This window comes from Tetrao urogallus (assembly GCF_951394365.1).
Source record: "Tetrao urogallus genome assembly, chromosome: 4".
NCBI classification, from domain to species: Eukaryota; Metazoa; Chordata; class Aves; order Galliformes; family Phasianidae; genus Tetrao; species Tetrao urogallus.
This window is the reverse complement of record NC_136817.1, coordinates 5,604,203-5,892,560: the sequence shown is the minus strand read 5'-3', so window position 1 is coordinate 5,892,560 and position 288,358 is coordinate 5,604,203. Positions and strand designations below refer to the sequence as shown.

At 40.1% G+C, this 288,358-nt stretch overlaps 3 protein-coding genes across 3 annotated transcripts; all 3 read right to left on the bottom strand.

The window, feature by feature from the left end:
* Nucleotides 1-37,079: 37,079 nt before the first annotated feature.
* Nucleotides 37,080-41,521, bottom strand: MFAP3L (microfibril associated protein 3 like; the record flags this gene model as incomplete). The annotated part of the gene is made up of 2 exons (XM_079534980.1): nucleotides 37,080-37,939; nucleotides 41,239-41,521. 2 exons carry the CDS (start codon nucleotides 41,519-41,521, stop codon nucleotides 37,080-37,082), a joined length of 1,143 nt encoding a protein of 380 aa, XP_079391106.1.
* A 28,602-nt stretch (nucleotides 41,522-70,123) lies between these two features.
* On the bottom strand, nucleotides 70,124-82,971 carry AADAT (aminoadipate aminotransferase; the record flags this gene model as incomplete). Its single annotated transcript, XM_079535074.1, has 13 exons — nucleotides 70,124-70,174; nucleotides 71,180-71,281; nucleotides 71,739-71,845; nucleotides 73,070-73,134; nucleotides 75,042-75,103; nucleotides 75,906-76,002; nucleotides 77,095-77,177; nucleotides 78,378-78,443; nucleotides 78,945-79,154; nucleotides 80,254-80,328; nucleotides 80,886-81,018; nucleotides 81,988-82,156; nucleotides 82,905-82,971. The coding sequence occupies 13 exons, from the start codon at nucleotides 82,969-82,971 to the stop codon at nucleotides 70,124-70,126; spliced, it is 1,287 nt and encodes a 428-aa protein (XP_079391200.1).
* A 16,163-nt stretch (nucleotides 82,972-99,134) lies between these two features.
* PALLD (palladin, cytoskeletal associated protein) lies at nucleotides 99,135-270,657 on the bottom strand (the record flags this gene model as incomplete). Its single annotated transcript, XM_079534956.1, has 21 exons — nucleotides 99,135-99,307; nucleotides 100,272-100,405; nucleotides 101,343-101,508; nucleotides 102,182-102,389; nucleotides 103,260-103,392; nucleotides 106,109-106,203; nucleotides 109,461-109,610; nucleotides 114,535-114,756; nucleotides 116,192-116,242; nucleotides 116,801-116,902; nucleotides 119,639-119,774; nucleotides 130,427-131,122; nucleotides 201,216-201,558; nucleotides 202,862-202,981; nucleotides 209,665-209,688; nucleotides 210,008-210,149; nucleotides 212,390-212,464; nucleotides 213,305-213,410; nucleotides 214,049-214,115; nucleotides 216,750-216,928; nucleotides 269,624-270,657. The coding sequence occupies 21 exons, from the start codon at nucleotides 270,655-270,657 to the stop codon at nucleotides 99,135-99,137; spliced, it is 4,356 nt and encodes a 1,451-aa protein (XP_079391082.1).
* Between the last annotated feature and the right edge of the window lie 17,701 nt (nucleotides 270,658-288,358).

Here is a 288,358-nt window from a genome sequence, read left to right as displayed (position 1 = left end):
AAGTAAGCCATGGTGATTCAATCACATGACCGATAATGGTAACATGAGTAGTTAAATTTCTATAAACCAAAAAAGACACTAACCTCTGGAAGTTTCATTTTTTTCTAGAGCAGATGAAGTACTGTACGATCCAGCAGCATCTCTGATGAATAATAGTTAAGTAATTATCAGTAATTCTTAAATCAGTCTTTTATCACAATACTAATTAGTATCATTATTTTATTTGAAGAAAATGTTGTTCTGGAAGGAAGTTTAACTCCAAGTTCTTCCCCACTCATCATTGTCTACATTTTTGCAGTAATTACCACGATCTTGTTCCTTCCACACCATCTGTTAGGGTGAACATCTGTGCATTATACTGCATTACACTGGGTGCACATAACAAAGCTTATAGAGTCTTCCGGGTAGCAGCATTCCGGTTATGTAGAAACCCAGAATTTAAGCTGTCCTTGATGTATTTTTGGGGACAGTTTGTTACATTTGGCATGTTTTTATGCAGTTACCACTTGAGAAAGAAGATGAGGACTGAAAAGAAGTGGCTAGATTGTTTGCCAACTCAGTATTAGGACTCTAAACTTCTCCGTGGCCGTGAATTGCCCTTTAAAGCTGTGTGGTTTATATAAGGTAACCATTCAGAACTGTCTGCTTATTTACACTGACACTTTAGCACAGGTGTGATCAGCTCTGTGTTGGAGTCAGTTGTGTCACAGGCTGTAGGCATCTCTTGAGAACGGTTGAAAATAAAATTGCAATTCAAACTGGCTTCTTCTTAGTTTCAAAACTGTCATGAAAGCAATCTGTTCACACAGTACTGCTATACATCAGGGCTGGGTGCAGTTAGGATGTGAATAAGGGTGCCATTGAACAGCACAGCGTATCTTCTGTCATATGACACAGAGAACACATCAATCTGGGCAGTGTAAATGGGCTCAAGCAGGAGCTGCAGCTCTTTTACATGCCCCCTGGTAAATCTGTTCTTAATGCAGTGTTTTAGAAATAAAAGAAAATGTAGGTGTACGGAAGCTTTCAAGACTTCACAGACTGAATAAGGAAGCAAAAGTTTATTCCGCAATTTTGGTCAAATACTTGCATGCATGAGGCACATCAGTGGATCTAGTCAAGAGGTTCATACTCTGTGAGCCCCCTTACATAAAATTCCTTTAAGCAGATATGAACTGGGTGAAAACGTGGTATGCAAACAGAAAACCCTGGAGTGGAAGATCAGTTTTGCACAGGTACTCAGTAAGAGTGAGGAAAGGGGCCATTTCAATTCCCCTCCCTCTCCCCCCCCCCTTTTTTTTTATTTTTGCAAAAGGACCTATGAGAACAGCTGTGTGAAAGCTGTGTGAAAGCTGGATGTGAAGTAGTGCTACCACCACAAACTCAGCCACGACTTCTTTTTTTTGAGGAGCAGTGTGAAAGTTTTTGTCTCTCTCAAGAGCGCAGTTTGTCCGAGTGCCCAGAGTTTCTGTAAAATCCCCGTGTAGTTACAGAATCAAATGGAAATTTACCACTTACCTTCACTGACCCATGGGTTGGACTCCTGCTGCTTGGCCCCTAGCTCAGGATCGATTAGAAGCAGTTTTGTGCAATGCTCCAGATACATACTTCATGGAGGACAAAAAGGAATCTGCGAGGTGATGGCTTATTACTCTCAACCCAGCCTTAAAAATAGCATTTCAGTACAGATTTAGGCCAGAATATTAGAGCGTTGGGTGTCTGAATGGAAGGTTGTATCAGGTTTAAAACCTACGTCAAGACATTAACTGAATGAGGTAAAAGCAAGCAAGCATGCTATGCTATGTAGTAAATTGCAGCTATAGCCCAGAAGTCAGGTAAATGCCCTCCAAGACAGACCTGGTTAATGAATGATTTTACAACGATACCATGACTGAAAATTACCATGGAATTCCATACTTCTATCTATACTGCAAATTCTGCACTGCTTTGTATGTCTAAAGGAGACTCTTTCCCTTTGGAGTCTACTTTGATGTGTATTCACTTTTGTAGTTTTCATCTTCAGAAAACGATTTGTTTAAAAAATTATTAGGGATGCCTGTCCTGCTTGCTTTTGAGAAAAGCATTCTATGTTGAGACGGGCTGTACTTTTCTACGTTAGTTCTTATCTTGGCTGGTGCTGCTTCCCATCTTCATCAGCAAACTTCAGTTTCTGACCACATCATGGACAACAACATTAAGGCAAGACACATGCTAAAATGGATCCTTCAGGAACTCATTTCAGTCTTCCCCCTCATATGACTAATTCCCATGTCAGTGCAAATCAATGTGTTCCCTTATACCTCTTCCTTACCTGCCTCACACTTCTTCTATTCATTTCCTTCATCATGCCTAACTAATACTCCAAGCAGAGCAAGTCAGGGCCTGAAAGTAATGGAGAAGCTAGCAGGTGCTATCCTCTCAGCATGTATGGATCAGAGTGAATTAATTATGGGCACAGATCAATGAGGGCAGATTTCCCTATTAGAATTGTTGGAATGTTACTTGAGCTTCAGGTTTTCAGCAGTCCCAGTCACATTTATGCACATGTACCTGGATCCCTCTCAGCTTGTCTTAGCATCTATCACTTGTCTTTTCCACACTGTTAATTAGGAAAATCATTCTGCTTCGTGGCTTTGAATCACTGAAAATGTTATTTTACTTCTTGGAATCTGTCCTCTCTGCAAGCATTTACGTTGAACCACCCCGAGCCTTACAAGTACTTTATTTTATTAAAGAAAGTAATGTAAGAAATGACACCTGTGCTGTGCTGCCTTTCCTCTCTGATACACGAGCTTGGTCTGTCCTTGCAAAAAGGTTCATTGCTTCTCCTCATCATAATGCAGGACAGTCTATGAGAGAAGCTGTCAAAAGCGTTTGGGTTGATCTCGTGATAGTATTAATAATTAAATAATAACATTGCCTTGTGGTTTCGTCCTCTTTTACCAGGACATCCATTCTGTTATAAGGTAGTAAGCATTCTGACATCGGGGTAGGCAGGAATCTAGAGGTGCTTCTGTTCTTAACACATGTATCAGTCCTTTGGCTGACTTTGATCACTTGTTCCAGCTGATGTTGGAATCATGGGTGGAGTCGGTCTCTGAAACATCAGAAACGCAGGGCAGAGTCAGACCTAGTTGGATCCTGGTCATTAAAAGTGATTCTACGAAATGGTTGCGTGAGTCTGTTGTTAAGGTCAGGACATGACTCATGGCCCCTTGTGATTTCTAAAATGCCAGTTAAAAATATATTGCACAGTGAGCTTGCCTTGAGCATCATTGTGCAGCACTTATTAGTCACCTCTTTCTGGAATCAGTCGAAGGATTCCCATTATGCTCCAGTTCTGAGGATCTGAACCAGATCATTAGGATCAGTTCTGAGATTCCCTTTAGTGTGCCTGAATACTGGGTAGAATAAAGTCATGTTTATTGACTCATTAGCCATGTTTTCTGTAACTTGAATGTAGCCACTGCTGCTGACAAAGATGGAAGTTTCAGCATACTCTGGTAGCAAAACTACACACCCAGAGCCTCTGGAGAGCTTAGAGGTATACACATGGACTATTACTTGCATTAAGAACATCTTATCTACTACTTGTTAATTATGAGGAAGTCTTTGGCAGATAGCCACTGCAATGTTGCCCAAGATATTCTGCGCTGGAAACTAATTCCAACCAAACCCCAGCCTGAAAACTCTCAGCCAGTTTATATCCATCCTTAGGCAGAGCTCCACGCATACCCATGGCTCTCTCACTTACAGAGCAACTCGCCCTCCTCCCCTTCCCAGCCTTTCCTTCCTAAAGATCCCTTTTTTCCTTCCAGATTTTAACTCACATCAGTTTGATTTCTTTCCCATTACCTGTAATTTTGCTTGCCTTGAATTCTTTTGCCTGTTTTACATTCCCCCCTTTTTTTCCCTCCCCCATGTTCCATCGTCCCCATCCTCAAGAGTCTCTCTACCTTCCTCCGCCCTCTCTTCCTTTTCCACCATTTTGACTATTGGTGTTTTCTGATCAGAAAGTATCTGCAGCCACAGAAGATCCACACCTCAACAGACACGCTGTGATGCCATTCCCTTAGTTCCTGAGATGTGTTCTTCTCTTCTCTTGTCTTCCAAGGCTCTCAGATTCTCACTGTTGCTCCTTTACTCTGTCGTATTTATTGTTTCTTCTCTTGTCTGTGGCACAGACATCCCAACTACCTTTTGCTTCCTGGTTTTCAGATACCCAGCATTCAGTTAATGCAGCCACAAGTTCACTGTAGGAGCTGCTTTCTGGACTCACTACTGAATAGCGCTTAATGGCTACTGCAAAATAGTTCACAGCTACTAAGATTGAGCAGTAGGAAAGAAGCCCAGTGAGCATATGCTCAGACTATCCTTCTCCTTGGACTGGTAAAGAACGAATAAGGATGACTTGAAGAGAAAATGGTTTGTGACCATGTCCACATCCAGTTATGGTGAGTTAAATGGGCCTCCCAGCCTCGAAAACTTTGCTCGGTGTTCCAGTGCCTGTCTATTGTAGAATCAGCACCTCTCCTAAGCAGATCACATGCAATTGCTAGGCAGCAGCCTAAGTCTAATTGTGAAGCATCGCTGAGATGAATGGACTCAGAAGCTCTGGGGTTCTCTTTTCACTTGTTTTTAGTGAATCATAAGCTAAAAGAGCGCTTGTTTCTAACTTGGCTTTATAACTGCAACCATAAGATCAAGTAATGTTAGACTCCCATCTGCTGATATTCAGTTCAAATTACCACCTATGAGACCTAACATTAGATCTCTGACTGGAAGTTCATTCGCTCTCATTATAGATTATCAAGTCCTTGGCCATCAAGAAATTATGCTGAAATAAACAGAAAAAGCTTACTTTTCAGTCAGGTTGTCATGGAGCAAAGCCTCTTCGATAGTCTCAGAGAAGTGTTATTACTTAAGCTGCTAAGTAAAATTATGAGGACAGTTCTGTATTCTTAAGAATACAATAACAACAACAAATAGGATGCAGTATACCAACCAGGCAGGTTCATCTGTACTGTGCTAATATAAGGAGGACCTCAAGGAAAGGCATGTTCTGGGCTTCGTTTTCATAGAGTTTTGTTTCTTCTCACACTCAAGTATTTATATACCCAGCCTGACCACCACATCTACAGCCAAAGAAGCCACGTGGGCAACGTGATAAAAATGTACCTTTTTGAAGCCATCCAGATCGCTTCACATGATGCCAGTGACACATGCCACAATGTGTGGGATCACTCTTGAATAGCTGTGATATCCCAGCAGGCTTTTCGCTGGACATCACAGCAATGCAGGAAGTCACTGGCTCAGTATCCAAGCAAGGGGGAAAAAAAACCAACATAGAAAACTATGTTTTGATTTACGAGACAAATATGCACATGTTCAGAGCAGTCAGTGTACACTTTTAACCCATTCTTAGAAGTTTGCTTCTGCTTTTAAAATAGTTAGACTATTTTTGTTCTTCATGTTACTCCTGTGGTCTGATACTTTCTGTTTTTCAATCAGGAACACACTTATGTTGCAGAAGTTGCAAACTCCCTTTAAAATAGCATTTGCTGACAATATACCATCACTATATCACATGTAAATAGTCTGCAATCCGTTGTTCCCAAGTTATGTTCATCACCAAGCATTGAAATTATTGAATTGATTCTTCATCGAGGCTGATGAGAATGAAGACTAACTTCGTACAACTAACGGGAATAACAGAAAGATAAGAGAGTGGAGAATAAAACCCCATGTTTCTGAAGGGAAGTGACATTGTGCTCAAGAGATTGTCAGTCTCTGTAGTCGTAGTGTATGACTGATCTCCAGAAGACAAACATTTAAAATGAAGTGCTTCAGATTTACCAACAACGAGTCATGGGGAGAAATACAGCAAAGTAGTAAAACAAGCAATGGCAGAAACTGGATATTAAAAATAATACAAATGAAATCTAGGATCTGATGATTGAATGCTCCTTAATTCATTTATTTCATTTTATCTAAGCTTTCTAGAAAGATGTTATTCTGAATTTGAGCAGCCGTTTTTTCAACTTTATCAATTCCAAAAAGGATGAACAGCTTGTGATCCAGAACGATAATGTACTCAGATAAGGGAATCTACAATATATGAGAAAAATCAATCGTATCTTCAAATTTTTGAATGAGTTCTTATGTGTTTTCAAGTGTAATGGAGTCTGATTTTAAATGACTTTATAGCTAATTCTGCAAAAGTACTAAAAGCAGTCTCCTGTAGTGCATCTGTTCTTTGCTCTTTCTCCCAGAGTTTCTAGTTTGATCTTCAAAGCACCCTGAATAAGATCCACTCGTACAGATAACTGATTGCTCACTCTGGAAATGGCACATCAGGGGAAGGATACGCATCAAACTTACCATGTGGAACTGTGGAATCATTTCTTTCTCCCCTGGAAAGGCTGAGTAGCTGGCAGTCATGGGGATCAAAGCAGGTTGGAGATGGGAGGTGTGATGGCAGCTGTTTTCGCAAAGATTGCCCTCCCTGAGATTTCCTGTGAAACAAATTTCTGCATGAGTGCAACTTACTGCCCTGCACTCAGGCTCCCTTTTCTTTTCACTACTGAAGGGCACGCTGAATAAAATAATGGACAGTAACATTTCTTTCTTTAGTATCCCATATACTGAGAACATATTTAACAAAGTTTGAATATGTTTTATAGAAAGGGCAAAATAGACCTGCTGTGAAACCTTTCAATCAGAAACTATCTTGGTTATGGCTGCTTTGCCAGTTACGTGTCACTGAATATTCTGATACTGCTTGCATACTGTAGAAAATCCTAATTCCTGATTTTAGTGTGTTTGTTGATCAGCAGGGAGAAATGTACTTTCTGTCCCAGATGGCTACCAAATAAAACTTAATTTCAAGAAATAGAAAGGAAGGTAAAGGCACTGACCATGGGCAGGGAAGCTTATGGTGCCTGGTAAATCTGCTTGGCCTTCTGTTGTGACCGCTGTGTGCTGCACAGAGCAAATACAGAGACCAGTCTGAGTCAGGGGGATTCATCCTGTGTGAGCCAAGAACATGCACTCTGCCCTCTGTGTCTCCATTTCTGTTTGATGATTAGTGACCACACTGAGCTTCCGGGACAAAAATGAGGGCAGCCTTCAAAACGTTATCCACATACAATTACATTTTGTAAGCTAGCAATTATATTTAATGCAGCGTTTCATATGGACATTAGTAATTCAGTCATTTTACACAACAAATGTACCTGCATTTTCAGATTCGTTATTTAGGATTGGGGATCTATTGTTCTCAGGTATACTTTTTCTTCTCTCTTTCCTGAGTCTCTCTCTCTGTCTTTGCTCATTCTGTCTCAATTCAGTGGTTTTCTGGTGCTGGACACCTGGGTTTTTTACATCACATGGATACATTTGAATAATTCAATGGATGTGAGAATCTTGCTTGAGCGTGACAAGATCTAACAGAAATTGGTAGCTCGTAGCAGTGTCCCAGTTTGTGTTCACTAAGGTGTGTTTCCTTGACTTTGCATTTATAAAGGGAAGCTCAAAAAAGAGATCAGGTAGTCTTCTCACTGCAGATTTCATATGAAAAAGACTCCTGAATAAACATAAACTAGATAGAAGGAAAATGAAGTAACCGAAGTACAATAGGAAGCATTTCCATTTACAGAAACATCACTAATATTAACCAACATTCAGACAATATCACATATATATATATATATGTAGGAGAGAAAAAAAACAACCTTTAGCCAGGGAGGCTGCTTGGGCCCAGCTGAGGCCTTGAAGCTCTGAAATAACGTGGTTGACTTAGCTGATAAGAAAAATGCAGGGAAAATGAATAGAAATGAAAGGGAAGAAAGTGATAAAATCACATAATCATTTATACTGGAAAAGACCTTGAAGATTATAGAGCCCAACCATCCACCTAACACCACGCGTTTAACCAAAGAATATTAGGTGCTATAATCACAAAATAAACAAGAGAGTTAGGCAAAGCAGACTGTGATAACAAAGAGAATCAATAGAAAGCTTACCCCTATGCAGGGCTGGCTCACAAAACACCAGCAAAGCAAATCACCAGAAAGGATCCTTCCCTACTGGTAGCCAGCTCTTAAATGGGTCTAGGAGCTTCCAGCAGCACAGGTGAATTGCCTTCAGCTGTGCTCCTCTGGCTGACTCGTGGCTCACCTCAGGTGATCAATCAGAGGTTCAGGCCTGACTCAGCAGTTCCCATACACTATGCATTCGCTGCTATCACCCAGGTTGTCTGGAAATGTCAAATTGCAGATTGGTTTAGAGGAGAATACGGGATAATGGGGATATGGGGGGCACAGGGGGAAATAACAGGTGAAATTGTGAAATGATATGGGTACGTTCATAGATCGTCAGCAGAACAAGTAACAGGAAAGAAGAAACAGGATTTTGAGCGTTTTGTTTGTGTTGGTGGAGTTTTATTTCTCCCTCTGGTTTGCTGAGTTGTAAAATAGAAAGAAGGATGTGAATAATTCCCTGCAGTCCCAGCTAACTGAAATTTTTCAGTGTCTGTGGACTTTAATATGTGGACTCCTCATCAGCTATTCCCTGATGGACTTCAGAGCCAATTAGGACTTCTCTCCAGAGCAAACAAGAATAATGTATTTTGTATGATTGAATTCAGAAATGGAATAACATGCAGGGGGAAAAAAAAAAAAACACAACAAAGAACTAAAAATAAAATCCCCCAAATATTTTACATTCAGAAGCCAGATTAAGTGATGAATATTACTGGCATTTATTTGGACCAGAAATATGAGGCAACCAGTTTGACTGTGCCTGTCCATGGGCAGCAGTACAGCCACACTTCAGACAAATCCTCCATTGGGTCACGAGCCATTTGTGTCTCTGCTTTCAGTCCCTTTGGAAGAGCTAGGATTCTCGATTTGGTCTATAAACTATTTAGATGGTGCTAATGCTGCAGTTGTAACAGCAGAACAAGAGAGGCTAGTTATTTACCAGCACTGCTGCCATTCTTTTGTATTCAGCCTTCAGGCAGATTTTCAATAAATGATGAGAATCTGGGAGGCCTGGAGTCCTGAAGAACTGCCTGTTTTGCAGAAAAAGGAAAGGGGGAGCCAAAAAAAAGCAGTAAAGATAACTTGCTTAGAATATATTTTATTTTGACAGCCAAAGCAGTTTTATTGAAGTACTGTGCTGAGATGAAGATCTTCAAGTGTGTATTTACACCTCAGTTCCAACTACCATGAATCTGATGAAGGCAGTCTCAGCTGCTTGGTGTGTGCGAATAGGTTTTAATGCTCAGTGCTCTCATTTAATACGGGATTTTTAATGTATAGAGTTTTGTTCTCATTCAGTAAGAATCGAAGTCAGACAGAGAGCTGTGTCTTACGAGTGGCATTTCCACAGTTGTGCCGTGTTTCTGGGTTTTGTAACATTCAGTTACTGGAATTTTCCTGTTGACTTCAGAGAAAGTTGGACTGGGCTCTTAATGCTTGGCACATGGAACATTTTATTCACGTTGTTGTCATCCTAAACATCAGGGCAGGGTTTTGGCTTTTTTTTTTTTGTGCTTCCTCACACTCAGGTTGTGTTGCATTTGTTTCATAACACAGCTTATGTGTTACTGGCTCACCATCACAAAAGTCAAGCATTCCGTTCCTACTTTGATATGCATCTGCTGATGTTTTATTAGCAGGAGGGTGAAAATATTACCGCCCTTTATGTGTCACTTCTTCCTTTGGAAGAGTCAGGAAAAGATTAATAAAATTTGAGCTACTGCAGTAAATAGAGGTACTGTGATGCACAGTGCAGCAATGTCTACAAACGCCTTTCAGCTCATGTTTACACAGGAAATTGAACTTTATTCTGAACTTATTGAAATTCGTAAGAGTTTTATTACCTTAGCTAAGTGGATTTGCATCAATGCAGCACGAGCAATAGAGACAGCGATGTTAGACTAGTGACTGCATACAGCCCAGGGTGCTCAGTAAAGGACAAGCTAATTGATCCAATTGATGGTGGGTTTTTTGTACGGTAGGTCTTTTTGGTGATTCTTCAACAAACTGGGAGGTTGTTTCCATCTCCCAGTGACTTTTTCCAGTGGGTAGTTAAAAGACTGCATTTTAATCTGTCTGCAGTTATTGATCCCATTATTATTTCTCAGTGCCATCAGTTTGTCCTACTTAGGCTGTTTTGTTGAAGTCACATAAGGATTATTTGAGACAGTTCTTGGACATTTGCAAGTCATTCTCATCTGTAAAGGTGAATTATTGCAGCCCTTGGTCCATGTAGCTCTTGCGTGCTCTCATCTCAGGAAAAGAAACTGGAGTTTAAAGTGCTTGAAGAGGAGTAGTTGTAAGTAGGCAGATGTCCTTTTTGTCTTGAGAGTTTCTATATTTTCCATAGATTTTTGATTAATCTTTGAAAGCAGAAAGAAATATCACCACAAAATATCAGTCTGTATGAGGAAGTGGAATTTTACAGGGCTAGTGACTCAAGAGGCTGGGTTGTATTTGCAAATGCAGCTGTCCAGTCTATTTCATAGACGAAGTGAGCATAACCTGCAACATTGTAACTGGCCATTGTTTTGAGAAGTTGCAGAAGGTGGACACATATAAGCAACACTTCAGTTACCTGTAGCGAGCTTTGATAAATTTCGTGTCTTCGTGACAGTCCTCTTTCCCTTCCAAAATAGAAAACTGTAAGAAACCGTTTCCATTAACAGCTTGCTTCACGATGCACCAAACTTAACAACAGCAGATATGAGTTACCGTGTGGATAATAAAAGCCATATAACTGCACCCTAGGGAAGAAGCCTCAGAGAGTTGATTATTTTTTTTCCCCTGCTTCTTTGTCTCTGGAATACCACAATAACTGACAGATCATTTAAGTTAAAGGTTTACTGTATAGCTGGGAGTTCTTCAGAAGGTTTCAGTGTATCTCATAACATTTACAACGAAGTCCTGAGCTTGTATTCATTGCTGCAGTTGAACTGGAGTTTTGCTTAAGTATAGAAAGAATATGGGACTTGAACTGACATAACCTAAAGTTACATCAGTTCCTTTTAATTCTCCTTTGCTTTTCAGTTTTCCTGGATGTGTTGAGTCATCTGATCAAATTTTGTTGTTGCAAAAAGTGGTAAATTTGGAATGACTTGCCCAAATGCAGTGGAAGGTTGTAGCTTTCCCACACAGTAGCTGCACTTTACAGATATGTAGCACAGCAAAGGCTTCAGGAATATGTTGTAGGAAAATAATTCGGGTCTTGCCAGTTCATATCCTCATTTTCTGTTAATAGAAGCAGCAGTTTTAACAGCGCTCTTGAGAGGAGCACTTCCCAGTTCCAAGGCCTGCACAGGAATTGCTGTGCCTGCCCAGCTCCACGCTGGATCGTGACTTCTTTTTGCACTGTTTCTCCTCTCTACTTCAGTTTGCTGCGGAACCGAAATGGGCTGCGTGGATTTGGCAGCACACCTAGGGTCACTGCTATGGCTCCAGGCTATAACATTTGCTCTGTTTAGATACAACATGAGAGCATTAGTCTTTAATTAAAGTGACTGTGAAGAAAACCTTGACTAAGTCAGTGTGAATGCCTTGGCATCAGAAGACAACTAAGTATCCATAATGTGATTTCTTTTTTTATTGTTATCTTTTTAAAGAGACTGGGAATATTTTCCTTACTACAGTCCTGTTTGAAAATAGATTTTTACTTTTGTTGCTGTCTATGTGTTTGCCATGTTAAACCTTGCAGAGATGAGGCTTGTCAAACTGATGAATCCCTTGTGTAATTTCTACAGACTTCCCTGGAGCTTTTCCAGTGCTATTTCAGGAGAATCTCAAATGGTGCATAAAAGCTTTCCCTGGTTGGAGCTCTCTTGTTCTGTGTACATGGAAAAGATGACTGTAACTTGGTCTTTAAGCCTTTGGCTGTTCTATGAGCCATGTTCTCCACCAGGCTTGACAGTGTGTATTACTGGCATAAATGTAACAGTGATTAAGACTGGTGTCACATTTTGTGTCTCATCACAATCAGTTTGGAACAACAGGACTGGGATCCACCCATAGTCTTTTTATGGGGCTAGTTAAGGTGTTTAGCTCACCAGTGGCAGCACCCACATTCTGTGAACGAGCACTTCTAGCAATTAACTGCTAAAAAATCCTTGACTGATCTCATTAATTTTACGATTAAAAGGGTAACATATACCTAATGAATCTCTCTTTTCATGAAGGGAATTAAGCACAGTTGTCCCTTTCCTCCTTTCCCCAGTGGCAATCTGTTACATAACCAAACAATTCCCAACTTCATGTCCTTTCCTCTCTAAGACTCCTCACCTCCACTCCTTGATGCTGAACTGATATATCCACCAGAGAGAAACCATTTTGCCTTTTTTTTTTTTTTTTAACAAAACCCACTGGTGAGCATCTCAACTGCTCCAGAGGATATGAACTTCAGGTCAGTATGAGTGGCAATGAAAAGGCTGATCAGGAGTGACAACAACTTCATTTTTGCCTGTCAGCAAAGATAGAGTAAAAGGGAGGAAAGGAGAAAGACTGATCAAATCTGCATGTAAGAACAAATGAATGGACACATCCTTTCTTCTCTCTCATAACTGGGTTGTGAGCTCATCAAGTACCAGAGAGCTTCTTCCAGGAGAAAAAAGGAAAGTCTGTAAAATTTAAAGTACTTGAAAACTTGAAAATTATTTTTGTTTCAGGAAGAGCTTTGGAACATTTTATATCTACACTTATTTCCAAGCTGCAGTAAGGAAGCCTAGCCTTTCCAACGTGGCAGCACTCCTTAGACTCACTTGTTTCTCTACAGAAAAATGGAGTGAACACTTCAGGCTGAGGTGTTCATTTTTCTTCTCAACTACCAACTTGGCAGATTTGGTACATGTAATTTCACAGGTGTAGCTAAAAGCTTCCTCTCACATCATTTCAGATGTAAAGAAATGAGGACAAATCAAGAATCTCCCTAATTTTGAGAGGCATAATAAGATTCAATAGCTCATTATAGCTGAAGTTTTGGCTTTGTTATCATTCATTTGTGTGGGATCATCTCAATTCTTTTATTTGGTAATCCCCAGTCCAGCTAAACATTATTTGAATGCAGACCTGCTCCCTGATATGAAGATTCCTGGAGATAAGTCCTTTACTTAAATGTGTATTTTTACTTCAGTTCATTTACTCCGTATCTTAACTGGAGTTAAAATTTGACCTTGGAAGGCGCACAAAAAGAATTTGTTTTTCAATCCCAAAATTCATCTTTCAGTCACTAGTTCCAGTTGCTGGCTATTCAAACAAATGCAGTTTTTTGGAAGAACTGAAAATTAAGAGCGACTTTTCACAGAGCCATAGAATCCTTGGAGTTGGAAGGGACCTCTGAAGTCCATGTATTCCAACTCCCCTGCGATGCACAGGGACAGCACAGCTACATCAGGCTGCCCAGGGCTTTAACCAGCCTCGCCTTCAAAGTCTCCAGGGACGGAGCATCAACCACATCACTGAGCAACCTGTTGCTCCTCACTGTCAGATTTTTCCCTTATACCCAACCTAAATCTACCCTCTAGGAGCTTGAAGCCATTTCCCCTTATTCTGTCCCCACAGACCCAGCTAAAGAGTCTGTCCCCTTCTTCCCTGTAGCTCCCCTTTGGATACTGACAGGTTGCTTTGAGGTCACCTCTACGCCTTCTCTCCTCCAGGCTGAACAGCCCCAGCTCTCTCAGTCTATCCTCATAGGAGAGGTGTCATGCTATATCATTCTCACAACAGCAGATTTGCTTAACAGGCCTTTTTCTGTAGTGAAGAGTAGAAAAAAAGGCTAATAAGAGTGCACACAACTACTTTCCACAACTTCTAATAGTCGTTGCAAACAGTTACTGGCAATGGCTTCATCTCTCGCTCACAGCTTTGATTATTTAAAGAGAAATGCTGCTATCAAAACAAAATCCACAGGTTTAGGTGCAGTGGGTATCCTACAAGAAGTTTTAAATAACTGACTAAGTTTTCCATTACCATTTTCCTTTGCAATAATATCATTGATATCATTATGATAAAATGATGTTGATAGCAGTGAGTCAATAAAAGCAACAAGACAACCCACACTATCTTTCAAAATCAAATCAAGCAACTCATACCAAGGGAAAAACGACTTCATATTTCTCTCATTGGTGTAAACAGAAGTGGATTCGTTGCTATAAATAGAGCAAATTAGTGCAAATGAGAACATAATCAGTCTTAAAACATTCAATTGGTTTGAGCAGCTGCCAAATAAAATCAATTTATGTGCTGTATAATAGCTTAGGAAAAAAATACGCTGAAGTGTTCGGTGTCCAATGTTCCTAAATTCATTCTTTTCATTGTAACAGTAACATCATCTCTTCATAAAGGCAGCCGACAGAACAGCAGCTTTTTCCCCACACTGATAGAACTGATGCATCATCTCTAACTGTTACCACTACATCCGTTTTCCTCATTCAATTTTGTTTTCTGGGATGTAAAATAAAAAGGCTGGACATAATTAAAATATTTAATAACAACTCATCTACGAAAAGCAAAGTAATATGGATTCATGTACTTCAAAATTAACGGCCTTCATAATTCTTTTCAATTTCACCAGTCAGAAAAGTAAAACGTCACCAGTGATGTGCAGGAAGTTAAACATGAAGTATAAAGTATATGGGAAATACATGAGAGAGCAACAGAAGCACGGAACTTGCTGAGATTTCTTGTATGGCAGCAATACAAAATGGCTGTGATTTACCCATTAGTTCCAGAAGCCTGAGAAAATAAGAAAATCATCAGGAAAATTCTAGTGCAAAGAGAGGTCCTTCTCTGAGTGCCTGCTCAGTACCAAATCAATTCAAGAAGTGCTACTTTCCAAATGCCACTGCTTTTCTGGCAGCTGTTTCTCTTGGGTTTAATCCATGTGAATTTGTAAATCAGGTCTGGTTTTGGCTTGATGGTTTGTCAGTTGTTGTTTTGGTGTTAACTCTTGGAGAGCTTCTTGTGCAAGTTTACATGGCGCTCTGCCTAGCAAAAGAGGTGCTGGTTGTTATGGTCAGTAAGAAATAACTGGTAGTGACAACAGTCCACTGTAAATTCCCGGTGTGTTACTTATTAGACATAACACCAAAGCCATAATATTTCAGACCATCTCCTAGAAAATATTGCATGTTTAACTGACTTAAGAGCTTGTAGTGTGTGGCAATGAGTTGATAGAAAACGTATCTTAATCCCAGTGTCATCTTTGCACATTTCAATGGTGATATATACACTTGGATTGCAAAGCCACTTGTATTTCTGGGGATAAATTATTATTGTTATTAGATACGTCGTTTCATAGTTGTCTCAGTTTCAATTCATTTTAGCTGAAATATAGTAACCATTCTTAATTGTGACTTGAAAGGAAGTACTGTAAATGACCTCTGAACAAGAAGAGAGATGCTGGATGAACTAACACAGCAAGTAAGAAACATTTTCATTTCAAACCACTGTTCCTCAAGCACAGCCTGTATGAACACCTCCAGAGAAGTATGGAGATTCAGCAGAAGTCCACCTACAGTTTCAGCCATGGCAGGTAGTTCTCCTGCAGAAGCACTCGGTGTGCTCACTTCCCCCTTTTTAAACAGCTAGGATGCTGTTAAACAACTGGTAATGTAATAAGCTGCCAATCAACCCCACAAGCAATGTATAAATAATTGTGGACTTTTCAGAAAAGCAGGCAAGCAACAAAGCAGCAAATCAGTCCAAGTAAGTATATTTAGTATATATTAAAGAAACAAGTGTGCTTAAAGGTCAGCACCGGGTTCAGCGAGGGCTGAGTGGCAGCTTGAAATGCGTAGTATTTCTCAAGATGGCAGGGATCATTGCAGAACATGATTTCATGGGTCCCTGGAAGCCTCTCACTCATATTTCGCCAGAAAGCTGAGTGACAGTGTAGCTTTGGTTCCCTTTTATACAATGGAGGAATTATTTCCAGTTCTAGCTACTGTCAGAACATTCCTAATAGGGAGTTGCAGAGGAATTGGTAAAGTCCCTGGAAAGAAATAATGTTGGGAGTACAAGGGAAGGGTATGGGAGTACAAGTGAAGGGTAGAGTTTGACATAAGTGAGACTGCACCAATATTAGAGTACATTATTATTATTATTATTATTATCATTATTAAGGAAAGCTCCACCATTATGAGATATTCATTTACCCTGTGCTATTTCACATTAAATTGATTAAATCAAATTTCTACATCTTTATGCACATAGAATAGGATGGAAACCTTACGCAAAACGTGAAAAACAGTTATTTGCATCAGTAGTGAAAGGTACACACCTTGTATTCCTGATGACTAGTTAAATCCACCTGGGATAGGGATTGTTGTGCTTACTCCACGTGGATATCCTGAGAAGGAGTGAAACTTTTCTTTCTGCTATGGTAAGTGACTCACAGCAGTGGCATGTTGGAGCCAGCTTGAGTCTGCTCAGGGCAGCTCCTAGCTAAGCGCCCACAAGGCCCTCCAGCAATCTCCCCACCCAGCAATGGTGACCTGAAAAGGAGCTCTTGATTTGGAGTATCCCTTTTACAGACATCAGTCTACCAGAATAGGGTATGATGGGGGTCCTTCACTTACTGATGCATTGTCAGTCCTGTTCTGTGGTTCTGTCAAGGCCACATGTGGGTGCCTTCATTTGGTTGGAGTGTTTTGACAGCTGCTTTGAAGGGCTCTTGTTCCAAGTGCATCTCTGGAGAGATACTTGATTCTTCCAAGACAAGTTAGCTTTTTCAAGTAATGGCTGTTGAGTTGGGGATAGAAGCATGAGACCAGCCTTGGACATCTGTGATTGAAGTACAGTAAGGCATTTTTGAGTCATACAGCAGAAACATTGCTATTCACAAATAGTGGCCATGTACCAATCCATTCTCAGTTAGTGAAGACTAAGACCACCAAGTAACTGCAATTTTTATTATTATTATTATTTTTTTTTTTTTCCAGTGAACTTCACCTTCTACCTGTATTTTCTTTCCTTGCTTCTTCAGTTGATCACTTCTGCATCTCCCTAACTATTGTTTCTTACTACAAGGACTAGGGAATTCAGGCTAAGCAGATTCTGGTGAGTCATTTTTCACTCTGTGAGGTCTGCCTTGCCCAGTTCCCATCTATGACTCACAGCAACTGTAAATGGTGGGGCGTAGGATTTTAATAGGACACATACCAAAATCTTTTTCAGAAGAAGTCCATCTGTTTTTACCACTGATTTCTTTATAAAGAATGTCTTGTTCCTTACTAAACCCCAGTTCCTGGCATTGGCAAGTGCTAGAATACTGGACTGCAGGCACAGAAATGTTAGAACTGTACAAATAGTCCTTAAATAACACTTATTTTTTTATGTAATTCTTTTATATATATATATAAATAGATTTTACTGGCTTGGTTAAAACTATAAAACTTGGATATAGAGGAAAATTACTTTTTTTCCTGTGGTTGAAGCAGAAGTGCCTACTGTTAATGTTTTTGTACTGTCTGAACTTTATAAAAGCTCATATTTGATGTATTGATCTTTTTTCAGTCTTTTCCCATTCCATTTGGAAGTACACATTTGTGTGGACATGTGAAATTGGGATGAGCTTTTGCTGTCTTTGGGTAGAATCTGTGTTCTGAGGCTGTTATCTAGGTGACATGATAACACCTGTTTGGCTCTTGATACTGTGTGCCTAGGGAGAAAATCTAGTACACAAGGCACTGAATTACACAAATAAATCTTGTGTCACTGAGCCATTTACTTGTATTTTGACATGAATTTTGGTAAGCAAATAATTTTTAAAAAGCCAGTTCAGTCTTTCTGTGCCTCTGTTTTACGAGCTCCTAACTTCGCAGAATTTTTTCTTTTGGCCTTGACTTCCGTATCTTGTCCTGAACTCCAGGGTGATTTTTGAAGAGCAAATCCAACAGAAAAGGAAATCCTATATGTGAAAACACAATTTAATTTGATTCTACTCTTTGCAAATGCTGCTTCAGGTAACAACAAGGTTCATTGGCAGGCTGGTTGAAAAAATCAGTTGGTGAGAATTTTCAGCCATCAGAGGTAGTGACCACTATGCAAGCAGGGGAAAAAATAAGAGACTGTTACCTGTAGCAGCAAATACTATCCTGTAAATACTCCAGGCAGGTGTTCATATACGTGTAACTGTGTGCCCTATCATCTGCATATACCTACAGCAACAGGTAGAAGGACATTCAGCAGGATTATGGAAGGACTCCTACTAACCAACCTGGCCAGCTAGTGCTGAGCATGCTGCTCAGAGCCAGGTTCTCCCATTCCGCTTCTGACTTTCCACAGAGCAGCTCAGGCCAACTCCATTTAGGGGAGCTAAGAGCTGGCAGGGTGTCTGATGAACATATATCAGTGCTACCTATGATAGTAGTGGTACTGTGTCTGCCTTTGAATGACTCTTTTTACTGATAGATCATTTCTGTTTGTTTCATTGATGACAGATCCAAGATGCAGAGCAGTTTAGGCTATTTGCTGGTTTAGTTATAGAGCTCAGGTTTTCTGAATTCCAATTCAGTATTCCGTACTTTATTCTGATAGAGCTATGATACACAAGCTGTGTGTTTGCGCATTCAGGTAGCTTTGGAAATGTCAGAATCGCTTAGCAGGATGCTTGCATCCACACCGTAGCAGCTGATCATCTAGCAATGTTAGCCTGTACCTGCAGATGCAGTTGCTGCTGGAGAGACTACGTGCAAGGCATGAAACCCGCTATAACACAGAGCTTAAGCACATCAAAGGCAAATCATACAAAGACGTTTTCTGCAGAGAATAATGCAAGCCAACAATTTTATTTCATATATGTTTCATATATAAACTACACAAAACATCTGCCAAGTAGATAAAGAATCAAAGCATTGCTAAGTGGCGTGTTTGTCCTCAGTGGAGTAACACATACTGCAACAGAGTTGAATTCAAGTTGTTCCTAATACTGTCAAGTTTGCAGTAAGGAAACAAAGATCTTTTCGTCTTAAGCAACATCTTCATCGAGACAGAAGAATAAAAGATAGAATATTAACAAAGAAAACAATACGGCGAGTATATATTCAAAGAAGATTAGGATGCTATAATCACAAAATAAACAAGAGAGTTAGGCAAAACAAACAAGAATAAATACCAGACTTACCACTATCCTGAGCTCACCCACCAAACACCAGCAAAGCAGATCATCCAAAGAGATCCTTCCCCCCTGGTAACCAGCTCTTAAATAGGTCTGGGAGCTTCCAGTAGCACAGGTGAATTGCCTTCAGCTGTGCTCCTCTGGCTGACTCATGGCTCACCTCAGGTGATCAATCAGAGGTTCAGGCCTGACTCAGCAGTTCCCATTTCCCATACAGCTAGCAAGACTGCATGCTCCAGTCTAAGATCTTTAAATAATTTGCACTGACTTCCCCATTTCCTTTTGAGGTGGTTTTTTTTTTATTTATGTCTTTTTAGAAATGTAACCAGGAAGATAAGCCTAGATATGTACTTACGAAATACTATCTGAAGCTTCAGTACATCCCTTAAAATAATTACTGCAACATATACCCCGATGCTAACAATAAATTAATGTTTTTCCAGAAAACAATTAGCAGGAATGACAGAGAGAAATAAAGACAAAATGTCAGGAAAGGCCTTGATTCAGAGTTGCAGGACTTAGTGTAATGGGTGTAGCCAGGTCCTTTTGTGAATCACCTCACACAAGAAAAGTTAGCCTAGCTTTTCTGGAGTTCTCCTTTAAAAGGTATAAATTTAGCTTAGCTCAAAATGCATAAAATCTATTCACTGCAGAAATAACTACTGTTATTTGCCACACAAATATGTTACCTCTTGTTTGTGGGTCTGAAAGAACTACACAAAAGTAGGTGTTTCTGGTGGGGAGGACATCGGGTGATACTGACTTTGAAAAATTGGTTTTGCCCATGTTCATTTTGAAAATGAGCAGACAAGTTTTGGCACATTTAGAGTAAGGAGTTCTGTCGTTGCTTGTGTTTGCTGCTGATGGAGAAACCTGTGACAGGGTTTGCCCAGCATGGCAGTGGCTGCTGGTGAGGCAGGCCATCCCTTGACTCTAAACCCACTTCTTTAAGTATCAGATTTGAGGATGGAGCTCAGATGAGCTGAGCCCATGTTCTCCGTTACCATTGCTGTTTGTCAAATGACGAGATCACAGATCTGGAGGGGTGGCTGCCCACCCACCAACCTCACACAAATCAGCAACAGCAAATTTTCCTTTGATCCAGCAGGTGTTGACACTGAGAAATCGCTTGGTATATATTCAAACAAAATTGCCGTTGGTTGTTTTTGTTTCTATTAAATACTTTGCAGGCATCAAAACTACTGGCTTTGATGTTTTCTATTAATGTAAGTGTAATGTATACTGTACGTGAGAGACTGTAAACACTATTGTAAATCATCCATTACATTATGTGCTGTAATAGAGCTTGTCTGTTTATGTGATAGAAATTATTGTCCTGATAAACAAAGAGTGGCAGCATCTGTGAATAGTGTGCGGCAGGTTGTGGTTGTCCTCCCTTCTGCAGTGGATGTTCCATTTCCCTTTGGTTACCTTGTGTAAAATGCAACCCTGTCCCTATGTATGTCAGTGACAAAACATCCCTGTAGTGTACCAGCAAAGATCAGACTTGTGCCTCCATCCTCCATATGTGAAATGAGTGTGCAGAGTCTCCTTCCAGTTGTCTTGCCTCGCCTTTTTAGCCCTTAAGTTTTTTGTTTTCTGGAACATAGTTAATATTTTATCCTGTACATGTTTGTACAGCACAGCAGGGATATGGATCTGAGTTTGGACTGCATAAATAAATGGAGTAGGATACATAAAAATCAGCATCAGCTGACGTATCAAAGGCAGATAAATAAACTGAGCAAAGGACACATATGTATGCTTGGAAGTCGTACCTTAGAACAACCCTTTTCCTTGAGGATTTTTTTTAATGAAACAGCAGCATGTTCTTTATTAAAGCCAATACTAAGCTTTTGTCTTTATTTTTGTTCTTCTTGGAGATCGATGTGGGATTTCACCCTTGCATGTGTGGTTTTACTTTGCTAGGTTAAGTTTTTTTTGCCTGATCCATTCAACTGAACAAACCGAATTAGCTGTTTGAGAATACACTCAAAGCGAAGCATTTTTTTGTATGATTTCTCTCATACAAGTTTAATGCAGTTTATAATTGGAAGAGGTTGAGTGCTTCCATTAATTCTGCAAAGTTTTCTCACCCATGTAGTCCAAAAAACCTAATATTTTGCGAACAGAATCAATCTAGGATTAATTAAAGTTTTACTCCTGAATCCACATCCCACAGAAAGGGAAACAAAGTCAGAGTTTTGGGGAGGCTGGGTTGACATTTGCTGTCCTCTCCAAGCTTTAGGGATGATGGAGTGCTGGTGGGAATGTTAAAGTCTGCGAGTCCCAGATATGCAGTTAATGGAATCAAGCGCTGTGCAGATCAGTAAGATGTCCCCGTGGAATTGGTGCCTTTCTGTTTCTGTTGCAAATCACTTCCCCTGACAACATGGGCTGGGCAGAGCTGTGATGTTGCCATAATTGTCAAGAAGCAGCAGTAGAAGGAAATTTCTGAGCGAAAATATTGTCTGAGGCATCATTAATTCTAATGGAGGCTGAGGAGGACATTATCCAACCCAAACTGAAGAGGCCCCATCCAACCTGGCCTTGAACACCTCCATGGATGGAGCATCCACAGCCTCTCTGGGCAGCCTTTTCCAGCACCTCCCCACTCTCTCTGTGAAGAACTTCCCCCTGACATCCAATCAAAACCTTCTGCTGAGCTTAGAATCAATCTGTAAATATGTTGCAAAACATTTTCCCCACATTTTTCATCATCAAATTTCAGTGCAAGATCTCATTTGACAACATAATTTCCATATTTTAGTGCAATAAGGTTCAAAGTGGCTTTAATATGAGCACCTCTGGTCAGCTCAGGGAGATGATTTGTAGTATCTGTTGAGTGGCCTAATAAAGCGCGTGTGTGAATTCTTGTCTCTTTCGAACCTGAGAGAACGGCAGCGCCTGGCCTGCCCTCAAAACCCTCCTGACTCCTGGGCAAAACATAAGCTCAACGCTCATTCCTGAGTGTAGCAATCAAATTCCTTTGCTTGGACAAACAGATTTTCAGAAGGGCCAGAGAAGAGGAAGAAGGCTGGAGAACCAATATCTTCCTAAGAAAAAGGTTATCAGTGTTTTAGAAGTGGAACATAAACCCTCAAGCAGATGTCGTGAGTGCTTCTGTGTATCAAACCAGTGAAATGACTCCGATGCTTTTAGTTTGCAGTGGAGCATCTGATGCACAGATTGCTATTACCTTGGCCACAGTGCCACTGAAATTGCCTACAGATATCAGCCTCAGATTTGGTCTTTTGTACTCCGTCAAAAAGATTTTCCATTATCTGATTCTCAGAACACTTATATCTTTCCATAAGGGTTGCGCTGAGTCAAACTGGGGGGGAACAGACACCTCATCATCCACACCAATTAAAGAATTTTTAGAGGGAAGGAAATCCTGCCATGGTGCCTGAGTCACCAAGCTCGCATCAACAGCTTGTTCCTACTGTGTGCTGACTTGATGCTTCCTGTGCTGCCACTAACGCTGTGTGGTTTCCTATGCTCTTAGAAATGTGGAAAACTGTTCTGGGTTTCTAGCTGCCTTGCAGCGGAGATCTTTTACCAGAAGAGTAGGGCAAAGCTAAGAGATACAAATACTCACGATCTTTCTGAACAATTTTTCTGAAGCAATTCTCTGCCACAGAATTTTCGTTTCAATTAACAGAAAATATCCCAAGATCTTACCAGTCGTGATTGTAAAGAAAGCTTAAAAATATCTTGCAGGCTTGCTTATATGACATCATTCAAGAACAGCTATTCCTGAGCAACACCACACATGGATATTTTCATTCCATGGTTAGCAGGACTTTCTCATATTTAGCTTAACTCATTTTCAACATACATTAAGCTGAGCAAGAGCATAGTGGTTTGGGAAGCGAATCCTGAAAAATGCCTTCTTGTATCCCAGGTCAGCATGTCTGTTACTTTACAGGATGGTTTGAAGAAGGGAGATGAGGATTAATCATCCCAAACCAACTGCCAGCCCAAAGCGGTGACGTGGTTAGCATAATTGCTAGCAATAAGCAATATAAGAGAAATTTAAAACAAATTTACAGGTATGTATTATGGACTCTGTAGTTCATCAGAGACACGCTTGCGACTGAAACATGCAGTAATTTATCAGTAGGGGCAAGGGAAAATATTTACCTCTTATTGACAAAAGTTGCTGTTAATTAGCCAGTCAGGCACGGAGCCCGGTACCTCATCTAGCAAAGAGATATTTTTCATCTCTACAGGAACAAAACTGAGCTTATTTTAGCAAAGTGGAAATGGGCTTTTGACATACTGGATTAGGAGGAAACAAAATACGTTTTATGGACCCCCAGCAGGATTTTAAACAGGAGGTGGCTTATAGAGGTTATAATTCCCCAGCAGGATAAGACATTCTGTGGTGATAATCAGCTCAGATGTGTGTCGCTGAAAGAGGCAACCTCTTCTCGGGAAAAATCTACCCCTGTTCACTGTACCATGAAAGAAAGAAACCTTTGTGATTTAAACTCGGTGTAGGTAGGAGGATGCTTTTATTTGCATCTTTCTTTAACTTATTTTGTGGTAAGAGTGTTTTCCAAATAGCTGAATGATAAGACATTCCTCACCCAAAACCCTGCCATCTCTAAAGCCCTCAAACCCATTAACTGCGGGCATCTGGGCCACTGGCTTCTGTGTTCTGTGTGTTGTCTCGCTCCAATTTACAGGAGGGAGAGGAGGTTCTTTTATTATCTATATACCCGGCGTGAGATTAAGAAGCAACGGTTCAAATGTTGGTCCAACCAGTTTATTACAAATCTTAATCAGGGAAATGGGGAAGGGGAGGACGGACACTATTATGAATTAGGGTAATGGGGAAGGGAAGGAGGGCGATAGAAAAGATAGAAGAGAAGAAGCAAGGAGTCTTTATAGGCAGCAAGAGGGACATAGTCACCACCATGGATCCAGCGTGGTCCGTAGTTCAGTCTTTGATCTTCAGTAGCGGTGGGTCGTCAGGCAGAGTTGTTCTGTTGATAATGACGACGAGAAGCATGACGACAAGACGACCATGGTGATGATGGCCCCTTTTCAATAGTTTCAGAGTGGTCGAGTCAGCTGTCTTTGGAGTGACAGCTCAAATCCAAAGTGGTTGAGTCAGCTCTCCTTTGAGTGACAGCTTCTGGCTCTGGGATCTCAGCAGAAACTCCTTTGTTCCCATCTTCCGGGCCTTGCCAGCAGATAAGAGGGAGCAGGGATGCCCATCTGCATCCTGTTTCTCACAGAACACGATGGTATCGTTCCCCAATTTTCCCACACCTAGCTGGAGCTGTTTAGTCACAGGCCAGATCTTCTGCCAGTAAACACTCCTGAGCGTTCTCATCCACTCTTCTACAGAGCAAGCAGCTCTGGAGGAAGGGGCTTTCAAATGTTCCCAAAGCGATATCGATTGTCACACAGTTAGCACCCATTAGTTGCCTCCTCAACAAATCACTCAGGGTCTTATCACAAGAAATACCTCAGGAAGCAAGCTTTGAGCCAAAAAACAAAGAAGGATTCTCACATGTGTATCCAAGGGAGAACTGCTGTGAAGTGCAGACGCTGAGTGTACTACTGGGGTGTGGAGTGGAAGAGCTCTTTGTGATGGTGAATTAGAACTGGTAACAGAACTTGCTGACAACCAGTAAAAAAACAACTGGAGAGTGCTCTTACAGTCGGTGGCCCAAGAGGAGTTTGCTACAGTCAGAACTGCTCCTGATTGGCATGAACTACAATTTCAGCACCTCTATTTTACTAGACCAGTAAGAAATACACATCTAAGGATCAAAAGCTGGATTCTACCCCCAGTATGTAGACCACACAGGAGCAGTAATGGGGAAACACCTAAGCCCCGTGTAGGTGGCAGAAGCGTGTGTAGCAGAGGCAGGCCTTTTACAGAATCTCTGAAGACTCGGTGGTGGCGATCATGGATTGACTGAAGTTGGAAGCAACTGTCTGCTCAAACGCTGAAAAGAAACAGGAAAGTCCAGAGTGAAAGAAACACAACCAAGAAGCTCTCTGACAAGCACTGCACCTTGTTTTGTGAGATGCTGTACTTCTGGTTACCCATGAAATGAAAGGAGTTAATGTTGCTGAGAAGAGACGAGCTCCATCCCAGAATTGGTTTTATTTTGTGTCAGTTTGTTCGCCATTAGCATATCTAAATTGTTTCCTTTTTGCTATTTTCTTGCGTTGCCTAGAAACATTTAGTAAGTTGTCAACTCTATAATATGGGCTGATTTAAGATTCATCTAGAATGAGCTTTAACACAAAAGCAGTCTGTTTTTTAAACACCCTGAGGATATTGAATTAAGGATTTGGTTTTTGTTCGTTTGTTTTGTTGGGATTTTTTTTTTACTTTGTCAGGTTTTGAACAAATAAGAATTCATATTACTAGGGCAACAGCACTGAATATACCTTTACACTAAGATCAGCTCCTTGTCCTTTACCCTGTAGGTAAGGCAAAGGTGCCTAGAAAAAAACCTTATGCCTTCTTCTGGGAGCCAGGCTGATGCTCTTGCATGTTTTATCTTAGAGGGGATGGGTCTGTCAGCTTTTTGACTGCAAAGCTTCCAACACCTTGAGACAGACACACTGCTAAGGCCCCTTAGGATGCATGAAAGTTAATGATGAAAAGCGCTTCACCAGCAGCGGCGATTCTGTAACACCGACCACAGGCCTCACACCATTCTGTGTGAGGATGCACCGTGTCACACGTGTCTGCAAAGTATTTGTGTCTGGCCATCTAGAGTAAATAATGCATCCGTGTTTTTAAATGCCTGCCTCAGTATGTGAGAATCTCCAACACAAGTTCCTGAGCTTGAAGTAGGATAATTGAGACAATTCGACTGTATGAAATTGTTCCCAGGGGAATTTATGTTAATGGTAAGTCTCTTTAAAATGGTAAGGCTCTTACCCCTGAGTGTTTATTTTGCTTGTGGGACTGTTAGAAACATGTTGGTCTCTTCTCCAAGTACACATCACTACTCATAGATGGATGAAAATTAATAGGCTCATCATACCATAAAATCCACACTATTTTACGTGTTGTAGAGCAGTTAGTGTTTAAAACCCCAACTGTATTTTAGCAACAAATCTTCAGTACTTGTACTGTTATTTCCCTGATTAAGTAACTACTAAGGAGATCTTCATAGCACTTCAAGCTGAACAAGCAAGCTAGCTAACTGTTGTTCCGATCCATGCCAGTCGACTGAGATGAGAAGCAATGCTGAGAAATTTCTGACATCTTATTTCAAACACAGTTGAGTACGAGTGCTGCGTCCCACAGAGCCTTATTCCGCTGGGCTCTGGAGATGGGCGCATAAACAGCCTGCAACCCGTTCTGAATTTCCAAATCTTGGAATAAACAGAGAGGTAACATGCAGTAACGTGGAACGAAGGAGCAACAGCAGAGAAAAGACTGATGGGAAATACTGGGAAAGGGCCAACACCTTTTACAATGGTGCTATTCATATATATAAATCACATGTTTATGTGTTTCTCTGGATCTGGGCCTGACTGCTCAACTGGCTTTCTTTCAAGCGTCAAGTAAGTGCAAGAAAAAGCAGGAGACAAACTTGGACTCAGATTCCTCTGCTAGTGGGTGCAGTTTGGGCTTCCAAATTAGAAAGGCAAGTACTAAAAAGGAAAGCTGCAAAAGGTCTGCAAAACAGAAGAGAGCAGACTTTGTGTCTTTGCACAGTGGTAGTTTCGTGTTAGCATTTAAGACTGAAGATACATATTTAGAGAGCTTCTCTGCTTTCTATTCACCTTCAGTTTTATCTTAAGCAAATGGGACTGGATGTGGACAAGAGACTTTTTAAAATGATGACTGAATTTGTCTGAAGCTGACTTCTGTGCAGAGTAAGATCTGGAAAGTTTTCCTTAGTGTTCAAGAAACCCAGAATGACTAGTTTGAAAGATACTGAGGGCATGAGGAGGCACAACGGGTTGGTGAACAACCTGAGTGCTATGCAAAGTAAAATTAAAGAGCATAGAAGTCATGGCAGATTCTGTTCACGTTCAAACTGTGTTGACAAGCAGAAGGCAAAAAGAGGATTCTTCATCTGCTGAATCAGAGACCCTGCTACCTTGCTTAATCTGTTCTTTTGTCAGGTAGCTACGTGGTAGCCTGGAGTCATTTATTTTCATATTTTCACAATGTTTGTGTGTTGCATAATAAAAATATGAGAGAAGTAGAAACAAAATTGCAGTTTGATCTGTTTCATATTAAAGATGGTCATTTGAGTAAGAAAATTTCTACTAAATTCCTGGGTATCCCAAAATGTATTTTTCTGTACACAGATATACATGAAATTAAAAGGAGCGTGTATCAATTGAAGGCACATCAGTGTCACATAAGGAGTTGGTGAAACAAGCAGGTAACTGGATTAATGTGTAAAATATAATCGTTGAGTCCAAGAGATCTAACTAATGTGACACTGTACTATATTTTGTAAGCATAAATAAAATATCACACAATATATTAAAGAATGCAGTGCTTTGTACTGCAGAATCTTCCATTCTCTTCCCAACCTCTTAGCCATAATCATAAGCCATTTATGACAAAAATCGATGTCTTACTTTTCTGATGGCATTTGTTCACTGTTCTTCAGGACTGTTTTCTATCTTTTCTCTAGAGGGTGTTTAGAATTTAAGCTCCCTCTCTCTGCTTGTTTATTATGTATAGTGCCATTCATTTTCCAAGTGACCACGGTGCCAAGTTCCAGCTTGGCATTTGCTGAACATTTTCCTTTCACTCCCTTGAGAATGTGTGCTTTGGCTGCTCTGTTGCCAGCAAATTCTCAGCACTCTAATGAAGTGGTGTGGTCTAGGCTGAAGTGGGCAGAAATGCTACCAGCATCTCTCTCACTGTTTGCAGCTGCTCTGATGATATCTTTGGAAGGACGAAGTGTGAAGGAAGACTTATTATCTGATTCAGTATTTGAATGAAATCTCTCAAATGGCATGGACAGAGCACAAAAGTATTCTAGAATATGTTGTGTCCTATAGCAAATTCTTAAGAGAAAAATGCACTAGGCCAGACTTAAAAAAGATAAGTGATTCTGTTCTAGTAAAAATGACCTTTCATAATCCACTATACGGTAGGTCAATGCAAAGGCAAGAAGCCTCAATTGCAGACTGGGAATTCCCAGTGAAATTTCTTTCCAAATAGGTCACCCACTCACGAAATCACTTGTAATCAATACAGCTAATTGACAGGGCCTTAAAGCCTTTTGTGTAGATTACCCCAGGCAAGCTGAGGACAAACACCTTCATTGAGAAAATGTTGATTGTTCCAGGATATCCTGTGTTTGTTCTGCAAATTGCAAATACAATTTAAGTCATTGTGAGAAGAAAGCGTTGTAATTAAGCATGGAATTTGTGTTCTCTTAACCCTTCATTACTTGATATTCAGAGATTTTTAAAACAAACTTTTAAAAATTTCTTTTATAACACAACAATAGGTCATAGAATCATAGAATCACAGACTCCTTAGAGTTGGAAGGGACATCTGAAGGCCATCTAGACCAGCTCCCCTGCAATGAACAGCAGCGACATCAGGCTGCCCAGGGCCTCATCCAGCCTAAGGACGGGGCATCAACCACAACACTAGGTAACCTGTTCCAGAGCCTCACCACCCTCACTGTCAAAGATTTTTCCCTTGTATCTAACCTATATCTACCCTCTTTGAGCTTGAATTTGCACTCTTTGATCTCTTTAATCTGTTCTCTCAAGTGCAGCTTGAAGGCCAAGACATAAACCCAAGAATCATGTCATTACAGAATAGGAAGCTGAAAATGGGCACAGGGCTTAACCAGGCAGTGCTTTTGAATCTGTTAATATATCAATTTATGTTGAGGTGTCCAGCTTCTCCACATCCTTCTTTAGAACAGAACAGTTCTACCTAACTGCTGGCAGGCCTCTGAGATAATCTTTATCAGGTACAGTGTAAAAGCAAGCTCACGTTTGCCTGAGCTGCTGAGCTGCCCCTTCCGCTGTGTGTTTGCAGCAGCAGCCTCATGAAGAACCAACACTGAGTGCCCCATGAAGAACTACATGAAGTGCTAGAACAAATGAAGAAGGGTACACGGGTCACAGTGTCAAGCCAAAAGGAAAAAGTGAATTTTAAGGAAAAGCTCCAACTCTACCAGCCCAACACAGAGCCTTTAGTTACATTTGCAGCGCCCTTCTCTAGTCAGACTCAAATTTCAGAGGCAGTACTATCACTTGGACTGTGCAGACTGGGAACTGTTTCACGTGTCACTATCTGTAATCACATATACATTGCCAATTTGCATGAGGTGGCATAATATTTGCCTCCTTAGAGTATCACAGGCTACCCTGAGCAGCATCGTTAGCTTCTGTCTGATAAGCGACTGCTAATTAGTGGGAGAGATGAGTTTCCGTGCTGTGATGAGCTCTGCCTTTGGTGATATTTCAGCTTGTGCATCAATTTTAGAAGGAAGACCCCCAATACTTTATTTCTGAAAACACTCGTGTACTCTAGAGGTTTTCAGTCCCTCATTCTCTACTGAGCAGTGATGTGTTCTCTCTAGACCAATTTTTCTGAAACTGGTGTATAGTAGGAGCACCATTCTCAGTGGTGCTGTATCACATAACGTTGGCTAGTGCTCCTGTCTGCAACAGGAATTACAGCACCAAGGTAAGTATACTGTATATTCTGATAAGTAACTAGTATTCTAATGCAGACTATGCAAACAGAGATTTGGAGCTTTTAACCTAATTTGTGGCATACATATTAAAGAATGTGCTCTATGCTTAGTAGAGATTACGCAGGGGTTATAATATGTAGAAACTGTAGTTCCAAAAGGCAGTTTTATTCTGCAACAGATCACTGTCATTTTACTGCATACTTAGGCAAAACTTTCTGGTTTAAAGGGTACAGAAAAAGAACTCACTTAAAATGTAGGTATCAGCCTCCGTAGGAAAAAAAAAGCATTTAACAGTGCATATGAAGTGCACGTCATTTATGTAGTATCAACAAACTGCAGTCTCTTCTTTAGAGAGGCCATTGCACTTGGCAAGCTATTCAGTGAGCAAGATAAACCAAAACAAATAGTGGATAGTTAGTGTACAGTTGCAGAACTGTGCAAGTGTGTTAGTCCATCAGGGGTGGGAGGCTAAGAAAAACCAAACGTGTTATTTAAGGTAGGGATGTATCATATGCAACTGGTTCTGAAGAGAGCAAACAAAAGAACATAGCATATTCAATACCAGTGTGTGACTGACGATACTTCTATTTCCCACCTACCTTGGGAATGCTGTCTGCATCTGGTCTGTCGATGCTGTTGTGCAGAAGTACTTCCATTTATTGATTAGGTCAGCATGCACCAACCCAGCAGTAGTTAATTGTATATCTGCATAATTAACATTGGATTATACAGAAGGATATGAGCGATCCTGCCTCAAAATAGCAAACTGAAATAGAAATTATTCGGATCCTCTTATTTTGAAAAGGGAGGAATTTTAGACCAAGGAAAACAGAATCTTAAAAAAAAAAAAAAAAAAAGCAAAACACAAGAAATGTATCAAAATGGACTGCTGCCCTGGGAGAAGAAAGCAGGAAGATAAATCTCCTTCGGTAGAATATTGATTTTTATACAGAAAGAAGGCAGATAATACTTAACCAAGAAGAAGGTGCCAGACGAGAAATGTGCTTGCAGCAGACCCTGATAGCTGCAGTCACCCAAACAGAGCCAGAAAAGGGACCAGCATTACCTTGCTGATACAGTCCGTTCTGAGAGACACTGTCAAGCTATTGTTTTCTGTTTTTTATCTTGATTTACTTTGGGATTGGGCGTGAAAATATCATTCATTTCAGGAATCTACTTTTTCTCTTTTTGAGTATGTTTTAAAAACATGAAAAAATGATTAAACAAGTTAGAATTTGGTGTACTTCGATGATAAAAGCAACTCTGGATTTTTTGAGAGAGAAGAAATGTTTTCCATCTTAATCTTAAATTTCTTTTAATTAACAAATCAATTTACTTATCATCTTCTCCTGAACCTGCACGCTATTGCATATTAAGATTAATATAATATAATATATATATAATATATTATTATTATATAATATATATATATAATATAATTAATATAATATATATTAATATATAATATTAAGATGCTTTAATCACAAAATAAACAAGAGAGTGAGGCAAAGCAGACTACGATAACAAAACAGAATAAGTAGAAGGTTTACCCCTATCCCAGGCTCACTCACAAAACACCAACAAAGCAGATCTCCAAAAGAGATCCTTCCCCTCTGGTAGCCAGCTCTTCAATAGGTCTAGGAGGGGTGCAGCCAGGCTCCATCCCTTCCGGCAGCACAGCTGAATTGCCTTCACCTGTGCTCCTCTGGCTGACTCAGTGCTCACCAGTGCTCAGTGCTCAGTGCTGTGGCTCAGCAGTTCCCATACAACTGCCTCTCCAGAAACACACACCATCATGGGGCAGGTGGCACTGGGGACTCACGCTCTTGCCCTTCACAGCAGTATGAATTCAGCTGGAAGGAAGGCAAAGGGGAACATCTTGATGCTGTCTATCATACTGTAGGCTTTCCATCGTTGTTTTTTCTGCCTCCTTAAATCAGAACAGTCTTATAGCACATCGCCCCATCTGCAATACTATATCACAGTTGTCATCCACAACATCTAAAGACCACTGTGGTGTTGCAAGTAAGCATTAACAGAATATTTTGTGTAATTACTTCTTCAAATCACCCACCCTGGCTGGGAACTCTGGAGCTCTGGGGCTATCTGTGGCCTCCAGCACATAGCTAAAAACTTCTGCAAGTAATTTCCAGTATGGCAGATGAAGGAAGCAAGCTCTTTCTGATAACTCTTGCAGTAATGCCTTGCATATGGTGCGTGCCCACACAGGAGAGGTCCAGACAGAGCAGATGTGACAAGAATCTGTGCTCAATATAGGAGGTGGCTATGGAACTGCAAATTGGTTTGACACTGATGCCAGGCCTGGACGCAGCGCTGCAGATGGGGCCTCACAAGAGCTGCGCAGAGGGGGACGATCACCTCCCTCTCCCTCCTGGCCTCCCCTTTTTTATTGCAGCTCAGAACACAGTTGGCCTTCCGGGCTGCAGGCGCACACTGCTGGCTCATGTGCAGCTTCTCATCCACCAGGACCCCCAGTCCTTCTCCACAGGACTGCTCTCAAGGGATTCTTCGCCCAGTCTATACAAACACCTGGGATTGCCCCAACCCAAGAGCAGCACCTTGTACTTGGCCTTGTTGAACCTCAACAGGTATGGCAATCCATACTTCTGTTCCATTCCAGTACTCTGTAGGGTGCCTCTGGGAGAGGAGACACTCTGAAAGAGCAGCAAGACTTTTTGGCAGGGCCCAGTGACAGCGCTCAGAGAGGAGACAGCTGACATAAAGTCCTTTGGATTACATGCAGAAGTGCCGACACGCTTCCAGAGGGAAAATGCTATGAATGTGAGCAGACTGGGCTATTCAGACAAGAATCAGTCTATATTCTGAATAATGACAACAGCTCTCTTTCAAAGCTTTATTAAAACTCATGTCTAGACAAATAACTGTTTCTCCTGATCAAAGTTCTGATGTATTAGCACATGTACAATGAAAGCCATAGTTTACTTTCATTTGAATTTTAGCCTTGGTGTACTCATATAAGGCAAGTGCCATCTTTTTGAGTGTGTACAAACTCAGCATAGTCAGTGCAAATTCTTTATTTGAAACAATGACCAATTTACAAGCTGGATCACAATTCTTTTTGCCACTAGAGCATGAACTGGTCTCTGTGGTTTACGGCTGCGAACTATAAAATTGTAGCAGTTATTTAAATCAAATTACAGTAGCTGCTTCTCCAGAGAACATCATTATCTCATATTTCTCATAAAATTAAAAAGGACTTCATAACAAATGAAATATTACAGGATACTTCAGTGCAAACGTTTCCTTTCCATCTAAGAAGCTCTCAGTTGTCCCACAAAGGATGACATACTCTTAAAATAGCACGCTGCCAAGATAGGCCATGAGAACTTTTAAAATTCAACGCTTAATACTTCTCAGAATTAGTTGCTCTGAATCAAACTGAAGGTCAGAAAGCCCTGATTACGTTACAGTACTTTTGTCAGAAGGTAACTGCAAATGGAGGAACTGACATTGCACCCACGTTAGAATAAAACAGGCACTGTTAAAAAAAAGTAAAACTCAACATCTGCCCATATGTCCCATTCAGCAAGACTGATGATGATAACACGGTAGTTTTTAAGGAGCAAACTGCTATGCCCCACCTAATACCAGCAAACCTGCATAAAATGCTGATCTATCCTTTCTCACAATTTTGAAATGACAGTCTTTAAAAATGAGTGAAAGGGAGAGACTTACAAGCATACGCGTTCAGAAAACAGAAGAGGGTCAACAGTAAACAAGTGCTGATCAGAAAGAAAATACTGTCATAAATAGTATGCACAGTGTTCAAGTGGTCTGATTAATACAATCTTACGTGTAGTGCAAAAAGAACAGTGAGTGTCAAAAATCAAATCCAACATTGATTTGTTGTGCTGCAGAAATCTAGCCATCTTTCATGAAGTTCCAGCAAAAACATTTTAAATAGCATAAATATATTCTGCAAATTTCCTTTCCTTTCTGAGCAGGCCTTTTGTTCCGTATGCTTTTAAAATGTGAGTTTTCTTAGACAGGGTTTTCCAAGTGCTGAGCACTTTCAGAACAATTGCTGCTTGATAAATAAAACAGTGCAGCAAAAGGTGTGCAGAGTCCAAATACGACAACAGATTACCTAATGTCCCTGAAGTACTTAATGTGAACAAAAATACACAACAATGCAAATGCTAATGTTTTTTTCAAACCATCAACAATTTTATATTTGTTAATAGTGTTCTTGTGACATAAAATAGCCATTCCCTAGGAAACACTGAAAAAAAAAAATATATATATATATATATATATATATATATATAAATTGCTTACTTTAGGAAAACACAGCCAGAAAATTTGGAAGAGGAAAGATGGGTTTGGATCTTGCAGCCCACATACCTCCCACAAAGGAAGTGCCTGGAAGCACTGAAAAAGCTTTATGCTTTCAGGTGTAGTAGACACATAAAAGAGAAGAAATACATAAAACAAAACAATTACTGTGTTTTCTTTCAGTACAGCACTGTTCTGTGTTTTATTCCAGTAGTACCACCAAGCTCTATGTCCAAAAGCTTTACAGCAGACTGGCTGTAAAGACTTAGCAATCAGTGACTTCAGCTTCAGCAAAGTCAGTTGGGAAGTTCCCTTTGACCTTGCAACAGCAGAAATTCAGCACCATACCTATTGCACGCATCCATTCCAAGTTACTGTTGCTCACAAACGATTCCCAAGGTGTGTCTGCATATAAACACATGCTCTTCGTGGGGCAGTCTTTGGAAAAAAATATGAACTGTATCTTCAAGAAAGTTTACACAGAAACACTAAATGGGATCAGGCAGTCAGGAACAGAATGGCCTTGTACCAATCACCACATGAATGCATGAAAGGGCCTGGTCTCCACTGGAAAAATTGGTAATTAGAAAGCAAACAAAATTAAATCCCATAGTTTACTTTTGAAACTTTTTTTTTTTTTTTTTAAAGTGCAATTTTATAATTATTGAAGGAGAACATCCTGTATCATCTGAGCAGGCGCAGTTGGGCACCAAGCAGCTAACTTATAAAGCGTGTCACCATTGTTTGTAAATACCGGGCAGGCAGAAAAACCAAGATGCCTCTTTTCAGGAGCTCAAGGTGAATAAAAGGAATTTAATGCAAGTCCCTGCTTTTTTTTTTTTTTTTTCCTGCCCTCACCCTCTTTCAAACTAAAACCAAAGTGAGTGATTTGAAGATAAACCGATACGATCAGTGAACAGAAATGTATTTTGGACTCAGACAAGGAAATAAGCTTGCACCACAAGTGTCTGAAATCACACCGGTCAGGTGCGAAGTTCCTCATGCTGTTCTTACCTCTCGTTCTAGATATATATTGCTTCTAAAACGTTTCCAGCCGCATTCCTTGAGGGATTTTGCCCTTGCGTGTCTCCTTTTGGATACGGGCAAATGCATTTTGCAGAGATGCTTACCACAGCGGTGAGCACCAATGTTAGACAACTAAATGCTGACATTTTCATGAGTTTATCACAAAATCTCAAGTCCTTCATTAAACAAGTATTTTTTCAGTAACCATGGAAAGGCGAGTCACAAGGTGTTCCTGTATTACACTGCTAGTGAAGCTCTGCTCTTTAATATGAAGATAACCTCAATCTGTTATCAGTGTCTTTTTTTAGATGGCTGCCATGTTGACTTTGCTTGGTCTCGATGAGCTGTGCAGCTAACACAGCTGATTACCTCCATAGGACACCTTATGTAGATATGACTACTTGAGTAACACTTCCAGGGAGCCATCCACGCATCAACTCTCCGTAGACCTACATGACTTATTTTTTCCAATCTACTAGATTCCAGATTTGAATATCTATACATACACCGCAGTCTTCCTTAAAAACTACTAGGTAATAGTAAGTTCCTTAGTTCCAAATTAAATATGGGTCAGATAATGAAGTAACATGCTATTAACCCTAAAGAAACTTGTCCTTCTAATGCTTTCTTTCCAGACTTACTCTAAATAAGGTCCTTTTTATTGTCTGTCTGCAATACAAAAGACCACTTTCTTTCCACTCCTGGCATATATGTCTACCTTTTTTTTAATATATGCCCCAACTGCTGTAATACTAAAAGTTATACTGGGATAGAGTCACATGCTCTCCAGTAGGAAACATCCTACCGTATGCAGGAGGTTCTTAAAATATCAAAGAAATTATAACACAGTAAAACAGTTTGTGTGACTGTCATTGTAATTTCACAGCACCCTTTATTTTTTTTAATTTGGATATAACACCCTCCAACTTACGCTCACAGATAAATTTAGACTTGATCCCCAGAATAAAAATCCGCACAAAATTGAGAATCCGAGCACAGGTACCTTCTGCATTTCACCCTCTTCATCATCCGATTACTGGAGTTTGCAGGATTATTAATGCAGCTGTGTGTCTTCAAATTACTACAAAGCAAGACATCCTGTATATTTGCAACTGTTTTCCTTACAAACTTGAGGCGAAGTCGGAGACAGACAAACAAATGCAAGAAAAAACCTGCAGGGTTCTGACTGCAAATTTTCATAAGATGCTTAAGGGCTTTCCTATCTTTAAAATACACCTTAAAGTTGGTTCTTGACAAGGAGGAAAAAAAAAAAAAAACAAAACAAAAAACCCCAAAAAAACACCTACCCACTCACTGGCATCTTCATTCACTGGAAAAGGGAAAACTACTTCCCTTGTGCCTAAACAGGCTGGTCCCAAATGAAATGGAAACATTTCCACTTTCTTTAATGGCCTTTTCAATCACAATGCAGCTCAGCAAACAGGCTTTGTAAAAGTAATCTATTAGGATTTTATTTGGCTACCGGAGCGCTGCCTCTTGGGCAATAATTCAAATTCACCAGACAGTATTTGCAAAAATAATGGAAAATAATGACTGTGAAGGAAGAAAATGAAAACCTGTTTTGTGTTCAGTAAATTCGATGTCCTACATCAAATACTACCAGTGACTTCCAGGTGGCCACTACAGGTGACTCCAGCCTAGAAAACGCTGAGGTAAATGTTTCTTGGAAATACTCCTAATCCAAAAGAGCAAATAGTATTAATGTATTAGCAATTACTCTGCCATACATCATGATAAATTAAAGTCAAACCGAGAAGAAAGTGCCAATAATCCACATACATGCTTTGCTATGATAGTCTCCTGGTAAGGCTTAGCGGCAAGTACAATATGTATTTTTAAAAGAGCTCCACCTGATTTTCCTGCTATGCATAGATTCAGGAGTAACTATCATACATGGCTTTCATATATAACACACGTGTCATTTGCCAATGCTGTGTCATCAGAACTCAGTTCAGCAGAAGGCTCAGGAGCGGGCTCTGCTGGAAGTGCTGGTGTTTGAGGAAGGTCTTCTTCCTTGGTGTCCAACTGCACACTTTCCTGTGACTGACCGTCCATGCAGTCCTTTTTGGACGGCGGGTGAACCGACACTTTTATTGCAATCTGTTGCGGTGGCTCATGCAGTGATGATGCATCAGAGTCAGCTGTGGGAGAGTCACTGCGCTTCAGAGCATTCGGGATCGTGTAGAGCTCATCTGTTTCAGCGGTTTCCTGGCCTTCTGCTGTCTGCCGTACAAAATTCTGTCCTTGCTCCTCCAGACCGACGACCTCCATAATTTCTTCCATTATAGTCCTGCAGTTCATGATGAGAGGTGGCAAAGGCACACTCCGAGCAAGCTCTTCGATATAGCGAGCAAATTCCATGGTCTTGAACTGTGTTACTTTGGCAAGCTCGAGCGTTTTGGCTGAAGTGATAATTGGGATACGTTTCGCAATCTCAAAGGCCTTCTGGAGTTTCTCTGCTCCTTCTGTTCTGAAGAATTCATTGATTGCTTTCTCCGTTTTCTTCAGGTGACTGCTCATCATGCACAGCCGCGTAATGTTCAGTATCATAACAATGGTGAAAGCTACAAGGCAGACAATCATGTAGTAGATTCCCATATCTCCGGAAGTAAAGACGACCCTCAGAGTCACAGTATTGTTAACACTGCCGTGCATATTAGATGCGACACACGTGTATTTACCTCTGTCTTCAAAAGACACGCTGGTAATGTTTAGGAGCCCATTGTCAAGAAACCACCATTTTCCTGCTGGAAAGGAGAACACATAACTTACTTAGAAGCATCTCGTTCACGTGATTAGCATAGTTTAAATGTCAGCTTTGTCAACTGGCCTCAGATTTTGGAAAAGAGAAATCACATTGATGAGAAAACAAAGAATTTGCCGTCACAAAAGGGTTTCTCCCGGAGATCTCCTAGCTAGTTGACAAATCACGGACACTGACTCCAAATCTATTATAATTTCATGCCTTAAAAGAGTCTCATAAAAATTAGTCAATACATATGACATCTACAAACATCTTACAGACAGACAAAAGGATGGCAGCTTATCCCAGAGAGCCTCCCAAACACATGCCCCACGTCCTCAAAGAACAATAACAAGATTGTGGGACAGAAAAATCTACTTGTTTTGTTCCCTGACAGTGCATTTTATTGCATCTTCATTGGGTTATTTTTGGTGTTTTGTTACAGTAACCTATGTAATTCTGTTAAAGTAAACTTAAAAAAAAAACAAACCAAGAATTCCAGAGGTACAGACTCAAGTATCTTCCACCTCCTTAACACAGCCCCAAGCCATTCCTGATAGGCATCTATTGAAGTCAATGATGGAGTTTCTATTGTCTTCCACAGCAAGGGATTTCAGGTGCTTACCTATCCTTACTATTAAAGTTCTTTTTCCTTAAATCTAACTTAGCTTGCTGTAATTTCTATCTATTGAAGTAGCTGACCAAAGACAGCAGATCTGTGATGAAAGGACTAAAATAACAGAAAACTCCAATGCAGTGGATATAAATTCACATTGCTGCAGTCCTGCTGTAGGCTGGTGCACATCTTATATCTACATTTATTTTATCTTTTCCATCAAAGTTCTTCTGTTGTTGTTCAAAAGATTCTTCTACTTTTTACCTTATTTCTTTCCAGGAAGAATCTTTGGGCAATTTTTAAACTCAACAGTCCAAAAAAACCATTTTTAATACATAGCAGGTATGGGCTTTTGTCATAGTTTGGTTTTGTTTTTCCTAATTAAACACACATAGAATAAATAAAATATTAGATTTTAAACCAGAACTTCACATAGAAGAAATCACTCCAATCAGTTGAAGATGGGGAAATTTTGAGTAAAACTGTTTTACAGTAGATGTGTCAACATCTGTAACACTTCCTTTTCCAGTTCTGGGTTAAGATGTACAGTACTGGCTGCTGGGCATTTCTTTGAATTGCAGTGTTGGCAAAGTAGGTCTTTGTTCACTGTAAACTGACAAGACATCTTGCTGATGTGTTCTGGCTCCAACTACTACAGATGAGATAACAGCACTGAACTGTGATTCAAAGACCCTGGCAGACAATGTAAGCCACATGTGAAAACAATAAGTAGATAAGGTGTCATAGCTGTATTTTTTTATAACAGCTGAACACCTTTTTCAGCCTAACCACACATATGCATCTTCTGCTAGGGAATGTTTCTTACGTGAACCGTATTCTTAAAGAAGTGCAGTGCTGAAAGTCCAAGATGAAGTTACATTTCCTTACGCCACATTTGCATTTTCATTGAGTTGCTCAAAGTTTTTGCTTATCTACCTGAATGCTTGTGTTAGCAGCTACCTCTCTGTCAACTACACTAAGATCAAAAGTTAGATGCCTAGCTAAACAGGAAAGCTTCTATTGGTAAGCCCTAGCAAAACTCTCTATGTGGTCCTATCACCATGCACACATTACATCGGCTTAACTAAGTCAAGCAGCTTCTTTCTCCAGCTCTATAGAAAATATAAAACATAGAAATGTAAAATACAGTCTGTTCTGTAATAAGTTGTTATAGATACGCTGTTGTAGCACTTATAGTTGGGTCAATCATTTCCATAATTCCGTAACTCCATAGAGTTGTCCCTCAGTTCAGCTGTTATTTAGACAAGCTGTCCTGCAATTATTATAAATTATTAAGAGTTTATTTCATCGCGCTGTGAACAAAGCAGTCAGTATTTTTGTCAGCATTACAGGAACAAAAGGAACAAAACACCTTCCATCTCCCCCCCACTAAATGTTCCCTAAAAGTACAAGTACAATTATCCACCAAACCTTCCTTTTACCTAAGGACAACAAGCTCATGCGAAATGAAAGTCTCTGGCAAATACAGCAGACCTAGTGCAGCCAGAATGGCTCACACTTGGCTCGTCCATCTAACTGCTGCCCGCTGTGGGAACTGTTGAACCATGGCCTGAACCACTGATTGATCACCTGAGTCAGCCCAGGGAGCACAGGTGAAGCTGTAGACCCCGTTTAAGGGCTGACTGCCACTGGGGAAGGGTCTCTTTCTGGGGATCCCTCCTCTGTGGAGTCCTTCCTGAGAATCTGGATCTTCGGATTCAGGTGAGCATAGAATCATAGAATCACAAGGTTGGAAACAACATGTAAAATCATCTAGTCCAACTGTCTCCTCATCACACCATTGCCACTAAAAGCACTAGAGCATTCCTTCCCTGTTTGTTTTTTTTTCCCCATTTTCACTACAACCATCTTTCCAGCTGTAACACCAACTATAACATGCCCCTACATAGACTTTTTCATTGGTTATTCAGAGCATCTCCTGTTTCTCACACACGTCAAGGTACATAAAAATGGGGAGAGCAAGCAAGAAGTTACTTTCTTTGAAACTGTGCCAATGAACTCTTCCCATATGCCACGAAAATCTTTCCTTGAGCTGGAAAACAGCTTTTCTGTCTTCCATGGTGTCAGAGAAGAACAAAGAGGAGAGAATGAATAATAGGATCAAACCTGAAGTCTTCCACTGAAAAGAAGCCTGCCTACAGTATAAGCATTTCAGCTTCTTGCTACGGTTTGCTATAAATAACACACTACAAAAAAATTTTCTTCTGAGATGTACACAACATTTATAGCTGTATAATCAAAGAATATTAGGATGTTACAATCACAAAATAAACAAGAGAATTGGGCAAAGCAGACTATGATACCAAAAGAGAATCAATAGAAGGCTTGCCCCTATTCTGGGCTCGCTCACAAAACACCAGCAGAGCAGATCTCCAGAAGGGATCTTTCCCCCCAGTAGCCAGCTCTTAAATGGGTCTAGGAGGCAGCACAGCTGAATTGCCTTCACCTGTGCTCCTCTGGCTGACTCATGGCTCGCCTCAGGTGATCAATCGGAGGTTCAGGCCGTGACTCAGCTGTTCCCATACAATAGCAGATACGATTCGTATATTTTCCTGCAGGAAAATACCAGTGTGCAGTTATTAAATTAAGGTTAATTTTTAGTTAACTTGCTGAAATCAGAAGTGTCTCAAGACAGGCTACATTGCTGATAATATTAAAAACCTTACCTTTATTCTCTTCCTCTTGGAGCAGGCGGCCGTTGGAATTGTACCATCTGTAATGTGGACTAGGGCTACCTTGGACATTGCAGTCAATCAAGGCACTACTCCCCTCCTTGACTATGATGTGGTCGATGTGGGAGATGACCACAGGCACAGATCCTGTGTTTGTGCCAGTGCGGTTGAAAGTGCTATTAGTCACATCCTCAGCAGTTGTCAGAGCTGCTAGTAAGATGACAAGGCGTATGGTAGGCAGAAAGCACGGAGAGTGGTGCCTGCTCAGTATGTTCATTTTCCTTCAGTGCTATACGCAGCTGGCTGGAAACTGGAGTTGGTTCTGTACAATGTAGGCCCTTGAGGTGAGGAGGTCACAAGAGAGCCTTATTTTGATCCATGCAATTTTTTTTTTAATATCCTAAAAAAAATAAGTAAGTATAATGAGATGGCCCATATAAACAATCCATTAGATGTGCTCCTTTAAAACAGTGACACATCCATTAATGCATTTCACAATCATCAGCTCAATGTCTTGTCTAAATGCTAATGTTATCAGGCCTTTTTCTTACTGGAAAAAGATGCATACATTTTCCTGTTGTTCAGAGCAGCAGGCGTAGGAGAAAGCTTTTATCACCTAGACACTTAGCAGCAATTTAGCTACAGCAGCAGCTACAATTTTATTCCAAAAGTTCTACAGGTTTTTTTTTCTTTTTTTTTTTTTTACACCTGCAAAATCAACAGGGGAACAAAGGTACAGCACATTAGAGCTGTCACTACCAGTTCAGTGCTGCAGCTCTGTCATGCACAGTCTTAGTTGAAATGTGGAACGTGTCAGAAGGAAGAACCACTCCAGGAAGGGGTTTTTGGAGCTGCTGTTAGAGCCCTTAGCATTCAGTTTTGTCTGAATACAGTAGAGCATACAACAGAACATCTAAAACCATTCCCTTTTTTTTTTTTCTTTCAGATTTTCTGAGATAAAATGTAACATGGAGGAGATATGTAAAAGAGGGTACTTAGTAGTTCATAAAGTCATTTTTAGAGCACATTTGGAAAGAAAAATATTTGCTATGACATACTTATGGGCAAGGTTGCCTTGAGGTACAAATGAAGCTGGGACTTTTCTATTCCTTATGTGGCCTTAAGTATTTTGCTCGTTCCGTTTTTGCAAGCTCTCACAACAATATTTTTCCTCAACTAACCATCTACAACGAGCCCTTTATTTAACAATGACTTCAGTTTGTAGACAGAGGAGAGGGAGTTACAAATGTGCTCTCTACTGGCCTTATTATGCTCCCAGAGAACACAGTGGGCATTTGCCACTGACTGATGGCACAACGTTGACCTCAAGATGAGCACCTCTCAAAATTTTACTCAGAGTGAGTGAGGCGCTGGAACAGCTGCCCAGAGAGGCTGTGGATGCCCCGTCCATCCCTGGAGGTGTTCAAGGCCAGGTTGGATGGGGCCCTGGGCAGCCTGGGCTGGTATGAAATGGGGAGGTTGGTCGCCCTGCACGTGGCAGGGGGTTGGAGATTCATCATCCTTGAGGTCCCTTCCAACCCTGGCCATTCGGTGATTATTAGTTGGAGCAATCTATCTGCAATCTAAACATAGGTCACAGTTAGTATCCAACAAACTTGCCCTAAGTGAACATTTCACTTGCAAAACTGTTTACATTGTACTGAAGATTCGTTTGATGTCATGGTACCTCATCTGCTTTAGCATGGAGAAATGACTGCTGAAAAAGTTAGGCAAATTACACATAAACAAGGAAAACTAAAATAAAAGCCTCTTCTTTACTCAGAAAGAAAACAACATTACTGTCTTTCACTGGTTCAATTTGTCTTAGGCTGTTTTCTTCTCCATTCCCTATTCTCTGTAATGCAAAGAAGTTGATTTTGTACAAATGGATACAGCTGTTACTAAAAGAGCAGATTAGTTTTCTCTAATCTGTGGGATGGATCATTACTGGAAACAAAAAGCTATGTTTTTGGCTTTTTTTCTTCTGAGAACCTGCATGAATGGTATGGATGTCTATCATTGCTTCAAGTCTGCCCTCATTTTCTCTCAGTTTTCCTAAATACTGAACGTGGAAATACCTGCCTTGATGAGGCAGAATTATTTTTAACCTTAAATTAACATGCAAATCTCATTTGTCCTGTCCACGTAAAACCACATGAACAATCACTTCAGAAATCCATTTCCCTCTGTGCAAACTGTGAAAAGTCTAAATTCTAGACATTCTCTATAGATAGGCACAGTGTGTCTAAATCTCTGCCTTGGAAAAAGTCCTTCAAATCTGCTTATTCACTTCAACAACTATTTACATCTAATTTCTACTATTCCATCAACCTTGGAGACAGTCATTCTCTATGGTTACATAGATTCAGTCTATAAAATGTTTGTGTACAGTGTTATAGATCTGCATTGCACCATAGAGAAAAGCCAAAAGACATGTCACACTTCCTGGCAAGGGAAGGAGGAACAAAGACTGGCTGGTACAAGACAATGGGAAGGGCAAAGGAACAACATAAACTGCTCAAGCTTTTATTGCTAATTACTGACTGCAGCCTGTTCTTGTTGTATTTGAGCATTATTTTCTGATGGCAGAAAAATCTGTAGCAATCCAAACTGTTGTTTGGTACAGAAAATAATTTGAATCCTAGACAGAAATGAAACATCACGCAGCAGGTGAACAGGACCCTCAATCTATTGGGAAGCTCAGTTTGGTTGGTGGCTTTGGTGGCCCAGTGAGTCCCTGCTGTGCTGGGCTGCTACGGATGGATGTTTTGGAAAGTGTGTGGTGGCAGAAATGGTGTGAGGATACCTGTTCTGTGTGTTTACCTGTGCTTAACACAGAGCACATGAAAGCAAAATCTGCACCTTTGTGTAGTGGTAACAAATCTGACTGGTTAGCGTGGTCAAAGGGGCTGTTTACTTGCCTGAAAATAACAGCTGCTCCCTCCTTCTGGCACAACGCAAGTGAATCACACATAGATGCAGTAAAAGTTAAGATACAGAGACGAAATAATTGACATCTACTGTGGGAAATTAATACCTACTTGTGTTACTCTTGGGAATGTACTTTCTCATGTATGTTCCTGGAATGCAGAATGCTATGAAAGCACTTAATGCCTTCACAGGTGCATATCTGCTTGAAATAAATACAGTCTGATGGCTGCTATGAGCAATAACCAAGCAGGAATCTTAACACAGAATGTTTGGGAGTGGTGGCTGCTGCTTTCATGTGCCATCCAGGGAAGGGCTATTGATGGTCATCTGGTTTTATCTGAAGAATCAGAGAGAAATCTCTCTGAAGAACAGTGTTTTAAGATGCTAGTTTAGACAAATGTTCCTAGGCAACGAAGAATAGGAGATCTTTTCTTTGGTGTGCATCCTACGCACTGTTAGTGGATGACAAAAAAAAAATATAGAGGAAACCAAAGGTTTTCTCAGCTCCACCTAATAAGAGAAAGTTAAAGGGTAGCCACTTGGGTAACTATCCATCCTGGACCCTCTGCTAAGCTGCTGTGCGGGACCAAAAACGTTGTAGTCAGGTTTGGAAAGCAGGAAGGAGAATTGGAAACAGTAGAAAATGTGCTGACACCAGACTGTGGTGCAAAGGGAGATGTCCTGAGAGTTTCCATCCTGCTTTTGCCTTATGCGCAGCAGCAGCTGAGGATGTTAAGGAAAGCAACTCTGGGAGTCACTGCTTTCTTAAACATAAGGGATGCAATGGGCTTTGATTCAATTCACAACTAAAAGGCAGGCTCAGGGCACTGAAACAGGACTGCTAGTGATGTCAGCCCACTTCTAGTGAAGACACATGAGAATCCAGGGTATGGCAGAAGTGGGCACAGTGATAATTGCTCTGGTTCTTGGCCATGACAGGTTTTACTGAACTGTGGCCCATAATGAAAACTATGAAGGCTGCCAAATTCATAACCTTTTAATTTCACTCTTGGTCAGAGAACAGCTAGACTGGCTAGACTAAAGACTCCTGCAAGAACTCCTTAAGACTGAGAGCAACACAGGATGCTTGTGAAGGGGGACATCGTAATACAGGGTATTGCTCAAAAACAGCACAAGATGAGCTACGTGAGGGAACTGCAATAGGCTTTTCTTCTAAGTGACAGGACAGCTGTCTCTGTGGTGCTATCTCTGCCTTTTTATCTAGAGAAGTTGCCTGGAATAGGCTTGAGAGCAAGCACAGCCGCAGGCTGATGGTATCAGTCCTGACTGTGAAATGGACCAAAACTGAGACTAGAACTTCTCTGTCCAAAGCCACTGATGGTCTTAACAGAAGACACTTGTAGCAGACTGGCTGGAAACACAAATGACTCAGAGAAATGTTCTGACTGACCGTTTACTTTTTCACATCATAGATGACTTTGCTTCCCAGTATTACTGCTGCAAAGGAAAAGTACTGTGAGTGAGGTGCTACATTTTAAAGCACTGCATTTGTGCAGAATGACATGACAGCACAAAAGAACGTAAGTCAGTGATGCATACCTTTTCCTGGCTTGCATGCTCCTGTAAGACTTGCCTGTTCTTGTACTTGGAATAATGTATAATCCTATTAACTGTGAGGTTATTCAATTCAGAAGTGAAGCACAAGAAGTCAGTTCAAATGCATAAATTACAGACCTACAACTTTAACATCTCAATGCTGTCTTGCTTAGTTTTTAAGTGACCAAGAAAATGAAATGATTTTCACTTTATAAATAATAATCAAGAATGATGCTTCAAAACAAAATTAATGCTAATGTTTTTTTTAAACTACATATTACATTTCCTCTTCAGGCCAATCCATCTCTTAGTTGCCATGGGCAATGCCTTTTCAAAGTGGGCAACAGTAAAAGCTAACAGGTGTCACTGGAACAGGAATGCAAATGAAGGAACACTGTTTCATCATAATGACACACAAGCTGGAAAGTTCATTGCCAGTTCCTAGGAGAGTGAAAACTACCTAATGAAAAGATTAAGCTATTAGGGTCCAGATAGCAGATGAAGAGAAATACAACTCATATACATCTTGCAGCAACTTCCTGACCTGTATCTCTAGTCATTTGCTAGTCAATAAAATACTGCAGCTTGGTTCTCAAAAAGCTGTTTTTCGTTCTTTTGGGGAGGATTTCAATCCTTCCCAACTTCACTGTCTTCCACTTTCCTAGCTACTGTGTCAAATAGGTGACACGCTGGCAGCATTTGTAGGTTGAAAAGCTTTCTTCTGCCCATCTAGACTGCAGCTTCCAGCTGGGCAGCAATTCCCAGCTAGGTGTGTTTTAGTCTCTTTGGCTACATGCAGCTGCCTGGAAAGCTTTCAGAAACTTCTTGTCAAGGCTGTGATGCTGCCCTGGCCCTACTGGCAATGCCACTTGGTGACACACTTGCTGCCTTCAGGCACGTGATGTGAGGGTATGAGGGACACAGACCCAGGCTCCTCTCACCAGGAGCACAGATCACAAACAAGGGACACAAGCTGCTACAACAGAAATGATGGCTGTCTGTGTAGAAAGTTTAAACGAGGAGGTCAGTCAAAGCCCAGAATGGGGCAGTGTGCGAAGCTGACTCAAGTGATGGCAAATAATTGTATGCCTTTTTAATACCTTGGCTAAACACAGTCCTGTGAACAGCAATAAATGTGCATCTTGCACTGTGTTTCGATACAGGAATTTGAGAATGGGTTTCAAGATTGCTGAAAAAAATGAACAACTGATGTTTGCGACTCCATTGTCAGTCAACATAAACACATCACCTGCGGATTTTCAGATAGAACGTACGGATTCTATGATCAGACATTCAACCAAGTGTGATCGTGTCTTTACCAGACTTCTACCCTCTCCTACCAGAGAGACACACCTCTCGTTTCACAATCACACTTTACTCATGTTGTTGTCTGAAAAGTGCATTCATTGCCTGGCGTGCAATAAGTCAATCATCACACACTCAGGAGAGACGCTGCTTGTTTATTTCAGGGTTGTGGAAGCCTGAGTGCTCAGTAGTTTCCCACAGATCACGCACCATACAATTAATGCAATTAATTAATTGCAAGAAAGCAATAAGCGATGTGGTTACCCCATGTTCTATATTTGTGACAAAAAATGTCCTACAAACATTTCCTACAAGGCAAATCCAGACTCTTGGGGCAGAGAAGGAAGGATACGTCATTCTATTCAGCGATGGTAAAAATATCCTCCAGATTATGCCTTTACAAGCCTGTAAATATTTTAGAAGTCTTACTGCAAGTAAGTATTTTTACCGTAAATCTCTCCTCATTATCGTTCCTCTTTGTTCTACTTCATGCCTCGGTATTGCAAAACTAGCCAGCATATGAAATCCTGGAGAATTTAAACCCTCGTCACCCTAAACACTTGAATGGTTCCATTGATTTGGCCATGTTTTTAAGTGATCTGGTGGCTGTTCCCCTCGCTCCAACAAATGCTCAAAGACCCTAATCCATTAACCTAAAAGTGAACAGATGGAGTCCAATGTTAGGTAATTACTGAGAGATTATTTAAAAGTACCTCAAGAATGCCAAACCTCTGAAAAGTTCCCTTCTGATGTTGCAGTGCCTGTAATCCCAGGATCAAATCTTTTTTTGTTAAGAAATACGCCAAATTAAAACAAAACACAACTGTTGAGGCAACTTGGACATTTAACTTTTCATTAGATCAGATGTCGTATATGTGCACATTTTTATACGGAATGAGCAATTCAATTGTTTTCTCTTGGAGGTAATTTTAATGACTGCAGTAAAGACAATATTTTATATTTAGCGGAGAAGCTTGCTGTTTTTAAATCAGCACAAGTACTGCGATGGAAATGTCTTTCTACTGAGCTATGGGCTACCTGGATCCTAGAGCAGATAGAATGCTATCAGTAGCAGAGACTTTTAAAAGCCCAGCTCACATTTGATTAGGTACGAGCTCTTGTCAGGATTTTCCAAGTAAATGCCTCTTTCATGATGATGATTTAGATTTACTTAGCATTTGTATTTATTAGGAGGCTGTATAATTCCTACTCAACCTTGTTTTGTATACAAAGCTATTATTCCAGAAACACCTGTACAGCTTTAAGAGGCTCAACTCCCTGCAAGCTTTCAGCATAGCTGCTGTTTTACTGTTAGCAATAAACGCAGATGGTTCAATGCCTAGAAGTTCCCTTTGTTGAGAAAGAAGGAGCAAAAAGATGCAGAGATCTGTCCCACACTTCCACACCCATCTGCACACTACCTGGCCTCACCAAGTTTTGGGTTATCTTCCCTTTTCTTTACTCACCTCTTACCTTCTATTTATACCAGCACATTGCAGGTATTATTTTACTAACAGCTTAAGTAACCAATGTCAGCTAAAACAACAGATCTCATGTGCTCTTGGGATGGCTTATCTATTCTGAGTGCTAGGAACACAGCCATGTGGAATGGGGTCCAATTCATTGCCATTTGCTTTTTCTTCAACTGGCAAAACTGACCATCCTTTAGATACGTCTGCTTGTTTTCTTTCTCCAAATGATGAATAAAAAGTCTAAATGTAGGCAATGTAGCCCTTTGCAAGGCTCAAGACTTCTCTACTTTTTAAATTCTACATTTCCTATGTGCTTCGAGTATTTTCAATTCACTGCATACAGTTTTCATTAGAAACAATATTTTAACAGAAGGCTCCCATTTATAAAGCAGAATGAAAAATAGGAAGAAAACAGTGTAGAGTATGACTAATTCATCTGTGTCGTCATAGAACTGCAAGATGCATACATTTACCCATTTTTAATGACTGGCTTAAGCATGCATTGGCTTCTGGGATTCACTGCAAAGAGGTTACAGGTGGATGCTGTGATTAAGACAGGCTAAACTTGTAAAGGGGGAATCTAGCCAGTCATAGCTGAGTGCAACAGAAAAGGATCACTTCAGATTAAAAGTGCTCTGCCTATTTACTCTACAAGTATCAGAAAGGAACAGCAAGTGGTATTCAAAGGAGTTTGCCTCACACCAGACAGAAACTTGAGCCTTGCTTGTACACCAATGTGATCAATTTAAGACTAGAGGGAATGGCTTCAAGCTGCGCCAGGGGAGATTCAGGCTGGACATTAGGAAATACTACTGCTCTGAAAGAGTGGTCAGGCACTGGAATGGGCTGCCCAAGGAGCTTTGTGGAGCCACCAAGCCTGGGGGTGTTCAAGGAACAGCTGGATTTTGTGGTGAGGGACATGGTCTAGTGAGAACTATTGGTGATAGGTGGATGGTTGGACGGGATGATCTTCAAGGTCCTTTCCAACCTTGGTGTTTCTGTAATTCTGTGATTCAATACAACCCTCTCCTAGTGTGTCTTCATGTGGCCAGTGCTGTGAATTACTCTAGGTAGAATTCATCAAGAGTTTACTGAAGGACCTCCATAACTTCTGTGCTATTTTATCTGCTCTGGGCTAAAAAAATGTAACATCAAAATAACAAATTTCTAAGCATCTTTTGTTAAGTTGATCACAATCAGATAATGTACTAACTGTAGCAACATCATTCAGAAATGAGTTTATAAATGTAAACCTTCCAGAACGAGCTGCTGTACCACATCACACCACTGCCACCAGCCACAGCAGAACCTACTGATCAAAATGCAGCACTGCTGGTATGTGTGTGCCATACATCGTGTGTGTGGGGGGGGGGGGGACTGCACGCACAGCAGTGTGGTTGCAATGCAGTACAGATGCCCTGTCCCCGTGCGACTTGAAAACATCAGCAGAAATCATTTGTGGCTGCAAACCATGCAAGAGTGGCAGAATGTGTTAATTAAATGTTAAGCCTGCCGAGAAGGGCTGTTCTTAATGTAATCCCTCCACGTGTTGTGGTCTCCTTCCAAAATAGGAGAATTATGTGCCTGTACAGAGCTCCTGATTTCTGACAAGCACTGCTCCTGTTAATGACTCTGAAGTAAGACAGTCCTCTGTCTAACGTTGTGTTAGCTAAGTAAAAATCACAATGCCTCTTAGAATTGCTCTGTCCTGCACCTATACAAACTTGGACAAGTTTTGTCTGCCTCCTACCTCTTTCCTGGTAGACAGAAGATCCGATGCTCTAAAATGCTGTTATGATTTATTTTAATCATAGTAACTGGGGAAAAAAATAAAAGCACACCCACTATCTTGGAAATGATGCTTCTGAGGTGGGTCTGTACGTGGATGAAGAATGCCAACGCTTTAGTCAGCACAACTAAGTAACAGAATTAAGGCTACGCAGAGGGCTTTGCAAAGGTGCACAGCTCCAAGGCCAGGCAGCGGCTCAGAACCGCAGGAAGAAATATCCCAGGGAGCACTAAGGAGCTAGGTCATACACCACAGCCTTCTGGTGACACGTTAACACATCTGTGTTCGCTACAAGCTTTCACAATGGGAAACTTGCTTGTGCTGGACTAATATCAAACATTGCAGTGGAAAGCAAGCGTTTTCTTGGTGGATTGTCTGCTGTCTGTCCAGACTTTCAGCTTCAAATTCTTCAGAAGAAATGGCACAGATACAGTGTGCGCTCATGCTGCCTGAATTGTGCTTCTAACCGACGGACGCTGGCATACTGCAGTCTGAACCAGAAGCCTTTCTCCTAAAAAAGGATCCCTGCTGCACCAGGCACAAGTACTCCAATGGTGCTGCTGCTAACTGAACACACTAAGCCAGAGAAAAGAGTCTGCCATGCAAACATCACCTCCACTGAAAGGAGATCTGCCAGATTTTGTCCTACCGCAGCGAAGAGAGAAACTCTTTGAAGCATCGGCTCCAAACATCTCAACCGCTCCACTTTTCCCTGTAAACTCCTCTGTGTTTCTCACCGTGAACTAACCTCACTGCTCTTCAGCCAAACCAAACCAAGTCGCACGTGGCATTTGGCACTGCCTACCCCGCAGGTACTTCTGCTTCTGGAGCGGGGAAGCTTCGCGCCAGCAGCTCTCAGAGGGCAGCTGGGAAGCACGGTTTCCTACCAGGCGCCCAGATAAACGCACCGGACGATCGCCTGCTCAGCAGCGCTGCGCTCTGATCTCTAAGCCCGCTTTTCTGCTGCTGCTCGACTTTGGCTACTTCTGCCAGGCTGCAGTTTCTACAGGGCACTTTGGAAACTGACTTCTATCTCATGAGGCTGTGAAATGAAAAAGTAATTATGGCGAAAAAGCAGGGGGTCACTTTTATTTTAAATGTAAGGCAACACAACTTCAGCTCTCTGAAAAGGCCAGCTCCGTAAAAAAAGGTCCCCGTGCGGATTTCCTAACGCCCTTTCTTTCTCCTGCCCGGAGCGGGCATCGACCCACCGGGAGCAGCGGGAAGGTAGAAATCCCAGGTCTTCCTGCCTAAAGCCGCGCGTCCTTCCGACAGCCCCGGTCCCCCTGCGAATCCATCCCTCGAACTTTCACGCTCCATACGGCACTACTTCCCGAGCGGCCGTCCGGCGCTCCCAGCGCGGCACCTCCCGCTCCCCGCGGCGGCTCCCTTCCCCAGCGCCGCGGCCGCCTGTCCGCACCGCCCCGCAGCGGCTCCCCTCGCCGAGGCGCAGAGGGCCGTGCAGGTGGCGCCGCCCGCCGAGCCGCCCCCCTCGCCGAAGCGCCGCTCCCGCTCACCTGCCCGCCGGCCGCTCCGCGGCAGCGCCCGCCGCCGTGCCCCTCAGCGCGCCCCGCGCAGCACCATGCCGGGCCCGGGGCGCGCCGCGCGGGCCGGCGGGCGGAGCGCGGCGCTGCCGCAGTCCGCGGTCACGGGGCGCCGTGCCGCAGCGCCGTCCTCCGCACCGCCACTCCTCCGCCGGCTCCGGCAGGGGAAAGTAGGTCAGGGCGGCACTGAGCATGCTCGGGGCCGGGCCGGGGGGCGGCTCCGGTGCCCGCTGGGGGCGCGGAGGGTGGCTGTCGGCGCATCGCTGCCGGGGAGGGCTGCGGAGGAAGGACTGCAAGGCGGGGGAAGAGCAACCTGTTCGGTACTCCTCTAGAGCGGAACGATGCGCGCGGGTTCCGCTCGGGGCTACAGGACTGCATTCCTAACGGGAGTGTGGCACCTGTCTCCGGCTGAAGTCCAGTCTGAGAAGGTCCTAGGCTGCGGGTGACCGACGGCTGGCTCCGTAGTTATCCGAGTGCCGTAACGCGAGAGGGTAAAGCTGGCCCGTAAGCTTGAAGTGGTTGTCACTGCCTGGATGTGGATGTCACTACCTGGGAGCCAGCGGCAGGAAGCCAGCCGGGACCAGCTGTGCGCCACTGCTGTCCTCCCATCTGTACCTCTGCTGTACCACCCCACTGACCTTGGAGGGCTGAGCATCTAAGCCAGTGGGATAAACTGCGTTGTTTCCACCTGCTTGTAATCCTCTTACAGTCCTGTCTGGCACCTGCTCTTGATATCCTCTTCAGATTGTTTCCAGGGCAGTAGTAATGGAAGCTCCTCTGCTCCTCCAAAGAGTAATCGAATCGCAGAGCGCTTACTGGAGCTGCTGGAAAACCTGGGTTAGGACTGCATCTCTGTGGGGCAGGGTGTATGTAGGGTGCACCAGGGTGTACACTGAGGCAAGTCTCAAGCCCACATAAGAAAAAGTGGAGGAAGAAAGCAGCAGTGCTCAGAAAACAGGGGGAAGGCTGACTAAAGGAAGCTGGACTTGTACCTGGACCCACCACCACCTGGAGTAAAAGGAGAGCAGTTTTGCTGGTTTTTTTGTTTTCCCTTCCACATCTGGCTGTGAGCCCATCACTGCTCTATGCCCCTTCCAGAGAAATCACCATTCACTCTTCACATGGTCCCCATGCCTGTCCAATCAGTCACTATAGCTCTTCTGCGGGTAGCTCGAAAGGCAGATGTGGACTACAGTGCAAAGTCTCCTGTTGGTCTTTGTGGTCAATAGCAGGTAGGCAGCGAGGACTTAAACCACCGCACTGGTTAAAAGCAGTGGTGCATGCTGATATCATGCAATTTCCTTCAATTCAGTGCTTCCTATGCATTTTACCTTTCTGCTCTCCCCAACTCCCACTCACTCAGCCAACACATAGCAGCCCCAAGGAAGTCTGCTGAGCTTTGAAGGAGAACTTTGAAGGAGAACTACCTCTTTCTGCAGCCATGGTGCATGTCTGTGTCTGACCGTAAACTGATTGCTGTGGGAAAGGGCCCTCCCACAGTTCAGGCTGTCTTCCCCTGGCTCTGAAAAGTCCAATCCCGCCCGTGCTGCCAGTGTTAGGTACATTCACCTGGTATGTCCTTTGTGTCTCAAACACTGCGAGGTTGATGTGATTTCTGAATCACTGTGCACCCTACTGGCTATATATACTGGTTTGATGTCTTCTGTGTATAGGAAGTACTAACTGAAGGCCCTCCTTGGAGGAGAGAGGGAAGCCAACTTCATCTCTGAAATCCCAGTCTGACCAGGGAGTGTGCAAACCTCTGGAAATGATTTAGTATTGGCTTGTCCTGGTGCTTGCTCTTCTCTCTGGCTCACTATGCAAAGCACCACAACCCAGACAGTAGCATACCTGATGTCACCACAGACACTGGGATACTGTACTTCCACAGCTCTCCATCATCAGCAGCTTTTGCACTTTGGCCAGCTGGGCTCTAATACAGGGAGCCACTGGAGGCTGGAAAAACCCATCCTATGAGCACATCCAGGCAGTCTCCCTTTGGACAGCACCAGAATCCAGCCAGGAAGGTGCCACACCTGTGGCATTGCCCTCTGGCTTAGGAACTGGATCTGGCAGAAGAGATGCTGTTGCCTAGAGGGACACATCTGCGATGTCACTGAGGCTAAGGATTTCATCAAAAGGCTTGGCCAAAATGGTCTCTGGGATGTTTGTGAGGCTCAAAACCACGATCCAGCCAAGCACTGTCATCAGGGCCGAGTGCATGCCCTCATCTACTGCCAGTGCTTACCTGGGAGCAGCACAGGCATTCTGGCCATGCAGGGGCACTGGGAGCAGGAGGAGAAGGAGAGAGGCCCCTGTCCTACATAGGGCAGCACCATATCTCTTGTCACAGGAGACCCCAATGAGGCCCCTCTGCTGCCATCACCTTTCCATGTGAACTCTGTGCGCAGAGATGCTTCTTGTGGTAACTGATAGGAGAGAGCTTACTTTTTAGCAGACCTTTTGGAAATACCTCGCTCTGAACCACATCCCAGAGCGTTAAGGCTTAATCACTGGTTGTGTTTTGTTCTTGTCCCTCCTCTCTGCCTTCTGAAATAATTCAAAATAAGTTAAAAAAGATCAGTTGTCAAACTTTTAGTCTTACGGTGGCTTTTATTTGCACCTCATAAGATCAGGCAGCGGTAACTGTTTCTCTCCTGACATTCTGTATTTGTTACCTTCCAGTTTTGTTGGTTTTGCCCTTCTTTTTGTACAAAGGTAAGGGTGGGAATGACCAATTATATTTTATTCCTCCCTATGTCTTAACCTGTAAGATCAAGAAATAACTTGGTTTAGTACTTCTGATAGGAGGAAGAATTCTTGCTAAGGCAGACTTTGTCTGCAGTGATCCCTTTTCATCACTCATTTCTGAGGGAAGCCCCTTCCTGAGCTATGATGTAGACACAGTCCACAGGTAAAACAAAAACATGGATTATGTGGGCACTGTAAGAGAATCTGATGAAGACTGTATGCGAACAGTTCTCTGTGTGCATTTGTGTTGAAGGTGTTACTGCTCAGGTGCCTTGATGATGTGTTCAGCAGAAAGCCTAGCTGTGCTTAAAAGACCTTGCTGTGAGTAAATTGGGGCAGCTGAGATCACATTATAGACAAAAGAGTTTTGGTTCCTCCCATTTTCTGTGTCTCCTTGCCCTCCTACCCCCCACCTTCTGTGCTCCCAATTTCCTATATGTTTCCATTTAGTTACTAAAAACTAGAGGCAGGGCATTGCTTCAGAGGATACTGATGAGATGAAACCCTAGGCTGGAAATCAAGAGTCACTGACCTAGGGATGGAATGATCTCAGTACTCTGCTGATGCTTATAAGAGCTTTTGTTTTCAAAGACCAATATAGGATGACAGGCAATTTATTGGGGGCCCCGGATAAGCCCAGGGCATAGGGGTTAAAGCAATTGGTTAACAGTTACCTTAATAATAATGTCAGATGCCTCACACTTTTTAATTCTTTTCCAATTCTTTTCCTTTCTACAAGTTTCTATGGCATGAAACAATGATCATTTGTCTCATCACTTTTGATGAGCTCAGCTGTTCCTAAGCTCTCAAGCTGAATAAGCTGAGAGAGGGCAATAAAAAACAAATCTGCACCTCTAATTAGCTTTTGAAAAAACGATGTTTACCATTCACTGCATGAACTGACTGTCAGACGTTATACCACCACGGAAACACTCTGCAGCTGTTGAGGGGAAGGCTGTTGATGTGGTCTACCTATGTTTCAGCAAAGCTTTTGATGCTGTCTCCAAAAGCATTCTCCTGCAGAAGCTGGCAGCCCGTGCCTTGGACAGGTGTACTCTTGGCTGGACTGCCGGGCCCAGAGAGTGGTGGTGAATGGAATTAAATCCAGCTGGCGACCGGTCAGGAGTGGTGCTCCCCAGGGGTCGGTGCTGGGGCCTGTTCTGTCAGTATCTCTATTGATGACCTGGATGAGGACATGGAGTGCACACTCAGTAAGTTTGCAGATGACACCAAGCTGGCAGAAGTGTTGATCTGCCTGGGGGTAGCGAGGCCCTGCAGAGGCTGGACAGGCTGGATTCCTGGGCTGAGACCAATGGTGTACGGTGTTTGGGCTGGTTTGGCCGAGTTCCATGACTAGCAGGGTGGAGGGGACCTGTGGATCCACGCTGTGGAAAAGGGAAAATAAAAGGAAAAAGAGAGATGGGCCCCAAAAAATAACAGTGGCAACAATCTGAAGAGAAACAAAGTAATTTACTAAATAAGATAACAGAATGCAAGATAACACCCTATAATACAATATAATACAATACAATTAGAATTGAAGCTAATAAATCAGATATAATGAGAGGTAGCGACTGAAAGCTGAAGGCCTTACTCTGATAGTAAGGTGAGATGCGTGGTTGGGATAAGTAGAAGGGAGGAGAGCTCACATGCTGCTGAAACCAGGAAAGAGGGAGGGGAAATGACCTACGAAAGCCTTTTATTTGTTCCCCGTGAGCAGAAATGATAACAGAACAGCAAACAGTCCTCTGGGGAATGTAGTAGTTCTTCTCTTCCATGACAGGTACCCAGACCTGGGGCATTACCTCTTTAACTCCCAGTGCACTACATGATGTTACAGTGTGGAATACCAATAACCAACCATCATAAAACCATGACAAATGGGATGAAGTTCAACAAGACCAAGTACTGGATCCTGCACTTTGGCCACAACAACCCAAGGCAACACTACAGGCTTGGGGCAGAGTGGCTTGAAAGTTGTATAGAGGACTTGGGGGTGTTGGTCGACACTCAGCTGAACATGAGCCAGCAATGTGCCCAAATGGCTAAGAAGACCAATGGCATCCTGGTTTGTATCAGAAATAATGTTGTCAGCAGGAGCAGGGAAGTGATCTTCCCTATGTACTCAGCACTGGTGAGGCCCCACCTGAAGTACTGCGTTCAGTTTTGAACCCTTTGCTACAAGAAAGACATTGAGGCCCTGATGTGTGTCCAGAGAAGAGTAACAAAGCTGGTGAGGGGTCTGGAGCACAGGCCTTATGAGGAGCAGCTGAGCTGGGACTGTTCAGTCTGGAGAAGAGGAGGCTGGGTGCCACCTTACTGCTCTCTACAACAACCCAAAGGGAAACTGTAGTGAGCTGGGAGTCACCCTTTTCTCTCATGTAGCTAGTGAGAAGATGAGAAGGAACGGCCTCAAGTTGTGCCACAGGAGATCCACGTTGGACGTTAGGAAGTACTTCTCTGAGAGTAATCAGTGTGGAATGGGCTGCCCAGGGATGTGATGGAGTCACTTTCCCTAGAGGTATGCAGGAAACATTGAGATATACTGAGGGACATGGTATAGTGGGAAGCGTAAGAGATACGTGGGTTGTTGGACTGGATGATCTCAAAGGTCTTTTCCAACCTTGGTGGTTCTGTGATTCCTAAACCTACAGCTCTCTTCCCAAAGATGCTCTAGCCTCATCCATTTACTGCCTGTTATTAAGTTACACTGGGCTGTACAGTTCAGTTTCTGACAGGTAATTAAATGTTTCTTGAGCTCTTCGGGGAACATCTGGCTTTCCTTCCAGTTGGTTGTGAGGGAACTCCTTACAAGTGATGAAGCTCTTCATCTGCTGCATTCACCATTTCTCAGCCATGCAGAATTCTCTTTCTTTCTTTTGCTCAAAGCTTGGAAAAACGTGAACCCTCACCAGCTGAACTGCTTTAGGTCCTGAAAGACAGTTTTAGTAGTCATGTTATCTGGTGAATACCTAGAATAAATGCTGTGGGTTTTGTCTTGTATAAGTTGTTTTGTGGTTTTAACAGTTATCTAAAAGAAGCTCCTTTTTAACAAAGATCATTTTTAAGATCGCATTGAGATTCAAGATTTTTCAGAACCTTAAAATGTAATGTTCACATTTCCTAGCTCACATTATAGTAATCATTGCAGGACTTGTTTAACCAATATTTTGGTTTCTCTGATATTAATTAGTTCATTCTGTGCATTAAATATACTTAAGTACTAAAGCCTTCATCCAGCAGCCTTTTCAACTTAAGACTAAGCTTTGTCGCAAGGTAACCCTGCCATCTACTGGGAAGTTTTTAGTAATGTTTGTTGCCTCTGTAATTGGAATGGGAGAGGGATGTCTATTTACCTATAGAAAGGGCTTTCTCTCTTCTGAAAATAACAGAATCATTACCTGTTGTTTAGGGGAGGTGCGCTTCTGAAACATTCAGATGATGAGTTACTGGAGAAGGCATGAAATGTGTAAAAAAAGGCTTTTCTTTTCTCTCTTGCACCGCCAACCTTTTCTCTGTCAAAACTTTCTGAATCTGTCATTCCTCTCCCAGCTTTCTTTTTGGGCATGCCCCAGGATTAGAGGGATGGCTGGGGAGTCTTCTGGCCTCCCAGGTCTCTGCATGGCCAGAAGAACCAGGAGCTCGGTGGGCAGCTGGTGTTGCATAGCTGCTTTTATGGACAGGAGGTTTCACATGTGTGGGTCTGATTTCCAGTTTAGTGTGGACCCTGAGGATCACGAGGTATTCATCTGGGGAGATGGAAGAAGCAAGCATCTGGATAGAACAAGAAGAAGCTGTCCTAGGAAAGTGGTTCACGTTGCACATCTCCACTCGGGAGATAATGTGGAAGAAGTGCTGGGGCTGCCTGGACTCAAATAAGGCTAGTTTGTCCTCTCCTCTCTGTTACTTCACAGCTAGTAGGCTACTGGCATCAGGAAACAGTCTATTAATATACACTTTCTGGCTTCCTAAGCTCACATTTTTATCTCCGTATATATCTGTGTAGCAGAGAGGTATAAAGCAGTTCCTTCAGCATGGTCAGTCATATACACTGTTTTGTCTGTGCTTCTGGGAGCATCATGCGTTGAAGGCATCAGAGCCAACATCTCTGCTTACCACAGGTCCATTCCACATCACACTCTTCCCACACTCATTTCTGAAGGCGAGTTTTGCTTTTGTTATTCCACAAGACATTTTTTTTTCTGCTCAAACTTAAGCCTATAGCTTTGTGTAGAAATCCATCTTAAGAGCAAAAGGGATTATTTCCTCTGAAAGAGTAGAGGAACAAAACCCAAGCCAAAACTTGTCACAAGAAAGAGTCAAAGGAATTTGTAAATCATCCGTTAAGAACTGGAGGCTATATCCCTGCTTAATCAGCTGCCATGCAGAGATTCTCAGATAGTTTTATCTGTGCCCTGTAGCCAAGTACATGCAACAGCACCAGCTCATCTGCAGCCACATGTGCTAGCATGATGTCCAGTGCTGGTGAATGACGTTTGCTGTGACTTTAGCCATGCTGGTCAGGACACAATGCTTGACCAGACTCACATCCAAGCATTGAGTGTATGGTATCTGCATGGGGCTTCCAGCAGAAGGAGTCAGTTTTAATGTGCCAGCACCTAGCAGTGCAGATAAGCAAAAAAAAAAAAACAACTGGCTCTGCAACCACGACAGATTCCTACTAGCAAGCAGAAGATTTTCCACAGTGATTTTTCAAGTGTCAACAGCCTTGCAAATGAAGTACATTAAGGAACTGCTTTAGTTATGTTTTTTAAGACTAGATTAAAAGGCAAGCTACTGCTCCATAAAGATCAGCTATGCAGACCCTATGCAGAACATGTTTTTTTCCTCACACGCTTCTCTTCTGACGGTTTTTAAAAGCTCACTAAAGCTGCTTCTTCCTTCTCACATTCAATTTAACAGCATTCAGATATTTTTGCAAGTCTTTCTTTTTGTCTGTGACATAGGTTGATCTTACTGCCTACTCTCATTGTTCCCAGTCCTGTATTAACAAGTCATGGCAAGAGAAATTATAGCAGATACTAGCAGATTGTCTGAGAGGGAGAAAGTGGTACCATCTGCTAAGATAAATGAAACTGCAAGATATTCCAAGACTTGTAGGCTGTCAAATTATTCATTGTTGCAGACTTATATTGGGTAGTACTTGTTTGTACGTTTCAGAATAGATGGATGTACAGAAGATTGAAAGGCAGGAAGAACAGAGCAAAGCACCCACCTGCCCAGCCTCCCACCAGTAACCCTTGCTGATGGAACTGGGAATGTGAGTGATTTGTTTCTCTTCACATATCCCTCAGCTCCAACAAGACCTGGAATTAAATTTTAGTACCGTGCCTGTATGTGTTTTAATTAATATATCCATTGGGCTGGGTGCTCTCAAAGACTGGGCCCTCAGAAAGCTCATATGTCCTTAAGCAAATCTCTTCAACTTTTCCCCTCAACTACAGTTTATACATCAGTAAAATGGGGATAGTAGCTTCACGGATCATAGAGCAAGTTTTAGGAGGGCTTTGCTGGATGTCCTATTGCTTGCATATACTGTGTAAAGTATTGTTAATTGCAGTTTGCATGCAGGTCTTTAGTTACTATGAGATTCTGTCTTTTACTTTTAATATATCAGTGAAATCAGGGCCACAATTTCTATGCATTATTAAGTAAGCATTTTAAATAATGCCAATTTGTAAGAAAAATAATTGTAATGATAATATAACATATATACATATATGAATATAGAAAACAAGTGATGGACAAAGCAATTTCTCACCCCCCTCCCCACCAATCAACACCCAGCCAGTTCCCAAGCAGTGGCAGCCCCCCTTCCACTCCCTCCTCCATACCTCCCCCAGCCAACTCCCCTCAGTTTTATTGTTTTTTTGCATGATGTCATATGACATGAAATATCCCTTTGGCCAGTTTAGGTCACAGCTGCCCTGGTTCTGTCCCTTGGCAGCTCCTTGTGCCCCTCAGTCCCTCACTGACAGAACAGTGTGAGAAGCTGAGAAACTGAAGTGTCCTTGGCTCTGTACAGCATTATTCAGCAGTAATTAGAAACATCAGCGTGTCATTGACATTGTTTTTCTTCCAAAGCCAAAACATAGCATCATATCAGACATTATGAAGGACATCAGCTCTGTCCTAGCTGATACCAGGTTGAATAAGACAAACTGGAGCTGACTTAGTCCAAATATCAGCAACTAGCATACTGTATGCTGGTATCAAACTTCAATACCGTGCACGTAAGGACTTTCAGCAGTGATATCATTTCATATACTAAAAGCACAGTGCATTCTTTCCATCTTGAGTCTTCCCATGTTGTTCTATTTGATGGTCTCAAAGCCTGCGTCCTCTCAAGTCACAACTGATGTCTTGCCTTCTTAGGTTGGTCCACAGGTTCATGTCTTGTGCTTCAGAATTTATACTTCAACGTAGCTATTTCTCAGTGTCTGAAAAATCTCCCTTGTGCAACAGTGCTGCTCCAAAATGAACTGAATAATCCAGTCTGAGGCAGCAGAGGAGAAACGGGCACCACTTCTACTTGCATGGAACAGTCTCTGACATCTGGAATCAACCACCACACCAATACTGGCAGATCCCTTTGTGCAACAAAGACAAAATGCTCCTAGGAGTGCATAATCCACCCTGGATTGTAGGCAATAAATAATTAATCATAGAGCTGCCACAGACCAGGGGAAAATGAGCCAGGAATACTAAGCTGCTTGGCCATACGCACGCTCATAAGTTGTTTATTTTTCTGCAGCTAAGAAGTGGAGAGGATTTCTGCTCACCATTAACTTCCTGCAGTCCTACAGTTGATAAGTAAACGGGTATTTTGTGTCTTCCAAAATGGGAAAAACTGTCAGGGCAAATGGGCTCACCAGAGCCATCAGGTCTGGGGGAGCTGTGAGGAAGTGCTGTCAGGGCCAAGCTGTGAGCTGTCACAACTGAACATTGCATTGCAAGGCAGCAGGGACACCTATGCGTTACATCATACACTTTTTTAAGTGTGGGAAACTTTTAACACTGGCCTGTGAAATACATCTGTTACTTGATTCCACTGCAAAACAGATGCAGCTGTTGGCTTTTAGGCTAATGGACTACAGAAGAGAGCATGGCTAGCAGAGGCTGTGAAGCAACATGATTACTTCATTTAAAAGAATATAATCCAAAGAACAAATTTACAGGTAATGTGAATGTTGAGTGTTGAGTCACGGCCTGAACCACTGATTGATCACCTCAGGACAAGACTGAGTCAGCCCTGGGAGCACAGGTGAAGCTGTAGACTCCATTTAAGGGCTGACTACCATTAGGAAGGATCTCTTTCTGGAGATCCCTCTTCTATGGAGTCTTTCCTGTGAACCTGGATCTTTAGATACAGGTGAGCATTCCTGCCCTGTTTGTTTCTTTTCCTATTTTCACCATGACAATCTTTCCAGCTGTAACAACTACTTACAGAAATAATTGGAGTCTTTCTATTTTTTACAAGCATCGTTCCTGTTAATGGAAGAAGAATTGCTTTGTTTACTGTATGAACAGCTCTGTGACAGCACAACAGTGAAGGAGGATGTACTGTAGATGAAAAAGGCCTGTAAAGTCTTTCTGCTAATTGAAAAGTGATCCACAGTGACTGTAGGATTAACGTGTGTATAGTTTTGTCCAAGAATGTCGTGAAGACAATTGCTTGGTAATAAGGTAGCTGAAGCTTTTGCAAGGTTGTTTTGTAGATTATAGAACAGCCTTTTGGTTTTTCCCCCCCTCCGTGTTTTTGTGTTTTTCTTTTTTCTTATTTTTTTCCTTCATGCTGTTTGTAAATTGTACAACTTGCCCAGGATTTATAAAGAAAAAATAATAAATAAAGGATTTCTTTCGGTGTTTGAAGAACCAACATCATCTCACTCACAACACACTCAGAACAACAGAACATCACAGTACAGGCAAAACATCTTGCAGAAAAAAAAACCAAAATTATTTCCTTGAATAGTGTATAATCAAAAAATATTAGGATGTTACAATCACAAAATAAAGAAGAGAGTGAGGCAAAGCAGACTATGATAACAAAAAAGAATAAACAGAAGGCTTACCCCTATCCTGGGCTCACTCACAGAACTCCAGCAGAGCAGATCTCCAGAAGAGATCCTTCCCCACTGGTAGCCAGCTCTTCAATAGATCTAGGAATTGCCTTCACCTGTGCTCCTCTGGCTGACTCGTGGCTCGCCTCAGGTGATCAATCAGAGGTTCAGGCCCTGACTCAGCTGTTCCCATACAAATGGTTTTACTTACTCTTCTTTTCATGTCTTCTTCCATGATCAACTTAGCTGTACTCCACAAAACCATTCCAGTGGAAGAACAGCTCCACTCTGCCAAGCCCAGCGAATGAGAAGATACAAATGTTGTTTTATTGATCTTGAACTCTCCGACACTGTGATACTGAAAGTAGTTTTGAGATGGTCAAGGTTTTGTCTCCAGTCCTGTAACTTACTGCACAATTTTCTGTGGCCGTGTTTCGTGTGATGACCAAGCAATTCTCTTGTTTTCCGGGTGATGGGTTATATTTCTCTCTGTGCATCAGTGATCATTCCATATCAGTGATGTACGCAGTTTGGCACGACTTAATCAACACTTACTTTTAATTAAATGCTTATAAAAATAGTTAAAAAAAAATCATACTTATCCTCCATTATTGCTAGATGTACATTGACACAAAATGTAAGGAAATTCAGGAGCGCTTCTCTTGCATGGGGAATGGTTGTGCTAATTTCATCCCTTTCTGCTCGTCATATATCTGTGCATGTGTAGGTCCTCCAGGCTTATATTCAGAGCCTGGCAGCTTGGTACAACACCTTTTTCCAGTACTTGGTTATGTGATATGTGACTGCTGCTAAATCATTTACTTGCAGCACATCTTGATAGCCGGTTATCAAGAATTTCACCGTGAAAGCTGTAACTTTGGAACTATGCATCATCTTGAAAAAATACTTCCATGCAGCCTGCTTGCAGCCAGCACCTTTCAATTTAAGTTCTGCTAACTTCATTTGCTGCTCTCTGCTCTTAAACACCTTACTGCCTGATGCAATCTGAAAGCTTTCTGAGTGGTTTTAATATTTGTATCAACTTTAAAATAGGAAAATCCAGCAGGGTTTAGTGAGACATGCCTTGCCTAACGTATTTTTTCAGCTATGAAGCTCTAGAGATGGACTTTCTCAGTGGGATAAATGTCCCTCTGAAGGAAATGAACCCACCGTGCTCTGTACGGTCAGTTGTCTTAGCAATGCATTTCAGCCACTTCTCATCATAGAAATGGTTCCTGAGGCATGCAGCTCTTGTGTCCCAGGGCAGCAGGACAGGCACAAACCTGCTGTTCTGAGCACGGACTGTGGGGTTTGCAAGGTAGACCATTTCTTTCTCATCAGTTCTTTGCCAAAAGCAGTAGTTTGGATTTACAACCAAAACAGTCTATCTAAAGAAGTTTATGCTTTATGCTTTGTCTGAAACAGACATGACGTATCCAGAGAGAGATGAATATTGGATATGTATTTAAGTGCAGTTCCTCCCCATCACCACTGTGCCTCCAAAGCTAGGTCTTGCCAGGCACTTCCCTCTCTATAAAGCCCCAGCTCTCAGCAATACCTAAATTAGCTTTTATATCTCCATTAGGCAAAATATTTCACTGAAACTGCCTCCAGTTGCTGGCCTTTGACAGACAGCAGGACAGGAGAGGTGCATCACCTCTTTCCCTCGCTTGGTTCTGTGGCTCATGACTGCTGCGAATTGATTACGTTTGCAGCTGTTAGCAGCTGCTCTAACATACAATTCAGTCTTGTTAGTCATTTGCTATGATGTAAGCAGAAAACAAGAGAAAAAAGCCAATTGTTATCCAATCACAACACTTTTACCTCATGAAACCTTTCCAGTAGCTTTGAAGTCAATCAGTAATGTTCTCTGATGCTATAAACACAAATGGAAGCATAGAATCCAGAGTAATATGAGACAGCACACGTGCAGAGCTTGCAGATGAGACACTGTCTCATCTCTAAAGCATCACTGTAGCTAATAAGCTAATTTTGCTATAAATTCACCTAAGGTTAGGTGTCCTGATGAGAGTAAACAAATTTTGCATAGAGTGTTGCTAATAGGTTGGTTACGTGAGTGGCCAGGCTGTGTCACTATGGTAGATGTGGGACTGGACAGAGTCACCAGGTTAAGAGAAACCTGGGGTTTTGAACCATAAATCCATAGAAGAAAGAATGGAGAAATAAGATGCTTCCTAGAAGGATGTGGATTGTCTCATATGAATGTACAAATGCGAGTTAGCACTGATCAGTATTTTTCACAAGGCTGACCTACAACTTCAGGTGAACACTTATTCAAAAATCATTTTCTCACTTGTATTTGCTGGGTTCTGACAAATCCACCAGCAGCATGGATGCTGCAGACATGCCCTGCACTTACTGACCTCTCAGCTATCTGTTTCATGTCAAGCAAACTTTCTGGGCCCAGGAGAATCCCAGGAGGTTGAACATAAACCCAAGCAGAAACACAAAAAAATCAGGGCTCTTGATTTCAAAGAACAGCAAAGACATGAGTCAGTCACAGAGATGTCATTCTTTAGTACCCTGCCTGTTGTGCTCAGCTATAATTTCATTGGAAATCAATCCTAAGTGCTATCTCAGAGGAAGCTTTCATGTTTTCTTCATGCAAGGTTTAAAAAAACAACAAAGTTAGTGGCTGACCAGTGGCAGCTGATGGATTAATTATTGAACGCAGCTGAAATAACCACTGCCTGATCACCAGAAAATCTGAAATCTGCAACAGTCCAGCCTGCTCACATCCAGTAGTGCAGCAACGCAGCCTTTGGGGGATAGATCTTCCTCATAGTGTGATCTACAATTACATTAAAACTTAATGCCAAATTCTGTTATCCTTTAATTGCTCTGTAACTGCTGGTTACAGTAGACTTTGGTCTTCAATGTACCACTAGTAACAGAGTGGGGAAGGTCTTGTGATTGAATCAAAGAATCTGACAGGCAAAAGGTTTCTAGGTCTTCACCACCGGCTTCCTCAGAAACTTTGGACAAACCACTGTTTTTGTGTCTCAGTTTTCTAAGCTGCAGAATAAAAATAATTAAGCTATGTGGTAAATTTTATAATACAGTAGTTTATGTTAGGCTGTGTTGTTGCTTAGAATTCGCTGGGCACGTTTTGTCATGTTTTGAGGAAGATCATCTACCTACTGAAACAAAGCAAGTTTTTAAAGCAATAAAGTAATTGCCATCAAGACAGAAAACAATTTTTAATGGAGGTAGCCTTTTAAAATTTTAATTAGCTTACTTACTCTTACGTGTAGGATAACTCCGGGTATTACTCTTACTATTACATGAAAAAAATAAATACTGTACACATAAAAGGATGTAATTCCAAAACCGTAAGAACCACATAACACACATTGAGAATTTCATTGCTAAATATATCCCAAGAGGCTGTGCATGGAATGATCAAAGGTAAATCCAGTGATGAATCTATGGACACTCTTTTTCTGCGTCTAGCTTGGCCAGCTCTGCCTGCTTGGATCCCTGAGGAAGGGAGCGGGGAATTCAGCATTCCCCTCACTGCATGTAACCCTTCACTGTCAAGTGCTGCCTGGGCTGCAAGAAGCACTCACGATGAATATTGTCAGGGCAGCCTGATAGGATCTACACCCACTCCATGGTTTTCTCAGTGCAGAGCTACCTAAGTCGTGCTTTCCAAACTTAGGCAGTGATGAGTTTAAACAGCCCTTGAATTTGCAGGTATGCAACAGCAAACAGGAGTTTCACTTTTGTGATAGTATAAGCAGGTTTTGGGGCTCAAATTCTGTTCTCTAAACGCTAAAATATATTTAAAGCAAAGGATTCTTCCAGTGTTTGACTATTTATGTGATTTAACTGGCACAGATGCAAATGCATTGCTTCTTGTGAAAGAAAATATGTTCGTGACAGGAATACTAAGACCCACAGGCAAATACTTAACATATTCTTACAGAAGAATCTGATACAGATCATCTCATATCATAGGAAAATCAGAATCTTGCAGGCAGAAATTATTCTCTAAAAATAAAATAAAATAAAATAAAAATTACCACATTATTTTTTAAATTCCCCAAAGAGGAGAGGTAGTGTGAGCAATGACAATGGAACAAGAACCAGTGTAATTAAATGTTATTGCCCCTGGAGCCCTTTTATTCCATTCAGCATCTAGTTGCTGCGAAGACTGAGGAATGGTTTTGGGCTGGAAGGAGAGTTTTCTAACAGAATCACAGAATGACAGGGGTTGGAAGGAATCTTAAGGGATCAAGTCCAACCCCCTGCCAAAGCAGGTACCCTACAGCAGGTCACATAGGTAGGCATCCAGATAGGTCTTGAATGTCTCCCACTTGCATTTGCAGAATAAATATTTTTCTCCCTTCTGCCTTTTAAAGTTATTTTATGGTTCATTTCACTGGCTCTTTTCCTGTGAGAAACTGCCATGAGTTTCCCTTTTGGCACCCGGTCTATCTCTTGTTTGCATTCAGTTCTCAGTGATACTCTCATGCTTTGCCACCCTTTGAGTGTACATGGGAACTTTGCTTTCTGTGTATCTTTTGGTAAACACCTGAAAATAACTTATCTTTGGAAAATAAAGTGTTTCGGTTTTTAGTTTGTGCCTGATACGTTTCTGAAGCATAGAGAATAGCACTGTCATAACTGAGTTCTGGCTTTGTGTATTCGATTACGTACACCGACCCAACAAAAGGAAGACTTCAGAACACTTTTTAGGGAGATCTAGCAGCAAGTACTCAGCATGCAAGTTATGTGGTGTACTGAAATCTGACATCGTGGATGTCTTTATTCTGCTTCTCAGATTCTCTGCGTTCTGTCTGGAGATTTCAAATTTACAACTGCACACAGTGTTGATGAGATCCTGTTTCCTCTGCAGTAGGATCCCCTTCTGCCTCTCTGTGATTGATTCTCAGATGCTGAGGAGGCTGTTTGCTGCCCTTGCTGCTGTGCAGGTGATGGAGTGCAGGTCCCCCTAGGAGAAACTTACATCTAGTCCAAGTTTGTAATAAAACTTGCCATTGATTAAAGGTGCCTTTCATTTGGACAGGCTCATAACTGCAAGTTTTCAGTGACTCAGCAAATGGAGGGCTGTGGCTGTCAGAATAAAACAGTGTCTTGTGGCACAATGCCAGAGTTCCAGAGTTGGGTATGCTTTCACCTACTGTTATCAGAAACTGAAAGTCAATGAAGTTTATAGCAGCAACATTTTCCAGTGCAGACATGACCTTACTGGAGAAAGCTGTGTATTCAGCAGTGCCAACAACCATCTCTTGATGTTTAGAGGTCGAGTCCTCCCTGTGTCTCATTTCTAACCACCTATACACACTGGGAAAGGAGATTCATGGCATTTTAAATTCTAGTCTTTTGACATGGTGCAGTTTAAACTGTGTTATACATTACAAAACACTCTGTTTTGCTTTATGAGGAAGTGCAAGACAACAGCTCTCCTTAGGAACTTCGAAAAGGGATAAGTTTCCTAAGGGATAGGAACCTGCTTTATTTTTCTGGACATCCTGTGCATTGCTTTCTAGCTGGAGAGGTATGGTTTTCTTGCATGACTGCCTTAGAAAGAAAGATTTTCAGAAAATGAGATCACCTGGTTGATTTTGTTGAGTTTTTTTCCTTCTTAATTCTAAGAAAAAAAAAAAAAAAAAAAAAAAAGTATGATGAGGCCATGTTTTAATTCTTTGTCTGCTTTGTGAAAGTACAGTATTAATTTAAGTGTGTAGCACTGACCTCTCAGCAAAGCATTCAGGCTGCCAGTCATCCGTGTGACAGCACAATACGCAGCAAGTGAAGGGATTCCTCCTTTCCTACATCCTCTCTGTTCTCCCACCCCATGGCACAGATTAGCATTGCAGCTGTACACAAATTTCAGTGCCAGCTGTGGTGATTTTTGTGGGCAGCTCTGCCATGTCAGTGCTTTGGCCACCTTTCCCACCTTCCTGCTATTAAATTCACTGGTGAGTTAGATGCGACTACAAAGAATTTTACAGTGGCAGGAAAAGATCTTCTTTTTTTGCAAAGAAAAAAATAAAGGATAGAGGATCATACTGGAAAAGTATAAAAGAATTTGTCCTAAGGCATGATAGTAGTAGACATTAGAAGAGTTTTTGCCACAGTCTAAGCAAGGTTGTGTACGAATTAGAGAAACTCACTGAGATAACCAAATAGTTGGCAGCTTAGAAAAGATCTCAACAACACAGTTACCAGAGATTAGACTTCCACTTGGGAGAAAATAACAAGCAGTGTTGTAGAGTACAGTATTTCTTGGTCACCATACTGGAGTACCATTTATCCAGAGGAAAAACAACAGACATATTAGTCTCTCATCCACCAGGACGAAAACCATAACTACCGCCTCCTCCCAGGCTGTACCACCCACCCCAAGGGTCCTAGATGTGCCCAAGCTCAGTCCAACTCTGTGGTGCGGCTGGCTTCACCCATGGCACCAGCTTGCCTGCCTGCAGTGAGGACTGGAGAGGGTTGGGTTGCAGAGTGATGCACTGAGAGGCCTAGGATAATCTATACAGTTAAAACTTCCTGAAAGTTTTGTACATGGTGCCAAGAATCTAACATTTGGGATGATAATAATCAAGGGATCAAAGCTCAAAACATCTTTATTTTAGTGTTTTGCTTGCTTTGTACATCTGTGTCAAGGTACTGTTCATTCCAGGGCTCAGTTCAGTTACTTATGCTCTTCTCTATTAAAAAAGATGTCTGCAGTTAACCAAGGCAGCAGTTCTATGAGCACATCTACATGCCTTTGCTTACCAGCCATTTTCTAAGACACAGAGTAATTACTCACAGACCAAAGTGGAAACAAGCAAATAGAAAACCTATAAAAACTAGAAAAATTAGTTGCAAGACCACTGCTAATTGCAAAGAATCTTAAGCCAGTGTTTGTAATTGTGGCTTGATTTTGCTATGCCAGTTTCCAATTTAAAACATCCCAACCTCATTTTTATCTGACAAAACTTTAGTAAAACCTAACACTGATCTTCTCAAAACCAACGTACTGCAGGACAAGAAGGAAAGCAAAATAAAAAACCAATTCCAACAAAAGGTCTTGGCAGAATGTATCAAGGATTAAGAATGCCTACAACTACCTCAGGTGTAACTTCCTAAGTGACTGATTTCCCTGCTTCCTAACCCAAACAGAAAGCAAAAGCCAAAATCAAGTGAATACGATGGATGTGACAGGAAGCAGAACATCTTGTTTTTAAGCATATCAAACATTTTTGGATTAGAATAAACTTAGCAGTGCAATGTATTGACAAAGAAAAAAAAATCAGCAATGTGTTTTTCACTCTTTTTTTTCTTTTTTTAGCTGAATCAATGGAAACATCCATGGTGCTGTGCTTGTTCTTAATGTGTTCTGACGAAGTCCCGATAATATATATTTTCTTGAGATGATTCTGATAGCTGTATGAGCTCTATTCATTTTTTCTGTACAGCTTCTTTTATAAGATCAGCCAGTCTCTGGAAAGCCTGCAGTGATATAAATATGGTTTAAATTCATATACCTGCATTATTACTTAAACACACAGTCTACTAAAACTACCCTAACACTCACATATGATCTTACTGCTTTATACTACAAAATTCTGCTGATATTGTGTTTTCCTTTTCTCTAACAACATGTATTGGCTTTAAATCATATTGTGACAAGACAAAGCTTCCACTCATCTGATAAAAAATGAAAGGCAGGTTTTCTTTTTCTGAAACAGAAAAATACACTTATTGATGCTCAATGGTTATTCAGAGTTGAAATGAAGCTAATCAGTTGTTTTAGTAGAACTAGCAATCCTTGGAAAAGTATCTCTTTTAACCCATTATAGAGCCCTAGAGACACCAAAGCTGAAAGGAAAGAAAGAAAATTCAGAAGAGAAGCATACAGAAGTACAGTGGCAGCAAGGTACGATTTGACTATCCATAGCATGCCTAGGAATTACTTCTTCTTTCACAAAGACAACGACACAGGACAGCAGAAGCACAAATCTGTTACAGACCTGAGTAGCTGAATGAAAGTAAAACTACAGATACTGAGCTTTCAAGCACCTGCATCAGAGGATCACTAAATCTGCACAAGTTATCTCTAGACTTTCTCCCCATTGATTTTACAGAGACAGCCAAATAACATCCGAACTGTTTGTAAAATACAGATTACTTCTTGAGAAACAAAATGCAACATGCACGTGAATCATAGGAAAGAAAATCAATATTCTTCTGCAAGAATCTGTGTGTATGGGATACACAGAAAAAAAATTAAGGAGTCCTATAAATTCAGCACTTTGCAGGAAATTTGGATAAAAGTATCTTGCCCGAGAAAAAGCTGCTTCAAAAGTACTGCTTTAATGCCTACGTACTCCAATAAATACACCAACAAATAAGAAACCACACGAGAAGAAGTAAAAATATCATTATATCACATAATACATGAGAAACTGTTCTTGATAAGAATGTTTAAAAAAGAACAATTTCAGCCTCACTTACCAGATCCATCTGGGCTGGAGAAGGCAGAGAGAAAGAAGCTCTGACATAGGGACTGGGCTCTGAACTATCAATGCTGAACACTCCCCCAGGAACCAGTAACACCTGTGTAAAAGCAGTGAACCACTCAGTTACAAACAAGGTTGAAAACAATACATTCTATTAAATTTGAGAGGGCAAACTGGTATCAGACTTTTTGTAACAAAACCAAAGGGCTCTCAAGCTGGTTCCTAACCAGGTTTGGTTTACTGTCAGTGTTCAGAAGTACCATTAGATATATACTATTAGATATATAGTGAATATGCTGTATATAATATATATAATACACAACATATACATGTGATATAATTTTAAGCTGATTAAATATCAACATTTGAATACATATAAGAAAATATTTTACTAATGACACACTGCATTACAGCACAATGCCTCAGCCTCAGTGATGATTGTGGACACAGGTTCCCTGCTTTCATAGCTCTGTGCCTATGTGCAGATAGATACAATAGATTTATTTCATCATTTCCTCACTTCATATCATAAGCCATTAAGCCATAGGTCATACTTCTTTTTGCAAAGCTTTTTCCATGATCAGCTGCTGTGTATCAGAAACTCCCTTAATTTTGATCCATAAGAACATGCCAGCAGCAGGAGGATGCCATTCTGCCAAGCCTAGAGAAAAAGAAAAAGGAATCAAGAGAGAAACTTCTGTTTTTCCTGTAATTTGGTACATCATAGAGTAAGTGATGTAAATTTATTGCTTGCATGAGCTTGAATGAATTTCTGGTAACGAGCAATGTCCCTCGGGGCTCCATCTTGGGACTGGTGCTCTAGAACATCTTTACCAGTGACAAAGATGATGGGATTGATGCACCCTCAGCAAGTTTGCTGGTGACACCAAACTGAGTGGTGTGGTCAATTACAGCACAAAGAAGGGATGCCATCCAGAGGGACCTTGATAAACTCCAAAGGTTGGCTTTTGTGAACCTTATGACGTTCAGCAAAGCGGAATGCAGGCTTTTGCACTTCAGTCAAGATAAACCCCAGATATGTATGCAAACTGGCAAAAGAACTCCTTGAGAGCAGCCCTGCTGAGAAGGCCTTAGGGGTCCTGGCTGATGAAAAATTTAACATGAGCTAGCAGTGTATGCTTGCAGCCTGAAAGGCCAACGATATCATGGCTGCCATCAGAAAAGGGGTGGCCAGCAGGGAGTGGGAGGTGATTGTCATCCTCTACTCTGCCCTTTTGAGGCCCCATCTGCAGCACTGTGTGCAGGTCCCCGAGAGCATGCAGAGAAGGGCCACGAAGATGATGCATGGGCTGGAACACCTATCTTATGAAGGCAGGCTGAAGGAACAGGAAGGTGGGCAGTTCTTAAATAATTACTGTTGATTCCACTGCAGACTGACTAAAAGGAGTAATTATAGTCACTAACTGTAATCCCATTGTTGCTGAGCAGCTTCCTTCTGTGCTCTGTGATTAATCACAGAAGTGGATGTCTGAACTGAAAATGACCATCACTACTACCATATTTATATCTTCCTTCACATTTATGCAACTGAATCTGACACTTTCAGATGGAGATTTTAAAGACAGATTTTAAACAGAAAAAGAATGTTGTGGAGTGAAATACATTCTGTCTGTACAGCTGCTTTATATGTGATAATGTGGTGAGATTTTTTCTCATCATCACTAACTTGCCCCCCACCGGAAAAGCAGGACAACTGCAGTCTGAGATAATCCACCCTAAGCTTAATATTTCACGTCACTGATTTGCTCATAGTGATCACCTATCACTTTGGTCAAGGGATGACCTTCAGCAATTTTTCTTGAACACAAAGATAATAACAGCTAGAAAAAAAGTCTCAGTTATTAGCTGTGTTGCACTGACTGACCTTTCAACCATTTGTCAGCAGCAATGAGCATTGCATCCCGCTGGGTCCTGTAGAACTCCACAACTCTGCAAGTACATTACCAATTGAAAGCCATGATCTCACAGCGCTTCAGAGTCCATTTATTTCCAAAAGCAGAAACAAAGCTTTTCTACTTATCAACCAAAATGCACAGTTAACAGAAATATGAACACATCCTAGATCAGCATAGCACAATATCACAGAATCACCCGGGTTGGAAGGGACCTCAAGGATCATGTAGTTCCAACCCCCCTGCCTAGCAGGGCCACCAAACATACACATTTAGATCAGGTTGCCCAGGACCCCGTCCAACCTGGCCTTGAACACGTCCAAGGACGGGGCATCCACAACCTCCCTGGGCAGCCCGTTCCAGGGCCTAACCACTCTCCTTGTAAAGAAACTGTGTATATGAAACTTTGTATATGCATTAGAAAAGTCCTGAATGCTTCATGGTATCTACAACAAAGCACAGATCAATGAGATAGAGGAAGTGCGTTTGTAGCTGCTTCTTAATCCTTACATGTCCGAGAAAACTCAGTATTAAACACTTTATAAATGATATCCATTCCATTATGTCGGTGGATACAAGCCCTGTTTGCACTAGTCATCACACAAAACATGCATACAGAAGTAAATTAAGTATTTGTATGTCTGCAAAAGTACACATGTGATATTTATGCATTTGTAATAGGTACACATGGAAACAATATTTCATGAGATAAAAACAGATCATATGATAATAAGTCAGGACTATCTGACAGCTCCACTTGTTTTAATCCTCTGAGCCTCCTGCCTTCATACTTGAACTTCAAAATAATACAACAACTTACTAGGGAAAATGACCCTACCCCAAGGTCTAAGGGAGACAAGCCTTGCACAACGACTCCTCTCACTGGTATAAAATGAAGCAGCTGTGATTCTGCAACATCAGATAGACCTGACAGAAATGTATGGTGCAGAATGCATACATCAGGTGCAAAAGGGCTCCCCTTTTCTACATATGAACCATACTTAGTAGTTTCACTTTTCTTTGATACTCTTGGAAGACAGAGCTTTGATTTCCAAACGTATTTCATGAAACCTAACAAATACTAGCTAGAAAAGCTTACGAATTTCAAAGACTCTGCCTATGCCAGTTATACTCTACAAAATAAAAGGTAAATTTTACTTCTGCAGTTTTAACTGCATCATAAATTCTGTGCTAACTTTTTTTTCTTTGCTTTTCTGTGCTGTTATTTCACTTGCACATTGGAATTGAGTTTTAAGTATGAGGCAAAACTTCCACAGAAATGTAATCACTATAAACAATAGGCTTACTCTGACTCAAAAGCACAATCTAACAAGTCAGCCTGATCCCAGTGAAATCATGTGGAAATAGTAATCAGCTGTAAGACCTCATCAAAAATAAGTCACCTAACAGCAGCCTCTAGGAGGTTATCAAGGGTTGTGGGTAGCCTACTGCAGCATTATTTTCATTAGGTAAAGAGGAAGAACGCATTTGGCATAGGAAAGGCTGCCTCCCTGTCAGGAAGAAAAAGACACGTTTTCTAATTGCTGAAAGCTGAGATAAAGTGTAGTCAGAGTTCTTCTACAAATCTGTCTTTACAACCTACTTCTTACACCTATTCTGTGATACCTAACACGATTCAAAGCCAGAGCTAGTATCTCTTCTCCGGTGTTTATGGAATGGCTAACAGCCTGGTGCTCACGGGCAGGAGTGGCTGCTGTGGTCAGATATAAGAACCTTTCTTACGCTTCTCTTACAATCCTGTGACAAGCCTTTACAAACCATAACATGTGGTAACATGTGGTAACATTACTATAGGAAGCTTAGGGTCCAAATCTGATTATGATATTTGAAATGCAACATGAATACTCACACAGATACCTGTTTTGTGTAGGTAGCAAGAAGCAGCATGACAGATGAGGGATTCAAAATATGACATGACCTTACCTGTCTGTGTGCTCCAAGAAACCCTTTTCTCCCCACTGCTGAAGAAGCTGTGAAATTATCATCTAAAGAAATAAAATGCACTATCAATACGGAGCTGCTCCACACTCAAAAAATATCTTGCTCTGTGTGTTATTCAGAATTCCACCTGGGCAAGAAATTGCACGTAGGGTCTCTCAAAGCCCTTATAACAAAAGTGGCAGTAGCAGCAGACTATTGCAGTCCCTGTCACTGCCACCTTCAAGGACAGTGGCAACATTTGGAAGTTGGAATTGGAGGAAGGAACGGATGGAGAGCTGAATATGGGAATCTGGGCAAAAAAGAAAGGCGATGTATACTGTTTAATGGAAGTTCCTCCCAGTCTCTCTTTAATACTGCCCCTCTGATGAACTAATGGAAGTTGTGTGAAGACATGCTTGATGTCTCCTTTCCTTATTACTAGTTATAAAGGAGCTGCTGATGGCACCTTTGCGATGTCTGTGAGCTGCCAGTATTATTTTAGATACTAAGCACAAAGAAAAATAAGGAGGAGGAGAGGAAGAAGAAATTCCACTGTATGCTTTATATTGAGGTTTTTCAAGTGATCCCATTTGCAAGAGATAAAACATCTTAAATCTTGATTCTTGAAATCTGATGGATTGTATTGTATTGTATGACATTATATTAGCTGAAGCACTAGAGCTTTCCATGCACTAAGCTCTCTAAGTTCTGGCTGCAATTTCTTTGGTGATCTCTTCCTTTTGGTGAATCAATATCTGTTCTTGTAACTAAAACTGAAAAAGTGTAGTGCAAGTATGCTTGTTCTTAGTTTCCTCTGTCTTGGAATCCGGTTTTTCAATACAATTCAGTTGTTAGTTTGGTACTTGCCTGTGTGAAAGTGCTGGTGTGCATTGTAGAAACCTGAATGTGTAGAATAACTCTGTCGATAAGAGGCTTGGGACCTGTCAGAAAACCAACTCTCAACCTAGAAGAAAAAGGAAAGATTAGAACAGGAAATGCAGTGTGCAAATCATTTATGAGAGTTATGGTTTAACTTGTAACCAGAAAACCCATAATCATTTCACTAATGTGCTAAGGCTCTTAAAGGTATTTACATCTTTAATACTGCTATAACCCCAGCTTTACACAACTTATAAGCTAAGATCAATCAAAGGAAAGGAAAGATGGATTATTCACAGAATTGAAAGTCATGAACGCTCAGCTTCATGGAAAAATATGCAAGCTGGCAAACAGGCTGCTGCTTTTGCTCTTTTAGCACTGCAGGATAAATGGAATTCAGGCTGATAACATAGGTTCTTGTTCATGTTTCACTGCTATGACCTGTCTTTACTCAGACTGTTTTTCTTCAAACAGCCATTAAAGCCAATCAGTAAGCTGAAGTGTGTCCTTGGCAAAGACAAAAGTGCATCGTGCCTTTTTGTAGTGTCACTTCTGGAAGTGTCATCACACTTGGCATCGTGCTGTCTCTTCTCTTTCTTGGGGATGGGGTCACAATCCACTAGCTGCCAGTGCAAAATTCACATTACTTTCTTACATCTATTAGAATAATAAAAGCAAATGAAAACACAAATATATTGTTTTGTGTGAGAGTATCCAGCTTAATTTTTCAGGAAGACACAACCTGAAAGAACCATAAAGCTAGAAGGTAACATATCACTACAACTCTGATGGATTGTAGAGAATTATGTCATCGTTTCTTTTACACATTGGAAGAGTCTGCAGAAATGGTAATAGGCAGGAAACTGGCAAAAGTCTACTAGGAGTTCCAAGCAGAGAGCTTTAGGCCAGCATCAGCCAGTCTCAGCCTATGTGATGCCTGGAAGACTGGCCCTGCCTGGGCAGGATGGCATAACTACCAGAATCAGAAGAGAATCAGAATTTGGAATTATAAATGACTTTCAAGAGATGACAGGAAAAGTTAGTACACTGAAGAAAAATACTTTCCAGAAATGACCAGGTATTAGATGAAAAAATTGTCATCTGATCCTTTTGCACACAATATTAGTCTTGTGCCTTAATCAAGATGTAATACTGAGGAGTCTGAAGTGGGCCTTACCCAGATGAGAGAACTTTAGAGAATGAGTCAGTCCTGATGACTCTGCCATCCACGTCCATTGAGAGGAAACTTGGAGCCCATGGCTTCAAAGAAAAAGAAAAAAGAAAATTCAAGTTTCTAATAGGGATTGTGGTGGAATTACTTTGCTATGGAGACATAATTATTTCTTAGAGTACATGTTTTGATAGTAAATATTTTAGCAATGGATGTTCAAAGGACAGGGGCAGTAACTTGCTGACAAATGCTTATTTACAGTAGCTGTCTGAGATGTAATATTCTGTGAAAGCCATCAAGAAATCAGCCTTCTTTCTTTTAGCCCACTGATGAGCACATAAGTGCTCAGTTCAAGACTTGGTATGACACCATAAGCAGGGGAAACAAATTCTCTGTCAAGATTTTTAAGGAGTATACAGAAGGGTATTGTAATTTTAAAGATGGAACAGTAGCTTTTACATTTACTTAAAAACTAACAAAGAAAAAACAATCAAACAAAGGGAAGTTAGAAGATATGTCCATATTTTGATCTGAGTTCAGCATGCTTTTTTCTTTATCAAATATTTTACTACCTTTATACATCCTCCCCCCTCATTCTCTAGCAAAGCTAACAATGCTATTCAATGTCTGTGAGGCACTGTTATTGCTTCCTCCCACAAAAATGTATTTCAAAATAGAATACTGAATACTGCTGTTCAGCTCCTATCAATGTTTTGCTTCCTTACAAGATCAGCTTTTTATTCCTGAAGTTGAGTGCTTGAGCAGACTGTGCTGTTGCAGATCCATTAGGAAAGACAGTTAAACACTTTGTTACCCACAGGAGGAAGATCTGTAGGGAAGGAGGGAAGCGCCTATCCAGTACTACTTCCTATGGCTTTTGGGATAACGGGATGCCAAAAGGCAAAGGGGTAGAAATGAGATGTAATAGATTAGGAGTAGACCATCTTTCCCTGGATGGGGAAGTGAACTGGTTTGAAAAGAAGATCAAGAGGCTGCTATTTTGAGGCACTGCTTTGGTGGTATGTTTGTTCTGCTCTGCAGGCAAGATCTTCGCAATTATCTTAGTAATGAGGGAAATTCAGTCCTGTGTAAGGCTTGAGGAATTTGAACCACCACAGTTAAAAGGCTGATGCAATAAAATACCACAAAGGGGGCAAGTAAAAGTAGCAATAGACTGTTAAGCATCTAACTATCTTAGAAGAAGGACATGAAGACTATTCAAGATTTATGGCTCAAACTTTAGTTCTTTGGTATCAGAAATGAAGGTGCTACGTAGCATGCAAGATTACCTTTTCAAACTGAAGAAAGTAGTAAGGATCATCTTCTATAATAAGGAAATCATATTTTCTTGCAAGCTGAAGAAAGAAATGAATTCAATGCAAACTGATTAAAACATAAAGACTGTAAATGCAGTTCTTAGCATACTCTGCACCTATTACCAGGACCATATTAAGATCCCACAGGTTGCTCCTTCACTGTATACGAAGCTGTATCAGGAGGGGGTTTCAAATGCCCAATTCAGACATCAGTCTAAACAGTAAACACGCTCCCTGCAGTGCAAGGACAGGTGCATAACTAACGGTGTGTTCAAAGGGTACAGTACACTTGTGGCAAACCCACTTCGAAGCTCCTGACAAAGACACCAGGCAGCAACGTACTACTACTACAAGACATAATTTACCTCTTGCTTCTGAAGACTCCTCATGAAAGAGGCTTTGTTTAGAAACAAGCTCTGGGTAGAATGTGTTCTGCACCAATAATGGGCACAAACGTTGCATGTGGAGCACCCTTAGTTACAACAAGATGGACGTTTATCCACTTCTACCCACAACATTCATGAGGCCCCTCCTACACACCTGATAGATCTCCTTCTTGCGATCCGCGGTCAGAGAGTTTCCAGTTGGGTTGCAGCCATTTGGAATCGTGTACAGGAACTTGGGGAGAGGGCGGCTATGATTTTTTACATCTCCTGGATTCCAAGCGGACAGAATTTCTTTTAGAGCTTTTGGAATAATGCCATGTTGGTCACTAGGAACATTAATGATGTTACAGCCCAAAGGTCTCAGCTGTTGATAGGATGAACAAAACTGTCACGATCCTTTCTGACTTTATAGCTATCCCAAATTCTTACTTCCTCGCGATTCAAATCAAAGCTTGTCTAGGTTTGCTCAGTAGCTTGTCAAACTTACCACATTGCTCTTCATCTGCCCTGTTAAGCCACACGAGGAGAAAAAGGTAACTAATGTCTAATTGCTGTTCTTCTCTAGGAAATGACACATTTTTGCAAGCAGAAAGGCATGTGGAGAGTTTGAATTGTTCTCTTCATGCTCTCAACACAAACACTAAGTCTACTGCAACTCTACTTCCAGTGGATCATTTGCATTCTACTAGTGCCAGAACTGCAAGCTACTCATTACTGACAAAGGGGAAAGAATATTCAGCAATACCTGGGAGAACAGAATGATGCTACTGCAATGACACGCTGACAGCAATGCAGAGTTGCAGGAAAATGCTAACAAAACAGCATGCTGTCTCCCCTCCGTGGGATTTCAATCTGTACCATGTAGCTCAGCATTTTTAAGTGAAAATCTAAGTTGCTGCAATAATTTTGAAAGTATGTTCTTAACAAGAAATCTTTGATTAGCCAAACGATATCAGAATTCCTGTCAGTGCAAGAGGAAATTAGAATGAATTGGTACATCATCTATCCTAACTCTTCTTACAACTCTTACGTATTCTTATTTGATGTTTAATTATATAGCCATTAATTTCTCAGAAGGAAACTTTGCTATTTTTGTACAGTACTTACTAGTTCACATCTGAAAACTCTGGGTACAGTACAATCAGTCTGTAAAATACTTCAGTAATGATGATTTGTTGAAATACCCACTTAAAATCTGTTCTGAACTGACTGCTGTGATGACTTTCTCCCAAATCCCAAACATGACCTCAGTCCCAGAACAAACTACGGGATTTAGAAAAGGACGCTGTGTCCTGGGAATAGCTTTTATGAATTAATCTTTAAGAACTTAATTGGATTAACAGTAAAAACCTGACTCTTAGATGCGTTGTTGCTGTAAATACAGGGCACACAAGCAAGCAGATCAGGTACTAAAGTGCTGTTCAAATCTGATGTTCACAGCTTTTTATTGACGAAATACTTACAGCTGCTAGTGTCCCAGAATATGTGGGGGCATCCAAAAGGATGCTGTCCCCAGGATTAATGAGCATTTCAAACACCTGTAAAAGAAAACTATTTTAGACATATTTTACACATGCTTCCTAGTTCTGACTTCAGTGAGACTGTAAGTCTTGGTTACACACCAGTAATTCCCTAAAAATTTAAGTAACTGCTGTTTGTGAGGAAAACAGACGAACAATCAGCTTTAGAAACAAAACAGAGCTGGGGAGTAACAGTTTTGAAATGGGAACAGCTCTCCATACAACAGAAAGCATTTCATTTGCAGAAAGTATCGACTAAGCAGCAGAGCAGACTGAACAGGTTGATTATTCAAGGAAGACTGATACAGTTTGTCATGTTACAAAAAAGCAAATAAGGCACCCATGCGCTGATTTCTTGAGTAACAAGAAATGTTATCTTAGCATATTTTCTGACAGGTTTTTTGATATATCTGAACATTCACGTATGTTTGACATGAGACTGCCCAACGTGTTTGTTTAACAAATACTCTACACAAAGCTTTGCAGTGGTGCTTAATGCTGAGTATAGCTGAACTGAGGGAAGAAAATACCATCTTGAAAGAAGTACTTTTAATATACTGAGTTCTTGGTCCTACTTTGCATAAGCCTTCCTGGCTGCCAGTTGTGACACACACTTCCATTTGTCCTCCCTCAGGACTGTAGTTGGCTGTGGGGGGATTGTGTAGATTCCTCTGAAGATTCTTCAGCCACGACAGCAGTTCTGGAATCCTGAAAGAGGAATGAGGCAAGGTGCATCTAACATCTTACAGAGGCCAAGAAGGGGCTGCTCCTCTAAATCACCGTCACATCTAGCACACAGTCCTGAGCCTGGCTTTAACTGTCTCACAACTATACTCAGATGCCAATTTGAGTTTTTTTTTTAATCAAATAATGGTAAAGATATCAATCTTTCTTCTGGAAGAGCAGCAGAGATGAGCATCTACAGTCCACACACATCAAATGATGACTGAGAAATCCGGACAGAAATGGTTCACTGAGGATGGAACATGGGCGGAGGTTAAACAGGGTCTGCTCCTAGGAACAATCTTTCCATACTCAGAAGTGGCTGTCTGACCAAGTTTGCAGTGCTTCTGGAAGTAAGGTACAGCTAGCAAGAAACTAGCAAATGAGTTTTTATAAAAAACTGTTTTTAAGATAAAGTCTTATAATACGTCTACAAAGGCATGTTGTGTTCTCTTAAGTATAAGCAAAAGCTGCAACTGCACTGATTAATGCCCTATGTGACTATGTAGGTACGTGCATATTTTAGCAAGCCTGTCACAAGCCTGACTTGGTGCTGTACTAAAAATGCCAATACTATAAAGATCTCAGTTCAAGCACCACAAGTGCTATGTGTCGACTTCTTTAGGGTACCAAATAAAGGCAAAATGAATGCTCCAGGATCTGGAAACTGCACATCAATGCTACATCATCCATTGAACAGCTTAACACAAAACACAGGATGAGTCCTTTTACTGACTTGGGAGTATATCAGATACTAACAGCTGGGAAATTTCTGGCTTGTTTAAAATAAAAATGCTGATGTACTCAGAACCTCCTGCTTAAACTGAAATATAAACACTGAGGAAAATTTGAAGCAGTTAAAGCTGTTTCAGTAAAGATCAATAAAGGCATGATAGAGAACTTCAGGATTCTTTCATTCCACCATCTTTTAGTGCAAGCAGCCTTTGCAGATACCCTGCTGAGGCAGAGTATTGAAGAGCCCTCTTCATTAAGTCTTCCCCAATCTCAACAGCGTTTCCATGTCCAGTGGCAATAGTAGCCTTCTTAAATGGAAAAACAGCAGGGTTTGGGGCCCCTCCAGCCAGAGAGATGAGAGACGGAGGAGACTTTTGCATCAATTCAGCTACAGCAAAAGGAAAATACCTTGATTACAATTTGATCATTGCAGCAGTCGCTCACACACTTTATCGAATAATAACCCAGATAAGCTTGTTTTGTTTTACTACTACTATTGGTAGTTACAACTGGTTATAGCTTTTAAATAAGGGAGTTTCTGTCAGCGTGGCTTTAGCAGCAGAGGCAATGTGTAAATAAGGTGGTATGGAGGAAATGTTGGTAACTCTTGCTTTAAATGCAATTTCACAATCATTCACATCCAATCTGCGCTCTGCTAGCACAGAGTGGACCTTGGCAAGTGAACTTGTTCACAATATGGAATTCTTGCTGACTTGATGCTTTCTGCTTGGATGTGAGAGGACGGATGCTATCAGGTCTGGCTCAGTGCCTTCCAATACTGAGTTTGTTCTCCAGTACTTATTAGACAACTGGAAAACGAGTATCAATTCACAGCAAGCTGTGCCAAAACCCCTGCTGCAGAAGCGGTTGCAGAGACTTTCAGGCACTTGTTTAAGTGACAACAACACTATTTCTTTTGTTTGGATGAGTTTCTGCCATGAATGTTTCAAGGCTATTCTTTTTATATGTACCTGACTTCTCCGAAAGAAGTCATGTTGAACTGGCCCTGTGAACACCTGGCAGCTGGTAGGCTTTCTCTCAAGCCTGCTCAAGTCTTTCATCACAGCACCTCTATGAAGCCTAGAACACGAGATGATACTCTTAAGAGAACCTGACAAGAACGGGCGTATACTCACTCAGAACTCTTATTGGAGATGCTTTTCTTGCCGCACTCACACTTGTGAGAAACCGAGAATAATTCATGTCTGAGGGGAAAGAGCAAATAATTGAGCACAAGGGGGAAAAATGCATGGGAACCCTCCTGCTTCTGGTATGAGCACGTGGCACGAGTAACACCTCCAAACGGTCCCACCCACAGCTGGGCTCTATCACGTCAATTTGTATCAGGGTCAGTATTGGATCTTTTCTTTTTGGAATGAAGGAATTTTCTTCTTCACGTGCACTGGCTGGGTCACAGCCTCCGTCCTGCTGCTACGATCGCATACAACAGGACTGCAATCGTCTGAGTTGGAGGGGACCCTTAGAGGCAGCGGACAGGGATAGATACATACGGCAGGACCGCGTGCTCCCAGCCTGACTCTGAATGTCCAGGACTTCCACCGCCCGTCCGGACAACCAGGCATGGATTCTGAGTAACGGCCGGCAGCGTGCCCTTCTAGCAAGAGCAGCGCCGAGCTGCCGCTTTCGGCTATCGAAGCAACGCCTCGGAAGCAAGCCTCGGGCGGCCGCGCTTTCGGAAAGCGCCGCTTCTAACGTCACCGCGGAGCGCCGTTCCGCCGCCGGCAGCACAGCGCGCCCATTCCGTTCGCCCGTATCGGCGCTCCCCGATCCCACGCTCGGCCAAGACCCGCTCGGAGCCCAGCTCAACCCTACCCTACCATGCCCTGCCCCGTCAGGCCGGCACCCCCCCGTCGATGTGGCTGGCGGGGCGGCCGCTCGCACCTACCGGCGGCACGGCGCGGAGCCGGCGGCGACCCCGTCCGCAGCGGGCTGCGGTGGGTGGGCGGGGAGAAGGGCCGCGGGAGGCGGGCTGCTGGCCTGGAGCTCTGCAGCTGCGTAGGGGCGTGTCGAAGTCGTGGGGGGGGCCGTTCCCTCCTCCTTTATTTTTAATTTATTTCTTTATTTCTTATTTATTTCTTTATTTTAAACTCGGGTTAATGGAGGAAGGAGCCGGGAAAGCGCCAGGTGGATCGGAGCTGCTTGGAACGTAACTTTGCTGTTCTGTTTCCGGGCTGCCGGCGTTGTGCTTCGTGGCACAGAGCAAAGGCCGGGGAAATGTTTGGATCGGTTACTCCGCGATTTGCTCTCAGCCGATCGCGGCCCAGCGGCTGCGAACCTGCAGTAGCTCCCGCCGACCACCAGGTGGCGCCGCTGTTCCAGCCCGCGGCATGCCGACTTCAGGCATGCCGATAGCGGTGCGACATTCCAACCTGAGGTTTTCTCACCTGTCTGTTTTCTGTCTGTGATTTGTACCCACAGCGCTTCATTCCACCTGAAGAAAGTGGAGGTGAAAACTCGAGCCTCTTGATGTATTTCCCATAGGAGTGCATAGACGGAAAAAGAATGCTGAAATTAGAAACAAAGATGTGAGTTAAAAATCAATTCTCTTAAGGAAGTTTCTTTGTAATTTTGGTCTGATAACTCATAAACATTTTTTGTCACTAAGTAGGATGCATGCAGACTGTAGGAATAATTTTCTAGGTTTAACAATCGCAGAATCACAGAATGGCCAGGGTTGGAAGGGACCTCAAGGATCATGCATCTCCAACCCCCTGCCACATGCAGGACCACCAACCTCCCCATTTAATACCAGCCCAGGCTGTCCAGGGCCCCATCCAACCTGGCCTTGAACACCTCCATGGATGGACAGGGCATCCGCAGCCTCTCTGGGCAGCTGTTCCAGCACCTCACCACTCACTCTGTAAAGAACTTTCTCCTGACATCCAACCTCAATCTTCCCTCCCTCAACTTAAAACCATTTCTCCTTGTCCTGCAGTTATCTACTCTTTCAGAGTTGATTCCCCTCCTGAGTACTGACTCCCTTTAGATACTGAAAGGCTGCAAACAACAATAACTCATAAACTCTTTAAGGACTCGCCTCAGATTAAGTGGATTTATAAGCTGGATGTGTTTGGAACAAGACTTGCACAACAGTACAGAAAGTGGATATTTCTGTGGCAGTTGCCAGGGAAAATAACTTTATTTTGCTGTTAGTGATCCTACAAGCTGGGTCACCTGTAGCCCTGTTCCTTTTGTAAGCCATGTTAGCCTCTTTGCTTTCCTCAGATAAATGCTTATGGACTTGATGGCCAAATGGCTTTTCTCTGTTCAGTTGAAATTCTAGTTTTGTAAGTTCCTGTGAAAGTGGCACAAGGCTTTCAACAACAAAAAAGCTGTTAAAATTACAGCTTTCTTAACATCTGCTGCTGCGTGGAGAACACGAGGTCAGATTTTTAAAATTTAAGTGAAATGTAAGAGAATTTTGAGGGGCTGAGCAAAACACTGCAGACTAAAAGTGCCAAGGTTCCTCTAGATATCATCCATCCCACTCCTTGCTAAAGCAGCTTTTAGTATCAGGTGTTTGTATCACTGCAGCCACGATTCCAATCTCGCTGCTTTGACAAGGCCGGCGTTATCACCATCCAAAGTTATTTTATCAAGACTTTTTTCTTTCAAAGAAGGGAATACTTGGAGCTAGGTTAGAGTTAGACCTTGACAGATGGAGGCCCTTTTATGCGTTGCCTTTATTTAAGCAATTTTCTTTTTTGTACCCAGCAACGTTATAGAAAAATCATAGCTACAAGCTTGTGCTCAAGATTTTCCTTGATTACCTTCATCTGAGGTGTACTGCAGGATGTTATTTGTAGGCTGGTATCAAGAGACAGATGTGCAGTCTCTTTCCTCTTTGCCATTAGTCCTCTTTCCATTCCTGCTAGTTATCATGGTAGTTCTGCAGACAGGAACAGAAAGCTGTTTTGGCCTCAAGTTAATTCTTCCTCCTCCTCCTCCTCCTGATCTTCATCCTTATCTTCTAATTTTCTTCCTCCTTGTCAGACCTTGTTTGGGGCACGCTGACCATCTACATGTCCTGTGTGTGCCCAGTAACTAGCCCGATCTGTAAGGTCAGCATCCTCATCCTGCTGTACTTGAAGCAGTACCACGACCTACTGCTGTGGCAGGGGTCGGTTTTGGGGCATGCTGAAGCCATTTGTGCTGCAAGGTTGGGGCCAGCACTGCCCTGAGGCAGGAGATGGTTCTGGGCAGTTCGTGGGGATGATTTACAGGTCTTGGGTGGCTGTCTGTGCTCACTGTTTTCCTGAACTGCCCAGAGCCATCTTCTATGGCCGATCCTTGCTGCAGAATGGTGCGCTGCAGCCGTCATCCTGCAGCGAGATTGGAATCGTGGAGCTGTAGCGATTGGAAAGGTTCCTCTAGATATCATCCCATCCCACTCCTTGCTAAAGCAGCTTTTAGTATCAGGTGTTTGTATCACTGCAGCCGAATTTCTCAGTGGTAGCATTTCTTGATTTCGGTAGAGCTTCCCAAGCTTGAAGGCAGGTGTGCTATCCTGAGAGTAGAGCAGCATCCACTGCCTCACAAAAAAACCTTCTGGTTTCCTTCTTTATGTTTAGTTTGCTAGGATTTATCTCTAGTTTCTAGCTAGGTAACTCAAACTGGTGCTTCTCAGTGAAACACTTTGTGTCAAATCTTGGTAGGTTAATTAGTTCCTGTGAGCCTTCATCCCAAACTGAGACTGAACTCTAACAAATGACAAAAGGATGTCCTACTCTGCATTTACCTTCTTAACAAAATAAATGGAAACACATTTGGATTCTGCCTTTGCCTTAGATGTTTGCATATAACGTATTGTATCTTTATTCAAGAGTTAATAATTGGTTTCACTGTAAATTAGTTACTGATCCCATTCAGCTGTGATAAAGCACAACAGCTAGTTAATTCAGGATAGAAAATGGGGTTAGTTTACTTAGATGTGACACTGCTTTCCTAATGACTTGACTTCAACAGAGTTTCACTTAGTTATTAGGTTATTTTACTCATTACCTCAGGAAGATGTCTGCAGGTAATTAAGGCGTCACAACTCATGATACACAGAACGTTTTTTTCTAGAGGAGTGCCTTAACTGTATATTACTGAGATTTGAGAAGTTCATAAAGCATCCCCACATATTCAATGAAACGTCTGCTTTCTCTCATTTACAGAATCACAAAGCATCCTGGGTTGGAAGGGACACGCAACTCCTAGCTTTGCATGAGACCACCCAAAATTCAAATGCTGTGTCTGAGGGCATTGTCTGAACACTTCTTGAACTCGGTCAGCCTGAGGCTGTGACCCTGGGGAGCCTGTTTCAGTGCCTGACGGCTCTCTGGGGAAGAAACTTTTTCAGGTCAAGCTGACCCTCCCCTGATGCAGCTGTATGCTGTTCTCTCCTGTCGCTGCCAGCAGTGAGCAGTGCTCAGTGCTTTCATTCCGCTTCCTTTCTGGAGAAGCTGTAGGCTTCCACGAAGCATCCCCTCAGCCCTCATCTGCTCTGGGCTGAACAAACAGTGGCTTCTTGTAAGTCTTGCCCCCTGAGCCCCTCAACACCTTCTAGTGTAGAATTATTAAGGTTGGAAGAGACAGCTAAGATCACCTAGTCCAACTAGCAACCTGTCACTGCCACATCACTAAACCATGTAACTCCACTCAACACCTTCCCTTTTCTTGAACACCTCCAGGGATGCTGACTGCACTTGGGCAGCCTGTTGCAATAACTCACCCCTCTTTCTGAGAACAAGTTTTTCCTAATATCCAACCTAAACCTCCTCTGACGTAACTTCAGGCTGTTCCCTCTCATCCTATCACTAGCTATCTGGCAAAAGCAGCTGACCCCCACCTCACTACAGCCTCCTATCAGATAGTTGTAAAGAGTGAGTTGTAGCCCTTCCTTGGAAACTTTCTAAGAAGTTTATTTTTTTTAATACAGCGATGCCCAAACCAAAGCACACAGTGCTTAAAGCAAGGCTACAGAATGGTATGATCCCTTCCCTTGCTGAGCTGGTAGGGCCAGGCCCAATGTACCCCAGGGAACAGTTGGCTCTCTTGGCTGCTGGGGCATGTGGCTGACTTGAATTTAACTTGCCATTGACTGCAGCCCCCAAGATGCCTTTCCACAGGGCTGCTCTCCAGCCTCTCATGCTCCATGTACGAATAGCTGGGGTTGACCCAACCCAAATGCAGAATCTGCAGTTGCTCTCATCAACCTTCATGTGGCTAGTGACTGTACAGTTTACTAAAGTGTTGAGATCTCTCTGCAAAGCCTTTCTATCCGTGAGGAGTCAACTGCTCTTCCTAGTTTAGTGCCATCAGTAAACACACTTAATACACATTCCAGTCCTGTATCCAGATCATTTACAGAAATACTGAAGAGAATGGGCTCTGAAATGAAGCCCTGTGGAATCTGAGTAGCGACTGTCTGCCAGCCTCTTGCGATCTCGTTTATTCCAATGCTTTAAGCTTCTTTTGCATGGGGCTATTATAACTGTTTAGTGTTTTGTTTGTTTTAAGATGTACAATTAAGAAGGGCTATGTTCTGATACGGGATTTAGTTTTCAGATCCACTTGCCTGACAAGGATTTTCCTCACACAGGGACACTGTAGACTGGGCCACAGGTGAAGACATCTAGTTTTTGTAATGCAGGCATTCTCTTAAGTGGCTGGATATTGCTGAGCAGTGATCAACTCATAGGAACAGTTAAAAACAGAAGATACAGCAATTATTGAATCAGAATGTATTAGACAGTTGAAGTTAATGGACACATCTCCCTAATATACAAACGTAACAAGATGTGGATGGTTTGTGGGTTGATTCAGCCCAGTTCCATGACTAGCAGGGCAGAGGGAGCCATGGATCTCCAGACCTTGAGAAGGTCTCAGATAGGCAGTGACCTCCAGCAAGACAGCTGTGCCTCCACTACCAACCCTTTAATCAGGTCTGCACTGGATGCACCTCAGCTCCCCAGGTTCTGTTGGCCCTGTCTTCCCACCAGGTGCTCCATCTCTGGTTCAAGCCATGATTTAGAATTCCTGCTACACCCAGAATGTAAAAGCGCACACACACAGATAAAAACATCTGCCAAAGTAACCTCCTATAAAATTTCATTACAAAAATTCACCATTTATTTAAAACCCGTGGGCCAAATGCTGCTTAATGAGACAACCCAAACTATAAATCAATGACTTAGTCCCACAGCATTCATTTCTCTACACGCCAGCTAAAAGTTGGGCTCAGAAAGACATGTCTGTTTAACCTGTGACATGGGTGCACAAACACAACAAAACAAGAGAGTGTGTGGAAGAATGCAGACAAGAAGAGGATTTTGTGAGAATCTAGAGAAAATCTAGGTAAGATCATTAATACTGGAAGAGTTTTAAGAAGGGCTAGTTTTCATTTCAAACTGGAAGCAGCAAAACTGATTCACAGTATTGTGAGATTGAAATGCAAATGGAAAGACGTGCAATGGAAACAGGCAATCCTATCTCGTTACACATGCATTATTCTGAGCTCAAGTCTATGCTTTGCTGCTCGCAGCATTTGCTGACTGGCAAATACATATTAACTGAGTGAAAATGTTTAGGGATTCGACATTCATTGGCAAGGACAAAGCTCATCATCTGCGTTCTTTGCAGCTGCTGATACTCAGCCTACACACCCCTACTCTGATGTCAGTGGTCTAAACGAGGACCATACCCTAACTGACAGTTTAATCCCAGGAAATCTCTGTTGAATTATTAGCTGAGGCTCCAACGTACACAACTGCAGACTGCTCCTCAAGCAAAATGAGGATTTCCTAGTTTCCAGTTCAGGTGGGGAGGATTCTGCTACAGTTAAACCCTGCTCAAAAGTCTAAACTTACTTTCGGTACTGGATTTTTTTGCACATATTCACCACCAGTATAAGCCCTCAGTCAAAGGAACAGAATTGCCTGGTCCTTTGGGTGATTAGAACTGGGTTGTGTCCATGATAATCATTAACTGTTGCAAAAAGCCACCTTAGCACTAGAGGCAAGTATTCAAAATACAAGAAAATATTGCGAGAGTATTTCATCTTCCCCTCTGCTTGCTGTAAAGCTGGTCTTTTCTCCTTCAGTCTCTTGCGGATATAATCATTTATATATAAATGGAAAACTTGTCCATGACTCATCTGCCTGCATTACCAAGTGCATTCTTTAGTCCAGTAGCCAGATGTCCATTATGTGGGCTGCTAAGTGATTTACACTGATCGAGTATGCACTCTATGCAGCTCTTGCAAATTTTATATGCTGGCTGTACAGAGAATGAATGCGTGCTGATTATGCTCCAAATAGCAATGAACCCAATGACATAAGCCACTAACTCCCAGTAAGGAAGCCAGAAATACAGCTGTTGCTTCACTACCATACCATTAAATGTTAGTAAGGCTTTTAACATGGTCCCCCATAACTTCCTTCTCTCCCATTTACAAAGATATGGATTTGATGGCTGGACTGTTCAACGAATGAGGAAAATGAATCAATGTCTGGAAGCAGACCAGTGATGAGTGGTGTCCCTCAAGGGTCAGTGGGACCAAGGCTCTTTAATATTTTCATCGATGACATCAATAGTGGGATAAAGTGTATCTTCAGCAAGTTTGCAGATGACAGCACACTGTCTGATGTGGTCAACACCTTTGAGGGACAGGATGTGGTCCAAAGAGATCTAGAGAAGCTCGAGCAACGGACCTTGTAGAACTTCAACAAATCCAACTGCAGAACTGTACCTGGGTCCCTCACATTCAGCAATTCCTACTGTCAATATGAGCTGGAGGATGAAAGGATTGAGCACAGCTCTGCCAAAAAGGGCTTGGGGATACTGATGGATGGGAAGCAGGACAAGAGCCAGCAATGTGCCCTCACAGCCCAGAAAGACAACCATACCTGGGGTGCATCAAAAGTAGCGTGGCCAGCAGGGTGAGGGAGGTGATCCTGCTCCTCTATTCTGCACTGGTGAAGCCTCACCTGGAGTACTGCATCCAGATGTGGAGTCCTCAGCACAGAAGGGACGCGGACCTGTTGGAGAGCGTCCAGAGAAGGGCCACAAAAAAGTGACACCATTGCCATTTTATACGCAGGGAGCTGAAAATGCCAAATGAAGTGAAGAATAAAACTCTTTTTCTTTTTCACACTTTACATGACATTTTACAAATGTTTCATGATATCTCATGACCCATCAACTTACATACTGTTAAATAACGCTTTCCTGTGAATGATTTCAGTGCAGGTCTCCTGTTGTTTCACTCTGAAAGTGAGTTTTCATTTCATGTTGTAGCAGCAATGCGAAGTCACAGCTGAAGCACTGATTGAGCACCTGGTGGGAAGGCAGGACCAACCCAGTGGAGCTCAGGTGCAACCAGTGCAGCTGAGTGATGGGGAGGAGTAGAGCCAGGACAAGGGTTGGCAGAGGAGTGAAGCTTGCTTGCTAGAGATCTCTGATTTACTGAAGGCCTTCTAATGTAGTTTTTCTTCTTGTGTTTCTCGGTTTACAGCTGCTGTATTTGGGCTCGTTCTGATTTGTTACTGTCTAGGCTTGTGTTACTCAGCTGTTATTGCTGTACTGTTTATCCCACTACAGCTTTATGCATGTGAGTGTGAATATCTACCCACACAGTAATAAGCAACGTGAACTTTTCTGGGATCAGAGGAAGATACAACTTTAAACGTTTAGCACTAGAGCACAAATCCAGAGCAACAATAACACCTGAGGAATTCTGTAGGAGCTGCTTAACGGCAGCTGCCTTGAAGAGCGTGTTGTAAATGGCTAAATTACATTGCCCTCTGCCGGAGATCGCAGGTTGGTGCTTAACGCAGAGACGAAACTGGCTGGAGAGCCACGAGGTAGATCTATATAGTATCATAGAATCCCAAGTTAAACTTCCTAAGAAGGTGGACTCTATATCCTTGAACTTACAGGAAAACTAAAAAAGAATTATTTCTGACTTACACGGGCAGATTAGCTCAGAGCTGGTGAGAGAAATGTTCCGTGAAATTGTGAAGAAAGAAGGTTTCCTGGGGTCCTGTGCCCTAGTTTATTATTTCTTATTATTATTGTTAGGTTTTGTTCAAAAAGAATACATAGTTTTCCCCACTGAAATGTTTTTATCATTATTTTGTTATTATTACTTAATAGTTTTTATTATTTTATTATTACTTGATGTCATCTAGCATTTGACTTAGACCGTCTTCTGCATCAAAGGTTGTCACAGCTTTAGTTGAATGACTTGAACTTTTGCACTGAAACACAAAAGTCAGAAATGTACCAAGATGAGAATGATGTATTCCAGTTGGGCTTTCATCACTTTTAATGCTAACATTTATAGATTAATAAACTTGTACAGTGATAAACTGAAAGATGACTTATGGACGAAACTGCATTTTAACTACAGATTTTCCTGGTCTCGGTGCATCTCTGCTGGACACCATGTGGTGTGCAAAAGATAAGAGTCTGCTTCAGAGCGTTGATGTATGTACATTATTTTAAAGCTGTTTACTTACTTGTGTTGACTTATGGGATGAGATTGGATGACCTGACTTAAAAGCGGATAAAGCTGCTTGTCAAACCCTGTAAGAGGCTCTCTGCAGAATCACGCTAAATGCTGAATGGCTCTCTGTGTAACGTTCAACATCCCTCATTCTTTCTTCCTTTTTCTGAATCCTCAGTTTCATATGCTTTCCTTGATCTATTTCTCTCCTTCCTCCCTATAAAGTAATAAATAGTAAACTGTTAAAAGATGTTCTTACTGAGCTTTCTTACATGAGTTAAGATTTGATTTTGTCAAGCAGTGTAAGAATTCAAAAATTAGCTTTTCTTTCCATGTTTTTTTTTTTTTTTGTTGTTGTTGTATGATACTCCTTTCTCTTATTTCAGGTGAATCAGCATGTCATTTTTATGGTGCTGAAAGCACCATTTATAACTCAAAAATGGGCTCTGAATTTGTGCAGTGGGCAGAAATCGTGGCCTAAAAAGGCATCAAAGCCCTTTCAAAATGTTAAAACGTGTTCCACAGAGACTCTTTTTGCATTGTGCTGTAGCATATAAAATCAGAATAATGGAAATACTTCATTAAGCATACTCTAATAACAGCTTCACAAGGCACAACTTGAACTTTTTTTTTCCCCTTTGAGACTGCATTTATATTACACATTTTATATCTTGTTTTCAGTATATGAAGTTTATTTTTTCCATCACATGGTCACAAATAATGACTGGCATTTTTTTGGTATTTACAGAAAAAAACTGATGTTAAAGGAAGTAATAAGTGCTGAACTGTCTGGGAGTTCCCAGGTAATAAGTTAAGCATCCTGACAACACAATAGATGGGCTTCAGTAACTGGAAGTCAGGTATTTCATGCACATTGTGTGAACAAAATTTGTCTGTGATGTTGGCCAAAAGTCAGAGCTCACTGGTGATTCTCAAGGGTCTCCTTTATGTGGATTGGAACAGAATTGTATGACGAGTTGCTAGACCGGATAATTAATATACATTGTCTTAAATGCACTCTGCTAGGGGTGAGTGTGCTGGTTGTGGTTGAACTTCATGTGGCCTTTGCTTGACATCTCTATCATCCACCAGCAAAAGCAATAAATGTTACTGAATGAATAACTATTCTATGAAGGGTCAAGTCAAATCTCACTGTTACTTTCAGAGAGGTTGACAGTTTTATCCTGGGTACAATATCCAGAGCAACAAGGCAGTGTAAAATAGATTTTTAGAGAGATTCCTCTTCTGACAATTCCAAGCTTCATATTGAAAAATGGAGAAATGTAGTATAGCTAAATATGGAATGGCCAGGTGGGTTTATTCAATGTTGTGCTAAAGAAAAGAAAAACCCTACTATTAACATGAATTTTCATCAAGTAAAATTAGAATTTCTTAATACTGAATATTTTGATAAATAATTATGCATATTTTAAACTACCATTTAAAAAGAGAATCTTAAACTGAGACCAAAACAAAAAAAACAACAGCTTACTGTAAAACTGATTCCAGCCAAATTAGAACAAAGATTACAGCTATGTGTACCCATGAGGTTTTCAGACTGAGTACTTCAGGGTCAAAATCTAGATTGTCATTTTCCAACCAAGATGCATTATCTTTACTGGTACATCTTCATTTGTTTGTTCACTTTAAATCATGTCTCCTTAATTTGAAATGCTCAAGTACACATTTAAACATTCTTTTCTTTCTGGATCGTAGGCACCGTGTTTGATCTTAGTCTTCTCGCTTCTTTTTGTTGTTTTTTGGACCCACATTTTCTACTTTGAGTGATTTCGGCACCCAAGTTAAAACATTGGATATGCACTGCTAGGATGAGAAAATGGATGCAAGTTGCTAAAAGAAGATGTCTTCTTGCTTATGTAAATCTGCTGAGCTGAGCAATAACGTGCTTTCTTCTGAGATTTTCCATTTGGTAGCACAGCTGATTTCCAGCCATTCCAATTTTTCACGCATATGAGTTCACTGACCACATGCTAAAAATGGAATTCCATTTACATTTAATATATCTTCATTCCGTTTCTTCTTTCTAGAAGGCTTGTTAGGCTCACGGCCTCCTTCTCCTGGTGCTCCTCCTCCTGTATCTACTTGGGTTGCAATTTAAAAGCATGAACCTAAGTCATTGCAGAATGCTTTGTCTGTTTCTCTCCCCTCAGCATGTGAATACTTAGTGAGCTGCTGAAGAGACCTAATAGCTCTCAGCGTATAGACAAAATGCTTTAGAGAAAGTAGGTTTGTCAAATTAATGAAGTGTGGTACTTCATCTTGTATCATCTAAGTGCAATCCAATTAAAAATAACACAAAATACAAGAACTATAATGTCATCCATTCTGTCCTTGGGTGATTTTAACACTCTCACAGGGGGTTCTCTACCTGAAGCTCGTGTTGTGACAAGGTGTGGGAAAATATGGCTAAATATTGCATAATTTTGAAAACGTGCTTGTGAGAACATTGACAAGCTATTAACGGATTCACTCTTCTGTTTTTCCTTCCTAATTTCTACAATCCGTATCAACGTGGGTTATTGGAGTTTTATCTTCCAAAGCCTTTCTGCGCCTTAGCTTACTTTGGTGGCGCAACACGGAAATCACAGAAGGTAAGAATGCAGCGTATTCTAACAAGAGCGGTCTCTCAAGGTTTATTTTACCTGTAAGGTCATATTTGTCCTCTGCAGTGAATAATTTGTATTTATGCTTAAAAGAGCTAAGGATCAGCCAGATTTTTGATGCGGTTGGTGACAGACATTGTGACACATTTGGCTCTGGGTGAACTGCATGCTTTGAGCCAGAGGCAATTTAAACTGCAAGAGATGCTTTTGCTTCACTGTGGAGGGGAACTCTACTGTGCGTTACCAACTCTATCTGTTTAACTGTCTCCATTTCCAAAACTGCTTAAAAAAATATAAATCCCAGCAGCATAGGATGAAATGAAGTTAGGTGCTGCTTCCTGTTCACTGGATCTAACTTAATGTCAGGCTGCGCATCTCTAAGGATACTGCAGCTGTGATAGTTAAGGATGCTGTGAAATTGAAAAAACTAGCCACTTTTCTGCTCATTGATGCATATTTTTGAGCTCTCGTTTTCCTTCCTTCATAATAGATAACTGTTTTACCTTTCAAAGCCACAAACCAGTTGCAGCTGCTTGGAGGAGTTTTGAGGAAGTGAAAGATTTGGTTGAACCAAGGACTATGGAGGATGTCAGAATTCATGTGATATTGAAGAAGGTGGAAGAGTAGTCACGGATTTTTATTTCCTTTTCTGTTTTTGTTGTTTTTCATGCTGCAAACAAGGAAATTGCAGTTGCTGTCATTGGATGCTGCCTGGTCCCAAATTAAAAGCAAGAACTGAGAGGCTCCTGAGTTCTCTATTTACAACATGAAAAGACAGAAGCACTTGAAAATAAGATACTAAAGTCAGTGAGAGCCTTTTTTTCCTGATCTCAAGGCCTCTTAATTGCAAGCTTTTTTGCAGGGATGAGATGTGTTGCTTAAATTAGTATTGGATCAATGTATACTTAAGAGGCTTCTCACGTGGTGAAGAATTACATACACTGTTCCTTGGGCACAAATCTATTTCAAACAGGCATGGGGCTGTTAACTGCTTAACTGATGTTACCCTGTTGTACATACACTTGTTCCTATTATTTCATTTCTACTTGTGCTAAAAGTATGATCTTCCACCATATGGTCTGGGGTTGGACTCAATGATCTGAGAGACCTTTTTCAACCTTAATGATTCTATGACAGGTTTGTAAGCGCTTCAAATGCAGTTGAATGGAGTCTTGGATTGCTTTGAAAGCACCTGGCTGATCAGCTTGCTACCCTTCATACAAAGTGTTGGAAGTGCACTTTCAGATAATGCTTTCTATCTTTGGAGTTTAGGGAGGAAGATTAAACTGCTGAAGGTTATCGTGATGCTTCCAAGAACGTCAGTTTTTGGCTTGAGCAGTATGTCATTTTTGGTGTGCCACACTTCTATCTCTGACTCTGTAAAAGCAAACAGTCCCAGTAACTAAGGAACAGCACAGTTCAATGTTTTCTTAAGAACAACTTTGCTGCTTAGGGATGTGATTTACTACTTGTGTGTGTGTACGTACATGCAGAGACAAAAAGTGAGGATGATCTCATCTTAACTAGCTCACATGAGCAGTCTGTCTCATTTTTTTCAGTCTCATAGCCAAAGACAAATTTACTGTAAGCAGATGGAACTCCATTGAGTTGTAGTACTGCCATTAGTGTCAGTACTCACTTGGTTGCAATGATAATTCTCTCTGTAGTAATCAATGCTTGCAATGTAAGCCTGAAAGAAAAAAAAACTGATTATCTTGCAGCTTTCTCAGTATTTTTGCACAGACAGGAAAGAAGGAGAAGTTTTAGTTGGGAAATGTTCAGGATTTTACAAGTAAGTCTTTGCATTTTCTTCATTGTATTTCGGTGCTTTTTAGAAGTCTGTTCTTACACCAATTTATCAGCACTTGGACTCAGAATCAATTTTACTTTTTCTTTACCGTTTTACTTAGAATCAGTTATTAGTGATGGCATACAGCAAGTGCCAGAGACATGAAATAGACCTGCATGTATTCCTAACATCTGGGCCAAAGAAGCGTCTTCACGTAAATGATGAGAAATTTTCACAGAACAGCGAGTCATCTTCCTCTTAAAAAGACAAAAATAAGAAGATTGAGAGAAAAAAAGAATAGTATGGTAAACAAATTCTAGTCAAGTGTAGATGCTTCATAAAGACCTTGTTTCGTTAATTTCCTAATAATTAAATTTCCAAATCTTGCACGCTAGTAGCAAAGCAGTTAATAGTCTTTACCAGAAGAAAAACTTTCTATTTGTGTAATATTTATTGACGTTAAACCCACATTATACCAGCACAACAATCCAAAGTAATGATAGTACATTTTTTATAAATACAAATAGAGAGTGGCAAAATAATGCTAGTGAAGCTAAACAAAACAAAACAAAAAAAAAAAAAACAAAAAAAAAAAAAAAGAAAAAGTAAATTAGCATGTCACAGTTGTGGAAAAATCTTGCAAATGATATGACATACTTTTTCTAGAATATCAGATTATTCCCATACAACAAAGCATGACATTAATTTAGAGGAACGATTCCCAGAACTGGTCATGTCCTGCACCAATTTGCATAGAATAATACTAACTTATGTGCTAAAGTTTATTAGTCACTAAAAAACAAACAAACAAACTTTGTGTACTTACAAGGAATACACTTATAGCAGTAATGCAATATATGGTGTACACAATTACAAAATAAAAAAAAAACAACTAAGTACAGGACTTCTGAGTAACTGAACTGGGATAAAAGATTTCAACACTTTTATTATAAATAATGAAAGATACCATGTATGTGCTTCATATAAGGAATACAGTGTTTTCCTTTCATAGCAAAGTATGCTCGTACCATCAAACACTCATTTTTCTTGTCAGGCCTAGCAACTCTTCCATCCCTCCCTCCCCTTCATCTGAAATTCATTTGGTTCTAATTTAAAACTACCTTGTCAGACTTGACGAGGTAGAGCTCCAGTTTGATGTGGATTTGCCTTGCATTCTGAAAGTAGCATTTCATCTACTGCACGCAGCCCCTACCCATTAACAGAGCTGTTGTAGGCAAACAACAGGAAGGATGAGAAAAAAAAATCCAGAAACATATATGATACGAAGAAAAAGTGGTGCAAGTTTTCTTGTTTTGTCCATCATCTTCTGCCTCCTCAGATTTGCAAGCTTATCACCTATGGTGTTTACTTTTCATCGATATTCCTACTGCAGTCTCAACCCATTTCTCACTTACTGTGCGTTTCTAAAATCCTCACACGTGTTACTCAAGTGCTCAGCAGTCAAACGACCCTTACATACATTGCTCAGTTTTCAGCTCACCTTAGAATTTCAGATTCTTCAGCAAGAGTGTTAGGAGGTTGCAGGCTGTCTTCAGGAAATCCACGCAGTTTCAGCCTCTTGCCCTGTCCCCCTCCCACCCCTTGCAGCAATCTACTGCAGCGGTTCATACCGTAGGCACTTTCTCTCCTCTAGTTACTAAGACATCTGGGGTAGACTTGTTACGTATCTTCTTCATTAGTTTGAAGAGGTTAAACCATTCGTGCTTAACCCTCTTTGCTGTATGTTTCTAAGTAAGCCTCTCCTAGGTGGCAGAAAGGAGAAATAGAAAAGAATTAAAAATTGGGGCTTCAACGTTGCTTAATAGAATTGTCCATGTTAATGGCATTTAAGGCAAAGTATCATTTTCATTGTAGAATAAAAAACAGTTTGCAGAGATGCAGCGTTTGCTTACGTTTCTCTTCCTTGTCTCTTCCTTTTTTATTACAATATTGCACTTGTTCACTGTAGCTACCAGAATGCATTGCCATTTTAGAACTATAGATTACCGTGCATCCTAGTTTTCTTTGTCATCTAATGGCCTCAAAGAGAACATCTCGCACCATCAGCATTGTGTAACATCTGCTTACTGCTTACGAAGGCACGTGGTGGTTGGTAGTGTTTTCCTCTGAAAAGTCTGTTTCACTGATGCATTTTGGCCTTTATGAAAAGAGTTATTCATTCAAAGAGCTGAAGCAACTTAGGTATAAGGAAATGGTGAACGTGATTTGTTGTGCAATGTGTACATTTCTATTAATAATCTACCTATTCTTCTAATTTGGTATACTGAATAAGGAATACATGGTTATTGTGTTTGCTGTTTATCTTTTGTACTTGAAGGTGTTTGCCTTTGCATAAAGTGACATAGGAGTATCATTGGTCAAGGCAATGGTTTTCAGTGTTTCTGCTTTGAAAGAAGATGATGGAAGTGGTGGCTCGGATCTAGAGGTCATCGCTCTCTACCAAACCAGGCTGCATTGTCAGATGGACTGGATTTGCCTCCGGCTGGAAAGCTGCTTTGATGTCTAGTCCTTGGTCGCACAGTGCAGCGTATCGGCTGGTTGAGGGCCGCACCTTCTTTGGCTTGGTTGTCTGAGGCGGTTGTTGCCACTGAGCTATAAATTAAAAAGGAAAGAATAAAAATTAGGCATCATCATCTCTGCAACAGTGTGCATCAGATTCATAATCTATCCTTTGTAAAGAGACACTCATTTCTGGGCAGCAGAAAAGGATTACACGAAAGGTAAGTTTCATTTCTTGGTGCGTTTATTTTTTTCCTCAGCATCTAGTTTCACCTTCAAACGTGATGAATGAAAACAAGCATCTGTGGTTGTTACCTTGACTTTTTGTCATTGCTTTCTACCTTTCCTAGTATCAGTGAGAAGGTTAACAGCGAGGTATGTGTTTCTGTGCTCTAATATTACAGTGTCAGCCTGTTCTAGGGTTATTGGCTGCAATGGGAAATCATCTGGTTGCCGTTGCCACCCCCTGAATCCAGAGGAACGTTGAGCCAAGGTTCTAATTCCCAAGTCTCCCTATCACTGCTACCCCAGAAAACATCTACCGTTCCCATTTTCCCACTCATTTATTCTTGTTATGAGGGGATTGGTAATGGGATTTTAGTTTAAGAGGATGTTCACTGTGTAAGGGGCTGCTCTGGAACGAACTATAGAGTTAGGCAGAAAGGCCTAACTGCTACAGTTCTGGCAGTTGTCACAGGTGTACTATACACTATACACTAAGGTGAAAAAGAATACGAGAAGTTAGGGAAGTGCTCACAGTAATAGTAATAATGATCCACAAGTCATCTAATCATGCCGTTATCTGTTGTTAATTAGCTATATTTAACATACTAAGCAAAAATAGAATGCATGCACGCTTGTTTTATTTTGGTATCTGAAAGATGGAGGCAGTACTTTGACAGAGCATTTGTTGTCTTGATGTGGATCGTTATTATTGAGGAGAAACTATAAACAAAAGAAAGAGAGACCAACGTAAATGATTCTGTGAACAATCTGACACTTGCAGAACTGTTGCTTTTGAGGGATTAATGAGGTCATGAAAAAGGAAGTCACTTACTATAAACATCCAACCTGGCAGTGCAAGACACAATCCCAGCTTCATTCTTAGCTGAAACGGTGTACCAACCAGCATCCTCTTTTGTAGCTCCCTGAATCAGCAGGCAGATATAGCCATAGTTGTCCTGGTGCATGCTGAACAAAGGGCAAGTTGCAAATTACTACTTCAACTGAAAGACAGTGCAGGCATTTAACTGTCATTATAAACAGCCCCCATCCTAGTTTGACATTAAATATACAGTCTACTTTTAATTAATGCGAAACTTCCTCTGAAATTAGCAAGTGGTAAATGAAACGGCCTGGAAATTTGGCAGTTGAATATCCTGTATTAAAAAGAAAGAAGCAGAAACCACCCAGAGCAGCTTCTCTTTCAAAGCGACAGATTAGGACATCTGGAAAGCAGATTTAGAGAACTTATCCAGACTTTGTGGGGACGGTATACAAGACCTGACTTGAGAAGTGAAGTACTGAAATATTTGCAGTTATTTAGGACAGCAATAATTTATTACAGTGCCATATCGGTATTGAGTTCCTTTTCTTTCGATAGATCAGCAATTTTCTCTTAAATATTCCTACAAAACACTGTCAAATATTGATGACAAACGTACAGATCTTAGAAATAAATATATATACGTATGTCTTTTTTCCACTACCCTATAGCATGTCCCTGTAAAGAGGTGGGAGGTTTTGGTATGATTTAAAGGCTAACCCAAAGCTAGTTTATGTTGTAATAGCAACACTGAGCTCAACTTTTAGCTGCCTTTGTTCCCAGAGGAAGCATGGGAAAAGGGGACAAGTGGAGTGCTAAAGAATGGAGGTGATGGAAGCAAGTTGCTCTGAACTAGCATTTACCAAATGCTGGGGAAAAGTGTGCATAAAGCCACTGTCTCACGGAAGAGTTGGTTCCATGCAAGTGGATATAACTCAGCTTTGGCCAAAAGTATTACAGTAACTAGTTAATATTGTGCTGCTCACACAAAGCATTCTTATGACCTTTTTGGTTTTCACTCGTGTTACAGGACAAATCATTAATGAAGTTAGGAAGAGCAAGATAATTCTCAGACCATCTTACCTCACTCTGTCAGTATTGTGTGTGATTGACTCATTCTCTTTCTTCCAAAATATCTGAGGCGACGGTTCCCCCGAGATTCGACACTCCAGTCGCACTGGAAATCCCTCAGTCACACCGGTGTTCTGTATTTTCTCTATAAACACAGGTGCTTTGTGTACTTCCTTAGCTGTGAAAATAAGGATTGCAGTATTGCTGACACGTCTGCGTATATAAAGGAACAGCCCAAGAGGCAGGCAAATTTGGTGTCGTTTTCATTAGCTACAAAGCCTAGCCCTGCCTCATCTGAAGAAAACAGTCACATCCTTATTTTAATAAAAGAAATGGGAGGTCTAATAGAGTTGAGGATTTTCCTTCTCCTCCCCCTCAGCCATTGGAATAGTTCAAGTGTAGAGCTTGGCAACTAGATTCTTTGACTGCACTGTGCTTGTAAAGCAGTGCTCCTTCATCCTCCATAAAAGGATGAGCCTTTAAATGTAGAAGTACTTTGCCAGCTGGTTGGAATGGCATTAATCTAACGTCCTGTGAACCGTGCCATGCTATCAGCCCAGGCATAGATACGGGTCTGCACATATTGCTGTGGGGAAAAAAAAAACACAACACAAGGAAGCAAACAGTTGGCTTTGTGGCCTCAGCTGTGCCTTGGGATGAAAACAACCCTCTTTTCTTCACAACATACCCAGAGGTTCCATGCTACTCAACGAAACATAACATAAACGTATCACCTTAGAGATATGACACAGCTCTGTCACTGGTTTCCTCTTCCCGTTCCCCAACCCTCAGCCACGTCCTTGGACAGCACTTAACTTTTCTACCTTACGCTTACAGCACGAAGATGTTACCTGCAACAGTGAGCTCCAGGCTGAATGTATTTTCTCCAGCCCGATTGCTGGCCACACACGTGTAGATTCCCGCATCCCTCGCGGTGACAGGCTCTATGATCAGGGAGTGCACCCCGTTCTCACGCACCAGCATTTTGTGAGAGCTGTCAGGACGGATGGGTCTCCCGTTTAGTTGCCAGCTCAGATCTGGTGTTGGTAATCCGCTAACCTTCAGCGCAAACGGAATAATGGGAAATTATTTGCCGTGCAAAAACAGCAAAGGAGTCCTGACTCATTACTTCAGAAGAGTTTGGTTTTGTTTGCTAATGCAGGTATACCACAAGATTTAAAGAACTAATTTTATCTGAATTACACACTGACTTAGTTGCATTCATTTACTTGCCAACCGCCTGAATCCCATGGTGTCTTGAAGGCGTGACTGAAAAAAGATCAGTGTTCAGATACGCTAGAATCTAAACAATACATTGCAACAAAAGGTAGGGTGACACCTTGTATCCTTTCTCATCATTTGCTCTTCACCTGGAATGACACCGTATTTCTAAACTAATTTCTTGTCAAAAACTTGTAGACAAAAAGATGTTAGCTGACTAACCATTTAGCTCTGCATTCCATTTCATTGTTTCAGTCTGTTTGCGTGAGTCCTGCACTACTAAAAGCCCTGCCACCTGATGGGGTTCTGCATGCAAACAAACAGCTTCTCCCAAGTAGATCATCACTGAGAAAACAGAAGCCCCAGCCTACATCACTTCTGTTAAAGTCACAGAGGGTCTGAAAGTAACAGAGGATGGAAACTGAAGTAGTAAAAAGACTTCAAAGCATGCTGGCTTTATAGTGCGAGCTGATTCCCCCTACAGCCCAAAGGAAGTGAATTTAACATTCCTTTTTCTGTTAGCTCTCAGGTTTGCCTGAAGCAATTTCCTTCCTGAGGAAGCAAGTTTTTATTTGTCAACTTTTGCTGCAAAGCAAAAATAGGTAAATGCCAATAGGTAAAACAGCATTTAAGAAGTATCTCATGCCACTTGTTTTCTGACTGCTGAGGTTACAGTGAGGTAGCTGCTGGCCTGTGCCTGGCACTTACCTTGCAGTCCATCCTGCAGAGTTTTCCTTCTTGAACAGTCAGGTCTCCAGGGGCCTGCAGAAAATGGGGCCGGAAGAATCGTTCCTGGATTGGTTCATTTTCATCACCACTGTCCCTCGATCGAGACCGCGGCCTTAAAACACCAAGAGACAGCAGAAAGCTATCAGTATAGTCAGGTACCACTATATCACAAGAGGCATCCCGAAAAATCTAGAAAACAGTCTTGCTACAGAATAATTACTTGTAATAATCTTATATTTGTACATGATAGAACATTTTGTTTAGTCTTTAAATCACTGAAATACAAATTGAAGTTGGCAGGCTTTAGAATATAGCTTCAGTTCCTCATTTCTGGTGTCCTATGTATGTAACCCCACCCTGTCCTGCTATCGAGCAGCACGCACACAGCCCCTGCAATTACATTTACCCTTCAGAAAACAGCAGGTGAACAGGTGGCACTGAAGGGTAAAAGTCTTCCTGCACACCACTATCCACTGCTGTAGCTGCAGAAGGCAGCAGCACTGAGGGAAGCCAGGGGGAAAAAAATAACACCCAAGGAAGGGGAAAATAAAAAGGCTGAGTTCGTGATCAAAGCAGTTTTTTAACGATAGAGGCTTTTTCTTGAATCGTGCCTTAACTAGGCTTTCAAATTACAGGTAGAAAAGGAAAGCTAAATCAGCACGCTCCTTAGTATCAGAAACTAATAATGTGTCTTTTTTTTTTACATCTTTTACAAAGTAACCCTAATGCACACATTTTTAAATCTTCCTTCCATCTCATGCATTTTAAGATGATCTGCTTGGTACTGCGGTCTGCTGCATGCTGTGAGATCACTCTGATGTTGCAGCACCGAGTGCTGTGATGTGGGGGCCTGAACCTTGCACACCTCAGATGTTTTAAAACCCTCTCCCCAAGTAAGGCTGAGAAGGTAATTTTTGCAAGCAGAGCAAGTTTCAGAAAAATACCACATGAAAAATGAAGTGACATCAAGAAAGCATGCCTTAAAATGGCAATGGAGTAGTGAAGGTAACAAAACCAGAGGTCTGGCCACAACACACTCTGTAAGAGATCTAGTACTTCAGGAAAAAGCCTGTCAGCAGCATAGAAAGTAAAAAAGTTCATTAATAATCACTTGTCATAGACATTGTTGTTGCTCTCAAGCAAAAAAAAAGCTTACAGAAAAAAAAAATGCTGTAATGCAACAGGAATATTACTTATCAGAAGTGTACGAAAGTGTGTGACCAGTTGTAGAGCAGAGCACATGACTGTGGTCTGTTCCATTAGAAAAGCTGTGGTGGTGGGAGTCTGTCACAGGAATGTGGTCCATGCTCAGATTTCATCAGCTCGGGGCAGAACTGGATGATGGGAGCAGTGGGAAGGTCCACGAGACAGAAACAGCGCTGAAACAGACCTGAAACTGTGCGGGAAGTTAAGAATTCCCAGTAGTTGCTCTCATTTTAATTAAACTGCTATATGCAAATCTCTTACAATTCCTTTCTCTGCTACACACCCATCCAAAACTGCCAGAGTGCTTGCAGCAACTGAACAGCAAAATAGCAGCTGCGAGTGGCCTCAGATTTCAATTGATTTCAATTGCGTTTGGCAAGATTGCAAAACAGGGCTCACCCCTATTATTGGGGGCTCTGCCTGCTGCAGGAGGAGGTCTGCATTTTATCCTTCACAGAGACACAGAAGTGTCAGCTGCTCCATTCTCCCTTGTCCATACCTATTTCCCTCCCTCCACTCCTCCCTTTTAAAAATGTTTCCCCTTTCTCACTCCTGTGCATCAGCTAGTTTAGCTGAAACCTGACTCTTCCCTGCAGCTTTTCCCTTCCTGGATTAACACAGACTTTTCTTTTGTACCCATTATTTGCAGGTGCATGAGACAGTGGGCAGCACTTTCAGGACAGGGGAAACCTGGTTTGCTCAATGTACAAGTCAGATGAGATCTGTTCAGCAGCCTCATCTCATCACACCCCCCAGGCACAAGAGCTGGCAGAGGATGCCTGTATGTCACGTCGCAGCTCTGCAGTGTGGCAGGGGGCATCTGAGCTGCTTTGCTGCACTCTGACAGCAGGTAATTACATCTGTTCTACAGATGACCATTGGGCAGTACTGAGATTCTGTAGCTGTTGTGACCGTTAAGCAAATCACAGCCCTCGTTACGGCGAAGGCCTGAAGAAGAGCCCTCATGCTTCCTTGAAAGCAGCCCTGGTTGTGAAACCAAAAGGAATTTTTTTGTATTGTCTGAAGATGTCTGAGCTGTGCTAAATACCCTCATAAATGCTTTGGGCAATGAAAAAAAACATATGGAGAGGAAAATTCCCTTATATGGTCCAAAAACGTAAACCGAAGCTCCGTGTGTGAATAATTGTAAACTCACTAAAGATAAGTTTAATGCTTTATATCTGACTCATAATTCCTGCTAAGAACCTGAAATGAAATCACTGAAATAGCAATAAACTCTGTGGCTTACAGTTATTTCTGCTGTTTCTGTTAAAAAATGCTTACTAACGCTGCACACTGTACAGGCTCCCACTGCACTGAGATGCTGAATACCCACAGAAGCAACAGTGGCTTTCCTCACAGCTTACAGTCTAACTTGTGGACTGTGAACAGCACAAAGAAAGGAAAGGGAGACAAGCAAAGTTCAAGATACTTTAAAGCTATGTCATTTCTGACATTGCCCACTAGTTTCCCACTGTGCAAGGTCTGCAGAAGTTTTAGCAGTGAGGAGGCTTCTTCCTGTATGCCACACTTCTAACTTGCCTTCTTACTTGAGATTCTTCATAACAGCCATTTTCCAAAACAGATAATGTTCAAAGAGAGAAAAAAAAAGCATCAAGTACCTTCTGATATGAGGCTGGCCAGGAGGTGTCCAAGGGCTGCGGCCTCTCTGATTTACAGCTTGAACCATCAGTCTTCCTGTGCAGCTTATTCTGCCCTGTAGTAAAGATGAAGACAATTAACTGAGACTAAACTCATCTCACATTAATACACGTTTAACCTGATCTCTTCTTTGTTGCCTGCCTGTTACAGAGCCTGTAATATCACCTCTTCTTTAAAAAAATCCTTTAAAATCATTTGTCAAGATACCTCTGGATATTAAACTGTTTTATCAGCTTGCAACTAACAATGAACAGACGGAAATAACTGTGACTGGTTAAAACGTTCCACCATCCACTTTCTATCCAGTTTTTACATCTTAAAAAGACCACCACCACACAGAACACCAAGAGGTAGCAGCACTGCTGGCTGTAAGCCATACGATGAACTGACTGAGCCTTCAAAAGGCAAAGACATTTTTGTCACTGCTGGGCTGTCAGACTTGATCCTTGTATCCCAATTCCATTCCCACGACCCGTACAGCCCATAAGAAAAACTGTAAAATAAACCATTGCACATAACCTGAAGCAATTGCTTATGCAAAAGTTTTTTTGTGTTACCATTAAAAACACCTGGAACAAGTAGATTTCTATTTCGGGCACTGCTGTGTATTTATTTTATTCTGACAGGCGATGAATTAACGCTATTTTGAATAACTGCTGTGTATCTCAACACATGAAGGCATCACAAATGGAAACACGAAGTCCTGGAAGGAATTTGTACAGTAAAGAACTAGCTGGAAGCCCCAGATTTGGAAAAGCTATGGGATGAACAGGAAGGAGCAATGGATACGGGAAATGGTTCGTGGGAAGATGACCTAGAAAGCAAAGGAGAGGGGACCTCTGGGTGCACACTGCAAAGAAGTGGAGAGAAAGAAGGTGAAAATAAGGACCATGCTTAGAGCTCGTGGCAAGAGATCAGTTAATGGTTGTAACTTTTAAGTAACAGCCTGAACCAAGCAAGATTTTATGTTTTTCTAGATCTGAGATCAGTTTTCTCTGGCTCGAGTTAGATGGCAAGTTGTACTGCAAACCCCAGCAGCATTACAACTTAATTCCAGCTCGCTGCACTTCGTGCTGTAGGCAGTAGTGCAGCATTAACTACCACAGATAACTTCTAAGGTGCATCAACAAATCATCTTGCATACATAAATGCTGTAGTATTCATCCAGATAGCGTGGCAGTGTAAACCAGGAGAGTTTTAAGGAATGAAATCCTTTGCTTTAATAAGATAAATTAATTTCTAGCAGCTACGAACATGCCTTTTTGCTCTGTAGTTTGATAGTCCTAATAGCAATGACCAAATCACAGCACCATCTAGCAAGTATCTGCCAGTCCATCAGAACCCTGATGTCAACTCCCTTATGTTTACATATTCTGCTTTTCTTAAGGAAAGGTTGCCAAATTTGCCTAACTTCGTGATAGCTTTGAGACATGGACAACTTTCCATTAGGATTTAGGAAGCTATGCCAGAACTATTTCTACTTGGGATGACTTAAAAGAATTGGAATCCAGATATTTTAGTGCAAGAGGCTTGTATGTGAACTCACAGCCCTTCTTTGCCTCCACTGTGCCGTGAAACACATAGTAAAAGCAAGCTAACAGGAGAGGAGCATCTTTGTTTGGGAAGCACACCATGAAGAATGAACACATGTGCTTGATGAAATATGCTTTGTTTTGGGGATCTAGAAAAGGATGCTCCTGTTGTTTCTTTTTTTTCCCCAAAAAGGAATGGAAAGCACAAACTGTTTTTTCCATCCCCAAAACTAGGGTCATTACAAAACCATCTCAGTTCAGCACATTTGCATTAGTACACTGACAAATTTGTGTCACCAACGACAAGAGCTAATGATCTAGGCTACTTCACTGGTGTCATCAGACGAGCAGAACAGCTTGTTAAAAACGAAGGCCTAAACATGCATACGTGAGTTACAGAGGGACAGGTGTCAGTGTCCAGATAGAAGGGTACCTTATTCACCAGCTTCTTTAAGATTTTGGATCCCACAGTAAAACTACACAGAGAAACCCTACGCATGCACTGACACAACATTGATAGGAATACAGGTAGGATTTGTATCCTACCTTCAGCACAGTTGTTTTGTGGGTGTTTTTTTTTTAAGTCATTTTTAAACTTGTGATGAATTTGCACAACTTAAATGGCACCGAGCGTTAAAATACAATGCTTCTTTTTTATACACAGAAGTTCCCAGCTTGAAGAATTCCCCTGGCCATCTGCTAGTTCTTTATTTCTGTTATTAGCATATGTAGAAAAAAATGTTCAGACTCTCTAGATTTAAGCCCTGCAGTCGGTAGAATCAGGGATCTAAACACTGCTCTTTCTTGTCTCTGTATAGAGAAACACACTGCAGAAAGGGCAGGACTGACAGTAAAAAGAGCAAGGCAAAAGTGTCATGTAACCTAGCAACATCATAACACAGCACAATATTCTTAGATTAAGCTCTGTCTCAGTGATGGAGGTTATTTCACAGTGTAATTCTACTTGCAGTCGTGGTCTTGGCAAGCTATTTGGTGCTACAGAAGAAAGTAATTCGTTATATCCCTCAGTTATGTTACTGCCTTGGTTTCTCACATGCAAATAATTTTCCTTGATTTGCTTTGCTCTGGGAAAAAGTGGATTGAGAAAGTTAGTTCAATAGGATGCTTCAACGGTAACTTCAGTTAACAACGTTGTATACTTCAGCTCCAGTTTGGGGTCTGTGAAGAACAGAGAATATTACAGATGCAGTAACACTCTGCGTTTCAGAACACAGCGTTTAAGACTCTGGTACCAACACAAAAGACTCCGCACTCCTCCCCAGTAAGCACAGGAATCGTTTGCTGCAGAGCTGCAATCCCTGCCTGAGGTAACCGTGCAGAGGTGCAGTGCGCTCCAATTCACTTCAAAGAGTTGGCCTCAGTCAATAAGAGGTGTCATGAGAAGAAAACTGAAAGCTCAGCAGCCAGATGGAGTTACTGCTGGTAAACTTGACTTTTTCCCCCCTTGTATAATACATATGGTGTCCATATTTGGTTAAGGTACCTAGATGCTATCTGCTGAAACAAATGGTGGAACAGTCATCAAACAACAACACCCGTTCCCTCTGAAACCTCAAACCTTAGGAAAAAAAAAAAAAGGCTGTTGAGTTGCTAATCTCTGGGAGATAGAAAGGTCCCACCCTACTGATGCAAGATGAAAACAGAAATCTAACTTACATACTTGGTGGTGACTTCATCATTTAATTAAATCACGCATACGTAAGGTTCTGAAGATTCATGTTGAGAAGCATGTTTGCTCTGGAGCCAAACCTTCATTTACCTGTGGGTTAGCAGCCATAATGGTGTAATTCCCATCATCATCCAGGGTGGAGGCTGCAGCATGCAGTGAGCAAGTTCCATCAGGTTCTCTTTGAATTCGGTAGTGATCACTTCTCTTAGAAATTTGCTTCCCATCTTTAAACCAATAAATCTGCAGGGAAAAACAAAGCACGGCTGGTAAGAGGTAGGTGCTCACCAACATCATTTCTCAATTTGCAGCGCTACCAAATCTTAGCTGCTGAAAACTTCTCTGGTTGGCAATAAAGGAATGGGTCCAGCCTGCAGAGGTGCAGAACCACGCTCCAGAACCACCTCCTATAAAATCCAAGTTCCAGGATAGCGGTGGCTCAGGGTGAAAGGCTGAGTGTGTGCTGAGGAGTGTGAGCACCCGTCTCACAAGTTTAGATGTGCCTAAGGGTTGTGCTGATCCCAGACTGAGCAGCAGCAGCAGACCTGAAAATAAATGTCATTGCAAAGGAAAGTTCGAGAGCAGATAAGATTAATAACTTTACATTTTTGTTTCACTTACATCTGATGAAGCTGGAGGAACTTAAAGCTACTGCTTTCCTTTCAGAAAAGGAAAACTTAAACCAAGGTAGTTATCAGAACAATTAGTTCAGTAATGATCTCACTGCTGTAACACAGCGCTGCCACATCCTTTGCACCCACACGAGGCAGCCAGCAGCAAGCTGCCCTGTGCTGCTAGGTTAACATCCCTAGATGCTATCTGCTGAAACAAATACGGGACAGTGATCAAACAGCAACACCCGTCCCCGAGCGGCAGGACCAAGCCCCACAGCATCACCCGCGTGGCAGACGTCCACAGGAAAAGGCAGCTTTACAAAGCAACAGGAAATACTTCAAATCACTCGGTATATTGACAGCCCTTAACAACTGTGTGCCAGCAACAGCAGAGTTACAAGCTGTACAGCAAAGTTAAATCACCCCTCAAGCAGAGGTCTTTTCCATTGCTTTCGATACATCATTTTTTTCTCTGGCTGACCCAAGGTCTGATCTTGATGAGCCAAAAAATGATCTATGTGGAATAACATCTTAACAGTAATCCATAAATTACACACACATACAAAACCCACATATGTGATTTTAATGCCTCAGATTAAGGCAATAATGATAATAAGATTCAATTTTGACTTTTTTTTTTTTTTTTTTTTTTTGCAACATATTTTAAAAACAAGGAAAACCCCAACCTGAATTCGGTGTGTTACAAAATAAAAGAGATGCAGGAAAGCATGAAAACTCCCAGAGCAACACGTAGGAATGTCACAAGGTGCAGCCAGCTCCCCAGAGCAGCACCTGCACAGGACAGCACTTACTGTCATTCCTGAAGCACGTTCTCCCTAAAGCCAGCACTGTTCTGTACTCCTAGAGCCACTTGTGAGGACACCCACTCACCACGTAGTGCTGGGTGTACTTTAGAAACCCCCCTGCCCTCACAAGCAGGCCTCACTTCTCTTTAAAGCAGCGTTAGCTGATATCAAGTTCCCCAGTAAAACTGCTCTCCCACATCACAAGGCATGAAGAGAGAGGGGCTGAGGTTTAGCTGCTGCAGGGGGTGGCTTTGTGCTACAGCCTCACTCCGAGCACCTGCAGGCACCGACAGACCTCTGCTCCCTGCAAACAGTGCTGCCTCCCTGCGGCCTTGGCTGCAGGCATCCCTGGGGGCAGCAGACACAAGCATGGTTGCTGCCACTTGGCAACATTTCAGAGCTCTCATACATTCACGTGGGGATAAAATTAACTCAAGTGCATTTCACTAAAACACAATGGAGAACGTTTGGGAGAGAATGAATGGAAATTTCCTTGAAAAATTAATTACCGTGGATGTTTTATATATTAACAAGCATTATGTGCACTAGAAATGATTTCATTTCCTCAATAGCTGGTTATACTTGTTTTTCCATTTTGTCTGTCAGCAGGCTTGCAAAGACTCTATGGTGCTAACAAAAGATTTGGTAATGTCTTCTCATCTGCTGACAGAGCACTTACTGGAGATGCAAAAGATATTTGATCACTTATACACAAATCATAATGGATGTTGGTAACAGTGGAGCTGCAAAAAATGAGTTCTAACTTGCCTGCTTTGTATGTGTCATAATGCTGCCTGGAAATCTACTGCAGTAAGCAGTAATTATTCAATAACAATGCACTTATCAGAAATATCAGCAGACGTGCCAGGAGTTATTACATGGAAATACATGCAAATATTAACTGAACCAGCTATCCAAACATCATGCATATGTTGTCCCATACTCATTTCCACTAGGATCTAAAAGCATTGGCATCAACTGTTTCTACTTAGGTGTAGTAGGTGCTTGACATTGTCTTCATCTGGCCTGGAATTTATAGGTAAAACACCACCACTATTGGAGACAACGGTCCTTGAAGTAAAGCATTTTCTTTCTAGGATCCCTTTTAATAAATGTACCATTAAACTACGTAAGCCCTGAGCTCTGCATCTGGATTGCTTTTATTTGTATCAGATTTTCAGACACTGATGTGTAATGACTGGAAATACAGCGGAATACACAGTACTGAAGGGTTTCTGATCTTAAGCAACAGTCATTTTTAATCACTATGAATTACATTCAGCCTCATGTAGAGAGAGCAGTACAAGCTTTATGCGACATTCAAGTCTCAATTAACCTTTTGTATGGCATTTTCCTAATTCCAAAGAGAACTATCCCTCAAAAAGAAGTACTCCACAATCCCTCTTGCATTACCACAAGCTCTCATTTTAATGATAAAATAGTTTTACATTAGGCAGATGGTTATAACAAAAGGAACCTCAGATTTAAAAAGTCGTATTTATGAAGACAGAATTTGCACATCAGTATTCAATTTACACAGCATGTTCAGGGGAAAAAATAATCAAGCCAATAACCCTTCTTTAGAAAAATCCCTCATAATGAATGCCAGATTTCAGAAACACTACAGTCCTTCCCAAAGCTGTTCCTTGGCAGAGGTGACAGAATACTTAGAAGGGAGGAGCTTTAAGTTAGTAAATTATTTCCAGCTTTTCATTTGCCAAAGTAAAGAATTTGTTCAGGGGCAACACTTCCAGCTTCAACAAACTACAGCAGGACAGCCCTCAACCACTGAGTAAGTCAAAACTGTTATGTTGGCACACTCAGTCAGGAGAAGAGCCTTTGACATTTGCTTAGTCCAACTCACAAGTAGCTATGCAACAGGCCTCAAGTTGGTTTCCTCCCAAGCAACTTCACAAATTGCACAAAGCATTTGCAAGTGAATGGAAAAAAGGGTCACAGTCCCAGGTGCAAGAGCAAATGACTTAATGTGCATGCTTTGGCAACACGAAAAAAAGAGACTGCTGCATCTGATTCAGACTGCATTCGCATCAGAATAGTCCTTCACATGGCAGCATTTTAAATACAAACAACGTGGTTTCCCGACTGTGCAGTTGCTAATTCCAAAACAAGGAGAGTGAGGGAAGGAGGAAGAGGCATCCTCTTTCATCTGTCTTAAATTAGATTGAGATAACTGTGAGACTGCACCCTAATTGAAAAGTGTGAAAAGGGAATGGCAACAGTTGACTAAGGCTGACTCATAGGAGGTCATTCCGCAACTTAGTCAGCTCCAGGCACAAAGAGCACACCTCACCTCTAACAGCAACGAAACAATTTGTCTTCCAGCCTTATTCAGCACCTTGGGCTCCTCTGTACGGTCATGTCAAAAATAATGCTGGACATCAAAGGGCTGGCTTCAGTCAGACTTGTCAGTGTTTACACTACTCCAGTTTGAAGCAGAAGTGCTTTTTTGATATGAGTACACTGATCACCCCTACTATACTGCAGTGGTTTGTGCTGTGAAGTGGTCTTGGAGTACAGAGTTGGACCTCTTTCAGATGAAACTAAGCCAGAAAATGAGCTGCAAGAACACATCTAATATGCTGCATCTGCTCCAGTCCATAGAATGAGATTAGAGCCAGTCTGAAGTAAAACCTCCTGAAATACATGCAGAGATGGAAATCTCGTTCTACAGATTTGCTTCTCGTGGCTTGTACTACTTGCTAGACTAGATGTTGCTGTAGCTGTTGTGCTTTCTCCACTATCTGACAAAGATGATTTCTCCTGTTTACAGTTTGTGCAGTACCATGTATTTATAGCATTGAGCATGTAAAATCAGTTCAAGATTCTCAATACCTGTACATTTCTCATTTTCACGCACCTCTTAGATATCCAGGAGATAAATAAGAGCCCCCTAGCCACAAGAGGTCACTGTAAGAATGGCAAGGACCTCAGAGGAACACACAGGCTTCGACAAGGCAGCCTGAGATGCTGCTGCTGTTTGCCTAATCCGTACGTAACAAGTCATTTAATTGCCGGGTAATTTATGCAATGGTTCAATGTTACCTACCAAAGAAAGGCATTATTCCAGACTACTGACATCATACAGCTGGTGCTTTTACATTTGCAAAAAGGAAACACTTCCCAAGCCCAACCCTCCTTCAGAAGCTCATCATTATGAACCTCATGGTCATGTCTCATCTTGTTACTGAGATATGTGGGAGCGTACGGAATTTCAGTCTGCCTTTCTCTAACTTTCAGCAAAGTCTAGTCTTGTTAAAGTGCGTAGATACAAACTGCAGTGCTGAAGAGTGCAGATCCACATTGGCTCCTGAACCAGAAGCAATATACCTCTGTATAAGCATGTTGCTGTACTGAAGTCAATTAACCCTTGTTAACCTGTTGTGATTGCTTTTGGAACCACAGCGCCAGCTCAAATGCAGACTTCTAGAATCACACTACATTTTGTGATGCAGATGTACCCTGAGGGAAACTGAAAGTGACAAAATATTGATGATGAAGTCTCAAGAAAGAGAGATTAAAGAACTAAAGCTTGATAGTAGATTTCTTTTGGATAAATCTAAACACATTCCATGATAACAACAGCAACTGCCAGATCATCAGCTAGGAATCTAAAGAGAATGTCTACTATTCCTGCAAGGCACAACCCACATGGTCTAGGTCTAAAGATAGGGTACTAACAAAGAGCTCTGCAGAGCATTTCTAGAACTGCTCACTCTCTTCTCTTACCTTTGGTTTTGGATTTCCTGTCACTTTGCAGGTAAAGGTGACCGGCATTCCCTCAAAGATTTTGTAATGCTTCAGCTTTATCTCAAAATACGGTGACGCACTGTTATCAATAGGTTCATCTCCATGCTGCACCTCATCATCGGATTCCTCCACAGGAGATCTCTCCAGCCTGTATTCAATTTCACTGATCAATCTTTGCTCAAAGCTGGAGACTTTATATTCCTGTCAAATAACAAAGGTTCATATTAACGTCAAGATTCAACATATTAAGATGGGTTGCATCATGATGCGTGCAAGATGTTTCTGAGACTGTTGTTGTTATTCTACTGATCTCTGACAATAAATTGAGATCCTCCATATAAAGGGAAATCGTATCTAGTTGCAGAAGAAGACTATCATCCGTGTTTCCAACAACTTCCCTATGAAACAATGAAAACATCTGGTACGAGGCAAAAATTGTATTCTGTGTTATCTTAAGATCTAATTTATTAAGGGAAAGAAAGCCATTGGTTGCTTTCAATTAAAAAAAAAAATGTTATAAAAGTATTCCAAAGCAGTTCATAAAGACAAAAAGAAGCACAGTAATATTTCCTTCAGGATACAGGCAGATTTAGGGTGGGTTTTGCTTCCAGATGGCCAGAAGACCATATGGTTCACATCTGCTGTTTGCACAGAACCGTACCAGAGGCTGCACCAGAAGGCTGAAATGATTTTGTTTACAGTTGCCTGTAAAAATGAGAAAATGGCACCACTGCCATTCTTCACTCCTGTTACCATGGTTCCTCCTCTGGCTGGCCAAAAGTATCACTTCTTCTGTAGAAAGAACGTTACTCATCAGAATATTCAAGATTTGCAAAGAGCAGAAAGTTTCACCTAGTGTGAAACAATACTGCTTGTTTAAATTTCCCAGATACTGGGAAACATTACTGTGACACAGAATTATTTACTTTCTTGAACTGTTCACTCAGTAAAACAGCCCAGTTTTGAAACCTAATGATAGCAAAGGTAATGCCAGAGCACAAGAAAGCTCAAGGCAGAAAAAAAACCCTATTTGCTAGCCAATGACTTTCCCTCTGCATAAATTAAGCTCTCTTTTAGAAGACCTTTGACCGCTGTCTCTGATCTTTACTTTTTTAAGACAGAAAATGCATCTCATGTAAAGTTTCCTTACACATGCCCATTTTTTGTCATTGATTCTAGTCTGGGAATGACATGTAGCCTTTCTGTTGGCTGGTTACAGAACTCATCATAGCTCACAGTAAATAGGAGAAATACCTTCATAAACTGCTTTTTTTTTTTAATGGTAGACTTCCAGTGAAAGAAAGGAATAAAATCAGATCATGAAATATACATACAGAGCAGTTGATTTAGATGCAAGGCTGTTAGTATCAGTATAGGTTAACATTAGAGCAGAAAGATACTGGAGCATGCCACTACTGCAGTTAAGCTGCCTGCAATCAATTAGGTTTAGAGATCACAAATGGAAGGCATTCCAAATCTCCCCAGTTATTAATGTTGGTGATCTGTTGTTATGAACCAAGAACAGTAAAAGGGAAAGTAGACAGACAACAGAAAATTAAAAAAAACCCCAATAATTTAAAAAAAAAAAAAAAAAAAATCAGCAACAACAAAACAAGAAAAAGGTGAAAACGTTAACCTTTTGAATATCCATAGGACTCACTACAGAAGCAGCAGTAGAACAAACTTCCTGCAAGGGTAGAAAAAAAGATCAAGAAGCAGAAAGAAGACAGAGAGGTGCTCATGGAAATGCGAGCGCACAGGAGGAGAAGGTACTTGATGTGGTAACATAAGCAAACAAATGCTACACATTTCCGAATTGCAGCTCTGGCATCTGAACAATGGGAGTGTGTACCTGGCCTTCCAAGCAGACTTTCCGTTGCATTTTTGATCACCATCCAAAAAGTGCAGATTACACACATAAAGACAAGACAGTTTCAAGATAGTAGATGTATTTTTGCCTGGACAGACTTAAAGGGCAGGACAGAATAGGATAAATGGGAGAGTTTAAAGCTGACAGAAGACATTTGAGAACTCTCAACCTTATTGAGCATGGAAAAACTGAGCAGCAGGCATGTGGTTCTCCAGTTTACTTTGCTGATACATAGCGTATGCCTACTGTAATCAAATCTCTCCTATCTTGAGTGCACTTACTGTCTTGTGTAGGACTTTTAAAAAGTGAACTGCTGCCTATTAAAGAATTATTATTTTTTTAATTTTCCTATGTATTTGTAGAGTTACGAAGCACCTGTATTGCAGGCTCCTCTTCTGGTTCCTGTATATTGAAGACAGTTGCAGCACTGTCTGCTCCCAGCAATCGACGAGCCATTTTTTCTTCATATGTTAATCTCTGGACAAAACCAAAACAAAATAAAACAAAGAGCAATGCAACTAAGGGGAAAAGAAGAAATAAAGGTTCTTACTTCTCATTAAGAACTACATGGCAGATAGACAGTAAACAATGCTTTAAGTGATGTAAAAGAGAGCAGCAATATGCTTTTAACAGCAGTTTTTCTACCACAGATTGCAATGGTTTTTTGTTTTCAGTTTTTTGGGGGTTTTTTTTGCATTACAAGCAGCTTTTCTGGCTTCAGCAACCTCTGTCCTGACTCTGCCATTTGTTTCCATTCTCCTGCCAGAAACTTGGGCAGGAATGAGCAAAACGAACTACTTAAATCAGCATGGCCATCAGAAAAGCCTGTGTCAAATCATCCCAGATCTTACTCCTGGCTGTTCTGCTACACAGAAGCACACAGCAGAAAACTCTGTCAGAAATGCCAAGAAGATCCCACTTACTCTATTTGACTGCTTTGTCAGAAATAAAATAGCAGTTTTATAAGAAAGTAATTTCTTTTAGATTTTTAATTTCTATTTATTCTTAGTATATCACAAATTACGGAAACAACTTAGAGAAGATGGAGTGGCAGTTTACACTCAGAAGGTAAAGCAAATTAAAGGAGAACCTTAAGTGTAGAATTGAACTTTTCCATTACTATTCTTCCTTCTGTGTTCAATAACACACTTCATGCGTTCAAGATACACCCTTACAAACACTGCAAAAATATGCCAGTGAATGCAAGGCAAACAACTATGTGGTTGAATACAAAGAAAAAATGAAAGAATGGAAAAAGCATTAGGTCCAGTCAGTGCTTTCATTTCTCAAAAAGCCTTACTGAAGTTCTTTGCTTTTGTTTTTGTTTTTTTTTTTTTTAAATGTGGCATTGCTAAAATAGGAACTCATGAAAACTAGGTACTAATCTTGGCTATCTTACAAGCATCTACACAACTAATGAACTTTCCTTCACTCTAATTTCTTCTGTGACCACTCCAAGTGCTCACAGCCACGATGACACAAACAGGATCACCCTAGACAGGAATCTGCAAGGCAAAAGCTTGAAGGCAAGAAAGAAAACAGAATATATTGGTCTGAGCTCTCACATAATCTTATCACCCCATATTTTTTTCCCTCCTTGGGCCATGTGGGCTTTCTCAGGATATTCAATACATTTGTACAGGACAAGCATCTTTCTTTCCAAAATAGGCCTGATAGTTAGGGCCAGCTGGTAATTACGGCCAGCTGGTAATTATGGCCAGCACAATTAAATGTACAGTTAGAAGAGTAGCGTGGTTAGGATAGTATTTTACAAGTTGATAGGTAGAAAGACTATTGTGGTGGATGGAGACAAAAACAAAATGCTAACCCATATCCTAGGCTTGCAGTAGAAAACTCCAAAAGGAGGAATCTCCAGAAAAAGAGCCTTCCCCAGTGGAAGTCAGCCCTTAAATGGAGTCTAGGAGTGGTGCAGCCAGGCTCCATCCTTTCTGGTCACACAGCTGAATTGCCTTCACCTGTGCTCTCAGGGCTGACCCAGTCCTTGCCTCAGGTGATCAATCAGTGGTTCAGGCTGTGACTCAACAGTTCCCATACACCAACCCATCTCCTTTGAAAACCTCTACACTGTGAGAGGGACTCTACTTAACTACTAAAGAAAACTACCAAACTCTCTGTAGTTAATGGATTAAGATAAGTATACAAGCACTAGTTACTCCCATCACATCATTGACCAGATCATTGAGAACCAGAATCTGGATGCTGTGGAGTAGACAGTTGGACTCAAGAAGTTACCTTGAACTTAAACACTGTAGTCCAGATGTCAGACACTGTAACAAAACTCTAAGTATGGTCATAAGAAACCTAAGCATACTACCTTTCAGTGAAGCACAGATATCCAAGTCATTCCCATGCCTATGCCTTTGAAAACATTGGCAAAACAGGGATGACAGTCTGCATTTTTCACATTACCTTCTTCTTAAAAGTGATTCCTGCTTCAAAGAAATTTAAATCAATGTCTTGATTATTAAGACTTGAGAGAGTTGCTTCTTATCAACTCTGAGCAGGAAGATTTTAGTATTTTATCTTTTATGTATATATTAAAATGCAGAAAAAATAATGGAGAACTTTACACCTGTGCATCTCAATGGTTTGATTTGCTTGCTCATTTTATTTCATTTCTTGTCCCTCCAGCAGATTGTTAATGCCTGATGGAGTCTGCGAATTAGCACTGTAGAACAGTTTATACCCTACTGGTGAAATATAGTCCCACAATTGCAGTATCTAAGGATGGCTTGTTCCTAATAGGTTTGTTTCTCACAATGAACTACTTTGTCCCCCGTGATGCTCACTTTCCAACCAAGTTTTCCCCTCTGATGTCCAACAGCTAGGCAATAGGTAGAGTGGAAGCTGGACTGGTCAAGCAGTATGCATACACTGTTTGGCCAGATGCCCAGTAGAGATGAACAGTTAAAAGCAAATTGTCTCAGAGGCTGAAAAATGCCCTGATGTACAGATTGTGAAGGCTTCATATGGTATTTCATCACCCCTGAGATCTCCACTGCTTTGTTAAGTCCAAATAAAATTGCTCAACAACAGAGGGAATGAATGATAATCCAAAATATAAAATGCAAAAACAGCCTATACAAATTAACTTTATATACAGTTAATCTACGATGCTACCCTTGGCATCCATTCCCCTTCCCCACAGTGTTTTCTGTATATTTTTTTTTCTTATTTCTGTATTTTTTATACCGGTTGCCCGTTGTTCAAAAGGTCTTCTTTGAAGCGAAGTTTTCTTTCCAGATCCTGAATCACAGCATCCTTTGACCCTTGAATCTCTTCATCTGAGGCTATTCTAGCAGTTCTGCCTGTTTTCTTGGGAAACCCCCTGCAAAACAGTACAGACAAATTCATGAACTTTCCAGAAACCATCGGTAGTCATGAATTACTGGATAAAATCTTGCCTCTAGTGAGGAATATGTCATTGCATCTTTGAAATTAGAAGTTGAGCATCTTTATTTACTTTGCTGTTCCTTCTAACTCACATCACTGATTCAACGATTAGTTTAAGTACAGAGCTGAAATTATGCTTTATTTGAAAGTAAAGCATTGGTTAGAATAGGGCTCAGGGTGCTATAGTCATGGCTGTAAACATCACATACTTATAGAGAAAACTGATGAACAATGGCAAGAGAGCAAAGCAAGAGAAAACATGAAAGTGTGACCAATTAAGTACAGACGGAAGATAATCTAGGATCCCACTAAGTACCATGTAGAAAAAGATCAGAAAGAAGTACCACAGGGTAGTTAATCATTAATTTCTTATACTATTTATTAACTAATTTCTTGGTTCAGACTTTCAATGCACAATGCATAACTTCATGTTTATTCTTCATATCTCTGAACACACACCCAGAAGGCAACACGCTATTACTGAAAGAACAGCCATTCCAAAGTCTAGGTTACATTCACAAGGACCACCATCATGTCCTTAAAGCAGTTCTCAGCAGCACGGTCTGCAACAGAATGGCATCCGTGTAGCAGTTCGTATTCACTGGGCAAAATTACTCCTCACGCCAGTGCACAAGTTCCAGTGGCATGTCAGGATATTATGGAATGGCACAGGAAATATTTTTTTCCAGTCTGCACTAGTATTAAATGCTTTTCAATAATGTTATGACAGTTCTACTGCTGGAAATACTCGACAATGTTTTCTTCTACTGGAGATGAGCTTCTATATTAGTGGGCTTTTTGCTTGTTTTTCGGTTTTAGGGTTTTTTTTTTTTAAGTGATTAATTAGGGCTCGGCCCATTATAAAAGAATGAGTTACGTGAAACATAGAACCAAGTCAGCTAAACTGCCAAACTCACATGAGATGACAGAGATAGAAAATTTATACCAGCATGACAGGGGCAAACTTCTTCCCAATATACAACAGGATAATATAATTACCAGCACAAAGATATTAAACTAGAATCATGAGGAGATAACAACATTTCTTGGCAACTGTTCAGCACTGTGTTTCTTTATCATTCACAGTCAGATAAAACTTACTCCTGAGAAAGCATTTTCAATGGTAACTTTCACCAATAGTTAAAATTGAGCAATACATAAACGCTGTCAAAAGCAAAAGCAAAATTAAATGTATAGATTGAGAAGACACTAAGAGGAAACACTATGTCTACATTCCTAAAACATCTCATACTCTGCTTCTGGAAGTAAATTTAAAATGGGAAAACAGTGTTCTTGTAAAAAAGAACTTCATTTTTCACATTAAAGCACAGAGCAAGAGCAGACATGTGCCTAGCGCTGCAGAATGCAGAGCACAACCCTCATCTTAGAAGTATTAAGCCATTAGCTGGAGATCTTCTCAGTCAGCAATATTCTAAGTCAACAATTCCTTCCGAATTCTTTCTTAGAAATTTCATGCTCATATGATAAAAGCATTAAGAATCTCAGCAGAAAAAAAACAAAACACCAAACCTGCTTCTGCCTGCACTTGGTAAACAATAAAGGTAAAATTTTCAATTTACCCAGGGAAGTCAGAGCCCTGTGGGCTGAGTGCTCAGGAGTGGATTTCAAGGAAGGAGTGAAAGAATTCTGAGGCACTGTCAGTTATCTCTGAAAACAACAAGTCCCTCAGCAAGCACATCTATTTTTAAAAGGGGAACGCATGCCACTATGACCACTGTCAGTAAGTTCAATGTCCACACTAATCACAAGAAAACAATATTACTGTCAACTTCAAAGCAGTGCAGTACAATAAGGCAGTGAAAACTGCATCAATCCAAGTTCACTCTTCGGAGACAAGCAAAAGAGTTAGTTTTGATACACTTCAGTTTATGTCTTCTGAGTCAGTCCTCAGGAGATTCAGCAGTTCCCTAGCAAATGAGGCAAACACAGCCTGGTTAAAATTTCTATATACAATTTCTACTACATAATTGCTTTCAGCATAACTGTCTGAGAACACAAAAGTGGTAACTACTTGTTTTACCCCATAAAATTGGAAGAACAGAAACCAATGAGGTCTTCCTAAGGTCTGTACTGTACTTACTATTTCAACCTTCACAACTGGAAAAAATGCACACTTCTCAAATTGGCTGATGACACTGAACTTGAAGAGGATGCAAGACGTTTACACAGCTGTCATCTATGTAATTAGTCTAGAAGCGATCTAATGATGACGAAATTCAGGAAAAATGTTCAAAGCCTGACAACAATGCAAATAAAATTAACACTGACGTATTATTCTTTTCACAGAAGAATCTGTGTTACTAAAACCTGAATGCAGTTAGTTCAGAAGGAAGACAAATATAATCTGGGACACTACAGCACAAGAAAAGAAAATTCATTAATTCCTTTTATTCTTTTTTGTTGGACACCAATTCCAGTTATAACACAGAGAACTTCAAGAAAGATGCTTTTAAAACACTGCTCCTGTGACAAGGTTGGAAACTTTTCCTTTTTTATTCAGGAAATGAAGAGAATGGAGATAAGAAAACATAAAACATCAGAAAATTGTTGGCATTCAATAATTCCCCATGGCTGCTGATGCCAAGTACAGAACTTAATTTGAAGGAAGGCAGACTTAGCTTTGACAAACACAATGTACAACTCTCCTCTTTCCTTCTCTTTACTCTCCAACAACGGCAGTTAAACAATGGAACAAGTTATGCAGGGAAGCTAAGGAATTTTTTCTAAAGAATAAGGCAAGCAATGGCCTAGGGATCCCTGGTAGCATTTAACACAAGTGGCATACTCCTTAACAGCCTTCCAGATCTCTCCTTGTGTGCCAGAACATCCTGAACTTTGCACAGTGGGGCTGGATATATCATCCGAGACAAGGCAATCTGCCTGAAAATAGGTTCTATTCTCTTTACAAGTAAATATTAACAAATAAATGCTTAAGCAAGGAGCTAGTCTAAAAATATAACTATAAAAATGAATACTGGCCAAAATGTCTTCAAATACCTTTAGAAACCCCTTTCTCTCTCAGAAATACTTTGAATCAGAAGAAAAAGAAGAGGCATGCAAAAAAATACATAGGTCACTCTGAAAGTAATGCCTCCTATTTATTCCCATGAAAGTTACAACAGAGCACACAATAACACTACATGATAGAGCACATTCTCACCTACAAAACACTATTTTTCAACACAGTCACCACCATTAGCTATGCATTTTTTGCTAGCAACGAGTAACAGCACGTACATCGTGCTCATAAAAATCTGCAGCAGCAGAAGTGACACACTGGCTCTGTCACCACTGTTGAAAAGCACCACCCACTGCCTCACTGCTCACATCCACTGTTTGGTCTCCAGAAATGTTCAGCAAGTGTCAACGAATGTCAATGAGTGCAATTTTTTTCCATACAGAGGAATTCAATGACAAGTCTATTGCTTCACATATATCATCCATGTCAGACACCACTCTGTCACACTGCCCCTCTGCTGCCATCTGTCACAAGGCAACAAAATGTAAAGGGATGTTGTTTTGAAGGTTCAGCCTCTACTCCCATACCACCAACATCCGCCTCCAATGTTGTGGGCCAACACAACAAAGCAGGAGGCATTACTTTTGGAGCAGGCCTCATATAATTCTTCCTGCAGATGTTCTCTTTCCACTCCCTTTTCAGGATCTCTTTCTTTACTTCTGCATACGTACAAATATCTACTGAAGAATACAGATAGACATACACACCCACTCCACATTAGCTCTCAAGACATGCATTCCTGAGATAAAGGTCAACAAAACAGTGGCAAAAATTGGAAGGCCCTTGGTGAATCTGACCTCTCAAGCTGAACAGGGCTATGCTTTGGAGATTGTTTAGAATGTCAAGACAGCCTGTCAGCAAACTTAATTCAATTGCTTTTGCTAAGATTCTTCATCAGTCATACACGACTTTATCTGGATGCAAGAAGTTCTGTGTCTTCCTTGCTTACTCTCATGCTTTCTTCTCAGCTTCTCTTAGGGATAATATCAAACAAAAAGTTCTGTCGTTTGTGTATTTCTGTGTTCAATTCTTTGCCTGATGCAGAGTACGCTGGAAGTATTACTAAAGTTGGAAAAGGCAAATTTAAAGACACTGACACAACTGCAACCACAGATGTGCCAAGAATCAGCCTTTGAGAATCAGCCTGAAATTCACACTGATTTTAAGCACCTCTGAAATGTGCATCACTGAAGTCATGGAGTGCTTGAATAGAAGCAGAGGTAACAGCCCACAAGTACGAATTCTTTCCGCCAGCAAGGGCACAAAGAAATTTCTAAAACTCAGGCAAACTTAATTCACACACACAGTTTTTTGACAGTAAAGACTCTTGCAACTTTGGCTTGGCTCGTCTTAGTTTTAAATATTTGCCGTCATATTTGTTTAGAAAGGCCAAACCAGCAGTTATTTTCATGTTTTAATTACATGGAGTGCACGCTGGATGTGATTCCCCCTCTTTTCCTACGTACCTTTTACAGTGTAAATAAGAGTAACAGACTAGCTGTTGTTATCCTTCCAAGAACAAATTCCTATTTGCAGCCAACATGGCTCAGTTTCACAGAAATCTAAATCAATTCTCTGGTACTGAGGTAATGAACAGTAACTTGATTTTTCCTCTTAAACTGAAGTCTTCCAAAAATACAGCTAATTCCTGTCCATTTAACACATTTTTTACGCAATGTAGGAACAAAGTTACTGTAAGCACGGTAACGGGCCATGAACTTTGAAGTAGCAGCTGCATTTAAAAATCATTTTAGTCTGATCTTGTCATATACACTGTGGAGACCAAGAGTTAGCTCTACTCAGTAATGTGACATTAGATATACCTGAATTAAGAGAACGCCTAAGGCAGAGTCCTGGCTGAGGATGATTAGTACAAAGTGAATCAAGAGTAACAAAGTTCAATTTCTACCACCCAAGAACAAGTTATGAAATTGTTGGGGGCAAAAAAACAATCATGCCTCAGCACTGGATAAGATCAAGATTGAAATGATTAATATACACCTGTGAGCAAGTCTGATCCTTCCTTAGGACTTTATTACATAGCCTGATGAGAAAGCACAGACCAACTCACCTACAAAGTGCATGACTACCACCTAAAATTTACTTTTTCTAAGTCTTATCTTAAAAAATGCATTTCTACTCATTACATGAATGACCATTTTTTCATTCTCCTATTCGATTTCTTCTTTCCTATCTGAGCAAATGAGTCCTCTGCTTCACACTGCACTGAAACATAAGTACTGTTTGTTCTTCAAGCGGTGTCCGCACATTCGGACAACAACTGAAGAAAACAATAACTCTTTTGTAACTGGTAATCTTACCTGTCTTTCAGACTGCTACCAGCGTTATGCTAGAAAGCTTTGGAAGGGTTGATAACTGCAGGACAAGGGGAAATGGTTTGAAGTTGAGGGAGGGGAGATTTAGGTTGGATGTCAGGGAGAAGTTCTTTACAGAGAGAGTGGTGAGGTGCTGGAACAGCTGCCCAGAGAGGCTGTGGATGCCCCGTCCATCCCTGGAGGTGTTGAAGGCCAGGTTGGATGGGGCCCTGGGCAGCCTGGGCTGCTATGAAATGGGGAGGTTGGTGGCCCTGCGTGTTGCAGGGGGTTGGAGATTCATCATCCTTGAGGTCCCTGCCAACCATTCTGGCCATTCTGCGATTCTGAGAACCATCAGTCAAGAAGAAATCTCAGAAGCAGTGACTGCACTTGAAAATAAAGACGGCTGGCACTACTCTTATGGTCCTGAACCCTTGAGAAGAAATAGGAAACTGCCAGAAGTATGTGAAGAGAAACCTACACAGGTTTGAGAAAAGGTAATATATACCAAAGATATTAACTTGTACTCCTCGTGATGAAATGCTATGGTTAAGGTCTCCACTGCTGCCGAACACAGTGCCTGCTTTTACATTCACAGGCACTTCTGCGGCACCCATATCTGTATGAAATAAGAAAACTATAAAACTAAGTCCTCAGAAGGAAAAAATCTGCAGGCCGAAGAAAACTATACCGCAATTGTGCAAGTTATATTGAAATAAATGAATAGGTACAAACAGCCTCTCTCTCTTTTCAGTGGAAAGATACAGGTACTAGTTCTCTTAGTTAAGTTCACTTGCCATCTTGCAACAATCTTAAGCATCTGTCATTTTAAGAGGAATTAGATAAAAATATCTGGAAAATTAAGTTCTCCAGATGCATTAGTTGTCAAAAGCTCAGTTGGTTTGGCTACTGTGTAAGTTAAAACACTGATTTCTCCTTCTAAGCAGTTCTAATAGATTAGATCTGAGGCACAGCCTGGATTTAAAGTTCAAATGAAACAAACATGCATTCATCAAATTTCAAAACAGTTGATATGGATATGCATTTAACAATTACTAGTTGCACGAATCTAACACTGTTATATTATACAAAACCACAACTACCAGAATAAGGTGTTTCTTAGCATAATCAACAAGAAGTGGTCTGATATCACACAGGTATTGCTCCAATACACAAGATCCAAGCCATGAGGAAAGAACGCACAACACAATAAATCACAAAGCTTTAAACAAGAATCATCTAATGGGCACAAGCGATACCTTTAGATGATTGGAAGTTGGGAATAAAAGTTAACCCCAGTAATTGCTGGAATTTTTCCATGGCAGAAACACTTGCTTTAAGATACAATTTCCTGAGCCCCACAGTGAACTGCAGAAAGAACAACCAACCAGCACAGAGAAGTTATCTCAACAACAGGAAGACATTCTGACTCTTCCCTGCCTTGTGGCAGAATTCTTAATTGAGAATTAAGTAGTCCTCTGGCATGTCACAATTTTCACATAATCCATCCTGCAAGTAATCTCAGTTGTTTTCACAGTTGTAACTGTAAGCTGTAGAAATAAATAGGAAAAGCAAATCTCGGTCTACACAGGATATCAATGCATTTTAGTCAAAAACGGAAGTTGGTATTTGTACCAACAGCCTCTTGAAAGTTGTAAGATAAAAACATGGAGAGGTGTTATTTTTCCTCACAATGCTTACCATCACTGCTGATTAAGGAAACACAAAGATTACTTTGCCTCTTTATGCTATTTGAGAAAGAATTCAATACACAAATCACAGCACAGAGCTTCAGGAACAGAGCAGCAGATCTAGATTCAGAGAGGACAAAACATACGCAGAGTTCTCTGATGCTGCCATTCTCGTGATTCCTACAGAATTCCTGTGAAGATTCAGAATCACAGAATATCCAGAGTTGGATCACTGAGTCCAACACCTGTCTCGACACAGCACCACCCAAAATTCAACCCTATGCCTCACACCTTTTTCTTTTTTCTTCCAGTTTTTAACTAGGATAATATTACCGAAAATATCTACTTTAAGGAGTACCAACTTCAAGAAAATACCTTTTTTTGGAGTTTTTTTCAGAAAGATACATGTTATAGCTGACAGTATTTTAATGTTTAAAAAGAAATTTGATTTCCTCAAGGTGCTTTTTTTTTGCAGCATGATTTACACGGTTTTTATTTTACTATTCACTAACTTGTCAGTAGATCTTTCTCTTGTGTTTGCTTTCACTTACGCTCACATAAACTTAACAACGTATGGCGCTTGCTCAGAACTTGTCTTCTGCTACTCATTTAATATAGGTATCATTCATAAATTCATATTCTTATGTGAATGGTGAAGATCAGATTCAAGCTTCCACAGATTTTAGTGCATACAAAACACCCTCAATTCTTGGTTTCTGTCGCACACCAGGCCTGTTTCCAGCAAGCCTTTTGTAACTGAAAGCTCACCAGAGTCCAATACGTTTATACACCCAAAGAACTTTCTTCAGGTAGAAAGAAGGAGCCAAGATTTTTACCAGCTGTATCCAAACAACTTAACTCCAGCCAAGTTTTATCTCAGAGACAACTGATGAGTGTTCACAATTCCCTGAAGTATTTAATTAGCTGTGGTGCTCTACCAGTACTTCTTGTCTTGCTGAGTAACACAATGTTCTGGCAAGATAAGAATTTATCAAATTGGCCCTATCTCTAAAAAAATGGTTGTTCCTAAAGTCTGTTCAGCTAACATGGCTACATCACGGTCACAGCTGCAAAATGACAGTAACTCCAAAGTGGCTAGAGCTTACTGGAAATTCCAAATATATCTTATGCAATTGAAATACTGACCATGCAACCACAAAAAAAAAAAAAAAAAAAAAAAAAAAGACAGGACAAGAGCCACAAAAACATCGAAGGCAGATAGATTCAAACACTGCAACTGAAGTCTTTCATCAAACACACACCTCCTTTACATCAATGGCATTTCAAACCATGGCAAGCCTACCTTCAGCAACCCACAATTATCACAAGTACAGGACAAATTTAGAAGTAGAGACAAAGCTAAATGGCTTGATGAATGTTTTAGGCGCCACGCTGAACCAAAACTTTTAATACCACAATGCATCCTTTGAGCCAGTGTTACAGCACGCTGTCAATATCATCCATTTCAATCAACGGATCTTAGAGATGTGTGGAATACAGAGTAAGAATATAGGCTGAGGATATGGAATACTGGCTCAAAGACTACGGCATCTCAGAAAAATGAATACTTTCAAGGAAAGAGGATTTGTGAAGGTAGAGTAATAGACAAGGGAAAAGACGAAGCAAAAATGATAAAAAACACAAAAGAACTGAAATTGTAGCAGAAACCAGAGGAGACCAAAAGACTTGTAACAACAGATTTTTTTTCTTCCTCAAGCAGTGCATCCTCCCCCTGTTTGAATTTATAATTAAAATGGCAAATGCTCACTATTTGAGTGTATATACACACATACACACACACAGAGATGTAATAGATATATATACACAGACACATAAATCACATACACTCAGCATGGTTAACACATGGTCCACCTTCTACCTGGATTACATTTCCAGAGGGAATGCAGGCCAAACAGAACCAATCTCCTTGTCCTGCCCAGCTCAGAACTTGAGGCTGCTGCCCTGTTCTAAGAGAGAGGCACACTGTCACATGCATACCCAGGCTGGCTGCTAGGCTTGGAGGAGCAAGAAAAATGGTAAAGAGGAAAGCAGCCCTGCAGAGTTAAGCCTCTGTTTGTGTCCAAAGGCTGAAGGGGATGAGGAAAAGGAACACAGCTAAATATTTCAAGTAAGAACACGTGCATGAATGCAGCATAATGGTGAAAGATACTGCTCCCCACTTCTGCAGAACACAGCAGAAGACTGGGCTGTGGCTGTCACCATCACAGAACACTGAAGGGAACTCCATAAAGAATCCAGTACTCACGCCCACAATGGTTTGCCCTAAGCAATGCAACAGAACAAGCATACAGAATTATGTATATTTGCTATACTAACAAACCACGGGTAACTTCAGGCTTTTATTGGCTGTGCTTACTGCCAAGCTGTCAGTAAATCCATCATGCAATTTTCAACAGTCAGTATCAACAGTGAAACACAGCCAGTGCAAGGAACATGGTAAGACTGAAAATCATAACTATTATGAGCAAAAGTGCAAATTGTACAATCTATTAATTTTTCTCTTAATTCTGTTTTATGGCCACATTCTATAATGAGCCATATGACAGAAATCAAGATAAATAAATATTGGTGTTTTTTTTTTAATGTAAATATATGATTTATTACTTTGATAACCGTCTGCTTTACTCCTTCTCTTCCTTTGTGCATCTTAGACTGACACAACAGAAGTTCCCACTGCAACAGTATGTAGCTGAGCAAGTCACCTAGCTACCATGAATATGTTTAGACAAACTTCTAGGCAAAGTTATAAATAAGCCTTGGATACAACTATTCTCATTTTTGTTCTTCAGCACGTCTCTTTGTTCTCTAAGGATGGAATGAGAATCTAGTGCCAGCAGAAAGACAAACTGATCTATGATGGGAGCTGACGTGCTCCAAAATACTATTTTGGCCTTTAGGGTAGACAAAAGGGGAAAACAAGCACTTGGAGCTGTTAGGAGAAGGGGTTCTCTTCGTTTTTATGCACTCCTTTTTGAAATCCCTTCCCAAACCCACTTCCAGACTTCCTTGGAAATAAGCCTCTAGGCAAAATTCAATACATCATTATTGTTTTGTTCTCAGGTATATACTTCAGAAACTTATATTTCAAGTATCACAAAGCTACAGGGAGTTTTGAACAACGCTCTCCTTCATTTTTCTCTGCATCCAGATGCCATGTGAATATAAGACTGCAAATATCACTGAATACGTGTCTTAAAACAGAGTCAAGAGAAGGGTTTTCTTCTCCATCCACCACCCTGGGCATGTAGAACCTTTTGCTGCTGCTTTCATACATCCATCAGCTCCACTGATGCTCCCTCTCTGCTGTTCTGACTGCAGCACCCTTTCAGAATCTGAATTCTGTGTTGGTTAGAAAACTGTAACGGATCTCCAGCATAGAGGCATTTGAAAACAACTACCATATCTCTTCCAGCTGGCAATTAAAAGCAAAGGACCCTAAAAAACTATAAAATGAAACAAGTGCAATAATCTTCCATACAATCTCCAGTAGAACTCAAAGTGCTCATTAGCTAATACTTACGGAGGCATCACTCCTTTCGGGAGGCCTAACGCGTTGACAGAAACGGGTGGTGGCTGGGATGGCAGCATGGAGCTGAGAAAAGCTGCTGGAGACTGGCCAGAATTAGGAAATCTAGGAGTTGGAGACAGGCTGTGGGAAGGTGAAGAAAGGGAAGGAAGAGGAGGAGGTGGAGGGGGTGGAAGTGGAAAGGAATCACACACTGGATACGTTGGGGTTGGACTAAAGACAGGTGGAGGTGGGGGGGGAGGAGATGGAGAAGAAGGAGACCATCCATACTCCCCTTCTGGAGCAAACTGCTGAGAGAAAGGGGGAACAGGCACTCTTCCAAACTGTTTCTGAGAAGCAGTCGGAGACATAGGAGAAGGAAGGCTGGATGTAGATGATCCTGAAGAAGGAGTCACGTAACCTGAAGCAGGGCTGATGTTCTGAGCAGCAATGAATTGCTTAGGCCGAGCGTAGTTAAAGGAGCTGGAAGACTGCATGCTTGGGGAAGTATGAGAGTTGAGAATACTCATTGGCACAGGAGAAACCACAGACTGGCTGGACTCAAGTTCTTGGAAGGAGGGGGGAGGAGGAAAGGAAGGAGATGAGGGAGTGTGCTGACGATGTTCAGGTTGCTGCTGGTGACGACACCACTGGCCACTTTCTTGCTCCAGACGAATTTGGTTCTGCAGCTGCTGTATTTTTATTGGGTCCCTGTAGGAAGGAAAAATAGACAAAAAGATGATCAGATGTGCAGTGTTTGCCTGGAAGAGGTGAAAACTCCGCTGAGTTATTGGTGTAGGAGAATCAGAAGGCAGGGAAAGTTCAAAGTATTTACATACATTGAATAGTCCTACTTTTCAGAGCTAGACATTGTTACAAAAGCGTATCCAGAGCAGAAGTCAACAGAACCTTCAGTTCTCAAAAAAGGTATGCTGTAAGGCGATCTGAAGACATTTAGCATATTTACAAGAGCAACCAAATACTGTAAGTAATAATTAAAATGTTGATGTTCTTAAGGTTTTATTTCATTCCACTTTTCTACTTCATTCTGTAGCCCAGCTCCCATAATATGCCTCAGATATTTACTCACTGGTAGCTTCAGCCTTAATTTCTGCAGTAGGCCATGTGTGCAGATCAGACAAGCCTACTTAAGGCTGTATTTTTAATGAGTTACTTGGAGACAAGGGACCAGCTTCTAATGTTAGTACCATATATGTATCTATAGATGAGAAAAGGAGACTTCCAGGAAATACTTCTAACTTAAGGAGATAGTAAACAGTTTCCTCATGTAGTTAGTCCCACTTTTTTTTTGTAAGCCTTATTCTAACTAACTGTAAATTCTGAGGTGTATCTTAGTAGGTGCTGAATACAGCTCTAAGGAATTACCAATAGCAGTACGAATCAGCTCAAAGGAAAATGAGTTCTTCCTTGAAAAAAAAAAGAAAGTGGACATTCACTAAAAAAGCAACTGACAAAACAACTGACTAAAAAATATAGAGAAACATTCACAATTGTTGATTAAGTAAAACAAGCAAACAAAAGCCCCCAGCATGTTCAGGAGCAAAGAAACCACAGCATGCATTGGTTCTCCAATACTGTTGTTGCAACAACATTATGACTTTCCTATTAATTGCTCCTTTCTAAACTAAGAGGGCAGAACCTTAAAGAGACTGTAGCAGCCCATTTTAACTGCTCTTCAGCTGTAGTAATGAGAGTGCAATGGAAGTGAGGTCCGTATGAAAGTGGAAATCAAGCTTAAGTGCACGGTCTCTCATCTTAAAATTAAGCAGACTGACTTGCTTTAAAATTATCACGTTCCAGTTGGAAATCGTAATTTTACCTCAGCACTCCAGACGCCAACAAAGCTTTAGCATATGAACATATACCTTTCCTGTATATTAGATATATAAATCCTTCATTATATACGAGTGTGTCACTGTTTATATACAATTTAGGTCATTTAGGCAGAAATCTTAGAAGCTGTCTGCTTAATGCATGGCATACGAATGCGTGATTCTGGCACAACAGTATACTTTTGTTGGTAGCAACAAAACTAGAAATGGGACTGTCATCATATTTTCCATTCTAAGATTAATTTTGATATTCCAGCCGTTCATATTTCCCAGAAAATGTTTGCTGACAATAATTCTGCTGATGATCTCAGGCCAAAGGACATTGTTTAGATAAAACAGGGGAGTGAGACAGTTTAGGACAGAAAACTGAAAAACCAGCTCTTTACTGTTAACTGTTGCTTCTTTCCTTTTTAGTAATAAGGATGGTTCATTCTGGCTGCTTAAGTTATCTCACTAATAAAACATACTTCAGTACTTAGAAAAAATTACATTATTAAAAAGTCGCCGTTCACTTGCAGATTTTGTACATTTTTTTTTTTAACTCACAGTGACCCTAAATTCCTATGTGTTCAACTTTTCACTTCAAAAGGCACAGGCTGAACTTGAGTTTTCAGTTTTCACTGAACTATGTAAGAACCTCCAGACCCTACATGGGCTGAAGCAACACAATGTCTTGTCTTTTAGGTCGCATACTCATTCAGCTGTCTAGGCTGATGACAGAAATAACTGAAGTCATTTCCAATTGAGGACAATCCTGTAAAACTTTAAGCTCACTCTGTTCCTTTAGTCTGACTGTTAGCAGATGTACTGTATAATGATACGACAATTATTTCCAAATACCTACTTTCTCTTCTATCGTAATCACACACACCGTAAGATCTTTTGATGTGTAACAGGTTTAAACTTAAAACTTTTGATTCACCAAAGGTTTAAAACAAAAATTTGGGAAATTTAGTATTGTAAATGCTGAATTTCATCTGTTTCTATCACTTCTGTTTTCCTAACGTACGCTAAACGCAAGTTAGAGCTTCTTGTCTTGGGACTTTTTGTTTTCATTGCCAAGTCACTTGGCCACCCGCCCAGCCAGCAGCCCAACACAAATGACCATCTATGGCCCTGCCAATGGTAAGCACACTACTCCAAGTGTCTGCCACTAAGCTGCTGCTGTACCAATCTGGGCAGCGGTGAATAGCAGATTCAGAGCATGACTACAAAAGGTCAGCAGACAAACATGAGGTTCTCCTGCTCTCACACAAAGCTTAACTTCAGGGTTTACTAGCCCAGGACAGCCCTAATTCCATCTGCAAAGCTTTTTATCAGGTCCAGAAAAAGCAGGCTCACGTCTGCTTGAAAAATAACATGTGGGCATCATTATCACATCAATTCACAGGGTAAAAAAATAAAGATCTTAGAACAGATTTCTATTCCAATGATAGAAACACATGATCCTCGTTTGCACAAGATCGTTCTCCATCTCAGAAGCTCTTCTTTTAACAGCAGAAACTGCCCTATACATACTGATTTCTTGAGCAATGCGCCACTGTGAAGAAAGAAAAAAAAAGAAGTGTAGTAGTCACCAGTGTTACTTTGTATTAACACTGACAGGCGGAAGTTCTGACACAGGTAGGTCATCAACTACATGGCTCCTGTATCACAGATACAGAGAGGCAAAGGAGTCAAAAAGACGCAATGCAATCAGTTTGTACTGCTGCCCTCATTCACACTGAACCGAAGACAACTAAAAATGAATGAGTTCAATTGTAATTACATCTCCTTTCCAATTAGCTGAAATATGTTTTGTAGTCCAAGTGTTTCAAATGAAACACTTGCTTTCAGGGAACACATCAAGCCTGTTTAAACAACTTAAGGGAAAAAAATTACTTTCTCATGAAGACTTTTAAATATTACTGAATAATAACAACATAAGAATGAACTGTCAAAACTAAATTTTTGGTAAAAAAGGAGAAATTAATTAAAAAGTCATACTAAAGATGCAGCAAATACAGAGGATACCAAGAAATCTCAGAAGGCTCTGAAAACCACACCTAAGAAGTCCATGAACATTCTTAAAAAGGCTGCTTTCATATTTGTCAACATCACCTTCAATACCAAGTACTCCAACACTAGGCCACTTTCCATCATCTATCAGCGTTACTGGTCAACCTGGGAGGTCCCAGAAGAGTGGAGACTTGCCAAGGTGACACCCATCTACAAGAAGGGCCGTGAGGAGGATCCAGGGAACTACAGGCCTGTCAGCCTGACCTTGGTGCCAGGGAAGGTTATGGAGCAGATTGCCTTGAGAGAGATCATGCGGCATGTGCGGGACAACTGGGGGATCAGGTCCAGCCAGCACGGCTTCACAAAGGACAGGTCCTGCTTGACCAACCTGATCTTCTATGATTGAATGACCTGCCTGGTGGATGAGGGGAAGGCTGTTGATGTGGTCTACCTATGTTTCAGCAAAGCTTTTGACGCTGTCTCCAAAAGCATTCTCCTGCAGAAGCTGGCAGCCCGTGCCTTGGACAGGTGCACTCTTGGCTGGGTGAAGAACTGGCTGGATGGCCGGGCCCAGAGAGTGGTGGTGAATGGATTGACGAGTGGTGCTCCCCACGGGTTGGTGCTGGGGCCTGTTCTGTCAATATCACTATTGATAACCTGGATGAGGACACTGAGTGTACCCTCAGTAAGTCTGCAGCTGGGGGTGAGCCTCTTCTCTCATGTAACTGGTGACAGGAGTAGAGGAAATAGACTCAAGCTGCACCAGGGGAGATTCAGGCTGGGCGAGAGGAAATACTACATTTCTGAAAGAGTGGTCAGGTGCTGGAATGGGCTGCCCAGGGAGGTGGTGGAGTCACTGACCCTGGAGGTGTGCAAGGAACATTTGGACGCTGTGCTGAAGGACGCTGTTTAGTGGGAACTATTGGTGATAGGTGGACGAGTGGGCTGGGTGATCTTCTAGGCCTTTTCCAACCTTGGTGATTCTATGATTCTATTCTCACTGAAGATGTTTAGTTCTCAGATGTTCTAATAGACATGATAAATTAAAAAGAAAAAAAAAACCAACAAAAATCCCCAACAGTAAAACAGTGATATTTTAGCTGAAGCAGGTATTAGTTGCAACAGAGAAAAAAACAGATTTTATCCAGTTATTATTTTCAGTCTGAACATCTACAAATTTACTGTTCACAATACTTAATTTTTTCTTATAAGCTACTAGGCTGGGAAGGCACAGCCTTTTCACCTGCAGTTACGAGTTTGTCTCAGTTTTGCACTTACTACACACTTCTAACTGTGCAAAGAAACTGGAGATTGAGAAAGGAGAGAGGAAAAACTCAGTTCGTTCAGCAGTTAAGAATGAGGATTTATGCTTGCATCACTAGCATAAGAAGTTGGGATAGTAAATGGAAGTTACTCCTGGAGAAGTGTTTGTCTACACATAAGTCTTATTTTAATAATTCAAGTTATTGAAGATCTATAATAATAATTATTATTTCTATACTTCTTTTCAGGAATTTCAGACTTGTCAGTGCCTGCTTGTTGCAGCTTGCCTGGTTTCCAGCCTGGTTTCTGTTTCTCTTTTATTCTGTGGCAGCACAGTTTGGCTCTGAGTCCCCCCTCTACTTTCACACCGGGACAGTACTTCAGTCAAAAAAGCTGAGAACTATGAAAAGAGCGGGGGTTAAATTAGCTTTCTTGCAGTGTTTCATAGATGGACATTTGTGAAATATTACAAGACTTCTGATGGAAACTAGACTTGTTCAGCAGAAATAGCAAGCCAGTTAACTGGAAAATGTAAAACTACGCGGGGAATAAACTTCAGGTGAGGTTTCAGGTCTTCATCTCTCGTCAGAACAGTTGCATGCACAGCTTCCATCCTGAAGACTTTGAACTAGCTCAGCAAGATGCTGCCTCTCATGAGAAACATTTGAAAACAGATATGCACAGGAAGGACTAGATGCCTTAGATTTTCGGTGGTTAACTACAAAATATTATGTTTTGAAAAGCAAAACACTGATTGCAAGAGAAAAGAGTGGACAGATGATCGGAACTTCTCATAGGTCACCATGAAATATGGCATGTTTTACATTAAGTGTTGCTCAAGGACTGGTGTTCTGAGGTAGGCACTTGGCTGACTTATCATCCTACCCTACATTATTTCTTTTTCTTCCTGATACGTTCTTCACATCATATTATTCTGAAAATGAAGAGAGCAGTCTTTGTGAACTAAACAGGCAGGAACCACCACCAAGCCCAGGCCAAACTGCTAGGAGGCAGCACAATAGAGCAGGGGAAGTGCAGGAGACAGACAGATGGTCTCTAAAAGAATTATCATTGGATTGCAGACTACACTACAGCAGACTCCATTTTCAGAGTGCAAAAAATCCACCCATTGCAAGGCCTCTGCCAGTCTTATTCACAGGTTCCCAGCATCAGGATATCTAACAACCCTACGTTTATCTTGTATCTCTGAGTTTGTAAAAAACATTAACATTCTTTACTAGAAGAAAGAATGCCTGAAACATCTTCCGGGAAACACCTTACTGTTTGCAATGCAATAGGCAGCTCCTTGCAGTTCTGGTTTTTGTATCTTGAACAAAGAGATAGCTTTGTCTGGATCAACAATGCTGTCTATGCTAAGGAATGATAATGGGAATCCACCTGACTGAACTTGCTGGTGCTAGCTTTGCTTCTTTCACCACACGTTCACAGCTCAGCATACTGCTTGATACTGTTTGTTCCATCCAGTCCTGGCATCCAAAGTCACCATACCAGAGGTATAATCTGCTCTGCCTACTTTTTAATACAAAAAAACTTCTACGGAAGCCACTGATGTCCAGTCTGTCTTGGGGGGGAAGGCTCCTCCAAACATAAAGGCCTGCTGTACAAGACTTGCCAGGATTCACACACAAAATAAATTCCATCCACGTAGTGTCTAGGAAGTGTAGTAAGGGCATTCAAATTTATTCAGTGTTTTATAACACAGTTTTATATAGATTGAAATCAACCATCACAGATCTGAATACATTTTTCAATGCTAGAATTTTTTGTATTTCCAAACTTTGGCCCTCCTTCATCCTCCCTCATCATCTTAATAAAAGAAAAGGAGCAAATGAAAAGCAGATCAAGAAAATTTTAGTTTGTAAGAACAGTCATAGGTATGATGTATGGAAGAACTTGTGCTTCAGGTCATTCCTGAGCAAAAGCAAACCTGCCCCTCATAATCCTTGCAGTAACTGCCCTTTGAGCAACAGATGGTACAGTTGGATAGAAACTAGACATACATCTGAATGTACAAGACTATTTAGAATGGAAGTAAACAGAATTAACAACTTAAAAAAAAACCCAAAAGTTGAGCTAGTTTTCTAAATTAAAATTTTAAGCACATGCCAGAAAACCTTTGTATCTGTGGCAACAACTACTCACCTCCAGAAAATCTTTGTTCCAGTGTACAGCTAGCTTCTAACTCAAGATCAGTGTTTCAAAATAATGCCAGAGCTCTACAAAAGAGCAACCAGCCTACACATTTGTCTCTTTAATGCACCATCATGCTGTAATGAGAGGCATGGGCTGTTCTCAGCCAGATCCGTCAGTACTTGAGAGCTGTTAAAATGAAACCACCAATGCAAGCTAGTAGAGTTCTGAAAAGAACTATTTAGAATGCAAAGGTAATTCCAACTAAACCGTGTCCACTGAAGGAATATTTACTCAATTTCAGAAATGTTAAAAATACTTCTAAGAAAATAAAAGAAAACCTGCAAAGTATTCAAAGTATTTATGCTGTAATTACACAAATACATCTACCCAAGCACTAAGCTCACTGATACTGAACAACCCCTATACTGTGAGATTTAAATCCTGTGAGTTTTAAATCCTCCAAGGTTTCACATTTATGTATGAGTGGAATTATCAGGAAACAAGAACTGGAAAAGGGGGGACAAAAGCTAGCATTTGGGTTCTACGCTGCAATAATTCAGAGATATTTTTTGTCTGTGCTGACAGATTTCAGGGAGGATGCGGGGTTGCAATTACAATTTACTTCTATTGCACGTCTTGAGAGCTTTAAGTAGAATTCATCTTCACCAGCTGCATTCTTTTAACATTTTTATTACTTGCCCTTTAAAACTTAACAAATTGCAAATGCAGATTCAGAAAAAGAAACTTCCCATGTTTCCTGTATATACGGGACTGTTTACACTCATCTAATTTCACTGTACTCTAAAGTACTCTCAAGAAAATCAGCATGGTGTAAGAGCTGACACAGTTACCTTATTATGAGCACTAGGAAACTAAGCTTAACTTTCCATCAGAGAAGCTTTGGACACTCAAAAGACACATGGAAAATATTTTCATCGTATCTGCATTGTTTGTGAACTCTGTTGTAAGGAAATCCTGCTGTAATTTGGCTGTTAAAAAGCTGCCTATCCTAAAAAGTGGTAGTTGTACCTATGCCCATTTTCCATTATTGTTTGATTATCTGTCAAAGACATCAAGGTTAATTTCTGTACTAAGGAAGCCAACAGTAGTGAGAATGCCAGTATTCAGTGAACACAAGGCGGCTCCAGGCAATTCTTTTGGAGACAGGAACCATTTTTCATATCTCTATAACACCACAGGGACATTTTTCAAAACATGCACCAGTGAGATAATATTTACCCTGAGCACTGAAAGAGGGGAAATCATGCTCTTGGGCACGCTCATTGTTTCAGAAAGTCATAAAGTCATAATACAGCTCCAGTAAAAAGCCTAACCTTCGTTCCTCTATTAGGATTAGACCGTAAGAATTAGTCCAGTAATCAAAGTTCTGTCTGGCTTGGTAATTCAATATTGTTACATAAACCAGCACGTGGAATATTGTAATGGAGGTAACAGTTGAAAAGTGACACAGGTAACAAAGTTTACTGATAAAGGAAGCAGAAAGTCTATGTTATTAAGAGATAAATCAGTAACGAGGCATTACTAGCAACACAAATGGCAATTCGCAGCTCAACTGGCCCAAATCATAGGAAATCATGACTTGGAATGCAGGAATGAATTAGCCAGCAAAAACACACGCAAAACTTCTGCCTCTTCTTGTGCCATCCCACTGGAAGGTCACATTCTTTGCTTACTGGTGTATATCCAAAGTACAGACCAAAAAAAGTTTCACTAGCCTAAAGCTGAAAGTGAACAGAAGAAAAGAAAACAGACAACCTTTTATAGATTCTCTCCGTGCTGACACAGCACATCCACCATGCACTTTTTTCTTTTTGTAACTTCATACATTTAATTGATGAGATACTGTCTCAATCAGCACATTTCACCCTGCATCAGACACCAAATTTAAGAAACTGACTTACTTTTATGCCCATCTATTAACAGTTACACTGGACTTAGGACTGACCCTCCACCCTTCCAATACTGATAGGCCAGGACCTGCCAAATATCCTTTCCTTGAGTTACACGGAAAGACATCGGTGTTCCGTATTGAAATAACTACTTTTCAGGGCAGAATGAACACGATACTAAACAGAAAAACCAAACAAAACCCACCAATAAATAAGTAAATAAACAAAATAATAGTGACCATTAAAGCACAGAGATGCTATCAGTTGTGTTTCGGGGAAAATGAAAACCACGCTTTAAGACTATTTGAAGAAATAAAGGTGGTAGGGCCTAAATTCTAGGTGCTTTTAATTGTCATTTTACATTCACAAAGAAACAAAGTCCTGATATTTGAGCAGGTCACTGCTTCACACAAATCTCAGATACTATCAGATGACACACTGGTCTTCTGTTTTACTGAAACTCACTGGAGACACTCTAATCAAAAAACACCATATGAAAGGAAACCACTGCCAAGAAAACCAAGCATAAAAACTGGTGTGGTTTTCAATGAAATAAATAATACGCTTCTGAGACTCCCCTACTATGAGAACATGACACCCTTTGGGTATCAGGACTATCTTTTTTTCCACAAACTTCTGCTTTTATATCATTCTGGCTCAAGTCCTTCTTTATACATTAAAAACAACCTCTAACCAACACACACCAGGCAGCAGGTGTAACAACAGGCACCAGGAAGTAACAACTGCTGAAGACAGCAATAATCCATCAGTTTGGTTCTCAAGAGCATTGGAAAATGAGAATAACACTGTAACATTACTCATGGCTTTTATGTCATTTATTCAATCGGTGCAATCCTAATGCAATTATATCTTAAGCAAGAGCCAGGGAAGGGACTCCATGTCTCTGTCACGCAATCAAGGTTGGTAATCTTAATGAAAGTTATGGCAATTAAAAAAATTATAAAGGATACTTAAAAGGATGAACAATTGTGTAGTCACTCTGTGCGCTGCAGACTTCCCAGGGTATCTGAAGTTACTGCTGTAGAGGGACTGGTATAATCCAAAGGCATTTGAAGATCTGTCGGGAGAATTATTTCTCCCAGCTGCCCTCTCAGATGGCTTTTTAAAAAGGCATGGTTAAGCCTATCCCATGCAGGAACTGCAGAAACAGCAGACACTGCCTCCCTGCCATTATGTTTCTGGCACCTGGCACTGGCAACACATTTCTATCGCCTACACGTCACCTGCCTACCTGGCTCCAGACACAACCAACCGTTGGTTCAGGCATGAACAACCGACCTGAGCTTTCTTTCACAAACAGGCAGGTTGAAATAACAAAGCTCTGGTTAAGCGAATTATTCGCCTTATAGGAAAAGAGTATAAGAAACACCTCAAGTATCCTCACTATTTGCACACATTGCAGCAATGCACACAAACACTTCTGCAAAGAGTTGGCAAGTGTTCAGCCTATTCATGCTCACCCTATTTTTTGTGGGCCACTAGTCAGAGCAGAAGGAGAACTGTAGCCTACACCAGCAGAAAAGCAGCAGAGTATCACAGGAAAACAACTGACAGTGTGACAAGATGGACTTTACTGCAGTTAAAGCTTGTAGAAGATAGAAAACAATTTGTAGACCTGGCTACTTGATTTGCCCATGTAGACTGACAGAACCTTTTTGGTTCATCAGTTTCTTTTCTTATCAGCAACTTCCATCAGTTTCAGCCTGAGGAATACTTTTGTGACCTGTTTTGCAGGAGAAGCAATCTTCTAAGACACAGATATCCATTCAAATTGATGGACCAATTCTGAAAATGAAGTACAGTCTACAGGGCATTGTCACTCCTCTGTAGACAGAGCTGCCCTATCAGGGCTCTAAGGTTCTGTTTTTATTGAAGAGGCACGTTCCTGAATGTATAACAGAAATGAGAAAAATCATGATGAGTCTCAAAATACTGCAAAAGCACCTCTAAAAAAGCTGAACTAATATTCATTGCAATTGCTCGATAAACTCAATTGTAACTAAGATTTCTTAGACAAATTCGTAGGGACAAAGTCAACTTGCAGCCCTATTCCATGACTGGACTCTGCACATGAACTGTAACTTCCTCATTGCTTGTTACAAAACGAGAAGTGAACACCTAGCAGCAGAACAACTGAGCAAAGGCAAAGACCACGAGCAGACATCACTGCAGCCAAACCATAGTTCTAAATATTCACAGTTTCCTCTGCTCCTGAACAGATTGAACAGACCTGATCAGGATCACTCCATTTATCTATCACTGCAAAGTAAAGCCATTACCTTGAAATCACACACATTTCAACACAGATGCTCAAGCTGAATTTGTTCTTGTGTTGGCAAAGCATAATTTTAAATAGTACCTTCCTGATAAGCAGATTAAATGTACAAGCACAAGTTTAATTTCTTTTTTTCCATCTGCAAGCTGTACAGTGCATTCTGCCACAGAGATTAAAAGCAATATTTTATATATAAATGACAAAGCACATTATTTGTTTATTTTATTGTACACTTTTCATAAAGAAGATTCAGTTCCCAAGCTATTCAAACTGCCACTTCTCCTAAGATGACAGCAAGGACACCTCTGCATCTCTGTTCCAGCTTTGGAAAGAAATGTGCTTGTGAAGCCAATCTTCTACCTGTCCCCACTGACCTGGTTCTGAAGTTTGGATTCTGGGCGAGTCACACAAGACCACAAAGTGATTTCCTGCCAGATGAAACTGGTCTAACAGCCTCCAGCCACTATGAGGGCATTCAGTCTATGGGAGCAATCCAAAGTGGAAGAACAAAAGCCCAAACTCAGTGAATCTGAAACGCATAGAGCAGATATGCTTTCTGCATCAACCTTTTCCCTTTATGGAAACACTTTTATCTATAGACTGATTGCTAATGTGAGCACATACCTACACAGCAGGTGTCTAATCTACCTTGAGGCATCTAGCTGAATCACACAGTTCAGAAGGTGGTTAAAGCTTAAGAGGTTCTGGCTTTATATTTTGTCTAGGTCTCAACTTTTGGGAAGTCAAATGCACGTCTTACTAAACAAATATGCTGAAAATTCATATCTACATTTAAGCATTTTTCAAGAAAACCCAGAAGTTTATAGAATATTGATGCCTAACCTCTTTAGCAACTGGCTACAGTGCATATTATGTAATACACATTCAGACCAGTATGAGTTTTACTATTGGTTTCCCTGCAGCTGACATCCAGAATTCAATTAATTCTATTCAGAATTAATTAATCCGTCCTGCAGTAAAAGTTTCCAATATGTAACAAACAAGTCTTGTTCATGGTAGGCAGTAAAAAGCGTTCGTCGGGGTTTAAACTCATTTTGTCTCACAATTGTGAGAGATGCTTCTCTATTTGTGGACTCAGTCTTTTGATCACTCTTGTGGCTCCTCAAGACTAGAACTGATCACTCTCAGAGAAATACTGGCCTAGACACCTACCTGAGGGTCCCAACGTACAGTTTTCCTTATTTATTAAAAACACATTTAGTTTTACGTTAAAATGAATACTCAGAAATGGATGATGAGAATCTATTCCTACAGTCTATCTACTCCTGCAGTCAAACTAAATTTATTTTACCTTCATCAACAGTATTTTATGCTTTGTTCTTGCCAAAAATGTTTCTACTTTGATTAGTTAGTAGCATGACATTTTAAGTCTGTGCAATATGCATACATACAATTTTTTTCCTTGACTTAACTGGAGTGCTTAAATTATACTTGCAAGCTGCTGATAAATCAATGTCATTTAAAGCTTTTATTGTTTCCATGACTTTTTTCATTAGGCACTAGTAAGATGTAAAAGCAGCAACATCTTTAATGTCGAAGTCAACACTGCAGATGTAAGCCTCTTCCTCTTTAAACGTAACAGCTTGGACCTTGCCTCAAAGGAAGCCGAGACAGAGAAAAATCCTATCTGGCTGTGCTTTAATAAACATAAAGCTCCACATCAGAAGTAATTTTGGAGTAAGTTACTTCAAATAGAGGAATTCTGACAACATCAGCATTGGCAGCATTAGGTTAGCATCAGTATGGATCATGATGTTCTTCCTGCATCAGCTGTGATCCCACATGATCCCCTGCTCCTCTCAGCACTGCTTGGATCACGATATTGTGCTGGATTGTCTCAATTTTTTCCTCCTCGCTGACCTTCCTTTTTCTAATTATAAGTTTCTCACGTGTGTCCCTTTTTCCACCCTTGGGCTACTGCTGATTTCCCACCACCCCTCCGTGAGCTCCAGAAGCACCACCAAGGGAGTAAGACAGTCAGACCTGTGATTTCATGTGGCACCTCACTTCATGTGTCATACAATAATTGCTGTAAAACAATGAATGATCAAAAGCCAGAGACACCAGGCAGCATTTTTAATTACTGTTCATAGCTTTTGTCACAGAGGGCAAAATAAGGGCCAAGACATCTAAGTTCTCTAATGAATTGTGCTGTGTATCAGGGAAAGCAAGCACCCAGATCTGCAGAAAGACTGGGCTGCTTACTATTGTCCAGAGGAAAATAATTTCAGTTCCCCACAGTCATCCTCTTCTGCATGCCAAGACTCTAACAAGCCTCTGCACTTCAGCTTACCACAGTAATTACATTCTCACGCCCTAAAGGCAATACTGTCTGAAGCAGCACATTTTTAGGTCATTTCATAAACCTTCAGAGACTCCAGTTTTCCAAGTGGATTTCAAAACATCAATACTAAAGTTACTTGAATAATAACTAATCCACAAGGCCTTCATTTTAAAAGCAGGGAAATAAACTTTGTCAAGCAAGAATTGATAATACACAATTCTTGTTGTACACAGTCCAGGCAATACTTCACACATTAGTTATGTCTGATCTTCCACACAAGGGAGAACTTGGGTCCTCAAGAGCCCAATACTAGAAATGACATGTCGTGATCCAAGGCTTTTTGTTTTGTTTCAATTTTTCTTACTGTTTCAAATATTAGATTTTATATAAGTGGACTCTGCAAGGCAAAAGGCCCGGCACAATTAACATATTTCATAATTGCAAGAAACGCTTTTGACCCTTAGTTGGCTCAAAGTTTTATCATGATTATTTAGCAGAATGAGCTACTTCCCTAATGAATCATTCAGAACGAATGAGAGAAGATCTGTGTACTTGGAAATAGCTGCAGAGCCTTGCAATCATTTTAAAATTTTCTACATATGAAATATGTAATGTATGTAATGAAATAGCTTTCTATTTTCAAAAGAAGCTCCAGGTGTGCACAAGAATTACACTCCATTTGTGATAGGCTTGAAGAAAAATCATTCGATTTTTTTTCTGGCCTTGCAGTGCTTCAGTTTGCTTCATGCTGCTCCAATTCTTCTGGAGCAGCATGTTGAAAGAATACACATAGGGGAAGGTTCTGATGTATGGTATCTCACTTACATGAGTAGTCCAGCCTCCTAGATAGTCAATGAAGCCTCCAGAGTGCACATCAGGGTGCAAATTAAACACTAAATATCAGAATGCATGAATGCCCTCCTGAAGAAGCATCTTCGTAAATTATCTCAATAAAGCACATGCTTTGAAATGAAGAAAGGAGAATCTCATCCAGGTAGAAAACACATAAAATATCCAACGCATCCTCACCGATGGGGCTAAAAATAACACCACTCAATTTTTTTCTCTTGCCCAAAACTTCATAGCTCACGGGTCAACTGCAGATCCCACAATACATCGCACTGTTCCACAATCACAAAGTTTAACAATTCATTAATTTAAAGTACCCTCCAAGTTTTCACATACACTCTTTAGATAACTGGTATGACAGCTCTTAGTTATCAGTAACTAATAAAGGTTCCCTGCTCCTTTTGAGTGGGAATACTCTTTTAGGCAGACCTAGTGTTAGGAAGGATCTGCAGTTGCAAGACCATCACACACAACTAGGAGAAAAATTAATAAAAAGGTCAAATTGTTCAAAAGCATCATGAAGTAACACTGATAGAGACAGGACAAAATTTTGTGATTACTTATCAGCACCATCAGTTGTAGAACAAAAAACTGAATAGAAACCAGGTAAAAATATTATTGTTAATAATAATAATAATAATAATAATAATAATAATAAGAAGAAGAAGAAGAAGAAGAAGAAGAAAAAGGGGCCTCCAATGCTCCTACAGAAAAGTCAAAGAAGGTACACAAGACATTCTGGATTGATTTTAAACATGACTAAAATGGCACCACATTGCACTGTACTCCATATAGAGATGAATGAAGATATTTCATAATAAACGTGTACGTCCAGATTGCCATCAGTCACATGGCTTAAATGTGAGGGTATTTGCACTGCTGAGAATAAAAAGATCAACTTTAATAACTTGGTTGCACTTGGAATTCTTTAAACACTTGGACTGTACTGTGCTGCTGATCGTTAAGCAATGTTTTTCAGCACAGGAATATGCATATTGCAAATGTAAGTGCTGTAGGAGACCCTGGTCTCTCTATGCACCAGGAACAAACTTGGTATTTACTTTTTCAAAGTCCAACCTGTTCTATTTCAGTAAGATTCCCCCAAATCTTTTTATAATTATTTCCATTGCATATAAACATAATATCCTGGTATTAGTAAATTAGCTTGGCTAAATATAGTAGGAGCACTCATGTTTTATGGGGCATTTTCTCTGGTATGTGGCTAACATAAATAAAACGAGCGGAGCGAGGTTGGCTGTGCTCCACGCACATTACATCACTTTTCCTTAATAGGAAACCTCTCTGCAACTTAATGTCTTGCTTTAAACACTTACAAGCGTCCACAAAGTCCTCAGCGAGGATCATCATATAAGGCCAGTAGTCAGCTGGAAAAGACTAGAACATACAGCAGGGGCTCTCAGCACAACCTTGAGAAGATAACCTCTATTGAAAACCACCCTTCACTTCTTAACCACCTGCAGGGCTACGAAAAGATACATGCAAAGTTCCAGTAAAAAGCAAAGGATGAAGTTCTAATTCCTATGACTTCAGTAAGCTCAGGATTTCCTCTAGTAACCTTAAGAGAGCTGCAAGTTACCAAAGGCAGACCTAATGCACTGATTAAAAGCAGAAAAAGAAGCGAGAAGCATCTCCTCCATTTTTATTTGCTGCTTACTTTCTGTGATCCTGAAAAAGAGAAACCCTCTATTTCATCCCTAGTATGACATCATTTTGAAGAAATTAGTTAATTATTGTAAAATATCATTTGCCAACAGCATGATTTTGCCTCCTATGTACACTGAGCTTTTCAGCATAAGCAACAAACAGCCCACAATAAAAGACTGTAGATAATAAAAGCAATAAATTAAATGCAGAATAAAACCTACATTTTTTTTCTTGAGAAAATGATGGTCCTTTTACTCAAATCTTTGCAGTCATTACCGAGATTGATTTTCATCTCTCAACACACAACACAGACAATAAAGTCTAGCAGACAACACAGTACATGAAGAATAAAAGTGCCCAAAGGAATTTATGCTCGTGCCATAATTAATGTAAACTTCAGTTCAAGCTATTGTATTTCAAATGTGCATTTGCTGAGCAATAATCCAAATCCTACTTCAAGCCTGCATGAAGTATTTGCTGGCGTGGAATTTTATTGAGAGAATAATCTATTTAGGCACTATCACTCAAATAAAAATCTATTTACCACAGTACAAAAAGTCAGAGTAGGTCATTTTGTTCCCTGGTTTTCCAGAAACCTCGAGAGGAGTTCACTGAGTGTCTCCTACACATTTTAGTGGCAGCTGGACCGCATGAAATCTTTGAAAATTTACACTAAACGTTGCCATGTTTACACCAGTGACACTCAGGAAAGAAAATGTCCATCTAGCAAAGGTATGCAGCAAATAAACGTAAGATAGAGTATGTCTCATAGCACTGGGTATTAAGTTTGAAATTGAGGGAGGGCAGATTTAGGTTGGATGTGAGGGGGAAGTTCTTCACAGAGAGAGTGGTGAGGTGCTGGAACAGCTGCCCAGAGAGGCTGTGGATGCCCCGTCCATCCCTGGAGGTGTTCAAGGCCAGGTTGGATGGGGCCCTGGGCAGCCTGGGCTGCTATGAAATGGGGAGGTTGGTGGTCCTGCGTGTTGCAGGGGGTTGGAGATGCATGATCCTTGAGGTCCCTTCCAACCCTGGCCATTCTGTGATTCTGAGAATTCTGCTTCAGATTAGACAGCAGTCACATGTAGAACAAGCACCTGACAGTCAGGCCTTCTACAGGTCACACTGCTCATGAGAAATCACCTCCCCAGTTTGGATTTGTGAAGCCATTCCTTTACATTGTAATCATGATGGACAAGAAAGAACATCTGTGTCCACTTTACCTCTGAATGACAGCGTCTAAACAAGATCTTCAATTCACACACGCATTTACAGTGCAACTGCCTTAAAATTAATGAAGTCTTCATGTACATTAAAGCCAGAGCTCAACTTATGACCAAGAGTAAACTTCAGCTCCATTACTGGAACAATTTATAGATTGCAAATGGAAAGTACTTGTGCAGCATAAGCACACTCTCTCCCAACACACAGTACAGACCTACATGTCACTGAACATGAAGACAGGTAACGATAAGACTTGACTAAGACCCACATATTAGGTACTGCAGTTCTTGCTAAATAAATCACTGTAATTCTCATTTCACTGCTGCACTGTGTCGCACTGTCATTCTTCAAACAGAGAAAATATTTGCTGAAATCAGCTGCAACAGAAAAGAATTGAATTGTCTGCCTCTCTTGCTTATCTACTGAACACTATTATTATGCAAGTTTGCCTACTGTATATTGCAGCCACAAGAGGATTTGATATGTGAAATGGACACACACATATCACATTCACTACATTCAAGTTTATCATAGGAAAAAATGAGCTGTACTAGGTTTCCAAACTTGTGTGTAAATGAATTCAGACCAATAGCCCATTTGTTCAAGACACAGGCATTCTGTTGAAATTCTAATGGGAAAAAATGGTAATCATCATCTCTGAAAAGCAGGCAACTTTGGTGTAAATTTAACCTCATTTTAACAAATCTGAAAGTTCACATTTAGAAGTTTACCCATGTATTATAATGATTTGTCTCAAGCCTTGGTTTATGATTTAGGAATAATTTTTAAGGTGCATTAAGCATCTCAGCAATCTGCATGGCACGGAAATACCTGGAGATGCAAAGGTTTACATGTCCATATCCTTAGTTCAGCCCAGTCTGTAGAGACTGAAACTAAAAACATCGCATTAGAATTGGATGGAATGGTTTCAGAGAGTCGGTCTCTGTTCTGTTCCCAGAAAAGTTGTCACACAATCTGCATGTGCCACCATCCATCTCAGTGTAACACATGTAAGCACTAGAAACACAAACCTTCGCAACTGAAAGATGTCCCTATGTGCAAGGGGTGTGCAGATGGTAACTGCGTGTCCTTGGTGTCACACTGGAAATTTCAATTACACCAACACTGCCCGTGATCTGAATATAACAACATGTAAGTCCAAGTCATTCATCACTGTTATTTAAATTACATAATCTACTTCAAGAACAGAAAAGTATTGTGGAACCGATGCTGTTTTCAACTGAACTTCTAAGCTACGAACAAAATAGAGAATTCTCTTTATTCTTGACAAAGCACATTTGCAATGAAACACACACAATCCTACCAACGCTGTGGAAGATACCTACACAGATTTCCTTACACTGCTCTATATGAACGAGAGGAAAGGAGAAAAGATGCCAATAGAAAGCAGCTAAAGAAAGCACTTCAGCTGTTGAAGATACAGCTTTGTTATCTACATGACGAAGCGTTGTAACACTGCTATCACATTTGATTTTCCTAAACAGCACATAGGCCATATATGCTTTATAGCCTGGTTCCTTGACCACCTAGCCTGAGGAATCACAGAACCATAGAATGGCTGTGAAAGGGTTGGAAGGGACCTCAAGGATGATGCATCTCCAACCCCTGCCACATGCAGAGCCACCAACCTCCCATTTAATACCAGCCCAGGCAGCCCAGGGCCCCATCCAGCCTGGCCTTGAACACCTCCAGGGACAGGGCATCCATCAGACCATGTCACTGCTCCTTCAGCTCATGTATTTAGGACTCCTCTCATAAGAAACCCGGGCAAATGAGGAATTCCAGTTTAGTTTCAACCTCCATCAGCTCTTGAGTGTCAGCACTGTGGGTTACACTCTGCAGTGCATCTGTGCTAACAACGACATCAAATATTAATATAATCATTGGATTTCTAAACATCAGTAGAATTTGTTCATAGCCCTGCTTTTCAATGGAAACTCTTGGAATACAGACAAGTTTTCTTCCAAAACCTTCAGAATTCCATACTGTTAGGCAACTCATTAAGGAAAATTAAAAAGAAAAAAGAAAAAAAAGAGACAATTCTCCCGGTTATAACTTTTGCTAAGCGACGACTATGGAAAAGACAGAAGTACACAACTCACGAGGAATCATGCATATTTAATATACTTACAGTTTCAGGTACTATCAACATATTTAGCATTTTTAATTGTTCATACTCTCTGAAGCTCTTGCTTTATTACTGCTATCTAATTATTTCACTGCCTGAGCTATATATTAAAAAAAAAAAAACTAATGAATTCTTCCCAATATGCAGAACTCTACTAAAAAAAAAGAGTAATTTTACATTAAATATGATTTCTACATTGCAAAAACTATTAGAAGAAGACTGGAAGCCAAAATAAATTAAATCTTGAGTAACCTTATGCAATGAAGCCTCGGGGAAAATGTACCACTACCAGGTAAGTAACGGATTAAAATGTCTAGAAATATTCTACAAACAGCAGGTATCTCCATCAGATACCAACAAAGTATCATTGATAGGCTGTGGCTTACCAAACACTTGCATTAATTCTCTGCAGGGGTTTTATCTTCCAGCACTGCAACCTAAAAATATCTGTTGTTCTTTCCTTTGTTTTGGATTAGGAAACTAGCAGCAAAGTGAGCTTGTCTAGTATATATTATGCCAGAATAGATAATCCTAGCTACAGATGTGCACGAACCTAATCTGGATTAGAAACATCCACATTTAGAGCTAATGAGATACAATGAATGAAAATTAATACTTGCTAGAGACAAAGTTGATACCTTCCTATCATTCCCAGCCACACACGTGTGTGTGAATATTATCTACAATACTATATTACTTGAATAAAATCTACAATACCATATTATTAATGACTAGTCACACCCCCAATTTTTTAGGCCAGCGTGAAAATTCGGTTGCAAGAATACATGCAATCCTAACTTTTTAGGCATTCACTCAGGCCATAGAAAAATCCTACTGTTTTGAAATGAGAAGTTGATTAAGAAGGCAATTATTCAAGAACACTGGACAACACACGCTGCTGTCACAGCAAAATTACTCGTCTTAAAAAGGACCTGAAACGACTTGTTAGAACCAGAAGTATGATACTTTATTTCAAACACATATTCTTGTCTGCACAGCATGCTGATCTGCACCTTGACGTGCAATGTTCATGACAGGCGCCTGCACAACAGAAGACCCAATAACAGGTAACAAGAATGTTATGCAGACAGCAATGTACAGCACAATCAACTAAAACCTGAATTTTACATTCAAGAGCTCCCAAGGAATTTTAAGATTCAAGAGTGCCCGAGGAAAAATCTGAAACGTTGAACAACCTTTCAGACTGATTAGGGGAATATTTTTTTTTCACGTGTTTCACTTGATATGTCCCACATCTTACAAAAATCCCATAATCTAAAGCTGCTTTCCATCACCTCTTACCTGCCCTTTAAGCAGCATGCTGCAGCTACCTCCACCAGCCAAGAAACACCCATGAAAGCTTAAACTATTACACAAACTTTGCCAATGTCAGGGGTTTTAGCAATTGCTGAGTTTTTCCAACACTAAGGGTAAGTAATTGAGAAATCAGTCGGCCTTTTTAAGCAACTCCTGTCAAAGGCACTTTCAATTTCAATCTGTAACAAAAATTGTGATGAATGTGAGATAATGAAATAGAAGAAGTATTTGAAAATAATCTCCACGATGAACTACAGAGATTAACATCAAGAATTCAGGAAGCTTGACAGCAGATTTCTCAGACTTCCTCTATCACTAGGACCATCAGAGATGACATACAGATAGTTTCCCAAATTCAGAAGCACATTAGGTATTATTCAATTATGGTTTCAAGAATTTAATCTCTAACACAAGCCACTTCTGCCTTATATTACTCTCTATGTAAGGCCCTTGCTTTTTAAAACAATTCCATTAACAATAAAAGGTACAACTCAAAACCTTTACAAACATCTCTCAAACATCACAGCTTTGCTTATTTTGACAGTGCTGCTGCTCTCTATAATTGACTCTGCTGTGCCATCACTGGAAACTTTACAGACCTATCAAACCTTATAGGAAAAGGATTAGATAATTCACAAAACATTGTATATTCACCCAAATTCACTCCACTTCTCCCTCAAAACTTCCATCTACTACCGATCAGTTTCCTGCTTAAACGCATTCCAATTCCATTCTGCTCTGCTCTTTATCAATGAGCTTGTTACTGTAAATATTAGCATTGCAAACAGTTTCTCTAGCTCGCACTTGCACAAGAATTCCCTCAGCAAATGGCCTGTCCTTTGCAGCGGTGCCATTAATGCTTAAAGCACAAACATCTATCTTCTCAATCCAAAAAAGGACATAATGTGGGTGCAGTGTCTCGGTTGCAAGCCGATAATCAGCCTTACTGGCAGATGGAGTTCTTTTGTAAATCATTCTAATTAACTGCCCCTAGGTCACGTTCTATGGTTAGAAAAGGAAGTAAACAAAAGCACTTTATTCCAATTAGTAAAATAATGCATTAAATCTAGCACTAAAACTATTCATTTCCAAGTCAAAAGTTTGACCATACAAAGAATCAAGCCCACAGATAATAATCAAATCCTTGAAAGAAGTGTAGCAATGGCTTGCTTCCTCTCAAGACTTGCATGGCAAAATAATTTGAAACTGATGTGCAGTGGGTTTACAATGGTTTGTAACAAACATAATATCTGCTACCATTTCTTGATATTTCTGCTAACTTGTGCAATCCCTCATATCGTTTGTCAGGAAAACTCCAGCAAGGTCTCACAGAGCAGCTGGATAGCAATTGCACAACCCCTTTAAAATGACAGCCTGTGATTCAGAAAGCTTTGCTTCCCTCCTTGAAAGATTTCTCAGTGTTAAAAGAAGTCGAAGAGTCCTTGATACTGGTGTAGCTGCAATGCACGTGGTCAGGGCTGAACTTCACCATCGTGGGAACGGTTCCATCACACACCACAAGACGTGCCTTTGACATCAAGAACAGATTCCTGCAACGTGCTCCAGTGAGGGCTGCAGAGAAGGCTCATGGCTTGCTTGCCGCTGGTTGCTGAGGGCAGTCTCACTACTTGGGGGAGAGCAAGGACAATATGGCAAAGAGATTCTGATTTCTGAGACTTCCGCTCATTTTTCCACGGTTTATCATATGATTCATTGTCATTTACATTTCAAGACAGTATTTGGTTTACACTCTTGCATTCTTTACCTATTATTATGACTGCCAAATTTTGAAGGGTTAGAAACAAAGGAACTCAGAAGAGTTTCAGAAGCAGCAGTTTCCAAAGATCTCAGAAACATGTCAAGGTGCTGCTTTATAGGCCAGAGAGAACCCCAGGACTAACCTCAGAGTCAGCAGCTGAATTCATTTTTTGCTTGAGAAAATGCTGACATAATATTACGGTTTTACGTCGCACGCTTTGTCTCTCCATTCATACGGGCAAGTGCACATGCAATGCTTTTTTTCCTGAAAACTCTGCTCAATGAGCACAAAAGATTCCTGAAATACAACTTACATTAAGAAATCACTTGTCTTTCTTTCTTTACAGAGTGTTTTAACATAAAGCAGAGAATGGAAGCGATCATTTTCCAGAAATTCCTGATGAACAACTTAAAAAAATGTTATACAGTCAGTAACCTTGAAATCTCTAGCAGAAGGTCCAAAAATCATGGAAGACAGAATGGAAACCACATGTAACATCCTAGAGACTCATAAGACAACATAATGTACTTTCAATACAGTTTGAACGTCCATCGTCTCACATTATAAATTGTATTTCATGTCTGTAGAAACTGATAGAAGATGTGTCACTCTTTTTCCACATTACATACAGATCTCCAGATTTATATAATGATTGAAAGATTCTCAACGTTTATAGGAAATAAAGATTTCCTCCCTAAAACACAGCCAAACAGTATGGCAAACTACTTAGTACCTGCAAAAATAGGCTGCAGGATTTGTATGCAGAAGAGTAAATGAGATTTGGCAAAGATGTTGAATCGAAGAATATGAGAGTTATGGTGGATATATATAAATTAGAAGGTAGCTTTAGAAAGTCAGAAGCCATAAAATTCATTCATTTCCTCGTTTTAAATGAGGAAACATCTTTTGCGAAGAATAAAACGCAATTATCTCTGGCTCATCACTAAAAATTATCAACAGCTTTGAGAGTATAAAATCAGACTGTTCACTGAGTGATTTCTGATGAACTCTTCTGAAGTCCAAGCACTTTTCCTGAGAATGTCCAAAAGGCACCTGCAGCTATGCATCAGCACCTCTGTAGAGCACAGATACCAATACATCCTTTCATGTTTCTTTACGTATTTGTGGTTTTAGGCACCTCAGATTTGCAAACAGCATCACCTTGCAGACTCACCATCAGTAAAACAATATCATGTAACTTACGCTTTCATCATGATCTATGAAAATTCTGACAGGAAACAGGGATTACACACAACTAGACAGCATCTGCAAATGCCTAATCCATAAAATATTACGACTACCTCTGGGGTTTTCAAAACTTTACTTACACTAAAAAATAAAATAAAAAAAAAATCACTAGATATTTGGTCACAACATAATAAAGCCATAAGGCAGGGTGTCCTCCAGAAACCTTCAAACTCTGAAAAGAAAGGCTTCATTTTTCATAGCCAAAATAAGTACAGTGATGTAGGCTGGAAGAAATACAACACCACTAGGTTTCTATTCAAGGAAACTCTCCATCAATTTGAGCAAAACTTTTTTACGTTGCCTTGGTGAAACTGCTCTGCGAGCCAAAGTTGGACTTATTAAAATTGTTTTGCACTTTAATAGCTGCTTTAAACAGATCATCCCCATGAGTCAGATACAGATTTTTACTCATGCTCTGTATGTGGACACACACATGCATATATATTCATGCACTATATATATATATATATATATATATATATGCACACAGAAACAGACTCGCACCATCTCCTCTCATAAAAGAGTTCTGCATTAACTGCTCTTTGAAGCCAGAAAGATGCATTTTGCATACATCTAGATGTACGTATGCACACAGTCCTTGAAACGGAACTGAAAGAAACAATTATTTTTCTAGTCACTACTTCTGCACTGTGATTCAGCCTGCACAGAATAATTCATCAGTGGAGCATATGTTTACAAGCACAACAAAATCCAACTACTAAAAGAACACGATTATTTTTAAGGATAAGTCTTCCAGGATGCGTGCAGGGTGCAAAGATGGGTACAAAGAAGTCCAATTTAAAGCTTGGCCTAAAAAGCACAGATAGGCTCTCCTGAGACAAGTTGCTGCAGCACATGCAGGTCTTGATTTAAACCAGACTCCTGTATTCAGTCTGGCTGCGGAACAGGAGTCAGGCTTCTGAAACGATTCTGTAGCAGAAGAATCGCAGTTGGACTAGATGATTGCTGAAGGTCCCTTCCAACCGAACTGCTCTACTCAATCAATCAATGGTTTGAGTAGGAAGGGACCTTAACTACCATAAGGTTCCAACCATCTTGCCGTCATGCAAAGACACCTCTCGCCAGACCCCATCCAACCTGGCCCTGAACACCTCCAGGGATGGGGAACCCACAGATTCTCTGGGCAACCTGTTCCAGTGACCCACCAACTCTGAGTGAAAAATGCCTAATCTAAATCTATCCTCTCCATTTAAAGTTGTCTGCCCTTGTGTCCTATTACTACAACCCCTAACGAAGAGTTCCTCTCCAACTCTCCTGTAGGCTCCCTTTTAGGTACTGGAAGTCCACAATAAAGTCTCCCCAGAACCTTCTCCAGGCTCAACAACCCTAAATGTCTCAAATGTCTCATCCTCTCTTCGTAGGAGAGATGCTCCAGAATAAAGTGGAAGAATCCCCTTCCTTTCTGTGCTGATCACACTGCTTTTGATGCAGCCCAGGATGCAGTCTACTTTCTGGGCTGCCGGTGCATACTGCCAGCTCAAGTCGAGCTTTTCATCAACCAACATCCCTAAATTCTTCTTCCCTGAGAGCTGCTCTCAATCCATTCACTGCCTGTACTCATGCTTACGATTATTCTGACCCAAGTGCAGGACCTCATGCTTGGCCTTTGTGAGGCTCACACAGACCTACCTCTCTGGCCTGCCAAGGTCCCTCTGGATGGCAATCCTTCCCCAAAGCGTGTCAACTGCACCACTCAGCTTGCTGCCATCAGCAGATTTGCTGAGGGTGCACTCAGTCCCACTTTCCTCGTCACCAACGAAGATGCTGAACTTCTCTAGTGTTAAATAGTTGACTAAAGAATAACACACACACACACACACACACACAAAAAAAAAAAAAAAAAAAAAAAAAGCAAAATATCCCATAATCTTTATATTTCACTAGAGCTTAAGGCAGGAGCTCATAACGAGGCTCCTTCAGACCTCTAGATATTGCTTGCATGCATTTCCTGCTCTCCAAAGTAGATTATTCTTCATCATAGTAGAGGAATGCTTTTTCAATTTCCATTTAGAAATTAAATCCAGCTAACAGAACCTTCATCAAATTCAATGCTTTTAAGGCAAAGTTCAGTTTCTTTCCTGTAAATGCAAAGATTAAAACAGTTGTGCCTGAGACCATAAAAGCAATTAAGTCCAACACTGACGATGTAAACTTAATTCCTTGTGCTGTGCCATTATTCACACGCACGCACGCAACACTGTTCTGTTAATGCATGCATAGCATACAAGGCAATACTGCCCTTCACTGTGAATTTGATGGAGTTTGTCAGTTGGTAAAGAATGCACTGGGAAGGAATGGAACAAGTCTGAATAAATAGGTTCCAAAGGACGGCTTCAGGACAATGCCCCATTCTAAAAGTTGATCCAAGTTAGTCAAAGGTTTCTTACTCAAACCATCCCTGGAAAAACAAGCACAATACGTAGATTCATTTGCTTTTTGGCTCACCTCATGTACCACACAGAAAAAGGTCTAGCAGTAAATTGAGCCCACTGCATTTTTTCTTCCTCTTAATTTTTTAACCAAACACTATTTATCTTGAACTCCTTTCCTTTGTGGAAAGGGAAAGTGCTGGGGAGTGCCACATACAATACATCAATTACAATCACTTACTGCTTCAATAAAGGAAATACAAACTTCCCGTCTTGGCACGTGTTCGAATGTCTTGAGCATGTGGGAGAATGACCATGTTAAGTGTCTAGACTGCAATGTGTAAGAAAAATATCTCCTATGTTTCCCATTCGTGTGCTTCTCCAGAAAGTATACTTCAGATGCCTTAATTATTGGTTAACCTTCTAAGGAAGCTGTGGTAGCACAATTTTTTTGTTTGTTTGTTTGCATTTAATTATCTGTAAAGCTCTAGGATGTTCTAACAGTTGTGGTCACAGAAGACCGACTTCTTCACTTTCTGCACAATAAGAAGCTAAAATGAGTCTTCCAGGCACACCATGACTTGGTTAATAACTACTCTGTACATATTCTTACACTCTGTTATGCCTCCAAGTGTATGTACTGCCACTGTTCTCTCCTTGTTTGGTATTGCTGGTGCAGAGTGGGACCTGCACTCCAAAGAGTGACGACTAGTACTGAAATCTAGCACTGAAATGTTACCTGCTAAGAATATGGGAGTATTTCCAAGATGGAAGATGATTGATGTATACAAAATTCCATCGGCGTATCTTTATTAAAGACTAATCCCAAGATTAAAGATTTCCACCCAAAGATTATGTTACCGACAATACATGGGACTATCACTTAATATATTGTATCTTACCCTGAAATCTTGATTGGGAAAATAAACATCTTAGGTTCACCAACTGTCCTCATGTCAGTAAAGGTCTAGTAGACCCCCTAAGTGTCGAAGCACTTCTTTTGTGGAGAGTAAACAGCAAACAGAAATACATATGACAGTAACATAAAACATTTTGGATGGAAACCATGTAATCAGTAGTTATCTTCATCTTTCAAATAGTTTCTTCCCACCGCACCCCATGCACTTCCCTTATCTATGCAAACTCATCTTCAAAACTCAGCTTTGTAAAATGCAGGTTTTTAGCTTCTTGTCTTTTAGGTTTCCTGACCACCACTAGTGCTAATCCACAAGAAATGGTACTATACACAGTAAATCTCTACATAAAGGATGTCACACTACCTGATGCTCTACTTTGCTTGCAGGTACACAAAGCAGCTATTCAGACCACAGCTGGCAGAGGAATTAATTTGTTATTTGAACTGTACAATAGTTTTCCACCAAAGAAATTATTTTTTAATATTTATTTTATTTTTTTACAAACCACATCAGCTTCCTAAGAATCAGGTAAGGCAATTCTCTCTCGGACTGTTTTGAAACAAAAAGAAATTCTATATAATACAGAAACAAGGCATTCTCCATTAAGTGGGCTGACCAGCATCTTGTCCCACAGGTCTATTCCAGTTACACTGCTCCCTCTCTCTTACAATGCCCAAAGGCTGACAGCTGAACATTACTCATCAAATTTACCACTGTGTCCTTACAGAAACAGAGGCACGCTGTTCTAACGTAGCTAACATAGCTCATAGAAATGGCTGCTACAGCCACACAGATCACAAAGCTGCAACCTTTCCTCTCCAATTCATGGAGAGGTTGCCTTTTCCTGCCATATACAACCATCATATATGTTGGAATCATTTCTTAGTACAGAGCAGAGTATACTGAATTCTTTCCTCTGCCTGGAATGGCAGATCCATCCTACGCTGTTTAAACTAAACAGTAACTGCTCTAGAATAACATTTTGCAAGTATTTCTATGTGACAACCATCACAATCTCTGTAAAGAGAAAGCAGTAGTCTTGTGCTTGTCAAAATTAACAGGCCCACGGGTGTCCAGCAGGATAAGCTTGACCTGAACACACATAACTGCCTGACTCTTATAAAGAAAGAGAAAGTAAGAGTAATTTTAGCATAATAGAGAATTTCCCAGGGCTTCATTAAGTGCAAGAACACAAAAACATACATTTACAGCAGTGCTTTTTTAACGTTATCCTGATAACCCAGCTGCTTACTGTTACTTAAAATAGACTTCAACTTGCAAAACTGTTTTACCGTGCCCCTTCCCAACACGTTGCTTGGCCCTCATAAAGCTGCACGAAAAGCTACACACATCCATCAACTGTGAAGAAACCATTACCACGCATGCACCATCCTGATTTTAAAAAACCTGTGTCAGATTCCAATATATAGAAATTCCTGGCAAATTCTCACTTTGTGATATATGGTTTCTACTGTCTCAAAGATGAGGGAAACATTTTTTATCCCAATGAAATGCTTCTTACTCCAAAAAAATCCTACCCGAGTACTTGTAAGAGTTTCAAAAGTTCTAAGAACATCCATATACATCCTGCCCAATCTTCCAGCTTTCTTTTCCTTAAAATTATTTCCAAGTGCTCCCTCAGCAAGTTTGCAGATGACACGCAGTGCAGTCGATATATTGGTGGGAAGGGAAACCATCCAGAGGGACTTGGACGGGCTGGAGAAGTGGGCCCATGCAGACCTTATGAAGTTCAACAAGGCCAAGTGCGGGGTGAAGCACTTGGGCCGGGGCAATGCCAGGTATTTATACAAACTGGGGGAAGATCTCCTTGAGAGCAGCCCTGCGGAGGACTGGGGGTCCTGGTGGACGAGAAGCTGGACATGAGCCAGCAGTGTGCTCCTGCAGCCTGGAAGGCCAACTGTGTTCTGGGCTGCAATAAAAAAGGGGAGCCCGCAGGGACAGGGAGGTGATCGTCCCCCTCTACTCGGCTCTTCTGAGGCCCCATCTGCAGCGATGCATCCAGGCCTGGGGCTCCCAGCACAAGAAAGACATGGAGCTGTTGGAGCGGGTCCAGAGGAGAGCCATTAAAACGATCAGAGGGCTGGAGCACCTCTCCTACAAGGAAAGACTGAGTTAACTGGGCTTGTTTAGCTCGGAGAAGAGAAGGCTCTGGGGAGACCTCACTGTAGCCTTCCAGTACTTCCAATACTATACTGAAGTATAAACAGGAGGGTGGATAATGATAGGACAAGGGGAAATGGTTTTAAACTGAGACAGGAGAGATTTAGGTTAGATATTAGGAAGAAGATTTTCACTCAGAGGGTGGCAATGCACTGGAACAGATTGCTCAGAGAGACTGCGGATGCCCATCTGGGCAGCCTGGTGGTTGGCGACCCTGCACACAGCAGGGAGGTTGAAACTAAATGATCATTGTGGTCCTTTTCAACCCAAGCCATCCAATATTCTATATTCTTCCAGAGGGTTTCTCCTTCTAGCCCAGAAAAAAGAGTACCAGAATATTATATCACAGACGGTTCTTCCAGGCTTTGTTCACTATCCGAAAGCAGGACGCAACAGAATCTCTCTTCAAATTCTGTTCTTACAAGTATTTGCCCTCATTTTATCATACTTGAAGTGGTTTACATACGATCAGTGAACAGGGCCTGAGAGCCATTTAATTTATATGTTTTTTCCATCCTCCTGTTATCAGTTATGTATCTTAATCCTTCAGTGTCTGGTATGCACTGTGAATCATAGGATGGCTGGAAACTAGGGCTGCCTTACAAACGCCGTTGCTTTCTCACCTTAGAACTGAACCAGATTTTGGTGCAAACAGACCTGTTAGCAGACAAATTCGTCCATATCCCATGGCGTTAACTTCACAAATATAAGATTTGGTCCCAGGAATCACAGTCTCAGTTCAATACCACCATAGAATACTGTGGAAAAACGGCTTCTTGACCTCAAAGCCCAACGAAACACAGAACGCGTCCACTCCTATTTTTAGACATACGCTCTGCAGTACCATATTCCTTAATAAAAGGCTGATCCAAATGTTCCAACAGCAGACGTTGGTTTCTCTTTGATAGCCAACGCATATCTCTGCCTTCCAAGTTTCAGTAAACACATCATTATAAGGAAGGCCAGTCTTACTTTTCCCAGCCTTCTTTCTAATTACGTGTCTGCTGCCAGGAAACTTTCACTTTTTTTTTTTTTTTTTTTTTTGTCTTCACTACTAAAATTCGAACAAATGTCTGCCGCAGACTTCGAAATAGCGGGTGTTATAAGTTACAAAGTTACTAGGTAACAGTGAATTCCTCTCGGCACTCAATTACGAACACGGACCAAAAAGCCAGCTGCGCGCGTAGCTCTCTCCTAAGGCACCAAATATGTCTTCCTCACCAACTCGCGAATTCCACAGGACGAAACCCAGGATTTTCAGGGTTGGCTTGGCTAACAAGCCACAGACGCCTTCTTTCAGCACCGAGCCCTCCTCTCCTAGCCAGCCCCGCTTCCACCCGGAGCACCGGCGGGATCCGGCGGTCTCCTACCAAGCAAGCCGCCGAAGGTCCCGCACAGCGCTCCCGTCTCGGTGCCGACAGGACAGACTAAACTACACCCAGTCTCAAGCTACGCGGCCGGCTACGCGCAGCATCCCTTCCGTACGGGAAACCCTCAGCAGGCGGCCGAGGACGGCAAGAGAAGTGCCGACGCCGTGGCTGCCTATTGTCCAAAGGAGCCAAGGAGAGGCAGGCAAAGAGCGGCTCGCGACAACGCGCTCCGCACCGCGCGCTCCGGCCAGGCCAGCCCCGCTCCGCCGCCCGCCCCCCGGCCGCAGAAGGCCGCCCCGCCTCACCTGCGCGGCTCCGGCCGGCAGCTCGCTCATCGCCCGGCGCGGCTCCGAGGGCCGGGGCGCAGCGCGGGCGCGCCGCAGGTAACGGCGCTATATAGGGCGGGCGGGCAGCGCGCCGCGGCCGCTGAGCCACTGCCGAGCTTCCCGCCCCGGCTGCTTCACGATAAGAGTCGCGCGCCGCCGCGAGCTGCCCGATGAGAGCGAGAGGCGTTGCCAAGCTGCTGCGAACGGCGGGTTTCCCACAGCGAATCACGGGCGGCGGCGTCTTTCCCTCCGTCGCGAAGCGCCGAGCCTCAACGAGGCCTTTTTGACAAGCGTTTTGGCGGAGTGAAAAAGCTCGGGTCCCGGGCGCTTTGCGACGCCCCACACAGCGGCACAAAGGTTTGCCGCGGAGCTGAGGGCGGCTTCACCGCTGAGGAGAAATTGCCAGCTGCCATATCGCTTCTGTCTGTGCGGCACAACGGGTGGGATGCTGACGCGTCGTAACGCAGGACCTTGGAGGCTACGTCTCAAATCGATCTTTTAAGCTTTTAAATACTTTGTTCTTCTAAAATACCACTTGTGCCACCACTCACTACTATCAGATCCCTGGGTTTTCAGGTGAAACATCTAAAACTTTAAAAGCTTCAGAAAATTCACAGCAGTCTTTTGCACCCTTTAGACATCTGTTTTACAATCTCCCGCGTCTTCTCAACAGTCAGAGAACAGCACGAGAGCTCAGAGAACACATACCACATGCTGCAAAGCCATTTTGCAGTCTACCGGCACAAACCCACCCACAGTGCCAACAACTCGCTTTCCAGATGATAATAGTGCACGCTTCCCAGAGAGCATCATTTAGAGCCAGATCCTCTGGTACCTTTTCCCCCACAAGCATGCAAAGACCTAAGAATAGATTTCTATTGCTGTTTCACACCCTTCCTATTTGAACCCATTTGGGCTGCAGTGCCCAAATTTGACAGAATACATGGCAAAGAATACAACAAATCATCAGCAAGATCTACATAAACAAGTAGTTGAAACAAGACGAGCACATTCAAAAGATACATGCAGAAAATTTCTATCCTTAAGTCCATGCTTAATCCACAGCAGTGATCAGTGGTGTTTCTTTGGATTTTGCTTTATACGGACAGACAAAAAGCATATGATAGAATGTATTAAATATCTTGGACAGTGGTTAAAAGATTTTAGCGTACTTCTCTTACTTTGTTCAGCCCCGCTTCCCAAACTGTGTATTACAGCCTAGCTCTGGATGCATGGAATCTGCTGGATTTGTACAAGAGCATAACCATGGCTGCAGTTCTCCAACCACTATGAATCCGCAATAAGTGAACAACCACAGAATTGCAGGGGTTGGAAGGGACATCGAGAGACCATTGAGTCCAACCCCCTTGCTAAAGCAGGTTCCCTACAATAAGCTGGACATGTAGGTGTCCAGACGGATCTTGAGTATCTCCACAGAAGATGACTCCACAATCTGTCTGGGCAACCTGTTCCAGTCATCCTTACTGAAAAGGTTCTTCTGCGTGTTAGTACACAACTTCCTATGTCCAAGTTTTAGGCCATTACTCCTTGTCCAATCGCTACACACCACTGAGAAGAGTCTGGCCTCATCCGTTTGCATCCCATCCCCCTTTAGATATGTATAAACATTTATCGGATCCCACTCAGTCTTCCCTTCCCCGGCTGAACAGACCCAGGTCACCCAGCCTTTCCCCTTCTGGGAAATGCTCCAAGCTCTTAATCATCTTTGTGGCCCTTTTAGGAGCTGGGCTCCTTTTAGGAGATCCCTGTTTTTGAACTGAGGAGCCCAGAACTGGACACAGCATTCTAAATGTGGCCTCACCAGGGCAGAATCAACTGCGGGAGGATCACCTCCCTCGACCTGCTGGCCACGCTCTTTTTAAGGCACCTCAGGATCCTATTGGCCTTCTGGGCCACAAGGGCACACTGCTGACTGATGGCCCACCTGTCGTCCATCAGGAACCCCCCAAGTCCTCCGCAGAGCTCATCTCCAGCAGGTCATCCCCTCACCTGTACTGACGCATGCGGTTATTCCTCCCCAGGTGCAAGACTCTACACTTGCTCTTGTTAAACAAGGCAGAAAGTGGCACTGAAGCTTCCTTTGCTTCCCTAAGGCCCCTTACCCTTTCTCTTTACCCTTTCCTCTTTAGGGCTCAGAACTCGCTTTCACCATGCTTGACCACTCCAGCACGCGCCAGGGAGATCAGAAGTACACTGCCAACTGGAAAAAGAGGGAGAAACAAAGCATCTCCCTATGGCTAGAACAGAATGACAGGTCAGATCAACAGTACAACATCTAAGCATCCCTTGAACACCTCCAGGGACAGTGAACCTGCACCACCTCCCTGGGCAGCCTGTTGCAGCATCTAATCATTCTTTCGGAGAAATTTTTCCTAACGTCCAACTTGGATCTTCCCTGGTGCAACTTGAGGCCATTCCCTCTTGTCCTACAGTTAGTTACATGGGAAAACAAGCAGATCCCCACCTCACCACAACCTCCCTTCACGTAGTTGTAGAGAGAAACAGTTCATAGATGTAGTACAAAGGTAGCATAAAAATACAAACAGTATCACTCATTACTAGTCAGGTCTCTATATGATTTTGGTACATACATTGTACAAGCAGAACAAAATTCAGCCAATAATGGCTGCAGATAATCTAATACAGAAAAAGGAACTGATATACGATAAGAAAAGTCTCGTATAGAAAAACAGTAACTGCAGCTCATGTCTTTTCTGCACCTTCTCCTCTGTATTTGCTTATGAAAGAGTTGATATTGGGAAAAAAAAAACCCTCTGAGTTCTGTGATATTGTTTCTTCTGTCACAGCTCTTATACTGCATGTATTTTGTACATAAGTTGCAGGAATTTTGAAAAAGAGTTCTATGCCTATATACTCATTGGATGGAAGATGAAAGCAAAAAGACAAGTTGTGCACATCAGCTTAGCTCAAGACGCTTGCTTCACCGTGACTCCGTGAGTCTAACTCAGCATGGAGAACGCAGGTCAACTCAATCTACTGGGAACCAAAGACAAGGCACAATGGGAGACAGAGATCCAAGGAGAAAGGAAACCAAACCATATGCTAAAGTGAATATGATCTATTATTCTTTCTTGTAAACAACTTTGCCTGTAATTCCACTTCCACAAAGATTCATTTCTAGTTTAAGAAGTTTCCAGATATTTGTAGTAGAGGACAACTTGCGAATTAAAACGAGGCAAATTAATCTGCCTATAAAAGACAAGTATATACAACTCCAATGAAGTGCTAATGAAACATTTTAAATGTGATTATCATAATAAAAAGCTGTTTTTGAAAAAATGCAGTGAAGAGCTAAAGAAGCGTCAACTAATTCCTAGGAACTAATGGAAATAATGGAAAATGCTGTTAGTAGAACAGTGAAAATAGGCGAGCCCCAAGGTGACTGAACAGAACAAGTCTGAGCAGTTTTTTTTACCAGGAGTGATTCAAACGTCGTGAATCTTCACGAAATGAACGTGTGATTTTACGTAATTCTGTGAAAAGACACATGGACATAACTGACTCCATTTCACATGAAATTATAACATAGATCTAGAGATTAAGTACTCAACCATCTGTATCAATTAACTTTGACATTTGTTTTACAGGCAGATCCAAGTATTTAAATAGCTATTTTTTTCATGTGTATATAGCATTTCCTTTATGGGAAACTCAAACTCATTCTGAGTTAACTTAATTTTTCTCTTTATTTTTCTTTTTGAAATGGGTTGAGAAAAGCACAAAATAGTATTGCTTGAAGTATGAAAACTAAAAAGAATGATGGCAGAAAAAAGCTAAAATGCTGGAAGTCCTTACACAAAGACCTTACATCCAGCAATATGAAAGAAAACAAGAGAAGATGAAACATTTCAGTGAAGTTCTTGAGACAGTCCTTAAGGTACTGCAGAATAACGTGTTGTATTTAAATGCAATCTTTTTGCTCGCAGTTTATCAGCAGTGATGGAAGTACATTTAATACAGTGCATAAACACTGTCATTCACAATAGCTTATTTCCAAATGTTCCAACATAATTTTATTTCTTTTCTTCTATTTGCTTACTCCTTTTTTCTTCATTAAGATAAGCAGAACTTAAGCACTCCACAGGTGAATAACAAACACATTAAAAGCTACACTGGAGAGTACAATTTCCAACTAGGCTAGTTAAGATCAGATCTCAAATTCTTCACGTCAAAAGAGGATGTTTTTCAAGAAGAAAAAATATAACCCAAGAATTCTTAAATGTAGGAAAAAAGTATGATTAAGATTCAAATGGCATTTTCTACATGGAGAAAATGCATGATATAAGATTTGTTCGGTCTTAAAAATGGTAAATTAGTTCAAGAACACAGACGTGCCTGTAAATCAACACAGGTAGTAGTCAGCCATCCACAGCAGAGTCTTGCACTGTATTATAGTTCAAAGACTGTTAAGCTCAGACAGAAGTGGCAATATTAGACTCTGAAGGACTAGAAGAGGGAACTGGTTGACAAGCATTCAAACTGATTCATTTGCAGCTGACTGACTTCAATGTACTATGGAGAAACATCCCTGTTTCTCTCACATAAAGGACGTTCTGTGATTTCAAGGTCAGGCTGCAAAGTTATGTTTTCCAAAAAAAAATCAGAAGGGACTAACTGTATGTCCAAAATGGCAATTGCCAAACAAGTCCAAAGCATTTAGCACCATTTCAGAAGTCTCTTTAATCCCATATTACAAGCAGCTTGTACTGGCTAACACAGCCGGCACTGGCAGACACTGAGATGGTAACTCTGGTAGTACTTTGTATTATTTCCTGTCATCAAAATCCACAATGTCTGAACTAGAAGCACCGAGTTGTTTGTGCCTTTTGTTTTCCCCAGCACTGCTGGAAAACAAAATATCACATGTTTGTTACAAGAAACATTATCTGAGCAAACATTTTCCATCACCTTCAATCCTGCCAATCCTACCCTGCATTTTTACAGAGGAAATTATAGCCAGAGCTGTGGCTTGAAATCAAATCACACTGCAAAGCCTCTGATCTATTAAAACACAATTCAACAAACATGAAATGAAAACGGCCTTTTCACAAACTTGTAAACATATGTAGAGGAAATAAAACTTCAAAATTTCTATTTCCGAGACTATTTTTAGAGATGATTGCTACTCTAGGACATGTATATACACACTCATGAACATACACGGTGATGAAATGACTCATGCTTAAGCCATCTTTGCTTTAATACTGATTACTTCACCTTTTGGACTAAAATAGAAAGGCCTTCAGGGCACACAATTGCTTAGATGATATTGATCAGACTTACTGCGCAACCCCTGTGACAGTACGAAGAAAACCCCTGCTCTACTCTACAGTCACTCGCCAGCAAGGAACAAAAACAAGTGTGTCTACACAGGCCAAGCATCCCAATGGCCTCCAAAGAACTCAGACACTTGGGCATCCCCAAGTATCTGTTTGGTTGTGAGTAATCCTTAAAAGTTTCCTGGCCTGCACGACTAATGGTAGAGCATGCTGATGAACTCTGGAAATGGCTGCTTTAAAGATAACGAGATACAATCTGGAAAACAGATCGCTGCTCAGACTCACAAGGAGTTAAGGTGTTAAGCTGCCTGCTTCCCTAGCACCACAAAGGAGAACCACTCAGTGAGTTTCAGTTCAGCTTCAGTCTCTCCCAAGCTATGCAGCTGTGCTCAGTATCTGCTTTCCAGCTCTCGCAGCTTTTCTTTGCACTTTCATCCTCCCTCCCTCCCTCTACTGCACTTTTCAGATTCTCTACTTTTAAATAAAGAATTGTCATATATTCTCTGTTTCAGTCCCCACACTGGGATCAAGAGCAAAACAACCTTGCCTCAGGCTTACCCTCTGTGGTTTCATTAGCATCGTATCTATGATTTCTTCAGTTCTCAGTAAAATTAGCATAACACTTCTCAGCTGTGATCTTAATGTCGTATTTACAAGCATCACTGTGGATTTGGGACAGATACGCCTACATTACAGACAGCAAAAACATTAGGAGGGTTACATAAGGTCACTGGTGGTTAAAGAGACCAAAATCTCACCCAGAATTCCAATTCCCAGTTTCCAGCTCTCGCTCTAGCACTACATTCTCTGCTTTAATACTCCTGAAGTATTGAGTGTGTTATATTTTTCCAAGTAGTTAAACCTTAGTAACCTACGGCTGCTGTGACTGGGACGCTTGTCAGGAAAGAAGAAGAAGGTGTATCCTTTGAGTCAGGCTTCACCCATAATACGGTAAACATTTTTCAGTAGCACTCAGGAGATTGAAGCACAGCTTACTTCTTTTCATCAGTATGTCACACTCACAGTGCTAAAATTGTTTGCTATGGAGGCTACGAATCTAAGAGAGATTATATTGCAAACATTGTGAAACCGGAGCAGAGCAGACCAGTATTTTAAACATTATCTCTCAGGTCTGAGCCCACAGCTATTCCGTTTTCTCTGTTGTAGCATTCGCAGTGAGCAGAGATCACAGCTGTGCCTTGATGTACTGAATGTTTCTGCTGTGTTGAGTCCTCCTTCTCCGAGCAAGTATGAAGTGAGAAGATGAGTAGTGTACTGTCTCTTCTGCTGGGAATAAAACCTTTGAAATTTGGCCCACGTATGTAGGGAAAAAAAAAAGTCTGAAGGCACTGAGGATTAAGATCACAGGGAGGGAATTCCATGCCTATGTTTGAAATGCTAGCTTTACTTGCATTTTTGCATCCCAAAATATTTTTCCACCAGGTCATTTTGCTATGAGAGCATTTTCTATCAGAATTGTCAAGATCTGGGGTTTCATTTATTTATTTATTTATTTATTTAGCTCATTTTCTCTTTCTTTACTACTGCTCTCAACTACACGTTCGTCTCTTGGGGACACATGCACATCACTTCTAGATTAACTTGTAAGCATTCGTTAGAAGCACACATTGCATCAAAAATCACTGTAAGTTTTCCAACGCTATCTACAGTTTTTGTGCGTTTTCGGTTGGTGTTTTTCTTTTTACCCCAAGGACTCCTCTATCTTTGAGCTGCTGAACAAGGGGGCTGCCAAGGCCCCCTCCTTTATAAACAAGATCTATAACGAGCTTTCGGAAACACGAGAAAATATGACGAACACAGCTGGAGCTCCTCCGCTCCGCCGGCAGGAGCTCGCAGAAGGATGCAGACGAGCTCGCAGCCCCAATCCCCGCCTTTCCCCCGTCCCCTTTCAGAGCGGCTCGCAGCCACTTCCCCTGCTCCTATTCTGAAATCCTCCGGCTCCCACTTCCTTATTTGGTAGCCGGCCCCGTTCTTTGTCTGCCTGAACCCCCCGGGCCGCGCCGCCCCCAGCTGGGCCGCGGCTCGGCTCCAACGGCCTCCCCGCCCGGGCCCCAGGCGAGCCGCGGCCATGCCCATGTAAGGAGCCGCTGGCGGGCCGGGCCGGGCCCTGCAGGGGTGTCGCGGAGCCGCCCGAGGCTGCGGCGCCGGCGCCTCGGCAGCCGCTCGGTGCTCCGGCCACGTCGCTTCGAGGGTCTGAGCGGCGGCACCGACTGCTACCTGCGGCAGCGTGCGCGAACCTCTGCCGGCAAGACAAAGGAAAATGAATTCACACACGTCCCGTCTAAAAACTCAGTGTACAAATCCCCCCTTGTTCTCTAGAGCAGGTTCCAGCATGTCAGTAACTGCTGCCTGCTGCACAGAACAAGGAATCCCTGCACAGTGCCGCCTTCTCTCCTCCCTAAGCCCCCGATCCCCCTCCTCGCTTTTTCTTTCAGTATTACAGAAAGAGCTTATCTGTTGGAAGTAGGTGTAAATTCACCACAAGAACATTTCCTACTATTATGATTGTTCCTTGAGACTTAGCAGTGCATGAGCTAATTCATCAGAAAGAATTCACGGTCAGACTGTCCCCGTGTATGGGAGGCCGGCAGCAAGCAAGGAAGGACACGAACAAAGTTTGCCCTGCTGGTCACTGCACCCTGCTCACATTTTTTAGGTATAATCTTGTTAATGTGAGGTACCATAGAAACTGACATAAACGTCATATTTTAAATAAATACCTCCAGGTATCCTCTATTTCTTTAAATAGAAATTCTTTAAATACGATAACACTTCAAGAGTGTATTTACTGACTACATCTACAGTGACAACTGAAACAAAATGAATATTCAAAGAGATTTCTGACTAAGGAAATGATTGAGCTGCGACTCCTTAAAAGGAATACCCTTCTCTAAGTAATGACTCAAAATCAGTACATGTCTTGTGAGTCCTTCCTGAGGCAGCATGACAAGAAGTGGTATTTTGCAGCAAACCAAAGGAGTGGCAGCTAAAAGTCTGGCTTTCTGATTCTGTTTGAAAGCCCCAGAGCGTGCCTGGGCTTCTCAGTGAGATCCCTTAGTAAAAGAAGTCCTTAGAAGATGCCTGACTGTTCTTCCATGACTACAGACTCCTGCAGATGTCTGAGTACAGTGGAAAACAAGTAGCATACAGGAACAAAGACAGCGCTGCATAAAGTCACCAGTGTACTGGGCAACAGAGGCTGCTCCTGGCCACAACTGCCTGAGAAAAATAATTAGGGAGAGTCCAAACAGACGATTAAATCACCTTCTAACACTCCTTTAGCTCCAACACATCAACCTAGTTGTGTTTTCTCATCCACAGAACACCAACCCCAGTATTTTTATATTGCATTCTTGCTCTATGTAGAGGCCTGAACAAGTTTGCTTGCTTGTGAGAAACTCTAAAAATACATCAGGAAACAGCTTAATAGAAACGCAGGATAATAAATATGTCGACCACATCATATTTGCGTTGTGTACACAAGCATTATAAGATTCAGCTCAAAAAGCAACGACCAAATAAATCTTAAATAAGATACATAGCCTACAGATAAAAGGAACAACTTGGTAGAACGGTTCTAGAAAAAACTCCTTGTTTCAAGTTAACTGTTTCTTGATGAATCAGTTTTAACATCAGGGTTCAAGTGACAAAGAAAAATGCTAACATTAAAATAAAAAAAAAATAAATTAAGCAAAAGCCATCCATAAGAACGTATGATTGTCAAATAAAAAAGTAATTCCTGGAGCTCATCCTCTCCATTCCTGCAGGCTGCAGCAGCCCTGGTTTATTTCCGAACAACTCCATCATTCCCAGCAGGTGTTCAGGCTGCTGACAAATAACTCTCTGCTGATTCTGCAAACAATTTACTGACCAGTCTCTGTCATCTGACATCAGTGAGTGATGCCAGAACGGGTGGGCTCAGGGTGGAAGAACGCATCGTATGACCCCCGGTGTACTGCTCCGTGTTTGTTCTTTTGCTCATGATGCATTTCACTTGTGCAAATAACAAGACTACGACTCTGCCAAATGTGGTATTTGCAATGCCCAGACAAAAGATAGGTGGAAACTTCAAAGAATGCACACAGTTTAGGCCTCCCGGATGAAAAGGATGATTTTGCAGCAGCCTGGAAGTTACTGATCTGACTTTCAGACAATTCCAGATCTTCCTCCTACTCATCAAACGGGTTTCAAGGTGCAAGATTTCTCTAAGTACTCCATGTAGTTAAATTGATAACATTTACCTCAGTGTCAGTATTTCAGCCAGTGGAACAAGCGTGCCCACCTTGCAGCCTGGCCCTGTATTACAGATTTCATATGCAGGCCAAGACAATTAATTCCTCCCCACTCACTTTGTCCAGGCTAGCCAAAGGGTCAGACACTTACGCAGTGCGCTGTATATGCTCCCCATACCATCTTCTCATTTTGACCAGTTTTCTATACATACAACACAATCCTTCCTTCTCTCTCAGTGAACTCACTCTCATCAGTTATTCCCTTGCATCCAGTGAAGCACCAGGTGCAGCTCGATCAGATGTGACAGCGTCTTTCCCAAGGGCTTGGAATGTTGCCCTCTGAAAGCTCAACTGCAACACTGGCTTGTGTAAGCCTTGGCCAGCCTGACTTAAATGGTGTGGCAGCTTTATGAAGGTAAAAAATAGAATGCTCTGTAGGAACTGTGAAAGAGAAACACATCAGAAATTATTTAAGCTGATAGTTTTGTCATCTGGCTATGAAGGAGCTGGTGCACAGCTATTTATCAGATTTAGCAACAACTGGTTCAACCTGCTGCTGAGGAGTATCAAATGCATAAGCTATAATGTTCTTTAACATTATTAAAAGGATTGTGCAAATAGTAAAAAAAACCAAAACAACACAAGCAACACAATGTTTTGTAAGTAAAGTAAGAGTGAGTTTCTGTATTAGCAGTCAACCTTGCAATAAAAATTAAAAATAAGAGCATTATAAAACAAATGCAAAACCATTTAGTAATATTGTAAAGCATAATCAACATATAATCCCAGACTTAAGATCCTGCTATATTCTGGATCTACAGATGCATACACAGATAACGATCTATTTCAATACATAACTTCAACAAGCCTCCCTCCATAGTGTGAGAATATACATTGATGTAACTGACAAAAGTCGTTCCTTACAGACCTGTTGTAACTAAATACCTAAAAAACAGAAGTATTTAAAGTACAAATTATCTGGAAAAAGATGCATATACGATAAGCAGTACCAGACTCAGACCACCTCAGTACACCTCTGTATGGAATTCAGCTTGTTATTTCCTGCTTTTCAAAGATTTAACAGATTACTTCTAATTTTGGTTACTTTCTTTCAAATACTTATTTTCCTTTGGGCAAGAAGGTGCATTTTGTCAAGCTTTTACCCCTTGGCTGCTTATTTTCTTCAGAAGCCATTCAAGATGGAAGAGGTTGAAAAGCTTTGGAAATCCAGTGGACTGTATCAACTAGATTTCACTTATCTACATAGTTCTCGTTGATTCCTTTGAGTATTTTGAAAAGATTGGTGAGGTGTTACCGCTGCTTGCAAAATTTATTTCCATTTCACATGTCACATATGATGATTTCGTCATTTTATAGAAATAACAATATGATCTATTGTCTACTAATACAAAAGATACTGAACTCCTCGGACCACAGTTTCCTGAAACCCCCCTAAAACTTTTTACAACTAGCACTATATTTGCCTAAACATGCAATTTCTTGCATATCAAGCTATATTCACAAGTTATACCAGCCACCATATACTTTGTAGTCTTAATAATTTTTTCCTTTTCTGGAGATTTTTATATACTCTGAAAGATGCCTATGCTTTCACTGAAACCAAGATAATGCAATCAAAGATCCTTTCAGCAAACTTCTGTCAGAACATTCACAGAAAAATACAAATGGTAACTGCACAAGTATCCGTAAGCAGCCTCATAAACACAAAGAACAGCTTTTCACATTTTAAGATTAACCTTCACAGTTTAGCTTATCAAAATATGTTCGCATGGAATCACAAGAAAGATGGAGACAAAACATTTATATCTCAGCCTTTTCATCTCGATAAACAAAACAGACACTTGATAGCAAAAAGAAGTCTGCACCATGCACTAAGTGCCGGAACTCTAGCAGAGCATTAATTACTTAGACATGATTGTGCAGAAAAGCTCTTGGTGATACTGTAACTGTTGCATTCATATACATATATATATATTTCAAGTATCATCAGAGAGTTTGATCAACTAAATATTTAAGTGGGATTCTAAAAGAGATGCCATCTTTCACTGGAATCAAAATTATTATTGGTCAATTATATTTCAGTACCACGGATCAGTTTATTACTCAAAATGATTTCTCATTAAATCTTAAGACGTGCCTTTTTGATTACAAATCCATGTGAGCAACTGTATAAATGCGAGCAAATGTATAATTCACATTACGCATCTGAATGAAAACCACGTGCTTTAGTATTGAAATAGTACTGCCAGAACCTTCATTGCATAAGTACTAAAAAACATCCTGGGGGAAACCTGGATAAAAGCTGCTCTGAAATATAATGCAGTGACGAGTAGTAAAAAGTCATACATTTGACTTGCATTTACAGCAGCAGCCAAGGACAGTGCTCATTTAATAGAGAGCTGGGCACAAATTCATGGGAATAGGAAGTACTGCTCTCCACATGTATAACTGACGTGCCCCACTGTATTGTATTCAGATCTGGAAAACATTTTGCAATATGTTATTATCACAATGGAGCAAATGCATTGCATGGTGGAAGACATTGTTAATTACAATTAAACGACTGCTTTCCAGGGAGGTTGGAGAGAGAAGTATATGCTGCATTACCAAGTCATGTGCTTTGTCAGCCCTTGTTGCATGCATACTTTTGCCCATGAGAAATCAAGTTTCTTTTCCATAAACGTTACGGAATGCTAAACAAATAAAAATAAAAATAAAAAGGACTTCAACAGTAATCTGCAATAACTAGTCTTACGGTTAATGCACTCCTAGTGGAAGTTCACTATGACATAATGTGACTTGCAGACAAGATTTTTATGTTTTATTTACATTTGCTGTGAGCTTAAAAGAAAACAGTCTAAAATAAGCTGAAGTTAGCATGCTACAGGAAATGAGGGAACTGAACCAGCCTTCTCGGGAAAGATTTACGTTTATATAACAGCGATGGCTTCGTTTTTGCTTTGAAAAAGGAATGCAGTTGTTCTAAAGTATACAGAAAAGCTGTTGACTGCTGTTTCTCCTTACTGAGCAGTTCAAGAACATACCAGCACTGTATACTACATCAAAATACTTTTTAAAAGAACCCTTTTCACAACTGTATGGTACTTTGTTTAAACATAAAATGTACTTTCATTGGCAAATGCTGTATATGAGCACAGAAGAAACAGGCAGCACAACCCTCACCTATGTCAAAGGCATTGGTGCAAAACCCCTGGCGGTATTCTCCGTGATCAGTAGTAATATGCTACTTCCAAGTATACATCACCTTCTTTTAAAGGCATCAACAGCATGCTGCTAGAAGAACAGGTTGGCTGGTTGCAGCCAAAGCGTTGTGATCAGTGGTTCTACCTATGGTGGAGAATGGTCACAATGGTGTCTGCCAAGGGTCAGCCTTGGGACTGGTCCTCTGCAGCATAGAATCATAGAATCACTAAGGTTGGAAAAGACCTAAAAGATCATCCAGTCCAACCGTTCACCTATTCCCAATAGCTCCCACTAAACCATGTCCCTCAGCACAACATCCAGCCTTTCCTTGAACACCCCCAGGCTCGGTGACTCCACCACCTCCCTGGGCAGTCCACTCCAGTGCCTGACCACCCTTTCTGAAAAGTAATACTTCCTCATGTCCAGCCTCAATCTCCCCTGCCGTAGCTTGAAGCCATTCCCCCTGGTCCTATCACTGATGACACGAGAGAAGAGGCCGACCCCCAGCTCACTACAGCCTCCCTTCAGGAAGTTATAGAGAGCAATGAGGTCTCCCCTGAGCCTCCTCTTCTCCAGGCTGAACATTCCCAGCTCCTTCAGCCTCTCCTCATATGGCCTGTGTTCCAGAGCCCTCACCAGCTTTGTTGCCCTCCTTTGAACACGTTCCAGGGCCTCAAAATCTTTCTTGCAGTGAGGGGCCCAAAACTGGACACAGTACTCGAGGTGCAGGACCCAGATCTTTATCAATGACATAGACGGTGCAATTGAGTGCACCATCAGCAAGTTTGCAGACAACACCAAGCTGAGTGGTGCAATTGATGCACTGGAGGGAAGGGAAGCTATCCATAGGGACCAGGACAAGCTGGGGGAAGACATCCTTGAGAGCAGCCCTGCGGAGAAGGACTTGGGGGTCCAGAAGCTGGACATGAGCCAGCAGTGCGCTTGCACCCTGGAAGGCCAACTGTGTTCTGGGCTGCATTAAAAACGGGGAGCCAGCAGGGACAGGGAGGTGATTGTTCCTCTCTACTCGGCTCTTGTGAGGCCCCATCTGCAGCACTGCGTCCAGGCCTGGGGCCCCAGCACAGGAAGGACGTGGAGCTCTTAGAGTGGATCCAGAGAAGGACCAAAACTGAAACAAAACTGTTAAAGGTAAACAGGTGACATTTTCTCTATGAGAGAATATGCCAAGGGAACTGTGCAGCAGGCTGGTTGCACAGCAGCAATTTATGGGATCACAGAACTTCATGGACTTCTCCAAGTCTGCGTTGTGAGGGCAAGTGCAACAGCAACAGACAGTGGTTCTTAGGCAGGAAGTTTAATGCCCTGTATCACCATGGTCACTAATTCTGCTAGTATCAGCACTGTGTTCTCTATTCTCACTAGGAAAAATAACTGGAGAAACCTAGACGTTTCTTGAAATGGGTTTACTTTCTAGCCCAACAAATGCACTTATCCAGAGAAATAATTTTAAAAGCACTTCAGCATCATTTAGTACATAGAGTAGGGCAGAAAACAAACAAAACATACAAACAGACAAAAGAGCAAGCAAACCTATAGCATATGAGGATTTTTCCATGTCATAACAACTGTTCCTGGCTGGAATAGATTGCTATCAGTAAACCAATACTAAAACAGATTTTTAAGAAGTTTGGCCTTTTTCTCCCCTCCCAGCATTAGGGTGAGTGCCAGTAAAGAGTGACTGACAGCTGCATTTTTTTTCCCTTAAAACTGTAGTATTTTGATTAAACTACCTAGAAACATAACATGCTTACAGCAGGGCTTTTGCTATAGTATTATCTAACACGTATGGTTCATATTTGGAGAAATATAACACCTTTTGTTAAAATGCAGCCCTTCTGATTAAATATAGTAACATATGCTGACTTGCAGCATTTTATCGTGGTTGCCTTAAACTTAAAGAACTTGCAGAATCTTTTTTTGTGGAAAAAAAAAAAAAAGAACACTAGGAATTCATTAGGGACAGTGGGGAGAGGAGGTGAGGAGGAATAAGACATTTTTCCAGCATACTCTTTGCCAAACATATTTTTGGATTACTTCGTTGACAAATCCAATGTAAATCTTTTTCTGTGCTTGGCACAGTGCGAACTCCCTATAGGTTTCTTGCATAATGGAATACTGTTTATTTTGCTGCTAGGTCTGTTTAGTTTATGGAGAGTCAGTTCTGAAAGGACTACTGTGCTCCCTTTACAACTTCGCACTGTCATTCTATGCTTCCTTAGGAGGAATGCTTATTAGGAGGAGAGGAGGGGGTATCTAATTCTCCGGTATCTCATTCTCCCTGAGAATTAATTAATAATCTATTGTCTTAGGTAAAATTGTTGAGCATTTCAGATTTTGCTGTAGGATGTCGATAAGATTTTGCTATGGGAAGCTTATGTTAGAAGACTTTAGAAAAATAAGTTGTTCCATCTAATGAAATAAGCGTTTGCATTTAAAAAAAACCAACAAAACCATATCACACAATAGGCACACTACCCAGACTGCTACCAATGAGTGTGGGGGCCCAGGAAAGTACCACCGTCTCTAAACTGAATCAGTCTCCCTTACATAGAAATTTCTAAACAAAAAAGTGCCATTAACAGTTCAAGGTAGCTTACTTAACTGTAAGTCCCTCTCACTATACATTTACAGGAGCATAAAAAAAAAAAGGCATCCCAATTAACAGCTGCCTGTAGCTGTAATGAGAAATGTTTTTGCATTAAACATTGAAAGAGGTCTTATGCAAGTCCTATAATATGTATCTTCAAATCATTTACATTAGAAATATTTTATACTTCAGTCAGTCAGTGGTTGTAAAACCACCACCCTCTGCAGAATGCATTTCCATGAGTAACAATAGGGAAAAGGATTTAGCCATATTCACTTGAAGGCAGCAACACAAATACTTCCCTTCCTGATAGGCCCCCAAGTGCTGTTTTAGCTGCACGGGGAACGAGTCCCCAGCTGATGTGTGGTTGTTCTGCCAAGTTTCTGATACCCCTAAATAGACAGGAATGCTGGAAGATGCAGAGAAGAACACCGGTGAACGCAAAATTTCTTCAGCTGTCCTGGCCTCACCGTATGAAACAGCTGCCGTGAAGAACAGGAAAAAGGGTTTCTATTTCAACTACACCTAATACTCGGGTTTGTCAGGCTTCTATTGTTTCAAGCAACAACAAAGCCACATTAAGAATCCAGTCTATGAATAAGGGGAAGGTGAATGCATCGTAATTATGAAATTAGAAGTACTACAGATAAAAATTCTATCAGTCATGTAAAGAATGCAGAAAATATGTTTTGATTGGGTAAGTATTATAAACTCTTATATATAAAGTGATAATAATTAAGTACTTCATTTTTCTTTTTTTAAATAATGCAAGAAGCATATTATGGGTCTTTGCTGAGTACACGTAATCTTGATTCGTGAGGAATTTGCTGCCCTAAAATAATCAAACAGCAATCCAGACATAATGAAGCTTAAAGTTTGATGATGCATGAGACTGAATTCCCTCAGTTAATTTCTACAGAACCACTGTTAAGCAGCTTTTCAGTATCTTAAAAACAGGGGGACTAGAATCAATTTAGCTGAGTCATGAATAAACACGAACAAGTGATTTACGTTCAGGGATGTCTCTACCATGGCTGCTTGACTGTTTGTACCAATGGCTTCACTCAGGATCCCACAAAGCATATCCCTAGGGTGCAACTCCTCAGGCCTGTAAGTCAGAAGGGGACTAGGACTGATGAGAGAAATACCACAGTTTGATCATCCTTATCCTGCCGCTCAAATTACAACAGGTATCATCCATGACTAATTCAGAAGTTGGTCACAACATACATCTGTTTCTTCTAAGTGTTTTATATCACTGTGCTAAAGAGTTTTGCAGACAACCAAGAAGAGTGTTTAAGCAACTCGAAAAACACCTTTTCCATGCATAAAGAAGGAAACTCTAGCACGATTCCCTACGTCTTCACTATTTGCTGCACACAGCCTCAGCTTATTGCTGGCCTTTTCCTCTGACACACCTGGAACGTAATATCTTATTGCTATTACACATTACTTTCCTTTCCTCGAATCCTGCCTTATGCTTTTAGGCTCTTTTGTCCCCCTCAGCCCACAACAGAGAAAAACATGCAATTCTTTTTTGGGTACTATCAGATAGCTAATTACTTTAGCTCACTTCTTAGCACCTTCGAAAAGCTGTGTGCATTTGACTAATTTATATGCATCATTGTTTCCTGTTTCATTCCTCTATGAAATATGGAATGTTTTCCCTCACATGTACATTCAAAAGAACACAATGCGCAGTGAAGTGAGTAAACAGTCCCACATAAATGCAAAAGGTAATGAAAGGTTTTTGTTTGTTTTTTTAATTGTGAATGGTTGTTTAATCAGGACCTCGTTGTGGCCTTCCAGTACTTGAAGGGAGTGAATAAACAGGGGGGAATGGCTGTTAGTGAGGGTGGAGGGTGATAGGACAAGGGGGAATGGCTTTAAACAGACACAGGGGAGATTTAGGTTGGATATTAGGAGAAAGTTCTTCCACACAGAGGTGGTGAGATACTGGAACAGGTTGCCCAAGGAGGCTGTGGATGCCCCATCCCTGCAGGCATTGGAGGCCAGGCTGGATGTGGCTCTGGGCAGCCTGGTCTGCTGGTTGGTGACCCTGCACATAGCAGGGGGGTTGGAACTGGGTGATCTTTGTGGTCCTTTTCAACCCAGGCCGTTCTATGATTCTATCGTTCTGGGACTGTTTTTAAAACACCAAAACCCAACCTCGTTCACAATAGACAGTAAATCAAGACTGAATCATTTCAGACAGAAAACTGGAAGAAAAAAAAAAAAAGCCAAGCAAAATTGAAAAAGCAACCCACACTTAACAAAGCCTGATGGACTCAAATGGCTTCAGGCCAAAAAATGCTAATGGAACACATATTAACTGAAAAGTGAAACAAGTTTCCAAGACTCATGGAAATTGTTTAAGAAGCGCAGCAAAAAGAAGAAGAAGGAAAAAAAAGAGCAACTGCAATGGACCGTTTTAGAAACGCTTGATCTAGCATTCCTTGCACACTCAAATTCCCTTTAAAGTAATTATGAGTTTAGGTCACATGCCAGGATTATGTAACTGTCATAAAAGACAAATGCACAGAAGCAAAAGGAAAAATATATGTAAACCCGAGAAAAAAAAAAAAAACTATAGCTGGATGAACAAAACCAAAACTCTTAAAAGGAAAGTACATGTGAAAAAGGAGAGTACAGTCCTCTTTCTCAAGAACTGGAAAACATTAAAGAGAAGGAAATTCAGAATAAAGGAACTAAAGCTGGTGAAGTTAAACAGACTTTAATGAGGAGGAAATTCAGAGTAAAGGGGGTGAAATTGTAAAAGTTAAACAGGCCTGTCAAATAACAGAAATATTTGAGTTACATTTCCTGAACTACTTTAAAAGGGAGTAAACTAACCAAATGCCATCTGAAATTGGCTGTCCGCCCATAACTTTGGTTGACTTTAGGGTCAATAAAGCAGAGGACAGACATAAGCTGAAATAGCTGAAAAATCAATACAAATACAGATAAAACACACATGGAGTTTATTATAGAGCAGCTGGAAATCAGAGAAATAATTCTGTTGTTCTATATTGATGGTGTAACTTCGAAAAATATTCTCCAAGTGTGAAAGTTCTTTACAAAACAAACAACTTTAAGAAGTGAAGTTAGACGTAGCCATGCTACAGAAAACAGACCGTACTACTCAGAAATTCTTGCAGTGTTTCTGATCAATTACTCTAGAAAGTAGTCCAAATGGGCTTGCTAATGATGATCAAAATAACAATCGTCCAGTGTAAACCAGGAAACTCTAAGCTGGTTCTGTCCCTATTGCTCTTCTCCTAATACATTTTTTCATTACATTCTCACGGACAATTTCGTGTACTGCGCAGTATTTAAAGGATACCTGGAAGGCTTTCAAGACATTCATCTGCATCCAGATTTTTGCTCTGCAGGGAGCCATGTCAGAATGAACACAATAAACGTTTCCATAAAGCACAGCTAGTAAGCCGTTCCTCCAAGAATGTTTCCTTCTGCACAGGACACTCAGTCATATTTCTTAGAGGTTTGTATTTCAAATACACCTTTTCTAAAAGACTAACATTTTCCATACCAAGGTAGGACATGGTTTCACTTTAAGTTTAAGCTGATCCAAATCTGGGCCAGCACTGGAATGGCAGTGATCTGGCTGAAAAAGTTACCTGTGGGGTTTTTTCTGGGACTTGCTTTTCAACCAGATCAGCTGGCCACGTGATTGCTAGTGCCTTCACAAGGAAAAAAGGGTTAAGATAGGAGTTAGGAAAGACAGGACTATGATTTTAGGGTAAAACGCAGCCCTTGGTGCAGCGTGAGTCAGTCAATAAACTAATGCATCGATGCCTAATTCCCTAGGATACTCACAGAACTTGAGATTGCAGATGAAGACTCAAGAAGTAGTTCATTTCAAAAACGTTTAGGAGAAATAGTGTATTGCAATAACATCCAAAATGTTCTTTGGAAGAAACTCTGAAGCTCAATGAATACTACACTGCCTGAGCAGCAGGCTACAGGTATTTCATTCACAGAAGGGCCAGGGTTGAAAAGGACCACAATGACCACCCAGTTCCAACCTTCTGCTGTGTGCAGGGTCACCAACCAGCAGACCAGGCTGTCCTGAGCCACATCCAGCCTGACCTTGAATGCCTTCAGGGATGGGGCATCCACAGCCTCCTTAGGCAACCTGTTCCAATGCCTCACCACTCTCCTATTATCCAACCGAGAACTCCTGTCTCAGTTTAAACCATTCCCCCTTGTCCTATCACTATCCACCCTTGTAAACAGCTGTCCCCCTTCCTGTTCATACGCTCCCTTTAAATATTGGAAGGCCACAACGAGGTCTCCCCAGAGCCTTCTCTTCTCCAAGCTAAACGAGCCCAGTTCCCTCAACCTTTTTTGTGTGTTACTACAGATAGCCAGCTCCTTTCTGGATTATGCTTCCTCCTCCCCCTCTCACCTGTATTGATACATATGCCCTCTGTTTCTATTTGGTGAAGTTAAAAGGTATATTCTGACAGCAAAAGCTGCTCCTTAGATATTGCAGTCCCTCTGCAAATGATGTGGAATAATTAATAAACATTAGAGATTACTAATCACATACTGGATTCACAAATCAAAACCAGAAAGGTATACAATCTTCTTCAGATGTTTACATTAATGATTGTGAGAGAGAATTCAGAAGAATTTGTGAAGACAACAGAGCACAAAATTACGATAGCACATATATAAAACTTTGAAGACAGATATGAACTTCAGCACTATTTTTTTCTGTAAACTGCTTCATATGAACTAACAGATAACTGCCATTCTTCAACAGCAAGCAGTATCTTTCTGTTTTTGCTCTGCATAGGTACCAAAAAAGGGCCATGATATTCTCAAATACTATGTATTTTTTCCGTTTTACAAGACATCAGTGGGACTTTAGCAGCGTGGTTAGCACAAATGTTCTATTCCTGCTTTAGTTCTCCAACAAGGAGTCCAGAAAGGAGAACCAGATTCCTTCTTGGCAAAACCACCTAGTTTGTACATTTCTTTTACTGCAGGGAGAGGCAATTTACACTACCCCAACTTGAAGAAATTTTCTTCACCTTCACTTTGGGAGTGCATTGCTAACTACACTGGTGGAGAGCAACGTCTCAATACACACGCTGACCATTCTACCCACCCAGACCATCAGCTTCATTTTTCAGTCCTGGGGATGTCAGGTGCTTAAGGGGTAAAAGGGCTCCATGCAAGAACACTCACTATGAAATCACATCTAAAATGTTACCCTACTGAATACACTAATGAATTATGAATTACTGCATCCCTTTGTATTTAAAACTCTCATCTCAACTCAAAGAATCTCAGTCACACAAGTAAATTAGTGTGTAGCCACCTTAAATCTCAACCATGCTTATTCCACCTTCGTGTGGTTGGACCAAGAGAACCAGGAGGCAGCTTGTCTGACTGAGCTTACATAAGACAGGTTGTGCCTCACTGCAAGTGAGGGGAGGAAGGGAAGTTGTCTTAAAAGGCTTTCAAGAGCTTTGCCAAACCTTTCCAACTACTTGGCAAAGAACGCTTTGGGATACACTGAGACTAAACTATGATGCTGAGCCAGTTCATGAGAGTAATACTGACCACAAATTCAGGAATATTACTTTATACTCAGTCCAGAACACAAATCAAGTGATGTCAGTCTTGATACTGTGCAGGACACTGTCAAACATTTGTCCTGTTCGATACTTCCTTTGGGAGCATCAACTCCTGGCGTTCGGTTGTTGTTTCTCTGAGTTAAGCTGAATATCTCTCCTCCCACCTCATCATTGAGCCACATGGAGTTAAATGTTAGGATTTTTTTTTTTAAACAATGAAAAAGAAATGAAGGAAATTTTAGTCATCATTACATATAACTGAAGATGGGCTTGAAACAAAAGCCTATCTTTGAAGTCCCCTGCATTCATATTTTTCAGTCTGAGCCTTTTCTTTATCCCTAGTACAGAGAACAAGTCCGGGGGAGAACTGAAAAGGAAGTAGATGAAAATAAATCAAATGCTACACAGCTTATTGTACTGAAACCGCTGGGGCCCTGGATACGAATAGCTGAAGCACAGAGAGGGGAAACAGCGTGGCACACTACGGTTACAAATGGCAGCTGCAATAAACATCTTCAATTTTTGTCTGATGTAAATTTGCAGATTACAGCTTGTGAAGTGTTGGTAAATCAAAATGCAAGGCTTTTAATAAGTGTGTTATTCCCTAGTTACCCGATTCTACCAATTAGTAGTTCAGCACTGTTACTTATTGAAAAGTCCTACCAGTTTTTATAAATCATGATAGATAATGGGTGAAAGTGGATGATTACTTTCACTGAAAAGAGGTTGATGCAGATTGCTCAGATTTGTCCCAAGGCTTTGAAACTCCTGCCAATATATTTTAACATCAGTAGAAAGGAAGCAGCCTTGCCTTAAATCTTTATACTTTGAAGAGACATGCAGACATTCATAATAAAGGCATCAGCATCGTTTGGAATACATAGCCTGTGTCAGATACATGAGAAAGCAAGACATGAATATAAAACAGCTAAATAGTGCAAATGCCATTCTAGCATTTCTACAGGGAAAGATATCTCTACAGGGAAAAGGGGACTGCAAATGGAAGGGACACACACCTAGGTCCTGAATATACTCTTCGAAGATGGTACAGTATGATACTTGTCTCATTATGGAAACGTGGATAACAAAAAACTAATTCTCAGAAAGAGACATAAGCTATGCTGAAGTTACTTATATTGGTATTTTGCTATTCAGTAGAGTTTTCAGAGAAGGAGCTTTAAGCAACCTAGTTGAGTGATGAGCAAATAACCCATAGATTTCATTGATTTTTTTACAAATATATATAAAATAACCCATTGATTTTCAAAGATATCAAAAGAAAAATTAAAACATGAAAAAAAAAAAAAAGAGGAAATTCAGACTTCTTGGATGTGAAAATAAGTTCTGAAAAGAAGGGATGATGCATCCTGGGGCTTCCTGTGACCTGAACGCATATGATTTGATGGAGCTCCGGGATTTTGAACACCTTCCAGGTTCTGCAGCCCAGTAATCTGAAACAAGCCCCTCTAAGAGCCTCCCCTCTTAGAGAACACATAGGAGATGATGTGCAGCCACCTTCCTGATACAGGTTTCTTTTTGTACGTTAAACAATCTAAATGAACTATGCTTCTTTGCAAGAAACCACTTCCACAGTAACTGTGAAACATTTGCTAGACATCAAATATTGGGACAATCGTCGCTGGCTCAGGAGCTTGTCACAACAAGACTATCAGTGAATGGCGAGTGGTGCTTGCTGTCTTCACCTCTTGCCTCCTAGACTGCCACCTTTCAGTTAGTCTTGGAACTTACTCAATTCTGAGGCCACCAAGCCACAACTTAAATAAATCATTAGGATTTTCGTGAGTCCTTGGCTATTAAGTGCAGTGTTACATGCAGTGAGTGACATCACTCCGAGAACTGTTTAATTCTGGAACCACTTGGCCTCACCGCTGAGACTTCAGCAATCAGACTGAGTTTGAAGCGCTTCATGGGTGGTCACAAGTTAAAAAAAGAAAGAAAGAGAGAAAGAAAAAAGCCTGACAATCACGAAATTACAAGAAAATATGAGCTTCCTGAATTGCCTCCCTTAGGGAGACTAAACGAGAAGGCAGGGAATTACAGCATTCTTCACTGCTAAGCAGAAGCTTGGAATTATCTAAAGGAAAAAAGAACTAACAACTCATGGTATGCGAAAATCAGTGAGAAGAAAACATTTAAAGCTGCTTTCTAGTTTACAGTAAGTAGCTACAGTCTTTCCCTCGATACTTTTTTTCTCTAAGTGGGTTAAAAAAAAAAAATCCATTCAGATTCTTCTCTAAAAGGCAATGCATGAATACTCCTCATTCTGTTTCCAAGCAGACTGATAAATATATGCAAACAGATACATGCCCACAGGGAGAGGAGTCTGGTTCAGCAAGTTAGAATGACTCATTCTGAAATGCTCGATTGTTCTGTCTGAAGTGCCCAGGGTTTTACATCTGCCCAAGAAAATCCATTTTCACATTGCCGCTTCACTAAAAGACAGCCATTGTGGAAGCACATTTAATCTGATTTTTTTTCCTTTCTTTTTTTTTTTTTGCTTTGAGTAAACAAACAACAATAGGGTCAAATCTTTAAAAAGAGAAAAAACAGCTGCAGTATGCAGTTAGTATTACTGCATGTAGGTCTGCACTGCAGCCACCCACAGGCATCCAAATGCAGATACCCCACAATCAGTTTTATGGATGTTTAGAATAAATGCTAATATAAACACTGCACATACTGTACACAACAACTGTACATATCTCATTTTTTAACATTTGGCACTTTGTTTCCAAAATCAGAGGTAGGATTAGGAAAATAAAAATAATAAACAACACACAAATAAAGATTGATTTACTATACAGGCATCAAAAGCTCAGGATACTGCATACAGTTTAGATAGAACAGCTTGAAACTTGGACAGCTAACCAAAAAACCTGAATATTTCTGCACACGCAGTTGATGGGGATAACTTTTCGTGAAATCTACTTTTGTTTACTTTTGTTTGCTAAACTGTAAATATAAGTTGCTGAAAAAGAACTCAAGTACCAGGGTATCACAGAAGCACAGAATCGCAAGGTTGGAAACGACCTGCAAGATCATCCAGTCCAACCACCCTCCCATTCCTATCAGTGCCACAAGCTACTAAACCATACCTTGTAGCTTCTGATCCAGGCACCTCTTGAACACTGCCAGGGACGGCGACTCCACCACCTCCCTGGGCAGCCATTCCAGTGCCTGACCACCCTCTGAGAGAAAAAGTTTCTCCTCATATCCAACCTAATCCTCCTCTGGTACAACTTAAGGCCGTTTTCTCAGGTCCTACTATTTGCCTGGGAGAAGAGGCCAGACCCTTTTACACCACAAGGGTAAATTACAAATACAAAACGTAAGTTATCATTTTCCGCACAAGATAACATTTACCAGATGATTTTTGCTTTATAAGCTGATCCTTTTTTGTTGGATTGATGTGCCTTCATTGAAAACTGTGACATATTTTGTGAGGTGCTTGCATGACTCTGAAATCATAATTACACATGAATTATCATCATGTTTACAGACTAAAATGATTTCCATGACATTTTCAAGAGATTTCTGCATCTGAAACACACATACAATTCATCTTCCACAGCTTAAGAGGGAAGAATATGAGGTTGGGGAAGGGGAATGGAAACTTTGAGTAAGTGAGACAAAACCTCTTTCATCAGCATTTCAGGAATTGTGTCTTTTCCTCCCTTTCCTTCTCTGTTACTTCTTCACCCCTCTAGGCACCAAAGCTACCGTTTCCTTCCTCTCTGCTGTGCCAACAGACATGCTCATCTATCACTCTCAGGTGACAGAAATAATATTTCTGTTCAGTGATAATCTGTTGTTTCTGTCACGTCAGGAGCATGCATTTTACCATTCTCTCCTCAATCTAGTCAACTAATCGACCTGCAAAGCGAAGTTCTAATTAGCATTAGAGAAACTGTGAAATGAAAACTGGTACTGAAGTTACACAGCGCAAGATTCCCAACAGCAACTATCACTGCACAAAGGAAGATAAAATCACCCTGAAGGAGACCTGGATCTGTTAATTTGCACTGACACTGGGTTTGTCTGGCTTTGATTAAACAGTGGAAAAATGGAAAGAATTTGGGGAGAGGCTGCTGTGTTTCAAGACAAGAACTGAGGGAGAAAAACAGGACAAGGGATGGACAGGAGATGGCACAACACAGGACAGCAAAGACAGAGGAGGGCAACAGTGATATCACACGTCTCAGTCCCTACGAAACTTTCTGCAACTCTCGTCAACAAATATCCTCCTATTTTTCTGAAGGATGGGGTGAAATCCACTAACAGAGTATAAATCAACTGTAAGTGTTTCTTTGGAATCTCATTTTGTACAGTACTCGCTTACTAGATCCCAAGGGACTGTGAATTCAAGTTAAGAAATAAACAAAGCAACAGAAGGAGCAAATGATCTAGAATAATATCCTTGGCCGCAAGTCGTTTCTGTTAAACTACAACCCATTTACGCTGCGCTGTCATAAGCAAAACCCAGAAAGCAACAAAAATGTTTCTTCTACTACATCTATGGAGCAGGAGGCATCTTCCCTGGAACAGCGCAGTCCTGAAACCACAGCTCTGCATGCGGATGTTTGAAATTGGTCATACAGCTTTAAAAAGCTATCCCATCCACTCCAGCTTCTGCTTGCTGTCCCCACCCTGGTGCCAGTGCAAGCATTTCTGTGGGCATTTTGATGTGGCACGGCATTTTTTGTCTGCTCCAAGGCAAGCAGTGCCATGAGGCTGGACTGGCTGAGGTGAGGCCAGGACAAGGGGACTGCAGCACTGACTTTCTTGTTTTCAAGTGCATACAGGAGACCAGGGCCTGAGCTAATCCTCTCCTGTCTTTCACCACTGGCCTGCCGAAAGCAAGCTGCAGCACAAAATGCCCCTTAGAAATGTGTATCAACAAATACTGGCTACTGCTGAGAAACCATACTGGCCTTCTTTGGTAGGCTTGTTACAAGAAGACTACAACCCTGGAATAACCAATCTGTAAGAAAACTGGATTGCTGCAAAAGTTTCAAACCACCTTCATTACTTGATACGACTGGGATCTCCTACTCTCATGTAATGCTTAGCATTAAACATTCCATGAAAGAACAAAGCTGTACAGCGTACAGTGAAAACTTCTTTGAAACTGAATCCTTTTCTAAGCTTTCTGTGGGTTATTTGTGGGTCACTGGGTTATTAAAACCACCCACCGAAAATAATAACTGCAAGCATTCACTGGTCAAGAAACATCTACTGTCTTCTCTCCTTCCCAAAGCATGTTTACAGTGATTTCAAGTGACCTGCCCGGCTTCGGCACGTTGTCTAAATTGGCCTGAGCTGAACAGACCAGTTTTGAAGGGGCAGCTTTACTTCACCTGAAACAGCACTTCGCAGTTTGCTAAAACAGAAGTGGTTTTGTTACTGTGCAAGCAAAAATTGTATTTAGTGTGCATCTAGAGCTGTAGAATTTTGTTTTGCTTAAAAATATTTTCATAAATATTTTCAATGTCACTTCCAAAATGACATTGCAGCTATGAACCACCAAAGAAAAAAAAAAAAGTGCACTACAGAACCTATAAATGCATTACTGTAGTTCTGCACTTATGCTGCAAACAATACATAGGGAAAAAAAAAAGAAATGAACAATGACAAAACCCCCTAAAAAGCACAACAGTTGAATCCACTTCAGCAAGCTTAATTAGGTGCCTACAAACTGTCTTCTAAGAGGCTGTGTGGAGTTTGACTTCTAGCATAATGTGTGGAGCCCCACAGTCAAGACATACTGAGGATCACTTGATAACCAAACTTTGCAGTTTCCTTAAAGGAGCTGTGAAAACTACACGCAGATGCTTTCTCTTTTGAAACATCTGTTGGAAAATTAATTCTGAGAGTTATATTATTTAGGTGGTTGAGAACTGCTTAAGCAGCTTGCAAAAGTAGGTCACCATGCTACTTCAGTTCGCCTTAGGGTCAGTAGCGATCCCAGTCAACTCACTGCAGTACCTTCACACAGTTCTGAGCAACTCTTCACAAGAAAGGAGTCAGTAATACTCATCTCAGCTTTGTTGTATCGACATCGTGTGCCAGCTAACGCCAGCAGCATCAGCAGCTGTCAACACAGCTCTTACTAATCACAGGCAAAAGAGAGAAGTCAAGAATTAATAATCTTGAGTCCGGGCTGGATGCAAGATACACAACATCCTAATACTCTTCAAGTAGCAGTATGCTTTCCCTCTTCCATTAATAAACATGGAACCAGTGGTGTATCCTGCACAACTATCAAACAAGAAAACAAGGAACAAGAACAACAAGAACGATTAACGAATCAAATCGACAGAGAAAGCCCTTCTCAAGTAATGGCCATAAAAGCCAAGCTCAACACGTCAAATGCCTTCAAATGCCATGACTTCCGTACATCATTTGTGAACTGCTAAAACTGAGGTTTTCTCACGAGTGCTAAAAAAAAGTAACTTTAAGTAAAGGAGTCTTTTAAAAGGATTGCTGTAGGAATCCATATGCATACGTGGATATTCATTATCCTAACTATACACATAGCCAAGGCTATTTTAGAGAACTCTTGTTATTAGAAGATGTAATAACCTCAGTTTCCACATTCTGGATGAGCTATGTAATATCATTGATCTGAGGACTTGTGAGCAATGTACCTGGGTCCTACCCCAACCAGCACAACACTGAAGTATTTTTATGGAACTCGCAATTGCACGATTACAGCTGTCTGCAAACATTCAGAAGAGATGAAATGATTACTCTCTGAAAAGCCCCCTCCCCTTACTTTCATGTTGATGTGTATAGTTCTTTTCAAAGGGTCTTATAAAAGCCTATCCCACTTCAACCAGAAAAAGAAAAGGATTTAGTAATATCAAACCAAGAATGAAATCTCTTTGAATTTCTGGCTAAAACAAGCTATAATATTGCTGCTTTTTCAAATGTTTCCAAGAAGCTACATAAACACAGGGAATTAAGTGGATATTCTAGTAAAGCCAAAGAAAATCAGAGTCAGATCACTTACAAATGAAAATGGGGACCTGAAAGTTTATGTTGTGGATATTTTTGAAACATGAAATTGATTACTAAGAAGCTACAAAAAATATATTTCTCTTCTCAGAATTGTTTTTGCATTTATTTCAGAGCTGGGAGATTCAATATTCTATCTTTTTTATTCTTCGCACCCATCTTCTCTCTGATACACTTTTTTTTCTGTAGTGTACTAAGTGTTTCTCCCACTGCTGGGAAAGAAAAATGACCTGCTTTTTAACCATAAACTCAAGTAAAATACTTTGGCTGTCAACAAAGAGCATTTCTGACACTGCACACCAAACCTTTGATCGTAAAAATAGATTCTGAATTACGGGGAACAGCGGGTGGCAAGCGATAATAAGAACTGGTTACAATGCTTGAAAGCATACAGATACACGCAGAAACATCGGGTACAGAGCATTAAAAGAATTTGGTACATATTTTCATCAGGGTCAACAACCAAAATCAACAGCCAACATGCAAAGCCGATAAATCTACTGTCTGAAAGCTAGACTCTTGAAAATGTTATTCTAGCTTCAAAAATGCTCTACTGCATTTTTCATTGGCAAAAAGTTGATGTAGTTTCCCAGTCTTTTTTTTTTTTCTTTTCTTTTTTTGAGGCAATTCCCAGGGTGTGTTAACATGGAATGTACAAGAGGTACACAACTTGAATACAAACATAAGAAGTTTTCTTTAAGAAGTTGAATTTATCTTGTCTAAATGCCTAGCCACTGGTTTCAGAAGACACTAAAATCATACTAGTGCTCATTTGCTACTACATATTAACCTCTCTGTAAAGCACTGCAGAATATATTTATTCTAAGTATCCAAATCTCCAAAATATTGCCTGCTCTGGCTGGAAAGCCCAGAGCTTGATCCTTCCCTGTTTGTATATAGATGGGATTTTACACGTGGCTTCAGCAAGGGTTTTGAATATGTGCACACCTTTTTTAGAGGGTCACATTTTTATCACTCAAAGCCATTCCTTCTGCAGTGAAATTTGCCATAAGGTAATAACATAATACACTATACCAACTGTTATTTATAACAGAGGCAAATATTTTCCACGCCCTACTCTGTACATTGTTACTTATCCCAGTATTAAATATATTTCAGTAGCAGAAAAATGCACATTAATAAAAACCATGTACATGCATCTCACATTTTACCTGTGAGTTAAGGGCTTTTCCTTAGCTTGAAGATTTCAGTAATTGCTGACATAGTCAGCATTTTTCTCTCAGGAAAGTGACAGATTGTGAAATGAGGATTTGTTCCGGTGACAAAAAAGTTTGTCCTGAATTGATCTTCATTCTGTCAACTACGATATCATTTATTTAATGACTTAAATCCATGCCTATAGTCAGAAGCAACAGTATAGTGGGCTATAATGTCTTTGCTTCTTGCAAGTCACATGAAGTTACTTCCTCAAAGAAGGGTTAACTTTGCCTTGCTTTAGTAGGGCTGGTTCTCTGGCAGAAATTGGAGAGAGGCTTGTTTGGAAAAGGATTTGACATGCAGGTTCTCTCCTGCTCAGAAGTGGCAGAACAAACCTAATATAAAAACCCTGCTACATCAAAGCCTGGAAAGCTTTTCCACTCATGTTTTTAAGCCGCCTTTTTTTTTTCTTTTTTTTTTTTTTCTTTTCTTTGAAACTCCTTTCCTCAATCCTTTGGCTACTTTTGATGAACTATAACTTATTTCCTATATACACATTACTGTAACTACAGTCAGTTGTGAAATCCCATGAATTAGTAACAGAGAAAGTCAAGTTCTCCTTCATGCCTCTTCTCACTACTGTCAGGACGAATTCATACAAGAAAAGCAAATTCGACCGAGGAAATGTGCACACTTCAGCTTTGCAAATGCAGGCCCCTCTCTTAGTGACTTCAGCATCTATGTTATCCTAAGCAACATTTGAAATTTGGACATTTTCAAGGTGTTTTGTTTGTTTGTTTTGTTTTTGCTCATCTCCATTCTGTACTAAGAACTTTTTGTTTAGAGGCAGATGTTTTAGACAGACCACAGTGCCAAAAACCTTTTGTGACTGGGATAAAGCTAGAATGACACTTACTGTACCGTGCTAACAGCTCTGACACGGATAGAATGTTTTTCCTGACTGATTACTGGATGCTGTAAATTTCTGTGGTGTTTACTGCTACCCAGCACCAAGTTTATGTTCTTCAATGGACACACGTGGCACACATGTCTAACCTCTGAGGCTGATTGGCACCTGTGCTCAGACAGGCATTTACTAGATAACAAAGCCTGCAAATATCACTGAAGCACGATTTAGACTGTGTTGAGAGTTAAGTAAACATGATTAGCATGGGGCCAAAAGGGTAGTTGTGAATTTCTGACAGAAAACACTGTTTATCTTACATTAGTTTAAGGAGGAAGGGTTCAGTTCCCATTGAGTATTATAAAAGTAAACAAAAGTTCAAGTGTACCCAATCTAAGCAATTTTAGCAAGCTAATAACATCTAAGCTAATATGAGAACTATTTCCCCGAGTCTTTAAAATACCACATAAATTAATAAAAAGGAACATGACAAGAATGAAGCACTTGAGAGGACTTCTGGCTTCACTGTCATCTCCAATGGCAACAATGACAATTTTATCCTGTAAGCAACTGAAAGAATTTACTGAATCACAAAGATGCTGCTAATATTGATGTTTGGAACAATCAGCTGTCAGAAAATCAAAACAGATTTTTCTCATAATATTTGCCATTTCAGTATCGCAGGGTTTCAATATTTAGTAATAACGTAAAAAGATTTGTTGTTCTTTTGTTTGCTTTTGAGTTTTCTGTGTAGGTTATGTTTGTTCCGTTGGTTTTTTTTCCTGTCTAGAAGCGCAACAACGGAAGATATCACAAGATAATTCAAGAGCTCAGAAATTTGTTTTAATTTTCACCTGAGCTAAAAAAGCAGCAAACCATGGTATTCTACTTTGCCTTTTGGGACAGCAATTGCTGTTGATGCTCTAATTTTTTGAGCTACCAGTGAGAAATGCAAGTCACAAAGTTGAGTTCTTCAACCACATAACCGCTGCCAAAGCCTCCTCTTCTTATTCCTGGTAACCCAAGAAGATTCTACAGAGATACAAGGTTTGCTTACCTCGTTGCTTTTGCAGCAGCTGTACTACAAAAAGTTGTTTTTGAAATACTCTGACTAAAGGTCCTCACCAGAACAATAGAGGTTTTAACTTAGCAAAGTTTGTTTGCATTTGCCAATCTCTTCCAAATGAAACAATAATAATACTGGAATGCAGTTGTCAATACCAAGGAAAGACAAAGCAATTCTTAGTTTGAAAAATCAGCCACAGATTGAAACACGGAAAGAAAACAAGTAGAGACAGGAAAGGGAAAAATTCCAATGGACTCACACGACGCATTCACTAGCAAAGTACTTTCTGAAAGTTAGTGAAATAAAGCCACGTTAACTGGCATAAGAGCACTACCTGTTAGTGTTTGCCAAGTACACTGCACACATACAGAACTGGAGAAATCTAGATTCTTCCAGAATCCAGGACAGAAAAAGCAGAAAACTGCAAGATGAGAAAGTATCCTTTTGAAATCTACGTAAGAAGGACATTTTGCGTTTTATCTCACAGATTACTTCCAGGATTAGGTATGTTTTTAATGTTGTTATACCTCTACTTACTTATATTTTAAACAAAAATAGAGGTTTGACATTTTAACCATCCTTCACGCTGGAAAATGATTATCAACTTATCATTAGCTGTTTGTCAGGTGAAGTGACACTATCAAGAAGATAACGTCCTGTTTGATATTCAGAGAAACAAGAATTACTGGTATACTTCTTCATACATAGAAGAACATACCCAGTTCTACATGAAGTTTACCTGCATGAAATTCTTTGATCTGCAATTACCGAGGTCTTAATGATTACATGGCAATTCTGAAAAGGCAGCAGAATTTTTACAGTAGGTAATGGTCACAGAATTAAGCAATTCTGAAGCTGCAAGCATAGACAGTTGTGATTCATAAACATAAGTGAAAATGTAATAATAAGATACAGAGAAATTATAAGCAATCGTGCAAACTGAAAACATCAGAACAATAGAATGTGATTAAGGAAGAAAGAACACTGTGGGTGAGCATAAGAGAAGAAAACACACCACATTTCCCACTCAGTTCAGAAAGAAACTGACTTTAATACTGAAACTCAAAGAATGCTGTTGTCTCTGTAAAACTTTGAATACACGGCCTTGTAATGTCAGCACCATTAAAACAGACCAGTATAACCATTAAATATGACACCAAGTCATTGGTCCACTGAAAGCACTTGCCTTCAATGCAATCTCCTCGTAAAAAAAGAAATTAATTGAAAACTCCAAAATTTACCTTCTCCCTTCCGCTCATTAGGAACTTAAATATTTTGATCTGTATTTTACACATCTGTCCAGATCATCCAAATATTTAAATCCTTTCAGGAGAAAAATGAAATGCAACGCTTAAATTATAAAACAGAACTCACAAACAGAAAAAGGAATTATTGCAGCAACTCTTACACGCCTCTATGTCAAATGGAATATAAGCTCTGAAAGTTTCTCCGACTCGCCTGAGAAGCATTGGAGGTCTCATAGAAAACATAGAAGTGCAATTAAAACAAAACTGCTTAGACTGAAGGGTTGAACTCTGTGTGAGATACATGTTCAATGTCTGACTAGCGAAGGCTTTTCATCACAGTGACAGAAGAGAAGGAGAGAGAAACAGGAGAGAGCACTTGAGCAAGAGAGCACTGAACAGCATCAAGGGAGGAAAAGGGAAACTTCAAAGCTTGAGTTATTTGAACTCATTTTTTCCACTGTGATCACTTCAGCAGCATTTTTTCAATTCTTGAACCAAAGGCTTTCAATTGTGTAATCTAAAGAAGCAAAATTTTCCCTCCAGCTTGTTACTAGTATATCACTATCTCCATTTTTCACTGTAGAAATACATCAAACTGCATTTGAGCCACCCCTTGGACTCAAATTGCTTTACTGAAATGAATGACACTAATGGAAAAAACTAAATAATTGCAAGTTTTCAGTACTAATATACTGAATCTACTACTAATTTAAATTGTTGTGAACTTCATCACAGAAGTGATTCAATTAGCTTTTTCATTCCGTCTTAAATATTTTCTTCTTGTTTAACTGAAAAAGTTAACCAGATTTTAGCGGCATTCAGCCCATTTTCTTCAATACATTTTTCAGCTGCTGCTATCATCCTCTGCAAGTCAAATCAGCATTCCTCAAATGGATTGATGTTTATCAACTGTATCAAGTAGACAAAAACATAGGCACTCAGTAGAGTGAGACAGAGAACTAAAGACTAAGGAGTCAAAAAAAAATCGAAGGTCATTTTGAGCATACTTTCATTTGCAGACATATTTTCCTCATCTGACTCGTTATTTTCCCTACTACATTTCACATAATTTCCTTGGCAATAGTCCTACAAACAATTTTTAAATTTATTGTGTACCCTGACATAAGAGCCTCCGCTTCTTCTGCAAAGTCAAGAGTCCATATATCATGCACTACCAAGAGCCAGGCACCATTTTGAAAAGACACAAAAACAGTGGGATTGCATAATTTGGGAATGAATCTTATTTTGGTGGCCCTGTAAGTCCACTTCGTGCTGATTAGCTTCTGGCCGTGCCAGAAATACGAGTAAAAGGAGAGCACCTGATAATTTTTACAAGCACAGACCGTGTCTGATCCCATACCTTCACTAGGATGAATCATAGGCTAACATCTGAATCTTCCACACGTGTGTACTATCCAGCCTTTCATTGCTGAGCCTCAACTCCACTGGCTTTGATCTTAGAGTATGAAAATGTAAAGCATTATCTTAATTGGATTTAAAAACCTCGTGGTACAAAATGCTCATCTCAAAGAAAATGCAACAAACTAGTAATTTGCCCATGTAAAGACATGTGGAGTAAAGATAAAACCACGGGTTTCAGATTGTAGTGAGTTGATGCTTCACACTTCTGGGAAAAAGAATGGTAGTTTCTACAGCACGTGTATATCAAACATTTGTTTTAATAAATTTTTATTGAGTAATAACAGGAAAGTAGTTGAAAGATAAAAAATGTAGTGCCTTACGGAGGTCATATGACTGTTGCCTACATTCTACCTTGCAAAAATTTGAGACATTTATTAGGGTGCTGATTCCATTAGCTTCACATACACTAGTTGCTTTCCTGACTAAATACAGCAGGCCAATTGGTGAGGATACTTAAAGCTTGACACAAGCTAACATGAAGAATTTTTCTCAAATGCTGATTTTATATTTTATCTATCTTTGCATGCACACACAAATATAATATATATACACACACACACTATTTATTATGCTCCTATCAAAGTGATTATATCTTTAGTAAACAATTGTTCTGCAGACAACGCAAGAATCCCCTGGAGAAATTTTTATACTACCCTTTGAAATGTTGTGTAAACATTGCTAGTATCATGCCCTGAGCACCGTGGTCTTTTCTACCATCCTTACTATTAGTTTTAAAAATTCAGCTTGCCTTCCATAACCAAACAGTGGAGTCATATCTCCCCCTTGGTATTATTCCTGCTAGTGCATGATAAAGTTCACTGAAAGTTACCTGTACCCCTGGTTCTCACCATAGATTGTTTTCTAGAAGGGTAAAATTGACTCCTGAACAGACATCTATTTACCCAAGCAACACAGCTCCCTCCACTGGATAAGCCTTTCCTATTCTTACCTGCACTGAAGTCCCTGTGACAGCAAAAAAGCTGTTTATGGCATAAAGCAGCATCTAATAAGGCTAGCAGAACAGGACCTGCTTCTCTTGCTCAGCTCTTAGGCCTATGATCTATTTAGTCTGTGCATCTGCTTGAGTTGTTAACTAAGAACATGGCTTTAATTGTCTGGCAAACCAGCATTTTTAAACCACATTACCTTCAAATGACTCTGCATATGGTAATCATTTAGCACAAAGATATTCTTCACTCAGTGATTTATAGCAAGCATACTGAATAAGAGAGAAATGAATACAACTGAAATGGAACCTCCTGTTTTTCTTACCAGAGGACATTTCCTAACATGGGGCAAAGTGTGAAAAACACAACTAATGTAAGTAAATGCAAAAATATAACAGAAGATGAACCTGAGGACAAGGAATGAAACAACAACGCTTTGCTGTATAATGAGAGTTGGAAGAATACTGAAAAACATTTGCCAATTAAATCACTGCAATAAAAAAATCTGGCTTTTGTCAGGAGGTAGCAGAGGAATGATAAAAACAAGTAGGTATGTAACTGCAATGTTATGATCAAACTTGATAAGCTGTTGTATTCTGTCAGGAAATTATCTGCCCAAGTGCGAGCTCCTAGTTTTCCAGAACAGTTTTTAAAAGCATGGGCAAAGACCTGCCGATAGACTGGCAGGATCAATTGCAGGGAGTTAGGTATCTCTGCAACTGGTTAAGTACAAGCAATAATTCTGTTAAACAAGAAGGGCACCCTAACAGCAGGTACTGGAACTCTGACAGCAGCCAGCATATGAACAACAGCAGATGTCATTAGCTTTGCTATTTTCTTGAATACACGTATTTTACAGAAAAAAAGCATGCAGTAAATAAGCAATCCAAGATTTACCTTAGTTAAATGAATCTTTAAGTTACGTTTTTGTATTTTTTGAAGGAAAGAATGGTAGCTGCTACTAGCTACCCCTCATTTTGTTGTCAATTTCAAGCCAATATAACGTAGTTTCTTTCAGACAGAATTGCCACTTGTATGTAATTTTGCTATTTGAATGATGTGAATTGCCTGGTCTTTTGCCCAATTAACATTCACATAATTACATTTATGCCTACTATGGATTATTGAAGCGTCCAGAATACATCTGAAGTTGCATTACTAAAGAGAACTTAACGTGTGTACACTTATCTACAGTGACTCTACTGAACTTGTTTTCCAAATATTTTCTAGAACGAACTGTGGAAGATGCCAACGCTGTCCTCTTGAGTTCATGAAAACCAGGTGTACCTCTTTGAAAGAGTTCAACTTGATGCAAGAAAAGGCTCAATTACATTTTAACTGTTTTTCTTAAAAGCTTCTTGCTTTTTTCATGATTAAATATTTTCTGCGGTGCAAGAATTTTCTTGTTTAGGGACTTGAGGAAATGAGCACTATGACTTTTCCACAACTACCAATGCACAGGACTAATGTTTTCCTTTGAAGTATAAATAACAATTTTCCCCTAAAAATGACTGTTTTTATACTCTGTCAGATTCATAGAAAAGCTGTTTCACTGACTTACCTCGTTAGACAAGATACTTGAATTATTGTAGTATTACATATATATATAAACTACTATATTATAATATTTTGTTGGGGCTTTTTTTGTTGCTTTAAATACACTGGAATTCTATTGAGATTAAGCATATGATGGTAGCTGCCTAACACAGCTGTCTAAGACAGCCTGGGAGAATCGCAGAAGGTCCCTTCAGTAGGACATAAGGAGAAACTGCCTGTGCTGAACTATCTTCTTACATTCAAGTCTTTCTCAAGGTTTGTTACCTTTTTTCCCCTTAACAAGTCCTGATTAGAGAATTCAGCTCAACACTCAATTATTACTAGCACACACAGCCTTTCCTCCTACCCGGGTGAAGAATTCTCATCTACCAAGGTTTTCACCAGCCTTTTTCCGTATTTGAGGACACAGCAAATCCTACCTATGAAACCAAACTTTACTCTAAAGACAAAGTTCTGAGTGTTACATACAAAAAATCCTATAAACAAATGTAATCATTTTAGTTAAGTAAACTGTACTCAAAACCAAAAATGCTTCATACAAGAGCTGTCAAGCAGTTCCCAGAATCTACCCTAATACTCCAAGCGTATTGAAATGTCTCGTTCGCTCTTCCCTTATTTATAATTTGCTAAGAACAATACTGTGTAACTTCCTTGTTCTTACATCTTTTGGATTGGCGCTCAGGGATGTGATTAAGCAGAGGATTGTTAGAGATAGGGCAGAATCGTTACGCTGCAGTTGGACTTGACGATCTTAAAGGTCTTTTACAACCTGAGCGATTCTGTGATTCCACAATGCTAAATTTTTGAGCATTTATTTAAAAATAATTCTCTGCCTTCTTGCTCTTATTTTTAATTTATTCGTTGTTTAATTTCCAGACCCCTTCCACAGAATCATCACTTTCAACACTGACATCACTTCGTGCAGGACATGGACAGTAAAATCAGTATGTGCCAGTTTTGGATCATGCTTTCATTTGTCAGTCATGTCCTGAGCAGTGACACTAGCATTTGCTTCAGTGTGCCAGCTCACCTTCCTAATTTAGTTCTACTGAAAACTTGGGCCAATACCTCTCTCAGTCTTTTTAGATTTACCTCGGTTCTTTTTCTTTCATTTCAATGGATTCTTGATCCATTTCATACTCAAAGAGCCTGATGAAAAGTACTAAATCCGTACAGCTTAATAAGTGGATAGTTATGAGGTCAGTGATATAACAATACCAGAGCAAATTTTGTACAGTATTTTCAAAGCCATGTAAATATGAAGTAGGTACACATTATGTTAACTCTGTAAGGGTTAGAATGCATTTTAACATTTTATGAGCTTGAAGTAAACAAGTAAATAAATCCTGCACTACTGAGAGAATCCATGAACACCCCCTGCAGGAGCTTCCTGTTAAAAAGCAAACCCAGAACCTCACAGAAAACATTACATATTATGAGTGGTTGGACTTGATTTGCTCAATCATTTCCAAATATTAAATCTATCCAATCTCAGTTAGAGGCAAAGAAAATAACAGATGTTTCCAAAGTCAGTATGCTTCATTTCAATGTTTTTAGTCCAAGGCTATTGTAAGACTACCATAAGCTGTTCCTGCAGACAGATGGTACGCTTCCTCCTGTATTTTATTGTTCAAAGGTGCATCATAAACCCCTTTCATACTGAGCTAAACCTTGCTACAGAAAAAAGCAAACAAACCTAATTGCACAGAGTCCCTGCCTTCTGACCTTTGCTATCTTTATTCTCCAACAGCATCTGGTTATTTGTGTACCCACATTCCAAACACTTTCAGCACCAACTGCAAATGAAGCAAGTTGTTAACGCTTAGGCTGAGCTTCTGTTTGCTGCTTAGAAATGAAAGCTTGGTTTTGACATCTCGGAAGAAACTAGGAATAGCACTACTTTGGCAACAAAGGTATGAAGGAGGCAACAGAGGAATAAAACCACAGCAAGGCAGAAAAGAATGGGAGACCACCTTTTGGAGGCTCTCATAATTTACATGCTTGCAGCATGTGTTTGACTACAAACTTCAAAATGCCCACACACAAACTAATGGCTAGACCTGCGTTAATTTTCCTCCATTTCCTTGTTTATCCTACAGCCTCAATTATTTTCAACGCTAAAATAAATGAACCTGAAAAACACAGAAGTCCTGTGTGCACAGTTTTGGGGGGGCGTACGCTGCACGCTCATGTTTTATAACTTGTTCAAAGATGTTTGACTCTTCCTGTTAAAACACTGATTAGTGTTTATATAAGCAGGATGTCTCGCTAGTTCTCTCCAGTTACTAAGGGTCATGAAGCATCATTGCCAGGAGAAGAAAGAAAACAGCTTAAGAACTTACTGCTCACCTACCTTTTACCTTTCTTGTTGTGGTTGTCGAGTATTACAGAAGAGTTTCAGAATTGTATTGCTGCAGATTTTAATTAGCTTCAAGTTTGTTCACTACCCCTTAACAGTATGTTAATAAAGATATTGGCAAAAAGGAAATTTCTTAGCAATAACTGCTATCCTTATTAGATCATGTTATTCTTTCGTCTTAAACAGGCAACTGAAGTAACACAACGCAGCACAAAAATGGATTCATCATTTACATGTACAATTTCAATTTCCTATGTGTTGTTATGTTTTCATCACAGTCACCCCTAGGAATGGAAACAAAAATGGCACTCTACTCTCTGATGAGGCTGCCATTAACAGCCAACAGACCAGCACATCATTTCAATATCCATATTTTTCATGAACAATTTGATACATTGATATTTTTTCTTTACTCCCTTCCTTGAGCTTTCCATTTTAAGTTACAGTAGACAGCAGAATCAGTTGGATGCTAAACATAATTGAAGAAATTACACAGCCAATACACACCTGAAAATCCATTGCCAAACAAAGAAGAAAAAAGAAAAAAAAATATTCATTCATCATGGCCAAATAGTGTTAAAAAAGGAATAGCATACAAGAATCTCAGGCCATCTTTGACATCTGGGCTCAGTGACTAAGGAAAAGGAGCAGAACAGACACTAATGCTTATTGCTGTTTTAGTGACTTCATATGGAACCTGGTGTATACAGCAATACATCTCCCTTTCATGTAGTGCTAGGAAAAAAAACTATATACTCAGATCTTTGGGACATACATTACAGCAATAAGTAATGAGATCATTTAAGAGAAAGGCTTAGTTATTTTCCACTATTTGCCTAATACTATTTTACTCCTAGCAAAAATTTAGTTTCAACAGATGACAAGTTTACAAGAAAAGAAAGCTAAGCAAAATACTCACAGCTTTGGTTTGGCAAGCACAGGTGGTGGCTCCTTAGCAGGTGAAAGCAAGACAGCTGGAGATGAGATGGGTTTATCACCATTTGGCTTGCTGTTAATCATTCCATTTACTCCATGAATGGGATGGATCCCATTTGTTTTTTCCTCAGATGAAGAGAGATCTAATTGAAGGGCTGTCACTCCAGATATTAATTCAGTGTTACTTGTTTGGTGGGTCTCTACGTGTTTCTTAGGAGAAAGCTCAAGAGAGCTAAATTCAGCTGGAGGAGGTGGTGAGAAATGGTGGAAATCATCACTGCTGGATTTTCTTGTCAGCGAATCCTGAGTAGAGTTTTCTGAGTTGGCTAAAAGAGATCAAAAAGAATATCTCTCTGACAAGTCATGAACTGAATAGATGGTACAGACATTCTGTACAACGAGCTTGTTTAAGTGACATGACTTGGCTTTTGTGGAGATACTTCTCCAGAACTGTTGTTAATTTATCCTGAATTAGATAGGTGACTGGCCGTTCATTTTTGGCCTTCCCAAATAAGGGAATAATAATAACCTTGTAGATATTTCATAATCTTTTCCTTAAGTTCACTTACTGAGACGGCCTATGGAGCAACAACAGCTGAAACAGCATTCCCTCTTCCTGGAGTCTTAGAATTTAAAAACAAATTACTTTAAAACTCTGAAGGCTGTATTTATACGCAGCACAGTGACAATGGCAGCTGGGTTAGCGCAGTCTGTATGCAAACATAGTACAAAACTAAACATAACGTCAACAAAGTTCTGTGTTTTACTAAAGGCACATGCCACCTTCGGTAGCAAAATTTCATCTGTTTTCATTTTGCCTTTGCTGCCATCTAGTCCCAGAAGCCTAATGCTTAAACATCTGCCAGGATTGTAGCGGGCACTTTTAAAATGCATTTTGCATGAATTAAAAATCTAATCTAAGAAGTGAGTCAATATAGAAACTCAGTTTGAATGATCTGAGTCTGACAGTGTGATTTATAAATATTCATATAAACATTGATAGGTAGCAATGTAACTTAGAAGGAGGTATCAGATTATTCTTGGCTGATAGCGTGCACCAGTAGCAGCACTAGGAAAAGTCAAGGTCTTAATAATTACATGACTCAAATGGTTTCTGTTGTCTGAATAGCAAGTCTAGGACAGACAAAAAAAGCCAGTTTCGTGCATTTACATGAGGTTTCCTTTTATCTGCTGGAGTTATTATAAGGCATTTTCTTTCCATCTTTTTTTTTTTTTTTAAAGCATGCAGTGTTTTATCATCCTTCTTATCGGTAACATGCTAGCTGCTTGACTAACAGCTTTTGTTTGCTATGCTCTATAGATAAGCAGTGCTGAAATGATGCTTCACTGTTTCAGTAGTTCAACTTTTGGAATAGATCTCCAGGAATCAATCTCATGCTATCTGAGAATGAATAAAATCACATTCATCCATCCCTCATCCAACTGCTACTTCTATATACTCAAATTATATCAGGCAGTGCTGTGGGAATATTCAGAGAGTGGGATGCAGATCTCAAAAAGGAACCTCTGTATTATGGCAGTCCTTTTCTACAAATGAAATAGACACCACAGATGAACTACTTATCTAAGACCCAGGATTAAAACCTTGTCTTTCCTTTTGTCACATACCTGAGCAAACAGTTAGCTGTGCACTGCTTGTTACTGAGCCATATTCATTTGTTGCTGTGCACGTGAAAAGTCCTGAATCTTCAGGAAAAGTTTCTGCAATTACCAGAGTACATATCTCTTCTGGAAATAAACAGAAAAATAAACCACGTTATAAACTGCTTAAGGAACCATGTCATGTTTTGCACTGCATATTGGAAGAACATCATGAAGTGCACCTTATACAAATGCTGGGCTTCAAAAAGAACACGTCTTGAAAAATAATTTTGCAATTACCCGTCTCCAAAGCTATTTTAGACATGGAATATTTTTTTATGCAGAACAGGTACTAATTCATACCAATCAATGCAATAGTTTTCTATATACAATTGAAACTTGTAAGCTCTTATTGAATCTACCTACATAAATGTAGGTAGTGTGATACTAGCACGAGTATCACATCATTGCTTCTTTCCCTTAAATTTTCTTATTTTATGAAACAGTTCAGCTCAAATCACATTCCCAGTTAATCCAGAGAGTACTTTGTCATCACTTCCAATTGAACTTCCTATGTAAACTGACCAGAATTAAAAAGTCTGCATGCACAAGGTATGCCCCTTATGTAGAGTACGAAAGGATGACTTCCATTTCTGCGGAAGAGACATGGACATACTCTGCAACTGTTGAAAATCTGTTCGTTCTGCTCTGACACACCATCATCTCATATATGCTTCCTGTCTGGATTATACCAGAACTCTGTCCAGAAAACTTCCACAAAAGCTGGGCTATTCCTATTTCAGGTTGAGTCTCAAGGTAATATTTCTTAACTAAATCCATTCCATGCTCTCATTATGAACATATTTAATTACCTACATATGTTTCTCCAGATCCTTCAGAGAAGTCACTTCATTTTATCTGTAATTTTAAGTTTATGCCAACCTTAAAAAGGCTCACAGTGTAGCTAATCTAAATAACCTCAGAATTTACACAACATGCCTACCTAACTTTAATCTTGGACACTTTTAAGTCATGCTTTGTTAATTGACCAGGATTTTCTTTCTATTAAGAATATTTTCCAGTCTCAAAACCAATCACAAAAAAGCACTCGATTAAAAACATGCTTCAAAGTTGAACAAAACTCTATTTCGTTAAAAAAAAAAAAAAAAAAAAGCAGAAAAAAGTGTTTTGAAGACATTGAGATGGGATCCCAGATATTATAAAACATTAAAATAATCAGTGGAATATAGCTAATAAAAACAGACTGAAGAGTGCAGTAAAATGCTTCAGACTCCATCAGTTTTCAGATGAAAATTATACTGTACAAGGCATTCAGTAAGAAAAGCCTCATTTCCTTTAGATTAAACAATGATAACTTTTTCTAGCTTTTTTTTGCTGTTATTAGAGTTTTTTTTTTTTGTTGGGTTGTTTTTTTTCCCCCCTTTTTCCTCGTTGTCACTGTGGACGGGCGAACCTTGGTCTCATTTAGAAAGTTAACAAAAAAAATCAGGGAACATTTCCAGTTATAAATGACAGTGTATCCAAGAACTTGGTGTATTGGAAATGGCCTAAAAATGAATGACTAACTGAAGACTTGGCGCAGAGCTGATTTTCAGACAGCAGAACACGGTGGTGAATTTTTTTTTTGGCTACACAAACCAGTCCTTCTGTACAGCTGTAAGAGGCATGTATGGTAATACTGTAGCATGCTGGATCTTATCTGACCTAGATGAAGATAAAATGACTTATGAAAACTCTTATCAGGTAAGTAATGTGTAACACAAGCTAGTTTTTGAACTACTGAGATCAGCTTTTTTTAGTCTCTGTGTGTCCCAAGCAGTTGAAGCACACGTGCGTACTCCTGGATTGAAGCGGCTCTGGGGATGCAATCTGATACGTGCAGCCTTCTAGTTTCCTGTTAAATGAACAACATCATTCTGAAAGCTGGGTCAAAGGAAATCATTTTCACCATGCTAAGGACTGCTATTTAATGAGGGCAAAGGTACTACGAAATATAACAACCAGTGGAATTTCCATTTTCCACACAGCGTAGCTAATTCATGCTGTCCTTTCAGTTTTGGAAGTATGACCACGTGAGACGAGCAGATCTTTACTCTTCAGTGATAAAAGAATTCTAATGGATGCAACTGTGACATGGCTTGTTTACTGAAGCAGTATACTGGAAAATTATGCAAAGTAAACTGCAGGAATGCCCGCAAAACAAAATGACACCAAACTTGCAATGAAAACAATGGAAGCTTAAAAGTCAGTCCACCTAGCAGAATAAGCATGCTAAAATGTATTTTCTGCTCAATCATGAGAAAACCAACTAAAATAAAATATTATTAAAAAAATTAAATAAAGGAAAAAAAAAACAAAAAGGGAGAGAAGTAATTCAAAGATGGATTAGGCTAAAAGATTGTGGGAGCACCACAAGACTATTTTCTTTAGTCGTTTTGCCATCAAGCCCAAATCAAGAATTGCTGACCTTGCTAAAAGGCTTACAACGTGGAAAGGGTAGAAATAATGCTACAAAATTTTTATGTCAAATCAGTATTTTGTATGGATACATAATGCACTGAGTACTTTTCTTGTTTTAGATCCTGACTTATATAGTCAGTTTGTCTGTTGCTGAGCTAAGTAGCATCTGATGATCTGAAGATGTCTGTTTTCCTTCCCGGTAATCATCAACTGACAAGTAATTTCATCACAAAAATGTGTTGCAGAAAGCAGCTCTGAAATGCTGTTGTCAGGGCCTTAAAACATATTTAACACTTGACTACACTAATACAAAAGCAGTCGGTGCACTGAAACATGCAAAATGTTTAGACGTGCAAGCACTCAACTGTTTTGTCAGTTGCTCAGGAAGATTACGTTTTACAGAGTAATCCTTTAACGGTTTGTGAATCTGTGAAGAATATTCTTTGCTAAGATTGAACTTCACAGATTCACAGTTCTCTAAACCAAGCAAGGGTTGTATGCGTATGCTGATCTACCCAAGCTTCCGAGCGCTGAATTCCATCAGCTATCAGAAAGCTCATTTTCCTGGGAGAAGGAGTTCTGAAATATTTACATATATTTTCAGTTTCAAACGTTGTGCAAGAATGAAAGGGGGATTTCTAAGGGAGCCAGTTACTAGAGGTGGAATTTTGGGATGCAGCAGCCAGACACAATCACAGCAGCACCATCCAAAAGAAACGGTGACTGTTTTTTGAGATGCTTTTGGTGAACACATCAGGAACCGTCTCAGAAAAATAAAAACCAAACAAAAACACCATGTTTATGTGACAATTCCCTGGCAGCTGAAGAAAAATTACTTCACATCGTTTTCTTCTCACATGCCATCAGACCATTGTTTTAAATGCAATTCAATACAGTTTGCGGCTGACTCCAGACGCTGAGTAATGGTCAAAATATCAACAGCTGGCAAATGATTCCATGGGATATTTCATTCTCAGGCAGCCAGTTCTTTGGAGGATTCAATCAGTATGAAGTCAAAATGTCAAAGAAAAGAGTACAGAGCAGGTAATGAGACCAACTGCAATGTTGGCTGTAAGTAATCTGACTAACTATTAATTCACAAAGCAGTCTGCAAGGATTTGTGATGCAAACTGATTTCTGTCTAGACAGAATGAAGAGTGTAAAATACATTAGGGTAGATAGAATGTACCAGAAAAAAAAAAAAATAAAAAATCCACCCTAAAAAACTCCAAAAACCCACAGAGTAGAAAACCCTCTTGCTTCCTAATTTCTTATTTGTGAGAGCTCACGGAAAAATTCTCTTAAATCCTTAACACCAACCTAAGAAAGGATAACCAATGTCTTTTAACATTGTATTTATTGACATCTGGACTTCAGTTCACAACTGACAATGTCACACTGCAACTTGTTATCATTTGTGCAAAAGTCAACAAAAGATGTACGCTTGGAAATAATATAAAAAAGCATACTGATGTCTCAAAATTATCAATCCTCTCCTAGCACAGGCATGTTGATTGCTCTACTCAGTCTTGCACACATCCTCACCATCTGTACAAAGTAGTAGTGTGTTTGCTTATGAGGAATTTCCTCTGCTGATATTATTTTGTCTGGCTTCTTAGAACACAAATTGCATTATAAACCAGTGTTGTACCAGCATGAAAACCTACTATGTTTCTGAAACCCAACTTCCTGCTGCTAAAATTTCAAGACTCTTGATAACATCCTAAACAATAATGTAACTTATTGCTAATATTGCTCTTAAGACTCTGCTTGTCATTTACATCTGAAGGAAACATTTTGCCCATTTTATTAATTTGCATCCCCTGTGCATGAGGAATTGACTTCTACACCAAGAAGCTGACAAGTGTGCTGTTATTGATTTTAATGCAATGCAAGACACTGCACGGTATTTGATGGGGCTTGCTAGGAACTATCGACACACAATAAAATGGAAGTTTACTTGTGAGCTCAATGAATCCAGGGAAAACAAAACACCAAACGGAAATCCATACATTTCAGATAGTTCAAAGTTGTTTATATGCTGCAAGACTTCAAACTATGAGTTATCTTCTCCCAGAGTGGGCAAGCTAGGCACCATTCAGCAAAATGAACACGATAGCATACGAAAGGGCTAGGAAGCTTATGATCTTTTTTGTAGTCTGAATTCCACCTTCTATTCTGTTTCAGTTAGTTGCTATATTATTAGCTGTGTGAGCTATCGTGAACATTCTCACTTGTTTCACAGTAATCTCCACTAGGCCATAGAAATCTTGCAACTAACAGCAGTGAAAACTACTTAGCTGACCATCAAAAATATTCTAGTAAGAGACAAAATATAGTTTCCCTTGTATTCAACTATCCACACAAAGGAATTTGAACCTATTGTCTTAGGCGAACATCTGCTTGTTCTCTCCACTAGTTAACACTGCATTCCTGCTCTAAGACACTTACATCATCCAGTACTCCACACATTATAATGAATAATGAAAAAAGTTGGGGGTAAAGAAAAATTACCAAAAATAAGCTAATGTTGATGTCTATGAAAATAAATTCAAAATAGACATTTAATAAAATAAATTCACAAGATATGCTACTAGACTTCACAGAAACTTTTGCTTCAAGTTAAAATCCTTTGGGATAGTTTTCTGTTGTGTTACAGAAGGGTGTGAATGCCATCCAAGTGACTCTGCAGTGAAGAAGCTCCTAGTGTTAGCAATGAGCTAGGTAAACAGGTGCTAGTCTCATAGCATCAGTAAATTAAACCTAGAAAAGGGGATCCCAGAGATGCCATCATTTGAACCAGAACTAAGTTTATCTGGGAAGGAGAAAAGAATGAATCCCATTTATTTATTTATTAAGTTAAAGAAAATAGATTACTTGGAAGCTTATTTCATTATACATATTATGGGAGAATGTTCCAAGAATGACACAGAATTGAACATACTGCAGCACAAATCTATTCTTCTCATTTCTGTTCATACCCAAATGCTTGATAAAACATTTAAACTCTCCTAGAAGAGTTTTGTACTGAAACTCACAATTTTTAACCTTAAATTTGGAGTTGAGTCTATAAGCCACCAACCCTTAACATTAAGTTTTAATTCCTCATGCAAGTTGATTTGATTTTCTTGCATCTCACATTTCAAGAGTCCATCAAATCACATCATTCCTTAACATGTACTTTGGGCATCAGCTGTTAATACAGGTGGTGACAGAACACAATTCATACCACTGTCAGAACAGACTGCACATGCGTGCATGTGCCTATCATCGAATAAAATTAGGTACTGCAAGGAAATAATTTTGTCGAGCAGTAAGAAAATCAGTGAATAACTGACAAAGTAAAAATCTTTTCCCCGTTTCACTCTTCTCCTTTCCATGAATAGTTATTGAAATACTTACAGAAATTCTTCATTTCTTCTAGAATTAACCCTTCCCTCCTTTTCCTTAGTCCATACCCTCAACAGCAGTACTGCTACTTTGCAAACATCATTGCTAAGTTTGTTCCCTATGCACTCGGCAGTGCCAGTTCAACTCCTCAAAGTTCAAAACACGCACATGTAGCTTAAGTCCTTCAGAACAAAGACACTCTTTGGGAATATCCACATCTGAAAATACTGTTTTACCTTTCTACTCCGTTAGTAAATATCTCTCCGTGCATATTTAAGCACAACCAGTCACCCTCTCAAATCAAGTGGTGTATTAAGACTACACCACTGCTCTTCTTCTACCTGTCGATCAATTAGGAATACTAAATCATACCAAGTTCATACAAAGACAAAACACTCTCAGCCTTTTAGCATCTCTGCTATTCAAGGAACTACAACGGTATGTAAGGGCAAAGGAAACAACCAGAGAATACCAGTATTTGGAAGAACACTTTTTGCTTTCTTGCTGTAATGTGGAACTTTTGTCTCATAAAAAGGCTAGAAAACTCCATGTGCCTTTGTTCAGAAGGAAGACAGACAGCTAACATCTGTCAACCTACACTGGCAAAACTAGCATTTAGTGGTTGGGTGTTATGGAACACTTACAACTGGTGTCATAGAGTTTTGTGGGCTTTTTTTTCATCCTTTCCAGCATGCAAATTACTCATTCTCTGAAAATAAAACTTGCTTCAAAGTTTTGGCTGTGAGGCTCTCCTTACTGGTCTAAATGGAATTTACTGTTTAACTTAAAAAGGAATAGAAGTAAAGCCCAGTGTGGAGTACGGAAGGTGTGATAAAGAAACATTGTCTTTAAGGGGGTTTCATGTTACCAATGCTCAGCAGAAATCTTCTTACACCTACAGCTTCTGTATGAACTCAAAGAGCTAGTGAATCAAGAGATATTTTTAATACGATTCTTACCAGGTTCAGTTGCAGATCGTGGCTCTGAGCATCACATTACAAAAAGGGGAAACAAACAAGAAAAATGATGTTAGAGATTATCCTAATAAACAACAGTTTACTGAGTGAACACATGCAAATCTTGTAGACAGAACAGAATCTTGGCAGAAACATTATAAAATGAATACGAGTAAGTGTTGTATTGGTAGCAGTAGTTCTATTATTACTACTAGCCTTTCGCCAGTACAATCAATGAAATGTGAGGAAGAGTGGACTCTACCCAAAGTAAATTTCATGATTATTCCACCTTCCCCAGCATGCCCCGTATCAAAAGTCATTTACAAGACTTTAGTCATTGCCTTACTTTTTTGGAGAATTCTGAAGTCTGGAGAATCTTGAATTTCAATACCCTGTCGAAACCACTTGACGTGAATGGGAGGGGGTCCTCTCACCCTGCATTCCAAGACCACTACTTGTCCCTCAGATGCTGTGGAGTTTTGTAGTTCCTGAAATAAAGCAATCACAATTCAAACGAACCAGGAGCATTTCACATTCTAAGAAATGTCTTTATGTTACCATCTGGTATACTTTTTTCAACAGCTGTGTTCTGTGAATGTTACTTTCACTCTGATAACATTTAATGTATCACCTCAAAAGGACTAAATCCAAATAATGCATACTATGCTGTAGAAGTATTTCATTTCTTAGACCACAAGAACTGGATAGTTGTGGTCTCAGCATTCCTCCTACTTCCACAAGGCAGAATGAAAGTCTGCAACTCGGTACACATTGGTTGACACGGTATTGAGAAAATAGCTGTGCTGCTTTCAGGTCCATCTCTAAAAGGTATAATTGCTTTCGTTTCTGAGCCAGTTATCAACATCCAAGCAACAGTAAATGACAGATTAGGATGTATTAGCATGCGTTGGATAGCTTCTGAGGCAGTATTATGGCTGCATTGAATTGCTGCATACACATGAGGGACCTTTAATGAAGACCTCTAGACGAGAGGAGAAGCTCAGTACTTTATGTAACAGAGCTGACAGAAGAACGTCACTATGTTTGCCTTCCTTATCCATCCAAAGGTTATGAAGCTAAGAGCCTTCTGTACTGTACTGGCTGTCTCATTCCCTTTCCCATTAGTAACGAAGTTTCGATAAAGTTTTAAGAATTGATGCAACATCACATGCGAACTTAGAAGCTCAGTGTTACCCCTACTTACTATTTTTACGTCTCTTTTTAATCAGATTAATAAGAATTTTATAATATGGAAACCTAAAAATCTTAGATTTGTTGCCTGAATTTTACTTACAAAGAAATTGGTGTAAGAAAGCTGCATAAGCTTTTTTGTTGTTGTTGTTCTTTGTAAGTGGTTCATTCTTTCTGTAATTAAACTGGATTTTGTTTGGCATATGCCAGCTGGCTTAAACCAGTTAGTAGTGGATTTCGGGAATAAGAGAGATGAGGACCTGAAGGTAACAGTGGGATTTTGGCGATTTCTGAGTGTCTGAGCTAGGCTTCTCGTATTTCCTCCTTCTATTGCCTGCCTCCCTACCTTACAGCATTGTATTCTCTAATTCCTTGCGCCTTCTTTATTCATCCTGCTGTGGTAACTGAAGTAGGAGTGCAGAATTCCCATGAATGGAATCAGACCTCTTCTGGCTTGAAAAATGGATATGTTGGGGTGAAGATATAAAATTGAGGAGAACAGGGTTGTTTTTTTTTTTTTTTTTTTTTTTTTATAAAGGAAGAACTATTTGCTGTTCCGGAGCATCTTTTAGTCAAATTGTTTCATGTAGTAATTAACAGAAGGTTGCTCCAAAAGTAATGCCACCTATTTATTTATTTCCATGGAAACTACACCGGATACAAAGAGCACAACAGCACTATTTGATAAAATAAATAACCAGCTACAAAGCACAACTTATCAACATAGTCACCATCATTAACTATGTATTTTTGCCAGCAATGAGCAAGTGCTGCATGCTACACTTGTAAAAATCTAGGCCAGCAGAAGTGACCCCACTGTCACTGTCACAGAACGGCCAGGGTTGGAAGGCACCTCAAGGATCAATCTGCAACCCCCTGCCACACGCAGGGCCACCAACTTCCCCATTTAATACCAGCCCAGGCTGCCCAGGGCCCCATCCAGCCTGGCCTTGAGCACCTCCAGGGATGGACGGGGCATCCATAGCCTCTCTGGGCAGCTGTTCCAGCACCTCACCACTCACTCTGTAGAGAACTTCCCCCTGACATCCAACCTAAATCCTCCCTCAACTTCAAAGCATTTCCCCTTGTCCTGCAGTTATCAACTACTGCTGAAATGCACTACCCACCACCTCACTGTGCTCACATCCACCGATTGGTCTCCATAAACATTCAGCAAGTGTCAATAATGTCAGTGGGTGCCAATTTTTTTTCCATATGGAAGAATTCAGTGGCACAGCTTTACTTTATACAGATGTCCACTTCAGACACCAATTTGTCAGACTGCCCCTCCGCTGCCATCTGCCACACCTGGAATATGCACGTAATTCCTCTATGATATTAACAGGGTAGAAGACATAAGAACATCATTGTGTCAGTGGCTAAGTATCACCTTACAGTGTCTTTATACAGAAAAGGACCCACCTAATTTTCATTTTTTTTATCCAATCAAAGACTCCTGCTTTATGATAATAAGTTCTTGATGCTTCCTTCTGGACTAAGTGAATACTGTATAAAAATCATGATGGATAAACCATACCTTAGTAAAACTGAGTGCAGAATTGATAGGCTTAGATCCATCCAGATGGTGTAGGTATGAAGGAGGGCTTTGGACCTGCAAAGTATTGCAACAACACTATGAAATACAAAGAATATGATGTTTGAATAACATTATCTGTATAAACATATTCAATAACACAAACTCAAAAATGAATCATTTCCATCTGCTATTCTCATTATAGCACACCAGAGTGACATCACTATTTCACTCGGTTGTACTTCTGATAACAAAAATCTTGTACGCTTCCCATGAGAACTTGGTACCCAAGCACCTGCCTTTAAATATTTTCTGTTCAATACTTGTTAGTAACATTCAAGTAAGCCCTTTCCACAAAAGCAGTTTTGCATCTTTCATTATTATATCCCTTGATTGATCTTGAAATAAATAAGAGTATCTAAAATTTATCCAGATGAAACAAAGGGAAACTAATTTACCATGTACAACTTAGATTTTTTTTTGCATTTCATGATTTATATGTAAACTCTGAGTCACCCACAGCACCTTTAGAACTTGCTATAAACTAAAGAACACTGACTTTCTATATTTATCTCTTATCAAGTAAAATGAACAGAGAAATGATAGTAGCACTTAATTTAACAAAATTACATTATTTTAGAGTTGAAACAAGTTGCTTTTAAGTAAAATCCTCTGTATTTTTCATTGTCATGATGTCAGCTGCTCACATGCTGAGGAGATACACACTGTAAGAATCCTTATGTATATTTACTGTCACATTTCATTTGCTAGACAACCACCTCATTTTTTAAATCATTACTCATAATAACATAAGCTTAAAGTCTGTTAATTTGGTGCCTCAAATGACAGAGTTTTTCAGGACTTTAACACTATGAAATGAATTTTAAAACACTTCTACTAATTTAAAAATGGAAATACCTGCTGACTGGGCACAGAGATGGGCTGAATTACAGCTGTGGTGACTCCAGACTTTGGTGAAGATGATCCTATTGTCAGGGAAACAGAGGTGGTTTTCTTTTGGGCCCTAAGAAAGAAGAATTACAACAGTTTATAAAACATGAAATCAGAATATTAGAATAACTAATAAGCCACCTTGTACCTTCCATACCTTCAATATCTTTACTCAACTGGTGTTCCTTACATGCTCATACCTGCATAACCATCTTACGTTTTCATTTTGGCTATAAAACTATTATACACACCATTACAAGTGGAAAGCTCAACTGGGGAGGAAGCTTGACTGGAGTGCAATCTTGGACTAATTTATGCTTGCCTAGCCTAGTAAATAGTAGTCTTATAAGAGTCAAACTCTGTCTCACTAAATATACGGATATATTCCAGATGACTGCTTATTTTTCTGGAAGCACATGGCTAGGAAATTACAAACAAAGATTTGACTAACCAAAAGTTACTCCTAAACACGAAAAATTGATAACTACTAAAGTATAGTTAAGTAGGGGTAGGCACAGGATAAGCACATTAATTAAATCTATACTCTCTATACTCTGCATATTTATATCACATGAAAGAAGTAGAAGAGATAAGGACAAGACATACACAGATACCTCCGAGATGCTTATTCAATTCTAAAACTGCTAAAGATTATCCAGTGTGCCTCATTAAGAAAATTTGAACATCATTACTTCTATTTCACCCACTTACTGTGGCATAGCTCCAGATTTTGATTTGAAAATTAAACTTTCACTCTCCGAATCTGTGGAACTGGCACCTGGAAAAGAAAGCATATTCAATAATGTTTTACTGGTATCGTTTAAGTTCAAATTCCTAAGGAAAAACTTTGCTACTTCTGCATTACGCTTCAATTGACTTGTAATATACACTGTAAGACATTCCAACTGAATGTTGAGGATTTTCTGTAATATGAAAATCAGCAGTAGACTATCTGCTAAGACACTGTAACTACATAGTTTAGACAGTTACCAAAAATCATGTCCATGCCCATTTAATTTCAAACTGCTTTCATATCTTAGAATGGCCAGGGTTGGAAGGGACCTCGAGGAAAATTAAGCTCCAACCCCCTGCAACACGCAGGGCCACCAACCTCCCCATTTCATAGCAGCCCAGACTGCCCAGGGCCCCATCCAACCTGGCCTTGAAAACCTCCAGGGATGGACGGGGCATCCACAGCCTCTCTGGGCAGCTGTTCCAGCACTTCCCCACTCTCATAGTAAACAACTGCCCCCTGACATCCAATCTGAACCTTCCCTCCTTGAGCTTAAAACCATTCCCCCCTCTCCTATCACTGTCTACCTTTGTACAAGTTGATTCCTCTCTTGCTTATAATCCCCTTTTCAATACTGGAAGGCTGCAATTAGGTCTCCTTGCAGCCTCTTCTTCTCAAGGCTGAACGAGCCCAGCTCCCTCAGCATGCCTTTGAAAAGGAGGTGCTCCAGCCCTCTGATTATCTTCATGGCCCTCCTAGGATCTTAGCTTTATTCCTCTGTACTGAAGCAAGTATGACAAAAAAATTGCTGATGACTACTGTTCTACTGGAAACATATAAATGTATTTACTTCAATGTTAAAACTTAAATCTCAGTGAAACGCGTCATATATAGATAATAAATCTTCAACCATAATTAAGAGCACTCAGTGTAGGAATGCATTTCCAGACTAAACTTGTTACCCACTATTTCCACATTTCAGACTATTTCTATCAATCTACACATGACATTTACATAGTAATGTATCTTCCCAATTCAAGTCTTGATATAATGTATGTATTTGGAAATACCCTGAACCCACTTCAAGAAAAGATGGCAAAGTATTTATTTTCCCACTGTCTACATTTTTTTTAATAGCTACTGGCTCTGTAAGCAATAGTTATTCTAGATATTTATGCAGTGTGGATAATTACTCTAAGGATTTGTACATATATTCATAGCTGAATTTGTATTACAGATCATGGAGAAAACATATTCAGCATACACAGTATTGCTTAGATTGACTTAGAGTGAGACAGAACTTGAACTCAGGGATTCAAGAACCCTATTTATTTACTAAGTATGGGCTACAAAAGTCAAAGCTGTAAGTGGCACAAAAGGGTAAGAAAAGAGAAGCAATGCCAGGTGAGTAAAGTGGGTCTACGTGTAAATATTTCTCATGAGTGAAGGATTAAAACGTCTTGCATGGCTGGGCTTGATATACAGAAGAAGGTGTGAGACACCATTGTCATCAACATTGTTCATGTACAAAGCAATGTTAGCATGGCCATCTGCTTTCCTTAAAGATGGTAAGGGAGGAGCATAATGGCTTGTATAATTCTGTCTTTGAAAGGTAATGTTGTAAAACTTCAAGAGAGAAATTCCACAAGGTAAAACTTAGCCAGATCTCAGAAAATGAAGTCTTACTTGCTGTGTTTCCCTTTCTATCTGTTTTCAGTGCTGCTTCCACTGTTATAACTTCCTGTAGAATCGCAAAATATGTACTTCATCTGAGTATTTCTGCAATCATACTCCCTTCTGCGAAGAAAAACCTTACAGAACCCATAAAATCCAGAAAAGGTCTTGGTGATTTTGCTATTACATCCCAAGAACACAGATTTGAGCACAGAAAATATTACAAGAGAAACCTTAAAAATAATGCACTTCGCTATGACTCAGCTTAATTACGGTGAAAAAAAATTGCTTTGTTAATCAAGATCAATTTAAAAGTTTTAGTATAATATTATTCTCATTTACAAGTATTCGTTGTATTAATTTGTTTTCAACTAATTACTAAATTAATGTTCAAGAGTTACAAAACCAGTAAAGATCTTAATGAGGTGCTTGAAAGATAAATTCACCAAAGTCAAAATAGGACTTATGCAATTAATGTACTTTTGTAGTTAATACTACCACATATAAAATACAGTCAGTTGATTGTGGACTAAAGTATTATTACTGACTTACATACAATGACTTAAAGTTAGGGTGTAAAATATAAAGAATTAAAGCAGTTTGCACATGACTGAGGAGGACTTACTTGGAACAGTCACCTTTAATTGCACTGGAAGGAGGTTGAGAAATGTCACAGGAATTACTGCTACTCTGAAAATCAGTAGAAGCAGTAAAGCTTTTATTTGCAGGAGCTTCTTAAAACCTGCTCAGAAAAAGCTCTACTTGTCCCTCCTTTTCCATTTTTGATCTTTTTTTTGCCTCAAATAAACAGCAATCCAGCCAGTGATTCCTGGAATATCCACTGAAACATCAGAATTAATACAGTGCCATTGTCAGAATATACTGCTTTGAAAGGAAGCTGAGGAACACCATACAATTATTACTGAGCAATTAAGAACTAAAAGTGAACTTCAGCTTAGTTATCTTTCACGTCTGAGTCAAGAACCTCTTCTTCTCCCCTCTTACCTTCAATGAATATTTCAGCTGACGTACTATCTGAACCGAGGGAATTTGAAGCCAGACAAGTATAGCGCCCTGTATCGTCTTCAAAGGCTTCTGCTATAATTAGTGAATGAAGTCCTCCACTTCCAGAATGGATTTGAATGTCAGGGGAGTTCTGGAGCTCTTTCCCTTCACAGAACCATCTGTAGCCCACACACATTTAGAAAGGCAAAGGAGAAAAAGAACATTAAGTACTGGTTCAGGCTCATCACACAAGAAGGTATTTCAGCTGCTGCAAAAAACTACATTGCTGTTGAAAGCAGCACATTGTGCTTTGAAGTGTTTAATGGCATTTGCAAAGAAATAACTTGGTGGCATAAAGTTTCTTACAGAGGCAGTGAGACATTTCTTATTTTGAGAAAATTGTACACACCTGAAAATTAAATCTATTCCCTATTCCATACAAGTAGAATTAATGCTTTCTCCATATCTTAGGTACTGGCTTGATTTGAGCACAGTCGAATCCATTTCGAGTGAACTTTCCTTCTTTCTGAAACTTGCTGATTCTCCACAAAAGGTGTTTGATTTTTTTTCTTTAGATCACATCCACTTGATCTAACATTATCCCGTGGTTCCTGTATTGCTGAATTTCAAACTCCTGCCGCAGAACAGGAGCGTAAGCTGGTTTTGTAGCCTGTGATATACACATACGTACACAATCAGCATGTGTTCCTTCATCAAAAAAGTTACTCCCCAACAAAAGAGCCTATTAACCTAGGGTAAGCTATTGCTACGTAAAGCACAGCCTCTTGTATTTATGTTGGGCCGATGAAACATTTGGCAGGGCACGCTGTCTAAGAGCAAGTCCTTCCCTGCTACCCAGGAGGTACCAGCCCGTAAAACAGTTCCTTTTAATGGCTCAGAAATCTGGGTAAGCCCTCCGTGTTTATCAACAACCTGTTATTCCTGAAGACTAAAAAAAATATATTAGTAGTGGCATTAAAACCATATGTAATTCTCTTCCGTAATTAAAAGCCCAGTAAGTTCCTTTTCTGTCTTCTGTTGTGCCCGGAAAGTGCACAGAAGTATCTTTTTTGGAAGGAACTAACAAACTTCCATTTGTTTACTCAGTAGACCCCTCTGGCCTACTTTTAAAACTGTTGGGCTTGGAGACAAATTTATTCTGTCAGCTCCACTGCCAAAATTAACATTTCTCTTCCCCTTCTTCCCCTCCTTTCCTCTACTTGTCACGAGTCCTCCCTCCTCCTGGTGCGAGGACCTCTGCTACTATTTCTGCTCAACAGACCATAGGAGCCCTAACCTCTGGGCAGCCTCTGCATTTTAAACGATATGCACAGGAGAGAGCTTAATTCAATTTCTAGACAATCACAGACGAGTCTGTAATACGAGGCTCCGCTTAACCATTAGTTCTATTTTTCTTTCCTTTCCAGAAACATCCTGCAAAGAAAAACCTCTCCTCCAGCTTAATTATTTTCGCAGATCAGTCCCATCTTAGTTTCATGCGACTTGTAAAGGCTTTCCACTACTTCCCAAATTCTGTGCTTACAGAATGTATAAGAAACTGTGATAAGCACTTAAGCCTGAAGTGAAAAGTTGATGTACGTATTTTTACCAGATGATGTTCAGTAAGCAAACTGTTTTCTTAGAGGGGCAAGTTCTACACCACTCCTTGCTCTTTGCATGCGCACAGCCAGCCTCGAGCAGTGGGAGCTACACCTCAGCTCTCAGGACTGAGACCCGTTGCATCACACCAGTGACAGCACTGGCAGCGAGTCCCGACGTGCTACATGACATGCTGGCTGTCATGAGACAAACACAGAACTATGCAGCTCAACACAAAGCTATCTCAGCCCTCATTAAGGTGATGCTTGATGAATTGGGAAACAGGCCTGACGTTTGGCTACGCTGTTTACCGTGGGAAGAACAATGCACATTCATGACGGGCAACGCCACAGAATATTGGAACAGATTTAATTATATTCTATTATGTTTTATGTGCTTTTCTAATTGTACAGGACAAGATTAATTGATGGGAATTTCATTTAGAGATTACATGAAAATTAAGCGAACAAAACATACTCAATCCTGCGTTAACTTGCTAGTTGTCATTTCAGTTCAACAAAGCTTATGAATGAACTAAAAACTACAAGAAGCATTTCCTGGCCAATTACTGACTGATTTTTACATTTTCATCTCTAAGCCGTATGGGGCATTAAAAAACACAGGCCTAGTGAGAGGCTCCATCAGCCCTACTGCCATTATGCACAGATTAGCCAAGTTAAGATTTTCTGCTCCTTTAAACTGAAAAGTATTCAAAATCAACTCTTTGGAGCATTCTCTCCTTCTGGAAAGGGATCACCAAAGCAATCAACAAATCCCTACCAAAGGAAGACTGTGCCGGAGCAACCTGCAGGACTGATGGCTAGACACAGAAAAGCAGTCACTGAAAATTCCAAGCTCATGCTAACTAGCACAGCATTAACTTACATCCAGTCTACTGCAGTCTGCCGAGCCTTGCAGGGATAAGAGAATTACTGTCTAGGTGTGAGAGGGCAACAATAATGCTTTCAAAAAGCCAAAAGCCCCAATTCATAGCAAAACCAGAAGACACCAGAAATAACAGAGGAACAAATCCACTGCAGATGCTTTACAAGTAAGATGTTTCTCTCTATAGAGGACGTGGAGTTAAAGATGTATCACATGCTATGCATAAAAAAATCATTTACCCTTTTTCCCAACCCCTTTGTTGTGGGTACTCAATGCTAAATAAAGTGTGCAGATAGAAGCAATGCATATGTTTTACATACATGTATATACATCAGTTCTTAGATTAAGAACTCAAGCTTGCATCCTGTGTTTGCTCCTGTAGGCCATGCGAGCCTCCATGAAACACTGCGAAGAAAAATAGTCTTAAAAAAATAGTAGTAAATATTTTAATAATGCCAGAGAAAGGCAAAAATATTGAATGGAAGTAACGTGAACAGAATGGAATCTGTTCTGTCAGTAAATATTAATAAATTTCAAATAATACTTAATTTCTCTGTTCCTTACTCCTTTCTTCTTCATTCTCTTCTCTCAATTTCTCTTCCTGCCTGCATTTCCACTGTACAGCTCGCCACCTTTCCTTTTCTGCAAATTTTACTTTTCCACTACGCTGTATTTACTGTATGTTAAAATGATAGCAATTAAGTACTTAATGCACGCACTGAGACACAATCAGTAGACTAGAAAGTCAGTTCTCCAAGGAAGCAAATTGGAGGCATTTTGGTAGTAGGTGAACAACGGTTGAAATACTTGCCTTTCCACTGTCTATGCTATTGTATGACAGCAAATCGAGGATAGCAAACAAAAGAAATCTAGATGCCAGGTGGGTGGCAGTTCACATACACAACATCAAGCAGCAATTTATATAGCACGCCTTTTGTTTTCATTTTTCTTTTCCTTATGCCCTCACAACTCTCCATGTATGGAAATACATACAAACATGTGTATCTGAGATTGTAATGACTATGAAGAAAACATAAACAGACTTGAATAGAACACTGACTGAGTGAACACCAGGGCCCTAAGAAAAACAGCTCAGGGTTTTCTCTAATGCATAATCCTGTTGGAACTTGTGTTTTTTCAAAATCACAGGGGAACAGAGAAGTTTTCCTTTCTGCATACTCTTAACAGTTAATTTAAAATGGCAGCTCAAGAGAAACTTTACGATATAGGCTTAGGGAGGAATAATAGGAGGGAACTCTGACCACTAGAAAAAATTGAGAGAGAGAAGTTGCAAATTAAGAAGTTTATATCAGTGGTGTTTAGCATGTCCAGCAAGAAAAGCTAAATTAAATACATTAACATTCCAGTACTGAATGGTGAATGGCAATGTTTCCATCATGACACTGTTTAACTTCTATTTTCTCCATTCAAGTGGAGTCCTCCAAACTTCCAGACTGTCAAATATCACTATGTAAGAGTCCAATTACTTTAAAAGCCAGACTCATTTCAATAGCGCACAACGACAGAACAAGGAGCAACAAGCGAAAACCGCAATTTGGGAAGCTCCATACAAACATGAGGAAGAGCTTCACCTTGAGAATGGCAGAGTGCTGTGACAGGCTGCCCAGACAGGTCGTGGAGTTTCATTACCAGGAGGTATTCAAAACTCACCTGGACACTTTCCTATGCAACCTGCTCCAGGGAACCTGCATTAGCAGAGGGTTCAACAAGAACATCCCCGAGGTCCCATTCAACCCCTATAATTCTGTGAAACATATAATCAAATTTGCCACATGAGGTTTAGAGTCCAGTGTGTAGCGTGATTATTTCTAAGGCTGGCTATTTCCACACAGCTCATTTTCTGCTCTATATGTAAAGCAGTATTTTCAAGCCTTACATGTAATTCCATTATTTGTACAGCCAATGCATGAATAACTAATAACAGTGCACGTATCTGAAACATTCACACTTTGTAATCTTTGAAGATCTGAATACAGATACAAAAAGCTGGCGCTGTGCTTGAATGCACTGTAAAGTAGATTAAGTAATGGCCCTACGTACTATAAGCCACAGATGCCAATTTAATTACTGAAATTAAGTAGTATAATAAACAGGTCTGTTACTTATTCAGAATATAACTGATTCTTCAGGTACTGCACAGTGTTCTCCAAGCTTTAATTTTAATGAAGACTTCACGTACAGCTGAGAAAACTGAATGATTAGATACCTATGGACCAATACAGTCTTCTCAGAAATATATAAAATAGGAAATTATACCAAAAACGGCCACATTTCCATGACACTTTTCAATATTGCAGCCTGCCATTTCTTACAAGTTAATTTTGCTTTCTCTGAAGGCAAGCTTTCCACCACCCTTCCTCCAAGGATGCAGAGAGAGGGTAAGAGAGAAAGTACAGGTGTGACCAGCTGGGCCACGGGCTACAAATCTCCCAAGAAGAGCAGCCAACAGCGTCTGTCACCATTTGCAGGCTGCAGTAACTCCCAACTTTATGTATTTATAGCTTGTCCTGGCATTAAGAAATTATTTTCCTCCATGTTTGTGGAAGTTCTCAGTCTCCGTTAGCTTTACCTGTGTCGCAAGGATTCTGCTCTCCTTCATTCATTATTTTGGCTGGTGACTTTGGTGAAGTTAGTTTGAGATTTGACAAGACAAGGTCCAGACAAGACATCACAGCAGAGACCCTGTCTGTAGCTTTTATCTTTCTTTTGAGTTTCACAGTGTTTTAAAAATATTTATGTTTATGCTCTAAGTTTTTAATTGTACAAATCATTGAGTTACGGAAGAAAATACAACAGCGGTGCTAAAAAGTGTAAAAACTGTACCCTACAGGAAGGAAAGCAAGATTCATAATTCTAGTTAACTTGCTTAACTTACACCAAGCCTTTAAGAAAACATTTTTTTCCTTACGATCCAAAAACCAGAAGGATTTTAAGTTACTGTCTTCCCAATATTTTTGCTTGCTATTTTTCCTTATTTTGCATTTCTCACTCACTGCCACTCATTTCAGACCTGGTACTGATAAGCTATTTTTATGCAGAATGTACATGTTTGCTCCCCACATGCACGATTCTGGAGTTACTAAACTCAGTCAAATTTACCCCATCTGGCAAACCTCCTACTTCCTAAGGCCTTTCTGCTATTTTTACAAGCTATTTTTAACTGAGCAACCTAGTCAAAACAATTGTGCATACTTGAATATAAATTAAATCAGTAAAAATATTTAGAACTAGGACTGCATCCCTTGAAAACGCTTCATTTGTTTAGGTCCTTGGCTTGGGACTTTTTACTTTCAAGTTAATGGTTACAGACCTGCTTGGATTATACATTTCCTTCCCTATTTAAGTCTATGAGATGGGGCTTTGGTGTGGGAGAACTACAACCAGTAATTTAAATAGATAAAACTTACTTTTAAACGTAATTATTTTAATTTGACTCTACTGTGGAAAACTACAGAGAAGTATGAGTTAAACGGTACAGAACCATTCTAATTCAGTAAAAAAAACCTGTGTAAAATTGGATGTCTGAATTAAGACTGCATTCTTATCAACGCAGAGAAGATAGGCACGATGCGATGTGGTAACAGCATACTGCTATGTAAAGGAAAAAGAGGGGAGTTTCAAAAAACAAAATTAAATTACATTCCGTGCCTATCAAGGACAAGTTTAACACTATTTTTTTCTTTATAGAAACAGGAAAGAATTTATCACATAGAAGAAAGATACTATCTATGTGGAAATTATTTGGATACGTTACCCAAAACTATTTGTGATTAATAAACATATCTGTCATTGCAGGCTGAGGAAGAGGCTGTGGTATTCTTCACTACAGACTACTCAATTCTTGCATGAGTAGCTTTTACAAAAACTGGTTATGTTACTTTTTTCTTTTTTTAACTGATTACAACGCAAAACATTTAAAAACCTAATAGAGAAGCAATGAAAAGTACTTAGCAACTTGATTTTCAAGTGGCTTTGAAGTATTATAAAGGCAAAGAATCAAGGGAAGCAATTCTTATCGTTCATGGGTCTCAGGCATTGGGACAAACAGCATTTCACAAAAGCAATTAACAGCATCCAAAAGAGATACTATACTTCAAGTAATCCTGCATGATCATGCACAACTGAGGTATGTGCAACAACTTCAATTATTCAGTAAGAACGGAGCACAGAGACAGTGTTCCTTTAACAGGCCAATAAAAGTAGCCAATATTAAGAAAAAGTCTGTAGGTTTTCTTTTACAATCATTGTGAACAAACATCTTACGCCTATATAGCAACTTCTAAAACACAAACAGCAGCATAGACTGCAGTCAGCCTTCATGTAGGAAATTACTGCATGTCTGCTAAATAACCTTTTTCATTTCTGAAAGCCAAAGCTGAAGCCCTACCCCACATTAGATTTTATCTCCATCCTTTGCCTACAGGACTAATCTTTTTTGCTTATTTCTCTCTTAATTGCATGGTTGTTTGTTTTTTTTTTTTTTAAATCAAGACAAAGGCACTGACCAGCTGTAGGTATCAGACAGATTTCACACAGTTTCAGAAAGCTCACACAGAACTTTCTTTTCTGCTTTCAGGCAAAGCAGCAGTATTTAACTGACAAATAGGCGTGGACAGACAATTCAGTTCCTCCTGCATGTGGTTAATCATCAGATCAAGAAAGAGAAAAAGTCATGTGCAAATTAGTAACCAATAATACAATGCAAACTGCAGACAACATTTTACTAAATGCATGTTCATTTTTCACAGGCCACACAGCCAGTGATTTACAAATAACAAATCCTGTTCCTTTCACAGAGAAACTTCTCTAACTACTGAATTTCCGTGCATAGAAACTCAATTTCTTTTCTGTTACTGTATGTAAATGGAAAGCATGAAAGCGGGTTTGAAAAGGAAGGTAATCATGTAGATTTTAAAAACAGGCATGTTTTTTTTTAGAAAATTTAAGTTAAGAATGCTTTCAGGGTTTTAGCTGGAAGAGACATTTTTGAGAACTCCTGCATTCATCAGGTAAGTAGTATGGTACTGCAGGTTAATGTACTGAGATTGTTTATAACAGTCATATTCTTCAGTTCTAACTTACCGTAGAGCGAGTGGTTAGCAATATTTCATGTAAACATATCCCACCCATATGCCTTTGTTAGGCAGTTCATTGGCATTGTTTTGCTTTGGAGATCATCAGGTTTAGGGATGATCTATTATACAACATTCTGCCTGACAGAGGTTGATTTCCTGACACATGTATGGGTACTGCTCTAGCTTACAACTCACCTCAGGAAACGGGCATCATTGCAGGTGGAACTGCTTTCAAAGCATACGACATGCATTAGGACATGGAGGACTGAGGCTTAGGAACAAAGCCTTCATTTTTGAGTTAATAAAATTCACATCAGGTGGCTTCTGAGATTAAGTGCTGTCTCTGAAATGATGGCTCAAGTGTTTTTACAGTGTAAAACCACCTTCCACACGCTCATTAGGTCTCTAGATTAAGAACTAATTCTGACCTTACATGACTGGAGATTAGCCATGAAATTACTGTTCACTCCTCGAAAAATCTACAGGTTGGAATGAATAGGCTGATGTATATTATTACAAAGCATTGCAAGACAGTAAAATATTGGAGCTTAATTCTTAGGGGTCTCTCGGCCTGTTATGAGGAAGGGTTTGGTGTAGACAACTTCCCTCAACGCTGATGGCAGCTACGTACCTAAGCCTTCAGATTGCATGTCAAATAACCAGAGCTACCTTCATGTACATAGCACATGCCATCTCTTGGATTATGCCCACCTGGATTTACATCAAGTAATAAGCATCAACGCTTGTTGTACTCAATATGAGATGAACTTGAGAAGAAAACAAAGAAAATTAGAAGCAATTACAGGATGTTAGAAAGACTAAATACTGAACAACTACATGTACAATACTGAACATTTTTCAGTCCCAAAGAACTGTTGAGGCTTGTAAGATTAACACAATTACATGTCTAACTAAAATGGAATGCATATTGTTTGTAACTAAAACTCTGCTCTTCGTACACTTCTTTGAACAGGAAAGGATTCGGAACTATCATTCCGTAGTTACTCTGCCACAAGCCGAAGGGAACCTCTTACGTAACAGCCAGGCCTAATAATCTTCCAGGGTAATATTTTGGACTTCAAGGGAAGGACTGCAAAGAGTTAAGGAGTAAAGAGAGTAGAGAAAGAGGGTGAAATTGCATTTACACAGTTTAAATTCTATACATGAGGTACATGGCATTTAATAGGATTGTGGTGAGTTAGTTAGTGGCGAGTTCATGGCTAGCCATGTAGTCTTCACAAGAAGCAGTAATACTTCTCAAAACCATAATAGTTAAAATGAAGCCAAGAAAAATTTTAGATCAATCATTCTATTTCACAGAAAGGAGAAAAAAAGGGAAAAAAAAAAAACAGCAACAGCACAAACTGTGAACAAGGACATGGTAACAGTTTGCATGTCAGCAATAAGACAAAAAAAAAAACCATCCAGTGTACGTAGTCTGAAAACGCAAATGGCAACGGTGGAATTTGCAGGTTTACCTTTAGGTCTGGCCAAAACCTTGCAGCAGTTATGAAAGGTAGAAAATTACTGTATCAACTATGACACGTATTGCAGCCTCCGTGCTTTTTAACTGCACGATTAAGTGACCCCTAAAGAATTACCTGCATTATTGCAGCTGAATAGGTAAGCCTTTTTATTTTCATCTGGAACATTAGCTAAACTGTATCAGATTAAATACAAAACTGTTTTATACGGGTGCTATTCCTACCATCAACTCCCTCTTTGTGGTACGTAATTCCAAGCTAGGGACAGTAAATACACTTGGTTGATTGAAAGATAAAACACTTAATTTGTGTGAGTCAGGTCAGTAACGCAGCAGTTGAGATCAAAGGAAGAAAGCTGTCAGCAGTTTTGTCAACGCCTTGCATGAAGCCTGACAGCAGCCGCTCAGTGAGACTCAGGCTACTGAGATGGGCACCGTCCTGCAGAACAGCACAGAACAGCACCTCAGCTCTCACTGAGCACCACCTGCAGTATTTTAACAGCAGGTCTCGGGTGCCAAGCAGGCAAACTGCTAAGACTGAAACCTTCAAGATTATGATGATCTGTATTCCCAGACCATTGCAGGAACGTGGATGATAATTCATGCAGAACATTATACATTAATGAATGAAGGCAGAAGAGAACACTGATGTATTTACTCGTATCTTGATTGTAACTACGCAGCTAAAGCACGACTGAATCTGTTTCATGTATTTACAGATAACAAAAGCAGCAATCATGTAATTAGAACAGATGGTTTGGCTGAAGTTAGGGGCATGTGACTTGGAGACCAGTGCAATAATTTCTGTTAGGAGATCAAAGCTTTGATGATCACTAAGCCTTTAAACAAAGTCCTCATTCAAGCGCCCTCAGAACTATTTGGAAAAATAGAAGCGTTTTTTGAGGGCTTGTGTGACATATCTAACAACATACACAAACTAAACTGCAGAAAGAAAAATAATGCGAATGTCTTGGTGTATTTAAAAAAATACATCAATAGTAACTACTTCCACTCCAGTGCTTGGTTTTTGTTTTAAATCAACAATTTCCAACTTCTTTTTATTTTTGTTCACAAACAAAACCAGAACTCTGTGCACAAATACCATTCTGCTGTGGTGACAGTTTTTCACTTTGAATGCTTTTCACTAGTAAGGCCTGAAACAGTGAGCAGAAGCATAAATTCTGATTATTCCAGTTCAGTTTTAGTCTAAAGACTTTATCTGATGATTTTTAGAGTTAGATATATATTGAACTTTTATGTTGTTTTCACATTTGCTTGCCAACCCATACGTCAACAGGAACTACCTAGTAAAGACGCAGCAAAAACGCAGCTGATTTACACTTTCTTGAAACAGGTTAACGTTTTTGTCAAATTTAGTCTTCAACTTAAGGATGCAATAATTCTTAAATAAGCTACTCTTCATCTGAACAGCCAACTCCTGCTATAATTAATGCATTCTTTAATTTGTAATTCAGATTCAATGGCACTGACTGTTTGCTTTATGTAATGCCAACTGGAACTGTGAGAAAACTATTTAAGGAGAAATTGAGAAGAGGACATTTTTAAAGCCAGAGCTGAGGTCACACATATAATTGTATTACATCATAACCTAAATATCAACTATCTTTTCAATAACAGAGGAGTACCCAGATGAGCCAGATCAGTTCTGACACTTAGCAAACTTGCATTTGTAACATAAATCATTTCCAAGCCTACTGGTCTGGACTGAAACCAGCAACTTTCTGAACTAAAGTTTCCAACATTAACTAGCAAAAAGAAGTACATCAGCAATACTAATTACTGATACATAATGTATTATTAGCAAAAACACATTTTTCACAGTTCCTGGTGAAAAGAAGGCTTAACCTTTATGTGGCAGCTGTCATCTTGCAAACATGTATTTCCCTTGGATACGCTCTTTCTTTATATTCTTTCTCAGAGGTAGGTACAGTGAGAGACATAGCAAAAAGTCACCCACCAGGAGCTAAAGCAGGACTCGTAACTTTGCAGATAACATCTGGGGAGTCCTAGGGTAAACCCAGCGTGAGCCAAATGAAAGGGACTAGTTGAGACAGCAGATGAGAGGAAGGAAAGGGCGGGGAAGGAAAGCTGTCTTTGGAGCCACGGTTCTCCCAGAGCAGCAAAACCTATGCCACCATTTCCTCAGCAACCTTCTTTATGCACAGCATCCTTTTACAGAAATTACAAAGCACAGGCAAGATGTGACTGACTTACTGGCTTTACTGGGCAGACAGATACTTGTCATTAAGGTTAACCCCTGCATTACTGTGCACTTCAAAACGTACAAGACTACCACAGGGAAGACAACATTTATCATCTAAACCAGACCTGAGGACTAGGTATCCTAAGCATCCCATTTACCTAATTAACAGTGATTAACTGATGCTGCCTATTCAGCATTTACTGCGTACAGTTAAAGCACCGTCACAAGCTGCAAGATGCAGCATAGCTCTCACTTAACACTTTGGTTTCCATCCTTCTAGATGGATATCCACAGCTGCCAGCTGCCACAAGTGACAATTCAGAAGCACACACATACAAGTTATGAGCTTGAGTCGCTCTCTGGGCTGCTATGGCCACAGCCTGCTTGCACCGTACTTACCTCATCTCCAACATTTCTCCCATATACCGACACACACTGGCCCAGCCAGCCACGTTTCAAAGCACAACATGTGTTTTTCACCACCATTAAGAAAAATAAAATATTAAATAGTATCAAAAGCTGCTTATACTGGAAAACTGAAAATTCCACAAGAATCCAAGACGTTGGTGGGCAGTGCTCGTGTCTGCCTTAAAGGTGCACACTTTACTGCAATGACTAATATTTACATATGCTTTCTATGGCCCAAGTAAATCCTAAAATTCCTCGACCCTCGTTTCCAGCCCTTTTCCATTATGCTTCTCTTCACTGTTTAAAAAAAAAAACTCAAGAAAGAGAGGGGATCTATTTTGCTTATGATTGCCCTACAGTCAGAAAACACATTCAAGTAGCCATACGTTTGGCAAAAATGACAAGTTACACATCCTTACCTACTAACTCTTAGCAGCTCTATCAATGCTGACCTTGAAACATTGCACAGCTCTGTTTCACCCTCTCAGCTTCTCACTGAGGTGCTCTCCTTCCTTTTTTTGTTTTGTTGGTTTGTTTTTTGAGTCTCTTTTTCCTCTGGTATAAAAGCTGCATTGTTTTATCTTTGCTATAATTGTCAGGTCTATAAACAATAGAAGTTCATTTATATGACTTCCACGTGCATTAATACAGTATAACGGAACACAGGAAGAACACAGTAACACATCAGGGACAAATTTCACCTCTTATCTAGGTGAATCTATTATTCATAAATTACTTTTAAACATTTATATTGCAGTTGACGTAAGGCAGAAATGACCAATGCACGGATTTGTCAACATGGGTTAAAGGTTAATGCTGGCTTTTCTTCTTTCCCCCCCCTTCAGTTTTTCCCATTCTTTTTTTTTAACTTAACAAAAAAAAGCACACATGGAAATTAGAGAAAAGTCATGTTAAGAAACTAGTTCAAAAGGATGTACACAACTATATGAAGGGTTATAGTCTTTCTCCACTCTCAGCCAGCTAAATTTACTACCCCAGTACCTAAACATAGCAAAAATCTTGTAATTCTTTATCGCATTTGCTGTTGCAGAGTAAAAGTTGCATACTGTTCCTAAACTATATAAGAAATCTTCTTCATATTTACTTCATTTTACAACGAGAGAAAAGTCTTCTTTTTCATGTTAACATAGTTATTATTTCAAATTAGAAACTTCTCAATTATCAAGTGTCAGTATAAAAAAAAGCATTCATCATCTAGAAGTCAGATCCTACAGAGATTTGTAACAGTCACAGAGGAAACAGTGACTCCATTGCCAGAGTGCATCAGGCAGATGCTGGAACACTGCAATGCCTCAAAGGCAGGCAGCACTGAACACAGGAGCTTGAAAGCAATAGCATTCTGTCAGAGGGTCTCCTTGGGCAAGGAAAGCCTTGTATGAAGTGCTACGCATCACTTGATGGGACCTAACAGAAAAGAGCACTGGGGGAAATACAAGACAATGAGACTATTTCAAATAAATAACACATCTAAGAAGAGTGCAATGGTATGAGGTACATTAATGCAGATGTTACAATCTCATCATTTAGATGGTGGACACATTTTACCTTAAATAATTACACTAAAGCCACTTAGTAAAATCCATTATGTCAGAATTTTCCTTAAGATAACCATATCCTCAGAACGGGAATTCTGGAATTAAGACATAGAAAAGATCTTTGTGCTTTATGGTTTTTTTGTTTGTTTGTTTTAGGAATGTAAGCAAGACTTATGTTTAATTGAGGCTATCGGTAGCTACAATAAAAGCATTTTTTTCTTGAAATTTATCTCTGCTGTTTTATATATGTTATGCTTCCGAATGAATGGAAGACTGAAATATGTTATTTAGGACATACATGCAAGTACATTAAATGTACAGTTCCTTTTCAGAGCAGTCCAAAATGATGGCTTTGAGAACAAATAATTAATCCATATACAATCAAAAAGATCATTGTCTTTCATTTTTATTGTCATACCTTACGTAAATATTTGGAACAGAACACATTTAGTGTGACCTATGACAGGTGTCTTCCCTCATTTCTGTCCTTCTCCCTGCCTCTTTCCAATCAGGTCCCTGTAGCGTCCGAAAGAATTCCTGGGGTACATTTGCTGTAACATAGGAGAGAGGCATGTTTGTATTCTATGCAAAATATTCAAAGAAGCCATCTCTCCTTTTAGTCTAAGGAACACTATAAACTGTTTTAACCCTGACCTTACCGTTGAATGCCATGATCCCAAGTCTTAGCCTCCAGGCAATTAAGAAAAGAACTGTTTGAGTACATTCAGCCAACAATTTCCACGTTAAAAAAAAGTCTAAGTTGGAGCCATGTGGTCTCAATCAGGCAGTAAAAAACTCCCTGTTATGTTCGTAAATGCAGAACTGCAGTATGCCTATAACCTCTCCTTTAAATCATCCTAACCAGATCTGAATCACTCTCACCACAAATGATTCGGTGGCCCTGGAATGTGCTGGGGTAGACAGAGCTGCGCTGGGACATCTCCCACTTCCCTAGTGTTACAAGAATTGTCTGCAGCAAAAAAAAAAAAAAAAAACCAACAAAAAACAACATAAACATGCTTTAAAAGGTGAAAGCCAAGACAAAAAAAAGTGACATCACAATTGAATCATTCAAGGAAAAAAGGAAAAAATGCAACTACTGCCTAATAAATCAGAGCTGTAAGCCACAGCGAGCCAATGCAGCCACAGAATAGCTTTTCTTGCTGAAGCAGAGATACCACAAGCAGCTGGCAGAGACATGTGTAATTGAATTCAGAGAAGCATTGAATTCATTAAGCTAGCCAGACTCAGAGAAGTTGATCAATTAAGAAAGCAGAATAATCGTGATTTCAGTAACAATCTGCGCGTCCCTTCACAAAGCACTGCAGCATTGCTTAACGTGGGCTGCCACAGCTCTTGGCACGGATAATAATTTACGTGGTGCTTCATTAAAAGCTTGCAGACTGATCACTTAGGGTGAAACAAAGCCTGTGAGGTACTTGAGTAACTGGATAAACACTGCCTGTGAGGTGGAGCTAAGCACCTTCGCTTTCTCAGGAGCTCATTGAAGGAGTTCCAAAACTTACTTCTTCTTACTTACTTCTACAATTATAATAGAGGAAGGGGAATGTGATTCCCTGGGGGCTTCTAAAAGTCAAATTTAAGGAGCAAATAAGCAAGCCTTGCTTAACTAACTGCAAGATTCTTAAATGTCACTTCCTCTTTTAAAGTCTGCCTACAGCCCGAAAGATTTTTTTGTGTCTTAAATCACCACAAAAAGCAATTGAAACATGCGGCCAAAGTGAAGTGCAATTACAACAGGAATAGACCAGAGCCAAGAGGTTTGGATCCAGATATTAACTTTCTCATATTGCAGACATGGTAGAATCCAGGGGTTTTGGTTAAGGCCCATCTCTGAATTCCCTCACTGCCAAACCTCACAGTCAGTAGAAACTATGCATTAACACATCAAAGCAGGAAAAACAACATAAAGATGTCACATTCTTCCACTACATCAATGGGGAAAAAAAAAAGAAGAAAAAAATAAAAATGAAGTCATTATAGCACCCATGTAAACTGTGAAAATGAAAGCAACTGCTGAGAAAACCTGACGTAGTGCCATCAGCAGGGGGGAGTCCAGTGCTGGAAAACCCTATTCCATTTTTAGCTCCGAAAAAGAATCTTTGCTAGTTCTGCTTTGCAATTCCAGTTCAGTGAATAACTTGCCAAAAATAGAGCTAGTAACTGCCATAGAAAGAAATGCCTTAGTCCACAGCAGATGAAATCTGTACTAAACTTCACCAATACTGTAACACATTGGAAACTATTCTTCTGAGCACTATTTAGCAATTACTTGAAAGAAATAGAATTTAGCAGATTTTTTTTAAACCAATTACCACACTAAACAGAAGTATGTAGGTCAGAATGGGTGAACATAGTTTACCTGGTTCTGAATTGGAAAATAACCAGAAGTTACAGACCTCAGAACAAGTAGGTAATTGTCAATGCCTCCCCTACTTTGCACAAGCACCCATTTGCACATTCAGCATCTGTTTCATATGACTTGATTCACCTCCACAAGTTTCTAAGGAACCGGTGGTAAATGAGGCAGCAGAGGAAAGGGACTGCTTTCCTCTAAAATAGAGAATTAACTACTTGAAGTACTTAATGGAGCCAGAGTTGAGCAAAAAGGAAGGAAAGAAAAGCTTCCATCTTTCCAGGTCAGTTGCCTCGGTCACGTGTATGTTTATTTTTATATTTTTAATGGACTTAAATACACTCCACCACCTCATCTTCTCCCCTTCCTGACATTTATTACATATTTTAACATTTGGATTTTGAGAGTTTCTTATATATCACTTAAAGATAACCCACACAGCAAGACTCAACAGTGTACTCACAGCAGTGTTTACCAGTAGCTTTAAAGAAAAGTGAATTTATTTTGACAGCTAGATAGCATTTCTGAAAGCAAGGCATTTGGATTAACCTGCTGCTGTACTGACTGCTATAAAATTTTACTGGAAGACAAAATAAATATAGAGAAAATTAAAATTAAAAAAAAAAGTCTTAGTTACAAAGCAATTGATTCTGCTAGCAAACTTTGAAGACAGCAGTGGGAAAGCTTTTAAATAAAACAAGGACAGCTAAATCACTCGGCTCATTGGATAAGCACCAGATTTGTTTTTGCAAGTTCTTGTCCTTTCTATGACAGTCATTTATCCAAGCACATTTTCTCTTCGACAGTACATTAGCTGTTACTTCATGCTCTAAGCCAGAAGGCCCTCAAACTTTTTGCTTTTAAAATCAGATTCACTCAGCTCCTAAGGGCAGGGGGGCCGGAGGGGAGGACGACACACGACAAAGGGACGACCTACTGAATGAATGCCAGTCATTTGAAATAAGTCTATTTTCAGTCCCTGTAAGATAGATAGCCTTAGGAAGTCTCTTATCCTTTTTCACTCCCTCTCCTCCCTGAACTTCAGTTCTATATGTATACTACACGATGGAAGATCTTCACTGCCCAGGCTCAGCTTTGTTCTTAAAAGAAAGGGGTTATCCCACAAGTTCAAGTCATTCTGTTCTACGCAATACAAAACAAAGCAGACATGCAGAAAACCCAATACTGAAACAATTTGGAAAGCTTTCCAGTTGTACAGGTGTTGAGGCATTTGGCTAAAATGAATACATTCTCGTACAGCTTTTCAAAATATAAGCAATGAGGAAAAGTTTCCTGCTAGGCACTGCTCCCACACCGCTGTAACTGCAGACACACAGTGTGAATGATTCACGCACTTCTTTCCCCTCCCCTGCTGTAGTAAAACAACCACTTTCTTTCTTGAATCTTGACACACATTTAATGCTGGCACTTACCGTGGTGGAACAGAGGGACCCCTACCCCCCACAAGGAAGGTGATGGCTGACCGTCTCTGGATTCTTTATTTCTTGACTACTCCCAGCTCTTTGCTTCGCTGCTCTAAAATCAGCCTAGTTTGCACAAGAGCACAGAAAAAATTAATAGAGCTGAGTTGCCAAAAATTCCAGCCACTCGCAGTCAGCAATGAAGACGTTCTCCCCAGTTCTGAGTGATTCCAAAGAACAAAGCCTGCTGGCAGTGAGGAAGCAGAGTTTAAGTCCTGTGGCTTCAGTCCAGCTGTTGCTCTCTCGCTTTTGCTTCGTGTACGTGAGAGCAGTTGTATGAGCTTGTAATGCAAGCAAGAGGTGGGGGCTGGGAAAAAAGGGGGTGTGTGTAAGGGGAGGGAATGCTAGTCATATCCAAAAATAACATGAAGGAAGTAATGTGGCGATCCCTCTCCCCTAATTCTGTCCTCTTATCACATTTACCATGAGTATCTCTACCCTAAGATTCTGATCTCAAGTGTGGGTAAAGAAAATACTCCAGTGTGACTTGCGAGTCATTTGGTTGTGCTATTAAACTGTAACTCAGGTGTTCCATGCTTAAGAGGGCACATCACAAGCATGATTTAGTAGCATGCTTGATGATACTGAAGCCAAAGTGCATTTCACACCATATCTCTTCATTTGTTTGTAAACCAGAGTGAAAGAAACAGATTACTGTTGAATTTCATCTGTTAGAAAAAAAAGCAGTATTGCATTTGCCTTTACAGAAGTTCATAAATTCCAGACCTAGGTTTTTCTAAATACTGCTTCATGGTGATTGCTCAAGAAAAAAATACAGTGAATTTATAGTATAATTATAACACTATTTCTGCATCATATCTCTATATTGTTTAATTTTCCCCTACTTTTTCATTAATTGTTTCTTATAAATTAATTCCACAGTCAGGCAAGTACTTCATCAAAAGAAAGAAAAAAAACAATCAACTTCACAATAGGAAGCAAAAGAAAGCCATGACAATTAAAGAAAAAGAAAGAAGGCACCACAGAACAAACAACAACGAGTTGCTCTTTCCTGTTTAATCGGCAATCTATAGTCATATAAGCTATTATCAGCAATAAAAAGCTTTAGAATATTGGTTCCAATAATAATTCTGGGCTTTTACAATCTTAAAAATGGTCACCTTAACTGGAAAAAAAAAAACATAGGAAAGAATACTAAGTCATTAGTGATGCCTCATATTTCTCCAGTTGGTTCATTTAATCTGCACTACATCACGTTAATTTGAAAACCACTAAAACAATCTCTGTGATTACTTACTATTTCTGGAGAACCATTACTCCATCAGGTAGGGCTTTAACCTCAAGCAGGTGTTCTTGAGATATTACAAACATAACACAGTCTATATTTTTATCACACTACTTCCTCAGAAGCAATAGGCATTATTTCTGAAAGGGTTAATTAAAGCTTGACAATATAAAGAAAGGACAAAGCAGTCTTGGATTTAATTTCATCTCATAGAATAATTGAACCGAAGTTTCTGAGTGCAGCAATATGGTACTAGTGCTTCAGGAGAGGCATGCAGGTCACTTTCAACAATGAATTTCAGCAGCACTTATCAAAGCAGAAGTAAAAGTGGGAAAGGAGGAACTGGAAATTGAACTGTAGTAGGCCAGGTTTGACAACAATAGATTAAAAGAGCCACCTGTTTACACAAGATTTTGTTCCTTAATGCGGAAGACAGCGTAGATCAATTATCAGACATTGAGACTTTCTTATCCAGAGTTTTTTTTTTTTTTTTAAACCTGTTAGTAAAATGACTGGAGCTTTGGCTAAGGAGCTTAGATTTTCTAGAACCCATATAATAATCCTTCCTACACTCCACCTTCATTAAAGAAACTGTAGTGCTTTTCCAAAGCTAATAGCAAAAAGAATTGTTATGATAAATTTTAAAATTACAAATACACTCTATGTCAAAGTTAAGTCTCAGAAGCCTAGAGAAACCATCTGGAATTAAAGGAAGTTATGATGATTTAGTTTGCTTTCCTGCATATTCACTAGAGAATGAATTTCAATATATTTTAAGGCCATAAAAAGTTACAGTAAATCCTAGTTCTGTATCAGGAGGTTCCCTGAGCCCTACTGTGATGTACTTTTCTCTTGGTACTTCTACTTCCTGGTACGCATTACAAAGCTTGGCTTCCTTTCCTGTATCAAGGTTCGCCAGCCCAAATTCAACTTGACAAACTTTACATGCAATGGAAGATCAAGAACAGATAAGATCACCTGAGGGCTTTTAGCACACACCTCATCCCATCTTGAACTTCAGCTGCATTGAATTTGCTGACCTGGCTAATTAGAGTTTTAACATAAAAAAACCATATGCTTTGAGTGGACTACAATAGGCCCGTATCTAGTTTCATTGCAATTGAGTCTCCAGGAGAAAGATGTTAGTCCAAAGCCTTGGTCCAGACATTTGAGTTTGTTTCGCTGACTGCTAATGGAAAAACAACAGCCTGGAAGAATACGAATTCAGAGAAAGAATAAAACTACAACGTAAACACAAAATAGCAAGCAAATGAAAAAGTACTGTGAAGCAGTCACGCACTTGCCTCTGCCTTGCTGTCATTAGCAGAGACCCAATAACACCAAAGTTTTCTGGAGAATTTCAAACTCAGACAAACATTAACTCAAGTAAAATAAAATCAACCGAGTACTTCAGTGAAGGGTATTGCACAACTCCATCCATCAAATTAGGCATTACTATGATAGGCATTATGTTCTTGTTACTGTCAGAAATCTACACAGACAGCATGCAGCAGAAAAATATCTAGAATGACTTGTTGGGTAAATTGCAAAGTACTTTATTCTTCATGTTGCAAAAAAAAAAAAAAAAAAATTCCACTAATACTGATATTTTCCCCAACTATACTGTGATCCTACTGCAGTTAAGAAAATGATGGCATCTGTACATCTACAAAGATGTACATCTACAAAGTGAAAGAAATTATAATATGTATTTATCCCCTTATACAAAGATGCACATCTACAGAGTGAAAGAAACTGTAAAATGTATTTATCCCCTTATTTTTGTTTCTAATCTAAGATTGATTTTTCTTCATTACAAACATTTCAGCTGAAAGTTTCAATTTTGGATGAACATTTCTCAGATTTCAGTTTGCTTTTCAGTTATTGCCAATCTTAGATTAGAAACAAAAATAAGGGGATAAATACATATTACAATTTCTTTCACTGAAAGTTACTTTTCATTATATATATACCTAAGACAGGTGAGAGTAGTGCTTTGCCTAGTAAGATAAGCCACCATAAATTGGTTGTTCCTTGGACCAAGTGACTACAGAACTTTCTAAAGCATTGGAAGCATGGATCAGAAACCACAACAAGCAAAACACAATCCAGATTTCACAGACTGCTCAATTGTAATCAAAGTGTTGTAGCTCATCTCAATCCTGGTAGCCTCTGTAAAGCAAGGTCTTCTCTCACTGCTATCTCATAGGGTCTATCCAGAGAGATTACTCTCCATGACTGTTTCCATAAAGAAAAAGTCTGTAACTCTATTTCTACTTTTTCTCTCCCCAGAATATTAGTGCAATATAAAATAACACCCACATATTAAGGGCAAAAAATTCAATTTTACTCACTTATTCTGATGACTTCCTAGACACAAGCTCCGGTAAACTGGGCCACTTTATAAATTCAGAGTCTTGTACTTTATACGCACAAATGTGTTCCCAATATAGCATATGTAAATTTGACATTCATCAGTAAAGGTCACAGGGTGTTTAAACGTAGGGAGCACTCTCATGACCAGAACTATAATCTAATAAAAGAAGCAAGAGTGGTGAAAAAGGTGGAAAGCTGAGGTCAGTCTGTATATATTACTCAAGTAGTTCCTTTTTAGTATCTGAGTACCTTAGTTTAGTATCTACATACGTTAATGATCTATTCTGAGCTCACCTTCGATTAGCAACAGTTTAAAAGTTTGTTTCTTAATATCTGTACAGCCCCTTTAACTTCTGATTATGATTTCTTCTGATCTCCATAATCCTCATTACTTCTTGAGATGTGTTTTCATGTAAGAGGGGGAAGTATTTCTGAGGTAGATGCTTAGGGAGGATTTTGTTTTTTCCTCTGAAATTATTTTGACGTGAAAATTTCGTTTTCAAAGGGGCTAAAGAATACTTAGACATTTTTGGAAGATTTAACTCTGAATTTCCAAAGCCCCCTCTTAGAGGAATAAGCATGTTACTTGAGAGAAATATATTTTCCCCTGACAAATATACTTGAATAAACCCTCAGAACAAATATGATCTAAATCAGAGTAAGTTTAAAAAAAAAATAAGTCTCATTACATCAAAGCTTTCTGCATTGAAAGAGAAAAGAATATACACAACACTACTTAAGGGAAGTCTCTAACACTGCTGTTTACAAAGAATTTTCTCGCTTACACATAAGCAGTAGAAATGTACAAGTACAAGGTATAAGAAACAGCCACGTAGGTTACGCATATGAAGGGATATGTTCAAACATCTCAGAACGTGATAATTAGTGAGATTTCTTCCACACAATGTCAAGTCAGAATTAGTATCATTCCTGAAGTGAAGGTTCAAAGAAATCACAAGCTTCTCAAACTCGGTGCCTGTGAAAGTGAAGCATCTACAAGCTACAGCTTCAACCAGGATGTCCCCAAAGTCAGTTTCTGCATCATGCTGACAGTATGCATGCAGATGGGTTTCATTTTCTCTACGTCATATTGCTGCATTTTAACATAAACTGATAGAAATAAATCATTTTGTTACAAGTATATCAATAAAAATTCCCATCATTTGAACTTAAATCCTTAAGTCGATCAAATGTAGGAAAGCTGTTGAATACAGATCTCTTTCACTTCGATGACAGCAGGAATTCCCTAAAGGCTCATACACCCGAGAAGAATTTTAGTAACTGTTCCTCTCCAAATCAGTTACTACGTCTCATTTCGGTGAAAATTTGTTTACTGTTTGGGGGTACGTACAGGCACCCCAAACCCAAACAAGTCAAATGACTGAAGTATTTGTTCAAAGTTACAGAATCTCCTGTTTCTTTCACTTGCTTATTAAATCCATTGTAATGTCGAGACAAGCATATACTAATCAGTTCTGAAATAGGTTCCATGTAAGTTGCTGAGTGATTCAATGAAAAAGCACTTTAAAAGGATACCTGAACTGTGATAGTGGTAGGGTGGACATGAAGACATTTCTACGAGCCACCACATTCACTCATTCAATTCACGCATTGTCCGCATGATTCATGCAACGGCCGTATTTGCTTGAGGCTGCAGATCATAGGAACTACTCTTAATTGACAGTAAATCTGAGAATCTCGTGCCTTCTCTAATGCTTCTGTATATCTGCAGGTTTAGGTCACCTGCATTCTCACACTGAGGGGGCAAACAAGACCGGAGTGTGTAAACAAGTAATGATTCTCTATTTTCTGTTGTCACAAAAAACAAACCCAAGTAGTCTCTACCAAAACATGCACGTATCCTCAGTCACAATCAAAGACTCCACAAATTAACTACCAAAAGATGTTGTAGAATATTACATACCTTCTTCTATAAGAAAGTGTAAATACAGTTCAATGCTAAAGAAAGCTGTTGGGTTTAAAGTAACAGAGCAAACACGTAACTGGTTGCTCCTCTCTTAAAACAGTTATCAAATTGAAGACAACCTAGCTCAGCCCGTATTGTATCCTACTCATTTAGAAAAAAAAAAAAAAATCTCTTAACCTTATTTCATGCCATTATCTGGTAATAGTTACTTCAGAAAATTCTTGAGGAGTGCTATAAAGAAGATATAGCTTGAGTACAGCATAGTATGTCCAAGGTTGCCTTTCCAATGCAGCAGGAACCACACTAGTTCAGCTACTTTTCTTTCACATGAAACAAGGTTAAAGCCTGGGGCAAGTGACCAGGCTCTATTGCCAATACAGCAGCACTGGTATTTCATTATCAGTATCTCCTTTACTATGCAAACTTGTGCCCAGGCAGACTTCAAGTGACCCTACTGCTAATTGACCACCAAACCCATTTTAGCCACGAAACAAGGTATCAGAGTAGAATCAGTAGAAGCTCATAAACCATTTTCTTCCCATAGTTTCCAGAAAGTAACAAAATAAACATAAAATTCTGTGCAATATGTTTTCTGCGTTATATGCATATATATGTATATAATTTAGTTGCAGTTTTAAGTATCTGTGAAGAACACAGTCTGAGAACCTTGTTCGTAGCTTAGTTCATGTGTTACATTAACATGGGCACTGTCAAAGCCTTTATGCTACAATAACAATTATCAGGAACTTAATAATAAAATGGAGCAATATAACAAGAGCTAAGTGTAACCTCTATCCTACAGCTGTACCAAAACCCTTCAGCCCTCATACAGATCAGAATATCTGTAGGAGTTTTGTTTTAAAATGCACTTAGCTCCTTTAAGCTTTTAGTAACGATTTTGAGAGTAAAGGAATGTGTTCCTGAAGTCTCTATTAGTGAAAGCAGATTAAAGTGAAGCAATTGAGCTACTGGTTATTTTTTAGATAAACTAAAAGCATATTTTAAAATAGAAACAGATATTTCGAAAAAAAAGAAAGCGTAGCTAAAGTGAGAAGGAAATCCTCATTTATTTATTTTTAACCGTATCCTAAAGCTTATCTGTGATCAAGCTTTCAATTGATAGCAAGGCACCCTCTGAAAGGTACTCAACAGTTAATGAAAAGTTGTATTAACTACAACAAAACCATACAAAACTGCAACCATTCTGCTCTTCTCATCACTCCAGCAACCCTCTATTCACAGTGAACAGCAGACTGAGAACAACTAGCACTGCTGTAAAATAAGAGCAGCAACTTTCTTTTAATGAAACAGAGCGATTGGTTTAAGCCTAGTAAAAAATCACTGCATATTTTTCAGGATGTGCTTACTAAGCAGTAGAAGCATTCAGTAGAGTTGATAGCCAGCATTTATAAAATCTCATAAATAAAGTAGCTAAGCTGAAGAAACAAACGCTTTGTGTCGGATTCCAAAGCTAGATTCACTAGTATTTGAGGAGATATTACAGCCATGACAACAAGACTTCGACCAGACTTGTTAATTTTCAGAAAACAAAACTAAAACTGACCCTTGATTCTTTGATTTACTACAAACGGAAAATACAAACTGTGGGCACACATGGCCTAATGTGAGATGACAGTAGCATTTCTAAAGGCAAAAGACCATACAAACTCACATCTGTCTAAGGCGACATATTACGAGTATCTACTTATTCAAAAAGAGATCCTCTCTAATCCCGTTGATGTTTACCCACTGTAAACAAGTTTCAGTGCTGGGAATTTTTCCTTCTCAAATATTTCCAACATCAAATTTTGATATATACCACATTAAATAAGCAAGTGGGATTTTTCTTGAAGGTTAAAACTATTTTTCATTATCAGTGAAACCAAAAAAGATTGTATTTAGATATAGAGGGTAGGGACTAGAAATAACTTAGGAATTACCACTTGTCCTCAAGGAATTCTTGTTATCAGCAGAAAAAGAAATAAAAGCTAAATCTGAAGAACGTCCAAAAGCATATATAATTTTTGCAATGTTTTAGTTGAAATCTTACTCATTTATGTACTCCTTCCTTACATCATCCCACTTTGGAGTCATAATGTTTTTTTTATTTTTAAGTATGTAATATCCCTAAGAATGACTTCCACAAAATATGTTTTTGGCACAAGCAGTGAGGATTAGGCCAAGTGGGGGAAAAGCTCCCAATAGATCACCTAGCAGAGACTGCTGACTGGACCATAAGGGGGTCCCAGTTCACGTACTGCCTGAAATAGGCCTCTCTTGAACATCAATCAATGTTTTTTATATAGAAGCAAGCTTGCTTTGGCTGTTTGGATAGCTGTGGAGTGGAGGCTGAGTTTTACCAGGCTGCTTCGCTTCACCTACTTCTGGGACAAACCCCCTTTCATCATTTGAAAAAATCTTAAAAATGCTATTCAGGCGGATTAACTGTGCAGCAGTAATTCTTCAAAAGTAACTTGAGGTAAACCACATATTTCTATTCCTGAATACAGAAGAAAAAAATCAGTTCAGGAAGTTACCTCATAGGTAGATTAAACAGTAAAATAAAAAAAAAAAAAAAAAATCGAATAAAATAAAAAACAAAGTCACTCTAAACAGAAAATGCTACTCTCCTTCTGAAGCATGGTTGAAAAGTAGAAGAAGGGGGCTATGAGAGGTAGCTTATGTGCCTAGTGATATATGCATTTGGGAGTGTTTGCAGCTAGCAGTAGCTGAAGCTATGACCGAGCTTTATTTTCACTTTCTCTAATGGCACTTGATAATTATGGTTTATTGTAGACCCTATAATGTCCGATATTACCAAATATACAACAGATTCTGCTCACCAAAACAAGATTTTGGATACATGAAAGATTCAAGCATTTTGGAAAAATCTGGCTATTTCCTACAGCTCTTAGAGAATGTAAGAAGAAACTCACTGCATCACCATGCTTTCTTATTAAATATACATGCTCCTTTAATAACTGATCCTCCCAGATTTGACTGGGATGATTAGGGAACACGATTGCTTCTTGGGTGTAATGCTGAAAACAACTATTTCTGTAGCAGATCATTTTAGTCATTTAAAAGTTATAGCTGTTTCCAGGCCATCATCTCCATTTGGATGTGGTGCTCAGGGACATGATTTAGCAGATGGTTGATAGATTAGGGTAGTATGGTTAGGCTGTGGGTGGACTTCATCTTTGAGGTCTTCTCCAACCTGAATGACTCTATGATTCTATCTCAAAGAACACCTGATATGCAGTTTAAGAAATACGTATCCATGCTGCCCCTTCTTAAAAAGCACGCTGCCTTTCCTCAGGAACATCAGTTCACTGTTAGCAATAATGGTGGTCCTGTTTAAAGTGTTGTTAACCGCACTCCTGATGTGCTAAAGGCTGGACATTTTTCTTTTTTCAGACCTCTCACATAAGAAGGTTTGCTTCTCTGGAAATCTAAGTTACCATAAAGCCAGGACATAGTTTTTCCTCAGATAGGCTTCGCTTGCTGTGACACAGAAGACTTCTATATAAATATTCTGTAAACACTGCTGGTTCTTTTGGGCCAATTCAAGTAATGATTTTTTTTTTTTTTTTTTTTAAACATCTATCTCATCTATCTAATGCATACAAATTTTTAATTTTACAAGCATTAAAACTCAGGCTATTCTTCAGGGATGATTTCTTACAGATATGCAGGATCTACATTTCCATAGTATTTTACAAAGCTGCCTGTTACACTAATTTCTCTCTCTTCTCTTTACTATCGTCAGTGTGAATCCTCAAATTTGCACCTTACTGTCCCTTCTACACCCCTTCTGAACAACACACACTGTATTGACATGAATACTTTCGGCCTGGTATCTAGTAGCTGACTCAGCAGCAGCTGGATGAACAAAACAGTAATTTTGCCTAATAAGCTGTATTAACAGGAACTCAGCAGGTGCGTGCAGTTTGGTTTATCTCAGTGGAACTTTCAAATCATTTAATTTGAAGTCACTACTTCTGAGAAATCTTTTGAGAAATAGGCATCTAGTTCAAAAATTACTGTGATAGAAAGAGGCAGAAACATTCAGTTTAAAGGCAAGCAGAGTGTGTGCGTGTGGTCACACCAAGGAGATCACTTGCAAAAGCTGTCGAGCTGCATCCAGAAAAAAAAAGCTTGCACAAACACTTAGGAATACTCTAAGAGCATTTTCATCTATGCAAAAAGGCTTCTCCACACACTGTTTTAATCACTTACAGCTAGCATACATATGGTAGGTTTCCCTTTTTTTTCCCCTCTCTTTCCCCAAGCTCTTTGAAATCCCATGCTCTTTTAACTGAGGCTTTTCACTTCAATTTGTTTATATTTGGTAGTGGCAAGATGAAAGAACAAGCAAAAAAAAAAAAAAAAAAAAATCAATGAAAGAGTAACAGTGTCGCACAAGTCTTTGTTGTAAAAAATAAGCTTTCTTAATTTCACTCTACATAAAATATCTCTGTGACAAAGCTCAATTTACAGTTTCACACGGAACAAAACATCAGGACATGTAGAAAAGACTAGGTGAAGTTGCTATGTAAATAAGGGTAATCAATACATCAGAGGAGCTTCTTGAATGAAGCTTTAACCCGAGGATCATTTTCACACACAGAGAGCCATTCCTTAGGTGCAGTTTTATTGGTCAGCCATAGGCATAGCAAGGGCTAGGCAGAAGAACATTAGATGAGAGAAACTGTGATGTCTTACCTCTCATTTGTTATGCCTGAGGCACAAACCTTACCTCTGCCTTATCTCCTGCTCTCTCTTTGTTGGTAGATAGCATGAGTCTCAAAAACATCAGAGCTCTGAGCCCTTCTTGCCTGCTCACATTCGCTCACCAGTGAGATGGTCTTGAGTAATCTGTAGGTAATACTTTCTGCCTAAACATTTATCTTCAGTCCTGGTAGACACCCAGATAGAGAGAGAGAAAGATAAAGTGTGCTTCTGGCACCCTGAGAACCATCCAGGAAGAAGTGAGATACTTACCTGAGGATGCCATCTGCTCTTTAAATCTAGTTTACAACCTTCCAACTGCTTTTGGTTTGCAGTAGAGGATGAAGTGCTGTCAACCTCTCATCTTCCTTCAGTTCTGTATTATTTAAAAGACAAGTCGCACCCTGTCCATTTGTCAAAATACCTCAGAATAGAAGGAGCAACAGTAACCACCGTATGAAACGAAAGCAGAGAGACTATGCGTGTGCTCCATGGTAGACCCTGATCACTTTCACATCTTTCTGCAAAGCAAGCTCTGTGCTAACTGCACAGTAAACAGTATTTATTGTGAAAAAAATGGATACTCCATGCATACGCTATCCCAAATACCTTAACCAGACATCCTGCTGCTCTCCAGTGATATACCCCTGATCTTTGCATACCTTAAACTGTAGTCTCACAAACTGTAGGGCAAGCTGCCCACATAGATCTGGAAGCACATTCCTAAAGTTTCACTTCTGCAGCATAGCCAGCTGCTTTCTAACAGTTGATGAACAAATGCAGAAAGCATCCACAAAGCATTCAAACACTCCATGCTTCCACGCAGCTTCACTGTGCATAAAAGGGTTAAGCTAGGTTAAGAGGACTAATGAGTAATGCAGCTGGCAAGATCTTCCCCCCCCTCCACTCACTGAAAAGCTGGCTTTTGTTTCTGCATTCAGTGAATGAACTCATGCAGCAATACCTGTTGGCAAATTGAAGCTTGTGTTGCTAAGACACATACAATGCTGCCAAGTCCTTGATGTCTTCACAGCTCTTTGCTACACAGATTTGGTATGCCAGGGACTCGGCAGTTCATCAAGCTCACACAGTGCCAGAAGTAACATCCCTCTACTACATGCCAGGCAGGGCTCTCAGGACAGAGCATCTGTGTTAGCCAAAATTCTTTCAGAGCCTCCCTTTGGGATACTGCTTTGAAATGCCACCTCCTTCTTTAAAGTGGAAGATATTTTATACACGTAGCAAATTAATCCAAAACTTATCTCTCCCTTCTCTTGCTTTCTGCCTTCTCCTCTATTTGATCTAATTAATACTGACTTACTACTACTTCTCGCAGCACCTCAGTATGTGGAAATAGAGAAATTTAACTTCACTGTGTATTTATACAATTGCAAACAAAGGGGCCCTGGACTCAGTTGAGTCAGCAGGATACTGATGCACTTCAGCCTTACAAAAACATTACAGCCTGTAAGGTAGTAGTACTCCGTTCTCTGCAGGCAGTTTACCTTCTTTGTGCAGTAGCTAAAAACAAAGCCAGAAGTGCACAAAACTGGAGTTAAGTCTGTCTGCACCATCCTAGTTCCAGCAAGAGCTTCCCAGTTCCAAGGTCAGCCTTCTGCAAACATTACCTGCCTTACTTTATGGATTACCTGCAGGAGGACTAGCACAGGAACTACCTTTCAACAGAAGCGTCAGGGGAAGGAAGTCTGACCGTTTTAAAGACAACAACATTCTGTCAAGCTCGCGGCTTGCTGAACTTCATTCACACTTCTAATCGGGGAAAAGGCAATAACCTTGTCCAGATTAAGGCCGTTTCTAGACAATCACTTTCTATTTCCTCCCATGTTACTCACATTACTCTCCAGCAAAGCAGCAAGCTGCTGAATGACATGGAGCGTCCACTGAAATACGCTGGAGATTAAAATTACTGGGGATGTGAAGTAGTATTCTAATTAAAAGAACAAGTAGGTCAATATACACAAGTTCGAACAAGAATATTTTTATAAAAATTGCTACTACATGTTGAAACAAAAAGCTTATTTATATTAAAATGCATGTCAACACGTGCTACTGGCTGAACAAGAATGATCTGATTCGATTCCCGTAGAGCTGAAGCACTGGACAGATGACTGTAAAACCTTTGACCACTTAGAGCTAATGACATGATCCATGTAGAGCATCTCCAACTGCACCATCTCCATTCTGCAAGCATTGAACTATCTATCAACTAATATATTGCATACCTCCCTGGAAATATACATTAAAAAACCCAATGGACTCAGCATAGTTACCGCTGTGCTCCTTCTTAAAACAAGGAAGATTCCTCCTTAATATATGTGGAAGCCTTGTGAAATAACACAAATTTTTTTTAACATGAAGCATTTATATGAAATAGAAATTATTAGCTTTCTGTTCACATTATCAGAAACAGCACAATAACTTCTACTGCTGATGTAGACATACAATTTTTTTTTGCCTTTGCAATCCCACTTTGTTATTTTACAAATATGTAAAGAAATTTAAGTGTTTTTAGGTGCCCACTAGGGAAGAGACCACTAGAGAAAAGACAGGGTTAACTTTTTAGTTTCATTTTTAAATAGCTACTTACATTCTGGATAGCTTTTCATAATGAGCATTGATACATACAGACTGCAGGCACAAGTAAGCCTGCCTCCATCACATTCGACAGTGTTCTAATAGATTTCACAGCCCATTTTAATATAGATTCTTAAGCAATTTTTTTCCTGGATGACTCCCCATTGATATTGCTGCAGAGCATCTAGCAGTACAGTTGACACCGTGCCCCAGTCAAAGAAATGTAGAGATAGGCCACTCAAATGTCAGATCCACCTAACTATTTTAGTATGTACTTGTAAGAACTCTACTTCCAAGTGGCTAATTCTGAACAGCAGCTTTAGTTTCCTAAAAGCAACAGCATAACATTGAAAATGGGCAGTTTGAAGTTTCAGATAACGTAGTCAAATTGACTAAAACCCCCTTGCGATATTTTGCTTTGATATTCGTAATTACCTATATAAAGAAACAAAAAAAACCAGAATTTCCATAAAACAGGCAGGTGAAACTGCTCAGACCATACACTAGACTACAATAGAGACATCACAGCAGGTGTTTATGCCCCTGCTGAATACGAAGGACCTGTGGCATAACACCTGTAAACTGACAAAATGCTATCAACAAGACTCTGATGTATTCCTGGAACTGGAGAAAAGTTAAGCGGGCAGTGGTGCATTTTATTGATACCAAGTGAAATGTAAAAAGAAAAATAAAGAGACAAAGTACAAACAATGTAAACTCTGCATGTCTACAGACAACTACAGAATACAGAAATCAAGATTACAAGGAATGTTATCAAAATAGAAGGGTCTGAGAACCTTTCTGCTGAAAATATACTTTTTTATATAAGCATCCAAGTTAAGACATCTTTGGACTAAGAATCTAATCTGACACTTCCTGTTTTCTTCATGAATATAAACTAGCACAGGCAGATGGAAGTAAGAAACTGAGATACACTCAATACACAGAACACCTTCACATACTTCTCCTTTCCTTTAAGGTATGTGCACCACATACCTTTCCTTTCTGAGAGATGCCCCTCACTGCAAGAATGACATTGAGGCCCTGGAACATGTTCAAAGGAGGGCAACAAAGCTGGTGAGGGGTCTGGAACACAGGGCTTATGAGGAGAGGCTGAAGGAGCTGGGAATGTTCAGCCTGGAGAAGAGGAGGCTCAGGGGAGGCCTTATTGCTCTCTTTAACTTCCTGAAGGGAGGTTGCAGTGAGATGGGGGTCGGCCTCTTCTCTCTTGCCATTAGTGATAGGACCAGAGGGAATCGTTTCAAGCTACGGCAGGGGAGATTCAGGCTGGACATTAGGAAGTATTACTTTCCAGAAAGGGTGGTCAGGCACTGGAATGGATGCCCAGGGAGGTGGTGGAGTCATTGAGCCTGGGGGTGTTCAAGCAAAGGCTGGATGTTGTGTTGAGGGACATGGTTTAGTGGGAGCTATTGGGAATAGGTGAATGGTTGGACTGGATGATCTCTTAGGTCTTTTCCAACCTTGGTGAAGGTTCCATGGTTCCATGGTTCCATGGTTCCATGGTTCCATGGTTCCATGGTTCCATGGTTCCATGGTTCCATGGTTCCATGGTTCCATGGTTCCATGGTTCCATGGTTCCATGGTTCCATGGTTCCATGGTTCCATGGTTCCATGGTTCCATGGTTCCATGGTTCCATGGTTCCATGGTTCCATGGTTCCATGGTTCCATGGTTCCATGGTTCCATGGTTCCATGGTTCCATGGTTCCATGGTTCCATGGTTCCATGGTTCCATGGTTCCATGGTTCCATGGTTCCATGGTTCCATGGTTCCATGGTTCCATGTGCTATGCATACTGCTCATAATGTGAGCAAACTGCAATGACAAATATAGATATTAGAACACTGTTTTCTGATCACGAAAAGGGAAATAGGCTGACACTGCCTTAGCTAAAAGGAAAAAATCACATCATGTATCATACTGTTACATCAAATGTATGTATGTATGTTCCATATTACACATACTGTTTTTCTCCCCAATTCAACATGTTGGAGCCTACACATATCAGTTAACACTGAGCATTTTAGTCCTTATGTTTTATCAGTCTTGAAATACACCCTGGAACTGATGTTCTTTTGTTCAGAAATGAATTGCCCTCTAGGGCCTGTTAATATTAATGTACAATCAACTAAAGATGCCTCTTGAGATGCACGTAAATGAAATATGTGGCACTAAATAAGCATGCTAACTAAGTTACCAGCTTTCCTTACACCACAGATGTTAACCCCGCAAGTTGATTTTTACTTCATATAATTGTCTTTATAAAATGAGATTTTCTCAAATGCCTCTTTCTGGTACAAAGAATACCTGGAAGAAAAACAGAGAAAAAACTTAACTCTTTGGAAATCTGTAATGGCTGCTATTGATTTCCACTGAAACAACAACTGATACAGAGAGCACAATAACAATACTTGCTAGTGCAAATACTCAGCTTTCAAAACACTTTCTCCAAGTCACCACTTCTAGCTATGCTTTTTCACTGGCAATGAACAAGAGCCTGCATGCTGCACCCGTAAAAATCTGCACCTGCAAAAGCGACCCACCGTCACCACTCCTGAAGCATCCCCTACCATCTCCATGTAGAAGGAGACTTAAATCTAAAGTCTGTGACAGATACCTTCACATACTCTTGTGCGAAGCATGGGAAGTGGCATCAAGAATGAAATCAAATAAAATAGAAACTACTGTTTCAAACACATTTTGCCAGATCTGGACCTGTTAGATACATCAACGTGACTTTTTCTACGGTCTGCCCAGAAGAACTTCAGTTTACAGCTAATGATTAATATTATTTCCCATTCTCACAAATTAAATATGAACACCCGGGAATACACGTCCCTCGATAATTCACAGAAAACATAGAGCAGTTTATTCCTGCTTTGCCTTTCTGTTGTCAGTGAGAAATTCAGTCAGCACACACATATCCATAACACTGAAGACATGGTCACACATGCTGTTCAACGACAGCAAGATCTGGTTAGCTAAGGTTTTTCAGTAGTAGCTGTATATATTGATGTATCTTACCTCAAAGTCTTTGAGAAATACCTGAGTTTAGCCTTTACTGTAAGATCTTAACTGCAGAAGGAAGGGCATCAAATGAACATTGTCAGAAGCCATAGCATTCCACTGACACGATGCCATGGACCAGCCAAAGTGCGTGCCTTTTGGGTTTCATAGAAGCAAGTCTTCAGTTCGATCAATGGGGAATGAAGGTCACTGATATCATTTCAGACCTAATTTCTAACTCTTATTCTGCTGCTTCCACATACATTTTCATTCACGCCTCATCCTCTCTTGTTCAGTCTTAAATTTTGTTGTAATTCTCTACAGAAGTCAATTCCATTGTTCGTAATTCCATATCCCTACCAGCTCTTTCACCTTGAGAGGATTCCAGTGCAATACTACATATATCACCGTATACTAGCACTGGTGAAAATGAAATAAAACCTGGTTTTTATGATCTTACCAATATAGTTACTACTTACTTATACTTTCTCTGCCAGTCTGGGCAATCTGTTTTGAAAAAGCTTCCAGCCTGTATTACCTGGGTGTGACCAGGAATATAACAGCCAATCAATCTGACTATTTATTGTACTAAAAGCTGCTCAACGGGCAAAACTACATTTACATCCATACATTGGAGCACCCAGTTTAATACATTTTGCTAAAGTAAGCAACTCCTAGCCAATACCTGCTTACCAAGTTAACACTGTCCCATATTCCTTGTACTCCCACACAACCTGTCATAGTTTTTCCTCCTTGGCAGCCCTCTGAAGGGAAATTTTCTCTGCTTGCTCTAGGTCCTAAGGTAACTATTCAAGCTTTAAAGAGTCCCTCGCACCCAGCTCGGCAATGGGACTTCCATATTCCTCTGGAAAAGCATGTATTTCTGCAATGTTTGTAGTTTGAAAAATTTAACTAGGAAGAACTCTTATGTAATTAGTAGATATGACAGAAACTGGTCATGAAATATCATGCGTGCACAAGAACCGCAACGGAAGAAGCTCCAAGAGCAGGTTACCAGTTAAAATAATCAGAAAGCTTACTGAATAAGGACTTAAACAAAGTTTCTATGTATATACAGAACACAAAATCAGAAGCAATGCCCTATTGAGCACCCACAAACACTACCATTCCAGCTGAGGCCTTACATCTCTCTCGTGTCACAGACTTCATCCTACAAAGACGCTTGTACTGACACTGGAATCTCTGTTGCTTTGCCTCCAGCAGATTTTCATTTTTTATCTTTCAGTTGGTTTCTAAGTCCAAATAGGAATAAGAACGAATAGAAAAGAGAAAATTTTTCCCACCTCATGTACCGTCTGTTCCACCCAGTGTAATGACATTACACTTACACCTGAATTCCAGGTTATTTCACAAGTTTACTTGTACTTCTCCCCACAGGAAGGACTTAGTTTTCTTGTTTCTAAATCTGAGGCAACAAATACCTGGAGTACCATATTAAACAGAAGTATTCTCTTATTCTGGACACCAAAAGCACAGAGGCTACATTTCAGTCCCTTCAAATCACCTTCTAAGAGTACAGTTCACTAGCACCTGCTACTCCTGTTACTAAGAGAGGACATCCAGAAATAATAACAGCTATCTATCAATGATATTCTCTTTCAATTTCAAGCAATGCTTACCCAATATTTTTTACTATGGCAGAAATTACAGATGTTCAAATAACCAAAACACCCACAGGTTCAAAAAACAAGGTTGCTTCATGTATGCAGTGTTTTTGTTTGTAATTAATTTGGATGAATTAGTCCCTGATATTATTAACATTTATTCTGAGATGCTACTGCATGATTTGTAATTAGTTTCATTGAATATAAAAAAGCAACCTTAAAAAAACCAAAGAATGAAACTAACTGCTATGAAATTGTTCTTGGAAAGGAGACAATGTTTGTACAACAATGTACAACAGATACACCTTCCCAAAATCTGTCAACCGTGCCTACTGTGCCTGGGGAGATCATGATTTACAGTTGTTAACTACCTACTCATAAAGCAAATGAACGCTCAATTGTTATGATGCAGTGCTTCAATCTCTATTCATGCTTTTGAAGCTTACAAAAAGCAAATAAAATCATTTTCATTAACCAAAAAAATGTTTCAGTAGAAATGTCCAGTTGTGCAATGAATCTGGTTTCTGATTTCAACGTTTGTAGCAAGTCATTAATCTCATACAAGGTAAATTATGATTAACTTAAGAGAAAGACCACGGAAGTTAGTTAATAAGATTCTTAAACTAGCAACATTCCACGATCAAATTCCTTTCTTCTTCTGTAACATCAAGACTTAATAACTAAAGATGGTCTACCTCTTAATTTCATTTTCTCACTCTGTTGATATGTTCATCTGTCATCAAGATGTGGAAATCTTAGATTATAAATGTTAATTAAAATGATACAACTCAGTTTGTTTCCATAAGAAACTAAGAAGTTCAGGGCTTAAATACCTGTGACTGTTCTGCAGAAAGGTCAAGAACAAACATGTACAGACCCAATGTAAAATGATGCAATTTTCATAGAATCATAGAACGGCCTGGGTTGAAAAGGACAGCAATCTAGTTCCAACCCCCTGCTATGTGCAGGTCACCAGCCACCAGAACAGGCTGCCCAGGGCCCCATCCAGCCTGGCCTTGAATGCCTCCAGGGATGGAGGAGCCACAGCCTCCTTGGGCAACCTGTTCCAGTGCCTCACCGCCCTCTGTGGAAAAACTTCATCTTTGATTTTATGTATGAATGCTTACGTTCTTTAGAAAACATGTGAAGTAAGAGTTGGTATAGACTCAAGCATTTTTGGATATGTAATAGTGTTAGAAAATCCTGGGAAAAAAGCACAATAAAACAGAAGAGAATAATGTCAATAAACTCAACACAAAAGACGACAAAACCTAAGAGAAGCATTCACTTTAGACAAGAGGTTCAAATAAAGTAAATTCAAGTATTCCAATGCTTACAAACACTTAAATTTTACTGAAAAATTTGATTTTCCTCATCAGCACATTTACATGGCTGAAGAATGTCAAGTTCATGCCTTACAACCATTTCAGAGAACTTTTTGCTAATTTGCCTATGATCTTTGTTGTCTTCGGGTGTTTTTTTTTTTTTTTGTGGATTTAGAAGAATGATTTCTCATGTATTTCAAAGGGTACAAAGAATGAATATTTTTATAATTTAACGCACAGATTAAATAAGTGTTCTCAGATAGTTTTATATTTTATCTTTTTTTTTTTTTTAAGTCAGCTGGAGCAGCTGTGTGTCTGACAAGCTGATTTTATAGATCTCATGAATGATGATCGAGCGTTCTTAACTTCTGGTACTACATTTGGAAATAAAAGACATTACATATAGGTAATACTAATACACTAGTACAATAAAAAGCGTTGCTAAGAAGTTAAGCACTCACATTAGGAAACAAACAGCAAACATCTACGCTTAATAGAGTTCACTGAGACAGTAACAATGTTTGGGGGAAGAAAGAACGGGACTGCTAGCAAGTTTCAGTTATTAACCTATTGACTAATGCCATCGGATGGGCAAGAGTGAGGGTGTGAGAGTGTGAAAAGGTCTGTTCGCCCCCAGCTTGCTACAGCCCTTCCTGTTTCAGCTCTCTCTCTTCCACAACTTTGGCTTCATCAAAAACACATTCAGACTTCTTTAGTATACAATGTCACTAGAAGTTTTTCTTTTAATATTATTATTGAATTATTGATATCTCATGGCCTTTCTATTGTCTTGTTTCTTTCACGCAAGTTTTTCATACGTAACTTCTGAATTAATGCTGTGAATTAAAAGGTGCTACAGTTTCCTTGAAAATGGGATTGCAATTTGAATTTGAAACATCGAGGAGCTATTTTTTCAGCGAATACTTAACGCATTACATAATTAAGGCAGCATTTCTATTGTACTCAGTTGCAGCTGAAAAACATTCTTTGCTTTAGGGCAAAATTCCTCAATCATGGAACCACATATAAAAGGAGCAAGAACTGCAGGTTGCAACTTGGCTAGGTCTGGATGGATTTTCATAGGTGTGGCAAAAGTCTCATCTCTAGCACAAAGGTTGCCCTGTATCAAATTTCAAACTATGCCCTCAAGAACTGGCAGGATAATACATACATTATTGGGAACAGTTTCCTTTGAATTTCGGCAAACCAAACACTAATTTTCTCTCATTCCCCTCTCTCTCTCAAAAATAAAAAAAGCCAAAAAAAATAAAAACCAGAAACCTACCTCACATCCTTAACTGTCACATAATCCTTCTCAAAACCTTTTAATTGGTTGAAACGTTTGAAGTTAAAGAGATAATGTCACTATAGTTAGCATGTTTTCAGAAGGTAGGAACAATTAAGTGTGCTCCCAATGGAAAAAGTTACAATATGATGTCATTACAGAATCTGGCATTGTGAATCAGAACGCACACTGTACTAACATGACTAGATGCTGGTTCTCCCATCTTATTCGTGGTTGCATCTCTGCATGGGACTGACATGGAAACCCGCAGTCCCATCAGTGATACCTTCTGTTGCAGCATCCACCCAACCTCAACAAGAGGTGAGGTCAGACTGGCTTGACAGAAGAAAATGGTGATGGGCCTGACTATTTACTGCCTACATCCCTCTGAATCCTACAGTTGCCTCTTAAAGTTTTGTGAATATTTCTGACAGTTGAGTCATTTGCTTCGACAAGAAGTATAGTTGTTGTAAGTGATGGTACACACAGTAAAGGTACTGACATTTCAAAAGCCTTATAAACTGAAGTGCACTCTCTAATGTAGAAGTTAGTATGTACTTAAAATAGTTTGGCCCACATAAAAAGCATGGAGGACAATAACTGTAGTTTTCACTAAGAACATATTTCAATGTTCATATTTCTGTTTTCAAAAGGACACCATTTTCTGAACAATAAATAAAACGTATTTTGAAGCAACCAAAATGCTTTCAAGATTAAAGAATTCCTAAGATTTTCAGTCATCTAGGGCCCCCGCTTTCTCTGACCCGTGGTTCTATACAATCCACAAATCTCCACAAATACTTAAAAGAATTAACAGACTTGGAGCGAAAAAACAGTATAAGCAGAATGTAATTACAGGAGCAATCACTATACATTTCAAGATTCATTACTGACATGGATTGCACTGAGAGTCTATTAAAGGCTGTATCACAAATATTTTGTTTTTATGCTTGCCTTACAGATATTTGTTCTACAGATTCATGAACTACAGAGCATACTGTTCTCTAGTATATATTCCAGCACACCATGGTACGCAAGTCCTTCCTAAACCAATTGTATGTTCTGTACCTTTTTTCCTCTCTCTCTCTCCTTGTCTAACTAAAGCATATTCGAAAAGGAAAGAAACTACAGACTGCTTTCCAAATAAAAAGACTGTTCTTTGAGGTGACAATCTAATTCTAGAAAACAGCGTGAAATGAAGCTAGCGTCTCTAAAAATATATTACTTTTTAAGTTACTTGATACCTTCACTCTCACACAGAAAATTTCCTGCTCTGGCTGATGACCAAGAAGATTATATAGTAAGAGACTTTATCCTCTTGACTTTCGTTATCTAGGCTATATTTCATGTTATTACAACGTAATCAAAATACTTCCTTTCTAACCAACATTTGGCCCTAAAACAGGTCAACATTTTTCCATTGGTATTTTTAAGTAGCTACTCTGAAGAAAAACATTTTCAAATCCCAACATTTCTTCATTTCGCCTTGATGCTGTGACAAAAATCAGAAGTATTCTGTTTGAACTGTGATGACTACCCTCAAAGGGTTCTCAAGGTATAAAATAACATGAAACAGAAAATTGCAAAATAGAAAACACAAAAAACAATCATTTTATATTTCTCAGCCTGTTACAGTGTTACTGGTGGAAAGATTATCATGGTGGAAATGGGAAAAGACACAAACAGGGAAGGAATGCTCACCTCTATCTGAAGATACCCTGTTCACAAGAAAGGCTCCAAAAAAGAGGGTTCTCCAGAAAGAGAGCCTTCCTAGTGGCAGTCAGCCCTGAAATGGGGGGTACAACCTTCAGCTGTGCTCCCAGGGCTGACTCAGCCCTTGCCTCAGGTGATCAATCAGTGGTTCAGGTCTTGACTCCGCAGTTCCCATACACAGCCCCAAACAAACATTCATAGGAATAGTATCATCACATAGAAGTAATACATAAAATACCTAAACTCAGCATTAAGACACATTTACAAAACTTCCAAACATCATTTGCTCTTCTCTCTCCTCACTTCAAATCCCTCTCCATATTTCTGTGGAGAAGCACGAACAACTTCTCAAAACTCCCTTTTCAAAATATATCTCTATAGGCCTTGCTGGCCCTTGGGAAGTTTAATGGCGCACCCTGGAAGAAATACTCATCGCTTGTGAGAGATGCCCAGGGCTGCAATGCAGTGCAGCTACAGAACACAATAAAACTCAAGTCCAGTGACAACTGCAAACCTCTCATAAGTTTGCAGCAAGCAAAATCATATTTGTAGAGCTCCATCTGCTTAACTCTGCCTTGGACTTGCATTTCTGAAGTATTTTTGCCTCGGTTGCATCTTGGGTCAACTCCATGTTTAATGAGGAGAGTGAGTTACCAAGAATTTCCTGAGAACCACTGAACTAAACAGTATATTAGTTCTGTAACCTGGTCACATCAGATAGAAGGCCACACTCTTTTCTATCCAGTAACTTGTTTTGCCTCTAAGTTACTTCACACTGATGCCCATTTCCTAATATGAGGGTTTAAGAACTGCAAATTAAGTAGAAAGTACATTAATCAGACTCTTGAAATCAGTCTTCCAATTTCCTGCCTTTTGATAAGGGGTGCTTTGAAACGTCCTGTTTGCGGGAAGGCAAGAAATGTCATGTAGCAATATGGAAGTTCAATACAGCCCCAGTGCAAATGTAACTAAACAAACTAGCTGAGGTAGGTGTCTTAAATTTTTAGATAAAAAACAGACAACAAAAGGGTAAAATAAAGAGAAAGTACAAAAAGCTAAAATTCATACTTGCATTCTAATGCAAAAAGAATAATTAACTTGGGTAAATAATCTGGCAACACATTGAAAAACTTGCCTACTCTAATTGACACTCCTGCAGCTGAGTTTCCATAGTCTGCTCTCATTTGCAAATCACAATTGAAAACCAGACTGTGGGAAGAAACAAATAAACAAACAAACTACATTTACCTTCTGAATGTCATATGTGGCTAGGGTGATAAATTATTGTAAGATGACAAAGATGAAGCTTACTGAATAACTGAAGGATAGGAAAGAAAAGATGATAAACTCCTGATAGGCAGATATAAGATATTTAGGGGTAAAATACTTGCTCTTTGTATAATCAAGGAATATTCTGCTGTTATAATCACAAAATAAACAAGAGAGTTAAGCAAAGTCAATTAAGATAACAAAAGAGAATAAATAGAAGGCTTACCCCTATCCAAGGCTCAACCACAAAACTCCAGCAGAGTAGATCTCCAGAAGAGATCCTTCCCCGCTGCCAGCCAGCTCTTAAATAGGTCTAGGAGGGGTGCAGCCAGGCTCCACCCCTTCCTGCAGCACAGCTGAATTGCCTTCACCTGTGCTCCTCTGGCTGACTCCATGCTCGCCTCAGGTGGTCAATCAGAGGTTCAGGCCATGGCTCAGCAGTGCCCATACACTCTTCTATAAAAAGAAAATTCTATACCCGTACAGGATTTGTGAAAACGGAACAGGCATGGATAGTAGAGCTGAACATTCTTGCACAAACCAAGTTATTCCTTGAATTCTTTTTTAGGTGAATTATTAATTTTTAAACCAGACTTGCCCATTTGGAAAACAGATAAAGAGAAAACTTCATGTCTCTGTTGTGTGATGATCATCACATCTTCCCTATAGTGTTTTCTCTCTACTTTAATAAAGAGAAATAAGTAAAGAATACAAGCGTGTGGTTGGCACAAAAGCATTCAGATTGTCGTATTCCTTCTAAACCTGCTTTTGGGAAGCTCTGCACCTCAGTTCCATCACTTACGAGCAGGAGACAAGAAAATTTGGACTGCAACACTGAGTCTTTAAAGAATTGTCAAAACTGGACTGAACTGGGGGAAAAAAGCACAGTAACTAAGAGCATCTTTAACGCTCCCAAGTAGTTGCTATTTCTTCAGTTCTTTTATTCCACCTATAAATAGTATGGTTGTATGTACTGTAGTATTCTTGTGCTGTTAATTTACAGAATGTCTTGGCTTTCTGTCATTTTCTGACATAAAGGGACCTTGGTGTACTGCTGGACAGTGGGCTGAATATGAGCCAGCAGTGTGCCCAGGTGGCCGAGAAGGCCAATGGCATCCTGGCTTGGATCAGGAATGGAATGGTGAGCAGGACCAGGGAAGTCATCCTGCCCTGTACTCAGCACTGGTGAGGCCTCACCTTGAGTGCTGTGTTCAGTTTTGGGCACCTCAGTACAGAAAGGACACGGAGGTGCTGGAGCAGGTCCAGAGAAGGGCAACAGGGCGGTGAAGGGCTTGGAGAATATGCCTTACAGGGAGCAACTGAGGGCATCGCTCCAGAAAGAATTCAATCAGATAATGGGACTCATTTCAAAAATTCCCCTGTAAATACTTGAACCCAAGATCATGGCATCGAGTGGATTTATCATATTTTCTATCATGCACCAGCTTCTGGTAAAACTGAACAATACGATGGCTTGTTAAAAACTATGCTGAAAGGAATAGGTGGTGGAACATTTAAGCACTGGCAGAAGCACTTGGCAGCAGCCACTTGGTTGGTCAATATTTGAGGATCTATCAACTGTGGTATCAATTTCAACTACATTTTTCTGTAAAAAGGTGAGAACTTGGATATTTCTTCTAAGATCCAGAGAACTGCACTGAAGCAGTAAATTTGTCAGTCAACAGCTTTACTTCCACTTCAGACTCACAGAACCGCTCTGGATTCTGAATAAATCATGAAGAATCCCATGCAATTTCTTTTTAAGTTGAGGGGTTATTACAAAATGCCCTGGTTGGTTTTCCAAAGGGTCTAAAATTTAATCCTGTATAACGGGGCATCCTGATCTGGTGAAAGGTGTCCTACTTTATGGCAGAGGGATTGGAGCTAGATGATCTTTAAGGTTCCTTCCAGCCCAAACTATTCTATGGATATGTTACAATGCTCTTTCTGGAAGCCTAAAAGTCAAGGATAGCACTACATAAATTTAATGTTGAGACACTTGGTTGATATCCAGTTTTGCATCAACATTTAATTTCTTCCCTATTCTGTATTTAGAAAACAGCATATAATTTATAGGTTGGAAAGTTAACTTTTGAGTTTGCCGGAACAAGAGAAAGTTGAACACAGCGGTCACACCATGGATAAACAGCCATGCAGCAAATCAGGATCATCTTTAGAAACCAACATGGCCGTACACACATGCCATATTTTTGTTGCAGTTGGACATTTCTAGATATCACATAAAAAAGCAGCTTAAAAATACACGATATCAAGTAAAACACAAAATAGAAGCTGCACACAAACACTGCAGTATCTTTTATTCAGTCAAATGGTACTGTGCTGAAAAGAGCAGAGTAGACTGTGTGATTAATTGGAGAAATAATTACTGAAGTCAAGCTGTGGTTAAAAGGGCAGTCCTTATGCTGAAGGCTGAGGTACTATAGCCATCTTTCAAATAAGCAGGAGGCAAAGTAAGATAGCACGCTTAGAATTGTTACTGCGTTCTGCTGAAGGTTATTCACACAACACCGTCCAGCCATGGAAACTTCAGCATTGCGTCCTCCTTTTCAACCCAAAATACATAATTTCTATCCTCACGTTGCTTGAAAATAGTCCTTCTGAGGACCAAAGCTATGAGGAGCAATATAGTGAGCCTGCATAATCATTAAATTAGAGAAGGCCTTAATTCAAAGCCAACTTCTGCATCAGTTTATATAGGCATTTGCCATGACTCTTATGCCACTCCTGTGTTTTGGAGCAGCTTCTGCCGTACTGTTACACTACATAAACTCATCTGCATCGAATCTTCATGTTGTCATCCAGACTAGAGCAAGAGTGGTGTTTCCTCTACACAACAAGAGATGAACTTAATCTTGCTTAGGCTGCATTGTAGTTGTTAAAAAGATTGTTTTAATCAGCGATTGAGGTATCCTCTGAGAATTGAGGAGACGTGCTAGTCTATAACTCTGACTCACCATCCACTGAATTTGCAGTCAGTAGCATGTTCCAGAATTGCGGTTCTTGGCAACTATAACAATTCCTCAGTGAACTGCAAATCACTGTCCCCACCTACTTCCTTTGTAGGTGAAGTCAACCTAAATTACATCTCAGGGGATTTGTGGAAAATAGGCTTTTAAAGATTCCTTCTAGCCATATGGCAAGCCTGAGGAAGCTCAGACAATCATGTCTTCCCTTGTTCCTACCTTCCATAATTAAACTTGAAAGCCATCACTAGTGGCAACACAGCTTTGAAAAAAGAGGCAGAGAAAAAGAAGGCCGAAAGCAGACAGTAACATCTACCTCGGTATCGCTACAGGCATTTTCCCTTAGTTTTCACTGCTGAAAAAAGACTGTAGCAACATCTCAAGCAATCTTCTCAATATTGATATTAAAAGACTGTAACATGCTGTGTATGTATGCAGTATATGGGAAAGATGCAAACAAAATTAAACTCAGCATTCCAATTTGGATTATATTATACTGCTTGTTAGTTATAACTCCAAGCTCTATCTAAATCCACAGCGTGTGTGCTGACAACAAAAAGGGCCATCAGAGCCAGCACCGCCACCAGAGGGAATGGGTTGCCCCACTCTGCTCTGCGTAGCCTCCAGTTGAGCACCATGGGCAGCTTTCGTTGCCAACATGTAAGAATAGCATGAAACTACTAGAGAGAATCCAAAGGACTACAAAGATAGTGAGGGGTCTGGAAGCAAGGTAGCTGTTTGTTTGTTCACCCAAAGCAGAGGAGGTTGAGGGAAGGCCTCATGGCCTTCTACTTCTTCCCAGGGAAGCAGAGGGGCAGCACTGAGCAAGAAGACTGGATGGGGCTGCATTGGGGAGGATAAAGTTGGATATTAAGAAAAAGTTAGGCATTAGAGGGTGGTCAGACACTGCAATAGGCTCTTCATAGCAGCGGGCACAGCCCCAAGCTGCTGGAGTTGAGAAAGAGTTTGGATTAGAGCATTGGATGCAGGGTTTGAAGCTTGCGTGGTCCTGCGTGGTGCCAAGGGTTGGATTTGATGGTTCTTTTGAGTCCTTTCCAAATCAGCATGTTCTATGTTTCTAACGCCTGCAGAAGAACTCCTTCTAGCAGCAGTGATTCCAAGCTTGAGTAAACTAATACAGTGATATGGACAAGTATCTTCCTTTCCTCATTTGCTTCAGTGATGATCAGTTAAAAATCATTATGGTTTAGGAGACATAAAATAGATATTTAATTAAAAAGGCTTACAAAGTGAATAAAAGTATAGTCTCGCAACTTCCTTTAAAAAAAAAACACTAAAAAACAGTTTGGAAGACAGTTATCTTCAACAAGGTTCTATCACATAGTACTGAAATTAAACGCCCCAGCTTGGTGCATGAGAGAACTGAAAGAATTTGGGAATGTAAATCTTACTGACTGATTATGGGAATGAGAACTCTCTACAGGACAACTGCAAGAATTACTTCTCTGCGGATTGATTATTCAGAATTAGGGCAGATCCTTAAAAACACACCCTTTCTGCACTTCTTAGTAGTATTTGTAATTCTGCATAAGGATTTCCCTAGAAGATTTTTTTCCCCATTTAAAAAAAAAAAAAAAAAAACAGCAACACTGAAATGTGAACACACTAGCTTTTGTCTGGTTCAGGCCCATAACTGGTCACTGCAAGTTTTAAACGTTTTTGTTCATGTTGCTTGTAAACAAACTACTTGCTATGTAGATGTGTCAGTTACCTGAATCTAAGTCTTGATGGTTTAAAAAGTAGGAAAATCTGAATAAGGGAATGTAACTGGAATGAAGAATGAATTTTGCCAATAAAAGTAGCTAAGAGGAAGAAGTTGATTTTATTTATTTAAAGTAAGGAAAGTAAAACATACATTGCATTTGTTAACTTAGTTATCTACATAACTGTGTCTATTAATTTCTAAATTGATTGGATCAGCTTGTATTTACATTCAGAATTATAAGAGGAACACGCTTGCAGGAAAAGTACAAAAGACCAGAAAAAAATCTGACCTTCACATTCCATGAAATATGGATGGGATATTCGATCCTAGGAGAATTGTAACCCAGCATCATTTTTAACCTGCCTATCATAGATAATAAGTAAAGTTCACTTGTCTAACACCTTAAAATTTACAAATATTGACTGAAATAACTCAAACTGTGTGTATGGCATTATTTTTTTTCTTGCAGATGATGCTTAAATTGAAAATAAGCAACTCGTTACTCACTTAAAACTAAGCAAATTACATGTTAATTTCCTTCTAGATCCCTAGGCAAAAACAAATAAAAAACTCAATCAAGTTATTTAAGCCAACTCAGTTCAAATTCAAAGCTTTAAATACGGATTATAGTCATTATGAGATCCGTGTTTCCATTTGATCTTTGGGCTTAAGTATGGCGTTACTAAGAGTTACCTGTAGGCCAACTCATAACGGCATTTACAATTCAACATAAGGCATGTAGAATAAATAATTACAGCAGGGAGTTACTATAAACCATTCTACCTTTAAAAAAAAAAAAAAAAAGCCACAAAGCAAATTATCCCAAAACCAGCTAATAAAAACAGAGCCTCTCTTCTTCACCGCGTATAAAATACGGCGTTTTCTTGTCTTTGGCACTGAAAGCATTTATCTGACTGATAACTTAAACACTTATTTTTGCAGTGCTCTCTAACTCAACAATGAACAAGAGCATGAGCCTATATGATAGAACAGGAGTTTTTGTAACTGATTTTGCTGATTTTTGAGAGAATGGCACTGCCCTGTGTTACAAAGCTCTCATAACATACTAAGTCACATTCGACCAAGAAGACTGACCTTCATGTTCAGACTATCTGGAAAGCCATATACCACAGAGAAGAGATTCTGCCAGCATCTGACACTATAGCTGGCCCCTAATGTGCATTTTCAGTAGAATGGATAAAGCGTAACATCACGGGGGAAAAAAAATATACCTGAAGAACAAACTGCTAAGGATTTCAGATTGTGTCCAAATGTTAAGCCATCTTCTATGAAGCTTGTTATCAGTTTAGACTTGTCAAGACTACTTTATAGAAGCATGAAGCCCTCAGCTTCGGCTTATACAGTTACATATATTTAGCCTCAGCTACTCACAGGGCAAACACTCAAGTGGTCTTCTCATAGGCAATGATCTACTGCTGGGCTAAATCTCTAACATTAAAAGACTCCAGTTGGCTGCATTACCTGTCAGTTGCAACATAAACAAAAGATTAACTGTATGTCAAATCTTTTTCCCTTGGCCATCTGAAAAGCACAGCCTTATGAAATAAGAGGAAATAAGTGAAAGAGGCTCATATGTTATGTAGGCTTTTTATAAAGCAGTGAAATTCCACTTAAATTCAGAAAGTAATCTTTTCAATGAAATTAATGCATATATGCTGTGCAATATATTATTAGTATGGTGGAACAATAAAACCAATTATTTGAAGAGTCTTGTTACTGTTAGACTAAATGAAACAACTTCATGATGGCTTTGTCACACAAAGAAGTTAATCCTCTACTTGCTTTCACTTGTAGGTAGCTGAGGGGAAGACAGGAGTAGTATTTTAAGTGACTCTACCTGATAATTACATTAAATTCTCAGGCTCTTTTAATTTACTGCCCTTTCCCATAGGAAGTCTAATGCATTCAAGTTCACACTACAGTTCTTGAGTTTACACTCTACCCTGCACAGTAACTGTAGCATATTACGTAAGGAAAATAAGGTTATTGTTGCCTGTTCCATAGTAAGCACTTCAATATGCAGGGCTTTACTAAATCAAATACGTTCTAGAACTGATAAAATAAGCTCATTTTTTGCTTCTGTTTAGCAGTATTTCTTCTATGCTTTGTCTATTATATTTGAAAAGCCAATAACATTTTCCATCTTCTCCAAGGTCCTGTCAGCCCTAATTGAATGAGCTTCAATACTTCTCTTCATCAGTGATGTTTGCAGAAAAGCTTTGTTTGCTTGATGTCATCAGCAATATCTCTAAACTTAGCTTTCACATTGACAAGAACGCATTTACCAAGCATGTTCCAGATAAGATTCAAATTCTGCATTATGAAAGTATTTTTGAAGCGTTACAATGCAAAGTGCTAATAGTATTTACTCCATTTGTAAAGAAATACACTGTATCTAACTGAAGTATGTCCTGTTCAAATAGCATTATTAAAATGCTTTAATTAACCTTAAGAATCTTAAACAACTCCAGAAGTGGTATTGCCTTTAGGCAAATGAGCAAACATGTCAAAGTACGTTAAGCAGAACCATTTCAATGAGATTTGCAATAGTACTGCGTACCTGTTGAACTTTGATACGTAAATAAACCAAAAGCTCCAACTGCAAACGCTTCTCTTTATGAAAAGCCTCTCTACTCCATTTCTCTTCTCATTTCAGTACAAAAGGAAGTCGTCCACTCCTAAGATGTGAGTACATTCCCACCTCTATTCTACTCAGCCTCCAAATTCAGTTGTGCTTTTCACAGATCAGTGCTTTCAATCAGTCTGTGTAAATTACTAAGTAAATTACTAATTCATTTCCTCACTGTCAAGCTTCCTTGGCCGTTGAAGCTTTGCACAAAAGCAAGGTCCAGACACAATACATAGAGTTTATAAAAATAAATGCTGAAATATGAAGTAAAAGCAGCTTTTGGGAATATTGCCTGTAGCATTGCTTTTGTGCCCCTCTAGTTGGAAGTGTTTATTTTATTATTACTTCTACTCAGTTTTTTTTTTACATCTTAAAAAAAAAAAAAGCAACCTCAAAAAACACCACAAACTACATACATTTAACATGGACAAAGTTAGTGAAAGCTTTCAGAAGACATACAGTGCTTTCTTATTTTGTCATTCATCCAAGTCTCATTCAATTCCTATGTAAATAAAAGTCTAAAGCCATGTATATGGCTATTTTTCTGCAGATAAGAGCACATTCCTCATATTAGAAGAGTAATTTTCAGTAGTTTACTTGAAGTTTCTTATATTTTCTTCAAGTATAATATCAATTTAAACTGTGCTCTCAAAGTTTTTATCTATTTTGAGGGTTTTTTTAAATAAATATTAGTTAATGATAATATTATATGTAATAATATAATAAATGATTAAAAAAAAACCCAACCCACCAGATAAATGGAGAAATGCCCAAAATATTGCCCTGCCAACACTCCTACCCATTCACCGTTTGGAGTCCCCTTAACATTGATTTTGTAGCATCAGTGCACTTCTCAGCCTAAGCTATGCTTGAATAAGCAAACTGTTTGCTTTGTGAAGCTTCCCCAGATTATCTTGTTACCATTATCTGGACTTGGCATGGTTACTTCACCTAGGAAAGAGCCTGCTTCTTGAGATGCTCAGCAGAAATGCTGTCCTCTCTAGTTGTAGACAATAGACCAAAAAACCTCAGTGACGCAGAATGTTTGCTTATCCACATGTTCTGAAATTTGTCTCAGTCAAAACTAATGTTTCCAACTTGAACAATATAAACATGCATTTCAATTAATTCAGATACCTCAAATTTAAGCATTTCAAATACCTTGAAAAATTTGCAAAGTAGGACCTGAACCACCTGGATAGGTTGTTCTGAACACTAATCTGTGCAGATAAGATGTACAAATGGTAAAGTAACAGTTTTGAAGTTCGACTATTAAAAACCTTAAAGAAATACATGAGAAACACACCCAAGGACTTCTCTGAATTAAGGGTACTTAGTGTTGTCAAATGTCTTGTTAAACATGCTATTAATGCACACTACTCAAGCTTTATTAAAAAGTTAAGAATCGTTACTATCATTACTATAGCTCTTGGTTGTTTCCTTCCCACAGAAAGGATCCCAAAAATGTTATTGGTAGTGGCTATGTTATCAAAACTAGCTTTTCTGGGAAGAATCGTAACAACTGAAGCCTGGTTTCTGCAGAATATATAGCTCTGTGCAGATGTGCAGACTACGGCTCGTGCGCTATCTGCAGCTCCACTTCAACAAGTTGTTTATCTGCTATTGTGAGTTGCAGAACTGTTCAGCTTGTTCAACATCTTTTTTGGAAAACACATTAATATCCATGCCTGCCTTCTATCTATCCAGCAGCTTTCATTAAAGGAAGTGGCTGTCTTCTATACATCCTTTTTTTCCCCACTGAACAATTTCATAGATATTCTAATCTTTCCAATCCATCTCACTGCATTCCAAATACTTGGAATTTGCTCTGTCCCTCCGCGGTTAAGTGCAACATCACGAGCACTAGGCCAATCTCCCCTTTTGCCCTAAGATTTGTACAAACCTTGTTGAAGGAAGAGCTCCCCGCTGCCCCCTTGCGCTGCTCTGCTTCCAAAGCAACGCAGGCTGTGAGAAGCCTGGCCGTGCTGTGAGGGAGACCTCTTCAGCCGAGTGAGAGTGATTGCAAGGTCGACGTGCAGAATTTTATGGTCTGTAATGAATCCTTAAGGTAGCTTTATTCGGTTGCCACAAGAACCATAATGATAATAAGACTAAAGGAATACGTATTTTTAGGAGCAAGGTAGAAAAGCAATTCTTACTTTTGATAGTAGATACACCATTTTTAAGTCTATTCACAAATCAGTGAGCTAATTATTAATAGTTACTGAACTATTTAAAGTTGAAGACTATTCAACTCTCGAGAAGCTTTGTAAAATACTGAGAAATTAAAATGAATCGTATTTGTTTCAAGTCAGCAATGATGCAAGCTATGAACAGAAATGATCATTTTCAAAGAAGGAAACAAGCCAAGCCACATCAATATCAATATGTGAAACATTACTTTTAAATCTTACTAATTTAAAAACCATGCGCTGTTACCTGAGTGTAAGTCAGCAGCGTGTGCTTGAAGCTCAGCAAGCTGCATCAAAAGCAGCACTAACTGCAAGAAAGGGAGAGGATTCTCCCCCCTCTATTTCACCTTCAGCTCTGGTGCCCCCAGCAAAAGGACACGGACCTGGAGGAATGGGTATAGAGAAGGCTAAAAAGATGATCGGAGGGCTGAACTGCCTCTCCTGGGAAGACAGGCTGAAAGCTGGGCTTGCTCAGCCTGCAGAAGAAAGGTCTCTGAGGAGACCTCATTGTGGATTTCCAGTACTTAAATGGTGCCTACAGGAAAAATGGGGAGAGGCTCTGTATCAGGGTCTGGTAGTGACAGGACAGGGGATAATGGCTTTAAACTTAGAAAAAGTAAATCTAGATTAGATATAAGTAAGGCATTCCTCATTGAGAAGGTGCTGAGGCACTGGAACACGTCGCCCAGAGAATGTGTGGAATGCCCCATGCCTGCGAGTGTTCAAGGCCACGTTGGATGAGGCTCTGGGAAGCCTGATTTGTGGGTGGCAACTCTGCCATGATGATCAAAGATCATCACCTCTGGATCACCTTTGACCCTTCCAACCCAAACCATTCTCTGATTCTATCAACTTGGTGGCGTTCCCCATGACTTATTCTTCTCAGACATTAATACTTCTCATTTAACGATTCTGCAAGAGGTAAGGTTCAGAAAAGAAGGGTTTCCATTAAAAAACAACAAAGAATACCAATCCCTTTTTTTTTTTTCTACGTTTCTTGTCACTATCTTGATATTTAGTCTTTGAAACACATCTAAAAGTATTGGAAAATACTTATGCAACTAAGCATCACAGCTCACACACAACTACCTACCTTAGTTTGCTCTGTAGTCATACCCTAGAAGACCCACAGATAAAGACAGTAAAATACCAAAACATGGCAACAGAGTCTTTGCTTTTACAAAACTGCAGCTTCACTGTTGCTGTCAAACTCACATAAACTCCACCGTTTGTATTTCATACAAGAAATCAATGGCTCCTAATCATTTCTCAACAGAACTGCTCTCATCTCAATTGCATGAAATAGAGCACAAGATTTGAGTGGCACCAGAACTTTTTTTTGCTGTGTTATTAAAATAAATGCCCGTTGATACGATGCTCTGTCTACTAGATTTCCTTTGCCCTTTTGTCACTTGTAAAGATCCTCCATGCTTATTTATAGTCCATTCTAAGATCATTTTCACCTCGCAAAATACACTTTAGGACTCTCTAAGCCTGATGTATCTACTAAAGCATAACAGAACTACGGTGGCAACATTCAACTGAACAGAAGCAGTGTTTTTTTAGTAATGAAGTATTGTCTCCACTCATAGAACTTAAGCAGTCTTACTAATGACTTGATAACTAATATCTAAAACTCTTACAGTTTCATAGTGAGAAATGTTTTAAGTTTGCTGCTCAAGTTACGGAAGTGAAGATGTTTTCCAAATTGAAATACTAGAAAAAAAATCTAAGCTTTTTATGCAATTATATATCAAGGTGGAATATCACCTGCAAGTAAAGGCAGTTCAGTTGTTTTTTCTTATAGTTGCTTTACCTGTGGTTGAGAGTTGGTAAAGAAACTCTCTGTGCCTTCTATTAGCACTGAGAAGTAAGGAGGTGTGGGACTTGCCTCATCTATTGTACAGCCAGTTGTTAACAAAATGCTCAGGCTCAAGCATTTACCTTCTTTCTATTGTCATTGTAGGAAACAAGTGAAGTAGGAGACTCTTAATAGATACATTTCCCTCCAGTGACTGCAGACAGAATCTAGGATGACTTGATCAGGTTAAATACCAAATGCATACACAGATAAATTAGGTAGAACAATCTTTTACTATTAATTTACTGTAATTATTTTTCTCCTTATAGGAGCTATCTCTGTCCGTTGCTATTACTCTACCTTATAACTCAGTATTAGTAAGAAAACATTATCTAATCCAGCAACAAGGAAAGATTCCATGAAAGTTAATGTTTCTTGTTGTACTCAAGTGTACAGCAGTACCACTGGCAGGCTGCAAAGTCTTTGTGAGGTGGGAAGAAGAATCTAAGAAAAAAAACACAAGAGGGAGGAGGATCCTCTGCCATTCTTAATTGTGCTGCTTCTACAGTTACCCTTTCATGACGGCTTGATGGTGAATAAACATCTGGAAGATTACTGCAGCCCCAGCAGAACTAAAATACTAAACAACTCTTAGAGAGATGACATGCCTATGATATTGCTTGATGGAGAATTACAATTATATTTTTGGATGAGTGTCCTGATGTTTGCAAGGCTCATTATTTTTGAGCTTTGTTATCAAACAGAACCATGTGCACATAAACTTCACTACAAAGCATCAAAAGGAATTTTGAAATGGGGACCATGTAAGCATCTTCTGGAAATGCCTCAAAAAAAAAAAAACGATAGTTGGCTAGATTTAGCAAATTTCAGGTTTTCTCATACTAAAGACTCCACATTCCCTTGGTAGGAAACTTAGAACCATTCTTATTAATTGAGAGTAGAGATGTATTTTTATGACTGACACACGCACTTCAGGGGAAACCGGTGAATTCTTTCCCTTACATTAAGAAAGCAAATCACAAAGGATACTGTTAGTCACTTCGTTTCCAACTTGGCCATGTGACTCTTGAATCAAGTAGAACCTTAATTCCCAAGCAATTAAACATTCTAGAGATCTAAAGAGGTCTGGATCTATTCTTACAGCTTATGAACTGAAGGATACGCTCCTCATATGTTATTTATTACTTCCAAGCAAGTCCACTGACACTTCATCTCAGTTATCTTCTGCATTTATAAGATGATAGCCAGAGACTTTGCTAAAGGCATATACTTACCTGACATCAGGGACTGGGTTGCCAGCAACTCTGCACTCCAGTAATACTTTATTTCCTTCAGCAACTTCCTGACTCCGGAGCTTTTGAGTGAACTGAGGGGGTGAAGGCCGATTGTCGCCTGCATTGATGAAAGGGTGGCAAAGAACCATTTCACTCTGTGTGATGCTCTCCTTTTCAGAACAGGGCTCTCCATTGAAGTCAACCCCAGATAGTTTTGGCCCAGGCTCGGTCTCTTGATGTGGCTTGTTGAAGTCTTTGTCCCTTGAGGCACTTAATGTTGATTGCTTCTTTTTCGGTGACAGGTATCCACTGTCTGGAGAAGAGTCCCCATCAGGACTTCGGCCCCTTGTCTTTGCCGCCTCTCTAAATATAGATGACAGTTCCTCAATGAATGTAGCAGCTTTGTCACACAGCTTGTTCCTGAAAGGAACCTCTCCTTGGGATACTGATTCAGACTTCGTGGAGGGCGCACCTGAAGCATGCTTTTCTGAATGTTTCAGGCTCCTAATGTAGCTGGGACTAGCAGCTAGCGAAGGTGATGTGCTTTCTTGCTTCCTGGAGACTGTGACAAAACTACTCGCCGTTTTCGGTGAGGTGAATTGCTCTTTCTGATTCACTGGAGGAATGTGACTTGCTGAAGATGAAGTCAGGCTGCTTGCTTGAAACCTCTGTGAAGCACCTTGCTCTTGCACTTCGGTATCCTGAAAAGAAGCATGCTCTAAAGCACAAGAAACAGAAGTACTGAAATGGGTGAACTCCGGTGCTATATTCTGATCCTCCTTCATGGAACTGGCAATTGATTCCCGAGCTATGTCAAGACTTTTACATATCTCCTCCTGGGTAAGGAAGGCAGAAAGTTCATTTGAAAATTCTCCATTCTGTACGCCAGATAGGGAATCATAGAAAATGTCTCGGCACGGTGAAGCTTCTGTCATGTTTTTAGGATATCCCTGATTGATGTCCCTCTCCGCACAGTAGGTCTCCTTCCGCATTAAAGAAAGAGGCAATGACTGGCCACAGCTTCCATCTTGCATGCTGGAAGACGCAAACAGTTGTTTAACAAAACAAAAAATGACACAATGGAAATGGTCAATAAAAAACTCTGGACCCTATAAGCTAGACACAAAACTGGGTAAAGAGCAGAAACGTAGTTGTGCATGTAATACTTGCTATAAACCTTGATTTAGATTTCAAAATTCCAAACAAATCAGAACTGAAAGTTTTCTAGGCAGAAATGAAAGCCCCTATGATCATTTTTTCCTCCTTTGTCTTCTTCAGGACTCCAAAGGCATCCTTCCTCTGTACATTAGCACAAGCTCAGTTCTGCTAGATCAGTCTGAGCAATTTATTCTGTCACCACAATGCTATTATACTTACTCAGTGTTTAATTACAATAACTTGTATTTTATTATTTTCTATTCTCACAGACCACTGCTATCGATCAAACTCTGAGAGAAAACTATTCTAGTTGAAACGTGCGAAATCAATGAATATACAGATATTATTATTAAAAAATATAGAGGAAAGTTAGGCTAAACAGGTTATCACACTGAAGAACAGATGGAAAGCTTGCCCTTGTCTTGGGCTCACTCAGAAGACCCCAAGAAGAACCATCTCCAAAAGAGATCCTTCCTCACTGGTAGTCAGTTCTTAAATGGGGTCTAGGAGAGATGCAGCCACGCTCCACCCCTTCCAGTAGCACAGGAGAATCGTCTTCACCTGTGCTCCCAGGGCTGACTCATGATTCAGCAATTCCCATACAAAACCATTATATGAATGTACACATGTACAAGTGCTCAGGATGTCTGGATCAGAATTTCCAAGTTACCAATTTTTGTTAATACTGACAAGGTGTTTAATACTATGGTACTTCCTGTATTATCATTTTTAATTGTGCTAGATTTTATTGAAACATAGCATCCTTTCCTCTAAACACGTGCTAAGAGCACAACACTGAGGAAACAGGTTTCACAACCCACATACCATCCTGCCACACGAGCACATGAGGTCCATTCTGCACTACTTGTATATTTCATAGAACTATCTTCGGTTTTTACACATGATTTCAGGATGAAGATGAGTTGCCTGCTTCATTAAAGCCAGCAAAAACTGTTCTCCCAAGGCAAAGGTCAGCACGAAATCCCACTTATTGAAATTCATGCATCCTATTGGTCAGTAGAATGTGGATGATCTGATCTTGAAAGTAACTGTTTCTTCCGCAAGCTATTTAATTAAATCGAGCATCAATATTTTTAATTATCCTTGACAGTTCTCTTCTGATGATGGTTTGCGTGAGATTCGTTCTACACAAGATATTCATAAAAACATTTTTTCCTTCTAATGCTCCAAAGCATTGTTTCACCAAAACACAGGTGGCTTGGCAGCCATGAGATGCACTCAGATCTATTTTACATCAGCTTGTGCAAGCTCCAATAACCTTTAGTCACTTCCCTGGGGCTTATCCGGCATGTATTCGTTAACTGACTGATAGATTATTGGAATTCTTGGCCTGGCATATGCATCTCTTGCTATCTCTACTTATCTTGCCAACAGATTACAACTTAATGCATAAAAGAAATACAAGCAAAGCAAAGTGGTTTTTTTAGGATTTGAAATGTGTTTTTGTATAATACGTTGACAGGTGTCTTCTTCGATGGGATTACATCTTTCTTCCTTTTTATCTGTGTTCACAGGGCAAGAAATTTAGCAACCATGCCAATGCATTGTTAACATAATCTAAAAAAGGATGTACAGTACACTTGATTACCATACAGCAGCTTGAAAGAATGAATCTGAGAAGCCAAGAGCACAGTTGGTCTAGAGTCTCAGCTGTTCAAGCATAAGCTTAGCAGATCCCTGCAAACAAAGGGTTAAATCTGTAGACCATAGATTTTAAAAGGTCATAATGAAATAAACAAATATACTAGTTTTCTACTTGGATAATCTCTTGTTGTAAATTTCTGTGCTTAAACGTTATCTTTATTTTAATCCAAGTCACACTGCTTCCTGGCAAGCTTCCAGCTCCAAGTGATATCTTATGTATTCAGATAAACTTCTTACACTTCCAGGCCCAATTTGCTCCATCATTTCCATGGGTCAATGGAGATGGGCCAATGGAAAATCTCACCCGTTACTAGCTACTCTGACACAATGATTGAAATGATTATCTAATATTTCCTAACACTCCGTTTTATGCTGTATTTTGATTCGTTAGAAAAACCTGCTGGCTGCATGTGTCATAGTTTCCATCACTCAGTGTTCAAATTCAAGTAAATCAATTGATAGCTGAGTAGTTAGATTAACTTGATCAATTTAAACGTGCTCATTATTGGCCATTTCCAGTGCTGATTAGTGTTTTCGGTGAGGAAATTCTGGTCCAAAAATAGATTTAAACGTATTCCTTCCGATAAAGGAATGAACGCTTCCTGTATAAAGACTTTTTGTCATTCACATAATACATAAGCCTGCTATTCTTTTAGAGTGACTTGTAATTGCAGCAAACTGGAGGCGATATCGTGAACCCTATCAAGTTGCATATAAGATGATGATTAGAAATACCTAATGCTATTTCTATCTCCTCCAAGTTACACTACAGAATATTTATAACAGTTTTCATCATCATCACTCATTAGGTAATGTGTGAAGCAATATACTATATCATTTAAAGACATAAACAAACATAAAGTAGTGCTGCATGCAGATGAGATTGTTTAGCTATAGCTCCAGCATTATTAAGTATGAACTGTTGATGTACTCCTATCTGCTCTGTATTTTAAAATTGCTCACAGTAAACGTGCATTTCAATATCATGCCATTTAAATATTCCTTCACAAAGCAATGTAGATGCTGTAAGAAGCCATGTGGTCAATAGCCAAACACAGAGCACACTAGTTTATAGCCATCTCAGAAAACATTTGAAGGATTCATCAAATTAAGATACTCAAGAAATAAATAACAAAACATGGGAAAACCGAAAAGCAAAGGTCTCATTCAAAACAAAGACAAGCATCCTGAATTTAGGGATACTGTGCAATGAAAATTAATTACCTAAAAGAAACGCAACCCAAAGCCAATCTGTTCAACAGAGTAATATTAAAAAAGAAATGTATCTAATAAGATCGTTTTTAAATAAAGTACATATTAACCTTCTGGATTTTGAAACACTGCACATTTACTTTACTAAATTAGATACGGCATAAAACATGAAAACAGACCTTATAATGAAGGAGGAGTTTCAGGTATAATTAATAGCAGGTAGCGTTGTTTCTCTCCTTCTTTATTTAAGCAGGCTCCAGCTATTCTCTGAAGATTGCTTGGTCCCCAGTAAGCATTGAGAAGACTGCGGCTTGTGCGTTCCATCTGTCCTATCTGACTGTAATTCTTACCCCACTCATCTATATTTGGTAGCTGAACTCATGTTTCAGCAGACTGCCGGTATCAGGAATTCCAGCAGAAGCAATGTTATGCCTGGAAGTGGCACAAAGTTCTGTGCACTTACTACTCAGAAATTCAGAGAACTTAATCATTTAAATGAATATTTAAGTGAACACAGCAAAGGCTGCTTTAAACTATTATTCTGAAATGTAGGATGTGATTTTTGCTCACTATTAGAACGTTTATCTCTACAGGGAACAGAAAACAATGTGCAAAAAGTAATTGTGGAAAAATAATTCTTCCACGTTATTTTGTCTTAACTATTTTTTAATAAGAAAATTAAATTCGTTACAGTCATTGAAGAGTTTATTTTTTCTTAGAGACTATTTTAAAACTTTTTTTTGTACACATGTGGAATTGGTGGTATCTTTTTGTAACAATAGATAATGATTAACCTGAAATCACAATGATTCTACAAATAAATTTACCCACTGAATTGTCACTTCCTACACGAGGAAATCCTATCATGAGAAAATAAGTACTGCCCTCCATCTGAAAACACACACAAAACTTCTTGTATAACTTAAGACCCCACAAGTCTGACCCAGACAATAGCACAGAAATAACCACAGCTTGTTTCTCTAGCCATTTACAGTCTAATCGGTAATCACAGTCAACTTCTCCTTGTTGTCCTTGCCCAAGTGCTTTCACCTCAGTCAGAACTCCTTTGAGGTGTGGCACAGGGAAGAAACATTTTCTGCCCTAAACTACACTTGTGCCTTTTCAGGTACATCACTGCCTTTGATGCTCAGTGAATTAAAGAAGTAAACATGAAGGCTGCTGCTTCAATCAGTGGACTTCATCACATAATTTCAAAAAATAATTGGGGTAGGATTGCTTTTGCCTGTTTGCAACCTACCAGAAGTCATTTAGAGCAAGAATACCCAAAACATCTTGTACATCTCTGTCCCTTCTGCCAAAATCCCTTTTGCCTGTTCTCTTATCTGAATTTTTTCAGTGGCTGGAACACATTTTTAGCTCAATATTTTCCTGTGGAGAATTGATCCATTGTTGCGACAGAAGGGTAAAACCTTCCTGTTTGTCCATATTTACATGTTACAAAGTTACCTCACATTGTATTTCTTTTGCACCATCATATTGGCAATTACTTTCCCCTAATCAGAACTGTAACAGATGCACTGTTGGATCAGAGATGGTTTCTTCACAATGTATAAGGACCCCACTCTTATACAATGGGAACCTTACCGTGTTATCATGGAATTAATAAAAAAGGATTTTATTACAGGTCATTTTACAGCATCTTCAGTGTGTGAAATAAGTAAAGAATAACCATTCTAAAAAAGATCCATGGGAAAATGGAAACAAAACCAACAAGAAGAAGAGGAACTGGTCAATTAGCAGTTAACCATTGTAAGCCTATTTTTTCAGCAGTCATCCTGCAGAGTGGAATCCAGGCTCTGTGTCTGGCAGCTATCCCCTCCACTTAATGCTTGAGAGTTAGGCACCTTGGCAAGAGAGTCAAAAATAGCCAGCATATAAACAGCAACAAACTGCCTTGGGCTATCTTCAGCATATTCTACAGGGAAGGGGGAGATGAAATCCTGGTTCTTGGAATTATATATTTAAACTGTCATTTCTCGGAAGAAAATATATATCTGCCTGGAGACACTCGCCAAAACAGGTTTCAAAGTAACAGGGTCTAAACGAATACAATTGCACCAGTGATGTGAGCCCATCAGGTTTGTCTATTCCTTTTTGTACAGTCAGATATTAACACTTGCCCAGAAAGCAAAAGACCTGTGTTCGTTTCATTTCTGCTGCCTTCAAGTGGTAATGAGCTTCTAGCCATAACTTGCTAACTGATTAGGATAAGGCTACACACATCTGCATTAAGCTGTTAAAACATTTTCCCTATATCATTTCACTAAGCTATTGAAAATGCTTATCATCTTTGACCTGAATTTTTGGAAAACTGAATTTTTGATCAAGACTTCCTGATTTTGTTGCCAGTGTAATGTGTACTCCCTTAAAGTGATTGAGGGCGGTAAAATACAGCCAGCAAATGCCAGAGGGAACACTGAGAAATCATTCATTTTAAAAGATAAACACATCCAACAAGATGTAACCATATCACACTTGCATGTAAAAAGTAAAAATTACTAGTAACAAGCAAAAAGAATAAAGGATGTAATCTGTCAGATGCTCACCCCATTCCTATTGCAGTTCTGTGGCACATTCAACTGATGAAAAGAGCTTGATAAGGCCAGTATTTTTCACTGATAATTTAGTAGAGCACTGCTAGACAAGTCTCCTTAAGCTTAATTAATAATAGCTTCTAATACTAGCCAGACAAAGTCATACAAAACTCTAACATTATTCTGGGTATACAAGCCTTCTATTCCATCTGATGCTGTTAGATGGAAAAGATATTCATTTGTCATTGGGCTGGTACTTGTGTGCTTATTAGCAAGAGCAGAAAACCTCTGTTATGATTCCGAGGTTATTCCTATCTTACACTAAATAGCGACAGGGTAAAACAGCAGCAAGTAGGTGTTCTATTCCCTGGCACAGAGAACATGCAAAGATCATCTGTTGTACAGGTACTGATATTTTTATAGCACTCCTTATAGGCTCACACCTGTACAGAAGGTATACCTAAGGGCCTTTCACTGCCTAACTCCATTAAAGTATTCAAGGCATAATACAGAACAGTATTAACGGGCAGGAAATGAGGTGCCAAGAACCTTAAATTCTGCATAATCAGAGCCATTAGGGTTGGAAAAGACCTCTAAGATCATCTAATTCAACTGTCCACGTATCACCGATGTTTCCCCACTAAGCCATGTTCCTCAGCACAACATCAAAACATTTCTTGGACACCTCCAATGATGGTGACTCCATCACCTTCTTTCGCAGCCTGTTCCAGTACCTCACCACTCTGACAAGAAGTTCTTCCTACTAGCCAACCTGAATGTCCTCGAGGGCAACTTGACACCATTCCTCCTCTTGCCCTCCCATCATTTGGCGAACCTGACTCAGAAAAAGGTATCAAACCTGATAGGTTTTGATTAATTCACTGTACTAGGTCATGATGGTTTTCAGCGGTTAAGCAGAAAGGCCATTCCACACTTTAGCTTGGTCATGGTTTTATCTGTAAATCTGTGTCCATGGCAGGGGAACAGCAGGCCCACCAAGCGAAAAAGAGGGGAAAGGGAAAGCAAGGGACAAAATAAAACCCGGCAGCCGTCTGAAGAGGAAAACAAGCTTAGTCTATAAATTATAATTGCAAAAGACACAAGTTAATCGGAATTGAAGCTAATAAATCAAAAGTCTAAGCAAGAGCAATTAAGAAAAAAAATGATAAAGGAGGTATCATTTAATGTTCCACCTCTGGAGGTTTTCAAAACAAGACTGGATGAGAACTTGGGCAGCCCAATCTACAGGTTGTCAACACTGCCCGCTGCAGGGGAGTTGGAATTAAATGGTCTTCAAATCCCCTCCAACCAAAGCCATTCTATGAAAGCATCAGTAGATGAGGCTGATGCACTCCCATAGGGTTAGAGGAAACAAGGATAACTTCTGGGGGTGTAGAATATGGTAGTATAACCAAGAATGGGAAACCTACCATGTAAAGATCTCAGATTATATAGTGAACAAAACATATAAGCTGCGTTTTTTTTTTACGTTTTAGCTCACAGTCCTACATAATAACCTAAGGAAAAAGACTGAAATAAATTATTGCAAAAACAGGCTAGTCTGTTATAAACCTAAGTTTCTAACTTAAACAGATTAATACTTGATATATTGTTTGAAAGAAGCAAAACAAGCTGTAAATGCTAGGTGGTTAAAGATAGAACTCAACTGTTAAGAATTTTCTTCTGAAAGATTACGCATTCAAGACTTCAGCTGTAATTATGCTTGGCTTCATTTCATTTAACTTAACCAGTTCAACTGTTACTCTCCTTCCCTACGTTCATTTCATCCTCCATTCTATAAACATTGGTCACATTCACATGGTTTTTGCATCCCTTTTATTTTCTACACTAATCGTACATTATCACCTCCTGTACCATATCTGATCTGTTATTCACCCTTCTGTATCACTTATAGTCTTGAACTCCTGCTCAAATTCATGTCTTTCAGTCACATTCATGCTAGCTGTTACCTCTGTGAAAAATATTTCAAAGAAATTAAGTACTTTCAATATAAGATCTCTTAGCACTTAATGCTATGAAATTCTCAAGACTGCACATGGTGAAAAATGAATGCTTTATAGAATCACCTGACATCTTTTTCTGAGTTATATACTATAGAATCACCTGACATCTTTTTCAGTGTTATATACTAAGTTTTTGTTCATGCGGCTCAGTTAGACTTCCCTCTTCATTAGGAAAATGATCCCCATTGGATTAATTTTAGCTGCAAGCCTGTAGCGCATATTTTACATGTTTACATTCACAGCCAGTCATGTGCTCAAATTCCTTCTTAGCATGTGAAATGTGTTTGATCTATGCAAGCACAGACACTGCTGAGGATGATCATGAGGATTAGCTTTGAAACAGGAATGAGGAATGTGCCTCTTTCAACCAACTGTCAAATGCTGGTCTCTAGGATAATAAATATTTACCTTTTTTCTTTTATGGTAATACAGCTTTATGTCACTTTACCTTCTTAACAGCTACTGTGAGCTCTCTTTTGACTATGTCAATGTATTCCTATGGTGTATAGGAAAGCTCAGCCTGCCACCTAAAAACATCTGATACAAGACAAGGGTAGACAGCTGAATACTGCTGCCAGAAGTCATAGTGCTAAACAAAGACAAATGTGCAAGTACGTGGCAGGCATACCTCTGGCAAGAGGAATGAATGCTGAAGGAGGAACACTGAACAGCTGATTACTTCCGTTGTTAACCTCCATAGCACTAGATTTATTTTATAATAAATTACACTACAGCTGGCTATTTAGAAACAACTGCTGAGAGATTTGTCAATCACTAGCTTCTGTTAGGGAAACACTCAGCTTAGCAGTATTTTTGGAAAGAGTTTCCATGGAGTTGTAGAGACTTCAGGCTCTTTGCTTTTTTCTGATTGGCCAACAGACAGGTGCTGAAAAAGGTGCTGTCAGAAATACTCCAGACATAGTGAGCAGCACATTTAAAAGCAATGGTAACTTACTTTTCGTATTACAATAGGCTGTGACATATGACATTTTAACAGAATTTTTCCTTTCTCTCTATCTGATGCAGAATGAAAAAGACTCAGGCAAAACACAAAGCAGCATCAGCCGAAAACATAACAACCCCTTGTATCATTAAAAAACATTAGAATGTTATAACCACAGAAGACTTACCCCTATCCTGGGCTCGTTCACAAAACACCAGCAGAGCAGATCTCCAGAAGAAATCCTTCCTCACTGGTAGCCAGCTCTTCAATAGGTCTAGGAATTGCCTTCACCTGTGCTCCTCTGGCTGACTCATGGCTCCCCTCAGGTGATCAATCAGAGGTTCAGGCCGTGACTCAGCTGTTTCCATACACCCAAGTTTACCATTTGTGTGTGGTCTGTTGTTCCTCAACAAACTTTTAATGCTTAAAACTAAAAGTAACTTTTTTTTTCTTTTTTTTTTTTCTTCTTTTTTTCAGAGCAGCATAGAATGGTTTAGGTTGGAAGAGACTTCAAAGATCATGTTCCATTCCTCCGCTGTAGGGGTTGAGGGAAACCAAGATCTTTTCAGTGGCAATGAGCACTTGTGTGGTGGTACTATAAATCCTTGTATTTTCTCGGTCATTTGAATCATTTGAGGGAGTTTGGAGCCCTGGACTGGACCCATAAGATCCATTAAAAACAAGGGGTTGAATTTTTATCTGGCATGGATCTTGTATGCACAGTAAGCACACCTCTCTTCAGGCACTGTAGCTTTCGTGCCCACAACCAAGTATTATCAGGTACAGCTCAATGCTGTGGCATTTATAGACAGGGAAAAGGGAGGTCCATTTTTAAGTAATACAGGCTGCTGAAATTTTCTCTGTTTAATTGCTAATATGTGTGAAATGTGTAGATATATGTGAAGGAAACAGTGCGAGTATCGCAGCAGTGGAATATCTTAGCAAAACTGAAAGGGAAATCAAGTGGGAGGATCATTTTCTCTGCAGACAACTTGAACATTTTCTTGAAAAATCAGGCTCACTAGCAATTGTGATACTGTAACTGCACCTTACACTGCAGTGCAAGTTATACTGTAACAATTCTGTAAGCTTTCTAAGAACCATTCTGAGCATTTGTGAGCTAATACCATGGGCTAATACCACTGGTATACAACCAACCTTTTGGCTTGCCCTGGTTGCATTGAGTGAGGAGGAATTGTCTTAGGCGGTGTAAGAAATATATATTACTGTTAATGTATACAAGTAATAAAACTAGTGGGATGTTTGACCTTGTATTTGTGAAAATAAGGCATCAGTTTGATTTGATGGAAGTGGCTGCCTTTCATAGTGTTTGTCAGAGATTTCTGATGAAATTTTATTCTTTCTGGACTTCATCCTTGGAAGTGTTTGTTCACAAGTACTGCCAAAAGTGATGACATGGATAAGGTGTGACTGAAGTGAAGGACATTCTTCTCTGGCACGATAGGTCTTACAGAAGTCTAATAAAGAGACAAGATAAAATTTGTCTTTGAGTCGAATATCTGATTGCGACTCTACATTCCATATGATTCACAGGTGTGAATTCACATATGTCAACTGAAAACGAAGTCACAAATATACCAAACTATTTATGACTTTTTCAGCAATCTTGACACATACTCTCAAACTCCTGTATCAAAATGGAAAGCATGGCTGCATGTTTTCTGCTATTCACAGGACTGTGTTTAGCCAGTGTATCAAAATGCATTAAATTATTTGCCATAGCTTGAGCTCACAATAATTTAAGTTTCATTTCAAATGCTGTTATGATTTGAAACAGAGCACAGGTGAATTCATTTTCACCTTAAAGATGCACGTTTAAGTCATTTAATTGAGCAATCAAATCCACAGAAAAATGCTATATCTTAGGGCCTTAGATTCTTAGATTAAATATGTTTTATCTTCATGTTCTGATGCAAATTTTCCTTTTGATTCCACAGATGATTTTATTTACAAATCATAGATCTTTTAAACAATTTCTAAAACATTTTACTTATCCATTTACTTCAGAAAAGTAAATGATGTTCCAATAATCAGCATCCAGGAACTCCTGGAATTGGTGATGATTCAATCCTCTGGACTTCATGAAATTCACAACATTGCTGACAATTTGCACGACATTATTCACTTTTAAAACTTCAGTGCATGTATTTTATTGATATAAAATGCAGTGATAATTTGTCAAATGTGATTTCTGGTGGCAATTGTCTTGCCTTCTATTAATTTTAAGAGTCATTTAAGTATGAGCCTTTACAGAACGGGTTGTTAAGCACTGGAATGGGCTGCCCAGGGAGGTGGTTGAGTCCCCGTCGCTGGATGTGTTTAAGAACCGTTTGGATGTGGTGCTCAGGGACGTGATTCAGCAGAGGGCTGTTAGTGTTAGGGTAGCATCGTCGGGTTCTGGTTGGACTTCTTGATCTTTAAGGTCTCTTCCAACCTGAGCGATTCTATGATTTTTTGTTACCTTCGTTTGTTTGATCTCAGCATGTTATGTGAATGTATTTCTACCACCGTGGTAATTTTATAATATTAATACTTTCCAATCATTACAGAAGAAACTCTTTGTCAGAATTTGCGTATCGTCGTAAACCCAGGGGGAAAAATGTATAAAAGAAAGCAAAGCAAGTTTGTATTGTGATTGTGCTCAAAAAAAGATGAGGGACTGTATCTATGGTCTTCTTCTAAAAGCACTGCTGTGCTTTTCAAGTTCAAACACTGCTGTGCAAACTGTACCTCTTAAAAGCAGTTGATGAACATATTTAATCTCTTACTGGTCAGGCACAAATGGCAAAAATGAGAAAGGTTGTTAGGCCTCAGCAGGCTGTTTGCATAGTGTTCATGGTCTGCCACCCAATGGTTGCTAGACAAACTGATCAAAGTGTGCTATTTAGTGATTTCAGCGTTTCTGAAAGCAAAGAAGAAAGTTCCAGTTTGTTGACATCTTCCAAGAGAATAAGGAAGAAATAGAAAACTACAAAGACAGTAAAGAAAAGATACAGTAGGTGAGCAAAAGATATACTGGGTAAGCAAGGAAAATGAAAATAGTTTCAATTCAAATATGAGTTTTTCTTTATTAAAATAAAGTTCCTTCTTTTTTTTTTCTTTTTTTTCTTTTTTTTTTAATACAGGCATATAAATTTAGGCACTTGGCTTTGTATTTAGAATCAGATGGCATGTTTGTTTTCATGTTTACATGTAGTACCCAAGGTTACCGCTGGAATAAATGGGAATGTATGTATGTATTATATAATAAATGGCAATTTTTGCAAATGCAGAGCTTTCTGAAGAGCGCCATCAGAGGCCCTGAGCCAAGTATTGGAAAAGTTTGCTAGGGCAAATGAAGCCCAACGACCTTAGTTTTGCTTCAGCCTTCTCCTCCTTCTTTCCTCTCTCCTTTCCCAGCCACATCTCCCTACTCTTTCTGACGCTGACTCTGACACTTAACCGGCACCACAGCAAGTGAATTTATGAAGACACTGTGCGAGAGAACTAACCCAATAAATAAGTGCATAGTTTTCTGGCCACTTACTGAACTGAATCAGCTCAATAAGGAGCAAAATGAGTGAGTGACAGAAACCAGAAAAGAGATGAGGCTGTGTGGCTGAGAGTAAATGATGGGTGGAAAAGAAGTGGAAGGGGGGGTGTCTGTAAGGGCATCACGTAATATGAATGAGAATGACAGCCCAAACTAATTTCTTTCTTCATCGTTTTTTATTTTCATTTTCTTAAAAAGCTGTTATTCAAAAGCTGCTATGGTAATATTCAGTAGCAAAATGGCCATGTTCTTGCTTCAGTGAAGGAATACCTAAAATCAACTATAATACTCATGGCTAAATTCCATGACACAGAACTTCAATAAAATCAGAGAAGTCTGTGATTGAAATGTATGGCTGGGAGCTGGATTCTCTCTCAGTCTGGGCATTTTATTTGGCATTGTTTTTGTTTTTGCTGTGGAAAATGTTACAATAAATCAATTGTTTAAGTTATTATTTTAGACTTTGGAGAAGTCGATTGATTATTGAGTGTAGTCAGTGAAACAAAACAAATCACTTACAACACTTGTGTGAGTAAGAACTCGGTATCATCATGCTGTTACATACCACAAAGGAAGACAGTTGGTAGAGATGCTGTTCAGAAAAGGATTTATACTGGTCTTTATTTTTAAAGATTTAATGCGTATGTAAGCCATTAGGGTAAGTTCTCTTATATCCTCTTTTTTCTGACTGCTGATTGATACAGAAGCATAGAATCACAAGGTTGGAAACGACCTTCAAGATCATCTAGTCCTACTGTTCTCCCATCACCACTGCTACCACAGCTACTAAACCAGATCTTGCAGCTCCTCATCCAGACGCCTCTTGAACACTGCCAGGGACGGCGAGGTGTTATGGTAACCTTTACTAACATGAAACAAACACACCTCAGCTGCTTAACAATCTTCAGCTAATGCTGGAAAAATGCCACTGTCAACTCCGTCACTCAAGGCTAGAGTGTTTGCTCTGTTGCCCTCAAACTAAATTTATGTAAATGTTTATCCTGCCACGTTAGCTGATAAAGATGATTGCACTATTGGAAAGTAGAACAAAGAGCAGATGTAGATTAGAATGGTTATTTTTATGGTATTTCATGGTCTGCTTACTTTCCAGTGTGATGTTAGGCTCTCAATTAATTCACATGTTCTCTCCACTGCTAGAACTGGCTACTTCTTTGACCTTAGAGCACAGTTCCTTATAAAAATAACATTAAATACATTAAATGTGCAAATGAAATGTACAGAAGTACGTTGATATAAATCCATATATTAAGTGATGTAACTGCACAGTTTGACAAATCGATGTTTCATAATGGCTAAATATTCCATTATATATTAATCTCTACTCAATTTCCATAATCCCTTTCCCACCTGACAGGCATTTGCATATAAAATTAATTTTCATACTTGATTATCTTGTGACTTTTTTGCCCTATTACTCTTTACACTAAATAGGAATGTTTACTTGAAGAAGTGTGGCAAACCCCTTTGGCTGCTATTCTTGATGCATTCGCATCACTAATTAATAGCATTTAGGAAATGTGTTTTTTTTTTCACACAATGTTAAGCAAATTCAAGTATCACCGGATGTAACAGGAATCTTAACATTAAAGCACAGATATTCAGTTTGAGTATTTTCATCTGAATCATGTTCTTTGTAGAGCAAGATATAGTGGATAGAGATTGTGGGCAGTTATTGGAAAGATGGCTCTGCTGGGAATAGCAAAAAACAATTACTTTGGACTAAAAGTAAATAAATAACTTCAAATATATAATTTTAGTAAAATACTTGAAATGATTTTAATACAGTAGTTCAAGCTTAAATTTATTCATGTAATAAGCATGTTCCTGGCCAATGATTGTGTTTGTTTTCTAAAACTGTGACTGATTAAATGTCTAAGTGTGGACAGTGACTCTCAGTCTTCAAGCCCTACAGTAGAAGGCTCAGAGGAGATGGAAAAGGGCAATGTGCCCACAAAGCTCACCAACTAGTGCAGATGTGACTGACCACAGCTGTTGAAAAGCATCAGACTCCCTCAACACAAACAGAACGGGAGGGTAGACTTTGTTTTAGGCAAACAGAGATCAACAGTTGAGTGGTTTAAATGTTTCTGCTCAAGTTCATGGAAAAAAAAAGTCTCCCCAAGTTAGCCAGATGAGAAACGGGATAAGGGAGAGGGAGTAAATACGTGGCTCAGTCCAGCATAGAGCACAAAAACTAAACAAGAAAAATAACTTTGAAAAGAAAATTGGCCTCGAGCTGGTTTCAACACAGATTACTTCTCACTAACAGAGGATACCTAATGTCATGACTGAGTGTTCTACAGAGGCTGGTAATGGGAATCACATGGATATTATGGTTGCACTGCATATCGTAATCACTACGTTTTGCTAAACATACTTGTCCTGTATTTTCATAATAATGTTTGGATCTAAAATTTCTCCATTCAGGTATGAGCTCATCTTTCCACCATACGTAGTGAATTTAGAGATAGATTGTCATTAGAGGCAAAAATTATGCAGTAATTGAATACGTGCATTTATTATAAGGAGAGAGCTTAGCTTAAGTAGATGGTTCGTGCCAGCTTCAAGGAAATGCGGGAGAACATATTTTGTATTCCTTGAGACAAAGTAACCACGTTTCTATTTATGAAGAGATTTAATGGGCAATATATTGGATGGAATCCTATTGTTATAAGAAGTTTCACAGGGATTCTACGAAGATGCAGCATGTGCTGATTCTTTATATGCACTTGTACCAGCAACAGGCATGTTGTGACAAGTCAGTACTGTGGCGTTTCTTATCAGCAAGATTTGTGCTCCCTCGCATGGAGTTAGATCTCTGGCATTCCTGCTTAACCTGGTTCTGGAGTTAGGCCTACCTGCTGCCAGCTCAAGTCATTTCTCTGTCTTAAAGCAACAAACAAACAAACAAACAAACAAAAAACCCAAAAACCCACAAACAGAAAAACAACAACCGACATGCTGAGGAAGGGGAGCAGGAGGCCATCTTTGTCAGCTAAGCAGCTCAATTGTGGAGCACAACTGGAGCACCGTGCTACTGTATTGTAAAGGGTATCTTTCTGTTGAGCTGCTGCAATCTTTGGACTAGCGTCAAAGGAAAAGAGGGGTGTAGGAAAGACGTCTATCCTGCTTATGAGGCAAGTGCTACTTGCCAACTGTCCTCCAGGTAGACTGCTCCAAAGTTCCCTGGATCCATAAGGAGACAAGTTATGCATGTGTAACCCTAGAGGATTGTCTTTGCTGTATCTTGTACAAGTATCTGATCTGAAGACAGTCTAGGCTTTTTGCCTCTCACCTGGACATTCTGATAAACTCTAATTTCCTAAACGATATCTTGAACAGTGTTTAGGTACCCAAGTTCCCTCACGAATTGAGGCTTCAACATTTTAAACATGGGGTTATGGATCCAGTGCTGTTCTTGCTAAAGGAGTTGTTGGAAATGCAAAAATATGTAAAATAGATCTGTTTGTTTACGCTATATGGAATTTCTTACAGGCTGATAGGAGTGCACTGCAGTAACTAAAGGGGCAGATATAGGAATTACCATGTTCTGCACTGTGTACTGCTACGTACCATAGCAATATTCTTAAGTAAGGCAGTAATGGATTTTCACAGAATGACAGAATCACCGAATGGCCAGGGTTGGTCAGGACCTCAAGGATTATGATTCTCCAACCCCCTGCCACACGCAGGGCCACCAACCTCCACATTTAATACCAGCCCAAGCTGCCCAGGGCCCCATCCAACCTGGCCTTGAACACCTCCAGGGATGGACGGGGCATCCACAGCCTCTCTGGGCAGCTGTTCCAGCACCTCACCACTCTCTCTGTAAAGAACTTTCTCCTGACATCCAACCTAAATCTGCCTTCCCTCGACTTCAGACCGTTTCCCCTTATCCTGCTGTTATCTATCCTTTCAGAGTTGATTCCCCTCCTGTTTGTAGGCTCCCTTTAGGTACTGAAAGGCTGCAGTGAGGTCACCCCACAGCTTTCTTTTCTCCAGGCTGAACAAGCCCAGCTCCCTTAGCCTGTCTTCGTAGGGGAGGTGCTCCGGTCCCCTGATCACCTTCTTTTGGACCCATATCTGAAGCAACCAAGATCTGAAAAGTGCAAACTAACTTAAACAAAAAAATTCTAACGATGCTTCACAGTGCTGTATTCAGTGACTCAGCCTTCAAGCACATAAGAAAAGAAACATGAAACTGACACCGGGAATAGAAACCGAAAGCAAGTTGGAATAGGCGGTGACTGCTCTTTAAAAGCAGCAGCTGCCTGGCGGTGCAGTGAGCAGTGAGTGGCAGCAGGTACAGTGCTGGCGGGGGCTTTGTTGGAGGCTGTGGATGGGCTTGCACTTAGGTTGGGGATAAGGTTACAGGGTTGAGGTTTGGCTTATGGCTAGTTTGGGGGCTGAGAATGGTGCTGAGGCTAGGATTGGAGTTTAACTTTGGGGCAGGGAGTGACAGCTTGAGCTGGCGCTGAGTTTGCATTGGAGTGTGGTTGGAGTTGGATTTAGGGCTGGATGAAATTTTCAACAGCTTGCCCAAGAGCACCATGGAGGTGGTAGAGGCAGGGTCTGAACCAGCTAGTTTTGTTTGCCCACACCATGGCTCTGGACACTTCAGATGTAATCATGTGTGCTATAGAAAAATGCTAGTGCAGTGAAGTGTTGGAATCTTTTTCTTTTCTCTCTATTTTTTTTTTTCTTTTTTTGAAAGGAAATGTGGCAGTCCATAATGTTTATATATGATATGGTTCTGCTTTCTTTGAAAACATTTCACTTTACATTTCAGATATAGAAAGGAAACTCATGAAGTAATGATTGACAATTTCTAGGTAAGTAACTATTTCAGCTATCAAAAATATGATTATACTGACAACAGTGTTCTCAGGCCTTTGATATGGCCTTTTCGTTGTAAATAAGAAAGCGATGAAAAGTATCAGGCTTATTGCTACCTTGACAAAAAGTATGTATGCAGATGCAGAAAAGGGAACTGCGTAGCTGTATGCAGATGAACAGCTTACATTTAATGAAAAGCTGGACTGTCACAAGTCGATGGGGCCAGATGAGATCCACCCAAGAGTGCTGAGGGAACTGGCGGAGGTGATAGCCGAGCCGCTTTCCATCATCTGTCAGCGCTCCTTGTTGACTGGTGAGGTCCCAGATGACTGGAGGCTTGCCAATGTGACTCCCATTTATAAGAAAGGTCGTAAGGAGGATCCGGGGAACTACAGGCCTGTCAGCCTGACCTCGGTGCCAGGGAAGGTTATGGAGCAGATCGTCTTGAGGGAGATCATGCGGCATGTGCAGGGTGACCGGGGGATCAGGCCTAGCCAGCATGGGTTCGTGAAGGGCAGGTCCTGTTTGACCAACCTGATCTCCTTCTATGATCTAGTGACCCATCTGGTGGATGAAGGAAAGGCTGTTGATGTGGTCTACCTAGACTTCAGCAAAGCCTTTGACACTGTCTCCCACAGCATTCTCCTGCAGAAGCTGGCAGTCAGAGGCTTGGATGGGTACACTCTTGGCTGGGTAAGGAGCTGGCTGGAGGGCCGGGCGCAGAAAGTGGTGGTGAATGGAGTCAAATCCAGCTGGCGACCGGTCGTG